This window comes from Lissotriton helveticus, chromosome 10, assembly GCF_964261635.1.
Source record: "Lissotriton helveticus chromosome 10, aLisHel1.1, whole genome shotgun sequence".
In the NCBI taxonomy this organism is placed as follows: Eukaryota; Metazoa; Chordata; class Amphibia; order Caudata; family Salamandridae; genus Lissotriton; species Lissotriton helveticus.
The window spans coordinates 487,372,692-487,616,484 of NC_136071.1; the positions used below are offsets into that span (position 1 = coordinate 487,372,692).

The 243,793-nt window shown below is 45.3% G+C and overlaps 1 protein-coding gene across 1 annotated transcript; it reads left to right on the top strand.

Annotated features, from left to right (window-relative positions):
* The first annotated feature begins 54,360 nt into the window (after positions 1-54,360).
* On the top strand, positions 54,361-232,366 carry LOC144784282 (ectonucleotide pyrophosphatase/phosphodiesterase family member 7-like). The gene is made up of 6 exons (XM_078662964.1): positions 54,361-54,704; positions 105,048-105,193; positions 153,936-154,562; positions 168,892-169,132; positions 212,258-212,375; positions 231,410-232,366. Exons 1-6 carry the CDS (start codon positions 54,425-54,427, stop codon positions 231,453-231,455), a joined length of 1,458 nt encoding a protein of 485 aa, XP_078519090.1. The 5' UTR covers positions 54,361-54,424; the 3' UTR covers positions 231,456-232,366.
* Positions 232,367-243,793: the final 11,427 nt, after the last annotated feature.

Here is a 243,793-nt window from a genome sequence, read left to right on the forward strand (position 1 = left end):
TGTAAAGTGCTCCGATACCCACGGGTCTAGCTAGCTCTATATAAAACTTTATAAATAAAATAAAAATAAATAAATAACTTTTGAAAATGAGTGTGTAAGTGAGTGCATGAGTGTCTCAGTGGGTGTGTGGGTGTGTGAGTGTCTCAAAGGGTGTGTGAGTGTCTGAGTGGGTATGTGAGTGAATGCCTGAGTTAGTGTCTCACTAGGAGTGTGAGTGGGTGCATGAGTGTCTGAGTGAGTGAGTGTGTCTGTGTGAGTTTGAGAGTGCCTCCGAGTGTACGAGTCAGTCTGTGAGTAGGTGCATGAGTGTCTGAGAGGGTCTGTGAATGGGTGTGTTAGTCTCGAAGTGTGTCTGTCAGTGGGTGCGTGAGTCTCTGACTGGGTTTGTGAATGGTTGTGTGAGTGGCTGTATAGGCCTGTGAGTAGGTATATTAGTGTCTGAGTGGGTTTATGAGTGGGTGAGTATGTCAGAGTGGGTCTGTGAGTGGGTGTATGAGTGTCTGAATGGGTCTGTGAGTGGCTCTGTGAGTGTCTGTATGGGTCTGTGAGGAGTGGGTGCATGAGTGTCCTAGTGAGTGTCTGAGTGTGTCTGTGAGTGGGTATGAGAGTGTCTGTGTCGGTGTACCAGTAGCTGTGTGAGTAACTTGACCACAAAGGAACCACATCTGCCCTTTTATCCAACAAGATGCCACATTTCTGTACAGAATATGTACCCAAGTGGAGTTCTTTCATCCTCCTTTGGTAAATGTCCAATATGTGTTCTATACTACAGCTGTGCAATGGAGCACAAGCAAACGTCTCAGTGACACTGTGGGAGTTTTGGCAAAAGTATTGTTCCTGGTGCGTCTTTATCCCGAAATATGTGATAACATGAACACTCCTAAAGGGAAGACAATGAAACTACAAATGTGTAAATATTAGGGGTGGGCGGAATTTGCGTAATCGCGTTACGCAAATCTCTGCAAAACGGTAAAAAATCTCCGCGAACACTCAGAAATTCCTCAAACACTTTTTTTCCTGTTCGCAATCTCTGTTTGCGTGCTTGGGGGGGAAATATCTCGCAAACACACATTTTGAGAACGCGAACAAGCAAAAATTTCGCGAAGTTTCGGAACGCAGAATTTTGTGCCATTTCACGTTCTACGCGGAACGCGAAATTACCCAAATTACACAAATTCCGCGAGCGGAACGGAATACCGCCCAGGCCTAGTAAATATCCACTAAACAAGGCTCCTTCCTCTTAACTATATGAAGTAAGTGCTCTTTGTTTGGTGGAGATGTCCTCATATTTCCTGCAATCAATAATGCCTCACCAAAATCAGCGGGTAAATCACTGGGGAGGCCCCCTGCTAAGCTCTCCATCATCCTGGCAAAAGACAGGACGGCCTTGGAGACTGCTAATGTGGGCAAAAGGTAACAGGGAAGCATCTGATTGATTTCCACATTTCATACTCCTAGCAATTTAAAGGGAGAACTATGGACTCTGCTCTCACGAATGGGTCTGTGAGTGGCTCTGTGAGTGTCTGTATGGGTCTGTGAGGAGTGGGTGCATGAGTGTCCTAGTGAGTGTCTGAGTGTGTCTGTGAGTGGGTATGAGAGTGTCTGTGTCGGTGTACCAGTAGCTGTGTGAGTAACTTGACCACAAAGGAACCACATCTGCCCTTTTATCCAACAAGATGCCACATTTCTGTACAGAATATGTACCCAAGTGGAGTTCTTTCATCCTCCTTTGGTAAATGTCCAATATGTGTTCTATACTACAGCTGTGCAATGGAGCACAAGCAAACGTCTCAGTGACACTGTGGGAGTTTTGGCAAAAGTATTGTTCCTGGTGCGTCTTTATCCCGAAATATGTGATAACATGAACACTCCTAAAGGGAAGACAATGAAACTACAAATGTGTAAATATTAGGGGTGGGCGGAATTTGCGTAATCGCGTTACGCAAATCTCTGCAAAACGGTAAAAAATCTCCGCGAACACTCAGAAATTCCTCAAACACTTTTTTTCCTGTTCGCAATCTCTGTTTGCGTGCTTGGGGGGGAAATATCTCGCAAACACACATTTTGAGAACGCGAACAAGCAAAAATTTCGCGAAGTTTCGGAACGCAGAATTTTGTGCCATTTCACGTTCTACGCGGAACGCGAAATTACCCAAATTACACAAATTCCGCGAGCGGAACGGAATACCGCCCAGGCCTAGTAAATATCCACTAAACAAGGCTCCTTCCTCTTAACTATATGAAGTAAGTGCTCTTTGTTTGGTGGAGATGTCCTCATATTTCCTGCAATCAATAATGCCTCACCAAAATCAGCGGGTAAATCACTGGGGAGGCCCCCTGCTAAGCTCTCCATCATCCTGGCAAAAGACAGGACGGCCTTGGAGACTGCTAATGTGGGCAAAAGGTAACAGGGAAGCATCTGATTGATTTCCACATTTCATACTCCTAGCAATTTAAAGGGAGAACTATGGACTCTGCTCTCACGAAGAAGTAAAACAAAAAACCCACTGGTCACAGTCACATACAGATTATGCTCAGATCGTTTATCAATAAGGAATTGCCTTAAAACACTCTTAAAGGGAAAGGGCGTCCCCGTGCCTCACTCCCTGGTCCGATTACAGCCCCGAGGACCCCATCCCACAGGGCCTGTGGGATGTTTTGGGTCCTTCCTTTTACTTAGCCCCCATCTGATGAATCATCCCAAAACTTTCAGCATAAAAGCTGAACCACCTGTCATACAAATTTTGAAATTTTCGCAAACATTCGTCAAGCGACACTAAAGTTATTGACAAAACAATAAAATGCTTTTTCTTTTGCAACAAGGTCCTATCTATAACTACCTACTGTGTTTTTACCACAATATTTTGGTAGCAGAATATTTTTAACTTTGATATTTTATCATTCAGTCTTCATCTCCACTATGAATTGAAGGACCTGCCTGCTTCTGCTGACAAGCTCTGCATCCAGGCGTCACTGCAGCTGAGGACTTGCCTGACAGCACTTAGGCTGCAGCTGCAAAGGAAAAGATAACTGTTTACTCCTGGACTGCTGTGCCGAATTCTGACTTGACCTGAGAGGCAGTGCCCCTACTATGACCCTGCTCCTGTTGCCAAAGGTCTCTACCATGTGCCTTCAAAGGTGTGCATAATGACCACAGCAGCCCCCGAACAGACTGGTAACACAAGGCTGTGTATAAACAACTGAAACACTGTATCTTGCCCTAGAAGTGCATACTGAAGTCTGGCACAAGTGCCACATAAGATATTAGCAGGATGCAATTTTAACGTACCTAAGAGTCCCCGCTTTGGGCAAAAACCCACTAACTAAAGAGTGTACTTGCACAGGAGTCAATTCTCACCTTTGTGCCCTCACTGTAAAACACCCTTTTAGGTAGGTAGGAGCTACAGTACTGGATCAATGTAGTAGGGAGGGAAATAGTGCCCTTGCCTTGAATCACCCATAAAGCTCTCACACTGTACAATGATTGCACTATTGAATAATCAACACCATAAATATTGTTGTACAAGAATATTGAGGACAGACTATCAAGGAAAAAATAGTGGAAAGGTAAGTGAATATGGGGAACTATAGATTTATTATTTCTAACTCGTAGGTACATATATGTAGAGTTAGGTGTAGAAAATCTAAACGTACTTACCTGTTGATATTTTATTTTCAATATTCTGTCCTTTATATCATGTCCCATCGATATTGTGGCTTCAATATTCTGTGGCAAACCCTTTACTATTGGAAGTAATCCCTAGTGTTGAAAGAACCCTGTAACTGAGCATGGTGCTTGTGAGTAATATTTAATTTTTTCATGGTGTTAAGTACTTCTCGTTTTACAAGAATGGTACTATGGCACTAGGCTGGACAGCATATATTGTGTCTGTTGATTGACTGTTGAGTTGTGAGTTCCTGCGCCCCACACGAACTTCCTGAAAACCCTATAAATGCTTCACTTGGTAACTTGAGAGTCAAGTGTGTGTACTTGGTCTGGTTTCCAGGGCAACAGAGGAGAGACCCCGGGACATCAGGAGCAAACAACCTCAACTACGACACAGCTGTAGCTCAGTAGCGCCTGTCATAGCCCCTGTCTGTTCGCCCCCCTCCCTCCAGTCTGACAGCAGTGATATACTATAATGTGCTAAAGTTAAACGATCCAAAACACATCTTTTTTATGTCAAAATGTGTACCTCACATATGAAGTGACCGTTATTGAAGCTTTCAGCAGGGCATGAAATCCAGGCTGACCTAAGAGCTGTTCTCCTCAGCTTTTGCCAGATCTGCTCTTCCAAACAGGATGGAGCACATGCAGGGTTTCAGAGAATCACAGTGAATGTACTGCCCCAGTGCAGCCATGGACTCATCCCTGGCCTAGGGACAAAGTATTATTGAAAGGCAAACTAGCAGGTAGAAGCTTTAATCAGTATTTCACTGTGTAAGATGCATTCGGCCTGCATTGTAAATGCAGACAGAGATCCCACTGCAGAAGGGTGCAGTGAATGACCGCACCCACCAACCTGCAGGGGGAGGGGGAATGTGTAGTGGGGGATCTTTATACTAAGCATGGGCGTAAAATCCATTCCGCTCGCGGAATTCGCGGATTTTCGGCAAATTCGCAATCCGCGCACTCTCGCGAATTTGCTGAAAATTCGCAAATTCGCACGAAGCGGATTTTTTTGCTTGGGGTCGCGCTTGACAAATACAATATTGCGGCCCACGGCATTCACTTACCTTCTTTCAGCGTTTGAAGAGTTGTTTTTCTCCATGTTTGCGTGTGCTGCGCCATTTTGGATCTTGCTGCGGGATCCCGCGGGATTTTGTCGACCGCGATTACGTCATCGCGGCTTGCCACCTTGCACAGCGAGAGTTTGTCAACGCGAGTACGTCATAAAGGCCCGTGATCACGCATCGCGGGAGTAAACACTTGCGAACACGTAGATGCGGCGGGCAGCGACAATCTCGCGTTTGCGAAATTGCTAAATTTGCAATTCTGCACAAGAAATTCAGCAGCAGGCAGCATAAACCTTCTGAAAATGATGATTTTTATCAGAATAAATCCTCAGGTTGACATTTGCCTGCACTTTTTTTTGCAAGGAGTCCATTTTTGGGGGGGGAGGAAGGAAGTGCCCCACAGTCTCCAACTTCCTGTTCCTGTCCAGCAGGCTCCTCCCAGTGCTTTGTTCATGTCCTGGTCACTTTGATTTGGATCTTGACCTGGAAGGATTACTTTTTGTGGATGCTGCTGGATATTTGGATTTGAGGCCTTTTTGACTTTCTTGGGATCACTTTTGGATTAGAAATTTCACAAGTAAGTTGATGTTGTTTGTTTGGGGCATTACAGTTGCTGCAACTACAATTTTGGAACTTTTTCAGAACATTAAATAAAATATATTGTGGGTAGCCACAGTATCCAGTAGGACCAGGGTTAGTTATGGGTGCATGATGCAACTGTTTTGTTGAATTTCAACATCATTTAGGGCATGGATGGCATTGGATTGTGGTGATTTTTGTGTGTTTTTCGATTTTTTGGCTGTTGTTGGGCCTTTTGCCTAGGGGTACTCAGTGGTGCATGGGCTTAGTCTTTCTGTGGGGTGTCTTGAATGTAAACATCATGGAGGGCATGGATGGCATTGGATTGTGGTGATTTTTGTGTGTTTTTCGATTTTTTGGGGTGTTGATGGGGCATGGCCATGTGGGTGGGGGCCATTTTGAGGACTGGTACAGGCAGGGCTTGGCCATGTGGTGGGGGTCAAGGGGCCATTTTGAATCCAGGCAGTGTGCTTTGTGCCATAGGCCTGCATCCAATGTGCCTTGCTTTCATCCATTATGTCCAGGGGTACTCAGTGGTGCATGGGCCTAGTCTTTCTGTGGGGTCTCTTTACTGTAGAAGAAATTTTGACTCGACGCACAGCAAATTTTGTTCGACTGTGTGGGTGTATTTCTGGGTGCAATCACAGTATCGTCGCGTATCCCACGGCGTGAACTGTAAACTGATTGGTAGTGGGATCAGTGGGTCACTGTCCCATCCTGTGTTGCACACCCTAGTTCCTCTCCAAAGGAAAAGAGGTTCCAAACTTTGTTTTAACGTTTCAACTATGCTTTTATTCAGCAATATTTCATTTTTAGCGTTTTTCAATGACTTGTTTATGTCATTTTTACGACATTTTCACGATTTATCTTCACATGTTTAATCATATCAACACTGTCCTTTTAAAGCCATCCAATGCATTTCGAGGCTTTTCCGCCTCTTCGTCAGGGAAAAGGATACTGGAATGAAATAAAGTGTACAGAATAATAAATGTTGGGTAAGAAACGTGGAACGTGGCTGGTGTTTAGGGTTGTTCTGTGAGGGAAAGGAGGGGCTGTGTTTGGAATCGTGTAGTTTTATGGTAACACCTTAGAAAAATTAACCCGCAACCTGTGTAACGTGATCTGTAAGTATCAGCTCTAAGCTTACGTGTGACTCTTTCTTGGGGGCTCGTGCATTCTGTGGATTGCAAAATAGCTGTTAGAATACTATTGGGATTTCTCAAACGAGAAGGCTATCAGAAAGTTAGTGCTCTATGGAGCTATCGGCGTCACGGCGGACTGACCTGTTAGTTAGTGCTGGTGTCTCTGGAACGGTATCGCGCTGCCGCCATCATCCGAACGGGAGTGTTTGTGTGGGTTAGGTGCTGGCATCATGTGATGTTAGTTTGGGTCACGTGGTCATAGAAACTAAAGGGAGCCTCTCAGTATGCGTGTTAGTCTGTTTTTCTATGGCTTGTTAATCGGGTGTGAAAACCAATACGGTGATTGCCACCATGATGATATTATGTGATTTTAACGGAAGTGAAAAAAATAAAAATTAAAAAAGAATAAAACGATAACAAAAGTTAACAACAATTAAAATTAGAATTAGAACAGTGATACATGACAGTAATTAACATAAAAACGAGGGTCAGCCTGAGGATGCACAGGGTTCCGTTGTCACTCCATTCATGAATCCTATTGTGCTTCATCATAAATAGCAAGAGAGTTCAATTCTTTCATTAAGCCCAGAGGGCTTCTGGGTAGATAATCTTTGAATCCATACATTTTCACGTTGAAGGAGATGTTTCGTGTTGTCTCTACCTTCTATTTTCACAATTGTTTCCAATACAATGAATTTCAATTGAGAAATGTTATGGGCATGTTCTTGGAAATGCACGGCCACCGTGGATTTACTGTTCTTTAGCCGTATGTTTGATTTATGCTCAAACAGTCTTGTTTTAATTTTTCTTTCGGTTTTTCCGACATAAAGTTTGCCGCATGGGCATTTTAAGGCGTAGATAAGATTGCTGGAGTCGCATGTGGCGTTCACATGTAATTTGATTGCGTTACCTCTCATAGGATGATTAATCACATTTCCTTTCATCACGTTATTACAGTTCCCACAGTTCAAACATGGTTTAGTACCCATGTGTTTGGTAGTTGGTGTCTGTTTGTGTTGAACTAGTTCACCAATGTTTGATGCCCTTGTGAATGCAAACAGGGGGGGTTCTTGAAATATCTGGTTGAAATCTGGTTCCAGGTTAAGGAGTGGCCAATGTTGGTGTATGATGCTTTTGAACTTGGAACTAGCAGTTGAATACTTGGACACTGCAACAATGCGGTTTTGTACTTTATCCTGTTTAGGTTCTAACAATTTAGATCTTTCAATTGTATTGATCTTGTTGTTCCCTGACGAAGAAGCGGAAAAGCCTCGAAATGCATTGGATGGCTTTAAAAGGACAGTGTTGATATGATTAAACATGTGAAGATAAATCGTGAAAATGTCGTAAAAATGACATAAACAAGTCATTGAAAAACGCTAAAAATGAAATATTGCTGAATAAAAGCATAGTTGAAACGTTAAAACAAAGTTTGGAACCTCTTTTCCTTTGGAGAGGAACTAGGGTGTGCAACACAGGATGGGACAGTGACCCACTGATCCCACTAACAATCAGTTTACAGTTCACGCCTTGGGATACGCGACGATACTGTGATTGCACCCAGAAATACACCCACACAGTCGAACAAAATTTGCTGTGCGTCGAGTCAAAATTTCTTTGTTATATAGTTCGTGTCCAGGACCGACAGCACGCTAATAGAAGTCAAGATGAACACATATGAGGATATTGCCAAAAGCACGGAGGCCAGAGCCTCAACATTTGCATTCAAACCGGATGAAGCAGATCGGATTTATGCACTAGTTCAACACAAACAGACACCAACTACCAAACACATGGGTACTAAACCATGTTTGAACTGTGGGAACTGTAATAACGTGATGAAAGGAAATGTGATTAATCATCCTATGAGAGGTAACGCAATCAAATTACATGTGAACGCCACATGCGACTCCAGCAATCTTATCTACGCCTTAAAATACCCATGCGGCAAACTTTATGTTGGAAAAACCGAAAGAAAAATTAAAACGAGACTGTTTGAGCATAAATCAAACATACGGCTAAAGAACAGTAAATCCACAGTGGCCGTGCATTTCCAAGAACATGCCCATAACATTTCTCAATTGAAATTCATTGTATTGGAAACAATTGTGAAAATAGAAGGTAGAGACAACACGAAACATCTCCTTCAACGTGAAAATGTATGGATTCAAAGATTATCTACCCAGAAGCCCTCTGGGCTTAATGAAAGAATTGAACTCTCTTGCTATTTATGATGAAGCACAATAGGATTCATGAATGGAGTGACAACGGAACCCTGTGCATCCTCAGGCTGACCCTCGTTTTTATGTTAATTACTGTCATGTATCACTGTTCTAATTCTAATTTTAATTGTTGTTAACTTTTGTTATCGTTTTATTCTTTTTTAATTTTTATTTTTTTCACTTCCGTTAAAATCACATAATATCATCATGGTGGCAATCACCGTATTGGTTTTCACACCCGATTAACAAGCCATAGAAAAACAGACTAACACGCATACTGAGAGGCTCCCTTTAGTTTCTATGACCACGTGACCCAAACTAACATCACATGATGCCAGCACCTAACCCACACAAACACTCCCGTTCGGATGATGGCGGCAGCGCGATACCGTTCCAGAGACACCAGCACTAACTAACAGGTCAGTCCGCCGTGACGCCGATAGCTCCATAGAGCACTAACTTTCTGATAGCCTTCTCGATTGAGAAATCCCAATAGTATTCTAACAGCTATTTTGCAATCCACAGAACGCACGAGCCCCCAAGAAAGAGTCACACGTAAGCTTAGAGCTGATACTTACAGATCACGTTACACAGGTTGCGGGTTAATTTTTCTAAGGTGTTACCATAAAACTACACGATTCCAAACACAGCCCCTCCTTTCCCTCACAGAACAACCCTAAACACCAGCCACGTTCCACGTTTCTTACCCAACATTTATTATTCTGTACACTTTATTTCATTCCAGTATCCTTTTCCCTGACGAAGAGGCGGAAAAGCCTCGAAATGCATTGGATGGCTTTAAAAGGACAGTATTGATATGATTAAACATGTGAAGATAAATCGTGAAAATGTCGTAAAAATGACATAAACAAGTCATTGAAAAACGCTAAAAATGAAATATTGCTGAATAAAAGCATAGTTGAAACGTTAAAACAAAGTTTGGAACCTCTTTTCCTTTGGAGAGGAACTAGGGTGTGCAACACAGGATGGGACAGTGACCCACTGATCCCACTACCAATCAGTTTACAGTTCACGCCGTGGGATACGCGACGATACTGTGATTGCACCCAGAAATACACCCACACAGTCGAACAAAATTTGCTGTGCGTCGAGTCAAAATTTCTTTGTTATATAGTTCGTGTCCAGGACCGACAGCACGCTAATAGAAGTCAAGATGAACACATATGAGGATATTGCCAAAAGCACGGAGGCCAGAGCCTCAACATTTGCATTCAAACCGGATGAAGCAGATCGGATTTATGCACTGATCAGGGAAGAGAATGCACAGGAAACCAACACACGCTCCAAAGAACAACACATCAGACAATTGATCTATCTAAGCAAGAGACGAGTAAACCAACAACTGCATGCCACTACATTGGTCAAATACCATCGGAATCAACGCATACCCAGGGGCCTACGGATTGCCCTCAAGCCTTCCCTGTGCAAGAATTCCCAAAAATTCCAGGAGAAGTGGTACGAAATCCTTAACAAATGCTCATTGGATCTCATTCTTTTAATTATTGAAGAACTATCCGGAATATTGGAAGAACTCACTGTGGAGATCACACAAACATCGACAGAATTATCTAAAATGCTATCTGAGGAAGAGTTGAGCACCATCCTAGAGGACATAAAAACACAAATGGATAAACACACCGCGGAAATAAACGAACGCAAAATCCGAAAATACAAAAGGGACACCCTAGACTACCGACTAGGGGAAGTGTATACATGGGCAGATATATACGCCCAAAAAAGAAGGAACAGACCCTACAATTCGCAAACAGACACGTCCTCCTCAGGTAGTGATAACTCACAACGTCCCAGACGAGCCCAACCCACAAGAACCCAACCGGAGACGGACCAAGCGCAGCAACCAACCACGAGTCGACCAGTAGAACCAAATTCTTTTTTAGAACAAGGCCAGTCGCTAAGAGGCGACCCAGGAGAGGACATAGCAAAGGACAGAGAGAAAGAAAAAGACAAGGGGGGAGAAAGAACCCCCTATCACGAGGAGCACATCGGGAACGATCAAGGACAAGAAATCCACGAAAAAATAAAACCAGATCAATTAGTCATTAACATTAGCAAATACAAATTAACCCAACATGAGGAAAAACTTCTACAAAAAGGTACCTCATTTGTACCCACCACCCAAACTGACAATCTAGAACTGGAAGTAGCTTTTTTTAAACTCATGCGGAAGTTACGACTACGCCATTTCTTTGAGAACGTGGTACCCAAACCATCTAAAGATGAACCAGACCAACTATTAGGACTACGACCCCACAGTACATTTCAACCACCCATAAGCCATAAAACATTGGATCTTTTTGAAAACAGAGTAAAGCAAGATCTCACAAAAATTGGTCACGGAAAGAAACACCACAAAAACATTACACAAAAAGACTCAGATACATTAAAAAGGATTTCATCAAATGAACATATTAAATGTATAAAAGCTGACAAAGGGGGAGCCCTAGTCATTATGGACCAAAGCATGTATAGCCTTAAAGTCATGGAACATATCACTGACACAAACACTTACATGAGACTGGACAATAACCCAACTATTGAATTCACTAAAGTATTGATGACCCTTCTAGAAAAGGCATATGACCAAGGTATCATTAATGAACGCACAAAGAAATTCCTAACCAAGACAAATCCGAAGAGTCCTACCCTGAGAATGGTGCCAAAAATACATAAAGATCTGATGGATCCTCCCATGAGACCAATAGTCTCCACATGTGGAAGCATCCACGAACCTGTGGGACAACTAATAGATAAATATCTACAGCCAACAGTACAATCGATGAGGACTTACACAAGGGATACCACTGACTTTATTTCTAAACTACATAGCATTGAAATCAATCCGGAAGAGAAACTAATTCTATGTACAGCTGACGTACGTTCCCTGTACACGTCAATACCTCACTCATTGGGCATTGAAGCGATTGAGAAAGCCCTGCTAGACTCCTCAATAGACAGCAGATTTCAAACATTTCTCATGGAACTTACGCTGTTCACTCTCTATCATAGCTATTTTAAACATCAAGACACCTGGTATCTACAACTCGTGGGCATGGCCATGGGCAACTCGGCAGCTCCTGTCTATGCCAATTTGTTCATGTAACAATATGAAGAAGCCCACATTTTCACAAAAAAGGAATGGACGGACAACCTCAAACTGTTAACGAGATATATCGACGATATCTTTATCGTATGGAAGAACAGCAAGGAGACACTAACCAACTTGTTAACCCAATTCAATCTGATTGACGAACGAATCCAATTAACTTGGGAAATATCAGATACAAGTGTTAATTTTTTGGACGTAAAAGTCACAGTGAACTCTCAAGGATTTGAAACTGATCTATTCACGAAGCCTACGGACAGGAATAATATGCTTCATTTTTCAAGCTTCCATGAACCAAACCTTAGAAAACACCTCCCATTTTGCCAAATGGCGCGAGCTAAACGAATAACATCAGATCCCCACAAAATCACGTTGAGAATCTCAGAAGTAGCTCAGAAATTTCATCAAAGAGGCTACCCCCCTGAAATCATTAAGGAATCCATCAACAAGATCAATACAATTGAAAGATCTAAATTGTTAGAACCTAAACAGGATAAAGTACAAAACCGCATTGTTGCAGTGTCCAAGTATTCAACTGCTAGTTCCAAGTTCAAAAGCATCATACACCAACATTGGCCACTCCTTAACCTGGAACCAGATTTCAACCAGATATTTCAAGAACCCCCCCAGTTTGCATTCACAAGGGCATCAAACATTGGTGAACTAGTTCAACACAAACAGACACCAACTACCAAACACATGGGTACTAAACCATGTTTGAACTGTGGGAACTGTAATAACGTGATGAAAGGAAATGTGATTAATCATCCTATGAGAGGTAACGCAATCAAATTACATGTGAACGCCACATGCGACTCCAGCAATCTTATCTACGCCTTAAAATGCCCATGCGGCAAACTTTATGTCGGAAAAACCGAAAGAAAAATTAAAACAAGACTGTTTGAGCATAAATCAAACATACGGCTAAAGAACAGTAAATCCACGGTGGCCGTGCATTTCCAAGAACATGCCCATAACATTTCTCAATTGAAATTCATTGTATTGGAAACAATTGTGAAAATAGAAGGTAGAGACAACACGAAACATCTCCTTCAACGTGAAAATGTATGGATTCAAAGATTATCTACCCAGAAGCCCTCTGGGCTTAATGAAAGAATTGAACTCTCTTGCTATTTATGATGAAGCACAATAGGATTCATGAATGGAGTGACAACGGAACCCTGTGCATCCTCAGGCTGACCCTCGTTTTTATGTTAATTACTGTCATGTATCACTGTTCTAATTCTAATTTTAATTGTTGTTAACTTTTGTTATCGTTTTATTCTTTTTTAATTTTTATTTTTTTCACTTCCGTTAAAATCACATAATATCATCATGGTGGCAATCACCGTATTGGTTTTCACACCCGATTAACAAGCCATAGAAAAACAGACTAACACGCATACTGAGAGGCTCCCTTTAGTTTCTATGACCACATGACCCAAACTAACATCACATGATGCCAGCACCTAACCCACACAAACACTCCCGTTCGGATGATGGCGGCAGCGCGATACCGTTCCAGAGACACCAGCACTAACTAACAGGTCAGTCCGCCGTGACGCCGATAGCTCCATAGAGCACTAACTTTCTGATAGCCTTCTCGTTTGAGAAATCCCAATAGTATTCTAACAGCTATTTTGCAATCCACAGAACGCACGAGCCCCCAAGAAAGAGTCACACGTAAGCTTAGAGCTGATACTTACAGATCACGTTACACAGGTTGCGGGTTAATTTTTCTAAGGTGTTACCATAAAACTACACGATTCCAAACACAGCCCCTCCTTTCCCTCACAGAACAACCCTAAACACCAGCCACGTTCCACGTTTCTTACCCAACATTTATTATTCTGTACACTTTATTTCATTCCAGTATCCTTTTCCCTGACGAAGAGGCGGAAAAGCCTCGAAATGCATTGGATGGCTTTAAAAGGACAGTGTTGATATGATTAAACATGTGAAGATAAATCGTGAAAATGTCGTAAAAATGACATAAACAAGTCATTGAAAAACGCTAAAAATGAAATATTGCTGAATAAAAGCATAGTTGAAACGTTAAAACAAAGTTTGGAACCTCCTTTCCTTTGGAGAGGAACTAGGGTGTGCAACACAGGATGGGACAGTGACCCACTGATCCCACTACCAATCAGTCTCTTTAATGTAAACATCATGGAGGGCATGGATGGCATTGGATTGTGGTGATTTTTATGTATTTTTCGATTTTTTTGGCTGTTGTTGGGGCCTTTTTTCCCAGGGGTACTCAGTGGTGCATGGGCCTAGTCTTTCTGTGGGGTGTCTTGAATGTATACATCATTGAGGGCATGGATGGCATTGGATTGTGGTGATTTGTGTGTGTTTTTTGATTTTTTGGGGTGTTGATGGGGCATGGCCATGTGGGTGGGGGCCATTTTGAGGCCTGGTCCAGGCAGGGCCTGGCCATGTGGGTGGGGGTCTAGGGGCCATTTTGAAGTCAGGCAGTGTGCTTTGTTGTGTCATAGGCCTGCACCCAGTCTGCCATGCTTTCATCCATTATGCCCAGGGCCCAGGGGTACTCTGTCAGTGGTGCATTTTATTGGTCTTTCCATTTAGGGAGGTGGGTATAATAAAAATGCTTATTTGCAAACTATTAATTGAAGCGCTACATATGCAACATTTATTTAACTGATGTTCCTCTGGCTTCGTTTGCTTTTAGGTGCAGAAAGACGAATCATCAGCCTCATCGTTCCTCATCAGTGCCAGGAAGAAGTCCTGCTGCGGTGTGTGCAGCACAACGTCACGTGTGGCCACAGACAACTCTGCAACTTGTGCAACTGCGGCCTGCTGTTCTGACATCTGAAGAAGATGGCCCCAAAAAAAGTTGCCCGTAGCTCCTCTAGCAAGAAAGATGCCAGTAAGGAGCAGAAGAAGCAAGTGGCGCCACTTACCAAGGAGACTGGTGTGACGACCGCCACATTTTTTGGGGAAAAAAAATACGCCTGCAGCAGCAGCGTGGTCTGCTGGGGACCAAGCTGGGAGCAGCACCTCCGCTCCATTGGGCTCAGTGCCACCACCACCACGCCAACTTAGGTCCAAGCCCTTGAGTGCTCAGAGGCAGCCAGTGTAGTTGTTCAATCACCATCGACCAGTGATGTTGGCTCATCGCAAGAAAGTAGCAGCATCCCTAAATCAACACAGGTTGTTGTAACTCATCTGACAAGTGTTCAACAACCACAGCCGCAACAACAACCACATGTGCAAGTACAAGCCCAAGTACATGTGGAATGAGAGGCGCAAGCAGAGGTGCATGGAGCGGCACAAGTGCCCACAATAGTTGTTCCTCCCGAAGTAGGGGAACATCAGGAAATCGACATTCAAGCCGAGGTATCATCTGAGGAAACCACTCCTCCTGATGATTCATTGTCTTCCAGATCCCCAGCAAGGAAAAGATCAAGGATGGTGTCTACATCTTCTTCAAGCCCCCTTCAAGACTCTCACGATGACGACGCAGTCATCATAGACGTCACTCCAGCCTCAGCGGGCATGCAGCAAACAGACATTTTTACCCTATCCCGAAATGCTGCTGAGCGTGATGATGGCGACGTGTCAATGGGGGACAAGGGTCCTAAGCAAATTAAGCAATTTTACAACCCAAATGTTATATAGAACGCAATGGAAGCTATATAATTATCCTGTCCAGCCGGACCAGGAATTTATTGTCAATTAATCACACAGTAAACAAGGTAAAACAATCATTAGTCAATGAAAGGGCACAGTCCTGTGCCGTATTGAGAGAAAAAAGGGGATAGATAAAATAGAAAAGAGAGATTCCACAGGCAAAGAGAAAACATAGAGCAGCCTGGACACTAGTAATATCAGTGCGAAAAAAGTGTTCTCCAGAGTAGCACATACAAAATATATACAGTGGTTTGCATGTATGTCTACTAGTACAAGTCGACGACGTTTCGATCCATTTGCTCTAATATGAAAGGATCATCCTCAGGACTAAAATTTCATTTTAAATTTGCCTGAATTAATTCACACGCCTGTTTTGAGGGAACAGGAGAAAAGAGAGAGAAAAAGGTTTCTTGTTTAAAGAATTCTTAACAATGTTAAACATCAGCATTTGGTCGCCTTTCATGTTCATTTACACAACTCAGAAACCGTAGTGAACATGCCGGTTGTCGTGTGGAGAGGGCAACATGTGAGTCGCCAGTTCGATAGAATAACGTTTTCCGAAAAAGTCATGCCGGATTATGTGCCAATGCGCAAGCCTCGTGTAAAAGTGCGAAAATCATGCCAGGATTCAGGTTGTGAGGGCAGTGTTTGTAAGTGAAGAATTGTTATTTTAGGCCGGATGTGCACCATGCGATGCAGAGAGGATGAATTAGTCCTACAGCCTAATCAATGTGAAAAAGGGACTTGTGTCTCGGGGGTCACTGTGTAGACGTAGTGCCATATTTTACTAAATGGTTACTCATAAGTACTGACAGACGCTTACCTCGCTGTGGAGGGTGTCGACTGCTGCTAAAGGTATACCAAGTATGGCAGTCACGTTAGAAAATGCGGATTGTTCGTAGTCACAATTCCGCTGTAAAAACAAGGAGGGATTTAGTCGTGGGGTGGGAGGATGGTTACAATCTCCATTGAGAGTGTGAGTGGAAGGCTTACCAATTATGAATCCAGTTTCCATTCGGAGGTTTGGGATACACCTTTATCCCCAAGCGGTTTCTGGGTACGGATTCCGCTATGAAACTAAGGAGGAAATAATGCAGTCAGGCGGGCTCTCGTTAAGCGGAGAAAACATCAACCAGCCTATACGAGTGCAGGGTGATTAGCTGAGTAGTAGATCCTTACCAAGTTAGTTGATAATTGGAAACCGGACAGGGGGTCCCAGGCGAGGTCCGTGGCAGTCCGACGGAGTGCACTCGCCGAATGGTGAGCTAGTGCGGTCGGCCATATTATAGGTCAGGGGTCAGGTGATCCTGGATCTAAGTGATAGGGTGAAGGTTAAAACGCGGCGGACATCTTGGAATGGAGTTGGCTTCACGTGCATTAAGTGAAAAGCAGTGACATCTTAGAAACACGGCGCAAGTGAGTGAAAGGTGTCCGTGATACGGGTTATTTTTTAAAAATTAAATTGCGGCGCAAGTGGGTGAAGTGTACGTGACACGGATAATTTTTAAAAAAACATTTTAAGAAAGTAACATTTTGGAAAATAACATTTGCATATTTAGACCTTCCAGAAGACGGTTAATCATGCGGCCCTCCAGTAGCAATCATGATTTTAAGGCTAAAGCAGGGTGGTCCAGTCCTCATTCCTGTTAAGACCTGTGCGGATAGTGTCAAATTGCGATTCTCCTATTAACATGACCAGAGAATCTGGATTTCATTAAAGACACGGAGGCTAACATTATGCATTAATCTTTTACATCACAAAGGTTAAGAATAGAACTAAATGACATAACAGTGTCCATAAAAGGCGTGTGCCAAGATAAATCAGCCTCTTTTAGAATGCTTTGAACGAAGAACAGATCTTGAAACTTGAAGGAAGTATACTTGAAACTTGTAAAATCCATGCGGGTCATCAATTCGAATTGTCTGAAAGAAAATAAGGTAAGTCAAGAAAGGCACAAGGAAACCTTCAGAAGCAAAGAAAAGCAAGGTTAGAGGTATGAAACATTCAGAACATTGTAAACCAAATTAATCCTCAATATCCCTCAAGGGAGGGACGGGAGGGATAATGTTAGCCTCCATGTCTTTAATGAAATCCAGATTCTCTGGTCATGTTAATAGGAGAATCGCAATTTCATTACAAGACAGGAGGCTACATTATGCATGTTGGTAGCCCTGAATCACAACATCAGAAACATGTTCAATTGGTTTACAATAATGATGAGCGAAGGTAGAAGCATTAGACCAATCAGCAGCTTTAAGGATAGTATCCAACTTACCACCTGACCAGTATGATTTGCTGGCCATTGCACTTCTTAGTGAATGAGCTTGAAATTTTGAAAGGTCAATACCAGCGAAATTCATAGCCAATTTAACCCACCTTGCGATAGAGGAGGATGAGATGGGTTTAAAGGGTTTAACGTAGGAAACGAGGAGTTGATTTGCATCAGGGGGTCGAAGATTAGACATCCTGGAATCGTATTCCTTCATGCAACCAACCACACAGAGCTTTTTACAAAAATCAAAACGTGGATAGAAGATAGAGTCAGACATGGTCTTAGTTCTCCTAAAAATTTCAAATTTAACACCGAACATCTCATAACATCTATTGGAGATGTCCAAAGCTTTAACATCTGAAACTCTGCGACAGGAGATTAAACAAAGAAGAGAGGCAAGTTTAATTGAAAGACATTTTCTGTTAAGAAGGGAATTATCAGGCCAGGAGCAAAAAAGATCAAGTAACAATTTAACATCCCAAACAGATTGATATTTAGGTCTGGGGGGTCTTTTAAGTCTGATACTTTTAAGGACCCTACAAACAATAGGGTTTTTACCTACCGTTTTACCGTTGACAATAGAGTGACCTGCGGAAATGGCAGACCTATAACAGTTAATGGATCTATAAGAGAGGCCACTGTCGAAAAGTTCCACGAGGAAATTGACTATATTAACGATAGGAGCTTCCACGGGATCCAAGTCCCTTTCCAAGCACCAACTAGACCATTTTTTCCAGATGTTATTATATCTGTAGTGCGTTCCAGGTGCCCAAGATTCTCCGAGGAGTGTAAGAGCAGATGACGAAAGTCCAGACAATTGGTTAGATTGCCTGACACTTTCCAAGCAAGAAGGTTCAGGCTCCCTGAAAGAACCAGGTGGTGATCTTCTCCGTTTGCGTTTAGGAGGAGACCTTGAGAGGCCGGGATTAGGAGAGGAATGTCGTAAGAGAGTTCCAAGGCTGTGGGGAACCAAGCTTGAGACGGCCAGAAAGGAGTTATCAGGACCAGGGAGCACTTTTCTTGTCTCACTTTCTGAAGAACCCTCTGAATCATGGCAAAGGGGGGAAAGGCGTAGGGTCTGAGAGGGGCCCAAGGTTGGAGAAAAGCGTTGACAGCGAGAGCACCCGGGTCTGGCATCCAACTGAAATACTGTGGAAGTTGGGAGGACAAGCGACTCGCGAAGAGGTCCACATCGAAGGGGCCCCAAAGGTCGGATAGGGAATTGAAAATGGTTGGATTGAGTTGCCAGTCGCTGAAGTCTACTAGGAACCTCGAGTTCCAGTCTGCGGAGAGGTTGGATTTCCCGGGGAGGTATTCGGCCCTCAGGGAGATCTTGTGTTCCAGACAGAACATCCAGAGTTTCTTGGCTAGGTCCGAAAGGTCGGCAGATTTCGTACCGCCAAGACGGTTGATGTACGAGACTGCGGAGATGTTGTCCATCTTCAGGAGGACAGATCTGCCTTGGAGAGATTGTCTGAAGCTCATGAGAGCATAGAGCCCGGCTGTCATTTCTAAGAAATTTATGTGGTGGGAGAATTCCGAAGGGGTCCATATACCACCAGTGTCCTGGTCGAGAAGACGAGCACCCCAACCGTGAAGGCTGGCGTCTGACTCGAGAACGAAGTCTGGAGATGAACCAAATATAGCTCTTCCATTCCAGGCGTCCAAATTGTCCAGCCACCAGGAAAGTTCCAGTTTGGCTTCTTCGTCTAGAGAGACTTGGTCTCCATACCAAAGTCCAGATCTGAGAGCTTTGGCTTTTACTCTATGAAGAGCACGGTAGTTGAGGGGGCCAGGGAAGATAGCTTGTATCGAGGAAGAGAGTAGACCAAGGAGTCTGGCTAGTTCTCTCAGGGATAAGGAGTGATGTTTGAGAACAAATCTGATTTCCTTCCGGATTTTGGCAATCTTCTTCTTGGGAAGTAAGAGAAGACAGGTCGAAGTATCCACGGTGAAGCCGAGGAACTCCAGAGATTTGGAGGGTAAAAGGGTTGATTTTTCCCTGTTTATAATGAACCCAAGACCTTCTATGAGGTTCATAGAGGTTTGCAAGTCTTCTAGAATTTGAGAGTGAGATTGGGACATTATTAGTATGTCGTCTAGATAAATGATGAGACGAATACCCCTGGCTCTTAGGATGGAGACTATCGTTCTCATGATTTTGGTGAAACACCAAGGGGCGGAAGAAAGACCGAAAGGGAGGGCCTGGAATTGAAAAAGGCGATTGTCCCAGATGAATTGGAGAAAGGACTGATGTTCTATTGCCATGGGAATGGTAAAATAGGCGTCTTTTAAGTCCAATTTGACTAGCCAATCTCCATGGAGGAGAAGGTCTCTGAGCAGATGGATGCCCTCCATCTTGAAATGACGGTAGACGAGGTACTTGTTTACCTCTCGAAGGTTTATTACTGGGCGCCAACCCTTGTCTTTCTTTTTGACTAGGAAAAGGGTACTCACGAAATTTTTTTGAGACCAAGGGACCTCTATTATTGCGCCCTTCTTTAACATAGAGGAAACCTCTTCTTCGACGATTTCTAGATGCTCCGGAGAAAGAGTCATAGGATTGGGAGTGGTAGATTGAAAAGGAATCTCTGTGAAGTCTATTTTGAAGCCCTGAACTGTTTCTAGAACCCATGGATCTTGGGTCAGGGATTCCCAAACATGAAGGAAATGTTTTAGTCTGCCGCCGACTTTTGGAGGGGAAGAAGAAAGGGGTGCACTTACTTGAGGTGGTGTTGTTGGGAGCACCACGAGCGGGAAAGCCTCTTCCGCGTGAGCCTCTTCCTCTTTGAGGGAAGTACTGTCTGGAGTTGGAGGGGTAGAAGCCTCTACCTCTACCGGAAGAACCTCTTCCTCTTCCGTAGGTGAAAGGCCGGAAATTGCCACGGCCGGAAGAACGGCCTCTTCCACCGGCCTGGCCAAAAACACGCTTCATGTTGTTTTGGGCTTTGTCTAAGGCTGTAAAGGTTGCCACGTACTTGCCGAGGGTTTTAATCATATCTTGTCCGAAGAGGAGGCCATTAGGTTTAGTTGTTGGCTCTTTCTCTGCAAGGTCCCCGAGTTTGGGGTTGATTCTGATGAGGACAGATTTTCTCCTTTCGATATTGAGGGAGGAGTTGGCATTGCCCAGTAGTACAATGGCTCTCTGGCTCCAACCTTTAATCAGGTTAATGTCTAGGGGTGTGTGGGAGATATGTGATTCCTCAGCGAGGTCTAGGATTCTGGTGAGGGGACCCAGAAGGTCAAGAAGGTAGTCTTGACATGTTTTAAGGGCTCTTTCTAGGCCTTTTCTTGGGTCCTTGCCTAGTTTGAATAGGAACTTGATTAAGTCGGGGTCTAGATTGGGAGTCTGGCAGACTTTCCCCTCAATGAATGGACGGGGGCACTCAGATCTCATGGTGTTACGAGATTCTCTTTGAAGGGAGTTTCTCAGCCATCTAGTGACAAACTTAGCTACGTGGTCGTGGGGGTACCACCTTTTGCTGTTAGGGTGGGAGATGTTTTCTGGGGAGAACATTTCGGCACCGAGAGGATCAAGGATCGCGTCCTTTGACGAGGGGGAGGAGTTCGCCTCTGAGGGAGGGTTAAAATCCCATTCATCGGTATTCTGCTCGTCGAGGTCTAGGACAAATTCGTCCTCAGGATCCAGGAAGAATTCGTCTTCCTCTGAACTAGAGTTGGCGCTTGTTAAATCCATGCCGCTATGGGCAACGTTACCTTTTGGGGCGCTTAGGCCTCCCATGCCCTTTGAGGTGCTTGGACCTCCCATGCCTTTTGAGGTGCTTGGACCTCCCATGCCTTTTGAGGTGCTTGGACCTCCCATGCCCTTTGAGGTGCTTGGACCTCCCATCTCGGATGAGGTAGCGCGACCTCCACTGGTATTCATACAGTGTTTAATTTTTTTGGTAGATTTGGAGTGATCAGCTTCCAGGTCTGAAGTGTCATCATCAGGTAAGAGGGACCTTTTATTGGACATAAGTTCACGGAATGTATTTAACATGCAGGTCCTCATCTCCTTTTGAAGGAAGGATTTGAGATTATCAGAGTTATGGTTGGGGGAGCTTGCCATGGCGTCGTCTGATTCTAGATCGGACATGACAGGTAAGTAGGATTACAGGGTTTGGAATTAGCTCCCATAAGTAGAATAATAGAGTTAGTTAATAAATCACCTCTCTTTTTTTTTTTTTTTTTTTATCGGGGACCTAAACTAACTAAGGAGGGTGCAGTATTGTTATTATTTTTGAAGTTAAACTAGTTTAATCGAAGTCTGGAGGATTCGGAGCAAGGAACAGCTGTTCAGTAGGAGCGCAGTCGGAAAAGCCTTGAAACGGCAAACGCTCGAGCTGCAAGTGGTTAAAACGGAGGAATGGACCCTAGCAGGCACACAGCGTTGCGTTGCTGTTGCCAAGGGCCATTCCTCCAGTTTGTGGGGGTGGGGGTGGGGGCGGGGGATCGCAGCGAGTGACAGCGATCGAGGGAAGAGTGGGGAGCGAGTCACACCACAGCTCCAGATTAAAAGGTGTCATAATACCGTAAAACAGTAAGCATGTTCGAGAACAGTCACAGTATTAAAGAATATAGACATTATATCGAAATATAGGCACCATATGAGAATACAAAGATAAACTGTGCATAAATAGTAGTAAGGATTGAAGAGGAGTTACTTATCTGTTGTGAGCCGCATTCAAAAGAGGCTGATTTATCTTGGCACACGCCTTTTATGGACACTGTTATGTCATTTAGTTCTATTCTTAACCTTTGTGATGTAAAAGATTAATGCATAATGTAGCCTCCTGTCTTGTAATGAAATTGAATTATGCTTTTAAGTTCTTCCCGATTCAAAAGTTGGGTAAGGCTTCCACCTCTTTGTGGGAGTTTGATGACTTTCAAGATTGTCCATTTGATTTCATCCTCACTGTGGTTCATTTCCACAAAATGTTCCACCAATGGAGCGTTGGGAGTCCTGCATCTTATCCGACTCCTATGTTGGCAGATGCGGGTCTTTACTTTCTGTGTAGTCTGTCCCACATACATTTTTGGGCAAGGGCACAATATCGTATAAATAACATTATGAGTGTTACAATTGGAAAAGGCTTTCAACTCCACATTGATACCATTATGGTCAAAATTTCGTGTCTCAATTGTGTACATACAAACATTGCATCCACCACATTTAACGTGACCAAGCATGGGGGAAGGTTCCAATTTGCTTCAAGAGTTGTTTTGGGGGCAGGAGCGGGAAGTGCTGCTCTGACCAAATGGTCCTTCAGGTTCTTGCTTTTCCTAAATGCAAAAACGGGTCTCTCTAAGTGGACAGGGCCTGCGTTCAGTGTGGGCCAGTGTTTCAGGATAGATTTACGAATTTTGTTTGATACAGGTGAGAAGGTAGTCACACAGGCTATTCTTTCTGTTTGCTCACGTACCTTAGGAGTTAGCAAAGCTTCCCTGGGGCAGTACCATGCCCTTTTGGATGCATTCTTAACTAATCTTCTCGGGTATCCACGGTTTTTTAGTTTGTCGGATAAGATGGTGGCCTCCCTGAAGTAATCGGATTTGCATGAACAATTGCGTCTTATTCGTAAGAATTGCGAATAAGGCAAAGAGTCCCTCAATGCTCTGGGGTGATTACTTCCATAGCTCAGAAGCGTGTTGCGCTCTGTTGGCTTTCTGAAAAGGCGTGTGAGTAACTCTCCTTCTTTATGATAAATTGTGAGATCCAGGAATGCAATCTGCTCTTTATCATGTGAGAGTGTAAAATGGAGATCAGCACAATTGTTATCCAGCCAGTGCAGAAACTGTTGTAATTTATCGATGTCCAAATTCCAAATGAGGAAAATGTCATCGATATATCGACGCCATAGCCCAATACCTGAATGGAAAGGGTTAGTGTCTGATAAAATTGCGTTAGTCTCAAGTTCATCCATAAAAAGAATGGCCAGGTTTGGAGCAAAAATAGCCCCCATGGATGTCCCCTTTATCTGTTGGTAGAAGACATTGTTGAAGGTGAAAAAATTCCTTGTCAGGCATAGTTCCAAGAGTTGGAGGATAAAGAGGGTTGGAATTTTATGTGGATGAGGGCGTGTGTCAAGTTTTTTCTGGATGACTAGTAGAGCCGCTGTTTGGGGGATGTTAGTGTACAGTGACTCTACGTCAAGGGTACAAAGTGTGCTAATCAGTGGGTCAAAGGGATAATGTTCCACTAGGTTCACCATAGCCATGGTATCCCTGATATAGCAGACAGTGCTTGGCACGAAGTCTTTTATAAAAAAATCAACAAAGGCCCCTAAAGGTTCAAGTACTGAGCCACAGGCGGAAACAATTGGTCTCCCTGGAGGGTTACTGGTGCTCTTGTGTACTTTAGGGAGAGTATATATGACAGGTAGTCGTGGAGATTTCACATTGAGATAGTTGAACTCCTTTTTACTCAGGAAGCCTTCAGTGACCGCCTCAGACGTGATTCTGAGTATAGTGTCCTGAAGGTCCTTGGTGGGATTGCCTGCCATTCTCTGATAGTGGTCGGTGTTCGCCAGTTGTCGCAAGATTTCGTCCTTATAGGTATCAATGTTTTGAAGGACAATTCCGCCGCCCTTGTCTGCGCTTTTTATTATTAGCAAGGGGTTGTTTTTTAGTGTGCTTATGGCATCCTTTTCACTGCGGGGAATGTTATAGGGAATGAACAGTTTCTTCTTTTCCAGTATACGAAGATCGTTTTGAACTAGTTTTTCAAAGGTCATTATCTCGGGTGGGACCATGCTGGATGAGGGCAAAAATGTGGAGGGTGTCCGAAAAGGTGTGCTTGGATGCAAAGATGGAGAGGGGTGGAGTTGGAAAAAGGCCTTGAGGCGGATCAACCTGAAGAACCTTAAGAGTTCCGTCTGAAGGTCCATAAAGTTAGGACGAATTGTAGGGACAAATGACAGCCCTTTCTTTAGCAGTTCCAGTTCGGAATTTAGCAGATTATGGGATGACAAATTGAAAATCGGAATCATTTCAGATGCAGAGGTTAACGTGACCGTACCTGTTGGATCTGGTACCGCATTGGGCATTACCATTGGTAAAAGTTGTTCCTCGTCCTGCGTTCTCCGGGTGGGTTGACCCATCTCTGGGGTTTTTTTACTCTGCCCCTTAGTGGAGTATGCTGCTGGCCTCTCCCTAAAAAATTGTGTTGTCCTCTGCCATCCCCTCTTGAATTGCTTGCACCCTCGTCAGGGTCTGAGTTATCTGAGGATTCTACAGATGTGTCAGAAAACCCTACGAGTGTTTGGCGTTGATTGTAACGTCCCCACGGTTTATTATGCTGGGGATTGGAGTACGATCTGTTGGTATAGAAATCTTTTCTGAGGTAGGGATAAGTGTTTTCAACGTTGTATGTCTTAATGTCTTTTTTAATTTTATTGGCCTTTTTATTCTGCTCTATCCGGTGGAAATCCGCTACAGTTTTCTCAACCTGTTCAAGCAATTTCTTGGTCCCAGCTGTGGGGTCAGAATTATCATTTTGTTTTAGAATGTCATCTATTTCTTGTTCTAGAGATTTCAACGTCTCTGTTGCAATATCTATACCAAGAGCGAGCCAATGCCTGGAGCAAGTGGTTCCTATATAGCTGAAGTTGGTTGTATATTTCGGATTATCAGTAAAGATCCCAGGAATATTCCTAACTTGAAGACCTAGTGGTATTACATCAGACTTTAAATAATCTGTCAGCATGCGCACCATCAACTGAAGTCGGACCTGTTTTTTCTTCAATTTTTCTAGTTGGTCAGGTAGAGAGGAGTCGGTTGATACAGTTGTATCAGGTGTATCAGAAAGGAGAGAAGGACCTGAACACAATTGCTTGATGTAATCTGCTGTGTAAAGTGGGGCATGTGCTGACATTTCACAGTGAAAATAGGAAAGAGTGAAGAAATTAAGTGTACAAGGGCACTAGGAGAGCCCACCTCGTCTGGCGAGGAGAAGGTTTTTTAAGAGAAACCCCTGCAATCTAGCGATTGCGCTCTAGTCTTTTTTGAAAACAAGGGGGACCCATTAGGTAGCAAAGGACCATGGGTGTAAACTATTTTGGAAGACAAGGGTCCTAAGCAAATTAAGCAATTTTACAACCCAAATGTTATATAGAACGCAATGGAAGCTATATAATTATCCTGTCCAGCCGGACCAGGAATTTATTGTCAATTAATCACACAGTAAACAAGGTAAAACAATCATTGGTCAATGAAAGGGCACAGTCCTGTGCCGTACTGAGAGAAAAAAGGGGATAGATAAAATAGAAAAGAGAGATTCCACAGGCAAAGAGAAAACATAGAGCAGCCTGGACACTAGTAATATCAGTGCGAAAAAAGTGTTCTCCAGAGTAGCACATACAAAATATATACAGTGGTTTGCATGTATGTCTACTAGTACAAGTCGACGACGTTTCGATCCATTTGCTCTAATATGAAAGGATCATCCTCAGGACTAAAATTTCATTTTAAATTTGCCTGAATTAATTCACACACCTGTTTTGAGGGAACAGGAGAAAAGAGAGAGAAAAAGGTTTCTTGTTTAAAGAATTCTTAACAATGTTAAACATCAGCATTTGGTCGCCTTTCATGTTCATTTACACAACTCAGAAACCGTAGTGAACATGCCGGTTGTCGTGTGGAGAGGGCAACATGTGAGTCGCCAGTTCGATAGAATAACGTTTTCCGAAAAAGTCATGCCGGATTATGTGCCAATGCGCAAGCCTCGTGTAAAAGTGCGAAAATCATGCCAGGATTCAGGTTGTGAGGGCAGTGTTTGTAAGTGAAGAATTGTTATTTTAGGCCGGATGTGCACCATGCGATGCAGAGAGGATGAATTAGTCCTACAGCCTAATCAATGTGAAAAAGGGACTTGTGTCTCGGGGGTCACTGTGTAGACGTAGTGCCATATTTTACCGGTCCTCGGATGCTTGTTTCCGTTCTGGGAAGGACATGGCTTTTGTAGTTCAGACTGGACTGTTCCCATGGGGCACAGGGTCAGCGCTGATTTGCATATCGCCATTGTCTAACCCAGGGTGGTGTGGAGTGGAAAAACGATGGATTTGGGCCCAGATCTTTGGACTGGGGTGAATGTGTGACATTGATCCACATTCTGTCCATCACTGTTGTGTTGTTAATTTGCTTAGGACCCTTGTCTTCCAAAATAGTTTACACCCATGGTCCTTTGCTACCTAATGGGTCCCCCTTGTTTTCAAAAAAGACGTGTCAATGGGACCACCACCAATGCAGTTAACTAGTACACCATCACCTACAGCTTCCATATTTTCTCGCCAGAAGGGACCTCCATCCACCTCGACCTCCATTTCCTCAATTAGTGGTGCTGTAAGTGCACAACGTAGTAAATTTCGGCAACACACATCCTCCACTTCATCTGGCATTAGCATTCCCAGTATCGCCTCCTCCGCCCCCCACTGACATTTGAAGTCCGCAGTTTGGGACTTCTTTAGTGTTAGCCCAACAAGGGAAAACATAGCCATTTGTACCATTTGTAAGGTTCGAGTTAGTCGTGGTAAGCTTGGTACCAACTATGGTACCGGAGGCCAGAGAGGTCATCTTGAGAGACAGCACACTGTCAAATGGCATGCACACCTAAGGGAGATCAAGGCAGCTCGAATTGCAAGTCAACAAATTGTATCCGTTGATGTTTCATCTGATGATGACGAGGAGGAAGAAGCGTCAAACATTTCTTCAGTTTCACCCAGTACCCCTGTCAGCAGCACACCCCCTGCAAGATATATGAGCCACACTGAGAGTGTGGGAGAGAGTGAGACACCAATGCGAAAAAGTTCATCATCACACAGCATAACTGGGTCGAAGAAGTCATCATCATCCCGTAAAATGGTCCAGCCCACCATTAGAAGCATGTTGTTTTCAGATGCGCCATTTGAACGCAACCACCCAACGGCGCGTCTGTATAACACTAAGCTGGCTAACATGCTAGCGCTGGACCTTCTCCCTTTTTCTTTTGTGGAAGGGGTGGGTTTTCTTGAAATGGTGGCAACACTCTGCCCTAAATGGAAGGTTCCTAGCCGGTTCTATTTTGCCAGAGTTGCGGTTCCAGCACTACATGAAGATGTGCTGGAGGTGATTGGGGCAGCTTTGCAGAAGAGTGTTGTTCACACTATACATCTGACAATAGACATGTGGACCAGTTGCGCAGCCACTGATTACATGTGCATCACTGCACACTGGGTCTCTTTTTCAGGGGTTAAAGCAAAGCTAAACGCAGGTGTTGACACGGACAAAGTTTATAAAGCTGCTCAGAAACATGCAACAATAGCCATGTTTGCCATGGAGAAAACTCATACAGGAGAAAACATTTTGCATGAGTTTAACACAAAGGTCTTTGAATGGCTGTCCCCAAGAAAACACATGATTGGTTATGTTTCCACGGATAATCGCGCCAATGTAGTTAAGGCCCTGGATAAGGGTAACTATTTCAGAGTGCCGTGTTTGGCGCACTGTATAAACCTGGTTGTTAAAAAATTCTTGAGTGAATAAAGTCCCGTCTCCGAGTTACTGACCACCTGCCGAAGAATGTGCACACATTTCAACCATTCTTTTAAGGCCCGGAAGCAGCTGAGGTGCCTGCAACATGAACGTAAAGTGCCAGTGAAAGCACTCATCCAGGAGGTGGCAACACGTTGGAACTCAACCTTCTACATGCTTGAGCGTCTGTATGAGCAGTATGCGGTAGTCGATCAGTATTTCTTTAAACTGGGTACACCTATGATAGACATGAGGATACAGGTGGAGCAATGGGAGCTAGTTAAAAGCCTGACAGACATGCTTCGTCCTTTTGAGGTCTTCACGCGTGCAGTCAGCAGGGAGGACTGTAATTTGGGAAAAGCTATCCCATTGTTGCGCATGCTAGAGCACCAACTGAAGGCGGTGTCTTCTACGTTTGAAAAAGATGGAAAGCATTTGAGTTGGCGGAGAAGTTATTACAGCGCCTACTTCGCGATGATCGTCTTGAAATGATCCACACAGAACAGCATTACATTTCTGCTACTATTCTGGATCCACGGTACAAAAAGGCAGTGGCAGGCAGAGTATTCTTTCCTTTTGATGACGCAGATGTTACAAAGTACAAACATTGACTAGCTGTGTCAGCCACTCGGTTTGAAAGAGAACGGCAGGAAATTGAAGAATTGAAGGAAAAGGCAGTAAATCAGCAGGCCATCCGCAGTCAAAAAAATCCACTTCTGCATCTGTGGCTGTGGCAGAAGTGAGTGATTTTCCCTCTCAGCCATTAATGACACCAGCAACTGTATCATCTGCACCAGACACAACAGTAATATTGTGTGAAGAAGAGGATTGGCTAACTCAGCTTGGGTTTGCTTCTCAAATGGTCCCAGAAAAAAGTAAGCAAAGTGGAGGAACCCTGGAGAACCTTGAGTCGATGGTGCAGGCCTATCTGAATGACTCAACAGAGGTCCATGTTTCTCATGACCCATTGGCGTATTGGCATGGGAAAAGAGATGTGTGGCCAGAGATCACCAACCTGGCTATAAATTACTTGTCTTGCCCACTCGCAAGTGTGTCTTCTGAACGTGTTTTCAGTGCTGCTGGTGGCATTGTAACTTCCAAAAGGACCTGCCTCTCACCCAAAAATGTGGAGAGGTTAACAATGATCAAGATGAATCAGCACTTCATACCACCAGATTACAAAATACGAGAATGCACGCAGGAAGAAGACAAGGAGGACACCAACTTAGATGAGGGAAGTTCTTCCCTGTTAACTGACCTACTCCCGTCTGAATTAGCAGAGTTTGAGGACGAGCTCTTCTTCTCTGACACTGAGCCCTGAAAATGAGTCAATGAATCACTAACTTTCTTTTTCGTCCTTATTCACTTTTATTCCTGTGTGTCTGTCTTTCTTTGTTTTGCAAAATCTATATAAAAAAAACTTTAATCACCTAATCACAAAAACAAGCCCATCAGCAGAACTGTCTTCACTTATTTGCTTATTGATTTGAAGGTGCCGCAGTCTGCATTCCTCAGGTTCACAAGTTCACAAGAACATGCTCCTCTATCCTCCTCCTCCAGACTCCTATTTCCCTCAAAGCAGATGGCTGGATTACGCCCAATGAAGAAAGACTCTGCACTTGTGGGGGTGTTCTACTTCTTTGCGGGTGAGTTGACGGGTCTGGGGCATTGCTGTGAAGGTCTAATACCGGCTAAAAGTGGTTTGGAGAAAATCGGAGCAGAAAAAGTTTTTCACTTGCCTGTCTTTGGGGTGCTGTTTGGGGGGCTTTTAGGATGTTGGGGGACTTTTGGGGTCTGTGAGCACTGCTGGCACATTCTAATGTTGATTGCATTTGTTTTACAGGAAATCCATGGTGGAAAAGGGGAGTTAGGGCCTAGCTGCAGAGCTCATTTGGACTGCATTCCAGGTAGGCCCACAGTTTCCTAAGTGTGGCTTTTGCCGGCTTTGCTTTTTGGCTTTTTGGGGGGGTGAAACTTGTTTTTGCCCGGGGTCATGGGTCTGGGGGCCTTGCTTGGAAGGTGTAATACGGCTAAAAGTGGTTTGGAGAAAATTGGAGCAGAAAAAGTTTTTGCGCTTTTGATCACTTGCCTGTCTTTGGGGTGCTGTTTGGGGGGCTTTTAGGTTGTTGTGGTGGGTTTCGGGGTCTGCGAGCACTGCTGGCACATTCTAATGTTGATTGCATTTGTTTTACAGGAAATCCATAGTGGAAAAGGGGAGTTAGGGCCTAGCTGCAGAGCTCATTTGGACTGCATTCCAGGTTTGCCCACCGTTTCCTAAGTGTAGCTTTTCCCGGTTTTGCTTTTCGGCTTTTTGGGGGGGTGAAACTTGTTTTTGCCCGGGTTCACGGGTCTGGAGGCCTTGCTTGGAAGGTGTAATACCGGCTAAAAGTGGTTTGGAGAAAATCAGAGCAGAAAAAGTTTTTGCGCTTTTGATCACTTGCCTGTCTTTGGGGTGCTGTTTAGGGGGGCTTTTAGGTTGTTGGGGGTGGGTTTTGGGGTCTGTGAGCACTGCTGGCACATTCTAATGTTGATTGCATTTGTTTTACAGGAAATTCATGGTGGAAAAGGGGAGTTAGGGCCTAGCTGCAGAGCTCATTTGGACTGCATTCCAGGTAGGCCCACAGTTTCCTAAGTGTGGCTTTTCCCGGATTTGCTTTTCGGCTTTTTGGGGGGGTGAAACTTGTTTTTGCCCGGGTTCACGGGTCTGGGGGCCTTGCTTGGAAGGTGTAATACCGGCTAAAAGGGGTTTGGAGAAAATCGGAGCAGAAAAAGTTTTTGCGCTTTTGATCACTTGCCTGTCTTTGGGGTGCTGTTTGGGGGGCTTTTAGGTTGTTGGGGGTGGGTTGTGGTCTGTGAGCACTGTTGGCACATTCTAAAGTTGATTGCATTTGTTTTACAGGAAATCCATGGTGGAAAAGGGGAGTTAGGGCCTAGCTGCAGAGCGCATTTGGCCTGAATTCCAGGTAGGCCCAAAGTTTTCTAAGTGTGGCTTTTCCCGGGTTTTGCCTTTTGGCTTGTTGGGGGTGTTAAACTTGTTTTCGCCCGGGTTGACAGTTCTGGGGCCATTGCTGGGAAGGTCTAATACCCGAAAGAAAGTGTTTTGGAGACAATCCCTGGGGAAAAAGTTTTTGCATTTTCAGAGATTTCGCTCACTCTACCGTTTTCGGGGGGCTGTTTGTGGAGGTTCCTGGTGTTGCGAGTCTTGGAGCAATGCTGGGTATGGATACTTTTGCTTGCTTGCAAGTGGTTTGAATACAATCCATGGTGGGTAAGGGGGGATTTGGGCCTACTTTACTTTCAAAGTACGTTTGGTCACCATTTTCTACTAGGCCTCTGACAGGTAGCAGTATCGCACGTTTTTGAGACCTGATTGGGGGTCTTCTACACTTTTGCGACTGGGTTTAGTAAGGGTCTGGGAGCACTGCTGGGAAGGTCTAATTTTATTCTAAAACACAGTTTACAGTACACCTAGCTTGAGGGGAAAGATCCGCTAAATTAATTCGCCCATACTTATTTATCCTTCAAAAGGAGACTCAGACAGAGTACGCACTTTCAAAAATATTGTACTGTCTATTAGGAAACTCAAAGTGTGACTTTTTGCACTACACAGCGTACATACCTTATATGTATTTAACAGTGGTGTTCTAATATAACTTCCTGTTTTTCCATCAATAATTACAGGCCGGGTTTCAGCCTGTGCAATGGGAAAAAAAGGATGAAGTCAGGCTTCACATTAGCGAGCCGCAATTCAGCATCCGCCAGGCAGGCAGTGGACAGGGTGTCTTCTGGTCACCAACATTGATGGACGGAGCGTCAGATGGAATGGAGGAGTCCCGCTAATAAGAGGAATGGTTGGATGCATGCAACTTCCCAAATTCAACAGGACAACTACAACAACATACAGATACAGTATCCGTTCTTTTCTAATTATCTTTTAAGTAATGTTATTGCTGTGAAGTTCTATGAGTGTGACCCTGCATTTCTTTGATCTCTGCTTCTAAATTCATCCCTACAGCCATTGTATAGGTTTTACTTCTGCTATTTTTCAAACCTAATTTAAAGTACGAAGTGTTACTCTGAGTGCAGAGATAGGCAAGTGAAAACGCATCATTACTGCAGCCCTGTACTGTCGCATTCTTTCATTCACGGTTGTCTAAAGTACTACTTACTTTTCAGTAACCATGCATGCAGTAGTGCATGCACTTCCTTTATGTCACTTAAAGGATTTATGGATAGCTTTGTACCCAAAGATTTGTTTATCTTCAATTATTGTTTGTCCATGCTGTGGTTTTTTTCTTCTCTCAACAAAACTTTCCCAAAAAACCCCATTCCCATCCATTTTCCAAACCCTAACCCCCTTCCCCCGGGCTGTGTGGTTTTGATTGATGTGTGACTAAATGACAGCAATAATTCCACACACTTGCTGGGGAGGATAAGGTCATAGCAACAGGCTGGTGAAGGAATCCGAGGATATATCTTACTCAGCTTGACACAGACCCATGACTATTGGCAAATGAAAGCAGATTTTCATGTGCGCCATCAACTTGATTGCTCATCAAGAACATCCTCCTCCTAGGCGTGGCAAATGATTACGCTGCTGCGTCCTTCACCTTCAGTACTATTTCTTGTAGTAGTAGCCAATGTCAAAGAAATTCAACGCAAGTAGTAGTTATACTTTCAATACTTCACCATTTGTTAGGCTACATTGTGGCACTGCTCTAGTGTACTGTCACCTGCTATTTTCTCTATCGTACCGTTCTAATGCTACGGTAAGGACAAACAAGGTTTCATTTTCTTTTTTTTCAGATGCTGCAACTGCCACTGTGTAACACCACTAGTAACACCGCAATGACGACATTTCATCCGCCCAGGATTGCCAACCTTAATCGCCATTTCCCGTGCAGCCAGCCCTGTGCCTAGCCCTATTTCCAAACACAAATTACAGGTAAGATAAGCGTTTGGGGGGAGGTAGTATAATGGAGTATTAGGAGAGACGAGAGATTGACGGTCCTAGGACTATTGAATTCACTTACTCTGTGAGAGGCACTTAGTTTTGAAAACATTGGGGCAATTACTTACACAACTTGAATCAAGATGCCACTTAAGTTTCAGGAAAACAAACTTACTGTTAAACCCCCACCCACCAGCCTCAAAAGCAGTAAAAAAGTAAAAACATGTATGCTAAGATAAAGTTTAAAGTATATTTATATCCCTAACATAAATAATCTCCCGCAAGACCCAACCCACCCCCCTCCCAAACCCCAACAAATGTCCGTGAAAACTAAGTCCAAAAAAGTAGAAAACCCAACTCCGAATTCCCACCCCCAGAAGTCTTTAAAAAAGGGGCAGGGGACAGTCTCCTCCTACTGCTGACTGCTGTTGACTTTTCGGGCCAGGTCGGCATGCTCCTTGCGGAGAGTCTCGAGCAGGGTTTTGGTGTTGAGCAGCTCCTGCTCGAGGTAGGACACCCTCAGTGAAAGGCAGTGCAACCTTTTTTTGGTACTGCTGTGGAGGGCAGCTGATTTTTTTGCTGCTCGGCGGTGGCGGGTGGCTGCGGTACCCCGGCTCCGTACCGCTGGAGACCTGCGCTGACTGGCTGACCCAGGGAGCGCGAGGAGGATGCAGCTGTACCGGTCGATGTTGTGGTCGATTGCGTGTCCCCCTCCTCCTGGGCCACCAGCCGCCGATATTCGGCGACAGTCGCCTCCAGCCTCCGTTGCCGGGCCCTTTTAGCCAGCTCCTTCCGTGTTGGTTTGGAAGGAGCATCTATATGAAGAAAGAAAGACATAGCCTGTAACCAATGCTCTTTAAGATTAACACAAAATGATTCAGCAGAAAGTTGTGTCACAGTAGAACTAGCAACTTGCAAGCGCAGTACATTACTATTGTGGCCAGTATCTATCTAACCTCCCACTTCTTCATCCTTGCTCTAACATTAGTGGGAGTTTAAGGAATCAATTCTACGAGCACTATGGACTCACTCCATTAGAGTCGACTATGACAGTACACCAGTCTTATTATTATTCTTCTCTCTTGTTTAGCAAAATTGGTACGTTAACTTCTGCTAGCCGGCATAATGCCAGCGCAGTCAACTTGCACCCGAGAAAAACAGACGCCCACCATGATGAGTGAGACAGACTTGCGTTACTGTACCGGTCCAGTACATTGCGGTGGCGATGCTCTTACTTTTCTATTACGGGTGGCACTGAGAACACTCTGTTACAAGGGCTACTGCTTAATTAATTTAACTTTCACCCTACAGTGCCAATGAATACTAGAAAAGGAAAATGAAGAAGATAAATAATCTGATTATCTATCACTGCACATGGTATGTATTTGCTTACATATGGGATGACTTTAGGTGCTTTGCTTTTTATTGAGTGAACAGTGATACATCCACACATGAATGACCGAGTTCTACTAAACTTTTTAACAGAGGTAGTGAGTGGCCATCGTAATAGCCGGATATATGCTGTGCTTGCAATACAAACTACTGCTACTATTCATGGTAGTATTCGGACAAAATTAAAACTTCTTTTCCTTGCCTTTCCTACACTATAACGGACGTGCGGGTGCGGTGTTACATGCTCTTCAAAGTAACACTTAGTTCATCCAGTGACCGTCTACTCTCTCTAGATACACATATGCTATCTAAGAGTCAGATAGTACCATGATCCAGGCATCCATCTATTCAAACTATATGTCATTCATTCTTCTTCATGTCTCTCATCTGGACAAACCTTACGTTTTCTCACGGGAAAACAACCTTTTCATTTTATTTGGGAAACCACAAGCCATACATCCGTGCTTGACTTGCATTTGAATTTCAACCAAAGGATATATTGCGCACACATACAGTTTCTGCTTCACCCACCAAGGCTGTTCTCCTTCCACCCATGCATCATATTCCTTCCCAGCCACCTCGGGCACCAATCAAACATGTATCATTCTTCTTTGTCAGTCATCATTACTTTTAACGTGCTCGTCCTTCCACACTTACTTACACCCTTCTTTCGCTTTTCGTTCATTCCATCCATCAAGTTCATCTCAGATCTGATTTGGATTCTCGAAAAAAATTCACCGCTGAGTTGAAGTACATTTAGAGGAGGCTACTACCTGGTTGATAAAAACTTTGTTCTAAATTTGAAAGTCTTCTTAACAGTATAGTAACTTAACTGTACACCATATATACTACACCCGTGCAGAGAGCACACTCTGCAGTCTGCAATCTCAATAAGTAAGGAATATAAGAGCTTACCACTGCCCGCCACTACCGTGGCAACCCTCACAGCAGTTTCCTCCGGCACTTGCACCGCCTCCTCCCCAGAAGTGTCCTCCTCCACCTCAGCGCTGGCCCCGGCACCAGATGTTCCACCTACAAAGTACATTTAAGAATGTTAGATATCATAGACATACACCACTCACTAGTATTTTGTCTAGGAATGAAGAAATGGGAATATAGAAACCAATCTAATAATTTGTGACTGTCTACTCTAAAGTAAAAATGTCCCTTTTTCCAGGGAAGGGTGTTGTCTTGCTGCACTTTTTGGCACAACTGATGAATGCTTGCTTTTTAACACGCACCATTTTTCTCATAACAGACAGAAGCTTCACTTCTAAGAACAAGAGCAAGATCAGATCATCATCACTAGGACGGAGTGACGAACGATTCAGCACCAAAAAGAAAAATTAAAGTTCAAACCAGGTGAGGGCTCGGCTCGCCCACAATAAATGTGTGAAATTTTTAATCAACCGTTTATGTTTTATGACAAACTTGATTTTTAATAAATGTTTTTACTTTTAATAAAGCTTTAAAACTTAAATAGACTTTGTGGTTTTTGGTCAAGAGTGACTGAGCAAAAGGTTTTGCAATTTGCAAGCATGAGTCCGTGCCTCTGACACTTCTGGACTCTGACTCTGTACTCTTGTCCTGCGTTGGATAATCATCATTGGGGGTCAATCATCGATGAATTTGGGAGCTAAATGACTCTGCCACACTATCTAGTCAGTAAGGAGATTGGGGGTTCTAAGTTCAAAGTCTGTTATCACTGAGGTATGTGGAAAGTCTACCTGCGCCTATTATAATTGATAAACAATGCACTATTTAGTGTCCATAGTTCTGTTTGTGCAGATTTGTCCCTGCAACAGTAGTAGTATGGATTGTCCTCCTATCCAAACCAAAAGTAAAGTAATATCTTATTCTTTCTTGGTGGTCATTCGCATTTTATTGTTGGGAATTGTCACAGCATAAACATTTTGAAGACTTGAAAAGACATTATGGACAATCCCAGAGGACTGCACTGAGTTCATAGAGATATTGATGACTAGAATGGGAGTTTCGTTTGACACCTTTTGGCAACTGTGCAATCTTAGTTAGCTACACAGACAGACTATTAAGAATAATCTAGTAATACCACAAGGAGTCATAGTAGAGGCAGGATAAGAATTTAGATACAGTCTACAAGAAGATCAAAGACGATTTAGAAAAAATCGAATGAGGAACGCTAGGAAAAAATAGGTACTCTATATTAAAATGAAAACTTACTGGGGCCAGCAAAGGAGCCCTCGCCGGACGGAAGCAAGATGGCGGCTGTGTGAGGTAGCCGCGGAGTAGCAGCACGGGCGCGGCGCAGCATACCTCTTTCCCCCCATCGAGGAAGGGACTTACCGGTTGAGAGGGAGGTGCGCTGGCCGGGCGGGTTGTCGGCTGTGTGAAGCAGCCGCGTAGCGCCGGTGCAGGCTCGGCTCGGCTCAGAGCTGTGGCTGGAAGCTGTGCGGATGAATTGCGGTCTCTGGCGGCTCGGAGTGACGGGCTTCGGCGTGAGGCAGACCGCAGACGGGCTTCTAGGGCTGCTGCTCGCAGCCGCTCTGGCGTTCTGGAGCCGACGCCTGCAGCGCTGGGGGCGTGTCAGGAGCTGGCAGAAGCAGGCCGTGCAGAGCAAGGGGAGAGCAGCGGGAGGAGCATCTCTGCTCAGAAACCTGCAACAAAGACTGCACTCAGCCATCACTGCATCAATAATGGCCCTGAAAACGACAGCAGGAGCAGCAGCAAAGGCAGCGGCTGCTGCAAAGAAGAAAGCCCAGGCAGCACAGGCAGCACAGGCAGCACAATCAGCACAGGCAATACAGATTACACAATTGGCTCAAGCTGCAGCCACAAGTATGGAGCAAACACAGCATGAGACAGCGGATTTATCTCCGTCCTCAGGGATCCCGAATATGGGTGAAAATGTTGAAACGCCGGCGCAATCCAAGAGAGGAAAATTGGCGGCACAGCGCTTGCGGCAATCGCCCTCTATCTCGGAACTGCTGATCCGTGGTGGTAAGAACCAAAAGAACGCTGATGCTACGGTGCCGCAGCCCTTAGCCCAGGAGTCAATGACACAAAAATCCAAGGAGTTTAAAGAAGCAGGTATGGATCCTGCACTTACCCCCCTTCCGGATGAAGTAGAGGAGCCGTCGGACGAGACGATGCGTGCTGCTGTGCAGGCAGAAGAAACAGTCGAAACCGAGGGACAAGTGGTAGCTGACGCACTCTTGGTGCTTGCAGGTACAGATAAACAACCTGGTGGGACTATACCTGAAAGCGGGGGGCCAGTTGAACTTGTATCGTGTATCATACAATCAGTGCCTGTGCAGCCCCCGCGGTCAAGCAACCAGCCAGTGATGACTTTGGGTCAAGCTATAACGATTAATGAGGACGCAGAAAGAGTAAAGGAGAATGAGATTACACAACTTTGCCCTCCTCTAGCTCAGATGACTCTCACTGGTGAAAGGTATATAGAACAAGAGAAGGATAAAGATAGTAGCGAATGTTTCTTCTCAGTATCAGAAGATGCGGAATGGTCCTATGAGGCGAGATCCTCTGAGGGGGAAAGTATCTCGGGTTCCGATAGTGATTTGGAGCAGAACCCCCCCAGCACGGCTAAAAGACTTGCTGCCCATGGAAGCGCCTATACACAACCTATGTGCGATCTGGCCTGGGATCACTCTTCCGCTACACCCCTTCAGGGAAGTTCTAATACCGAGGCCCCATCATCCTATCCTCCATTATTAGATGTTATCTACCAGACCATCCTTACGCACAGGGAAGAAGCTAGACAGGATACCCGGAAAGCACAGACAGCTATGCGCAAGATGCAGGGTGTCGTCAGAAAACTGTCTAAAGCATACACTAATGTGGGGGATAGGGTCACTAACCTGGAGGAACGGATTGTGGCAACTGAAGCAGAAGCCACTGCAGCATCGTCTAAGGTAGACTCCCAGAGCGCTCAGGTTATTGACATCCAGTGGAAACTGGAGGATATGGAAAATCGGTTAAGGCGCAATAACCTGCGCGTTCTGGGAGTTCCGGAAGGGGCAGAGGGCTCGGACATCAGGGTCTTTATGATCAATCTTTTTAAGTCAGCATTCCCCGAATTGTCGGTGTGGAACTGGGAGGCAGAAATGCAGAGAATACAACGCACACCGTTTAGACCTCGCCAGGGAGCGGGAAACAGCGACAAACCGAGGGCAGTCCTGATCTTTTTTGGAAACTTTGTCCTTCGACAGCTTGTCTCCGAAAAGGCTCGCCCTGATGCAAAAAGATCTAGCGAGGGTGTGACCTTTTTTGTGAGACCGGATTTCTGTCATGCAACGGTCGAGAGGCGGTGGAGACTCCGCCAGATGATTAAGCCCCCCTCCAGGACAAACATCTCCAAGTTTATTTAGTGAATCCAGCGCAGTTAAAGATAATTAAGGATGGAAGGACTCTCTACTTCTCGTCAGAAGTAAAAGCAAGGGAGTTTTTGGATTCTTTGTAACTCAAATAAATTAGCTTGTATACCAGAGGGTTTAGTTCGCTGAGGGATTTAAAGAGAGGGGGGAAGGGGTGGAAAGAGAAGAGAGAGGGAAAAAAATGGGAAAGGAAAAAAAAGGAATAAAAAAAGGGGGAAAAGGAAAATGCATAATGTAATTGTTCCTCTTTTGTTTGCTTAAATTTGCCTAGGTTGCTAGTATTCTTTTTTTTTTTTTTTTTTTTATATAGGGATTTAGAAGGATCAAAATGATGTATGCTTAGGACCTGTTATTCTCTTAGCCTAGCCTCATTCTTTTGATCCCACTTCTCTTTTTGGGGGGGGGGGGTGGTAAGATATGGTTCACTTGATTGTTTAAGTTTATCTAACTGCTGTGCCCTTGATCCGTGCTGCTACACTCAACCATCATTACCTCAGACCAAGGTCTGAGTGCTTCAAGAGGGAGGGGGGGTAGCAGGGGGGAGGGGGGCAGAAGGGCAGTTCGAGGTGTGGGGGGGGTCACGGGTTGGGGGTGAGGGGGGGAAAAGCAAAATAAAATGAGAATTTATGATACAGTGATTTTTGTAGTTTTTGTATTTTCAGGAAGTGACGCAAATGTTGCGGAAACAGTCTCTTCTCTGTATGTATTGCAAGTAAGAGTAGGGCGCCTTTCCTATAGTGGGTATGTCGAGCCTTAGTGTATATTCAATAAATATAGGTGGGTTGAACGATTGGAGGAAGAGAGCAAGATTGGCACAGTTTGTCAAAACTGAACCTATCGACATTCTTTGCATACAGGAAACCCACCTACCATGGGCTAAGAAGCAACTCCTTAGGCTTGAGGGGTTCAATATGTTGGCATGCTCCACTCAAACATCAACAGTAAGAGGGGTTGTAATTTTAGGGAAAACTATGCTGGGGGTGGCAAAACGTGCTAAGTCTGATGCACATGGTAGATGGGTCCTGGCGGAACTGGAGTGTGGCCTTACAATTTGCGGCATATATGGTTCAAATCAGGACGACCCAGAGGTTTTTGAAATATTGGAAGTGGAATTGGCTACTTGGCCAGCTCCCATCCTCGTTTGCGGGGACTTCAATATTTCTATAGATCTTTCTGCAGGGAGTCCGTATGCAGGCAGAAAACCCAGGGTATCTGCAGCTCTTCGGTCTATGATGCTATCTCATGGTTTAACGGATGCCTGGGGGGCAAAGGAGCCTACTGACCCTTGCTACACATATTTTTCCTGCCCTCATCAGAGGTATAGCAAGTTGGATTACTTTCTTATTTCTTCCACGGAAATTAGCAAGATTAGTATCAGGAAACTCCCCAAGATACTCTCGGATCATAATCCTCTGGCAATCCTATATAATGGCATAGCATTGGTTAGGAGTCGTAGGGCTTGGACATTCAATCGAAAACTCCTGTCAGATGCACAGTTTGTGGAATATATGCAAAAATGGACCATAGAATACTTCAATGCAAACCGATATAGCGCATCAAGAAATGGTGTGTGGGATTCATATAAGGCAGCACTAAGGGGGGAGGTTATTAGTTACACTGCCAACTCCAGGAAAAAAGCTCAAGCCAATAGGAACAGGCTCATGGCAGATTTAGTAAAGGCAGAGGAACAGCACTGCCAAGCTCTAATTCAAGGAAAGGAAGGCAGAGAGAGTCAAACCAGTATCTGCCTAATCAAAGCAGAAATACAAAAACAACTGGCATAGAAAGCGGCAGCAGAATACTGGACATATAGGAGGAGAGTATATGAGACCGGCGAGCAGGCAGGGAAGGAGCTGGCGTTAAGGGTCAGGCAAGGCTATACTAAGAATACAATAACTAGCATTCAAGAGAATGGTCAGGAGGTTGTGGAACCTCAGGGTATCCTTGCAGTTTTCGCAAATTACTATCAAACCCTTTATACGGAAGAATTGGCTGGGGAGCGCCCACTTGGCAGATATCCGGACAATTGGCCCAGAGTGGGTTCTGAGGACAGAGCAAGACTGGAGCTTGACATAACACTGGAAGAGATCCGCGGGGCGCTGTCTGAACTGGCCTCCGGTAAGGCCGCCGGGCCAGACAGCATTCCCCTGGAGTTGTATAAATGCCTCTCGGTGGTGCTGGCTCCAATTTTGCTGGATCTATTTAATGGCATTATGGGTACTGGTAGGATCCCGGAAACATTGAAAGACACTACCATAATAGTCTTTCATAAAAAGGGGAAGCCAAGGGAGAATCCGGGATCCTACAGACCCATATCTCTGATCAACTCAGACAACAAGTTGTATGCAAAGATCTTGGCCGCACGGTTAGGGAGGATCATTGGGGGGCTCGTCTCTCCCTGGCAGCACGGGTTCATCCCCGGCCGGGGAACGACGGACCATGTTAGGAGAGCAATCTCATTGTTTGAAGCCCATGCTGCCGGGGAGAGGGGGGTCGCCATGATCCTCCTTGATGCGGAAAAAGCATTCGACCGTGTCAGGTGGATATATTTGTGGGACATCCTGATAGACAGAGGCATCGGCCCAAAATTCCTGATGGCTATAGAGGCCATGCACCGTGATCCAACAGCCCGCATTCAGTTGATGGGTCAGTGCTCTGATAGGATCCGGATTAGCAGGGGTACCCGTCAAGGCTGCCCCTGCTCACCGATCCTGTTTGCACTATACATCGATCCACTGATTAGGCAAATTCTAGGGAATGTGGGAATCCTGCCAGTAGTAACCAATGGTTTCGAAAGCAAAATATTGGCCTATGCCAATGATCTGGCAGTCATTACTCTAGAGCCAGTTGAGGCCATGCGGATATTGGTGGAAGTCACCGGGGATTTTGGCATGTACTCGGGGTACCGACTGAATGAGTCAAAAACTCAGGTGATTTGCTCAAATCAGGTCATTAAAGCCGATGAAAGATATGTAGACTCTGCGACTTATCTTGGGGTAGTAATTAACGCAGAGACAGGCTCTATTGTTCAGGATAACTATGCTCCACTCTTAAAAAAAATCGAGGCAGAGCTGAAGCGGATAGATTCACTGCACTTATCTTTGATAGGGAGGACCAATGTGCTAAAGATGACTATGTTACCCAAGCTCCTCTATTTGTTTAGATGCATACCTTTTTTAATTGAGGAAGGGTTGCTAAAAAAGTTTGAGTCTATTTTTAACAGTTTTCTCTGGCAGTATGGTAAGGTTAGGAGGGCAGCCAGGTATATGACTAGCAGTCCCAAACATAAGATTCTACCATTGGGCTTGCTTGCTGACCCAGTTGCCTATATTATTAATGCCAGCACCCAATAGAAGGTATGCGTATGACCCGACATCTGATTTATATGAACCTCCATTAATCTATGAACTATTGATGGGCAAGGAGGCGGTAGGAGCACTGCTGAGGAAAACTAGCCGTAGATTTTTTTTAAAATCCCGGCATAAATGTATGCTCAGTGCCTGGGATTTATGGAAAAAGCTGCAGAAATTGCTTCATATCCCCAAGATTAATAAGTATACCCCGCTGTGGAATTCAGGGCATCTCCCAAACTTGAGTGTGGATGGAGGCTGGCAACAATGGGAACTACTGGGTATTCGGACGGTTGGAGATGTAATGCCAAATGGCAGCATACTGAGCTTTAACAGGTTACAGGAGAAGTTCGGTCTGACCAGCGACCACATTTTCAAATATCTCCAGATCTCGCAAACGCTTAAAACTGTTGCCTCAGAAATAGCTCTAGGCCCACCTTGCCCAATGCTGGGATATCTGATAAGAGGAGGAGATAAGATAAGGAATATATATCAAGCCCTTATAGAAAGAATACCAGATGATCTCGAGAAGCACGAGGCTGCGTGGGCAGACAGACTACAAGATCCTGATACCGATCTTGATAAAGCTTTGGGGCTCGATAAACAAATACTGCGCTCCTCAAACTTGAAGGCTCAACATTTTAAAACATTATTTAATCTGTATTATACTCCCTCTAAACTCCATGACTGGGGTATGAGGAGCGATAACAACTGTCCCAGGTGCCAGAAAGGCCCTGGAGATCTTTTACACATGTTTTCTAATTACGAGAAGCTCAGTTTGATAAAAACCGAGATTGAGAAATTTTTGGAGGGGCTGCTAGGCATAAAGATCAGCCTATCCCCGACGGTGATGATTTTTGGGAGTGACAGGGATACGGCTCTTGTCGGCAGGGAAATAGAGGCTTTTATTTTTCTGGCCGTGGCGGTATTACGCATTTTACTCGCAGCCGCCTGGAAAGATTCTAATGGCCCAACATTCCAAATGTGGCTGTCCAGACTTCTTGGTATACACAATATTGAATCCACCTTATATCTTTATAAGGGCAAGAAAACACGGGTCTTCGGCAATAGGATGTGGGATCCCCTAAAAGTTTGGAGGGATGGACAGTTATAATTAAATGAGGCTGGGTACACTATTATCTATATTTATTTATAATATATGTGTAAATAGGTATTTATTTGTATATATATTGTATTAATATATTTTAGCCTGTATCTCTGTTTTGCAAAACTATTTTTATTGAGCAATACATCTTCGCTAGAACTATGTGTATGTATTGAAAAGAAAATTTGTTCTTTCTTCTGCTGCATGTTTTGTATCAATGAATTCTCAATAAAAAAAATAAATAAAAAAAAGGAGCCCTCGCCTGGCCGATCCTGGCCTTGTACAGCAGCAGCAGCAACCACCTCCTCCTCTGTCCTCTTGCCCCTGGGGGGAGCTGATGTACAACATGAAAGAAAGAAAGACCCGAAAACATGGATGATTGTTGTCAACCAAATCAAACATTTCAAAAGAACAATAACAAAATATTTTGGCAAAATAGCAAATAGACAACTATTCCACGGGATATATTGACCTGTCTCATGTGGTCTACTACGATATTAGTATTGCTTGATTTGAGGCCCGTCGACTTGGAAAGTTATGTAACTCACTAAACAAAGTACTAAAAAGGTTAGCCTAGGACTGGCAGGCAGCAGTCCGCAGCACGCGAAGTGACATACAAACTCCATCGTGATTGCAGATCAGTGACAACACTAAAAGGTTTCCTACTACATTAACCAGTCATTAAAATACTCAAACTATCAATCCACCACCACTATTTCTTCTTATTGCCAGGTGTACAAAGGAAGGACTGGACTTGAGTCTGTAGGGGCAGATTTACAAGCCCCTTGCGGCTCTTTAACTCCGTTGTTGCGTGACTTTTGTGACGCAGCGGCAGAACAAAAGAGGCGCCATGGTGTGGCGTATATTAACAACGTGACGCATATGGGAGATGCATCACGTTGTGAAGCCCTGCGCCATCAGGGGGCGTTCCGGCGCAAGGGAGGGCGTTCCTGCGCAGGAACGCATCCTAAAAGTGGCTGAGGGAAATCTACAAGATTTCAATCAGTCACTTTTAGGACAATGATGCGTCACTCAAACCCTGCGCTTGCTTGAAGCAGACGTATGGCTTGACGCAGCATTGGGGAGATAGGGCACCCCAGAGCAATGCTGGAGCTGCGCCATCGTTGTGACGCAACTCCAGCAATGCACCGCCTTTACGGCACAGATGCGTAACGCTTCGGTGACGTTTTGGGTCCATGGTGCGCTGCATTGTAAATACGGCGCACCATGGGTGGTGGTGGCGTGGCGCACAAATACTGGCGCATCCCTGCTACTTTGCAGGGATGCGCCGGTAATTGCAAATCTGCCCCTTAGTGTCTAGCATTACGCAGTTCTGTAAACTACTCTCATACATAATTTCTCAGGCCAATGAAATAAACACAAAATAGAAAACAAATAAGCATATTAGCAACGCTACTGAGAAGGAGAGCAGTGCACCTGAAATGCACAGAAGATTTTGAAATATAATTTACCTACAATGTAATAGGCAGCATTATTGCTCTTGATAAAAAACAAAAATTTGCAATATAATAACACACAGAGCAGGAGAAAACAGAGTAGTGATGAAATAGCTACAACTACTCACCAAGCCCGGGGATCTCGACGCCGAGCAGGTCGAGCAAGTCGCGTTCCCGGTCCAGGAGATCCGTCCAACGGTGGGTGGCCTGGTTGCAGGTGCGCCGGACCCGAGAGTGTTGAAACATGGCCCGGCACACCTTCACCCACCGCTTCCATCGCTCCCGGAGCTCGTAGCCGCTTGCGATCTTGCCGCCTGCCGCAATGGTCCTGGGGAGGAGGTGCTGTACAAAGAACACTAGTGCGGCCACCTCCTCCGCGCTAAAGATCTCCCGTGGCATCACTAGCTCCCCCCTCAAACGCCTGCACGGGAGCCGGGCACGGGGTGCGGGACCCTTCCCCTTCTCGAGCTGCTTCCCGGCTCCCTTTACCATGGTCTGGGCAGAAAGGAAGGTAAATATTAAAGTAGAAATAGAATAGGGAAGAAAAAAAGAAAAGAGTTTAAAAAAGTAGTTTAAAATTAACCAAAAGTAGCAGAAAACACAAAAATATAGAGCTAGAAAAATAGAGGGATAGATAATAAGTAAAATAGATTAAAAAAACTTCAAACAAGCAAAGGATGGCAGAGATTGATAGAGGATACAGAAAGGATGCCCAGAACCATAGCAATGAATGAAAAACAAGATGGCCGCGCCCGTTCACGACCTCGTGGGTAAGTTCGCGCGAGATTTCCCCCGCAATCACACGCGAACTTGTACTAGCGAGCCGCACACTTTGCGAGATTACACATAGCGCCCGGAAACGGAAATACGTCACGCAAATAAGATGGCCGCGCCCATGTACTACCGCTAGGGTAGCTTAGCGCCGTTGCTCTACAAGCGGCTTGCAAAAACGCAAAAAATCATGCGAACTAACACGCCGCAAAAAAACAAATCGTATATTCGCACGAATTCGCAGCTTCCGAATTCGATCTCGCGCAAATTTGCGCCCCGCAAATTGCGCGAAATTGCAGAAAAACAATTTTTGCAAAACTGAAAGCACTCAGCAGGTGCAAAAGTTCAATCTCATCATTAGTAACCATTCCCTGTAGTGCTTCCTGAGGGGCCCCATCAGAGTTCAGTTGCCTACTTGCAACTATTCTATGACCCTGCTCTGACCCTCACAGCAGGCTCAGAGAATAGCTACAAGTATGCCACAAAGGTCCTGTTAAAAAAAATTACACTGCAACGGAAAGCAATTACAGATAAGGAAGCAGGTGCCAGACTGGAAGTTGAAATTCAGTGACACATTAATCAGCCCCTAATTCATTCATGTCAGTTGAGGCAGGGCAGGTGTGCTAACGAATTTTACAAAACTGAAAGCACTTAGCAGGTGCAAAAGTTCAAGCTCATCATTAATCAGGAAGCACTTACAGCTAAGGAAGCAGGTGCCAGCTCAAATTCAGTGACACATTCATCAGCCCCAAATTAATTCATGTCGGTTGAGGCAGGGCAGGTGTGCTCTTCCCCCCATAATCTACAGTAATGAACCAGAGGGTGGCAGTGATGAACCAGAGGGTGGCATGAGTGAGCCAGAGGGTGGCAGTGGTGAAACAGAGGGTGGCAGTGGTGAAACAGAGGGTGCTGTGATGAACCAGACGTAAAAACAACATGGTCGCGACCGTTGCGACCCGACAAGTAAGTTCGCGTTTGCGAACTGGTAAAAAAACCCTCGCGAACTGGCAGAAACCCATTTGCGAACACACAAAAAAATCCGCAAAATTTGCGAGAGTTTGCAAATTTTGCGGATTGCGAATACGCAAATTCGCAAAATTCGCCCATACTTACTTTATATGCCCCGTTCCCTCTCTCAGGGGCACCCTCAGGAATTACACTGACTGTCCTCCCCCTCTCTGCTGCTCAGCCAGTGTAACAGTGACACCTCAATTACCTTTGCACCTGCTTCAATAATACAGTACAGAGGCAAAGTGTTTCCTCATTTGCATGGTGTTACATCCCCATGCATATGAGAGAACAATCTCTTGAGAGCACCCTAGCACTCTATATGTGCACCAGGATGATTCATGTTACAGAAGGGTCTGCACAAGCAGCTGTTACTCCTTCTGTTACATCAAAGTGCCCTGGTGCACAAAAAGTAGCCAAAGAAGCGCGTTGTGCACTAGGGGCACTTTTGATAATACAGCCCTGGGCTTCTCCACCTACCACCCTCCTCCCTTCACAATAAGTAATAATGCTGCTTATAATCTTTCTGTGCAAAGGGGATGGATTGAATTCCAAATTGCTGACAATTTTATTTAAACCACATTGCCGATTAATCAAGTATAGTGCGCTATTAAAAATGTAAATGGAATTCAATTTTTTTCCTAAAAAACTAATTCAAAATCCCTCTTTGCAAGGTTGCTTACTCAGGCTCCACCCCAAACTGTTTGTCAAGAAGAAGGACTGCAACGAACATTCATCTTGTTTTTTTCTGTATCACGAAAGCTGCAATGCCTTTCCGATCTCAAGGTAACGTATTGCTTTTTCCATAGTTAAGTATTGTTTTATTTTTGATGTGACTGTATCCCTACCTCTGTGCCACAGCCAGGGCTTGAATCTTGATAGGCAGTTCCATTAGAGAGAGAAAGTGGTCCCTATTGCTCTCCCCCATACCCTAGGCTCCCATCCTGGTTGCCTCTCCCACAGTACTGTGGCCTGGGGTAGTTTTAATTTCTCCCGCCTGGCATGGGCGTCCGCAGAAATTTTTCCAGGTGGTGGCAAACCTGGCAAATGAAGGGGCGTGGCTAATTTTAATCAATAGGGGCGGGGCTACAATGGCAGACAACCAGGATTGGGTAATGCTCAGGCCAAGCTGAGAAAAAAAGCGGTGAATTCTGCATTTGAAATTGGACAACAATTATAGCACACATGAACCCTAAAATTACCCCCCTGGCCACTTAAAACTCATACATTCCCTGACCCCTAAAATTGTCCTCCTGGCACCCCAAAACCCATACCCGCCCTGAACCCTAAAATGTCCCACCTTGCACTCAAAAAACCATACCCACCCAGAACCCTAAAATTACCCCCTAGTACCCCAAAACCCATATCCACCATAAACCCTAAAATTATCACCCTGGCACCCTAAAACCCATACCCACCTTGAACCCTAAAATTACCCCTGCCCCCCCAAAACTCATACACACCCTGAACCCTAAACTTACCCCCCTGGCCCCTTAAAACCCATACCATGAACCCTAAAATTACCCCCTGGCGCCCCAAAACTCATTACCACTCTGAACCCTAAAATTACCCCCTGCTACCCCAAAACCCATACCCACCCTGAACCCTAAAGTTACCCCTGGCACCCCAAAACCCATACCCACCCTGAACCCGAAAATTACCCCTGCCCCCCCAAACTCATATCCGCCCTGAAACCTAAAATTACCCCCTGGCACCCCAAAACCCACACCCACCCTGAACCCGAAAATTACCCCTGCCCCCCCCCAAACTCATATCCGCCCTGAAACCTAAAATTACCCCCTGGCACCCCAAAACCCATACCCACCCTGAACCCGAAAATTACCCCTGCCCCCCCAAACTCATATCCGCCCTGAAACCTAAAATTACCCCCTGGCAACCCAAAACCCATACCCGCCCTGAACCCTAAAATAATCCCCCAGGCCCTCAAAACCCATATCTACCCTGAACCCTAAAATTATCCTGGCACCCTAAAACCCATACCCGCCCTGAACCCTATAATTACCCGTAGCACCCCAAAACCTTCACCGGCACACACAGCAGCACCCTAGTATTTCACACAGGTCTTTAAAAGATCATTCACTTGTAATTCAGGCTTTTGTTGTGTTTTCACCACTTCTTGGAGCCCCTGCAGCTCCACTCTCCATATGGCTGGATGAATTACCCCCCCTCCGAAATGTGACTCTTCTAGTTGCGCCTCTGTTTAAAGTAGAGGTATTTTTTATTTTATTTTAAAAGTTTTATATAGCGCTAGCTAGACCCGTAGGTATCAGAGTGCTTCACATAAATCCTGTGAAAGAACAGATGGAAATTGCAAAATAGGCCCTGACACCCTAAAAAGCATCCAGTGTGTACGGACTGTAGCCTACCATGACACCTTGCTTATCACTTTATCACTCGGGGTAATGTTTTCCGGTACAGTAAGTGAAAAGCAGAAAGCTTGCTTGTTTGTACCAATGCACATCTATGTGTCCTCAGAGCAGGGCAGTGCCTTCTCCACCCTCATGCTCCTTCTACCCACTGGCATCGGGTAGACCGCGCCTGGTCATGAGTGGAGTGAGCAGTCTGGACTATGAGCACTGAGCGCTCATTTCGAGCGTGTCACATGGATTTTTCAGCATCCTCTCTTGCATGCTTGACGGGGTTGTTGAAATTTGTGTCATTCTTGGCACATCATGACTGATCCACAACCCATCACCTTGCCTGTTTCAAAGATGGTGGTAGTGTCGCAGGATGTGGTGGGGCGCATTAGTGGACCATAAGAAGCATTCTCTGGTGCCTGTGTTCACATAGAGGCAACATTCATGCATACCTGTAGCCATTATTGAGTATCACAAATGTTCCCATAAAAGACACCTTTGTGTGGTCTCCTCTCTTCTCTGAAAGAAAGCATTCATCACATGTGGCTCATTAACTCTTTGGGTTACCACCACCAGACATTCTCTGGCCTTGGTTAGTCAGGCCAGTTCTGCATCCCCGAAGATGGGAACAGGGTGCTACTGCATCTGCAGGTCATTTGGAATAGAATTGGCAATATGTGAGTGAAGATATGTCTGAACTCCTTTAACACTTGTGCTCCAATTTGGCTTGTCCAGACCTACTATTCCCTAAGGAGAAAGATGATATATTTCCCCAATATGCAAAAAGCTGGACATTTTTTCTCTGCATTGGGCAGTGAGAAGAGTCCTAGCCAGGGAATGGAAAAAGTTGAACCTTGATTTTGGTACAGTAGATACCCACTGTCTCAGTTCTCAGAAGAATTCCCCTCAGTGGTCAAAGTAGATTTATTATTGTTTGACCTCTCTTCACAAGGGTCTATGATATCATGCCTCACCAACGCATATTGTAGATAAAAAAGCTGATGATGCAAAGAAAACAAGCTAACACAGCCTGAATATTTGCTAAAAGGGCTAACACCTATTCCACATAGACTATTGAGTGCATCTTGCATGACTTTCAGACCTGGTCAGAGGAGATGCACTAGGGAGCTGATTGCATATCACAGCTTTCTATGATGAAGCAACAGGTCCGGTTTATGTCAGACATTTCATTTGATTGTCTTTGTGTCTGACTGCAGCATGGCGTCCCATTTGGATAACATCATGGAAGGATGAGAACTCCCAGGAAGCACTATTGGGTTATCTGCTCTTCAGTTTTCGGATCTCTTCGAACACATGGTCAGAAAATCAACAGAAGACTGCAGGGTAATCCCCGGACATACAATAGGGGCTCAGATCACAGTTCTTCGAGCCTGCTATACCTTTAAGGGGCACAGACAAGACCTTTCGAGGCAGGAGACATGGCTATCAGCCATTATGCTGCCAAATCATGTCTCCACCCTACTCCCCACCACTCTTCCCAAAGCAAGGCTGCCAGCCAAGTCAGTGGGTGACTGATGGACTTCAGCGCCTCTTGGAAAGCTTTGGCATGGGATATTTGGGTTCTTTAACTGTTACACTTGGGATATCAGATTCAGTTAATGGTGCCTCCAGAGGACTTTTTCTGGACCTATGTACTGCCCTGGAGTCCATTTTTTCAATTGCTCTCCATCAAATCAGGACTTGTTGGCCAAGGCGGTGAGAATTCATGTTCCAGAGGAATATGGGCCTCAGATTCTATTTCACTGTATTTGTAGTCCAGAAACCATCAGGGAATTTCCATCCTTTCTTGGATTTGAAAGGAGTAGATTTATTTCTACCCCAGTAGTCATGCATAAGGGTTATGACCAAACTGCAAAACATTTTGCCTCTTCTGTCTCTATGAGACTTTCTGACGTTGTGGCTTTATTTGCCCTCAAGTACGCCTACCTTCATGATTCCATGCACTTGCATATCTAAGATACCTTTGATTCAATCTCCTAGGTGAGCATTTCCAGTGTAAAGGCTTTACTTTTGGCATGGCAGCAGCTCCAATTGTCCTTGCCAAGATTCTGACACCTTTGGTGGGTATTCTTCATTCTCAGATTTTTCCATACTTGGATGATTGGCTAAGCTCTTCCTTTTCTTTTTCAAAGGATTTCAAGGACATTCACTGGAATTGGGACCTTCGTCTGTCATACTACTTCCTATTCAACTTGTCCAATCCACATCTAGTGCCTTTCCAGATTCATAGGAGCTGTTTTCCAGACATGCAAGGTCAAGTGTTCCTTCCTTCTCCTTGAAAACACAGATAGGTGTCTCAGATTGTCAGCTATCCTCTCCAAACCATGCTATGGGTCTGGATTTACTTCAAATTCACTGGGAGATGACAGCTTACATGCTTGTGTTTCCTCGGGTTTGCCTACACCTACAGATCTTGGTCAAACACCCTTTAGGTTTTTGGATCCCATACTGAGAGAATTACAAAACAATGATCCTTGTCACCCTTCAATGTTGACAGGATCTGCAATGGTAGCTGGCCTTGGAACACCTGGACAGAGAGCATTGTCAGCCTCCAACTCAGATCGTTTTCACAACAGATGCCAGAGGCAGAGATTGGGGACTAGCTCAGGAAGAGGATACGGTTCAAGATCTTTGATCTCCAGAGTATGCAGAAAGTCATCAAGTCTCTTTGATCTTTGCACCTCTCCCTCAGGGTTAGACAGTCCAGTTACCCAAAGGCAAGCAGGTAGCAAAGGCCTATATCAACTGGCAGGGGGGTCAAGGCTCCAAGACTAACAGCCTGGCCTTAGAATGTCACAACGTGGACAGAGGTAGGTCTTCTTTCCTGGCATGCAGTCTATCTGCCAGGTAAAGAGAATGGACATGAGAATCAATTGAGCTGTTCTCCCTTTCTACAACGTCTTTGACCAATCTAGTTCCAATCCATAACAGAGTGGATCAGGATCCCTTGGCTGGATCTGTTTGCTTCCCCCTAGAACATAATCTGTCCAGCTTTCTGGTCCCTACACCACTCCTCAGGAGCTAGGGGAGATGAAGCATTGCCTCTTCCCTGGTCAAGCAGTCTCCTTCTTTTCTTTCTCATCATTTCAGCTGCGGGTTATGGGTCTCCAAAAGATTAAGGCAAAAAAGAAGAGCTCCTCCTGCTGACTCCTTGTTGGCCCCTGAAACTCTGGTTTCTTCTCCTACATCAGCTTTCACTTCAGTCTCTTTTGATATTCCCCACATGCCCATCTCTTCTGTGATGGAAGGGGAAACAAGGGAACCCTACTCACTAGGAGCCTGGGTATAAAGTATCAACAAAACAACAGCGGCTCTGGTGGGCAAATATAAAGATTACTTGTAATAAGTATCTATGCTCGATGGCAATGTGGGTGGTACAGAGGATGTCAAATAAAGGAACTTCATACACACTTGGTCAGTTTGTTATGGTATTTCGTTAGTTTTATACATGCATAGATAATACACGTTATTGATACAAAATATATAAGACATTTATATACACAGTTTATCAAGTGACAGTGTGTCCCAAGTGAATAAATTAAAGAACCTACGATTCTAAAGTGAGAAAATAAATAGCATAAACAAAGGTTTCTTTTCGGTATATGTTTTTCATCAGAAAAAGACGACCAAAATTAAGTATCTACAATGAATGTGCAATAGTTGGAGATATATGCAACTATTGTGCCTGGTCTGTTTCTTTTTAACTGTCGACGACGTTTCGACCCCTCTTGGGTATCGGGTCTCTTCAGGACTTGTAAATATGGGGACACCTATGAGGTATAATATATGGAAATAGACAGCTAGGGGCCCAACTAGTGGAATTCTCGTAAACAGTAAGTACGCTTTGTTTAGGAACAGGGACTACCTGAGGTAGGTTAGCACTGCTGGCTGACAAGAAGGAGGTGGAACCATGTGATATTAGTGAATAAAAAGGACTCACAGGGTTCCCGACCGGGAGCTGTGGAAATGTCACAGTGGCGAGGCTTCGTCATCTCTGTACCAGTATGAGTAACTAGTCTTGACAAATTTTACACAGAAACACAAACCGGGCAGATAGTGTAACCCCTGCAGGGTCTGCGAAGTGAAGTGGTATATATATAAGAATAACAAGCCTATAACAGAAATTGTGGTAATTATATGGCCAACAATACATTCTACACTACTCACGTATCCAGAGTCCCGCCGTTATGTCTTGATATTGGATGTTACTAGCTAGAAATGCCATAATAAGGTGTGTAATGACATTGTGTGTCTCATATTAGAAATACCATGATAATGAGTGTAATGCTTATAAGATCCCATGCACGTCATCAACAGTTAAAAAGAAACAGACCAGGCACAATAGTTGCATATATCTCCAACTATTGCACATTCATTGTAGATACTTCATTTTGGTTGTCTCTTTCTGATGAAAAACATATACCTAAAAGAAACCTTTGTTTATGCTATTTATTTTCTCATATAGGCTCTTTAATTTATTCACTTGGGACACACTGTCACTTGATAAACTGTGTATATAAATGTCTTATATATTTTGTATCAATAACGTGTATTATCTATGCATGTATAAAACCAAGGAAATACCATAACAAACTGACCAAGTGTGTATGAAGTTCCTTTATTTGACATCCTCTGTACCACCCACATTGCCATTGAGCATAGATACTTATTACAAGTGATCTTTATATTTGCCCACCGGAGCCGCTATTGTTTCATCTCTTCTGTGAGTCTCTTCTGTTAGAACCCTCCCTTCAACAACTCGGGGGTTGGTGGTCTGGAGCGTAAGAAAAGAGGCCTGCAAACCCTGAGGTAGGTAAATCCTGTCCACATGACGATAAAAACACACAACACAAGGACTATGATGAAGAAAACTAGGACCCAGACAGGGCACAAGTCGTAAAAAAAGAAGTGGGGGGACGCTGTCACCGGGAGTGACGTCACGAAAGGAAGTGACATCGCGAAAGGAAGTGACATCGCGAAAGGTGCCGAGCTCTTCGTCCCAGAGAGGCCAAAGAGTGAAGTCCAGCTGTTTGGCAAGGGAACTGCGTCCCCCCGGTAAAATAAGTGGGAGGACGCCGTCCACCCGCGTAGTACCCCGACTCGAGCCCTGGACCCAGAGTAATGAAGACTACCAGAAAGTATATTTTGTCAATAATTTCTATTTGTAAAAAAAAATAGGAAATAAAGAAAAACCGTCTAAAAATCGAAATGTTTGCATTAAATATCACTTATCAGTTAGACGCGGTCCATCACAGTGAGATCCATGCACAAGACCGTGGAGGCGTTCCTCTTTTGAGCTTTGCACTGAGTAATGGATAGAGTGATAAGATAGTGGCAAGGAGTGGAAGAAAAGGGTTGGGATGGAATCCAGACTCTCCTCACAGCCCGAGGCATTCACCATGAGGATCCAGAGCGCCATGCTCCTCCTGCTTCCCTTCCTGGCGACAGGCGCGTGCGCCCCCATCAGCCCCAGCGCAGGCAAGTTGCTGGTCGTCTCATTCGATGGGTTCCGCTGGGACTACGACCAGGACGTGGACACCCCCAACTTGGACCGCCTAACAAAGGAAGGGGTGAAGGCCAAGTACATCACCCCACCCTTTGTGACAATGACATCGCCCTCCCACTTCACAACCATTACTGGTAAGTGATCATTAGAGACATATAGGAGGTGTTTATCGACTTTTTATTACTAAATCAAGTTGTTAATTCAGAAATGAAACATCCATAATGTGGACAGTTGGAAACTTTTAATCGTATATTAAATATTAAGTTCCCAAGAGTGCCACAGGTGTTCAATCCGTAGTGAAGGGAGAAGCTGAAAGCCCGAGAGACTTCATTTTTTTTAACATAGGCTGTAGAAGCCACAACGTGGAGCTCCAGGCCATGAGGGTGCCTCGAGGCTTAATGTTGCAAAGAAAAACTCTTTCAGAGAACAGTATTTATTTATTTATTTATGCGATTTTCTATGAACTTTACCCGAAGGTGTCAGAGCGCTTCATATAAGCACCAGTTGAGAAACATAAGGACTTAGGATTACATGCGTTACAAAAAGTATACACACGGAAAAAAATTGCAAATGTACAAGATGTAAAGTCACACAAGGAGGCGATACACGTTGATGATATACTCTAAGATGGTTAAAGATGTATTACATAAAGGAGATGGTATTGAGATCAGGGGCATAACACAGGCTCTCCCGCCAGGGTGTCCCTCTTTCAGCCAAATATGGGTGTCTCAGGGGCCCCAATCCACATATGCACATTCTAAGTTCCCGAAAAGGGGGAGGTTGAGTGATTTTGGAAGGGGACCCATGAAATTCACTGCAAGCTGCAGGTTTTTTAAAGTGAGCAACATTTTACGGTGGGCGGTCCCATTAAAGGTAGGGGAGACATTTTGCTTGTCTGGAGGGCGAAGATCAATTCAAAGAGGGTGACAGCCTCCACATGAGGGTGAGGATAAAAAGTGTGCTATACTGAAAATCAGGGACGCCGAATCCATCATAGATTGGGAAGGTCAATGTATAGAACAAAAAAACAACAACACAACGAGCTAGGCCTGGAGTGACTTGGTCCTAGCATTTAGCGAACACTTGGTATGATTCTGAGCAACTAGCTTTGTTGATCTTCATTTCCAACTAGTCATGTATTTGAAGCAGTGACACCTGAGGGATAGGCTTGCTGCGTAAAAAAAGTGCATTTCTATTACCTTATGAATATCTCTAGTATCTGAGGCCTAAACCTGCAAGTTTTAAGTAGAGTGAGAGATAGCTCTGCTGTACAGTCTCAAAGCCAATATGTTCTCCAATCCAAAGCCAAATATGAGGTGTTACCTGAGGCATGGCAATTCCCTTTAATGCCTCAACCTGTATGATTAGTGAAACCTGAGAGATAGCTCTGCTTTCTGAAAGCTGACCTGTGTAATCTACAGAAGTTTTCTGCTCTTTGAGCCCTGAGGGTGTGAATTATTAGACACCCAATTATGTCTCTGTTATGCAACCCCCGAGTCTGTAAATTCGGTGCCCCTTGCGAGTAAGCTCTGATGTCTCAAGCGGGACTCTCTTGGTCTGTGTAACTTGAGAGATAGCTCTGCCGTCTAGTGCTAAGCTTTTACATTATGTGTTACTTATTAGACAGCTGCCTATGAGGCCTGAGCCTGTGTGTGTCTCCATGTGGGAGTGGGAATTATATTCTGCCTCAAACGCAGACCGTAGCTATTGTGAAGTGTGAATGTTATGCTTTTATAATGAGTGCCCCATTTGCGCGTGTGTGTATTCTAAGCTTTTGTTATGTGTGTGCCTTATACTCTTCTTATAATTGTATCGTCTACTTTTGTCATGAGGGTGTAGCCTGTGGTTGTTTGTGTGTATCCTTTTCTTTTGTCGTGTTTTCTGTTTTGTCATTGTCGAATGTTTTCCACGTTGTATGGTAAAAGCTTTTATAGCGTAAAATGACTCCATCGGTTTGTTTAATATGGGTGGACTATGCTATTACCGCGTATCCTACTTATGCTTTTAGCATGTGCATGTATCGTGTGTATTCTACATTTCTTTGTGTGGATTCTGTGTCTCTGTCGACTTACATTGTAGTTAGTTGCACTTGTACTATTTGTCATAGCTCTGGGTAGGGTATCTGCCATGTGACCATGATGTATCCAGGAGAATTCCAGCGAAGAGTGGCACAGAGCCACCCATAGGAATAGATTTTGTTCAGCCAGCCACGCCGAGTGTGTGTCTATTCTTCTATGGTGTGTGCATGATCTGGTTTTGCCATGACTGCTTGCTATGTGTTCATTATTTGAGTCTGTATATGTTTGCAGCATATGTTTTTTCCCCTAGTGTTCGGCTATACTTTGCTCTGCCGTTGTCTTATGGTTTAGTTATGTGTATATCCTTCAATTTTATGGAATGTGCAATGTAAGCTTTTCTTTTGTGCAGATCCAATTTTTTTATCGTGTATATTTTAAGATATGTCGTGTGTGTCCTTTCTTTGCCATATGCCTTTTACGTTTTTGTTGTGCAGTGTACATACTTTTGCCGTGTGTGCATCTCAGATTTTGGTTTTGAATAGAACTCATGATTTTGCCATGTGTTTCTTTTACCTGTGGCTTTGTCATGTATAAAGCTTAAGGTTTAACATTGTCTTTAAGCTTTCGTTTTGGACTAGTGTGTATCATGTGCTATTGCTGCGTGCCTTTTCTTATGCTTTTTTCTAGTGTCATTCTTACGTTATTTGTTATTTGCGAATCCTATTATATATTGTTGTAGTCTGAGTGTGCTGTGGTTTAGTTATGCGTCTGTTGTACTGTTTGTAGGCCTGTCTTATTGGCTGTGTTTCTATTTGATGACTCTGTCCTCGGCGTCTCCTATAATATTATTGCACATTTTCACCCTATGTGCATCTTGCCAAAGTTTTTGTTTGATTCACATTGTCCTATACTATTTTGCTTTGCATATCATATGATACACATGACATACACTGAATCCTTTTTCTGTTCTACCTATATACTTTGCCTTTGTCATTTCAGTGTCTTTTGTGTAGTAAACGTTTCTGTTGTGTGTTAGTATAGTTTTCAGCGATTAACTTGTTTTTATATACGTCTATCTTGTCCACTCATAGCACTATAAATAAGAGCTGATACTTTACCAAATTCAATAAGATTCAATGTTTTGACCCTTAAAGGACGAAGAACTGAGTTAGACCCTTCTGCAAGTGCAGACTTGTATCAGCAAGACACACACAAATGTCAATAATGTGCATTTGCCTGTTTGTGTAAATATCCGTGTTTTTGTCATGTGTGCCACAGAGACCATTTCTGGTGGGCCTTTCCTTAATTGGATATTACCTAGCTCAGATTGCGCATTTAATACCTTCATGGCAGGTCAGTGTTTCATAAAAAATGAATGACTAGATGGGACAAACTACTTCACTGTCGTACATTATAAGGATATTGCACGTCACCAAGGATTTCTTTGACCACATAGAGGAGCAAGACTGAAGGCTGGGTTCCTTTATAAGATCATGGTTCTCCACATAACAGGCAATAACCATACAATGTATACCAGAGGGTAATTTGTTCCTTATAATACATGGACACACCATAACCCTTCCCACAAACCACTTAAACCCTGGATGTCGGGCTCTTTCATATGAAAGAGATAGATTTTTATAAACGTAAAGACTATCATTAGAATCTCTACTACAAAATTAAACACACCAAAAACAATTAGATATTTGTTTCAAAAAGATATATGAATCTGTTAAATACAAGGCAGTGTTACGAAAAATTGTGTAACTCAGAATGTATGGAAACATGTAGAAATATTCCATCTTCCTTCAGTTACTTAGAATGTGGAAAAAATAAACATGTTGCCATAAATCTTTCCTTTCTGCCTATGACTGTGGAAAAGCCACATTTCATTTTTTAGGTCTCGCCTACGACGAACGCGCTGAAAGCGCGTTCTCGCAAGCGAGAACTATAGCCGTCGTCTCAGCAGTCTGAGACCGACGAAGGGATACAAGACCTGGCCGCGCGCAGCGTTTTTCCATAGGATAACGTTGTGCGCGCGGCCAGGTCTTGTCTCCACGGCATGGCACGGCAGACAGGATCGCGTCGCGCGCCTTTCTGGAATGCAGGGGAGTCTGCAGAGAGGTGCGCGATGCTGATAAAAGCTTCGCTGAGCGGCCCCCTCCTTCCTGTTGCTGGAGCAGCTATGTTTTTTTTTTGTTTTTTTTTTTGATCCATTTCACGGCGAAGCGCTGACGTCCTATGCTGTTTTTTTTGTTGCACATGGCATTTCAATGAATAGCATTTTGCACAGTGTGCCACAATACACCACCTATTGACACCATTAACGTGTGATATTCAGCACAACACCTACGAGTGGCAAACATGTCAGTTTAATAGTGAGTACAGCGCCGAATATTGTAATATTGAACCCACAATTAAGGCGAGGGTCTAGTGGCAGCGCACTTATCAGTGTTATATTAAATACAGTAAACACGCCACACCTAACGTATGTTTGCACTGTCGCTTCTTTTATCCGTGTTACCCGTATGCAGCTCGCGGACAATCTCAGAACATATTGGCAGGCGGAAGAGGCGCCGATATTTCTGACAACACCTGAGGCGCGCGGCCGAAAACGGTCTGGGCAACCCTTGGAAGACTCGCGCACGCTCTAGACGCACTTGACACCCACGGCCGCAAGGCCCTGACCTGATAGCAATAAAAAACGTGAGCAATCATCGCGCTCAAGAGCAGTCAGTTTACAAGCCCGGGCACACGGCAGCTCATTAGTGACACGCATAATGACACCGCCTGACAGAGAGACACTCACAAATACCCAGAGGCGCTGAATGCGCAGACACATCGCTGCAGCTCTGACCTTCCCAGACAGGTTGCTGCACGACCACACCCACTATCATACACACACGTAAGCCAAACAATAGCTGCCTTGTGGTTAGTGAATGTTACAGAAGCGGGGTAAGTGAGGGCATACTCTTCAATACTCACGGAAAGCTAGGCATCAGAACTACACTACCAGGCTACAGCACGTGTGAATTCACACACATGCATGCCAGCACACGCACACACACACACATATATATACAACCTCATGTACATGCTAATGTGCTCATAGATACACACACACGCACTCAGGCGCACCACTCACATTTTACGTACACACATAGGCACACTGGCATTAGAATTTTCTGGCCCAGTCACAGATACAGATAAAATTAGCAGGCCAACTCAGGCACACACATGTACATGAGCACATACACGCACATGCAGGTAAACACACAAATCAGCACATGTGCGTTCGCACACACATGCACACAAGGACACCACACACACGTATATGCAGGCACATGCACACATTGGCATCAGAATTGCATGCTTGCACCATTCATGCTGGTCAAATTAACAGTCCACCACACAAGCAGACTCATGTAGATGAGCACATACACCCACAAGTGCACTTACACAGAGATGCTGCAAGCTTATGCCCACATACCACCACACATGCACACACACAGCATGCATGCAAACACACGAATTCGTTCATGCACACATATACACGCAGATGTCTTTGGAAAAATGGTTGAGGAATGATGTCTTAATGCAAATGGAAGTCTGAGATCAACTTAAGCAGACATAATGGAGAGCGCTGAGCCTTGGCACTCAGACCAATTAAACCGTTGCATCACACCGTTGTGATTGGTCAGCGGAGCCTGGCAGTGCTTCTTGGTTCAGCCGAGTCCAACGAGGAAGAAATGCAGGACCCGGCTATAAGGTAAGTGGTTTTATTTATTTATTTTACATCCCCCTCCCCTGCCCTACCACCCCACCCCCGACCTGTGCCAACCGCCAAAGTGAATATAAGTAAAAATACGTGGTCTAAATGTCTTTACTGTGTTTCAATAAAATACTTGAACATGTAAGTGTTAAAATACAATTCTAATCCACAAGTTGAAGGAGACACAATAGGGTGCAAATATATATGGCTGTTTGCAGCAACAACGTTTCTCGCCACATCCTAAAAAAAGCATTTGCAATGCAATAGGTCTTGCATGCAAATTCACTCACGCACACAGGCACAAGGCCACACACACACATCTTTGTTGATATGCACACGAATTTCCAATAACTGTTCTGCATTTATTTGCAGCTATAAACATAGGGTTAACTAAATGACGTATAAATGTAGCAGAAATTGTGTTCCAAGCAGCCCCTAATGAGCATGGGGATGCGAAGTAAGAAAAAGTCTTCAAATTAAAAATCCATCTATAGAAAGCAGTAAATAAAAAAATGTGTGAAACTTCACAATTATTCTGTGCTGTTTTCGTGAAGTAGTACCACATTGCAAAGACTTCTGGTCTAAGTAGGGTGGGGAATCAAGTGCACCCAGTCTTAGGAGGTTGAGCCCACCCAGATGCACAGTTATTCGGGGTGTAGGACCCTTGGATAAAGCATGCCACATAGTTAATTGAGTGAAAGTACTTTAAAAAAAACTCTCCATGGTTTCAAGCAGGACCTCACAAGGACCCGTCATAATATAATCAGTCCATTATATATTAACTTACTCTTCTGAGTAGATGACATGTTTGTAGTTGTTCATGTTAATTGGTCTCAATGTGCGCTCTGTGAGGAGAAAATCCCACTTGAGGCTTGTTGTTCAGTGCACTTCCTCAGTGCGTGACACCACGACTTTCTCTTGAGGAGTGTGCAATGGAATAGCATTGGCACCCGCACTATGGAAGGACCTTCACAGATAACAAGAAACACCTTTGGCACAAGCCCTGGGGAAAGAAAAAAGCCTCTTTTCCTATGCTTTTCCTTTTCCTAACCGGTTTATTTTGTATTCACCCCTAGAGCAGGTTCATTGCTCTCCATAGCTTGACAGCAATGTATATCTCAGCTGCGATGCGACTCCTTGCTTAACTAGTTTTAGAAGGTCCAATGAGGAGAATTTTCCAGACGCACGCTAGAAGGTTCCAGAATATTTGCAAAAAACACAGTTAGATAAGTTCACGGAAACCTGTAGTCAGAGCTAGTAAATGATTCACAGTGTTGGCTTATGCCTGCCTTCTGCTGAGCATGCAGTAGGCATAGGTGACTATTTTTTTAGGTCTGGTGTAAAGGTAGCTTTAGATGCCTGCTGGAGCTCACCTAATGAACATTACCACTTACTGTCCCTCCAGGGGCCTTTGGTGTGCAGAGCAGACGGTGATACCGCTCTGGCACAGGTAGGTAGCCGCAGTTCATCAGTGCCATGTTTACTCACCTTTAATTCCAGGCGTGCAATGCCCATTGGACTAAAAGTGCTTCAGCCCCTGTACCCTGTTTACGCTTCCTCCCCAGTCGTGTGCCTTCAGCTCGGGCTGCTGCAGCTTCCAGGGCACATACAGTTCTTCAGCTGATGTGTGATGACCCATGCCAGGAGAAATGTCCCAATGACAGCCTCTTACAAAGATTGTTGGCAGTCCATCCAAAGGCCGAAGTGTATAGATAAACGTGTGGGAGCAGTGATCGTGAATGCTATGGGGGCAAGTCCAGGCAGTTTGAGGGTTGGCCAGAGATATGGCTAAAAGCAACAACACTTTTAACACCTATGTTTTTGGCCTTACGCCTTCAGATAAACATATATAGAAACTATAACACACACGCCGTAGTTGAAAAATAAAAGCAAGTTACTGTAATCGGTCGGAAATGCCTTCGTATATGTTCTGAAAGTGCAGTTGGTTAATGCACTCACTGCTAGTGTCTCTGTGGGTAATCAGTCATATAAAGCTCCCAAGAGATGTCATGCTACCTGGTCATGCGGACATCTGGGCACCTCATACCGAAACCCCCTCCTCGCATCACTCACATGGAATAATACATAACAGAGGTCAGAGCAGGACAAAAAACCTCCTTAAAGTGAAATCCAGATGGATTTTTTTTAAAAAAGGAACTACCTATCTGAAGAGGCCACAGAAGATCATTTAAACTGACCCCCCCGTAACCTTTTAGAGGCTCTTCACCCTACGATCACTCTGCTTAGCTTGATACCAGATGATGGTGGTGCCCCCTGGATCAAGGCCCCCACACATTATTCAGGCGCTGGCATGGTGCCAACTACACTAGAACACTTTGAGAGTGGACTTTAAAACTTTACTAGTGTTTAAAACGTGAAAACAAGCCCCAGCCATCACCCAGAAGCAGCAAGATTGTCTATATAAACAATTTAAATATTTTGTCTAAGTTACCCATTTAGTCAATTCGGGCGGTGTCTGCGGCGCATCACTGCTTCTTAAAAGCAAAACATTGTTTACAATCTACGTCTTGTAAACAAGCTTGTATCTCCTCCTTAGGAAGAGAAACGCCTGAAAAAGTCCAGATAAAGACACCTGGGCGTAAAGGGAGAAGTGGGGGTGCTTGGGGGTGATAACCCTAACCAGGCACTTTCTACCAATATCATCTCCACAAATAACTGTCAAACTCTGTGGTTCTTACACATTTTCAGACAGGTAAATGTGCACATCTGCAACCCAGACGTGGGTTCCATGCTCTCCGTGCCACTGGAATCAAACTAGCCTGTCTGATGAGGGGTGATACTGCAAAACCGGTCCCAGGATGCCTGTTTCTGGTCCAGGGAGGACCTGGCCTGGCAGTTTGGGCTGGACTGTTCCTATGGCAAGCAGGGTCAAGACTGATTTGCATATGGCTGAATTTAAACTGGAATGGCATGGTGAGCAAAAAAATGATGGATTTAGGCCCAGATCTCAGTACTGGGGTGAATGTTTAACATTGTTCAACATTTTGTCCATCAATTGTTCTTTTTGCATCTGCAACCGAAAGCAACGATGGGCCAAATCTTTCGATAATGAGTCTCTGGACGATGTACATAGAGCCTGGCGGATTGGCATATTTAAAAAAAAAAGTCCTTAGCTTCTTAGCCACAGGAAATGTATCACTTTGTAATTTTGGAGACTATTAAGATTGTTTGTATGTTGATTGTATTAATGTAATCATGTTTAGTTTTTTGTAACTCACAATTTTAACGAATGAACTGTTTAAATGTACTTCTATGATTGTCTCAAAAAGCAATCGAATAAAGTCTCTTTTGATTTGATTAGTTTTGATTTGAGTCTCAGTAAAAAATGAGGTCTCTTCGTATCGCGGAAAGCTCACAGTGATACAAAGTTGCCTACCTAAAGGCTTTCCTTGTTTTTAGTACACTGCAGCAGCTGAAACCCTGGCAGAGTCCACTGACTGCAGAACAAATGCTCTGCAGTCCTGGAAGCCAAGGTCATGCATTATCAGTTAAGGAGTGGTATTTGGGCATTTAAGAAGTGATATTAGGGCATTATCTTCATTTGTGACCAATGAGCTGTTCATTATCGTTGGTTAAATGATTACTCAGCAGAAGCACCCGCATGCTTAAAAGGGTTTAAAGGGGCAAGTGAAATAAGCTAACATAACTTATGATAGTTGAGCTTTGATGATAAAATGCCTGTTGCCAGCACCCAGGATGAAAGGGCACGTAGCATAATTACAGCCGCAGTTTAAACAGAGGCGGCTGGCAGGGCCGTTTCTGCCATTAGGCAGGACTAGGCGGCCGCCTAGGGCGGCAAAAGGTGGGGGGCGGCAAAAAAACATGCAGGCAGCAGCAGCACCTATAAGGGGAGTGCAAGCGCACCTGCTTTAGAAGGAGTGGCAGCGTTTCAGCCGTACCTGCGCCATCGCCGAGTCAGTCGGTTTAAATGTTCAGAGACATTTTCATTCACTTCGTCAGAACCGTAAAACATTCATAAAGGAGCTTTAAACGATACACAGTCTATATTATAGACTGTGTATCGTAGCGCTTTGATTGCTGTAGCTAGAAGTGTCAGGGGAAGAAGAGAGAGAAAATATGCTGGGAAGGGTTCCTTGCAGGGGTCTAGCTTGAACTTCTCTGGAGGAGGATTCATGCTTCCAGCCAAAGTGTGTGCTTTAATAGCTGAACCTCCATTCTGCTTTGTAATATTTGTTAATAACCCCATGGTAGGTTTGGTGTGGAATGGGATTCAAATATTGAATATGACAAATGACAGGAGGACCACCACGGCTGCATACATTTGTTATTGAACGGAAGCGCCCCCTTGCCAATCACAGTTTTACTGCTCTTTGCAACCGCCACCTGAAACACTCCATCAGCAAGTGTCAGAGTCTGGCCACCCTTCAGAGACCACAACATGCAGTTGTGTGGCCACTGGAATACAGGAAGTGCTCATTACTAAACTGGCAGAAGCCTGACACCGGTATGCTATTGTTGTCCGTTTTTTAAAGGAAATAATTTAAATAAATGTCTGGCTGCCTATGAGGTCATTTGGATCACCACTACATTTAATGGAAAACCATGTCACATCCACATTTTGGTATTGCATCACTATAAAATGCTGTTATTGTAGCCTTCAGATTTTAGCTATGTTCACAATGTGATATGCAGACCTGGGGATGGAACTTGGACTTTGGCTGCGACAAATCATTTCATGTATTTGGGTTGCTGACAGCAATGAAACAGGAGTCAGCATAGTGTGTTTATACTGAGCAAGCTGCTTCCAACAGCTTGCCATTCGCTGCTCGGGGTAGTTTGACAGGCCAACTGATGCATTTTAGAAGCTTCGGTGTTTTGCCGATGAGTGGTTTCTGCTGAACTGTCCGCAAGTGGGTCCTGTGGCTCCGCTAATGGCAGCCATTAGTCGTGATGGTTTGAAGCATCTACCCTATTGCACAGATGTTCATTAGCGGAGTCCTTCCTGTTCAATACAGGCTGACTGGAAGAGATGATAAAGGCTGCAAGCATCACTTGTTTAAATTACATGTACCTTCCTCCTGCAGTGTGTGTAGTGCTTTTTTCGATCTACTGGAGGGTGGCTTCTAGCCCAAGGGAATTTCTGGATCATCTTTATGAGCGGTGCAAGGCTTTGATGGATTACTTCATGACCTGTGCAAGTCTTTGAAGAAATCTTAGATGACACCAGCACAATGGCACCTTGTTCTGAAACTATGTGGTCAGACCAAGTTCCTATTCATTTGGTCAATTCATGTACCAACTCCATTTTGGTTCAAAATGGAAACACAGGAACTTTATTCATCGGTAAGGGCAAGTCAAATTCTATAAAATTGCAGCCACGAACAGACCGAAATATTCGAAATTGAAGAGAACTTGTGCCCCCCCCGTATACTCCTGTGTAACAGTTTTCTACCATATATGCCTGGGAGAAATCATCATGCAGTTCTCTTTCCTCGATGTTCCTTATGCTGTCTAAATGCAAAATATTGTTTAGTGGCAGGTTAGGCTTCTCAGCATCTATGGATACAGAATTGATTTACATTGGTTTGCCATGTTATCTAAGATGTCCTGATTGCAAGAACGGTAATATATATGTTCTCTCTTAAATGGAGGGACTCCAGAGGGGCCTTTCAGATAAACTGTTTTAGTCTGTCTCCGTGTTTCTCTGCTGACCTGCATTGTTTAAAGTTACCTTATTAACAACAAGTCTCCTTGATAGCTGTAGATGTGAGTGGGCTCTTTTGTTTGCACCAGTATTCCTGCTTGACAGTAGTGGCTCATGATAGGAGTGCCACGTGGCAGTGGGGCGGGGTGGGGGAGGAGCTGGGTGGGGGGTAGTAAACTACGGAATATGGCCCAATGGAGGTAAGTAAACAAATAAATAAATGAAACTAATTTTGTTGCACGCACTGCATCACATTTGGCAATGCAGCGCGCGCAATTAAATTTGTTTTATTTATTTATTTGTTTACTTCCCTTCGGTCGGCCGTATGCCGTAGTTTACTACCCCCCACCCTGCTCCTCCCGACCCCAGCCCCGCCCGCAGCATTCTCACCACGAGCCGCTACTGCTGCTTGATGAGTATTATAGAGACACTGCCAAGAGAAAGTCTTGCATTCAAGTGCTTGTATCCATGGAGGGTGCAGGGCCAGAATGTCGTAGTCAGAATACAATCTGACATAAATATCTTTTGCTAAAATATCTCCCAATTGGAGTTAGTAAGAGAAATTCTTAATTCAATAGACGGATATTTAGGACAATCTACTTATGTCAGACTATATTTCTGACTTTGATCTTATGGCATAACCTCCATGGTGGTAGATAACATGTGGAGGTGTGCACACTCTATATTTCTTCCTCTCCCTCTTGGTCACTCTCTCAACCTCCTTTTTGCTCTGTGAGGGTGTGTTCATGTCTGGTCTATCACACATCTCTTGTACGTAGTGCTTAATTTGAGCAGGTGGTTTCCGGTGCTAAGCACCGATACCTAAATGTCATCACCGGCACCTATTATAGTCTGCCACATGGTAGCACTGGTGGTCTAATTTGGAGATGAGCACAAACACAGTGGTTTATTAATCCAATATACATTAAAAATGACTACATCTACCACCTAAGCCATTCTTCTAACACTGGTGGCTTGGAATATTCTGGATTGTCACTCTGTTGGGGTGTGATGATTACTAGTTGTGTTTGTACTGTCATTGGCAACACTCGCAAGGGGCAATGGGTGCTGCAAGCTGCAGTGGCCTCCTGGCGAGGGGCCTGGCTCTTATGATTCGACGTTCTACCAGAGCTGGGAAGGGTTCGCTCTGGCTGGTGCGTCTACAATGATGCTGAGAGAGGAAATGTATGTAGTAGCGTCTGTGGCCTATACAGTGTTCTCCAGGTACATGGAATAATTCTTCTAGCACGGATGACGGGGGCGAGAGAGATCGTAGTAAAAGGGAGGGGGAGGCATTTTTCAATTCTCGCCTAGTGCGGCAAAACACCTAGAAACGGCCCTGGCGGCTGGTATGTAAGGAGGGTGGTGGGGAGGGGGGTAAAAAAAAAAGTAAAAAAATATGTAACCAAAAAATGATTCCACTTACCTCCCTGGCACTGTTCTCATGCAGCATGAAAGAAGCGGCAGGATTGGAGGAACCGGCCTCCTTCTGCGCTCCAGCGCCCTATGCCCTATGCTGTCTCTAACCCAGCTGTCTAAAACCGCTGTATGTTAGCGGTTTAAAATTAGCATGTCTGGCTGGCCGCTGCAAGACGGCCGGCCACAAAGACATGTGTACTTTAAACTTAAAGGGCCCTGCCCATCACCATCACTGCATTTTGCTGCTGCCTAACTGGCACTAACAGACAGCAGCAGATATCAGGAAGCCCTGCCGCCTGTCCTGATGCTCGGGATGGGGTTTTGAAAAAGAAAATGGTAGTAGATTAACTTTATTGGCATTTTTTTTCTTTCTCTGGGGCAACTTTTTAGTGAGGCGACGCTCCTCCGCCTTAATGGAGGAGCCGCCCCTGAGTTTAAACAAGAAAAAAGGGAACTGACTTTTCCTTCACCTAGATAACTTTTCTGAAAAGAAAAAGTGAGCACAGAAAGGAGCTATTTATTGCAACATGTTATCTTTTTTCCATTATTTCGAAAAACTTTTTTCGCAAAAACTCACCAACTGCTGTTTGATGTGTTTAATTTCAAATGACGTATTCTGCCTTTTGTCTGCAGCAAACTCGAAAAAGCAAGACACCAAGGATTTAAATGATTTATGTGAAGAAAGATGGTATGACTGTATTATAAGGAATGTAATATGCCCTGCCATACATTATATGGATTTTGCTAGTCACCTTGTAGTTCCATAACCTTATAAAGGAACTCGGCCCTCCGCCTTATTCCTCTACATAGTCATAGAGCTCCTCGGTGGCTTAGAATATTCTTCTAATGTATTTTATCCCATATATTAATAATAATGATATTATCACACTTTTTACAGAGAGTTTCACTCCACACTTCAGACGTATGTAAGGACCATAAATACCAAATGTTCCTATTACTGATGTAATTATACTCAGTTTACTGACTTCAGAAGAATGAAAGTCTGAGCAGCGCTTTCTTGAATTCAGACTCATGAGCTGTAGATCAGCACATGATTGAGTGGCAAACATTTTGCTCATTGAACCTCTCTACTGACTTTGGAAGTGTTGAGTTGGGAAATAAGCTATTTTCTGCATGAGAGTGTGCGCCTTTGTCTTCTGGTCCCAGAGCAAGCTTCTGTTTCCTTATGATTTACACTCTATGCACATACATGGGCGCTCAGTCCCTTGTGAAACGCCATGTGACCCAGAGTGATGCTCTATGGTCTAGAGGTGCACAACAAGTGTGCTCTCCTTTTCTGAGCGTGACTACTGTCAATTCACTGGACTTCTAAGGACTCCCAGTTCAGGCGTCAACAGATTATAGGGCATCAACAGATTATAGGACAGAACAGGCCTTTTTAGTAGATACCTGTAGGAGATAGTTGTCTACTGGCCTCTGCCATATCATAGAATTGGTCTGTCAGCCCCCTCAAAATAGATGCTGCACCCCATGGAGGAGGAGACTCCCAACTTCACTCCACCAACTTGCTGACACTGTCAGATAAAGCCTGTGACTGGACGACTTAGGAGGAATTTGCAAATGTCAGGAACTTCCTGAAGCTGGTCCCTGAGTAGACCTGTGGAATACATAAACTTTGGAGCATATTTATAAGGCCCCTGTGCCACTGTAGTATCATTTATTTTACACTTCGGTGGTACACAGTGCCGAGACATATTTAAAAGGCTACTCAAAGCCACCCTGCATGGCTTTACATGGCCTTGTAAATATGGCCTCCGTTCACACATTACTATACGTGAAAGGGGTGTTGCATGGGTGTTACTGTGAGTGTTCCCACACAACACTCATGGATTCTGCTGCATTACCACATTTACAAAGTTTTGTAAACCTGCAAATGTGTCAGATTGTAACGCCTCCCCAGGGGAGGCTTTAAAGTGGTGCAACGAGGAGATATACCTTTATTTCTCTTCGTTTTTTGCTCTTCCTATGTGCTGCATTCTGCATCACACGTGGAAGGAGGAAAATGCAATCAATGATTGTTTCAGTGGAGAAAGGTGTCTCTTCCTGCACTAAAACAATCATCTACAACACAGGGACACTTGCACCGTGGTGCAAGGGTGCCTGCGTTGGCGTTAGGCAGCCAATTGTGCACCAGCTAGATATGTCGCTAGTCGACTTTTCTGGGACGTCTCTCCTTTGGACTCTGTAAGTAAAGGTGTTCGGGCGATGCCCCTTGGTTTTTTTTACCCCCGAGTCTATAGACCAGGTGCTGCGGAGAACAATAAGTCACATTCTACTGATAACGCTTGGGCGGAGGACAAACTTATTACACCAATGTTTGCTAATGACTGGGTGACAAAGCCAAACAAGGATAGTGGCTTAGTCAATGTTGCAAGGCATATACCTGCAAATGATTTATTATTGTCAAATAGGTTCATGGCCCTAGCCGATAGTATAGATAATGAATGACTAGAGCCTGAACACGGAAACCTGACTCCCCCATGCCTAGGTAATGCAGAGGTTGCCACATCTGATGTCATGGTTGATACTGCTATAAATGTCCCATTACAACCAGGCAGAGGGCATATCCGGTTACTATCATGGAATATTGCGGGCCTACGGGCAAAACAGGATGATCCGATTTGGCTACAATTAGTGAAGGATCATGATATAATTGCCTTACAAGAAACTTGGACAAAAGATAAGGGCTTCTGGGTAGATGGTTACACTTCATTTTTTGTTGATGCCCAGAGCTCCACGGCTGGAAGGGATAGAGGGGGTCTGCTACTCCTTGTTTCAGTCAAAATAGCAGGGAATGTCAGAGAAATCCCCAGTTCCTCTCATTACTTTCAGCTGGTGGAAATTCGTTTGGCAGACAAGAATAAGATTGTGTTCATAAATTGTTATAATTCTATGCAGGGGGGGCACCCTAATTTTGTTTTAGAAGGTTTGTCTGCCTTTTTAATCAATTATATGTCAAAACAAACCACTTTTGTTCAGTTATTAATGATGGGTGATTTTAATGTTCATTTGTGTGAGTCTCACTGCCAGATTGTAGATGATACTGGTCCTGAACACACTTCGTTGCCTCATTTTGAACATAGCCTTAAGGGTGTGGCAATGGAAAATCTGCTATCTTCTAATGACTTATATGAACCAGGGTTTTCAGATCCAACAAACCGTGTGGTCACGTACAACGCAAGGGGCAGTGAATCGATTATCGATTACTTTTTTATGTCCCCGGGGCTCCTACGTTATGTAGTGTTTTATAATGCAATTGTAAGTGGGTTCAGTGACCATAACCCGGTGTTACTGGTTCTGGACACTCTCTCTGGTCTGTGTAAAGGGGAATTAAGGGCCACCACTACAAGGGATGTAAGAAGCAGTGACCAGGGAAGATGCCTTAAATGGTGTAAAGTTTGTCCAGAGGACTTTCATGGTCTGATTGTGCAACATATGGCAGTTGAAATCGAGAAATGCAGGGCTGAAGAGAGGAGGGAGGGGGAGGTTGTGAGTGCCTTTGAAGCTATTTGTGCCAGAGTAGAGAAAGAACTCAGAGCAAAACCAAGGAGGGGTCCTGCTCCCGTGTTTAGGTGGTTTGACCGCACTTGCTCGCAGGCACACTCGTCTTTGCTGAAAGCCCTTAAACAATCCCCTAGAGACAGGTCTCTGGTGGCACAGTTGAGAAGAGAATATGTCCTGGCGGTTAAATTTCGAAAAAAAGCCATCAAAGACGAAGCATGGGACTCTTTGATGGACGCTACAACTCTTAAACAAAGCTCCAAATTTTGGGCCATAATAAATAATCCTTTATTTGCTCATACCAATAACATGGATCTTGAAGTAAATATCCCTGAAGCAGACTGGATTAATCATTTTTCTAATATTTATGGCTCAAATGAAATAGTTGAGGTGTTTGCAATACCCTACTCCCCATCCTCTCCTACTAAGTTATACTTTAGCAAATCAGAAGTGGAGCTGGCAATTGTAGGCTCGGCCGCGAATAAAGCTCCGGGCCCTGATGGGGTACCCCTAGACCTCTATAAACTCAACCCTGAGTTGTGGGCTGAGATTTTAGCTAATGTTTTTAATTGTGTGCAGGAGGGGGGTTTGCCAAAAACCTGGGCATGTTCAATTATAGTACCCATTTTTAAAAAGGGCCAAAGAAGTGACCCCAAGTGTTTTCGACCAATTTCTCTATTGGATTCTTCTATGAAGATTTTGGGCAAAGTATTGCTAGCTAGAATTAACACTTGGTCCATAGATAATAATATTCTAGCAGATGCCCAGTACGGGTTCCGTGCAGGCAGAGGGACAGAGGACCAATGCTTAAATCTTCATTTGTTAATTTCTAAATACACTATTGCTAAAAAGGGGTCAATCTTTGTTGCTTTTATGGACCTGTCCACGGCCTTTGATTTGGTCAATAGAGCCCGGTTGTGGACAATGTTGTTAAAATTGGGTCTTGATCCTCCCCTTGTATATTTTTTGGCAGAAATACATAAGGATTTAAAAGCTTCCATCAGAATGGACCAAGAAGGTAACCGTTCAGCTTGGTTCAAATCGAGTAGGGGCGTGGGGCAGGGCTGCATTCTCGCTCCCATGCTGTTCACTCTTTATATAAATTCACTTGAGAAGACACTTTTAACTGCTACCTTGGACACTCCGCGTGCAGGGGATACTCGTATTCCGGTTCTCCTGTACGCGGATGACGCAGCTCTGATATCTCGGACCCCCATAGGTTTGCAAAGACTTTTAAATGCTTTTAATGATTTCATGTTTTCACTCGACTTAGTGATAAACAACTCTAAATCTCACGTCATGGCTTTTAGGGCTGTCAAAAATAATTCCAAACAGTTCTACTGCAATGGTGACGTGATCACTAACGTCAACATCTTTACCTACCTGGGTGTAATCTTTGACACCAAGGGGAGCTGGGCCTCCCAAATTATAGCTAAAACTAAAGCGGTGAGGAGCTCGACCAATGCTATTTTAAGTTTTTCCAGGAGACTGGGTGGGAAGCCAACTGGCGCTTTATTAAATTTGTACAGGGCGAAATCTGTGGCAATAGCCAGGTATGGCTCAGGTTTGTGGGGCTATGTAAATGGCGAATCTGTTCAAAGGGAAGAAAACAAGTTCCTGCGTTCCATTTTAGGGCTCGCCCAATCCACAGCCACGTTCTCAGTTCACCAGGAACTTGGTCTAGGGTATATTTCTGACACCCTTCAATTGGCTCCCATCTTGCTATGGATAAGGACCTGGACCAATAATAATCTAGGCCTGAATCACAAAATACTGGTGGACTGTTTAAAATTGGACAATTCGAAAAATATTGCTTGGCTATCATACATTCAAAAGTGTTCTTCGGACCTGGGACGTCCTGATATTTTTTCGGTCCCTCAAGGCCTGAAGAAATCTGATTTAGATTGGGTTAAGCTTAATTTTATCAAACTGAAACATGTGGAGAGGGAGGAACGCCAATTGATTAAATCCACGGTCAGAGCCCACTACCTGACCATCACCAGCCTTTCTATACAACCGTACCTTAACATTGTCAACATTCCTTTTCACAGGTGGCTTCTGGTTAAACTTCGGTTTAACCAGATTTATACGGTTCTCTGTGATAGTCAAGGCTGGTATAAGGAGGAGGACGCCCCTGTTTGTAATTACGACAACTTTTCAAAGCAAGATAACATGCACTTTATGCTGTTTTGTCATTTTTTTAATGAGCCCAGACAGAAATACTTGGTCCCATTACTGAAGGATAAAGCCTTCCATCAGGCAAAACCTGCCCTCCTGTATCTCCAATTATTGGACTCTGCTTTGGCTATGTTTAGCGTGGCCAATTATCTTGTTGCTGCTGTTAGGATCAGGAGGAGAAGACTTAAAATGTAACATAAGGGTTTTGCATGGTAGGTTAAAATGGAAAAAGTCTTTTGTATTTGAAAAAAATTCTTTGTTTCCTTTTAGCTGTATTTTTATATTGTGAATATATTAATTACTTCTGATGTTTTTTAATTGTTTTTAATATTGTGAATATGTAAATACTATTGATCTATTGATCTTGTCAACTTCTCATAAATGTGTATTGCCCCTTTTTTGTGATTGTAGAATGCTTTTATGATTTTTAACTAAATCGAATAAAGTGGTTTTTGACTTGACTTGACTTGACTTGCACCAGCGCAGAGGAAATTGCAGGGAAGCAAAGTATTGCTGTAAATACAATGCATCTCTGCACCTTCCTAATGACGCAGCTTGGTGCAGCAATATGGATTGCAGTGCCACGCTATGTCAATTTCTAGCAAATATGTTCCTTTGTCTGCAAAAATAGTTTAAAGGAGGAGCAGTAGCTACCAGTCAGTATGCCAAGATTTCTTTAATAAAATCACTGGGTTCCACACCAATGGTGACGAGAAACTCTTTTGTGATTTAAGGTTGTTGGAAGTTACTGTGAGCTCCCCTTTACCAGGTTCAGGAACAGACAACAGGATGCTCTGCATAACTGCCAGGAGGAGCTTGAGGGAAGGAGTTGGCTGACTGCTTGGGTTGAGTCCTGGAGATGCCTTTCATGAAGAAGAAGCTGGCTTAAAAAGGAGGTCTGTGAAGAGCTGAGACAAAAGGAGTGGAACACAGTCTGCTGCAATCTAGGGAAGGCTCTTCACTGGCAAGCCATGTGTTTAAAAAGAGACTAGCTTAATTAAACAAGAAAGGAACAAAAAATTAATTTAATTTTTTCAAGGACTCAAGTATGTTTCGTCACGGGTTAGTGGCACCTGGTAGGTGTGCTCATGAAGCCCTCACCCACCAACCTAGTTGGTGGCATGCTTCATCATCGGGCCCACCCAGTGACACCTAGCGTATCCCGGGTGTGCTTCGACGCCTGATTACAGCGGAGCAGGTATGTCGCTGTGTGTGCGGTGAAGATTGTTATGAATAGTGGGTTTAAAACGGCTTGGCGGGGATCCCAGTGCCCGGGGGCAAATTACACTTTAATAGCTGGGTCACCGTCAGCGGTTAAAAATAATAAGGCTATTGGATGTTAGAGGCGAGTTACGACCTCCCACATCCTGGAATATGTCAACATGTTTCAGCCAGTGCCTTATGATTAAGCTGGCTTTCTTCAGGACAGATAAAAACGTGTGTGTGGTTAAAACTAGTGGGTGTATATTTCAGACTATGTGTATACACGCCCTAAAGTGTTTTTCTATGTGTGAGTGGGGGATTCCCATCTCAAAAAACACCTGTACAATTAACATATAGGACAAGGACAAAACATACAGGGAGAAAATAGAGTCACTTGACTGTATAGTTTTATATACAGTTGATTGCCGACTTTATAGCGGTGTGGGTGCTGGCTATAAGCGGCTATGGTGTAATGGCATTGGTGGTACCATTAGAGTGGGGTTCGCACTGGATTTCGGAGGTGGGGTGGCTAAAACACGAAATGTACAGTTAGTGCATAGTGGTACAGATGAAAACATAAGAATTCATTCTTACGCTAGTTTTTCAATAGTGCTACTTCAAGGTTTGAGAAGTGGCAAGGGTTGACCCTGTGGGGTAAAAACAATGGTTTTGCCACTTAGTTAGAGAAAGAGAGAGAGACCTGTGGGAGAGAAACGCTTACCAGTGATGATGGTCGATCATGATACTCACAGAATTCTTGGTCAGAGCCTGCTGTGGACCTGTAGTGCCTCCTTCGCAGAACCGGTAAGTAATGGTCCTGATGGTGGAGGTTTTTATACTGTTTGTTAATTGCCTAATAGCGCTCACCTGCATAGTGGAAGAAAGGGTAGAGAGACTCGGTCTGTCTAGTCATCGCGCTCGCGTGCGCTTAGGAATGCATGGTGCAGCGGTGCGGCTTCGCGCATGTGCGGTGCACTGCGCTTTTACCGCGCATGCGCGGGGGAGAGCTGTCTCTGCGCATGTGCGCCTCAGGAAGCGCATATGCGCTATGTATTCGCGCATGCACGATCGGGATGAAACGAGCTATACTGCTTTTGCGCATATGATGGGAATGGCAAGTGGAAACCCATCATGTGAGGGTGGCATAAAGATGGAGTATTATCTGACTGGAATGGCATAAGGTTAGAGCCATGAGTGGAAGATGTTAGTGCCAGTTTTAAGATATGAGGTTCTCACTCCATTAGAACCAAATCACGAGGTCTGTAAATTGATGACACAGTCTGAGGGTCACGTGTATATCAAGGAGTTCCAGGGGATGGCATCATTGAGCCCATTGGTGGCTGTTGAAAGACGATATATCCATCGTTGTTCTTTGCCTAGGAGTTTTTTGTCGTTCTCAACAATGCTTTCGGGGATTTGCTCAATTACTGTCCAATTGAAGTCATTGGGTGTGTGGCAGTGGGTGATAAAGTGGTTAGTCAGTTTGCTCACGTTTTTCTTGCATCTTATGGTGCTTCGATGCTCAGTGATTCTGGTTTTGATCTTCCGTGTGGTCATCCCCACATAGCGGAGACCACACGTGCACGTCAGGAGGTATATTACATTCCTGGAGTTACAGTTAGTGTGATTGAGCTGTGTCCAGATTTTGTTAGGCTCAAGGTTCAGCGTTTTGGTGTGTGTGGTCAGATGACACACACTGCAGTCGTTGCAGGGGTAATGTCCAATAACTTTGGGCAGTCCCCAAGCGTTCAGAATGGTGTTCATGGGTTGTTTAGGCGGTGGTCTTGGTCGGGTGCTCACCAGTTGGTCCTTGAGGTTTTTGTTCCTCTTGTAGGCAAATCTTGGTGTGTCCCAATTCCTTTGTCCAGAGTTGATTATCCTCCAATGTTTTTTGATGATTTTAGTCACTTCGTTTGATGCCGTATTGTAGGTAGTGACGCAAGTGATTGGTTGTTCCTGGTTCTCCTTCACGTGGGTCTCTAGAAGGGCATCCCGGTTTTGATTTCTCGCCCTTTTCTGAGTTTTGCGGACGATGGTTTTGGGATAGCCACGGTTCTCTAGTTTGGTGGCTAGTTCGGCTGATTGTGATTTGTAGTCATTCACGTTGGTGCAGTTTCTCCGGATGCGTAGGAACTGTCCAAATGGTAGATTTTCCTTGAGGGGACGGGGGTGGAAGCTTGTGAAGTGGAGTAGAGCATTCCTTGCGGTTGGTTTGTAGTAAGTTGTTGTGATTAGAGTTCCATCTTTTGCTCTGATGTCTAGGTCCAAGAAGGGCAGTAGTTCGTTACTGGCTGTGCTAGTGAACTTCAAGTATTGATCTCTGGTGTTGAGCCAAATCATGAATCTGTCCAGGTCAGTCTGTGAGCCTCGCCAAATGACCAGGATATCATCAATGTATCTGTGCCATTTCAGGATGTGGTGGTTGAACGGATTATTGGACGCAGCAATGTGGGAGCATTCAAAGTGGTGTACATACAATCCTGCCACGCTGGGAGCAAAGACGCTGCCCATGGATGTCCCATTTGTTTGTAAATAGAAGTTGCCTTCATACTCGAAAAAGTTTTGTTTAAGGGCCAAGGTGGCACATGCCAGTATGAAGTCCCTGGGGGTATGGTAGGGCCAGGGTGATGCCATTAGGACATCGTGAAGTACTTTTAAAGTGGCGTCCTGGGGCAGGCTGGTGTATAGGCTCTCCACGTCTAACCCCACCAGAAGTTGGGTGTCGGGATCGAAGTCCATTTTGTCTATGACTTGTAACAGGTGTTTGGTATCCTTTATGTACGTTGGAGTTCTTTGCACCAACGGATTTAGGAAGAAATCACAGTATCGTGACAATGGTTCCAAAAGGGAGTTTATGCCTGACACGATGGGTCTGCCAGGGGGTGGGAGTTTGCCCTTATGTACCTTAGGTACTGTGTAGAAGTACGGTGTCTTCGTGTGTTCGGGACATAGATATTCGGCTTCCTGTTTGGAAATATGTTCCGCATCTGCTGCCCTCTTGACAAGTTCATGGATAGTTGTCCGTAGTTCGTTGGATGGATCCTGTTCCAATCTGCGATAGTTCCTATTATCGCTTAGGAGTCTCCGGCATTCGTTATCATAATCTGTCTTGTCCTGTAAGACAATGCCTCCCCCTTTGTCTGCAGGTTTAATGACAAGTGTGGGGTTGTTTTGTAGGCGCTGTATTGTTTGTCTGTCTTCCCAGGATAGGTTGTTAAAGTGGTTGGTTGGGTTCAGATGCTCAATGTCGTGGTACACAGCTTGTTCAAACGTTGTGATCTCAGGGGGAACGGTGGACGGAGGAGGGACAAATGTGGATTTGGTTCTAAGGCCGGTGACATTGGGGTTTTCTTGAGATTGTTCGTTCTCCGGGTTCGGTTTTTCAAAGAAAGACCTAAATTTGAGCTTTCTAAAGAACTGCGCCAATTCAACATGTAGTTGAAATTTGTCGAGTCTGGTGGTCGGCACAAAAGACAGTCCCTTCTCTAGGACTGATTGTTCTTTTTGGGATAGTGGGGTGCTGGATAGATGAAATACCAGCGATGGTTGGTTGGTGTGACTTAGGTTTTGCTCGGCCCTGGGGTTGCTTCCTTCGCCTTCTGGCGAGTGTTCGAGCTCACTGGGTTCTCTTCGCTGGCCCATTGGACCTGTGTTTGTTGTTGAAATGCTCTTCGTCGTCCCCGAGCTCTTCGGCCCTGTCCTAAAAAAGGAATGTGTGGGCCCTGGTTGCCTGCAAATAGGGGCATAGGTCCCGGGGGGTACATGGGAGGGAAGCCATAGTAGGGATTCGGCATTTGACCCAGGTTAGGTGGAAAGCCATAGAAATTGCTTTGTTGTCCTCCTTGCCAATTATTTGGCCAGTGTTGTCCTCTTCTTCCTCTTCCTCCTCTTCCTCGTTTTTGTGAGCCATTGCTTGAATTGCTGGAGATAGAGCTATCATCCCCAGAGGAGTTTGACATCTTGGTATTGTTGGTTTGTGGTGTGTAATCCTCTTCTGAGTAGGGGTACACTTTGGCGTAGTTAAATTTTTTCAAATCTTTGTCGAATTTTTTGATCTTTGCTTGAGTTAGGTATTCTTTATACTCATTGATATCCCTGTTTTGGTCATCCAATTTTTTCTTGAATGCTGTGATGGTGGCTTTAAAATGGCTTTCTGTGGTCTGGATTTCAATCATGATGCCGTCAGATAATCGTTTTGAGGTTTTTATGATCAGTATCATCCAGTCCCTGGTGCAGTGCCAGGCGATCTGGGCCCAGTCCTTCCTGAAGGTGGGGTCGTCGAGGAAGATTCTGGGTGCGTTGGTTACCTGAAGGCCCCTAGGAGCAGTGTTAGTTCTGAGATACTGGGCCAGGATGGTTCCATGCAGGATGGTCCGTATTCTGTTGCGTTTTCTCTCTGTTAAGGTTTCCCAGTCGGTGGTCTGTGCGATGGTGTTAGCGATGTTGAAATCCGCTTGGAGGGACGGGTCGGATAATATATCCGTCACGTCACTTTCAGAGAAGGTTAGGCCATGGTTTTCGGCCATGGTTGAGTATATACTCTCACAGCTGCGCGCTGCCAATATATACGTGTATCAAGAGAGAGAGAGAGGACCAGAAAGCTAGTCCATATCCCCCGGTTTATATATTGTAAATCAAAAAGAGACTAGCTTAATTAAACAAGAAAGGAACAAAAAATTAATTTAATTTTTTCAAGGACTCAAGTATGTTTCGTCACGGGTTAGTGGCACCTGGTAGGTGTGCTCATGAAGCCCTCACCCACCAACCTAGTTGGTGGCATGCTTCATCATCGGGCCCACCCAGTGACACCTAGCGTGTCCCGGGTGTGCTTCGACGCCTGATTACAGCGGAGCAGGTATGTCGCTGTGTGTGCGGTGAAGATTGTTATGAATAGTGGGTTTAAAACGGCTTGGCGGGGATCCCAGTGCCCGGGGGCAAATTACACTTTAATAGCTGGGTCACCGTCAGCGGTTAAAAATAATAAGGCTATTGGATGTTAGAGGCGAGTTACGACCTCCCACATCCTGGAATATGTCAACATGTTTCAGCCAGTGCCTTATGATTAGGCTGGCTTTCTTCAGGACAGATAAAAACGTGTGTGTGGTTAAAACTAGTGGGTGTATATTTCAGACTATGTGTATACACGCCCTAAAGTGTTTTTCTATGTGTGAGTGGGGGATTCCCATCTCAAAAAACACCTGTACAATTAACATATAGGACAAGGACAAAACATACAGGGAGAAAATAGAGTCACTTGACTGTATAGTTTTATATACAGTTGATTGCCGACTTTATAGCGGTGTGGGTGCTGGCTATAAGCGGCTATGGTGTAATGGCATTGGTGGTACCATTAGAGTGGGGTTCGCACTGGATTTCGGAGGTGGGGTGGCTAAAACACGAAATGTACAGTTAGTGCATAGTGGTACAGATGAAAACATAAGAATTCATTCTTACGCTAGTTTTTCAATAGTGCTACTTCAAGGTTTGAGAAGTGGCAAGGGTTGACCCTGTGGGGTAAAAACAATGGTTTTGCCACTTAGTTAGAGAAAGAGAGAGAGACCTGTGGGAGAGAAACGCTTACCAGTGATGATGGTCGATCATGATACTCACAGAATTCTTGGTCAGAGCCTGCTGTGGACCTGTAGTGCCTCCTTCGCAGAACCGGTAAGTAATGGTCCTGATGGTGGAGGTTTTTATACTGTTTGTTAATTGCCTTTTAGCGCTCACCTGCATAGTGGAAGAAAGGGTAGAGAGACTCGGTCTGTCTAGTCATCGCGCTCGCGTGCGCTTAGGAATGCATGGTGCAGCTTCGCGCATGTGCGGTGCACTGCGCTTTTACCGCGCATGCGCGGGGGAGAGCTGTCTCTGCGCATGTGCGCCTCAGGAAGCGCATATGCGCTATGTATTCGCGCATGCGCGATCGGGATGAAACGAGCTATACTGCTTTTGCGCATATGATGGGAATGGCAAGTGGAAACCCATCATGTGAGGGTGGCATAAAGATGGGGTATTATCTGACTGGAATGGCATAAGGTTAGAGCCATGAGTGGAAGATGTTAGTGCCAGTTTTAAGATATGAGGTTCTCACTCCATTAGAACCAAATCACGAGGTCTGTAAATTGATGACACAGTCTGAGGGTCACGTGTATATCAAGGAGTTCCAGGGGATGGCATCGTTGAGCCCATTGGTGGCTGTTGAAAGACGATATATCCATCGTTGTTCTTTGCCTAGGAGTTTTTTGTCGTTCTCAACAATGCTTTCGGGGATTTGCTCAATTACTGTCCAATTGAAGTCATTGGGTGTGTGGCAGTGGGTGATAAAGTGGTTAGTCAGTTTGCTCACGTTTTTCTTGCATCTTATGGTGCTTCGATGCTCAGTGATTCTGGTTTTGATCTTCCGTGTGGTCATCCCCACATAGCGGAGACCACACGTGCACGTCAGGAGGTATATTACATTCCTGGAGTTACAGTTAGTGTGATTGAGCTGTGTCCAGATTTTGTTAGGCTCAAGGTTCAGCGTTTTGGTGTGTGTGGTCAGATGACACACACTGCAGTCGTTGCAGGGGTAATGTCCAATAACTTTGGGCAGTCCCCAAGCGTTCAGAATGGTGTTCATGGGTTGTTTAGGCGGTGGTCTTGGTCGGGTGCTCACCAGTTGGTCCTTGAGGTTTTTGTTCCTCTTGTAGGCAAATCTTGGTGTGTCCCAATTCCTTTGTCCAGAGTTGATTATCCTCCAATGTTTTTTGATGATTTTAGTCACTTCGTTTGATGCCGTATTGTAGGTAGTGACGCAAGTGATTGGTTGTTCCTGGTTCTCCTTCACGTGGGTCTCTAGAAGGGCATCACGGTTTTGATTTCTCGCCCTTTTCTGAGTTTTGCGGACGATGGTTTTGGGATAGCCACGGTTCTCTAGTTTGGTGGCTAGTTCGGCTGATTGTGATTTGTAGTCATTCACGTTGGTGCAGTTTCTCCGGATGCGTAGGAACTGTCCAAATGGTAGATTTTCCTTGAGGGGACGGGGGTGGAAGCTTGTGAAGTGGAGCAGAGCATTCCTTGCGGTTGGTTTGTAGTAAGTTGTTGTGATTAGAGTTCCATTTTTTGCTCTGATGTCTAGGTCCAAGAAGGGCAGTAGTTCGTTACTGGCTGTGCTAGTGAACTTCAAGTATTGATCTCTGGTGTTGAGCCAAATCATGAATCTGTCCAGGTCAGTCTGTGAGCCTCGCCAAATGACCAGGATATCATCAATGTATCTGTGCCATTTCAGGATGTGGTGGTTGAACGGATTATTGGACGCAGCAATGTGGGAGCATTCAAAGTGGTGTACATACAATCCTGCCACGCTGGGAGCAAAGACGCTGCCCATGGATGTCCCATTTGTTTGTAAATAGAAGTTGCCTTCATACTCGAAAAAGTTTTGTTTAAGGGCCAAGGTGGCACATGCCAGTATGAAGTCCCTGGGGGTATGGTAGGGCCAGGGTGATGCCATTAGGACATCGTGAAGTACTTTTAAAGTGGCGTCCTGGGGCAGGCTGGTGTATAGGCTCTCCACGTCTAACCCCACCAGAAGTTGGGTGTCTGGATCGAAGTCTATTTTGTCTATGACTTGTAACAGGTGTTTGGTATCCTTTATGTACGTTGGAGTTCTTTGCACCAACGGATTTAGGAAGAAATCGCAGTATCGTGACAATGGTTCCAAAAGGGAGTTTATGCCTGACACGATGGGTCTGCCAGGGGGTGGGAGTTTGCCCTTATGTACCTTAGGTACTGTGTAGAAGTACGGTGTCTTCGTGTGTTCGGGACATAGATATTCGGCTTCCTGTTTGGAAATATGTTCCGCATCTGCTGCCCTCTTGACAAGTTCATGGATAGTTGTCCGTAGTTCGTTGGATGGATCCTGTTCCAATCTGCGATAGTTCCTATTATCGCTTAGGAGTCTCCGGCATTCGTTATCATAATCTGTCTTGTCCTGTAAGACAATGCCTCCCCCTTTGTCTGCAGGTTTAATGACAAGTGTGGGGTTGTTTTGTAGGCGCTGTATTGTTTGTCTGTCTTCCCAGGATAGGTTGTTAAAGTGGTTGGTTGGGTTCAGATGCTCAATGTCGTGGTACACAGCTTGTTCAAACGTTGTGATCTCAGGGGGAACGGTGGACGGAGGAGGGAAAAATGTGGATTTGGTTCCAAGGCCGGTGACATTGGGGTTTTCTTGAGATTGTTTGTTCTCCGGGTTCGGTTTTTCAAAGAAAGACCTCAATTTGAGCTTTCTAAAGAACTGCGCCAATTCAACATGTAGTTGAAATTTGTCGAGTCTGGTGGTCGGCACAAAAGACAGTCCCTTCTCTAGGACTGATTGTTCTTTTTGGGATAGTGGGGTGCTGGATAGATTAAATACCAGCGATGGTTGGTTGGTGTGACTTAGGTTTTGCTCGGCCCTGCGGTTGCTTCCTTCGCCTTCTGGCGAGTGTTCGAGCTCACTGGGTTCTCTTCGCTGGCCCATTGGACCTGTGTTTGTTGTTGAAATGCTCTTCGTCGTCCCCGAGCTCTTCGGCCCTGTCCTAAAAAAGGAATGTGTGGGCCCTGGTTGCCTGCAAATAGGGGCATAGGTCCCGGGGGGTACATGGGAGGGAAGCCATAGTAGGGATTCGGCATTTGACCCAGGTTAGGTGGAAAGCCATAGAAATTGCTTTGTTGTCCTCCTTGCCAATTATTTGGCCAGTGTTGTCCTCTTCTTCCTCTTCCTCCTCTTCCTCGTTTTTGTGAGCCATTGCTTGAATTGCTGGAGATAGAGCTATCATCCCCAGAGGAGTTTGACATCTTGGTATTGTTGGTTTGTGGTGTGTAATCCTCTTCTGAGTAGGGGTACACTTTGGCGTAGTTAAATTTTTTCAAATTTCAACTACATGTTGAATTGGCGCAGTTCTTTAGAAAGCTCAAATTGAGGTCTTTCTTTGAAAAACCGAACCCGGAGAACGAACAATCTCAAGAAAACCCCAATGTCACCGGCCTTAGAACCAAATCCACATTTGTCCCTCCTCCGTCCACCGTTCCCCCTGAGATCACAACGTTTGAACAAGCTGTGTACCACGACATTGAGCATCTGAACCCAACCAACCACTTTAACAACCTATCCTGGGAAGACAGACAAACAATACAGCGCCTACAAAACAACCCCACACTTGTCATTAAACCTGCAGACAAAGGGGGAGGCATTGTCTTACAGGACAAGACAGATTATGATAACGAATGCCGGAGACTCCTAAGCGATAATAGGAACTATCGCAGATTGGAACAGGATCCATCCAACGAACTATGGACAACTATCCATGAACTTGTCAAGAGGGCAGCAGATGCGGAACATATTTCCAAACAGGAAGCCGAATATCTATGTCCCGAACACACGAAGACACCGTACTTCTACACAGTACCTAAGGTACATAAGGGCAAACTCCCACCCCCTGGCAGACCCATCGTGTCAGGCATAAACTCCCTTTTGGAACCATTGTCACGATACTGTGATTTCTTCCTAAATCCGTTGGTGCAAAGAACTCCAACGTACATAAAGGATACCAAACACCTGTTACAAGTCATAGACAAAATGGACTTCGATCCCGACACCCAACTTCTGGTGGGGTTAGACGTGGAGAGCCTATACACCAGCCTGCCCCAGGACGCCACTTTAAAAGTACTTCACGATGTCCTATTGGCATCACCCTGGCCCTACCATACCCCCAGGGACTTCATACTGGCATGTGCCACCTTGGCCCTTAAACAAAACTTTTTCGAGTATGAAGGCAACTTCTATTTACAAACAAATGGGACATCCATGGGCAGCGTCTTTGCTCCCAGCGTGGCAGGATTGTATGTACACCACTTTGAATGCTCCCACATTGCTGCGTCCAATAATCCGTTCAACCACCACATCCTGAAATGGCACAGATACATTGATGATATCCTGGTCATTTGGCGAGGCTCACAGACTGACCTGGACAGATTCATGATTTGGCTCAACACTAGAGATCAATACTTGAAGTTCACTAGCACAGCCAGTAACGAACTACTGCCCTTCTTGGACCTAGACATCAGAGCAAAAGATGGAACTCTAATCACAACAACTTACTACAAACCAACCGCAAGGAATGCTCTGCTCCACTTCACAAGCTTCCACCCCGTCCCCTCAAGGAAAATCTACCATTTGGACAGTTCCTACGCATCCGGAGAAACTGCACCAACGTGAATGACTACAAATCACAATCAGCCGAACTAGCCACCAAACTAGAGAACCGTGGCTATCCCAAAACCATCGTCCGCAAAACTCAGAAAAGGGCGAGAAATCAAAACCGGGATGCCCTTCTAGAGACCCACGTGAAGGAGAACCAGGAACAACCAATCACTTGCGTCACTACCTACAATACGGCATCAAACTAAGTGACTAAAATCATCAAAAAACACTGGAGGATAATCAACTCTGGACAAAGGAACTGGGACACACCAAGATTTGCCTACAAGAGGAACAAAAACCTCAAGGACCAACTGGTGAGCACCCGACCAAGACCACCGCCTAAACAACCCATGAACACCATTCTGAACGCTTGGGGACTGCCCAAAGTTATTGGACATTACCCCTGCAACGACTGCAGTGTGTGTCATCTGACCACACACACCAAAACGCTGAACCTTGAGCCTAACAAAATCTGGACACAGCTCAATCACACTAACTGTAACTCCAGGAATGTAATATACCTCCTGACGTGCACGTGTGGTCTCCGCTATGTGGGGATGACCACACGGAAGATCAAAACCAGAATCACTGAGCATCGAAGCACCATAAGATGCAAGAAAAACGTGAGCAAACTGACTAACCACTTTATCACCCACTGCCACACACCCAATGACTTCAATTGGACAGTAATTGAGCAAATCCCCGAAAGCATTGTTGAGAACGACAAAAAACTCCTAGGCAAAGAACAACGATGGATATATCGTCTTTCAACAGCCACCAATGGGCTCAACGATGCCATCCCCTGGAACTCCTTGATATACACGTGACCCTCAGACTGTGTCATCAATTTACAGACCTCGTGATTTGGTTCTAATGGAGTGAGAACCTCATATCTTAAAACTGGCACTAACATCTTCCACTCATGGCTCTAACCTTATGCCATTCCAGTCAGATAATACCCCATCTTTATGCCACCCTCACATGATGGGTTTCCACTTGCCATTCCCATCATATGCGCAAAAGCAGTATAGCTCGTTTCATCCCGATCGCGCATGCGCGAATACATAGCGCATATGCGCTTCCTGAGGCGCACATGCGCAGAGACAGCTCTCCCCCGCGCATGCGCGGTAAAAGCGCAGTGCACCGCACATGCGCGAAGCCGCACCGCTGCACCATGCATTCCTAAGCGCACGCGAGCGCGATGACTAGACAGACCGAGTCTCTCTACCCTTTCTTCCACTATGCAGGTGAGCGCTATTAGGCAATTAACAAACAGTATAAAAACCTCCACCATCAGGACCATTACTTACCGGTTCTGCGAAGGAGGCACTACAGGTCCACAGCAGGCTCTGACCAAGAATTCTGTGAGTATCATGATCGACCATCATCACTGGTAAGCGTTTCTCTCCCACAGGTCTCTCTCTCTTTCTCTAACTAAGTGGCAAAACCATTGTTTTTACCCCACAGGGTCAACCCTTGCCACTTCTCAAACCTTGAAGTAGCACTATTGAAAAACTAGCGTAAGAATGAATTCTTATGTTTTCATCTGTACCACTATGCACTAACTGTACATTTCGTGTTTTAGCCACCCCACCTCCGAAATCCAGTGCGAACCCCACTCTAATGGTACCACCAATGCCATTACACCATAGCCGCTTATAGCCAGCACCCACACCGCTATAAAGTCGGCAATCAACTGTATATAAAACTATACAGTCAAGTGACTCTATTTTCTCCCTGTATGTTTTGTCCTTGTCCTATATGTTAATTGTACAGGTGTTTTTTGAGATGGGAATCCCCCACTCACACCTAGAAAAACGCTTTAGGGCGTGTATACACATAGTCTGAAATATACACCCACTAGTTTTAACCACACACACGTTTTTATCTGTCCTGAAGAAAGCCAGCTTAATCATAAGGCACTGGCTGAAACATGTTGACATATTCCAGGATGTGGGAGGTCGTAACTCGCCTCTAACATCCAATAGCCTTATTATTTTTAACCGCTGACGGTGACCCAGCTATTAAAGTGTAATTTGCCCCCGGGCACTGGGATCCCCGCCAAGCCGTTTTAAACCCACTATTCATAACAATCTTCATCGCACACACAGCGACATACCTGCTCCGCTGTAATCAGGCGTCGAAGCACACCCGGGACACGCTAGGTGTCACTGGGTGGGCCCGATGATGAAGCATGCCACCAACTAGGTTGGTGGGTGAGGGCTTCATGAGCACACCTACCAGGTGCCACTAACCCGTGACGAAACATACTTGAGTCCTTGAAAAAATTAAATTAATTTTTTGTTCCTTTCTTGTTTAATTAAGCTAGTCTCTTTTTGATTTACAATATATAAACCGGGGGATATGGACTAGCTTTCTGGTCCTCTCTCTCTCTCTTGATACACGTATGTAAGCCATGTGTTTAGGCATTTAGGTCCTGTGGCTTCAGAGCCATGCCTAGAAGCTAAAGCACAGGCGTAGGCTTAGCGCTACAAAGAGATCACCACCACATCTCTTGGTTTTCCTGCAAGGAAACAGGTGCCTGTGACTGCTGGGGTGCCTGAAACATTAAGACTGCACCGTCGTGGTCCCCTCAACAAAATCGAAAGTGCTTTATGAGGGTTGGCATTATGACAAAATCACAGACCACAGCAATCTCCACTGGAGCACAGCTGTAATTCAGGTTGGGCTCTTTACTTGTTTAAGTAGTGGATGTTTGGATCTGAGGGAGAACCACCAGCAAGGATCTCCCTGCTACTGACTAGCACTGGTGAAGCGTGACCTCCATCTCCTAGTGGCCACATGACCTGGCATCCATCACCGAATTCACACCTGGGCACAAACCCCTACTGTGGGAATTTGCAGGTGAAAAGTAGAAAAAAATGACGATATATCAGTCTTGCTGGTGACCTGTCATGTTGCCAGGCCAAGGTGTGCCATCTGCATTGTGTAGTTTTGTGAGTAATGCCCTTAAATTGGCACTAAAAGTGCTTTCAGTGAAAGTCCCTGCCAAACAGTTGGAAATCTTTAAAGTTGATGGGCCAGCGATTGCTCTTCCGGTGAAGGCTCTACCCCCCGCTAGCCCCACATTAACCGCCCTGCTCAACTTTAAATGACAGCCTACATAGCCACAAGAGTTTTTGATTATAAAATGCGTTCCTTTTTGTAAAATCACTTCATTGTAGTTGAGGAATACTGTTAGATTTGGGGGTCTCTAGATGGCATAGGTAGGTACCTGTGACAAATAGGCACCCTTGCGTCTAGTCAGGGTAAGGGGGTACACCCCTAAAATAACCCCTGCTCACCCCCTTGGTAGCTTGGCACGAGCAGACAGGCTTATCTCAGAGGCAGTGTTTAAAGCATTTGTGAACACATACAGTAACCCAGTGACAATACTACAGATGGACACCACACAAGTTGTATATTAAAAATAAGTATTCTTTTATAAAGATTTAACACAAGACCACAAATGATAAAAATACACAATATTGTACTTAAAATGGTAGAATTAGCTTAGTTCCCTTTAAATCTTAAAATGCGACACTTTAAGTCAATGTACCTTAAGATGCGTAACACTTCTACAACAAAAGTGTTGCAGGGATGGTGATGCAGTAGTTCCATACAAGCAAAGACGGCGATGGGTTGAAGATCCGGTCCAAAGAAACAAAGATGGCGTCTTCTTCTTGATGCAACACGCTCCTCCGATGTTGCGAGATGTCTCAACTCGATGCGACAGCTGCAGCAGCGACACCATTGTCCAGTGATGCGACAACAGCGGCTTTGGTGGCGACACTCAAATCAAATCAAAAAATTTCTTTATTCGACTGTGTGCAATACAGTCATAAAAGTACCATAAAAATACACATATATATATACAACTCATATATTTAAAAAGACAGTTCATCAGAAGCAAGAGATCACAGAATAGGATATAAGTTCTCGAACAAATGTAGGTATACTGTTAATCAGAAACATATTTACAGGGGTAGGATAATTCAAATAGGGATTAGCCTTCCATGCTTTTTCTGAATTTCAGGGCTGTCTTTAAAAAATTACATATGAACAAAGTGCTTTCACAGTGCAGCATTTGAAGATAAAGTAGTGCTGGTCTTATTTGCACAAAGTTCATTTTTTTAAGAAGAGGTTTTAAAAACAATTTCCGTGATGTCATATAATAGGAGCATACAAATAAAAAGTGTGCCAAATTTTGTGGAGACTTGTTGTCGCAGCCGCAAGTTGGCAACACTTGTCCCCTATGGGCTCCACTGGGCACAGCTAGCATCAGATGAAATAAGTCAAATCGAAATCTGGTCAACAGGAGGCGCTCATATCTGGAAATGGGCCAGGATAGGTATGGTTCAATTTGCATACAAGATTTAGTTAAAACATGTCTCATCACACTATCCTTCTTCAATTCTAACTCTTCCCTGGCGAGCTGTCGGGACAACAAGAAAGTGTCCTTTACAAATGTTATGTCATACTTGGATACTTGCTGTGGTGTCAGAAAAAGATCCGGCCTACCCAGATCTTGAAGACAGTTTCTGATATATTTTAACCAGGGTATCTTGAGTTTCCCTTCCCAGTTAAGTGCTTCGAGGAGGATGTTTTGGGTAAATGGGATTTCATCGTTCAGCCAGCAATTAAGCCAACACAGCAGGGGTTTTACAGCGATCTTGTCCCCTAGGTGTGGCATGCCCAGTTCCTCATGGATGGAAAAATTAGCTGTGCTCTTTGGAAGACACAAAACTTGTTTTAAGAAGTTATTTTCAGTGATTACAAGGTCGCCCACTGGGACAAAGCCCCAAAGTTCACTCCCATAACTGGCGACAGCAATGCTTTTAGCTTGGTATAATTTCATCGTAGCAACCACTGGTGTGTTTCCCATTTTGCGCGCAAAATCAATTATTGCAGCATTGGTCCTTATTATTTCTCCTTTCTTTTTCCTTACTGCGGAACCCCATGTGAGTTTGTGGTCAAACAATACACCAAGATATGAAAAAGTTTTTGTTATGGGTATTTTTTCCCCGTTGACAGAGAAGGGGTAGGATTTTTTTGAGCCAGATCCTACCTTCATAACAAATGACTTGGTGTTGTTGATACACAGGCCCCGTGAATTCATAAATTGGAAGAAAGAGTCAAGTAGTGTTTGAAGGCCAAGTGCAGTTCTGGAGATGAGGACGGCATCGTCTGCATAGAGCAGAACGGGTACGCCCTTTTTCCCTATATATGGGTAATCAGTATTTGTTTTTAAAAAATGCTCCTCAAGACCGTTGACGTATAAATTAAAAAGAAATGGCGCTAAAATACAGCCCTGCATGACCCCCCGATTTATTTTGAAATCTCTGGTTACTTTCAAGTCTTTAGTATAGCGAACATTCGCTCGTGTGTCACTGTGGAGGTCAGCTAAGAAATTGATTAGATTTTTTTCAACTCCCATTTTTAACAGGACGTCCCAGAGTTTTCTTCTGTCAACGCAATCAAAGGCCGATGAAAGGTCCATAAAGGCCATGTTTAGGGTTCCATTTCTAGCCAGGGTGTACTTGCCACTAATTAGACATAGATTCAGGCATTGAGTTATTGTTGAGTGCCCTGGTCTAAAGCCGTATTGCACGGGTGACATTACATTGTTGTTTTTGGCCCATGTGGTCAGCCTGTTTAAAATGATCCCTCCCACTACTTTGGCGACTGAATTTATCAAAGAGATTGGCCTGTAACTTGCTGCGTTGCTTCTGTCACCCTTCTTGTAAACGGGTACAATAGTTGAGGTCCCCCAGGACTTTGGAGCCCCAATTACAGCTCCGGCATTGACAACCGCCGTGAGGATTGGGGCCCAGAATGGAATGTTTGATTTAAATAGATCTGGCGGAAGGCCATCTGGGCCCGGGGCCTTGTTACTGGTTAGACAACGGATCCCCTTTTCAACTTCCTTAACTGTGAAAAGCAGGGGTGCTTCTTCAGGAAGTTTGGTTACTTGTGTCATCTGTGGATCGTCACTCTTGAATATTAGACTAAAATGAGAGATCCATTCATTCTCGGGTATAATAGTTCCAAGGCTGGCAGCGTTAGGGTCGTCAAACATCGGCTTGTTGATTATACCCCAGAATTTGGAACTATTACCCAGGGTTGATGGGTCAAGCAAAGACTCCCAGATGTTCGCTTTTATGTCCCTTTTACGGGATGCCAAGGCTGATTTATATTCTGCTCGCAGGATTTTGATATGTGCAGGGTCCCTTGGCTTATTCTTGAGAGCCGTTTTCAAATTTCGACTAGCTGCTGAACAGGCATGATCGAACCATCTTGGCTGTTGGTCAATTGGGCCTTTTGATGGAACAGAAAGCAAGTGATCAATAGATTCAGGAGGTGTAGAGTCAGAGGCACAAAGATAGAGTTCCTGTTCACAGCTCGTTTTAACAGATTCATGCAAAGTATCACTGTTTATCATGGTCCATTTCAAACGGCGGTTTCTACTGGTCAGTTTTAAAACATCCGGGTCCTTTTTGTTTTTCCGTAGTTGAAAAGGGCCCTTTTCTAATTCCACTGAGATTGGATTGTGGTCGCTAAAAATGCTTTCATGTATGTTGAAATTTAACGCTGAAATTGCCAGATCAACGGAGAGAAGTATATGGTCTATGAAAGAGCCATGCTCTGAGCCTTTGTAAGTTGGTGTTTCAAAAACGAAGGAGTCCTCATTCAGAGACATTGCAACCCTCAAGTTCAGACCATCTATTAAGTTGTTCATGTTTGTTCCTCGCGGGCAATGCGCAAAATGAAGTCCTGACCTGTATCCGCATCCCAGGGAATCCAAGGTTGTCGTGGTCGGGTTTCCACAAATGTGTGCATTAAAGTCACCAACAATTATTTTGTTACGTGGTAATTTAGCCAAGTTATCTCGTAGATAGATTTGGAGCTTGATGATGTTACATTCTCCTGCTGGCATTACAGAGTTGTAAAAGTTGACCAAGGTTAGTGCTGTTTTACCCTTCCCGATCACCATGATCTGGATGTTCCTATTGTCCATCTGCTTGTTTTTTATCTGGGAGATAAGAGCGAGGCTAATGAATGTTGCGAGGCCCCCTTTTGGCCTTCCACTGGGCGATGGAGATGCTGGGACAAAGAAACTTTGGAACCCCTCAATGAAAACATTGTTGTTATCTGTGAGCCAAGTTTCCTGGAAGCACAATATAGAATAATTCCTAACAAAAGCTACCCACAACTGATCATTAACTTTTGTGGACAGTCCTGCAATATTCCACGACAGAATTTTTATGGAGTTAAGATCATTACGATCACTCCGTAACTCTTGAATCGCGTTAGGTGATGGGTGCAGGTTTGGGTTAAGATGACTTGTTATAGCTGTCTGATGATTTCTAGTACTGTTTAACAGATTATGGGCTGCAGTAGAGAAAGAACTGCCTGCTTCAAGTATGGTGGGGGTAAGTGCTCTTTGTGAGGAGAAGTTTTCAGGACTAGATGTTTTCGGCTCTGTTACGTTAATATCTGATACCGCACTTGGGAAATCAAAGCTACTTACTGATTTGTTAGTACTTATTACATTGATATGATCTTGGGGGTTTAACCGCTCAGATGAAATGCTAAGGGGCAGAACAGATGGCAGTCAATCCACCTCATCCAGATGATCATAAGTATATAGGGCGTCATATCTGTTTGATGTTGGAATCTCATAATGGTTTTGATACAGATAGGGACGTATATGATCTTGCTTGTATGAGTGTTGGACAGGTTCTAATCTCTCATACGTTGCTTGAGGTGGATGATTATATGCTCTACCTTCCCATGAGTGAGCGTATCTTTGCGAATTTAAATCTAGGGTCATCCCCTGTTTAGAAATAGAAGGGCATGCCTGAAGATGGAAATGGGCTTGGGGCATCGGAAATCCCTCTTGACCGTAATAACGGTTGGGGTTTTCCCTATGACCAGTTGTGTTATGTGGATAAAAATAACTTAGACCCATTGTGCGGATCAGACTATTTGTTGAGGGACTCCTCCAATTTGCGATAAATTTCGCTGCTCCTCTGTCTTTAAAGGTGACTACGATGCAGTCTCCCTCTGTTGATTTAAATCTTGAGCCCACCCAATCTACTCTCTGCACATAAGAGATGGTCCCTATTATATGGGTGGGAAGTGGCCTGTGAGTGGTTAGCCATTGCATGACCTTGTTCTTTAATTCCACGTAGTTTTCCCTCCTATTATCAGTTACTTTAGGGACCCCAATCAAAACTATTGTATAAGCGTTAGACTCAGGTGGGAGATTTATATGGGTAGGAGTTTTTACCGTCAAGGATTCGAGCTGATCAACCCCTGCTGGCTTGATAGGAATATTCGTCGTTGGTAAGAGGGGGTGCCTCAATGACTCGACGTTTGTTTTGACTGTTTCTGAGGGGTAACCCTCCGCAGCCCATTCGCTGTCATTGGTGTCCTCCCGTATCTGTGTGATTTGTGTATTATTTGTGGGTGTAGCTATCACCTTCACTGAGATGGGTGCTACTTGTGAAATTAATAATGGGTCCGTTATGGGAAAAGATCCCTGTTGCTGTGAGATTATCTGTTTAACAGTACTGTTTGCTGGGTCACTGGTATTTTTTTACAGTTTTTGGGTTGCTTACTTTGAGGCTTGTACTTGCTGGAACAAAAATAGAGGTTGCATTAGACATTTTTAGCGATTTGAGAATGCTAGACGATACTTCATTTTGTGTTCTCTCGAATTTTCCTAAGGCCTTCTCAATATTGACAATCCGTTTGCTGATGGGTTGTAAAAGAGATTTAATCATAATTTCTATTTCACTCAGAGAGGGTGTTTTTGTTATAAGTGTCTGGTCAATTTGCCTTGTCTGCTCTTTGACTGAGCTACTCTCCACGTTGTTCTTGTCAATTCGGGGTGTGTCCAGGTCTTGAGAGGGTATCAACAGGGGCCCCGCTATGGTAGTTTCAGGGGGTTTCCCCTGTACAAATTTCTGCCACATATCTTTAATTGAACGTTTCGATTTGCCTAGAAGGAGGTGGGTTTTTTTCATGGGATGTTTTGTCTTTCGTTTTTTCTTATGTCGCTGGGTTTTGCTTATTTGTTCAGGAATTAACGTCGATGCCAATTGAGTGGCAGATATGTGGCTCTCAATTGGTTGAACCTCAGAATCTGGTGATGATGTATGCAGACAGGATATGTTACTACCACGATTAGTCGAAACCAAAGGGCAACTCTCCATTGTATTCTCTGTGGGAAATGTAAACAGGGATTTTGAGGTATTATCTTTAATATGCGACCTTGGCAAATCTGTAAAAGATTGCATTAACAAGGATTCCTGGGAGTTGGATGTATCGTCCAAAATGTGTGTGTTGTTGGTAGTATGCATTGACAAGTTTGGAAAGCACATATCTGGGGTCAGGGAGAGTCGTCTCTCTGTATTCTGGATAGCGTCCGCCACTACGCTTATCGTTTTTTGTAACATGATATCAATGGCGGTTATAGTGGGTAATGGTGTACTCACAGTTTTTAATCTAGTCGTTGATCTCGTTGCCATCGGGGTTTTCTGTACTTTAGTCATCCTCAAACAATAAACATATATCCAAGCACCTTATGTTGGTTATGTAGGTTACCCTGTTGCAGGGTGTCTTCACGGAGGAAATTAAAGGGGGTGGCTCGGCCCGGCCACCTCGGGCCTCTGAGGGCCACAGAGGGCCCGCCCTTTGCCCGGGCTTAGCTCGGCGCGTCCCGCGCGCGTCCTCGCGGGAGGAGGGACCTGCCGGGACTTTATGCACCGCCTGGCGCGCTGGTGGATGTCGTCGCCGCCTCCCGCTGGAGGCTGCTGGGAGGTGGAGTCCAACCGGCGGAGCCAAGCCCGGCCGGTCGGCGATTCAAACTGAATGGCGGAGCCAAGCCCGGCCGCTGCACAGACAGGTGCGTGTCCTTGTGGATCAGGGCGTCACTCAGGGAAGTTATCCGGATGCTGGGTGCAGTGGAAATCAGGGGACTCGGCCCCTGCCGGGACTTTATGCGCCGCCTGGCAAGCTGGTGGATGTCGTCGCCGCCTCCCCCTGGAGGCTGCTGGGAGGTGGAGTCCAACCGGCGGAGCCAAGCCCGGCCGGTCGGCGATTCAAACTGAATGGCGGAGCCAAGCACGGCCGCTGCACAGACAGGTGTGTGTCCTTGTGGATCAGGGCGTCACTCAGGGAAGTTATCCGGATGCTGGGTGCAGTGGAAATCAGGGGACTCGGCCCCTGCCGGGACTTTATGCGCCGCCTGGAGCGCTGGTGGATGTCGTCGCCGCCTCCCCCTGGAGGCTGCTGGGAGGTGGAGTCCAACCGGCGGAGCCAAACCCGGCCGGTCGGCGATTCAAACTGAATGGCGGAGCCAAGCCCGGCCGCTGCACAGACAGGTGTGTGTCCTTGTGGATCAGGGCGTCACTCAGGGAAGTTATCCGGATGCTGGGTGCAGTGGAAATCAGGGGACTCGGCCCCTGCCGGGACTTTATGCGCCGCCTGGCGCGCTGGTGGATGTCGTCGCCGCCTCCCCCTGGAGGCTGCTGGGAGGTGGAGTCCAACCGGCGGAGCCAAGCCCGGCCGGTCGGCGATTCAAACTGAATGGCGGAGCCAAGCCCGGCCGCTGCACAGACAGGTGCGTGTCCTTGTGGAGCAGGGCGTCACTCAGGGAAGTTATCCGGATGCTGGGTGCAGTGGAAATCACGACACTCTTCTCCGATTATGCGAGGCGCTTCTGCGGTGCAATGCGACAGCTACAGCCGTGACACCCTTGCTCAGAGATGCGAACGCAGCGGCTGTGACGGCGACACGCTTCTTCGATGTTGCGAGACGTTTCCTGTGATACTGCGCAATGCAACAGCTACAGCGGTGACATCCTTGTTCAGTGATGCGACGGCAGCGGATGCGACACGCTTCTTCTTCGTGAGTCGCGCTTCCAGCTCCTTGCGACACCCAGTCCCTCAAAAGGCCCAAAACAGCTGCAGGCACTTCCAAAGAACTCTTGGGGAGCTGGTGGTTGAAGTCTGTTGTCCCTGAGACTTCAGCAGGAGGCAAGCTCTTCTCTCAAGCCCTTGGAGATCCTTTACAAGTTGGACAAAGCACACAAAGTTCCTTTCTCCTTTCTTTGGCAGTCAGGCAACCACTGCAGACCAATCCCCCAAGCAGCACTTCAGCCTATGATTAGTCTCTCCTCTATCTCTCTAGTTCCACTCCTCAGCAAAGGTTTCTTCTTGTTGTCCAAAAGTTATCTAAAGTTCTGGGGTCTGGATCCCCTCTTTTATACACAGTTTCTCTTTGTTCTCTGAAGGCAGCGAGACCTTTGCCTAGTCCAAACCAGTTCTGGTCAGTTCTGGAGCACTCTGTTTACATGACTCCTTTCCTTTGACAGTGTGGGCCAGGGACATCAGACACACCACAGGGGGTGAAGCCGGCATTGTGGAAGGCAGGGATAGCCCTATTCAGGTCCCAGGTGCAACTCCTCCCACCCATCTACATGCAGATCTCTGTGCTGACTCACACTGTCTCCTGGAATCCCCCAGCCCCTGTCACTCAAACTCCAGACAAGGAATACACAACCTAGCAGAGGCAGGCTTGGATATTTAGACAAGAAAATACCTACTTTCTGAAAGTGGTATTTTAAAACACAGAATGTTAAAACAAACTTCACTAAAAGATGTATTTTATCATTCTGGGTTCAGGCATACTAAACTCGAATTTCTACCTAGTTTCCTGAGTCAGTTAGGATTATAAGATGTAATAAGCTAACTACCCATTCTGGCCTAGGGGGAATAGGTAGCCTTGCAATAGTGAAAAACAAAAATGGCTGTAATCCGCTATTAGGACATGCCACACACATCGGGGCTTGTCCTACCTTATACTTACAATGCACCCTGCCCTAGGGCCTACCATAGGGTTGTCTGAAATGAAGAAAAGAGAAGGTTTAGGGACTGGCAAGTGGGTGCACTTGCCCACTCAGCATGGCATTACCAGATTGCACACAGGCTCTGCAATGGCAAGCCTTAGACACACTTTTACAGGCTGCTTCTGTGGGTGGCACAACCAGTGCTGCAAGCCCACCAGCAGCATTTGGATTACCAGCCCTGGGCACTCCCGGTACACTGTACAAGGGTCTGATTTGTAAACCAAACCAGCCAATCATAGAATCACTAATTCATACATCAATTTTACAATAGGGAGAGCATATGCACTTTAGCACTGATCAGCAGTGGAAAAGTGCCCAGAGTCATAAAACCAACAAAAACAGGTCAGAGGAAATACAAGAGGAAGGCAAAAAGTTCAGGGATGGCCCTGCAAAAAGGGCCAAATCCAACACATACTGATCTCACAAAATAGGAGATTTATTATCCGTAAAATAAGAAAAGAAATATACAGTATGTTTCAAAATTGCCTTTGTGGCCTGTTCAAATGTGAGAAGTCAAATACTATCTAGACCAAAATATTATAACCCAAAGATATTTATGACCAAATGATCACAACTATTTTAGAAAGCCAAAAAAATAAACCTGCGAATCCGGTTGGAAAATTCTAATATTCATAAAAACAATTAGAACATTGGAATGTAGACGGGTAAATTGAAGACAATGGAGTAGCAACGGGCTATAATTACTGGTACAGGCATGCTGCTGTCAACTTTCTAATGTTTTAAATAAAGTCCTTGCAAGCACACAAAAAAAATATAATAAACTTGATTTCCCTATAAAAGCTCCAACAAACTGTGGTTATTCTGTATTCCTAACCAAAGAGCTTCTAGCCAACGCGTGTTTCGTCTGGCCTCATCACCAAGAGTTTCTCAGGCCTTAACATTTTTGGTTACCCTCCAATTATGACATTCACAAAATAGAGTTGAGTTCCAGAGTCAAATTATAATTTCCCTCCAAAAGGCAACCAATCACAGAGTGCACACGAGTAATAGGTAAAAGTACCCACATGAATCTTAATTTCCTAAAGGGTACTGTCACCATATTAAGGATGCTTCTCATGGTTTCCATCAAAGGGACATTGACGCGATCAACATTAGACAGCTGCTGGTTGATAACACAATCAGCAAAATTTTGTGGCTCACTTCATAGCCCTTTGATTGAAACCCCACTCTATTTTAAGAATACAATGGCGAAACCAATGGAATGTCCTTTTGTGTGTTTGTAAGATGTATGGCCGGTACTTGAGGGGTGTAGGTGTGGCTGCCTGCCTCACTGCTGAAGCACCTCAAGAACATTCTATAGTACACTTCTGTACAATTAGGAGTTAGTTTGCGCTGACATCACTGTGGCCACCTACATTACGTTCTAATGTTCTAATCCACGCCCGCTGACCCTTCCCTGCCTCTCTACAGTCTATGTGGATTATGCAGAGGAATGAGAGAGGTGGAGGCTGTGGGCAAGGACATACTGCACAGTGCTGGGCACACAGACAGCAAGAGCTGTGACAGGAAGCAAGCATTCTCCCAGCTGGATGCTTTTTCTCAATAAGAACATTTAGCCCTCATTGTCTATAACAAGGGAGCGGGCCTTTATTGTCCAGTATAGCCCGCTATAGTGGGCTATATGGCTTTAATGTCATCATTATTCATGTACATGGTACCTTAGTGATAGATCTACTAATGACGTTAGCCACTTGAATCACTTCCAACTGAACACTAACTCGTTAGGATGAATATTGACCTCGTTCTAGACTGAAAAAATATTACATTTCACGATTACTATCACAATGGTTGCAGGAGTGTTCCACAACAGGATTTGTGTAATGTCGTAAGGCGCATATGGACTTACCAATTAGGATTTTCATGGCTCTAATGTTAGTATGCATGCGGGATAATAAACAAGCTCACAGGTTACAAAAGATGTTAAACAATATATAAAGTCAGCATATCTTAAATTCTTTTTCTGCAAGTCCGTTTTATATATTTTTGGTTTAACTCAGATGTTGCTCGCAAAAGCTGCATGAACCTCAATTGAAGACATCTATTGGAGATTTAGGCAACCTGAACCCTTCTTAATCATGGGACTGTTAATTAGTTTAGCCTTAAAATAAGCAAGTCAGCTCATAGTATGGTCAAGTTTATTTATTTTATTCAGTTGAGCATGTCTGTAATATAAAGCGATGTTTGCGTACTGTTCTGTGTTAACCTTCAACCTGGTTACTGTGCCTTGTATTAAACTTGAGACACTCATCTCTGATCTTAATATTTTGGGGTTTCTACATTGAAAGATTCTTCAGTTTTAATCTTTAGGCTCTGTTCAAAGCCAAACAATATCTCTATATCCGGGCCTCGTTGTAAGGTTTATGGTCATTCTGATGGGGCCGGTAATGCCTATTTCAAGCCCTGATCACAATTACAAGGTCTGTGGATTTACTATGTGCCTTGTTTATTTCACCCAAAAAACTCTTGTTAAAATTCTGAGAGAAAATGAGGAGTTGATGTGGGAACTCTGACTGAAATTACAAATTTCCCCAGCAATCCTCCATTTTTTAGTGTTCCGCCTTGTACTTGACACTAACTGTGCACTGAAGTTACTGGTAGTAACTCCGGGGGCTGACTTGCCAATAGGTTGTCATTCATAATGAGGTCAAGCGGATCTAGTTTTTATTTTATGTGATTTATAAAGAAATTCTACAAATCCACTACGGCTTAGCTTCTACGTATACGCAGATAATCTCCAAACGGTATATTCATGATCTATTTTGCTGAATATGGATTTCTTTATGCACAGGAAAGAGTTTGTCGCAAATGCCTTCCTATATAAAATAGTCCCTAAATTATAGTCAGTAAACGGAACATTTAAATCAACTGACTCATTTTTGTAAAAAGCAAAATTATGACTCTGGATATGCATAGTATACCAAAGTACTACATTTGTTCAGAAAATCAAATTCTAGATTTCAGATGTGAGTACTTTCTCAGCACTCCATTGTCTGGTGCATGTAGTCACAGGCCAAGAGCCCCAGGTTGTGCCCTGTGTCCCCAGAAAAAAAATCTGTTGAGGGTGAGCAGTTGTTAGTATGAACTCCTGCACCCAATCAACATCATGTTGTGTAAATGATCGAAGTCTAATCTACTTCTAGCATAGAGGGATCAGGGAAAAAGGTTCTACAAAGTTTGCTCTTTGAAATAACCTATACCAGAAAGCATAGGTCTGTCGAGTGGATTCAGCATAGATTTATGTGTTTTTGGTATGAGGGGAAATTTATAATCCAAGAAGCTTAATTCCTCTCCATCTACAATACCACAACCCAACAACTTTCCTAACGTATCTTTGTAGTCAGCTGCCGTGGGCTATACCAGTTGTAGAATGCCCTGTTCCCAAGTTACAGGCTCAGGCCTATGAGGGGTTTAAGGGGATGTAACAACACATATCCCCAAAGGCAGGTGCCCATAATATTATTAGAACATTCCAGATACAAATGGTAGAATTTTCTAACTTAAACTGAAGAAAGAGAATCTTGAAATAAATGGCAGATTTCTGCTGTCGAGGGTTCAATATCACTTTCTTGTCTTCAATGGTGCTCTCAACATTCCCATGTGCTGCTAACATTTCCATGCTATGTTTCAGTAACAAACATTGATCCGTTGACTGCTGTTAGTAGCACTTGCCAGGCATTATACTTCCTGCACGTGGCCTACTTTGTTTAGCCGACCAATGGGGCTGGGAGCTGACAAATACCTGCCCTATTCTGTGGTGGTATGCTCTGTAGTGGATGCAATATTTTTGTAGGTCAATATAATAGCCCTCAATATGGTTTCATACAACGCCTCCACTCTCCAGGCACCAAATAGGCTCTGCCCATCCATCAAAGGTCCAAGAGGGTAGGATCCATGCCGGATTTTTAGAATACCCGCATATAATAATTTTGCATACTACAACTTTAAATGGAAATCATGTGGCTATCCAACAAATCTGGCATAGATCCTCCCCCGGCGACTGCCCCTATGTTCGAGAATCTTCTGCGCGAGTAACCCCCTCCTACACTGGCATTTGGAAGACATGAAGTCCTGAAAACTGTTAACTATGGTACTGTGCGAGAGATAGAAGCATGATGGTAACAAATTTACTACATCACAAACATAATGTAGAGGACCTGATTCTGGAAGGCACACAAGCGCATGGGCCCTGCAGAAAGCAAACAAGCTAAAGGAACTTGAGTGAATACAAATGGTAAGTTAACAGAATGTGAACAGAAGTAAAAAATGCAAAAGAGAAAATATATCTGAACCTGCATGAGGGAGGTAGCCAGTGTAAGTGTGCTAGACATGGGGACAGATGTGAGGAAGATAACAAAAAGGTAATGGGCGCAGTGTTTGACTTAATCTCAGCTACTGGTGAATAAATATTCTGAGTCGCATTCACATCTTTTTTTTGCACCATTATGTCAATCCAGACAAAGATCAGGCATATGCACAGCAGGCTTGGTCAATAGAAACAGTCAAGCTTGAACCCCCAGCCAAGTCCCCTACAGATGGGAACCTTAGCAACTGCAGTTGATTTGTTGGCAGTGGATATCATGGATAGGACATATTTGCATGCTGATATAAAGACCAGGATATAGTAGTATAACACTGAATAAGGTAAGTCTACAAAAAGAGTAATTGACATGAGAAGGAATGAGTGCTTGGAGCAGTAGTTCAAGATATGAAATGGAAGAAGAATGGATCCTCTTTAGATATGAAGTGCAGGAAGCGGTTCACCTGGATAGCAGACTGAGGGGCAGATTCACATTTTTTTACCCGAACACAGCTCAAGCAAATCATTTTGCTGCATTGCATTGTGCAAATGTGGAAAAAGAGTGCCATTTGTGTTAAAACGGGCCTGTTGTCTTTCTCTGAGTTCATGCTCTTAAAGGTTGTCTTGCATGGCACACAGCCTCACAGAAGGGAGTGTGTGCCTGTATAGCATAGGAATTATACGGAAAGCAAACTGTTGCAGTAAAATTCCTGAAACATACCACACAGTGCATTGTGCTGTGAACTTCAGCACACACGAAATGCCTTGGATTTGTTTGAGAAATCAACACATTTCTCTTTGTTATTGTCCTTGACGTCATTTAGCGGTTGTCAGAGGTCGCAGCTGCAACCCCTGGCTTGCCCCTTGCGATTCGACCACTGAGGTGGCAAAGGCAGTGCCAAAAACACAGGAGAAGCTCTGTACATTTTTCATTATTCAATTATTCACTAAAAATGGAGGACAATTAGCTGGAACGTGACCTTTGGTGCCAGCTGATGTAAATTAAAAACCGTATTTTAGCTGAATGTTGTGTGTGTGCTTGCAGTTGAGAATGTGTTTATGCAAAAGAGAGTGTGTGTATATGTGAGTATGTGTGTCTAAGTGTGAGTGTGTGTCTGTGTAAAAGTGTGTGAGTTAGGGAACCAGGGTCTGTCCAGTAGAGACATACAATGGTTTAAACTATTACTTTCATCCTTTCTTTTCTCCCTTTAGATCCATGACTTACCTAACAGAGCTGACAGCGTAAGGGGGACCCACCTAAACTAAGAATGATGAATGTTGGTTTTCTTCTCTGCGCTGATGATGTTGTCCTGATAGATTTCAATCTTTTATTGCTTGAAGGCAAGGAGTGCCATATTCTCAAAGTATATGAAAGTTTTGGATATGTTTGAAATTGGTCCGAGTAAAGTGGCACCCTTCCCAAGGCATATTCTGAAAAATCTGATTAAAAAAATCAATTTATGAAGTTAGTCAGGAAAGGGATATTGTACTGTGTACTCAGCATGCCCAGAATGAAATTGTAGCGGGGAGTAGCATTTGTTAAAAACCACAACTGCATGTTCTTTGGAATCTTCCTCATGGTATGCATAGACCTATTTCGTTATTAAGGCTAAATTTGCTTCCGCTACGAATTATCAAAGGAGCCTGGGAAAGATAACCTAAGAATTAAAGGTTTTGTGATCTTTGTGAGAATTATGTCCAAGATCTAAATTGTGTGTTATTTGTTTGTCCTCTCCCATATCCATTGTGATGTCAACTGTTAAGACCATTGTTTTTAAAATATAATATTACTTTGGTAGTGGGGGCCCGGAAATGTCTTTTTGTACTACCATGGCAAATAGCCTGCTCAAACTTTTTCAGATATTTTGAACACATTTTTAAAAAAATTAAAATTTGTTTGTATGTTGTAACTCTATATGAACCGTATTTGGCCCCGCATTTGAGAAATAGTGCATTTTAGGTCATACGATTTTGCACAGTATGAATAGATTTACTGTATTGGTATTGTTCAGTAATGTTGATCATACTGTAGAAACAGAACTACTGTATTAGTGTTGCACTGTAAAATATTTTTTCACAATTTCTTTGCTGAATTTGATTATGCTTGGATAGTTTCCTGCATTATCTAAGAATTGTTTTGTAATGTTTGACTGATTCAATTGCGCATTCGCACTTTATTTGTCCGTTGGGTCTTTTATCAGAGTAGAGTATGTTCACATACTGATTGGCATTTTTGTGTAGTACCGTATGTTTTATACTGTGTGAATTGTTTTTTATAAAACCTTGTGTATATTTTATGTGGATCTCTTTAAGTTCCAAATCATAATTAAAATGTTGACTTTTTTTGAGTGAAAGTGAGTGACGGGTAGTGAGTGAGAATATTTGAGATTGAGTGTCAGTAAGTATGCCTGTGTCAGAGTGAGTAAGAATGGGTGATTAAGATTAAGACTGATTGCAAGTGAGAGTGAATAAGAATGAGTGTAAGAGAGGATTAGAGAATGTGAGTGAGTGGGAATGTGGTGTTGTGCGTGTGAGTCTGCCATTGCCCAGGCATACTGAAGGCAATTCTTGTCTTATAGAAAACACCCATGGCAAAATACTGGCGCTGGCATACCGGAAGCAATTCCTAACATGATAGACATCTGTTACAAAATACTAGCACTAGCAGTAATTCTTGGCACAATGGGCACGTATGGTAAAATACTTGTGTTGACATACTAGGGGTAATTATTACATACGGCGAACCAGTGGAAAAAAAGATTGGCAAATTGCCGAGACCAGCACATTGCAGGTAATTCCTAGCATAAAGGAAGACAACTTCACATATGAGTGGGTGACAACCAAGACAAAATTCTGACGCTGGCATACAGATGTAAGTTTTGAAATAAGGGTCACCTATTCAGTGCTTAATTTGAGCCGGTGCTTTCCAGTGCTCCGCACCGGCACTTAATTGGTTTCCGGTGCCCGGCACCAGCACCTAATTGTCAACACCGTACTTACAACAGTCTACTACATGATGGTGCTGCTCATCTATTTTAGAGATGTGCAGAACAACGGTTGTTTGGGGATACAATATATATTAAAATTTCTAATACCTGTCTCCTCAGTGATTCCTTTAGCTTTGGGGACCTGGAATAATCTGAACTGTCGCATTTACATCCAGGAGAAATGGATAGTAGTTGTTTTGGCAGCGATGACAAGGGCGATGGGTGGTGCAAGCTGCAGTGGCTTCCTGGTCAGAGCCCTGGCGCTTAATATTTTACAAATTAAGCACTGCACCTATGGCATTTGGACAGCATAAATGGCAAGATTCTGGCAGCACTAGCATATTGGGGGCACCCATGTCATATGGGGCACCTATGACAAAATGCGGGACTTGGCACAACAGTTCGTTTTTTACACGTAGAGTCACCTCCAGCACATTTTGACAAAATGCGGTCAACTCCTGGGGAGCGCCAGGTTTCAATGGCTTGGTACACCGGCAAAGGAGTGGAATATTTAATGAATGTGCCTTCAAAGGCTATGACATTTTAGCACATTTATATGAAAATTGGTGCTTTTGGTCCTGAAAAAGGGCGCCTTTTGCACTGCAAAGGAAATACCAATTCATTGCTTTGAGCTGCTGCGCCTGACTTTGGGATGGTTCATAAAGTTAGTAAATCTGAACCCGAATTTGCTCAGAAAGGATCAACGACTGTTACATTGAAAGTCGAGGTTATGAGCAACAAAAGCTCTTTAGCCAGAGATACCATTGCAGCTCGACTGACTGATTATGCTTGCTTGCTCGTTAAAATCCTGAGAAATTAATTTAATCATTGATGCACCATTTAAGATTTGTAAAAGAGTTTTATAATAGGAACCTAACTGGATATGGAGTAATTACCTTGTCAGACAACATTTATAAAACAGCATGTCTCTGTCCATTAGATGAATACATTTTTTCTTTGTGAGTATCCACTCTGCTGACCGTGACATTTCCTGGTTGACAAATCTACATCTTCTAGGAAGTAAAACGGGGCATCAAGGTGTGGCTGACAATTCATATGGCCTGGAAAATTTTCTTCTGTACTTATTGACTGTTTATAGTTATAAATAGTTATTTATTTGCTACAAATTAGATTTGTTGATAGCAAATAGTGTTGCTGATACATCTGAATCAAAATGACAACATTCACGGAATCAAGTTTGTGTTATTTGTGTACGTCCTTTCTTTCTCCACAATCTGTAGGCCGTTGGGTGGAAGAGCACGGAGTTATTCACAATTTGATGTTTGATCCAGAAACTCAGAAAAAGTATTCCCACAAAGCAACGCAAAACAAGACCGAATGGTGGGACAACGGTGTACTGCCTCTGTGGATTACAGCTCAGAATCAGGTAATTGACGATTTATCATTCACACTTGGATACATCTATAACAGAACATTGTGGAACAAACATTCAAATCCTCCGAGGTACCCCTTCACCCACCTTGATCCCACAGACAAACATTCTCATATTATCAAGTGATGGACTGTCATTCTAGGTAATGTTTGATTACATCGATTTTCAACAAGCTTTAGCAAAGCCAATAGATCTGGTGTTAATTGCCAACCTTTTGCTGTTTTTCCACTGCTTGTTGGGTTTTGTCATGTGTAAGAAATTGGGTTACTGGTTAGGGGGATCAAACCCTACTTAAGCAGCAACCACAATGCTTGTCAGGGTGAAATACAAGAAACCCCCAAATTAACTTGTGCTTATCCCTTTGGTAACTTGGCACAAAAGCCGCCAGACTTAACTTAGAGGCAATATGCAAAGTATTTATGCACCACACAAACAGTAATAAAGTGAAATCACCAACACAAGAAAAATCCCACACCAATTTAGAAAAATAGAGTAAAATGTAATATATTTTTAACAAAAACAACAAAAATCCAATTATTATAACCAGAGGTATGACATTTCAAAGATGTATGTAGAAATAGTGTTTAAACACAGAAAGCACCAACTGGGGTGATCTAGTCATGCCAGACTGGGACAAAATCACAAGGTCATGTGAAGGTGTGCGGACTGGATACAGGGACCAAGCTAGGGTCACTGAACAAAGTACCGTAAATTCTGGTTGCGGAGCGGTGCAAGATGCCACATCGAGAATGCATCATGCAACAGTGATTCTGGGGAGCTACAGGGCTGTGGTGCAAGGTCCTGTGTCGAGGATGCATCATGCAGCAGCAGTTCCAAGGAGTTGTGGGACTGCAATGCTAGGTCTTGGAACGAGGAGGTGACGTGCAGTAGTAGTTTTGTAGAGCTGCAGGGTCCTGCGTCGGAGATGCATCGGTCAGCAGCAGTTCCGATGCAGAGCTTCAAGGAGATGCATCACGCTGCATCGCTTTTACCCCAGACACCATAATAGGGCTGGCAGAGTACCTTCGGGCACACTCGCAAGAATCCAGGACTGGGGTGTCACCACTTGAGCGGACACAATTCACAACAGGCAGATTCCTGGTGCAGGATTCAAGGTGGATGGAGCCTTTCTTGTCACTTAGGCTCTGATCAAGAGCCAACAGACTAGCCCTTGGAGCACTCCAGTGGTCCTATGGTCAAGATACAGGTCTAGTCCTTCTCACTCAGGCAGCAGGGTAGCAGTCCTTCTTGCAGGAGAGTAGCACAGCAGTCCTTCTTCTGAGTCTTCCACAGGTCCAGATGTGTATTGAAGAGTTAGATCTGAGGGTCCACTATTTATAACTGGTGCCCACTTTGAGGTGGGAGAAACTTCCTTAGTCCCTTCCCCCCCCCCCCCCCCCCACAGAGATGTCTGAAATTTCCAGCCTCCCTGCCAAGTCCCAGCTTGTCTGGGGGCACAAACGACTAGTGTCAAACCGTTTGTGAGTGCTCAGGCAGAACCTTTTTGATGTACAGTGTGTTAGGTGACAGTAACTCTGCCACATCCTGACAGAGGTGTCCCATCCTGCCAACACCTATTTCCCCTTTGTCTCACTGTATTTTGTCTGGGAGAAATACACAAATTCAAACTGCCAGCTACACCTAGTCAGGTGATCCAGGACACAGGCTGCAGGCCCTAAATGGTTTGGACGAGAAAATGCCAACTTTCTAAAAATGGCATTTTCAGACTTATGACTTACGATCCATTAAAGAGGGCTTTAAACTACAGTTCCTTAGACACAAAACTCTATATTCCCACCTGCTCCCAATTGAAAATGTAATAAGGCACCAATGCTGTCCTATGGGAGAGGTAGGCTTTGCATTAGTGAAAAACAAATGTAAGATTTGTTCACTAACAGAACATTTAAAGTAAAAAATACATGGCCCACTTTTTTAAATTCCCAATGCACCCTGTCCTATGGGGTGCTTAGGGCCTATCTTAGGGGGACTTCTATGTATTCAAAAGTAAGGTTTAGGTCGTGCAAATTGTTTATTTTGCCAGGTCAAATGGTAATTTAAAACTGCACACACAGGCTGCAATGGCAGGCATGAAACTTGTTTAAAAGGCTACTTAAGTGGGTGGCACAATGAGTGATGCAGGCCAACTATTAGCATTTAATTTACTGGCCCAGGGTACATTTAGTACCACTTTACTAGGGACTTACAAGTAAATTAAATGTGCCCATGGGTGTAGGTCAATTTCACCATATTTAATGGAGAGAGCACAAGCACTTTAGCACTTTGGTTAGCAGAGGTAAAGTGTGCAGAGACCTAAGACCACCAAAAATGAAGTCAACAAAAGCAGGAGGATTGAAGGAAAAACATTGGAAGACAACTACTCCAAGGATGTCAGATAGAAAATCATGGCTTTTGGAAAACTTTATTTTTGGGTCAGATGACTGCCTTCGCCAATACAAAAAAATTGGTTAAGACAAAAAATATGTGTAATCAATAAAAATCTCACATTTCCATTGTAATCTTTGCATAACTTCCATACCACAAGTGAGCAGTTAGCCCTTTCAAATAAAAAGTCACAGACAATTCTATTTTTATTGACAGTTAATAACACATCAGAGAAAATAAGACACATAAATGTATATTGATCCAGTAACACTGGTAATATAAGAGCAGTTGAACGCCCCTTTGAATCAGGGCCGGTTCTAGGATTTTTGGGACCCCGTCAGAAAGGGAATGTGTGAGGCCCGTCTAACTAACACAAGCATTTGCAATGCAAGCGGTCTTGCCTTTGGGACCTTATATGTATTTTGCTATGCAGCGCATTAGCCTGGGAGCGGAAACAAAAAATTACCTTTCAGCAGGAAATGGTATAGTCCAAAGCTCTGTTTTTAATATAAAATCAGGGTTTGAAAAAAGTGTTATTGTCTACGGGTGCCCGTGAAGACAATTTCTATGGACTGGAATCTAGAGAATGCTAAAGTGATTCTGGTATTTTACTGACCTCTGCTGGTCGTTTTCTAACAAGAAAGTTAAATAGAGGCAGTTGAACAGAAAAAAAGTCCCTAAGCGGAAGCAGACATGTCCTAGGGCTGATCTCCAGAGCCCACAAAGTACATACAGATATATATATATATATATATATATATATATATATATATATATATATATATACATATATATATATTATATATATATATATTATATATATATATATATATTATATATATATATATATATATATATATATAATATATATATATATATATACAAAAGTATATACAAGAGGTCTTGAATGCTAAACCTAATAAATGACACATTCAGGGCTACGGAAGCTGCTTTGTGCAGACTCCTAATAGGCCGCAGTTCCTTCTCTTATCGACCTACAAGCACCTCCTTTACAGCTCCTATCTAGCTGAAGGTGTGAAAATAGTTTGTGGGCTGAAAGTTAAAACCACGGGGGCACTAAAGTGCTGGACAAAGTGCGTACCGCAATGTCTCTGAATGGGCAGCCAGGCAGGAGGCCGAATTGCAGGACAAACTTGTGTAGTGTCTCCCTCCCCTAGGTCTCCACCCACCATCCCTGAGAGGCCCAGGGAGGTGGGCCCTTTCCATGCCCAATTGCAAGGAGACACCTTTCCCTAAGTAGGATCAGCAGGGGTACAAGAAGACCCGTTGTGTGTTGTGCTGGTGTGGACCCCATGCTGGTGGTCTGAGTGCGAGACCCTGGGTAGCTGCTTACACCGCCCAAGCCTAGGGCCAGCCCTGCTTTGAATAACATGTCAGAGGGAGCTACGGTTTTGGTTTCTGTCCTATGAACACATTTTTCATCAGGTATCACATTCATGCTTAAACTACCCTAGACTCTTATAGTCACCAACAGTCAGTACCAGGTTCACCTGCCAAATAACTTGTATGACCATCTTCCATTTGTCCATCAAAAGATAACTGTTTCTTTATATCTAATACACTTCCCCAGACAACAGTGACTATTTCTTAGCACATTCTTGAGAGGAGTGGTATGGGGGAGGGCGATGGCAAGGGCAAGATGCATCCTATGGCTTTCAAGAGGTGCTGTAGCAGCTGAACCACCTCTCTGTTGATGGGTGGTAGGGGTGGCCGGCTGCTTCCAACACACGCTAAAGCCCCTTCCATTTGCAACTCCATTAGCCACTTCAGCATTCTTGCGGAATAAGGCACCGTAAGTATATGTATCTGTGAGAAATTGGGTTGTTGGTTGACAGGGGTGTGGGCCCGGGTCACTCAACAGCCACAATCCCTTTCATGGTGAACCACAAAAAGTCACTAAATTAACCTGTGCTTAACCCTGGGTAGCTTTGTACAAGAAGCAGTCAGGCTTACTTTAGAGGTAATGTTTAAAGTATTTATGCAGCACACAAATAGTAACAAAGCAAAAACACAACCACTTTTGGAAAATAGAATGAATTTTAATAAATTACTTGACACCCAAACAACAAATATGTAATCAATAGAATTGGAGTTATAAATCTTTACAATTTTTAGTAAATGCTGGCGCATAAACAAATCAAAGCACCAACCGTGGACAGCTAGTTGCGCGAGACCAGGACAAGGTCGAAATTTAAGGCAGACCGCAATGGAGTGTGGTTTGGATAAGAGTGGATTGGGCCCTGTCAGTGCTTACCTTCAGACCTATAAGAACTGTTGAAGGCAAATGTCTAAGAAGGTAAAGTTCAGTGGGGGAAGGTTGCAGGAGGTGTCCGAGTTAGGAATGTCATTGTCAGATGGCCTTGGGTCAAAGCTGCGGTGAAAATTTTTACGTTCGGATTTAGTTGCCAGGCTGTGCTGAGAACCAAATTCAAGATATTCAAGCTATCAAATTTGAGAACGTTTTGCCACTTGGTTTCATTACTTGCAGATCATGCCATGAAGATCTTTTAGATTTCTTTTAGATTGGGGACTTGCAGAAAAAAAGAACAATGGTATTTCTGCTTGGAATTTAGAAAGGACTTCGCCATGGTTGCCTTCTGTGGCTCTAGGTATAAACTAGACAAATCAATGAGCATAACACCCAAGAAGCTACATTTCCTGACAGAAATGGTGCAAAAATCCCTTGACCTAAAAATCTACTACCCAAACACCAAGCATCTCACCCAAGTAAAGTAAATGGTGGCTTTAGTATGCCAAGAGTCTAAGGGGCCAATTCACAAAGAAAATTCACATGTGTAGATTTACTCAAGAGTACATTTACTCTTGCACCTAGGAGTGCGTCTGCATGTATTTGCTATTCATCATTTCTGAGTATTATTATTGACCTAGAACTAATAAAATAAGATGTTACAGCAAAGTAACTCATTAAATTAAATATGTATTCAATATGTAAATAATTGAAATATATTAATTTAAATTATATACATTATTTTTTAAAATAAGCTGACACAAATTACACCTTTACTAGGATAGGTAGTAGTACATGTGAATGGCCATATGTGGGGCTAGAGTTACTCGAAGGTTGAGCTAAAATACATTTAAGACAGCTGTGTGGCATCTTGGGCTGTAGTAACTTTAAAAATATAGGTTGTGAATACGAATAGGCTTACTCTTTTGTGGGTGGGTGTTTGTATCAGTATGTCCTTCCCCAAAACCCTTCCTTACTTCTCCCTACCACCCCCTGCTTCAGTAGTAGGCATTTTATCATTTTCCCATCACTCCCCAAGTCCCTCCCACATTTACTACTAAGGGCCTCAATACTAGTCAATTTCTTTAACCCAGAGCGATAACTCCTGGTGACATAACCCAAGCCATTATTATACGTGTGTCGGGGCCTAGAATTATCAGGTCTGAAAACTTCTGACTGGATAATTCCAGGCCTGGGCACTCCAGGCCTGTAAGATTTGCTGCAAGGCAGGGGCTGTGACCAGTTGAATTGCCCAAACCAAACCCACTTCCTGCAGCAGTCAAGGAGGGAGCAGACGATGTTCTACCAGACAGACAAAAGTGTGACCTCCGCCATACCCCTCAACCCCACCCTTTTACCCACTACCAGCAGGTCCACAGGCACTTTCAACCTGCTCAAAGGTGGTGGAAAAAATGTTGTTTTTGTTTTTCACAGAAATAGTTAAAAACTGCCCGGAAGGAATCCAGTAAATCCACGTCCAAGTAATTATTCTCATTTGGCAAAAGTCTCATAATGGCTGGACTGTTCAACTGTGATATTAGCCAGTAATTCAAATTCCTACTTTACAGTATCTTTGCAGCAAAGTCTGACCAACTAGTAATGAGACCTTATGTCGTACACTTCCATGCATGGAGATATTCCCATAGAACAAAATAGGAAATGTGGAGGTTGCAATCTTCACAGGTATGTTTGTAAAACGTATAAAGTACTACTGGAGTACTTCTTTAAATACTACAAAATGCAGTTTGTGAATCAGGCCCATAGTGTCCAGTTCGAGATGGCTTCTATAGGTCCAGCGGTCAGTGTAAATTTAGAATGCAGTTTCGTTGATATAAGTTAAGGACCTCACTTTTCCTTGTTTTTAGAAAGGGACCATGTGTAGGTGAGATAGTTGCCTGGCCAGGCAAACAACACAGCTGACACAAGCTCGGGAGGATCCCACCACTAAAGTGTAGATCTGGCAAAGGATGCCTGAGGAAGACGCTGAACAACTGTAAGAGATGCCCTAGCAGATACAGTAAGCAATGGTCGACATTTTTTAAGTGTACATAGGACTGTGTACAACAACGATGATTAGTATTCCCTCATCCCTGCCCTTTGAGGTGAAATCAAGATGTCCATCCATGGGTGAAGAAGCAGAGCAGGCTTGAAATTGATCAACTTTTCCCGGGACACTGTGGCATTTGACATTGAGAGACCACCTCAGGGGTTAAAGAACCAACAATCAGTCACGGGACAGAGGCACAGAGGAATCACCTGGCTTGATGACATCTGGAGAAGTAGACTGCTTCATGTTGTCCAAAACATCAGGAGACATGGGAAAGCTATAGGATCAGGCAAGATAAGACAAAACATAGCAGAGATCATGAGTAGTGGTGCAAAGAGTATTGCCTGCCTTAAGGAGGATGTTCAGTGAGGCCCTGTAAAATAAAGAGTCTGTCCTGGGGACAGAGAAAACCGAGTGGCAGCAGGGGCACATTTTAGTCTGTGAGATTCAGGGGGTGTGAATCCAAAATTTCCCAACAACTACCATGGTGAAGCCAACTAATTGGGAGGGTATCTCGAGCAGAATGATCTATAGGATTTACAGACTAAACTTCAAATTAGATAGCTTGAGCAAATGAGTGTCTGCTGCATTCATCTGTGAATACCCGCAGGTCACAAGTTCCAATGCAAGAAACAGAGTTTGGTGGTTAATGTACCTTCTGCAAGATAAAAACAAGCATTTGCAATGCAATAGGTCTCGCAGTTGGTAGAGTTTGAGCCATGGCATTGTAAATGGCACTGTCTTTTATTTATGTTTTGGTTTCTAAAACGTAAATAAAAGGCATTGTCAATTACAATGCCAATAGGTTAAACTCTCGCAAATGCGAGACATTGCAAATGACAATGCCTTTTATTTATGTTTTTAAAAGGAAAATACAAATGAAAGGCATTGTTATTTGCAATGTCAATAGCTCAAACTTGTGTCAATGCGAGACCTATTGCATTGCAAATGTCTCTTTTTGAAACTCAGGAGCAGCAACATCGTCGTGGTGTCAGCAGGGCTTTAAGTGGTAGTTTTTTCTGTATTATATACAACAAGCCATAGTTGCTGTTTATTTATATTATGCAACTAACAACTATTAACAAGCCAATAGTCCTGCCTTGTTGTAGGTATGATGTTACTTGTTGTATCATATATCTGGACGCAATGACAGAAACAGCAAAATACAAGTCTGGCGGCACACCATGCTAAGCACAGATCTTTAGTTTGTTAAAAATGCTTTTCACTTGGAACTTTAAACACGTTGCCTGAGGTAATAAGCAAAAGCCTGAAACAGTCCTTACAGTTGCGTAGAGTTTCATCCGTTGTTCCACACCACACGTTATGTGAACATTTTCTATTACTTCAGAGCACAAAGGAACGCAGTGTTCAATCCGATCTATGTGCGTTAGAGTGAGGAGGCTGCTGTGTGCCATTTAACTCAATCCTTTGTGTGACAGGTCCATTGCACCCCAGCTTTGCATGAGAGTATATGCGCTCCCCCCCCCTTTAAAAAAACTTTCTGGAGCAGTGAGTGTGCAAGACTTCAGTCTGGTGTCACCCATCCATGCATGAGGCATTAGTCATTAAACATCCCCCATTGAACAGCGGGGTGGACGGGACCCCAGGGGCAATTAAACACACTCTTGAAATATGTATTTTTGTGCACTCCGGGGAGAACTGGCATTTTGTGTCCGCGTAAGAAATGAGATTTGAAAATCTGCATAGAATGCAACCCCCCCCCCCCTCACACACACACGTTCATTTTGTGCCCCCGGGGGAGACCGATTCTTGCAGAGCGATCTTCTGCACCTATGTTGTGTATCTTCAGAAACCTGCTCATTGTGTAGTGTGCCCCTGTAAAGAAATGTGTATTGTGTGCCGTGCATCATGTTGTGGCTACCCTCGCCGCATAAGTTTTATGTGTATACCTGGGAGAAGCCCGCACATTGGTACCCCAAGGGTACAGCTGCACATAGTGTAAGCTCCGTAGAAGATCTACACGTTGTGCAATCGGAGAGACGTCTGAATATACTGTATTCGTAAGAGAGTGCATATATTGAGTCCTTGTAGGTGTAATCTGTTCTGTGTGCGTACCACAGGAGAGATAGACATGTTTTGCATCCTAAGACAAACCTGCACGTTTCTTCCGAAGTAGGAGGCCTGTCCAGTGTGACACCTGAAGAGATGAATAGTTGATAGCTGTATAAAACATGTCCACGGGTGACATATGCGTTGTGTGCACCTATTGGAGTGATCTCCATATTGTGAACACATCATTAAAGAAAACGAATGATTGTACCTCAGTGCGGGTCCCTCAATGTCTCCTTTCAGGAGAAAAGCGCAGGGAGCTCCGTGTGGTGAGTTTCCCCGAGAAAGTTGCAAGGGGTGCACCCCAAAAGAGATGTACTTATTGTGTATACAGTGCAATAAGCTTTATACAATGCACCCGAGGCGAGCCACGCCTTTTGTTTAACACTGAATCTGTAGATTGCGGTGGGGGCTACACACTTACGCCTCATGTATAGTTTGCACTTCCACTCACGGTATAGGAGAGGTGTACATACGATGCGGCCAAGGAGAGCTGTACTTCCATCATTTTCACCCTCGTGCCATGTACCCTCGCGGTACATTTATTACATGTGACATCTACATTTTGTGCGCCTCTGGTAGAGAGCAGCAGGTTGTGTGCCCCCGGGCGATTTCTGTTTATGTGTTTAATCTACGGACGTGTTTTTGCGTGCCACAGGGAGGCAGGTGTGTATTTCTCCCCCCACCTCCCCGGAGCGAGATGTACCCCCTGTTGAAGCTGCTGGTTTGCAAGGCTGGGCCGGGGTACAGCTTGCCCTGACACAAGATGGTTTCTGGAGTGGGACTGGCATGTGGGACTCATTCACAATAGGAGGCTGGCAGCGCTCACTAATCTCAGAGAGCAGGAATGATGCGGAGCGTCAGGGAAGGGGCGGCCTCCGAGGGCTGCGTTAGGGACGCCGACTGCACAGTGCTACACTGGAGCCTAGGCAGCACAGCGCTACACTGGAGTCTAGGCAGCACAGCGCTATACTGGAGTCCAGGCAGCTCAGCGCTACCTGGGGCCTAGAGCGCCTACGTGTGTCTTGGAACAGAGGGGGCTGGATTTAATTCGGGGCACTGAACTGCCGGGGCTCGGAACACTGACTATGAGCAAACGGAAATGCACTGCATTTCGGGGAAAGTTGGCGGGTTTGAGTTGTATGTTGGGGGGCGTAGAACACCTGGGGTTGTGGTGTCCATTACTCCAGCCTGTGGTGTAATAACTGCAGAGATCCGGATCCCCAGGCACCATATAATGCGTGCACAAAAAAGTGCACTGCACTTTAGTGAATACACACCACCCCCAGTGCATTCCTAGATTTAGAGCTTTCCATGCACTGCATTGGGGTAAATGGTGGGGTGGAGGCTATTGAGGCTCATGGGGAGCTGCGCGTGATCCCTAATGCTGGGCGTGTCTATAACTAGTAGGTAGCCATGGACCTGACCGTGGACGTGGCCTCACTATAAGATAGATGTAATACTCTATAATTATATTTATATAGCGCTGATTTTCTTGACGAGTGGTTGATGCGCTTTAATGTGGCTCCGGCAGGGGATGTTCTCTTTACAGTACACCGCCGAGGATGTGACCCTTGACCTGGGTCTCGCTCGGACTAAGAGAGACGGCGTGACCTGACGCCTGACACTGGTCTCACTGACATCCTGTGAGATGCACATTGTTCCCCAGAGACAGTTTGTGTATCTCTCTGAACGAGCCGTGCTTTGAGACAGCCACCGAGACTGTGTGGCCGCTCTCACCGAGGGGAGGTCAGATGGGGCACTTAGCTATGTCTCAAAGTCGAAAGCTGCAGCCAGCTTCCTGTTCTGCACGCACTGCTGCGCGCTGCAGCTGGACCCCTTGGGAAAGCTGTGTTTGGCCTGCTGTGCCGCCCCCGCGCAGAGGTGTGCTGGGCTATTGGGGGGGAGGGGTTAAGCGAGCAGCAGTTCTTTCAGCGCCGGGGCATCCACAGTGGGCTACGGGCCAGGGGGTCGTTCAGTTCGCTGTGGCAGAACCCAGTTGTAATATGAGAGCTAGTGGTTTAGGAGACACTGTCATTATCAGAGCTGTGCTTTTCGAGCACCACAGGTATGATTCAAAAAATGTTTGCTTATTAAATGATGGACTCAACTTGCATTGTCTCATAGAAGAACGACCCAGACTTTAATGAAGAACAACAAACAAGCTACTTGTGAAACACCCAGAAACAATGGCAGAAAAATATTTTTAGAATCTTTTCTGTAATTGTTTCCTATGATGGTCCCCATCGTGTTAGAGTGGCATGCCCTCCAAAACAATGTAGACTCCAAATGTGTTAAAATCACCAGAGCTGGGGAGGAAGCAGGAGAGCAGTGAAGGACACTGTTAATCAGTTCCCACACAGGATTGATCAGGAATAATCCACATATTGGCCGGATCTGAGACTCTACCCTTGGCAGGTAAATGATAAAGGCATTCAGTTGAAGCATTAAAATTTGAGTAGGCAACTTACTGGGTTCAAAGTGTTCTTTTCAAATTCGTTTTCAGATGAAAACAGCTGAGTCATCAGTTTGGTACAAATACATATATTGGTAAAAGAAATAGAAGATACAAACATCGTACACCCTTGGGGGGCAAGCTTCCTCTGGCCAACTGACAATCACATAGTCCCAACATGTCCCTGTTGACATTGAGCTCCCTGGGTCCAATGCTAAGAATTACAACACTAAACCAGGTGTTTTGATTTATGTTATTGTCACAAGCTCAAAACACTAAGGGGTGATAGGTTCGTGCTTTACAAATGCGGATTGTTAATATTAATATTATTTAATATTATAGTACTTGAGTGCTCCATGGCCGCCTGAGCCAAGGTTGTAGAGAGCATGAGAGCATTAACTCAACAAAGCAGCAGGTGATATGTTTGTAACCTACATCTGAGTACTGATTTCGTGTGTGGGAGTCAGTAAAACACACGTGGAAAAGGTAGGCTGGCATGTACAGGGCTGCATTGAATTGTTAGGGATGAGTTTTGCAATGTCTCAAATCCCTTGTGGTTAAAACATTTGTGAGGAATGAAATATTAAACTGCTAAGCAAATTTGGAACTCTAATTTCATTGCTGTGTTCATCCTTGTATGAAATGCTTTACATTAAACTGGTGGAAGCTGTCACTCACGGCGAGGTTAAGATTATGGTTAAGAAGGCCTAATTTTCAGATAGTGGAGTCTCCAAATAGGTCTTCAAGTGGATGCAAAAGAACACCACAGAAATGTGTTGAATTTTGTTGAATCTGCCCTGCTTGTTGTAGAGGAATATAAAAAATGTTGGCTTCTGTTTTTCTACTCAATCAATCAATCAAAACAAATCTTTATTCAGCAAAAAGCCGTAAAAGTCATAAAAGACATTTAAATAAATACATTTTCCATCTAAAATCAGAGGTACACATTCAATTGGGCGAAAAAAAAAACATATTAACAGGCTCAATAGAGCCGTACAAGAAGGACCTCATACCTTTTTCTAATAGATAGAGCTCTTCTAATAAAATTGAGCATTGCATAACAAGTCTCTATCATACAAAGAGTCTGAAAAAAATATCAGGTCTTCCTGGTGTACTCTCAATTTTGATCTATGTAAAACGGGGAACAAATGTGAGCGCCCAGGTTCTGCATATAGAGGACAAAATAATATAATGTGACTTTGCTTAACAACATTATTACACCAACATGTGGGTAGATCATGTGACCATACACATTGTAGAGGGAAGGCAACCTTAAAATGTATCATGCATTGCATTTAAAAACCAAAATAAGGACAATTCTAAATTGTTAGCAGTTGATATCGGTACATATCTAACAACTGACACCAAATACCGGTCCCTCTGTAGCCTTAGATCTGAACAGTGCTTAGAGAAACGTTGCTTAACTTCCACTTTAGGTTTTAAAGTTATCAAATGAGGATTATCAAACAGTTCTTTCGGGCCTATTCTCTCAAAGGATTTCTTGAAGTATGCAATCCAAGGAATGCGGACAACCGCATCCAGAGATAAACAATCAGAAACGCAGGATCTAACCAAGACTGCCTCCAGATTTCCCCCTATATTGATCTATAGAAAAAGCGAGGCAAGACCCATCTGATACTCCAAATAAGGGAGGCCTGATTCCTCATGTCATAAATCAGAGTCAGGGCCACTGCCGCAAGCTGTGAGCCACGAGGAGCCGCAGGGGAACTACGGCATAGATGCAGGGAGTGGTAGAAGTCCAGCCTCTGCCGCAGCAGTGGTGGCAGCGGCAGCAATCAGCAGCTAGGCTAAAAAACTGATAACGCGGGATTTCTGGTCTATTGTTATCTTACCAGATCCCAGCTCAGGTCGACTGAATCGTTGGCACCTGTCATTGAGTAAAAGGCAATCCACTACTAGGTTAATCAAGAAAGAACTTACACCACTCTGAAGAACCACTTACCACTGGAAAAGGTTAAAAAGTTTAATTTAAAGCCAAAAGTATCTGGAGATACAAACATCTCAGAATAAGGTTCAAAAGATATACAGGTATCAATATAAAAAGGTACTCTCTGAATGCTCTCAATCGACAAAAGGAAATTATCAAAAATATCTCAAATACCATGAGAGTTGCAAGAATCGCTGTGAGTTGCAACTTGAGAGTCATTTACAGAAAAGAAAAATACAGGTTAGTCTGTCCCTACACTAGACTAAGTGACATCCCTACTTAACAAGATCTTTACCTAAAAAGGTGTCAGCAGTGGTGACTTCCAAAGAAGATCACACACTTCCCTTAGTCTTTGTCTCAAAGTCGAAGTCTTTCAGTTCTCTATCTGCCTACCCATCCGCTCTCTTAGGCTCCTCAGATCATCTGCCCTAACTCCACCCCGGGGTGCTTTCCCTAATACAAAATCACATTTCCAATAGGAACGCCCCTTGAGACGCCTCTCACGTGGTGCAGTTTCGAGCGGCAAATTCCGTGCTGGTGCTCCTCGGGACTCTTCATTAAAGTTGACCTTGCTTCCCAGGCTTCTCTCCGACCAGGCGGTACCCCCTAAAATTCCTGAAGACTCCTACAGACCTGTGCCTGGCGCCTCTGAACAAGGGCCTATTCATTATTTCTGATTTAAGTCCCCCTTGCACCTGCAAACAGACACTCTCTCGGTAGGCCCCAAATTCCAGCCTCTGCCATATCTAGAAGTCATAAAACATCTTGAACAGACCTATCGTTCGTGCTCTGTGCGACCTCTCCTTAACGAGCTCATGCAGATCAAAGAAGCGACTTTATCTATTCAGGCCTACTAAAATTACATGAAACGGGCCTCTGCAATATGCACATTTAATTTCCCTGTTTAAACAATATTTTTAACTAACACACATTACTAAAATATAACACATCTATGTAAAACATATACTTCAGTTCTATGCCTAATAATACACTTGCAGTAAAATGACATTAGAATCCAAGTCACTAAAAGTGTAGCAGCATCTTTCGTTTCTTGTGAAATGCCATGTGGCCTACACATTTTCATGATTTGCAGAATTACATTTCGTTTTCTCTTAGCCATCTAACATGTGACTCCAACATCATTTTAACATTTCTACAACCTCTACATTAGTTTTTCACACTTATATATATGCATCTATTCTAATTAAACACTCATATATTTTCTCTATATAAGTTGACACTCTTGTATATTCCACGCTAAACTAATACTACGTGCTTGTAAATATGGTGCACTTCTACATTTTCAGATTTGTGCTCTCTCAATCCCCCCTTTGATGACTTACAGTAGTCATCATCATCACAACAACCTCTCTAAGGTACAGAGTATCAAACTGAAGTCGTTGCAATCTTCCCTCGTTTCATCTCCTCTAGAGCCCTCAGACTCCGGTACTGATTCTCCTGCATCGCAGCTAATCTCCTCCCCTGCTCTCGCATAGATCTTTGCAACCTGTTTGCTCTATACCATTTGTACAGTTTCACCAATCCCCACAAAGAGATTATACAAATCACTATTATGATGATAGGTTTCAATATGTACCAAATGATATTCTTTCCCAGATTGGCAAACCAACCTCCAACTTTACCCATTCCTTGACCTACCTTTTCCCACACTGTTACCTTCGTCAAATCTTCTATCTCATTATGTATTTCAGTAATGTTTCGAATGTACTTTTCGAGAGGTTTTGAATTGTCTGGAATGTAAGTGCAACATTCCTGGACCTTCAAAGCCTTACAGACTCCGCCCTCTTTGGCCAACAAAACGTCTAGAGCAAGTCGGTTTTGAAGAACCATTGCCCTTATCGATTGCATCTCTCCCTCTACCAGCATTAAGGATCTAGCAGTACTGGCGGACAACCTATCTACAACTGTTGCCAATCTTCTTATCTTAACATCATTTAGTGCTATCCCTAAAATAGGAAACATAGCACCAAACACATCTCCAACTACCTCCTCAGCGCTTACATCCCTTCTTCCTCTAGCTGATGTTTCTCTCTTTTTGGTTTCTAAGTCCTCAGCATGGTATATTTTGGGGAAGACAATTGCTAAATAACATGATCCATACCAATTATCTGGTAGTTTCACGTATGCATTTCTTCCACAGACAAAATACACATTCGGGATCACCTGCCTTTCCTTCAGGAAATCCTTAGAATAGTACTCTAATTGGAAAGCATGTTCACAATGAACTTCTCCTACAAACACATTCTCATAATATGTTTGACTTCTGTGTATACATAGCTCTCCCCTTTTCTCCCGGTCTAAAGCTATTGGACCACTGCTACCCTTTCTTTGGTGTTCTCTTTCTTCCCGGGTCCAATCTGTTTTCCATTGTCCCGAAGCCTTTAGGATCTTTTGTCTCCTATATCGATCATCCACCTGCCCTATAAACTTTTTCTCAATTTCTGACACTTTACAAGTCAAATTATTTCTTCGAGCATGCAAAGTATCTAATGTTTTCCATGGAATGAAAAATTTCTGTAACCTGTCCTCACACTTATAATAATCCCACTTATTTAGATGTTTATAATTCGGTACCTCTGGCAGTACCGAATCGAAGTTCGAAAAATAATACTCGAACCCCTCTCGTTCATAAAATATGCTCAGCAACAGACTACATGAGATTCCATAGGTCAATGGAAGATGATGATATCTGATGCCTTCATCTACAGAAGCTGGCAACTGCATACAGACGTAGCAGTTCTTCGCCTCCATGACATCAATATATTCATAAAGCAATTTGGCATAAGCATTCGTTTTAAAATTCCCCTGTGACTCATCTGCATGTAATCTTTTTATTTCAGCATCTAATAAAGCGTTTTCTTTCGCTGTATTTTCCCCCTGTTTACCAATCGTAGGAGGCTTCTGTGTTGGTACACTTTTTGCTTCTTTTTCTGCTTTCACATCATTTTCATGTCCCACTATATATGATACAGTAACTACTAAAACTATAAGAGAAATCACTACCCCTAAAAGTGTGCCTATTATGCATTTTGCCCTGCGGTTCGGGTTGCCAGCCTCCATGGTCTCAAAACAGTGTAGTTCTGGTTTTCTTTCACGGCACAAGTCTCTTTTCTTTGCTTCTCCAATCTTTCTAACCACACCTCCTGGAAACTGAAAAATCCCCTCCGCAAAAACAGTCTCTGAGTTCTGTAGCAATAGGCAACCCTAGCCCTTCTCCATCCACTAAAAGGGAAGTCCCTAATTCTTTCTTCTTCCACTCGGCGCTAGGTTATCTTTCAATCAATATTTACAAAGTTCTTTACAACGTCTTTAATAGTCTGAAACTATGCGTGTTCCCAGAGCTTCCACCACTAGCTCAAATATTTCCATACGAAGAAGGACTCCCTCCAGTATTGGACACCTTGAACAGCAACACGGAAATTCAACAGTCTCAAAGATCAATTTTCTTATTCCGCTCAGGAGAGGAGGATAGACGATGTTGAGTGTCAGCAGTCTTTCGACCTCCAATCCTGGTAACAGGAACTTTACTTCCACTGTGATGATTGGGTCAGTTCTGGTCAGGGTCACTTCCCTCACCCTCCCAGTTCTGCGTCCCGCTGAGGACATCTGTAGAGAGGTAGGTCCACTCAGGAGTAGCGTATCTTCTGCAAGGCACTCGCACCCTCCTTGATCTTCTCGGACCTTCCTGCTCTTGTCCTTGTGCACTTTCTTCTGGATCTGAATCTTTGGCTATAGGAGCAAGAGTTTCCTCTCGAGCTGGCTTCAAGCTTGGCCTCCTTTTTCTTTCAGGCCAGGTAGCCGCTCCACGCCTTGTTCTCCTATTTCTTGTCCGTTCACTCAGTTCTTGATCACTCTGAACTTGCTCTGTCTCTGAGTTGGTTTCACAACAGCTTTCTCCTTCAGTAGCAACTTCAGTTTCACTGCCGTCCTGTTTTCCTTCCTCTTCTGGATCTGTGACACTCCCAACTTCTTCAGACACCCCCACAGCTTGACTGACCCCCTCTTGTGATTCTTCCTCCACCACTGGATTTTCGTCTGTGAGAGGAGCTGTTTCTTCCAGGGGTGCTGGAACTCTTCGTGTATGGGAAGCGTGGATCCAATTTGGCAGTCCTCCGCACTTCACGGCGGTGTTCGTGATTAGGACTATCTGGAAAGTCCCCTTCCAGCGCACGTCCAAGCAGTTCTTCCGGACGTGCTTCTTCACCAGCACCCAGTCCCCTGGGCACAAGTCGTGGCACTGATTTCTTGAAGCTGGAACTTCTGCGGCCTGTACCTGAAGAGACACAGAATGAATGGCGTCAGATAACCCCTTTCAGTAATCCAGGATCAGGTCATCTGTAATGTTCAGTAATGCAGCTGTGGGGATAGTAGGAAGTCTCATTGCCCTCCCCATCAACACCTCATGTGGAGAGAGACCTGTCCTCCTGTCGGGTGTGCTACGCATGCTCATAAGGACCAAAGGAAGAGCATCAGGCCAACTTAGGGAAGTTGATGAACACACTTTAGCAATTCGACATTTCAACGTCCCATTTATCTGTTCCACGATACCTGAAGCCTCTGGTCGATAGCTACAATGCAATTTCTGATCAATGTTCAATGCAGAGCAAAGCATCTTCACAACTTCGCTGTTAAAATGTGTCCCTCTGTCCGATTCCAGAGAGGCAAGCACCCCGAAGCGCGGTATCAACTCTCTAAGCAACAACTTTGCTACTGTGAGTGTATCGCACCTGCGTGTAGGGTACGCTTCAACCCATCTGGAAAATATGCATACTACCACCAAAACATACCTAAGGCGGTTGACCCTTGGCATTTCAATAAAATCTAATTGCATTCTGTTGATAGGCCCCCCAGACCTCCCAATGTGACTCAGTGTAACTGGTGTTCTTTTCCCTATGTTCAACTGCTGACAAGTGACACATCGCTTACACACTGCTTCTGCTGCAATCCTAAACTTTGGGCAATACCAAGTCTGCCTGAACACCCTCAGCATGGCATCCCTTCCCAAATGCACTGGACCATGTATCTGTCGTGCCATTGGGCTCGCTAACTCCTCAGGTAACCAGCCCTTCCATCTGCTGAAATCCAAAAATCCATTTCGCTTCTCACACACCCTGCTGTTTCCCATGCCTGCTTCTCAGATTCAGGTGCATTGTCTTGCATTTGTTTCAAATCTTCCCAAGTATCGACTGTTTCTAACATCATGCTCAATTCTGTCCTTTCCTGAGCCCCACTTACTTCCACCTCCGTGAAAGAGTAATCATGCTCCGCACAATAGCGGGCAACTTCATCTGCATATCTGTTTCCCTGTGACACCAAATCCGAATTTTTCGTATGAGCTACACACTTTACAACTGCTATTGCAGCTGGACCCTGTAATGCTTCTAACAACAGCCGCACAAATTCTCCATTTCTGATTGGCGAACCAGAGGAGGTCATGTAACCCCTCTGAGACCACAATTGCCCGAAATCATGAACTACACCGAAACCATATTGGCTATCAGTATAGATGGTGACTCTAATTTTGCTACCTGCTATACAGGCACGTGTCAATGCAACAATTTCTGCTACCTGAGCGGAGTGTACTCCTTCCAGGCAAGCGGCTTCCACAACTCCAGTAATGGTGCAAACAGCATAAGCTGCTCTCAACCGACCAGTATCGTCTCTTAAACATGAACCATCGACAAAGTAAGTTTCATCGGGGTCGATCAATGGTTCATCCACAATATCTGGTCTGGGCTTCGTGCATAGTTCAGTCACATCAAGGCAATCGTGATCTTCACAGTCTTCGCCTTCTATGTCATTAGGAAGTGGCATCAGAGTAGCAGGATTCAAGACAGAGCACCTCTTAAGGGTCACGTTCTCTGCAGCAAGAATAACTTGCTCATAGCGCGTGAGCCTACTGTTGGTCAAGTGCTGGGTCTTGGTCCTGGTCATTAACAGTTCCACAGAATGAGGTACATACACCACTAACTGGTGTCCCATCACTATGCTTTCACAACGCTCAATGCTGACACCTGTTGCAGCAACAGATTTAAGACATCCGGGCAACGCTGCGGCTACTGGATCTAAGGTAGCCGAAAAGTATGCAACTGGTCTACGGGCATTCCCATGTACTTGCACTAAAACTGACAAAGCACAGCCCTCTCTTTCGCAGCAATAGAGGGAAAATGGCTTTTCATAATCCGGCATCCCCAGAGCCGGAGCACGACACAAGTCATCTCTCAGCTGTAGGAACGCCATCAAGCACTCGTTGTCCCATGGTACCGGATCACTCACCTCCTTGTGCGTCAGTTTCTGTAAGGGTTTTGCTTTCAGTGAAAAGTTAGCTATCCACTGTCGGCAATAACCAACCATTCCTAGAAACATCCTGACTTCTCTCTGTGTTGTAGGCGAGTTCATCTTCATGATTGCCTCTATTCTATCTGGTGACACCTTACGCTTTCCCTTTTCTATCCGATGACCCAAGTACTGTACTTCTGTCAGACAGTACTGCAATTTACTCGGAGATACCTTGTGTCCATTTTCAGCTAAATGGTTCAGCAAGGCGATGGTGTCTTCCTTGCAAGCCTCTTCTGTTCCTGACGCAACAAGTAGGTCATCTATGTACTGGACCAGAACCGAATTCTGGGGCAGTACCAGACTTTCAAGATTCTTTTTCAGTAACTGATTAAAGATTGATGGGCTATCTGTGAACCCTTGTGGGATTCTACACCATGTTAAGACGCGATTCTCCATTTTAAACGCGAAAAGATACTGGCTCTCTTCGTCTAATGGGATTGAAAAGAAAGCCTGACAAAGATCTATCACTGTGAACCACTCAGCTTGGAATGGTATCTGAAACAGTATTACTGATGGATTCGGTACCACTGGACAACATGAAACAACAATGTTATTAATTTTTCGTAGGTCCTGTACTATCCTAAATTTCCCACTAGGTTTCTGCAAACCCATAATCGGGGAGTTGCATGGACTATCCACGATTTCTTTCAGTATTCCCTGTTTAATCATAGAGTCGATCACGGGTTTTATTCCTGCAATCGTCTCTTGGGACAGCTTGTATTGTGGCGTTCTTGGATAATCGACATTTGGTTTCACTATGATCTTCACTGGCTCTACCCCTTTGACTAATCCTATCTCTTCTCCTGTAAAATCCCATACTTCTGATGATACTGCCTCGCGTAAGTCCCAAGGGAGATCCTCCACAGTTAGAGTAGGATACAGTTCTATGCATGTTCTAGAGTTCACAATTTTGAAGGTAGCATCATCATCTGTCGTTTCTACCTCTACTCCCTGAGGCGTGCAGTATATGGTACAATTTAGTTTGCACAATAAGTCCCTTCCTAACAAACACACAGGGCTTGAATCACATACTACAAACTGATGTTCATTCATGTAATTTCCGATTTTTACTGACACTGGTTCCGTCAAAGGGCTAGTCATTCTCTTGTTTGCGACTCCTACCACCTGAATTGTTTCCCCCGACATTGGTAGATCCGGAACCACTGCTGATCTCAAAGTTGATCGAGTAGCTCCAGTATCCACCAAGAATGTCATAGGACACCCTGCCACTTCAGCCTCAACAAACGGTCCTCTTTGATCCACTTCCAGAACTGCCCCGAGGGTACAGTCCTCTTCTTTGCTTACACGTTGGCCAGTCAATGGATCAATGTAATAACCTTTTTCCTCATCTATGAAAAGAGGCATTTGTCTAAAAACCTTTCCCCCGGTCGAAATCTTTGGTGGCTGCGGAAACTGAGCTCGTGGAGCCGAAGTCCCCCCTTTGGCCACCTTGATTCTCGGCACTGGTACCCCTTGAACTGGAACCTCTGGAACCTCCTCCTCTACCTCTAATTCTCCATTCTCAGGGTTATAGGGACACTCGCGTCTCCAATGCTCCACCTGATGACACTGGTGGCACTTTGTCGTTCTTTTCAATGTAGCAATGTCAATTCTAGGTCCCACTTTTTCCTCACTGTCTTTATTTTGATTGCTTGATTTCCGTCTCATTGTCCCTGTACCCTGCTGCTGCTGTCCACCCTTTCCAGCTGACTGCATCTGCACTACCATCAGCTTCTCTTTTAGCTTCTTTGCTTTGGAATCTATTTCATCGCTGCAGTACCTGGCATACCTCAAAATCTCATCTAATGGTCTGTTTTGCCAACAAATCAAATGTTGCTGAATCATCAAACAAATATCAGGTCTCAACCCCAATACAAACTTTGACACAAACTGTCCTATATCCTTGGGGTCCATTACATCGAGTCCACTGTATTGTTTGAATGTTTTCAGCAATCTCTCATAAAACTCATGAACTGTCTCCTTGGGTTCCTGTCTTGTTCGGTCTATTTTTACCCAATCTATGTCTTGTGGTGGGACCTTTTCCTTCAACCAAGTTATTACTCTTTCATATTTCAACGTTACAATTTCAGACGGTCCATTTGTGGCAGCATTCCTTTCTGGTTCTACCGTTGGCCACTCGACGCTTGTCTTGCATGCTGTCCACAAATCTCCTGGCACCACAATGTCAAACAAGGTGTTCAAATCAATCCACAATACCTTCGATATTTTCACGAACCTTTCTACCTGCTTATACCACTCAACAGGATTGTCCCTTAACTTCGGAAATGAGTTGGTAAATGCAGCCAAATCTCCTCTACTCCAGGGCACATGTACATAGTTCCCATTCGATATTTCCCTCAAAGGAAATGCCTCCATCTGCATTACCCTTCCCTCCGGAGACATCACACTCGTGCTCCTCCTGACAGTACCCCGTTTGGACCACCTCTCTTCCCACTTGTCCAGATCTCTCCACACTCTTATTCCTGCTATCAGTTCCCTTATGTGTGTCTTTAACCCTGTAGTTCTCTTCTCATCTAAGTCTTGATCTGAATACTGCAACCTATGGTTACTCTGTAATGTCCTCGTTCTGGACAAGTCTACCATATACTTGTCTGCCAGTCCAGACAGTTTCTCATGAATTGCTCTTGCCTTTCGGGTAATATCTTTTGCTATAAACAGTAACTCATCTTGTTCATACAGGTCAATCCTTTCTAAAGGCAACGTTCCATCTATTATCTCATCCAGGTCAGATTTTAAGCTAGTGACATCGAGTCTTTTGGCCTTTACTGCAGCTCTCAGTATGCTAGTTCTAGGGGGTCCATTCACATCTCTCCCATCCCAGCTCCGAGTCCTACGTCTAGGCTCAGGCGAGTTATGGGGAGTCCTCCCTTGTTCCCACCTCTCCAGGTCCCATGCAGTTCCATCCTCTCTGGGTGTATGGTGAAACACTTTCCCATTTCTCGGAATCCCACCAGTCCCATCCTGCATGATTTCCCTAGATGCATGGTATGACATTCCATTACTCCCCCTTTCTTCACAATTGGTCTGTGACCTCTGATCACCCGATGTATGGCAAGATCTTTCATTGTTCCCCCTATTCCAGTGTTGCACATTCTCCCCTGGCGCGTGATGAGTGCACCTAAACCTATCTCTGTATGCTAGTACCATTTGGTCTCCACCCTTTTCAAAGAGCCGAGACATCTCTTCACACTCCATGCTTCTACCATCTCGCTCCTTCTGGTCCCTCCCATCATTAGGACGTATTACTCCTCTGTTCTCCGGCCTGTTACCATCCCACTCCTGACTACTTGCACTAGCCCCGCAGTGAGACAATGTTCCGTTGCCTCGGCTTCCCCATTCTGCTTCTGTTCTTGGCCTACTGGTTGGTGCTTCTGTGGACCCCTCCCATTCTCTCAAATCGGCCCTCAACTCCTTAAAGGATTTCGGCCGTGGTCCCCTCAGGTCCATCGGTCCTCTCTGACCCCCCTGTTCAGCTGCGGGACCCACTGCTGGATCAAATGGGATGCTCCACGTCACTGGTCCTGGCAATTGTCTCCAGGCATTTGTCGTGTTATTTCTCCTTTCCATTTCTGCTCTCTCTCTATCTAACCTCATCTGTTCTTCCTCTCTGTCTCTCTCGGGGTTGTAAATCGATACTATAGGACCTATGGTAACGGGTACTTGTAGAGCGTCTGGCAACCCATAGGACTCAACTCTCTCTGTTTCCGGTACCTTCTGCACCACAAACCTTCCGACTACTGTCGGTACTGTACTAGGCTGAGGTGTCTCCTCTCCTTTGGGCGGTGTCCACTCTGATATAGGGAGTGGTACATATCCCTCTACGGCAGGCCCATCATCCCTTGCGAGTCCCCTATCCTCCATTCTCCCAACGTTCGGAGGCGGTCTATCTATTAGCAACCTATTTATCAAGTTGTCCTCCGACTCGCTCTCCTCATCCTCTTCCATGAGCCTCTGTTCTCCTGTCACCTCTCTCACTGGGTATAACTTATCCACCTCAATAGCCTGTACCCTCCATCTCTTGGCGTCCGCATCCCATTTGGCATCTCGCACTGCCCTTACTGATCACTTCAGCCTGTCTTGGCGCCTATTCAGATTTCTGTCGTGTGCCGCCCTAAGCCACGCATTAAGGGCCTCAAACTGGGTTGGTCTAGGCGGAGGATTCAATGAGGACATAATTGATTTCAACCGATGTAACGCCTCTAACTTGAACGTCCCATACTTAGGAAACGTCAGTTCTTCATTCCCTTCCGAAATCTTATTCCATTCACTAATCCATAGTATCGTATGCAAGCCAACATTCGCTGCCATATAGTAAGCTGGTGTACCCTCTGGCGGTGCCTCTTCCCCGTAATAAGAGTTCCTTCTCTTTCTCTTAAAAATCTCTCTCAAACATTTAAAACACTTCATGTTCAAAACCTACAATATTTCTATTTTCTCCGCGTTTGTTTACTTCCCGATGACAATCCACCAATCTCAGCTCGGTTCTCGCTAACTGGCCCATCAGAACGCGACTTCTCACTGACGTCACACCAGCCGCCCAATCCCGTCGCGGCTCTTGCCGACGTCACACCAACCGTCCTATCACGTCGCGGCTTCTCACTAACCGCCCTATCTCAGCGCGACTCTCGCTGACGTCACTCGTCCCCCTTCGCAGCGGTACCCCTCCTTTCTCAGCTCATCTCCGCGTTTATGCATGCGTCCCATTCATACTCCGAAAAATGATTACTTCCGTCCAAGCGATCACTTTTCTTTTGACTGTACGCCCACAGTCAATCTGTAACTGTCACCTTAACTGGCGAAATGTCTTTCCGTTTACGTCCAGACAATCGCCTTCTCTGATAGGTTACTTACACACAGTAACTTTCGACCAGCGTCCGTTACTCACACACTCACTCTTACGCTCCCCCTATCTCGGTCCTGCGGCGGTCAATGGTACCTCATGACCCCCTTACTCTGGTCGACAATTACTCTGGATGTTCGATACACCCGAACCACTTAAGCTCTCCCCCGAACTTAAGATTTTACCAGGTTGCGCGCGCTCACAACCTTCTCACAATCACGCTACAGGCATTCAACTCCGCAAGACATTACAATACAAATACAACACAAAACACCGCAATCTGTCCACGCATGACCCTTGTTATACTCACTCTCGTCCGATACTGCTGCTTTTCTCTCTCCGTCAGCGCCTTCTTCGGCAGGCCACCTCTCGAACTCTAGGGACATTGGGGTAAACTAACCTAGTCTAGATTACCTTCCTCAAGAAGATAACCATCCTACTCTGCTACCAACTGATAACGCGGGATTTCTGGTCTATTGTTATCTTACCAGATCCCAGCTCAGGTCGACTGAATCGTTGGTACCTGTCATTGAGTAAAAGGCAATCCACTACTAGGTTAATCAAGAAAGAACTTACACCACTCTAAAGAACCACTTACCACTGGAAAAGGTTAAAAAGTTTAATTTAAAGCCAAAAGTATCTGGAGATACAAACATCTCAGAATAAGGTTCAAAAGATATACAGGTATCAATATAAAAAGGTACTCTCTGAATGCTCTCAATCGACAAAAGGAAATTATCAAAAATATCTCAAATACCATGAGAGTTGCAAGAATCGCTGTGAGTTGCAACTTGAGAGTCATTTACAGAAAAGAAAAATACAGGTTAGTCTGTCCCTACACTAGACTAAGTGACATCCCTACTTAACAAGATCTTTACCTAAAAAGGTGTCAGCAGTGGTGACTTCCAAAGAAGATCACACACTTCCCTTAGTCTTTGTCTCAAAGTCGAAGTCTTTCAGTTCTCTATCTGCCTACCCATCCGCTCTCTTAGGCTCCTCAGATCATCTGCCCTAACTCCACCCCGGGGTGCTTTCCCTAATACAAAATCACATTTCCAATAGGAACGCCCCTTGAGACGCCTCTCACGTGGTGCAGTTTCGAGCGGCAAATTCCGTGCTGGTGCTCCTCGGGACTCTTCATTAAAGTTGACCTTGCTTCCCAGGCTTCTCTCCGACCAGGCGGTACCCCCTAAAATTCCTGAAGACTCCTACAGGCCTGTGCCTGGCGCCTCTGAACAAGGGCCTATTCATTATTTCTGATTTAAGTCCCCCTTGCACCTGCAAACAGACACTCTCTCGGTAGGCCCCAAATTCCAGCCTCTGCCATATCTAGAAGTCATAAAACATCTTGAACAGACCTATCGTTCGTGCTCTGTGCGACCTCTCCTTAACGAGCTCATGCAGATCAAAGAAGCGACTTTATCTATTCAGGCCTACTAAAATTACATGAAACGGGCCTCTGCAATATGCACATTTTTTTTCATTTCAAAAATCTTTATTTCGATCACAGATCATAAAAGACACATAGCATATATACAACTTAAAAGCTTATTAAACATAAAGTGATCCAATATTTAAAATGGTTTAAACGAATCGTAAAATGATCCAGTATATTTCATTCAACTAGTCCTTCTTTCATTTTTATTTTTTCCTTCTACACCAGTCTTTTCATCGCTCGGGTTCGGACGTACCACATTGAAGTCAGAAATTTTGATAAGGCGAAAACTAAAGTGGGAGAGAGGTCAGATTTTAAAACTCTGTAGGCTGGTTGAAATGATCTGAAGCCCAAGTTCCTAAGTAGCGGGACTAACCAGTGTTTCCTACTCCTCTCGTAGCCTTTGCAGAAAAAGACAGCGTGCACGTCGTCCTCCTTCTGGTAAGCACATATTGGACAAGTTGCTACACTAGAGCGAGATTGCCATGACGCTGTAAATGAAGCTAGTGGGAGGCATCCATATCTCCACTGTAAAAATAGTTTTCTCGTTATTACAGGTGAGATTGCGTCTAGAGTGCTTTCAAGGCAATAAGAGTCTTTCACTTTCAGGAAGAAGTGTGTCAAGGATCCTTCACGCGTAGCATTAATAGCTCTTGTGAGCATCAGTTCGTAATATGCTCTCACTAATGCCTTTTTTGGAATCTTTGTACAAGAGTTTGCAGGATCCGTCCATAATTCCGGGTATCCTATCTCCTCTAGCATTCCCTTGACATAGGTCATCCAAGGGATCCTATTGGCGTTCCGTAGCTCCAAAAATTCCTGAAGTTCCTCTCTATAGTTTGTGAGGTCAGGGCTACACCACAACCGCCTCCAGAAGGTTAGGGGTTTGAGTCCCAGCTCCTCTATTATTGGACGGATTCCCAAGTCTAGTCTGAGGGGGAATAGGGGGGTGCTCTGGGGAAGGGCAACAACCTGCCTTAAAAATTTATTTTCTGTGGACTGTAAGTTATGTGATTGAGAGTGACCCCACAATTCTGCCCCATATGTGACACCCGCCCGTGCTTGGATTTTGTAGATGTGCATAATTGGGGTTAGTGGGCGATAGAAAGATTTGTTCGCCAGACGCATTATGCCACCCGCCAACTGTGCCAGTTTGATGGACACTTTAGTCTGGTGACTCGTCCACGTTAAATGTTCATTTAAGGTGATCCCCAAGTATTCAATGCTGCGCACACGTTCTAGTTGAACAGAACCTATCCTTGGTGGGACTCGATTTTGGGGGTTAGGGTTTAAGATCATAAATTTAGTTTTTTGTGGGTTTATTTCTAAACCGTGTTCGGAGCAAAATTCTAAGAAACCGTCCAGGATGCGTTGAATCCCCATAGGGGATTTAGACAGCAGCAGGGTGTCATCTGCAAACATATTTGCAGGCACCCTGCTGCCTGTCAGCTTTGGTGCGTCAGTATTGGGAATCCTGTTTAGGTGGGCAATCACCCCGTTCACGAAGAGGCAGAACAGGGTCGGAGCTAACACACAACCCTGTCTTACCCCTCTGCGAACGGGGAATCTTTCGGTTAACTTGCCTCCTTTGCCACATCTTACACGGGCATAATTATTGTGGTGGAGCCTCATTAGGATTGCCAATATATCACCTGGAACGTTTAGCTCCGCCATCACTTTCCACAGCCTCTCTCTGGGTACCAAATCGAAGGCGGCGCGTAGATCTACAAAAATGGTGTAAAGAGTTCCGCCCTCGATTGCAGCTGTTCTCCAGTAAAGGAGATTTAGTCTAAATATTTGATCTATGGTTGACACACCCTGCCTAAATCCTGCCTGGTAGGGAGATAGAATGTTCATCTCTTCTATCCATGCCTGCAATCTATTCAAAATCAGTCTGCCGAAAAGTTTTTGTGAGATGTCAATGAGACTGATAGGGCGATAGTTCGCGGGAAGCAGAGGGGATCCCTTTTTATAAATTGGGACCACCTCTGCTCCCAGCCAAGTATCGGGCACCTCCATTCCCCCCAAAATGGCATTAAATATCAGTGTGAGGTATGGTGTCCATATCATCGGTTCCTGTTTGAAGAGATCCCCTGGGACTCCATCGAGGCCCGGGGCTTTTCCTGCAGCTAGGTTTTTAATGGCCTCCCTCACCTCTTTTTCAGTGAAAGCAGCCCCGGTGGAACTAGTTATATTTAAAATACCATCGCCATTTTGGTCAGAGTCAGGGCCACTGCCGCAAGCTGTGAGCCACGAGGAGCCGCAGGGGAACTACGGCATAGATGCAGGGAGTGGTAGAAGTCCAGCCTCTGCCGCAGCATTGGTGGCAGCGGCAGCAATCAGCAGCTACGCTAAAAAACTGATAACGCGGGATTTCTGGTCTATTGTTATCTTACCAGATCCCAGCTCAGGTCGACTGAATCGTTGGCACCTGTCATTGAGTAAAAGGCAATCCACTACTAGGTTAATCAAGAAAGAACTTACACCACTCTAAAGAACCACTTACCACTGGAAAAGGTTAAAAAGTTTAATTTAAAGCCAAAAGTATCTGGAGATACAAACATCTCAGAATAAGGTTCAAAAGATATACAGGAATCAATATAAAAAGGTACTCTCTGAATGCTCTCAATCGACAAAAGGAAATTATCAAAAATATCTCAAATACCATGAGAGTTGCAAGAATCGCTGTGAGTTGCAACTTGAGAGTCATTTACAGAAAAGAAAAATACAGGTTAGTCTGTCCCTACACTAGACTAAGTGACATCACTACTTAACAAGATCTTTACCTAAAAAGGTGTCAGCAGTGGTGACTTCCAAAGAAGATCACACACTTCCCTTAGTCTTTGTCTCAAAGTCGAAGTCTTTCAATTCTCTATCTGCCTACCCATCCGCTCTCTTAGGCTCCTCAGATCATCTGCCCTAACTCCACCCCGGGGTGCTTTCCCTAATACAAAATCACATTTCCAATAGGAACGCCCCTTGAGACGCCTCTCACGTGGTGCAGTTTCGAGCGGCAAATTCCGTGCTGGTGCTCCTCGGGACTCTTCATTAAAGTTGACCTTGCTTCCCAGGCTTCTCTCCGACCAGGCGGTACCCCCTAAAATTCCTGAAGACTCCTACAGACCTGTGCCTGGCGCCTCTGAACAAGGGCCTATTCATTATTTCTGATTTAAGTCCCCCTTGCACCTGCAAACAGACACTCTCTCGGTAGGCCCCAAATTCCAGCCTCTGCCATATCTAGAAGTCATAAAACATCTTGAACAGACCTATCGTTCGTGCTCTGTGCGACCTCTCCTTAACGAGCTCATGCAGATCAAAGAAGCGACTTTATCTATTCAGGCCTACTAAAATTACATGAAACGGGCCTCTGCAATATGCACATTTAATTTCCCTGTTTAAACAATATTTTTAACTAACACACATTACTAAAATATAACACATCTATGTAAAACATATACTTCAGTTCTATGCCTAATAATACACTTGCAGTAAAATGACATTAGAATCCAAGTCACTAAAAGTGTAGCAGCATCTTTCGTTTCTTGTGAAATGCCATGTGGCCTACACATTTTCATGGTTTGCAGAATTACATTTCGTTTTCTCTTAGCCATCTAACATGTGACTCCAACATCATTTTAACATTTCTACAACCTCTACATTAGTTTTTCACACTTATATATATGCATCTATTCTAATTAAACACTCATATATTTTCTCTATATAAGTTGACACTCTTGTATATTCCACGCTAAACTAATACTACGTGCTTGTAAATATGGTGCACTTCTACATTTTCAGATTTGTGCTCTCTCAAAACCTACCAGCCAGTCAGTGCTAAAGGCAATGGGACCCCGCAGGGAATAAAGGCTTTGGCAGGGCGGCTTGCTCACATAGTAGAGCCAGACCATTTGCTACCCATTTGTCACCTACTTGTCTCCCCTTTGCCCGTCTCCAAATCTACTATTTAAACAGTTACTCAGCTCTCACAGGTTATAGGAGTAATGTTGGGCACTTCTTAAGGCCTCAGTGGTTTTCACTTGGTGGAGTTCAGGACTTCTGAGGCGTGGAGGTCTCTGTTGTTTTTGGTGTTTGTTATTGGGTGGAGCTGTAGTTCTTCAGTGATGCAGAGAGGACTGAGACTACACTAAGACAACATCTTTCATATTTACTACTCTTTTTAACATTTAAAAAATATTTTTTAAAAGCACACCCAAGCAGCACCAAGCAAAAACTGTTTTACAGTACTGTTTTATTTTTACTTTGATCCCTCTTTATTCTCCTAATACGGGGGAGCTTGGCTTACTGCGACTAACCCAATTTCAGCAAGTTGGGGGTAATTGGCAGGATGATTAACCGGGGAGGGTGGTGGTGTCAAGCCTATGTTGCTTTAGATAAGCCCTGAGAATTCAGACAAGGAAGGACCATCTATTTTTGGCATTTTATGCCTCTCTTGTGGCTCTGACAGGCCACTTGGATTGTAAGCATAGGTGGATATGTCATTGTTTTCCCAAGAATTATGAAGCAGGTCCATTTTGTATCAAACTTCTAGTATGGAGCAGCCAGAATGTATTCTGTCTCCCAAGAGGGCCCAAGAATTATCTCCACACCTAACGAGAACTAATACGGATTTTTTCTCCTCCCTTGAGAGTAGAAATTTAAAGGAATCTAGATTAGATTTTACCCAGTTGATTCCGAAAGGAATCACAGAAAGAGAGAATACTACAATGCATCATTTGAAATCTTCAAAGGGCAGTTATGGGGGGCAATGGCCTATTGGACAGTTCACAGATAAAAACTACATCCTTAAACTCGAATAAACCAATAAGGATGAGGGCTTCCTTGTTACCTATTTTTAATGTTATAAATGTTTATGAGTCCTGTGAGGAACAATTAAGAAATTACGTTTTTCATAACTCTGATCTTAGTATGGAGGATTCACTTTCTTCTGATCAATTTGCCTCAATTTTAGAGCGGACAAAATATTTTTCTCAATCAGATGATAATGTGCCTCATCCCCACATTGTGGAACCGTTGATATCTAGTATGATGACTCGATGCATTTGGTTCTTTCTTCATTGTAGAAAAACTAAATAACAAACAGTTAATACTTCAAGAGCATTCATTATCAATGTTTTCATCAATTTTAAAAGCACTTACGAAAAAGTGTTTATCCAATAGTAATGGTCAGGGTAATCTTGTCACAGTAGATTTGTCACATTCTGGGAATAGTTTTTCTTGCAACATTAGATCTGCAGAGAGGTGTAAATCATCTTTATCCTCCATACAAATCTCTGTGATGTATACAGATCCTTTGAGAACAGTGGTCCCGGATTCTAGTCATCAGGATTGCAAAGAACTCCTGTCCCCTTTTCACTCTTTTAGGTTTAAGGCATTGGGTGAAATAAATCAATTGGTTAGCTTCTCTTTTGCGGGGGAGATGAAAAACACCCTCAAAATTTAACATTGAAATTGAGAATGTCATTCAAGCTGGCCTTGGTATGCCTGACAATAAGTCTGCTTCTTCTGAGCATACATCCATTTCTGAAGTTTTTAAATGTCAGAGGAAGAAGAAACAATTTAAAGTTTGTAGAATAAAAAAGAAACCGGTGGGGGAAATTAGATTTGCTAAATTATCTGAATTAGCTGAGCCAGAGGTAAGGTCCACTACATTAGAGGCCCCTCCCTCCCCCATAATCTTACAAGATAGTTTATGCACGTCTGAAGACACTATAAATAATAAGGTGTTGCCTCTTCATTGTGTAAATTTAGTAAGTGAAAGTAGGAGGAATTCCAGTGGTGAGTGTAGTTCTGGAGTATATGTTGTTAGATCAGGGAATACTTTACAACTTAACCCTAAAGTTGTGAGGTTTTCTGCTAAAACTGTGATAGATTTCAGTAATGGTGAATAGATCACCTTGCATGAAAAATAATTTTCTGACATACACATGTCTTAAAATGTATTGACATTTTTCCTACACCTAACACTCATTTCTTTTTTTTAAATCGAGTAGCTGTTTTTAAATATATTTTTTATATATGACCTCGGGATCATCTCTTCTCAGGATATTGCTTTAGTTGAGCTGACATCATGGGTCCATTATGATGTCGGGCGGATTTCCACCGCCAGCCTGGCATCATCAGCACAATTCCCCTCCGCCATATTAGGATGGCGGAGGGGACCGTGGCGGTGCGAAACACCGCCCGCCTGTTTTCCGCCCCGGTCGCCTAGCGGCCGGGGCGGAAAGCCTGTAACATGGTGGCGGTGTCTTGTAGACACCGCCCGCCATATTACAATGTGCATTTCACTTTGCATTTCCGTGGCGGCAATGCCGCCACGGAAAGGCATGCGGAGACTCCCTGCGGGGGCCCGTTGCGGGTCCCCTGGGAGTCGTGGCTTGGGGGTTGCACATAGGGGGTACCTATGGTACCCCCCCACATTTCAAAGTGCAACATGGCAGGCACTGAGCGGTGCCTGTCATGTTGCACTTTGAAATGAAAACGTGCACTTTTAACATGGCAGCGGGCGGAGATTTCTGCTCCGCCCGCCGCAATTGCACCCGTACAGGATGCGCCCGCCTGTGTGGCGGGCGCATCCTAATGCCCTGATCGGGACCCCCGCCCTTAAGGCGGGCGGTCCCGGGTCCCGATGTGATGGCGGGCGGACTAAGTCCGCCCGTCATCATAATGGACCCCATATGTCAATGAGGCACAAGACATTTGTGAAACTATTGTACATTTTCATTCTGAGTCAATTTCTGCTCTGATATTAAAACACAGTAATTTTTCTTTTTCAAATCAGGCATTGATGTTTTACCCGTGTTTGGGTGCGACATGTATAATATTATACGTACTTCTATTAATATTTCGCTTGGGCATCAACATAGTCCTACTACTCAAACTAAGTCACCTATTATGTTGAAGTTCCTTGCCGCCAATTTGACAGTTGGTAATGCAATAGTCTTAGGTTAGTAAAGGAAAAAGTGCCTTATGTGGCTAATGATGACAACTTGAAGGACAATAGTTGTTCTTGACTCCACACTGTGTTTACTACCTTCTGTTCTCCCTAGCTCTTTGTGGAAATTATACTGTTGGAATGTGACTGGGCTTCAGGATTGTTTGTCTGTATCTAATTTTGGTTCAATGATGCATTTAGTATCTGTATTCATGAAACATGGTTAACAAGTGTTTTTGACTAAGATGAATATTTTGTATTTTGCTCCCCTGCCATTCCTTAATTAAAGATCATCCAAGTGGCTGATTTTGCAATGTTTATTCAGAGCCCTCTATTAATTTTATTTAATCAATAACCACTCTTCAAAAGGCTCTGTTAAGTTCATTGGCTTTGTACCCAAAATTAATTTTAATCGTGTCCGGTGAATTTAATGAAAGAATAGCAGCCTCTGAGATTAGGAAAGTAGACTTTTTTGAATTAGATGCCTTCTGGGGTCTTTTGTCTCCTTGTTTTCCACACAAGAAGTGTTGTTTTTGCTCCTCTACTCCATTATCTTGAGCCCTGGGGTTTAACCGGGCTGTGATTAATGGTCAGTTTAACAAATCACCTGCAGAGATGTCAGCAATGTTCATTGATTGATTATATGTTCATGCAATTTTGGGGCATTATTGTGATTTACCAATTTTTAATATGCCCTCAATCATGGAGTGATCATTCGCATCTTAATGTTACACTTCATTTTCATCCAGCGACAAGGTGGTGGAGGGGGGCTAAGGTTTCCAGTCATGATATAAGATCTCTCTCATATCATTTTTATATTTGGAAGCATGAACCAAAAAATATCCTTACAAACTGGTTGAAGAATGTATTAGAGGCCCTTCCTATGACACTGACGGTTACTGCTTTTGAAATCATCTTACGCAAATTGCGGGACATCTTAGCAAAAAGTCCATGGGGTGGTTTTGATGCAGTTAGATAATTTCCACTTACATGATCTTCTAAATATTCTCCGTTGGACAGAAAATTATTAAAGATACTCACAAGGCAAAGCTTTGGTTTGGTTGTAAGTCTGCGGTTACCTCTCCAAATATATGTAAACTTTGGTTTGTTCTAGCCAAAAGTTTAGTTAAGTACCTTTTTTAAAATAAATTCAAAACAATTCAATTACGTTTCATAAAATAAGGCAAAAAAATAAATATGGGATACGGAAGTAAAGGATACAGAATTAAGAGATAAAACAAGGACATCATAATAGGGATATAGTACACAGTCTGTCTGGAACACAGTTTCATGGGAAAACCTGGTACAGTTATTGCATTGACGTACATGGAATAAGCTGTGCAATTTGTTGTATGATTTTATTACATTTAACAGCCCTACGAGGTGAGATAGAGATCAAGAGTTTAGGTGCAGATTGGAAGATTTTGGCACATGGTGGGATTACGGTCGAGCAAAGAGTGAGGGGGTAAGTTGGAGAAAGCGGGTGGGAGGGTGTGAATTTATGGTGGTTTGTTAGTAGTGAAATAGTCATCCAGAGAGTCCCAAATGGGTCAGAATTGTGAATTTCAGGGGGAGTGTTGTAGTGCGATATTGTCCGCTCCTCTGATGAATATTATGCAATTAATTCAGTTATGAAAGGAAGCCTTGTGTGCATTCTTCCAATTAATACACGGGCAGTGAATCTATGCAAAACTGTACACATTGTAAAAGATTATCAGCATGGCTGCGGAATGGGAAAGGGGAAGGGAAGAGGCTGCGCTGGATATCTTCACAGACATAGACACAGGAAAAGGCAATAAGAGCAGTGCAAGCGCCCAAGTGGTAACAACTGAAAAAGATGAAACAAAAAAACTATTGAATGAATTGGAAAAGCTTCGTAAGAAAGAAGTAGCGAAATGGTGGGAAGTGAAATCACTCACCAGATACCTCGATGTGGGGAGAATACCACAGGGACTAAGAGTATTAGTGGCGCCAACATACGAGGACCCTGACCCTGAAATGCTACAAATGTGGGCAGATAACAGCGCAAAATCATCGGAAAATATGCTAAAAATTCTCATACAATTTGCAGCAAATGATAGGGCCAAAATGATTACTCGCATTGAGGAAATATTGAAAGAACTGGATTCTAAACCTAACAAAGATGAAATTGCTGAGAGGATGATAGAAATAAAAACAAGGGTGGAAAAACACGAATCTGACATCAAAGAAAGGAAAGCGATAAAGTTTCAAAGGGACCGCAATGACTATACGAATGGAAGAATTTATACATTTGCAAGAAAGTATGATCAGATAAGACGACAAGCACCAGTCCCAACAAGTGGTGGACATACGGTGACTGTAGAACAAAGTGAGAATGAAATCAGCTCTGAATATGAAACCGACAAAGAAAGTAACCACGGCGCAAGTGCAACAGGCCCAGCACCAACTCCAGTTCAAGAATTTGCTTTTATACGCATGCAACGCTTCAGGTCACTGCGACCGAGGAACCCGCCAAACTTGGATCAGGGAGGAAGAGGCCGAGTGAACGAACGGCAGCAACAAAAAGCAGGCGGAGAAAAAACAGGAGATGGGGGAAATCAAGGACAAAAACAAACAAGGCACAACACAGACGAAACCGACGCCGATGATGGATACACAAAAAGATAACACAGTCATCAATTTAACCAACATGGAGTTGTCACCACAGGAGCTGGAAATGTTATCGCTAGGCTTGAGCTATTGCAGCAACACAAACTTTGACTATACCCAAACGCGAATCGATCTGTTTCTATATGTCCGTAAATTAAAACTACAAAAGTACTTTTTCAATTCTAGCAAACAAACACTTGGAAGACCATCACTCAATGATCAAAGCCAGATGCTGCGCGTGGCACATATGGAAGCACTACAAGATATGATTGACCTGGAGCTACAAAATGAGACTGATGGTATCACACCAAGTGGAGCAGCAAAGAACTCAGATATTGACATTTACCAAACGATCAAAACAGGATTTAAACCCAAATCAGTGTTCATGCCAGTAATGCCGAAAGATGGGTTAGACTTCTTTTCTGAGTGTGTAACAAAAGAACTCAAGGAACTGTCCATTTTAAACACCAAGAAACATTACACCCAAGACCAAACACGAAAGTACAACGACCTGATGACAAAGATCAAAGCAAGATCAGACATCGTTGTGAGATGGTCGGATAAAGGGGGCAACATTGTCCTACGGCCTTTGGAAATGTACAACAAGGAGGCTCTGAGTCAATTACAAGACCAAGAATGCTACACTAGAATCAGTCAAACTCACATCATTGGAATCCAGGAGAGATACCACAATGAACTATACAAGTGGAAAGGCATGGGACTGTTGAGCAGAAAAGAATTTGAATTTTTGAAAAATGATTATCCTGTCACCGCCCAACTCTACCTAATTCCTAAGGTCCATAAGAATGACATGATACCACCTGGGAGGCCCATCATATCAGCGATTGGTAGCCTCTTTGAGAACTCGAGTGTCTTCATAGATCACTTCTTGCAACCAGAAGTAAAAAAGCTTCCAGCCTACATAAAGGACACAGGTGATTTCTTGGCCAAAATCTATGATGTAGAATGGAAGGAGAACTACCTATTCATGACATTGGATGTACAGTCGCTATACACCAGCATCAGGCACAGAGACGGTTTAAATGCCATAAAACATTACCTGGGAAAAAGACCGATTAACCTATACCAACACACAAACATGCTGCTTGAAATGACGGAGTGGTGCCTAACGAACAACACCTTTATATTTGACAGATTGCACTACAAACAAGTCCAAGGCTCAGCCATGGGAACTTGCTTCTTCCCCAGCTATGCCAATCTGCATATGGGCTGGTGGGAGGAGCAGGTGTTACAAGTACTGCATTCCGAGACAATGACAAATAATGTGGTATTATACAAAAGGTTTATCGACGACATCTTTATTCTGTGGAAGGGGAGTGTGGACAGTGCTGAGAAATGTGCATGTGAATTGAATGAAAACACGTTGAATTTAAAATTTACATGTAATACAAGCACTGAGACAATACAATTCCTTGACTTAGAACTGTTTATCCAACACAACAGGATACAAACTAGAACATACCGCAAACCAACGGCAGAGAACGCAATATTACACGCACAGAGTTTCCACCCCACACCCCTCAAACAATCTATCCCCTATGCTGAAAATCAGAGGATGACACGTAACTGTAGCACCCCTGAGGGACTCACTGAGGCAAAACAAAAACTTTGTACTAGACTCAGAAAGAGGGGGTACACAGAAAAAACATGCCGTAATGCAGAATTAAAATGCAGTACAAAAACACGACAGGAACTACTGTTCCCAGAGGAGAAGCAGACAAATAGTGCTAACCACCAGGAGAGTCAACCTCCCAGGCTAATAACTGGATTCAATAGATACCACACGAACCTCCGCAAGATCTTGAAAAGGCATTGGCCCTTGGTCCGTAATGACCCAACCATCGGCCAGGCGGTGGGCAAGACACCACTAGTGTCATTTAGAAAAGCCAAGTCTATGCGTAGTCAACTGGTCTGCAATGCTCCTGCCATAAAGAAACAAAACAACTGGCTACAATCGCAGAAGGGCTTCAAAAAATGCAGTAAATGCAAGGCCTGCAACCACGACACTAACACCACCATAGTAGATGTCCCCTTCAGAAGAACACCTTACACCATAAGGGAACACTTCACATGTAAGACGGAACATGCGGTGTACGTACTAACGTGTGTTTGTGGTAAAAGATACGTAGGTTCGACCATTCACCCAGCCCATGTGAGAATCCTGCAGCACTTGCGAGCAATCACAAATAACGACCAAGCATACCCTGTGGCAAGGCACATACATGAGACACACTCGGGCAGTGCCCAAGGTCTAACATACTTCGTCATTGACAGCATCCCCCAAAACACCAGGGGTGGTAACCGGAAACTTGCACTACGCCGCCTGGAGTCAAGATACATAATTCTGTTGAACTCCAAGATCCCCTTTGGGTTGAATGCGGATGAAGCCTTAAGTGTACACCTGTAACCCAGCCAGTAATTTCTCTTTCCCGAGTACCATTCTTCAACATCTGCAGTTCACGTTTTAATAAACACTTCTTTCACCTCACTTGTAAATAAGGAACAATGCACTTACATTTATCTAGTTTTTAACACTCACCACTTTCACGTCACCTTCACCTTTCACCCACCACTCACCACACACATTCAACACAAGCGCTCAAATCACTAGCTCCATTTGGAGAGAGCAGGCCCCGATGCGTAATATTCTTTAAAACGTAGGTCCAAGTGAATAATAAGTAATGTGATCATTGCGGTTGGCATAGACTTTAATGCTCTGTGCAGGTATCTGCAGATATGACCGCGGCGCTGGTACAAATTGGTATTCAGAGAGGTACTGGTAAAAGAACGGGCTCTGCCCACGGGGATATATGGTTAAAGTATGTAACAATTTTAGCACTTACTGTATTTATCTTTAGAGTGTTGTATTGAGCTGACTACCTGAGTTAACAAACCCGCTGGGAGCCGCCCTTCATATATCCTCTGCGTCAAGCCATACCTATTGAATGAACACGTTTAGCCGCAGCAACACTGTAACCAATCACGGCCTACATCACTAACGTGAACGGGACCATGTATGAGCCGATTCACATGTACTCAAACCGAACTTGTGTAAACAGAGCGTAATGGTGTGAACTAACACAGAGGGGAAGATTGTATGTCAATGGGTGTGTTTGAACAAGAAGCAACATATTAAATTTAAGGACAGAACTGTAATGTTTTTTCGTATTTAATTTAATGAAATTTACGTTTTTTTGACAGAAAAGTGTAGAAAGACTGCCATGCATTCGAATGTGCAAGTCATGAACTTTTCTATGTCCATACATGGGGAGTAGCCACGTAACCTTAGCAACAGCTAGTTGTAACCAGTTTGCAATTGAACCCATGTCTTACATGTATGTATAAATAACCTAAGTCAAATGCATTGCAGATGTAGTGAACAAGTCGGGAGCAAGCCGCCGAAACGCATCTAAGCAGCAACTGATCATGCAATAAATCGTTTTTGGATTCAGATTCACGGAGTCAGCGCCGTCTTTTATTCGAAGCTTGGTGTGGTAAAGAATTCTTCCAATTATATAGAATTATTTTGATTGCGGTTGTAAGTAGGAGGCTTAGTAGAGCACGATCTAAGGGTTGCTTAATGCAGGGGTTGAGAAAACCTTTAATGAGGAAGGAAAATTCTTTTGTGGGCTGGAATTTTAACAGTTTTGAGAGAAAAGAGAAAACTTGGTTCCAAAGTGATCAATGATTTGCATTGAAGTATTACATGAGCAAGGTTTCCTTTATCTTCTTTGCAGTTCCAACAAATCCGGTCATCATATATGTGCAGTGAGTTGAGGCGGTATAGGGTCCAATAGGCTTTGTGTAGAAGTCAACATTTTGTGTGGGAGAGTACTGTTCCAATCAGTTTTGGATATGGGATTGGAGAAGAGAGAGTGCCAGAAGTTTGGTATATTATAGTTGAGTTTTGCGTCTCCTTGGGGCGTAGTAATTGATAAAAGTTGGATTCTTAGTGAGCCAATTTGTTGAATTTATAGATTAGTGAAGGTAGGGATGGGTCCCTGTAGTTGCTCTTATATTTTGAAATGGCCGCTTTAAGTTTGAGTAAGTTATAAAATTCTGTACGCATTCGATGGAATTGTGTTAGTAAATGTGTGAAGGATAGTGGTGCAGATTTAGATACAAGTTGTTGCGGGAAGAAGATCCCTTTGTTGATCCATGATAGCCAATATAGCTTTTTCCCGCGGTATTTAATGTTCAGGTTATTTTCAAAGAGAGGCTAAAGCAGACAATTTTAGTTGTGAAGGTAACTTTTTATCTATGGTTAGTGAGGTATTTTTGGTGTTATTGATTGTATATTTAGATTAGTGTGGTGGTTGTGGCTGGATGTGAGAAGCAGTAGTGGTTCCAGATTGTTTAATATCGCTCTCTCTACTATCAACCAAACTGATGTGTAGCTATCCGGGGTTCAGAACCAGTTTGAGCACCGTTTGGCTAAGAAGGCAGTTTGGTAATCTCTAAAGTTGGCTAAGTCGACTCCTCTCGTGTGTTTTTTCAGTGCTATTCTTGCTATTCTTGCTTTGTTGTCTTGCCATATACATCTCGATATCTGTGTATCTAATTTTTGATGGAAATCATCAGATAGAAGCAGAGGGAGCATACTGATTAAGTAATTAATGATGGGAGTGATCACCATTTTTATTATCTCTATTCTACCTCACCAAGTGATACATTTGGGTGACCAGGTGTCTAGATGGGCTCTTGTGTTTTGGAGGGTTATTATTTCATTATGTTTAATAGAGTCTATAAGGTCTGATCCAAATTCTATCCAAGATATTTGACGTAATGGTTCTGCCAGAGTTCCCTAAAATATCTTTAGTAGCATATAGATTAAGGGGTTTAACTTCAGACTTATCTCTGTTAAGTTTGTAGCCCGACACTTCCGAGTATTTTTCTATGGTGTCCCTGAGAGCCCGGATAGAGGCACCTGTGTTTTCCACGACTATTAAAATATCATCCGAGTAGGTAGAGTTTAACCCGTTTACTTTTGAAGTCAGTTCCAGCAATGTCTGGGGTATTCTTTAAGTCTAGTAGCAGGGGTTCTAATACTAGAAGGAAGAGGGAAGGGGAGGGAGGGCAACCTTGCCTCGTACCTTGTTGTAGCTTGAGTGGGCCTTTTTGATCTGAGACAATTACTTTGTTATAGATGCTCTAATTTTCTCGAATTTATGTGGATAAAATTGCTTCTGTCATTATAGAATTAAAAAGTAGTTACACTGAGGGACAGGATGGTATACCTGCCTGTCTCATTAAAACTGATCCTCATTTATGGGTAGGTATCCTGAAGTCGCTGTTTGATCATTGTTTGAAGGCAGACATAGTCCCCAAGTCTTCAATCTAGTAATATATACCCCTTATAAAAAAGGATCGCAATCTTCCAAAACATTATCATCCAACTGCACTCTTAGATATTACTGAGAAGATGTTTGCCAAATGTTTATAAAATTATTTAGTTTCTGGGGTGGAAACTTCTCAGCTATTTAATGCCTATCGAACAGCCAGGCATACTGAAGGCTCGTTCCACAATTGACAATATTGTGTGCCTTCATATCACCAGTGAAAAGTATGTGAGGTCACGTAGAATGAAGATATATGCAGCATTTGTTGATTTCAGTAGTGCTTTTGAATCTGTCATTCGTCCCAATCGTTGGCATAAACGTTTGAGACTGTGCATTCTGCATGATTTGTTACTCCCACGTTTCATTCTGATAATTGGTCGAAAGTACCCCTGGGCACTGGAAATTAATGCTCAGACAAAATTCCAGTAGATAATGGTTTTAAACAAGATTGTATTTTGGCTTCTTTGTTATTTTCTCTTTGATGTTCCTGTTGTTTAAGTCAAAATGTGACATATACTCCCGAATTTGGTTCAAGGGCTGTTTCCACCTAGTAGGTTTTCTCATGATTTAGTATTAATCTCACTCACCCCTCTATTGGTTTACTTCTTGCCTCGTTTGCACTTGCACATAATCTTTCTGTAGATGAGAGGAATACTAAAATTATGATAATAGGGGTCAGAAGTGTTGTCTCCCAGATCCTAGTAGTTTAATGGGTGGACATTAGAGGTGGTAAAATAGTATATATACTTGGGAGTTAGTATTTCCAAAAACTTGTCATGGGCGCCTCAAGGTTCCCTGCAGTTTTCTAAATCAATGTTTACAGGAATCGGTCTTTTGCAATTTTTTAACACACAGGGAAGAAAAGGTGTTCAATCACTTTTAAAGGTGTATATGGTTAGTGTATTTCCTGTTGCATTGTACGCTCTACAGGCAAGGTTGCTTTCCTCGTTTAAAACTATATCCAACATTGAATCTGTTCTGTGGAAATGATTCCTTGGCGTAAGCTACTCCAGTTCGATTGAATTGATTTGTCTCAAATTGGGTTTTACCAGTATAATCTTTCGAGCTTATTGCCAGAATATTCGTTATTTTTTTCAGTTGTTAAGTAGTCTTGAAAATACATTGTAAAAAACTTTTTGACAGGAACTTTCGAGGGATAATAAAGGAATTTATACATTTGGGAATGTTTCCAATCACAATTTACATCAGATGGCCCTAAATAGTAATGAGGTGCTATCCTTTCTGGGTGCTAACCTGTCTGACGTGCAGTGCTTTTAAGTGCCTCTTAAAATACGAAAGATGAAATTGAAGCTTTCACAATGAATTGCAACATTGTCTAGAGATAAAAAGGCTTTAGTTGAGATATATGTATTTATTATGTGGTGAGATGCAAATGTATTTAAAGGGCAATTAATGTCCAATTGTATGAAGAATTGTTATGAATTTTATGTTTAATCAGATACTGTTTAGTGAAAACCTGTGAATTAGGAAGGATGGGTTAACCTCAGAATGTTTTATTTTTTTTTATCTGGATGTCTTGTGTCTGCCTTAAAATGTATATATCCTCTGATTTCAAAGTCCTTCAAAGTAATGCATGAAGAAGCACTTATTTATTATTAAATCCACCTATTGTGAATGTCTGTTGTTGTCTAATAAGGTTTTTTGGATCATTTCTCAAAGTATATTGACTTATTTTCTTATTGTTTAATTTATTGTATTACAATTTATACTGACTGTTTTATTATATATGTATTGTTTTAATTTCATGTACTTATTTTTAAACAATCTCTTTTGTATTGTATTTATATACTGCTCTTTGTTGTGGTTTTAAGTGCACTCTGTGGATGCACTTTACAGATTAAATAAATAAAATAACAATTTTCTTTTTTATTTTCAAAAAGAAAATTTCAAAATTGGATTTTCTTTCTGAAAAAGAAAAAAGAAAATGCTCCCCTTACCACGGCATTCCCCTCCCATGGCAAGGGAAGCATTTAGCAGTTTTCCCGCATGGATTTTTCTGATGGTGACTAGCAGCAATAACTGACCTCTAATTCCACCCATTTAAATTAGGTGGTCAGAATTAGAGGTTTGCCTCTGATGGCCCAGTACTCCTCAAGGCCATTGGAGGACTTTAATCATGGCAAGACAGAGTAGCCTCCGCCGTGATTAATCAAAGGTCCAGCCACATCTAAATGAGTCGGTCAGGTCATTATGTTGGCGGTATGTATACTCCATCAGTATTGCGACGGAATATACATACAACCAACATATAAATTAGGCCCTTAGTTTTAACATAGCACTTTATAATGCATTCCTGGTTTCTTTATGTGCTGTGAATAACAGATCTTACTACTACCAAATTTAATGATACTAACCATGTCTTTCAAGACTTCTTGGAAATTATATCTAGGGTAACACCTTCTCTTCCACTCATCTAGGGCAAGGAAAATATTACAAAAACTCCCTGCTTACTCTCTCCTGCAAGAATAATATTTAGAACACCTATAGAGCACAGGTAGTGTTGAGAAAAATTCCATCCACCTAAAGTTAGCATTACATTTGCATTTTATACTTCATATTGAACTTGATATATTTTAACCCATGATATTAACCATTGTGAGGTGGCTACTGTTGGATCTTTGTTAAGGACAGATGGCATGCAACAGACTAAAGCCCAGGCTTAATTTGACACATTGGATGCAAGTGGAGCCCATCTGCACTCATTTTTTTGGGACCGCACCTAACTGTCAAAATCAGACTTTCGCCCAGAAGAGCAAGATAGAAAAAACACAAAAGGACCCGAACTGTACTCGAGATTTGGGACAAACTGGCCGTCCGCAGGGGTCTCACCTCTTTTCCGTCTCCGCATACTCCAATTGCTCGCAACCCGCAATTTCCCCCGCTCTTCGCCCGCCTTACTTTGCAAAATGGACGGACAGGGGATGTAGAACGATACAAGACTTATTCATAGGAGATAGCATCAAAACTTTTGCCCAATGCAAACAGGAATTCCAACTATCAGAGAGGGAGAGATTTCAATACATACAACTCCGGCACTAGATACAGGCATCCTCCCTATCACAGGCGGCTACACGACCTTTCACACCATTTGAACGGCGGACCGGACATTTGACAACTCTAAGGGATTAATATTTAGCATATACCAAGTACTCCAGCACTCACAACGCCTTAACCCTCACCCTTACCAACAGCGGTGGCAATCTCTTCCCGACGCCGACATTGCACCCTCCCAGTGGGAACGCCTTTGGCGTAACATCCCGAAGACTTTCCATAGCATCCCCCAGCAGGAATCTGCTTACAAGGTAATGACCCAATGGTACTATACTCCCCACAGGCTACACAAAATGTTCCCCAACTCATCACCTCTTTGTTGGCGCTGCGCTCACACACTAGTAGATTTCATACACATCTGGTGGTCGTGCCCCCACTTGGCCACTTACTGGAAAGAGGTTCTCAGCCATATTAAACGGGTGCTAGGCTACCCATTGCATGAAAACCGACTTACGGTTGTTCTGGGCCTCAGGCCGGTGAACCTACGAGTTATGACCTGCCGTGGCCGGCATCTCAGTCTCCATATGCTTGGAGCTGCTAAGCAGACCATCGCTCTCTATTGGAAAAAGGCAGAAACGCCCTCAATAAACATGTGGTTCACCTGCCTGTGGCACATAGTGGCAATGGAACTGCTCACAACGCGCCTACAGTATCGAGACACAAAATATACGAAATTGTGGAAACCACTGGTAGATCACCTAGGACGATTGGAGAATCCTAGACTACAGCCACCAAGGCTATGGGCTCTACATCTCTTTAACGATGCCGTCCACCCCACAGACCCAGATAGACTTTGGAACCCCACTGACTGACTACCCTGCGCTGCACCCTTAAGTACCCAATATGACCTGGGTCTTGTAATCTTTGACACCTCGGCACCTGCAGCTACTTCCAGCACCACCCTGCACGTCGCTAGTGACATTAAACTGCATAGCTGCAACTGTGCCCCCCAGCACTGTGAGTTACCCCAGGTACACTGTCACTTTGCTTCTGCCTCCACCGCCACACCTTCTCCCCTTTCCCATAGCCCTCCCCCTCTCTTGTTATTGTTTTTTATTACTGGTATATCGGCTACAGCTTTATTGGCGGCGCCTATGTATAGTTCTGGTTTGGCTATTGGAGAAAGAGCTCTGAAGAGGTAGCACACAGCATTGTGCCTCGGTGACTTAGCTATCGTCACAGGACAACCATAACTCTACGATGCCTGCGCCAGAGCTACGTTTGTATGACGATGTTTTTTGACAGCACTGTAATCTATCATAATGCGCAATGTCCTTGAACCTAACTAAATAGGCCTGCTGAGACAGCAATGCTAGAGTTAATGTATAGGCCACGGTGTTCAGATTCAACCTCTTTTGTATCATTATGTGGCGCTCGCCAATTGTACTACTGATTACTATGCAATGTTTTTTTTATAAATGCTCATAAAAACGTGTTTGGAAAAACACCTATAAAAGGTGGCAAGAAAGAGGCAGAAAATACAAAAAACAGTTAGAGGGGGGAAAACCAGAAATTAAAAAGAACCTACAAGAGTGGAATAAAGGGTCAGGGAATGTCAGGTAGTGAATGAAAGAGGCATGCAATGGAGTCAACACTATGCAACCTTGGTATCAGGCAACTGCAATATTTTTGCCTCTGACTGCAGGTTCTGAGCAAATCTTTGGCCCTTGCACACTTATTGTTTTCTAAATTAGGCACTGCTAGAGCCTGCGGTAATGTGGAATCTCAGAGACTCCGACCGAACTTGGAGTGTATCCGACCATCAGTGCCCAACCAACCACCATTGTGAAATAGCAAAGGGCAGGCTTTAGCGTTGAAATTCTTTGTTGGAACCCCTCCCATGATCTCCTTCCTGATGGATTCCCTGACTAGACCCTTCCAATGGTGCTCCTCATCTATCCTCAGCCTCTCTCTCTCACATTTATTTCTTTAGAGTGCTACTCTTCCCAATGTAGACTGTCAGAGCGCTTTAAATTACAAGTATATTACAAAAGCAATGAGTCATACAAGTGTGTAACTCAATGTATAGGAAATGGTACTTAAGACAATGAGGATTACTAGATGTAGGAGTCATAAGTCATCCATATTGGTAGGCATTGTTTGATAGGAGTGCTTGGTCCGGAGAAATGAAGAGGCAGATTAACTAAGTTTTTACGATTTGCAGTAGTTGCTGCGCTGCCTTGCGTGAAAAGGAGGGAGAGCACAGCATCACCATAGTTAAGAAGATATGGTGCTGTTGCTCTCGCCTCTAGTGCTGGTGTACCTTAGGCTACCTTGCCCCAATACAAACACCCTTGCACCATAGTACAAAGGTGCTTGTATGATGTCAAGCTTAGGTTTTAAACAGGAAGGGTACCCTTCCAGCAGAAAGTTACATCCTTTGACAAAGTTTAACACTTTACTATTTTGTTTGTGTGCTGTACGGTGCAGGACACATGCAACGTTGGAAAGGGTTGGAGACAATAATCCTTTTCTCCAACTATATGCCAGCTAATTTGTGATGCCAGTAGATAGGGCTTATTGTCAACTTACATCTGTGAGTCCATGGGAAATTTCATGTACCACCCATGGCATGCCTCCTTGAAGTAAAGTGCCGCACACTGCTACTTTCTGCTACTTTAGGGCTTCAGTCAAAGGGATTTACACTAGAAAGTAAGCCCCAAAATAGCACTTTGCACCAGGTTTACATCACTTTTGTGATGACAATCGGGTGCAAAGTGTTAGTAAATCCACCCCATAAACATAGCAGAATGATTGGGGAGTCATACAAATAAAATTGTATTGATGCCCATAGGAACCCTTAGAAGAACAGAATGGTAAAAAAAAAAAACAATAGGACTCTAAACCTATGCATTTCAATTTCCACTTTGCGCATTGATGCCAGTTCATAGCTCAGTGTGCTATATTTGAAGTATTGTTACTTTCGAACTCCAAGTAACAAAAGGATCTCTGTGACAAAAGCAATGACCCACTGAGCTATCTTCTTAAAATACTAATATTTGATCTGCATGTCACAGGCCGATCTTTGCAGCTGGAACATTAACTCTCTATGCTACTCTATAATGAGTCAAAACTGTGACTAGACCCATTTCACATCTCACTCTCAAGTGCATTGACCAGCAGAGTTATTATGGCATTCTAATTATCCCCTGAAAAATGATGCACACACATGGACCTCTGGAGGCTGCTCTTATCCTTGTTCAGCCTCTCATGCAGAGAGCGCTCCCTTAACTCTAGTGCCCGGTTCGATGGCACAGGTTGAACCACCCCAAAGCCTGAGCTGGGAAAGGGAACCTGGCTGCTGTCTACAGAGACCAACTGGAGCAGTCCCCCTACATGTAAGCCAGATAATTTATGGGACGAGCTGAGCCAGAGGCAAGCCAGTTGGCCTAAGTCTTAGCTGAGCCAGCAAAGGAATCATGAGTTTTTTTCTGTGTAAATCACAGAAAATGATATGATGAACATGTATGCAAATAAACCAAGACAAACATGTTGAAAATAAATGGTAATTTACTGAGCTTTGGGTTTCAGGTTTCTTCAACATTTGTTTTAGTTTTCTTGTAACAACATAAACTTTTCAACAAGTGAAGGTTTTAGGCATTGTGTATGCTCTGCGCGCAATTACGCACTTCATGTCTCATATATCAATAATAATACACATTATATTCCTAGCGCACCTTTCTGTTCATCTCTGATACAGTGCGTGGTCTTAGCCAAATATGGTTTGCCCTGTGCAATCTCGGTTGCAAATGTATAAGTATTAATGTATTAAAAATAATCAAACTAAGCATATGTTGGAGCCAGAGCTGACTGGATGGAGATGCAGTTCAATCAAATGGTACTTTTGTAAGTGCTGAGAATGATTGTGGTTCTAAGGGATATTAGACCTTGGTTCACAAGAGAATGCAGGAAAGAGCAAATACAGTGAGTTCTGGTGAAATCATGAACAATGTCGAAGGTGGAGTGGTTTGTAAATATCACCAGAACCTCAGGACAGCAATATAGCACCATATTATACAGGGTACCTGTTAAGTATTTTTATATTACCTGGTTTTGGTCAGCTATCTTAATGAGATCAAAGTGCAGCAAACAGTGGACACTGAATGGAATTAGAATAATAGGCTACATTTACCTTTTTTGAATAAATCGTTAATACAACAATGGGCAATATGGGGGGTCAGTGGATTTAGGCAAAATTTGCAGATTTGACCACAATTGTTGTTTCTGTCTGCAGTGGATAAAAAAGAATACTGAGAGAGAATGTGACACTTAATTTGCATTTTTTACTGCATAATTCAGGCAACCCTACTGCATCGTTTGGTCCTACAGGCCGCATAATCCTAGTTGCCATGACGATGTTAAAGCTCTGCAGAGTGGTTTGAGGACTGTCATTTTGATAATGAAATCGGTATTTCACAGGCTACTGGGAAATATTTCCCATTTAGGCCCATAATGGGTTTAATAAAACTGTATTTTGTGCAATTAAAGCACCAACACGATGGATGGATGGTTGGATGGATGGATGGGTGGATGGATATCTCAGTGATAGCATATTACCTTCTGCACATTTGCATATATGCTTTCACAGAAGGATGTATACAATCTGCCTCACACATTAGTTCCCCATTCCATGGTACTGGGGTGAGTTTACAACATAGAAATTGTAAAATCACATTCAATTTTACCTTGTGGTAAAATCGCATCAGTAGCTTCAAACTCGTAATTAAGTCCACTGACATATGGGCACACAGCACCACACACACACACAAACATGCTCGGTTGTCTGTTTGCAATGCCATGCCTTAATTATCACGTGTAATAGTTTTATCTGTGAAACAGTTGTTGTCATTTTAGTGCTGCTGAAAATGAGGTTAATGTCTTTTTCATTACACAGGGGAAAAAGGTTGCCTCGTTCCATTATCCCGGAGGCGGGGCAAACTACAGTGGACAGCCTGTTTACAGGTCCCTGGTGGAATCGTTTGACCATCCTGACAGTAATGAGACAGAATGGAAAGAGAATATTGACATTGTCATGGGCTGGTTTACCAAAGAAGACTTTGACTTTGTAACACTGTACTACGGAGAACCAGACAAAGTTGGTCACAGTCCAGGCCCAGAGACAGAGCAGAGAAAAGCCATCATTAGACAGATCGACAGGACCATTGGCTACCTGGTGGAAGTCATTGAAAGGAACAACCTGAAAAATAAACTCAATGTCATCATAACATCTGATCACGGTATGACCACCGTGAAGAAACAACCTGAAGTGAAGGAGATCTTACTGTCAAACTATATAAATTACCGTAACCTCGTCAAGTTTGACATAGTGGATTATGGCGGAGCTGGGATGGTGCTTCCAAAGCCAGGAAAGGAAGAGGAGTTGTACCAGGCTTTGAAGATTGCTCATCCTAACCTCAAGGTCTACAAGAAAGAAGAATTCCCACCGCAGTTCCACTATGCTCACAATAAGCGCATTTTACCAATCCTGGTTTATGGTGATCTGGGCTACAGCATCAATGGGGTGAGTTCAGTTTAATGTAATGAGCAAACCTTACATTGTGAAGCTATAATACTGGAGTAATTATCTTTTAAAGTGAGTAGATGCAGCCTTAGATTCAAAATATCTTAATAAGGGTGTTCTTGCGAATGTATGGCACCATCTGTTGTTATCCCAAAATCTTTCCTATGGATCCTCAGATTTGAAAAGAATCAGGCGGAAATAAGTTCACAATAGCAATATTTACTTGCCCTCGTCTTAGGTGTATCCTTAAGTCATGGTGGTCAAAGCCGTGCCATATAAACTACGGTGGTGGTTCTGTGTGCCAGGAGGATGGAATAGACATATAAGTAATTATTGAATTTGAGAAGCTCCAGCTTGGTCAGGCACATGCTCAAAAGGCATACTATAAGTCAAAGCTGTTCAAGTTCAAGTTCTGCATTTATATAGCGCACTACTCACCCAGAGGGTCTCAAGGCGCTTGGGGGAAGGAGGGTGCTCACTCATCGAATATCCAGGTTTTTAATTGTTTTCTGAATGAGAGGTGGTTCTGGGTAAGGCAGAGGTAGGCAGGGAGAGAGTTCCAGGTTTTGGCCGCTAAGTAGGAAAAGGATCTTCCACCCATGGTGGATCTATAGATACGTGGGATTATGGCGAGGGCTTGATTGGTCGATCGAAGTTGGCGGGTGGGGGTGTAAAAGGACAGGCGCGTGTTGAGGCATTCGGGTCCAAGGTCGTAGAGTGCCTTGTGTGCGTGGGTGAGGAGACGGAACGTTATTCACTTGTTGACGGGGAGCCAGTGGAGTTCTTTCAGGTGACCGGAAATGTGAGCTTGGCGGGGGACGTCTAGAATGAGTCTAGCTGATGCGTTTTGGATGCGTTGGAGTTTTTTCTGTAGCTTTGCTGTTGTTCCGGCGTACAGGGTGTTACCATAGTCCAGACGGCTTGTGACCAGAGCGTGAGTGACCGTCTTTCTCGTTTCGGTGGGGATCCAACGGAAGATTTTTTTAAGCATACGTAGGATGTTGAAACATGATGAAGAGACGGCGTTGACTTGTCTGGTCATCGAGAGGGAGGAGTCCAGGATGAAGCCCAGGTTACGTGCGTGGTCTGTGGGGGTGGGTGCGTTTCCCAGGGCCGGTGGCCACCATGAGTCATCCCAAGCGGAGGGTGAAGATCTTAGGATGAGGACTTCAGTTTTGTCCGAGTTCAGTTTAAGGCGGCTGTTCTTCATCCATTCGGCTACTTCCTTCATTCCTTCGTGTAGGTTGGTTTTGGCGGTGTTTGGGTCTTTGGTGAGGGAGAGGATCAGTTGGGTATCGTCTGCGTAGGAGATGATGTTGAGGTTGTGTTGTCGTGCGATGGAAGCGAGGGGGCTCATGTAAACGTTGAAGAGGGTGGGGCTGAGTGAGGAACCTTGAGGTACGCCGCAGATGACTTCAGTGGCTTCTGATCTGAAGGGGGGTAGGCAGACTCTTTGAGTTCTTCCGGCGAGGAACGAGGTGATCCAGTCCAGTGCTTTTCCTTGAATTCCAACATTGCTGAGGCGTTGTATAAGGGTGCTGTGACAGACTGTGTCCAAGGCTGCGGAGAGGTCAAGTAGGATGAGGGCAGCTGTTTCTCCGTTGTCCAGTAGTGTTCGAATGTCATCGGTTGCTGCGATGAGTGCGGTTTCGGTGCTGTGTTTGGCTCGGAACCCGGATTGTGATGGGTCGAGGGATTTGTTGGATTCGAGGAAGGCGGCAAGTTGATTGTTGACGGCTTTCTCCATGACTTTGGCGGGGAAAGGAAGGAGTGAGATGGGGCAGTAGTTCTTAAGGTCAGTGGGGTCTGCTGTGGGTTTTTTCAGGAGGTCGCTGAGTTCGGCATGTTTCCAGCTTTCCGGGAAGGTAGCGGAGTTGAGGGAGCAGTTGATGACGTCTCGGAGATGGGGTGCGATAATGGAGTCGGCTTTGTTGAAAATGTGGTGGGGACATGGGTCGGTAGGTGATCCAGAATGGATGGAGTTCATCAAGCGGATGGTGTCTTCAGTGGTGACTGGGGTCCAGGTGCAAAGGATGTTGGGGGGGAGTTTATCTTCGGGTGTGAGTGGGGTGGGCTGATCTCCGGGCTTGTTTTCGAAGCTGTTGTGTATGTCTGCGATTTTGTTGTGAAAGAAAGAGGCTAGGGAGTCGCAGAGGTCTTGGGAGGGAGTGATGTCGTTGGTGCCGGCGGTGGGGTTGGTGAATTCTTTGACGATGTTGAATAATTCTTTGCTGTTGTGGGAGTTGTTGTCAAGTCGGACCTTGAAAGCTGCTTTTTTGGTGGAGTGGAGCGGATCAGTTGGTGGTGTTTGCGGATGGCGTTCTTGAATGTGGTTAGGTTTTCAGTGGTTGGGGTTTTTCTCCAGGATTTCTCGAGTGTGCGGCAGGACTTCTTGGATTGCTTGAGTTCATCGTTGAACCAAGGGGCTTTCTTGCTACCTTGTTTGATATGGTGTTTTTTCAAGGGTGCTAGTTCGTCAGCGCTGTGAGTGATCCATTGTGTGAGGTAGGTGGCTGAGATGTTTGGGTCCGATGATTTTGAGGGGGTGTTATGGAGAAGCGATGTGAAGAGCTGGTCCGTGGTAATTTTGTTCCATTTTCTGCGGGGAATTGGTTTTAGGATGTTGTGGGTTGTGGTTTTCTTGTAGTTGAAGTGGTCGCAGCTGTGGTCTGTCCAGTGTAGCGCTGAGGTGTGAGAGAAGGAGATGTATTTGCTGGAGGTGAAGATTGGGTCGAGTGTGTGTCCGGCACAGTGCGTAGGGGTGTCAACAAGTTGTTTAAGTCCGAGATTGGCGAGGTTGTCCAAAAGGGTGGTGGTGTTGCTGTCGTTGGTCTTTTCCAAGTGGAAGTTAAGGTCTCCTAATAGAATGTAGTTCTCGGAGGGGAGGGCGTGTGGGCTGATGAAGTCAGTGATATCTTCGCAGAATTGTGTGCGGAGTCCTGGTGGCCTGTAGATGAGGGTGCCCCTGAGAGTTGTCTTGGGGTCGGTGTGGATCTGGAAGTGAAGGTGTTCGGCGTTTGCGAGGGTGTCGTCGGAGCAGGTCGTGATGCGGATGGTGTTCTTATGGACGATGGCGATGCCTCCTCCTGTTTGGTTGCTGCGGTCCTTACGTATAATCTTGTATCCGTCAGGCATGGCTGTTGCGATGTCAGGCGCTGATGAGGCGTTCATCCAGGTTTCTGTGAGAAAGGCGACGTCCGGCAATGTAGTGTCGAGTAAGTTCCAGAGAGCGATGGCGTGGCTGTGAACCGAGCGGGTGTTGAGTAGGATGCACTTCAGGTGGTTAGTGTCGGAGCTTTGTTTGGCGTTAGTGGGGTTGGTGTGGGTCTTGGTGCAGTCAAACTTGCAGGAGTGGCAGGCGAAGGGACCATGGGTGTGTCCAGGAGCGGCTTGGTAGCAGTTTTGGAGGCGGCTGGGGTTGAGTGCAGAGAGGGTTGTGGTATCGTACGTAATGCGGGAGGGGTAGGTGTTACGGGGACCAGGGGGACCGGCACTGGGCGCGGTCCAGGCGCGGACGGGCGTAGATGGGCTTACCTTTGGCGCACCTTCGACGTGACCGCTGCGCGTAGACGCTGCGCGTAGGTCCATCTGTCCTAAATGGAGAGTGGAGGGGGGCGGAGCGTGGGAGGGGCAGCTGGGAGGCGGGAGCGAGGTGGAGGGACGGTCTGGGACGGCACAACAAACAAAATGGCAGTAACAATAACAAATACTGCGAAGCAGGGTGAGATTGGGCACAAAGTAAAGGAACTGTTTCAGCAATGGAGCGCTATGGGTGATTTTAATGTCAAGGCAGCAGTGGTATAGCCCTACGCACTCAGCAGCAGGCGAGCAATATTACACACAGAAAAATCGATTTACAATACAAAGTAATGCCCAGCAGTAGAGCGAGTGATTAGCAGTGGCGAGCGATTGAAAGCGCAACACAAAAGAATAGCAAAAACAATTATGAGGCACAAAGCGCAATCAGCACGATACCAGGAGGAGAGGAGGTGAGGGGAGCGACCGCTTCTGCACAGGACAGGACGGTCACAGCTCTCCACGAGGACGAGGGCAGCCTGTAGTCTCAGTGGGTGGGAGGGGCAGCTGGGAGGCGGGAGCGAGGTGGAGGGACGGTCTGGGACGGCACAGCAAACAAAATGGCAGTAACAATAACAAATACTGCGAAGCAGGGTGAGATTGGGCACAAAGTAAAGGAACTGTTTCAGCAATGGAGCGCTATGGGTGATTTTAATGTCAAGGCAGCAGTGGTATAGCGCTACGCACTCAGCAGCAGGCGAGCAATATTACACACAGAAAAATCGATTTACAATACAAAGTAATGCCCAGCAGTAGAGCGAGTGATTAGCAGTGGCGAGCGATTGAAAGCGCAACACAAAAGGATAGCAAAAACAATTATGAGGCACAAAGCGCAATCAGCACGATACCAGGAGGAGAGGGGGTGAGGGGAGTGACCGCTTCTGCACAGGACAGGACGGTCACAGGACAGGACGGTCACCATGTTGGAAAATTCAAAGAAAATATGAATCCTTACTGTAGGCTAATCTAGAGAAAAAAGACACATACTTGAATAACCAAATTTAAAAATGCTTCTGGACTGTAGTTGAACCTACAAAAGTGGTGTTATAAGCTCTCATTTGATGCTGATCAGGTAGGAATTACATTATGCTTATGCAAAGTAGCAATTCACATATTTAGCCCATAGAGAGCAGCCAGAGTGAAAATCCCCATCAAAGAAGAAGAAATTAAATTGGCTTCACTGGCCTCAATATTGGGAATTTCAGCTCTTGGAGCCCATTCTACAAAATATTCAAGGAACAGATAACAGATACATTAAAAACCTATATACAAAATAAATGTATAGGCACTTACCAGGACGACATAATGGTAACCTATAATAAATTATTGAAAATAATTGAAACCTTAAATTATGGAGGTCCAAATGGTAACATACAACCATCTAAATGAACAGTGCTTGCAATTTTGGCAAAATCTAAGTATAGGCATAAATATTTTCAGAATATTCAAAACTTCTATTAGATCCACGAAATGAATAATAAAATGAACATTAAATAAACAAGAAGCAGGAAGCCCAAGATGCTAGAATCAGCCACATCACACATGTTCTTTGACTCACTCTTGTTCGAGATTTGGGTAAATGGTAGGTAGACAGCTGAAATTAACATCAGGGTCAATGCTAAATGTGGGACCACACCTGAAATATTTAACCGGAGACCAATGTAACATTTGTGATGATCACTGTTTGACGAATGGTGGTTGTAATGGAATTGTTAGATGATAGTCTGCCAAAACTTAATAACTGGAGAACCAAAATGACTGAAGGGCTTTATGAGAAGAATATAAGCGGAAAGAAAAGATAAGTGAGAACTGAAAGAAAGAGAATGTTTGGGAATATTAACCTAATAACTTGGATACACTTCTGAAAAGAACAGCTAACATCTAATTTGGCCAAAGATAAAAAAGGATGCGAGTGTGTGCACTTAGGTGTGAATAATTATTCTCCACATTCAAACAGGCACACAAGGTTCGTGTGTTTTTTCACTAAACTAATATTTGACGATGACGATGAGGATGTTCTTTCCCAGTGATCTGAGATTCCGGCATTGTAATCTATCTCAGTGGTTCATTTTTGGCACAAAATAGGTACAACTGTTTACGGAAAAAAAACGAAATTAAACAAATTTAAAAAAAATTGAGTCATTTGGATACTATCGAGACAGTCTGGGGTTAACAGTCATAATTTAAAACAATTCTTATGGATCCTCTGATTTCAAAAGGTGTTTCAGAGATTGCGGGCCAAATGCGCAAAGGGACATTGCGCTTGCAAAGGACACAAAACTGGCTTAGTAAAGGCAAAGTTCCAATTCACAATGCACACCTGTGTATTACAGTTCACAAAGGCCCCGGCAAATCACAGTGCACAGATTGGGAACTCTTCTGAATCCCAAGGCGGTTAAAAAACGGTGGGCGGATATTCCTTCTACTGGCAGCTGGAAAGGTTATGTACATGTTTTATGTATGCTCCAGCTGCCGCAAAGCATGGATAGTTCTCTACTGTCAAGATCAGGCAGTAACATGTAGAAAGTGTACGTTGTCAATTACTGGCACCTTAACCGCTTCGCTGCAGCCGTGCGGGAGAATTCCACACGTGCGCGGTTCCGACGGCTGGGGGCCGTCTTCCGCACACGCCGTCCGATGCTTGGAAGTGGTTAACTTCTGCATATGCAATCTCTGAGGCTAAAGAGAAGCAGCGATTGGTCCTAGAGACCACTGGACCCTCGCCCGATGTCTCATCCACAATGTGGCACTTTCCATGGCATTCTGCCCCCTGTTCCGTTGAGTGACTATGGGGCAGATTTACTAAGGACTTGCGTTGTTCTTGTGTAATGCAAGTAGTCGTCACGCAATGTACGTCCGAAAACGGGATTTACAAAGCCATGCAAGATGCTAATTGCAGTTCCTTGCATGTCTGTAAAGAAATGTAATACAGCGGCTTACACTGTGTTGCGTTACATTTCGCTACGTGGTTGGTGTTCCATGAGTGAAGCGTAAGTGTTCCCATGCATCCACCCATTGAATTTTACACAGTCCCAGAATTACTAAAGGCAGTAAACCTGGGATTGTGCATAAATAGGTCACCTACCAAAGAGGGGCGTAACAAGGAGAATTCTGCATCACACATAGAAAGAGGAAATTGTCTCCTAGCATTGTTTTTGTGCGGGAAGGCGTCCCTTCCTGCACAAAAAACAATCCAACTCGTAACACAGGCATCCTTGCAGCATGAAAAGATGCAACAATGTAAACTTTCAGATGCTGAGATAATCTTTTGCCAAGCCTCACTTAGTAGTGCCAAGCACTAAAGTGAGGATAAATACATCAGAGGAGAGATAGCAATACAGGCTAGACACAAATTGGGCAAACAATGGCAGTAAACGAATCCACATGGTGTCAGGCTATTACAATGCTTTGCCTCTGTTTCACTGATATTCAGATAGGAAACATCAATTTTGTGACATGCTTACTTACACCTCTCGATAATAAAGAGCAATGAATAATAAAGAGCAATGGTGCTTATAGGAAACCTTGCGGAAAACATAATAGATGTTCCCATTAGGAGGTACTAAAAATACACTATGTAAAAGTGTTATTGAAATAAAGGGCGTTAATAAAAAGCCATACCTAAAATATTAAGGAATGAACCAACTTTGCAGTTAGGCCCTTTTAAAAACTGCTAGATCTATTTCATTAGGGTTATTTAAAACATAGTGTTTTACTGAACTAAAAATGCCTTGCTGTTAGCCGTCGCCATTGGGCTAGGTGGGATAGCGGTGGTGTTAATGCTTTCTATTCGCATCGCCACTCGCAATCACACTGGTGCTTGCTTATATCAGTGATCTATTCCTAAACCATTACACAATTAGTTACACAAAAAGAGCCCAAACAATCAGACCTGGCTAAATGTTGGCCACTTCTGCTCAGTGTACAGGACAAAACTATCGCCCCCATTAGGATGACGGGCGGACTTTGTCCGCCCGCCATCCCATCGGAAAAAGGGACCGCCCGCCATAAAGGCGGGGGTCCCGATGCTGGCATTAGGATGCGCCCGCCACAGTGGCGGGCGCATCCAGCATTCCTACCATTGTGGCGGGCAGTGCACTTAGCACCGCCCGCCACAATGGCAGGCATGCTGTGCACTTCCATGCACAACATGGCAGGCACCGCGCGGTGCCTGCCATGTTGTCCATGGAACTGCTGGGGGGTACCATAGGTACCCCCCATGTGCACCCCCACCTCCCCGGAGTCCTTGGGGCCCGCAACGGTCCCCCAAAGCAGACTCTGCATGCCTTTCCGCCGCCACAGAAAGGCATTGCTAAATGCCCATCCTAAAATGGCTGGCGGTGTCCGATAGACACCGCCACCATATAAACCCTTTGCGACCGGGGCGGAAAAGCGGCGGACGGAAAGACACTGTGCACTGCATCCCCAAATGCGATACAGTGCACGCAACGAAATTCGTTTTATTTATTTAAATGTTTACTTACCTGTAAAACTCCGTAATCCATACATTACTACCCCCCACCCTGCCCCTCCCCCTCCCCAAGTCACCGCCCTACAGGTACTCCCACTGCCGGCCGTGGCTGCTAATATGGTGGGGGGTCATTCCGGCGCGGATGACGGGCGGATCGCCCCCGCCAGGCCGGCGGTAGGCGGGGGCGATCTGCCCGCCATCCTAATGGGCCCCTATGTGTTTAAGTGGGCCCAACCATTTACAGTTTGTCTATCCCAATCACACCGGCACGATTGATCAGTCCCATTTAGGTAAAGTAGTGAGTTATCAGTCTTTGGGCTTTCTGTGGACTGGGCATGTCCTCGGATTGCTGGTGAAGTATGGCCCTGATTTCATTCACACATTTCTCATATCTTGACAATACATTTGGAGCAGAGTGCGTAAATCAGAGCATGGATGCTTCCTAACACCGCATACCCCTAGGGCCAGAAAAATCACCTTCAACAATTGCCTCCTAGATGTGTCTCATTTGGAACAGCAGCACAGTAGATGCAACCAGGATTCGTGTCTGTAGCTGCACAGCCTACATTCCCCGAGCCCTCCTTGGCCGGGGGTTAAAGTCTCTCACAGGTAATGTACAGGATCTTCCTACGGGTCTGACCGTGTATAGCTTCCAGGAGGTATGGCTGCGGCTTCCCCACCAAATAGGAGCTGTTTAGGGGACAGTTATTGAACAGCTTCAAACATTAATCCCTTGAAATGTCCCTCAGTTGTCTGTTTATTACTTTTTTCCAGGCTGTGTAGGATATATCCACATTCTTTAAAGCCATTTCCACTATTTGGAGGGACACAGTGGCTCACTGGAGATAATTATGTCACGGATCATCATGGACTCCAAGATGACTGTCAACCATGCCTATAGTGAGTTAGCTGGGGCATTCATTGTTCTGGTGTAATATTTTAATAAGGCGGTTTTACATTCTGAGGACTGATTAACCAAGCCAAAAGCAGTCTGAACTTTGACCATCGAACCTAACATAGCAACTAGAATATTTCCTACAGGCAGTACAATTAATGTGTTCCAAGGCACGTTAAAAGGCTTCTGGATAAGCTTGGTGCCCATACTGCAAAGCAGGGAGAAGTATTCATTAATGAATCTAAGTATAGGGGCAGCTGTCGAAACACTTAGCATCAAGTTCAATTGAGTGATACCATAGGTGATTGCAGCTCCTTTCTTATTCAGAGTTTTTTCACATGTGTGGTGGATTTAGTATTTTGTGCAAACCAAACTCTCAGATAGTTATATTTCATGGTGGTGTAAATAGTCATACCACCCAAGTGATATAGCATACTTCTTATTGCATTGCATTGCACATTTCTCTTTTTTATTTTACATGTTTATTTTAAGTTTGCACAAGTAATTTACAGTACGAACATTAACCAGGTACCCATGGACACAGTCAGATTTTCCACTCCTTATACTGACACTACTTAGGTCAAGGATAGTACCAGTGACGACCCACCACCACCACCCTGACCACCACTTCCCAACTAGTGCAGTGCTCTCAATATGTCGCTTACTAAATTGCTTAGGTCCCTTGCTCTGATTCCCGCTGCCCCTTGCCACCGATCAACGTCGGCCATCTCTGTGTCATTCGCCATCTCGTGCATCATGTCTGCCCAGTCTCTAAGATCCTCCTCAACCTTCCCATCAGTTTGGGTTTGTTTAACCCCTTCGACGCTGATGACGAGCTCAGCTCGTCATGAGGTACACCTCTCGTACGCTCATGACGAGCTGAGCTCGTCATGAACCGCAGGTTTTTCAAAAAGTCAGCGCACAGCGGGAAAATGCGCTGCACGCATGCGGTTAAGGCACAGTTTCTCCGCTAATACTCACTCCAACAGGCCCTGAAGTCATTTGGTTACTGTGGGCTCATCGTTAGTTATCTATTGTATCGCAATATGGTGCTTGGCAATCAAAAGGCCTGATTTTGCAAATTTATTCTGCATTGCTCCCCTCTTTGGTCTGGGTATCATGCCAAGCAGGCAATGGCGGATCGACTTTTGGACACCCACCCCTGTCACTCTTCCTAGTCTCCCTACCACCTCCTCCCAGTATCCTGCTAACTTCCTGGATGCCCATGTCATATCAATAAATGTGGCATCTGGTTTGTTACATTTTGGACATGTCGGCGGTCTGGTGTGGTATATTTTGTGTAGACTGTCAGGTGTCATATAGACCCAGTGTAGATAGTATAAATGCACAAGCTTAAATCTGGCATTGCTGGCTACCTCCAGGACTTGGCCGCAAGCCTGAGCCCATTCAGCGTCGGACAGGGGGACTTGCAGATCCTCATCCCATTTTTGCATTATGAGGTGATGCAGGTCCCCGCCTGGATTGAGAAGAAGACGAGGAAGCCGGGGAAGTAGGATTGGAGAATCCCAAGAAAGTTCCAGAAGAACTGGAAACCACACTTGCGACCTCCAGAAAGGCATCTCCACCATCACTTCCGCCCTCTGCGGCGAAGCTGGGCCGCCACCCTCACTGCCATTGAAAAGGGGGTAAATGCGTAAGCCTTCTCCTGACTCCAGTCCTGGAGAAAAGCATCCGTGGCCTCCGCCAGAGGGTCCGGCCTCCAGCTGAAGAATCCCGGGAGTTGATTATCCAAGCGGGACGCAAAGAGGTCCACTGAGAACGGACCCTACAAGCCGTTCAGCCATTGAAATACGTGAACGTCCAGCTTCCATAGGCTGGAGTCCCGCAGGTATCTCGAGTGCCTGATTGGCTCGGCCCGGTAAGTATTCCGCTGTCACGGATATGTGATGGGCCAGACAATAGTCCCAAAAATCCTTCGCCAGAGCTGCTAGAGCTCAAGAACGTGGACCGCCCAGATGGTTGACGTATCGAACTGCTGAGACGTTGTCCATGCGTAGGAGAACACAGGACCTTGCTGAATCTCTGGTCCAACAGCGGACTGCAAAGGACCCTGCCAGCAGCTCTAAACAGTTTATGTGTAGTTCCTGTTCCTCTGATGACCAGGCGCTGCCTGTGGAGAATTCTCTGCAGCGGGCGCCCCAGTCCGACCTGCTGGCTTCAGATTCTATTACTAGGTCCGGAGTCGACCCGAAAATTGCTCGGCCATTCCAGGCCTCCATATGGGTAAGCCACCAGGACATTTCTCCTTTCACATCCTCGGAGAGGGGAACTAGCTGGTCGTACGTCATACCCCTCCTGACGTGATGCGCCTTGAGGCGCTGAAGGGCTCGATAATGAAGGGGCCCTGGGAAGATTGCCTGAATGGAGGAGGACAGGAGTCCCACCACTCTGGCAATCTGGCGCAGGGAGGTGTGTGATCTGGAAATCGTCTGTCTCAGCACATGCCGAATTATGGCCATCTTCCAGGACAGAAGGCTCAGGGAGGCTTGCTGAGAATCCAGACAAACCCCAGGAATACCACTTTGTGAGACGGAGAGAAGACCGATTTGTCCTTGTTGATAATGAAACCCAGACCTTGTAACAAGGAGACTGTCTGTTGAAGTTGCGGGTCCAACTTCCTTGTGCACTGGGCCATCAAGAGGATGTCATCCAGATAGACGATCATCCGAATACCCTGGCTCCGCAGGACTTCCACCGCCGGATGCAGCAGCTTGGTGAAGCACCAGGGAGCCGAGGAAAGTCCGAACAGAAGGGCAGTGAACTCGAAAACCTGGTCCTCCCAGAGAAATTTTATTACAAAACGACGGTGAGGAGGATGAATGGGTGCCACCAGGTACGCGTCCTTGAGGTCCACATGGACCATCCATTCATTCAGAAGCAGAACATCCCGGAGAAGATGGATTCCCTCCATCTTGAAATGATGGTAGACCAACCACCCGTTAAATTCTTTGAGATTGATCACGGGCCGCTTGCCCCCGTCGGTTTTCTCCACAAGGAAGAGGTTGCTGAGGAAACCGGAGGGGTGCTGAGCTGACCGACAAATGGCCCCTTTGCGGAGAAGCGCTGAGACTTCTTCGTCAAACACCCGCGCATCGGCCAGGGAAAACCTTATAGGGCGGGGAGGCCTTAATTGGCGGGTCGGTTGTAGAACTCTATACGGAACCCACGCACGGTTTGAAGGACCAATGCGTCTGCCGTAATTGCTGCCCAAACCTCTGGAAAGGCCGCTAGCCGGCCGCCAATCTGAACCTGATCTGCAGAAATCACACTTACTGTTGGAACTATTGTTGCCAGCATTGTTCCTGAAGCCACCTCGCCCTCTGAAGCGCTGGACTCTGGTCCGGTAAAAGTTTGTGTAGTTTGCCGAGGTGTTGTACTGGCCTCTGCCGGACCCTTGCCCTTTGTTGGCAAAATTTTGACAGCCACGGCCGGTCGCGTGGCCCCTACCGCGACCGGCCCCTCGGGAAAAACGCTGTTGGAACACCCTCTTTATACTGGACTGGGCCTTGTCCAGGGAGGTGAAAGTCAAAACGAATTTCCCTAACTCCTTAATGAAAGGGCTAGTAACCCAAGGTAGGCTGAGGGCAGCACTGACAAGCACAGCACTAGAATATGGGCAGGCCTTAGGCTAGCAATAGCTTTGGATCTGGTAAAACCAGGCAAAATTGAGGCAGTACCAGCCTCACAGAGCTCTGACCCTCTCTAGTAGACTAGGTCTTGTCCACCTCCCTGCCCGCTGTCACACGCTGCAAATCACCTGCCACTTCGGGCAGTCAATTAACACGCGGTTGAACCGCTTATCACCTGCCACATCGGGCTGTCAATCAACATGAGGTGAAAAGGCTTATTGTGCACTGAATTCGCCCGCAGGCGTCTCCGCGGTATTACTGCTGTACTGACCCACTCGGGCGTTCACTTTAAGGGGGGAAATACGGACCATGATCGGGCGTTCAAGGTGAGGGGGCGGATGAGGCTCCGGCACAGCTCATTCTCCTCAGCGTGGCTCCCGTCTTTGAGAGAAAAACCGCGCTGCAGAGAACGAGACACGATGGCTCCCTCTAGTGGGCGGAAGCGCACCGCAGCACCAACAGGAAAGATTGCGTGAGGGGCGGAGAGCGTCCCCGCGATCAATGGGGCTCTCTTGAAAGAAAAAAGGGAAACATATACAAAGCAATGTCACCACAGACCTCCCCAAACATTAAGGCATGTAAAAAGCCAAATAACAATTGACAACGGCATAAAAAACCCAAGTTAACAACGCAAAATTAGAGAGATGAGTAGAAAGCACTTAACTGGCTGCGAAGCAGTGAAGAAAGAGGAAGATGGCACAAGATGGACGCCCTATCTTCATGTTATGGACATTGTGAAAGGACTAATATTGTGTTGATCTCATGGACTGATGGGATATGTAGTTGTTTATGCAGAGAACATTTGTAATTTTCCTGTGTAATGCTTTTTCCCTTTGTTTTCGGGATATGTGAGCATTTGTTTTGGTGCTTTTGTGGGCTGCTGTGAGTTTGGATTGTAATAAACAGCGAAGAAGGAAAAGCATAATCTGAAGCCTTCGGTACTGACATGGAAGTCAGTCCCTGTCCTCGAGTGGGGAAATCCAGGGATGAGGTATCTTCCTGTTTGCTGCAGATGTTGTAGCCACAATACCTAACTGCCCTCAAAAGTCCATCTCTGGGGCAGGCCCTGGGCTCCCCTGATCCCCAAAGGCATATAGGCCTACCTCTTTAGCGCTTCTATCCAGTACACCCAATGGGGCCACCACATTGCTCCTGATGCACTGCTCTGCTCCACATTCCCAGTGGGGAGGTCAGGATCACTTGTGGGCCAGACAGGAGCTCCAGCACCCATTGCTAGCAGTCGCCACCAATGTCTTAGCTCACTGCTCCCTAGTCGTGTGGGCTTATCCGTCATCCAGCCCACGCTCAGCAGCTGTGATACCAATTTTGTATTCCCCACCAGACCAAATTGTGTGATCCTGGATATTATACCTCATTAAGCCTAATTTCTGCTACCTGACAGACATGGGAGCATGTAGAGACTAGGCTAAGTCCATATGGTTTTAGAACTTGTATGGTCTCATTGTGAATTCCCTTCATTTTGGTGAAGCTTCTATTAGAATTACTTGTTACCCAGATGTTAGCATTCCCCAACATTGGGCATGCCAATTCATATTGTCAAAAGAGAATCTGTCATAATGGGTGAAATTGCACGTATTTTAGGGATCACGTAATAAGATTGTTATATATATATGAAAGTTGAAAGCGATAAAATAAGAATTGCACAGAGAAGGAAATAAAAAGTCTGCTATAACTATTGACTTGGGTTTTCTAATATAAATGGATATTTTTTTACAGAGAGTCATAATCTATGTCAACAAAGGAGACCATGGTTTCGACAACAAGGACATGGACATGAAGACTATATTCAGGGCCTTTGGTCCTGCTTTCAAAAGGGATTATGTTTCTGAACCATTTGACAGCATTCACATCTATCCTCTCATGTGCAAACTCCTAGGAGTAAATCCAGAGCCTAATAATGGCTCGTTGGCCTGGACAGAGCAAATGCTTGAACCCATACAGCCTACAATTCCACCTGGTAAGACATTGAATTTTTGTAGCATCAACTACTTGAAAAGTATTGAGTGAAGGAGGGAGGGATTGAGTGTGTGAGTGAGTGAGTGAGTGAGTGAGTGAGTGAGTGAGTGAGCGAGTGTACTTACATAGAGAAATGTTTTGAGAATCTAGCTGGAGGCCATACAGGAGGCAATATTCTGGATTTCCAACATCAGAGCACAAATTCAGCAATAGTCTCAAAAACAATTAATCTCAGTATGAGTGGAGGTAGTAGCATGAGGAAAGCACAACAAGGCTCTGAAATCGTGAATCAGTGAAGAACCTGGTGTTCCTCGATGTACAGGTCATTCCTCATTCCGTGGGCTGCTACTTATAATGCCTTGATTCAGGGTTGCCAACCACAAAAAGGGTTTGGTCCTCAATCGGTAAGGCCAGGCCACAAACTAGAAAACAACACAAGAAGTGCCAATACTGATGAACATTTACTAAACCTTTCATTTTAAGATCACATGACCTAATCACTATGATCTGAAAATGTGTTTTTTTTCTCTATACTTTTGATTATTTTCGTTTTTTGATTTCATCTCTTTTTAGAAAAAAGTTTTATTGATCTGTTTTGGTACATACAACATTTTTGGATATTTGAACATACATTGAAATCACAACAAGAAAAAATAAAACATACAAACTAAATGACACAGTATAATTTCAAAATACAAAAAAACACATTACAATAAAATAACATAAACCACAAATATAGCTCTGGTTCTGTATAGGTTTTTCAACCACACTCACATTAACCACCAATACCTCTGAATACTGTCTCACTAGGTTATGTTTTAACTGTTTTTAGAGGTAGTGACCAAATGGTGACCCTACTCTACTCATTCCAGTTGTTTTAGACATAAAAGAGACAGGGATGTTTTGTGAGCATTAGTGGTATTGCATCAACCTGAACACCTGTTTGGTCAAAAAGAACTGTTGATGCGTTTCAAACCCCCAGATCTCGTGAAGGGTTCTCCTCAGGACACAACACACTTGAAGAGCTGCAAATTAAAAAGAATAGAAACATACTACAGTTTAGAACTTAGTTTCAATGTCATTCACTCCTACTACACTCATGGAAAAACACACTGCCCAATTCTGTCTTTTCTGAGTGCTTCATTCGCCTTGTTTTGTTCACAGTACAGTGACAATTGCCTCTCATGGCACTACTATGAAATCAAAAGAATGTCAGAAAAGAACATATTTAGGCTCGTGCCCCCCATATCGTCTTCACTGAAAAAATGGAAAGTGTATAAATTGTTGAAATGTGAGAACAGTTGGTCCAGTTTAATTTTTTTAAATCTTAGTAGGGGTCTATCCGACCTTCCTCGTGAATTTCCATGAAGTAGGTTGCGCATTGTGACCCACTACGATTGAATGTCACCACATGGATGGTGGCCTGCTCGGGTCTGAAGACCACCATGTCTGTGACGCTCTATCCCCTCTGACCTATACCACTGTTGCACCTCTCTGGTCACTGAATGTGGGTGAGTTAAGGTTTTGTTTTTTTAGAAAAACAAATAAAAACAGATTTGAACTACCAATAAAGCATTATTTGTTTCTAAAAGCCTGTTCCCTTAAAAGAAATGGATCGGGGTATACAATTTTTTTTAACTTTGTTCAAGTCAAAGTTTCGCTTTATTCGGTTAAAAATTTTAAAACCATCAAAGCATACACAATAAATTCCTTTTCACAGTTAATCACGTCACTGGGTCCTAATTACACGACAAAGTATATTACAATATAAATTGGTGAATACATATATACAATAAAAAAGTTTGTCACCAAACGGAGAATTAATAATTTTTAAAATTCAAGAATCCAAATTTTTTCACATACAATTATATAAAAACTATCTAATAAACTACGTGCAAGGAATGCGAAGGGGGGTAATTATGGTAGCAGCATTTTCTTGCGACATCTCACAGCCCCTATGATGTAGCTCGCCACCCCAAAACATATCACAACAGATCCTAACATTTGCAAATAAACCAGGGCTGGTCGGGCCTGTTCAAAATTACACCCTCTTAATAGTGGGAGAATAAATTTCTTTCGCTGCAATGCATAAAATTTACAGAAAAAGATCATATGAAGGGCATTTTGTTCCGATTTATTGTCACACGGACACGGCCCCAACATCCCACGTTTAGCAAATCCCCTAGGGAAAGATAACAGCCAAGGCAGCATACCATGTTTAAACCTTAGCAGAACAAACAGGTGGAATGGCTTATTTATGTATGTCAAGTACGGCTGGATCTCTCTCCCCGTGCTTAACATAACGAATTTTCTCACTGAAGGTTTAGCCAATTCCCCCTCTTCCCTCTGTACCTTCAACCTGTTTAAATACTGGGATTTTACTGCCTTAATCATAATTTTACTTAGGGCCCTAGGGTTTGTGAACAAGTCAGGGCTACCCATTAAGTCTGCTTGCATTTTGATGTATCGGATCCATGGTATCGCCGAGGCCTTATCTAGGGACAGGCAATCCTGGATAATTAGTTGGTTTAAGTTCGGCGCTTGCTGTACCCAGATTCTTAGCCACCCTAGTAACGGCGCTACCGCAATCTGGTCAGAGATATAGCCAGCCCCCAAATCTTCATGCACATTAAAAGATGCTACGGATTGAGGGAGCGATAGAAATTTCCTAAAGAAGACGTTTTCTGCCATTTGGATCTCGCTTGAGTTAGTATAGCCCCACACCTCACTCCCATACAACACCATGGGCAAACACTTAGCGTTATAAATTTTCATAATGGCCGGTAATGGCTTACAGCCTAAACGTTTAGCAAAGCCCAACAGAGCCCCTGTCGCCCTCGCTAATGTGGCTGCGTGGCCCATGATCTTCTGTCATCAAAAACTATACCCAAGTATGGGAAGGTGGGTACTTTACTGAGCTCCAGCCCCTTGCAGACAAACGATGCCCCTTTCGCCCGTCTGCTGCCTAGCGACATAGCGTGTGATTTTTTAAAATTAGTTTTTAAATCCAGAGAGTCCATAAAGTTAATAAAGCAGTCTAACAGGGATTGTAAACCTCGTGCAGTCCTAGCTACTAGTACAGCATCATCTGCATATAGTAATGCAGGTATCTTTTTTTGACCAACTCTGGGGATGTCCTTACACGATAAAATCAAGGCTACACCCAACTTATTTATATAGAGTGTAAATAACAGAGGAGCACGGATGCAGCCTTGCCTTACCCCTCGCTTTATCGGCCATGCGTCTGTCAGGCTCCCGTCCTCATTGTAGCGAACTGCTGCGCTTGTGTCTTTATGCATATCGGCTAGGAAGGAAATCAGCACAGGGTCTAGTCCTATGTCAGACAGGGCACTCCAGAGTTTCTGGCGATTTACAAGGTCGAAAGCAGTGGACAAATCCATAAAAGCTAGATGTATATCCCCCTGCTTTGCGACCGTGTACTTCCCTATAAGAAGATGTAAGTTGAGGCACTGCCCAGCAGTACCTCTTCCCTTTCTAAACCCGTACTGTAAGTCTGAAATGACTGCATTCACTTCCAACCAGTCTGACAGCCGTTCCAAGACTACTTTCCCCATAATTTTGGCAGCTGAATCCAAAAGAGAGATTGGCCGATAACATGCCGGATCCTCTCTTGAGCCCTTTTCAAATATTGGAACTATGACTGCTTTACCCCAGGACGCTGGGGGACCCACTATGATAGCTGCATTAAAAACTGAGGTTAAAACCTTTGCCCATAGATGCAAGTCTGCTCTATAGAGATCTGCCATTCAATATTTGGCAGTGATCCCTTAGACCACTGCCTAGTTTTCAACAAACTTTTTTTTAACATTCATAAAAGGGTAGGATTCCCAAGGGCACCCCTCCCCTTTTGCAAATGCATTGCCACCTCATTTGAGGTGTTCGTAGGTTTTCAGTGTATGAATGCATACGATACCAATTTGATGTTTGGAATTGATGCCTAAGTCATGCCCTTTTCTGATACGCAACTGGTTCCCACTTGGAAATCTATTTCCTACTGCAAAAATTCGACTAGTGTATAGGAAAAACATCTTAAAAGTCACAAATACCGAATTGGAATGGTTGTGACCATTAAAATGCTTAGTACATCAGGCCCAAAGAATCCAGTCCAACCCAGGCGTCTGCCCCAGGCTTGAGCTATTGGTACTGCTGCTCCGGGCAGAGAGAACGAAAGTCGCACCACTGCCAAAGCAGGAGGCCAAGATCAGTCTGGAAGCCACCACTGCCATAGAGATATCAACTGTAATGCAACCAAGAGCAAGTAAATGCAGGGCTTGGCCTGATTACAGTGACAAAGCCTGACACCCACTGGCAAGACTGCCATGCTGCTTAAGATTTTTTTAAACAAGGTTTGAAAAATACATTAAATTGAGTTAGTCTGTTACCGAGTGAGACTGCTTTGTATTACCTGCACCTGTGACTAAACCTACCTAATTCGTATAGCTTTGAGAACTATAGCCACAGAAAGTGGACCATAGAGGGGATGAGTGGGACGCCAGGGAGAAGGGAGGATATAGTGGTTCCGTGATAGGTGCAACTGATTCCCACTCCCCATTACGCTCTCATCGTGTTGTGTATTAATTCATTTTGCAATGTGATTAAAGTTCTTTCTTTGGCATTACAAATAACCACTGACCTGGACATTATGTTATGTCTATTTTTTGGCTCTTGAGTTCTGAGCTCTTGCCCTCCACCCCACCTCACTAAGAAACCTGTGACTTTTTTCCTTAATTCTCCTGAGAGTCAAGTGCCGAAAGGGTTGTACTTGACCCAGTTTGCAGAGTCTTAGTAGGACAGATATGAGCACACCAGTGGCAAACGCCCTCAACCACCATAATTGTAGCCCAGTAGTCCCTATCACCCTTTATCATATTCCCCCCACCTAAACTGGGGTCTGGTAGTAAGATATTTACCACACCAGCTAAATATCATTATCCTGGGGTCAGGTTTTTAAAGGGTGTAGTTAATACCTACTGTTCTTAGTTTTCAACTTTGAAATGTGGGATAACCGATAGAACTGGGATTTAACTCATAACATTTGCATTTTTATTCGTTTCTGAGCATCTATGGGCATTTTCCACATAGACTGTGGCAGGTCTGATCTGCCACAGTCTCTGTGGAAAAACTTTGAGAGTGTGATAATCATCACACAGCTCATAATTTTTATCCCTATGAAACTCGGATCGAAATGTAGCCCTGAACTCCTATTTAGAGTGTAAGGTGCTGAGTTAGAGTTTCAGCAGACAGAGGGTACTCAGTCGAGATGTCAGAGGATATTGCCCCCGCCATCCTGAGTGACTTTTGACCACCAAATCGAGAGTTATCCAACAGCCTCAGACAACTGTAAACATTGACAGGAACCGCAGTGACTGGAGTATATCCTTGAAAGATGAAAAACGAATAACCCCTACACCATGTGAGTTATTTTTACTGTCCCTCAGACCGATAGCCAAAAAAACAATCAGATCGTACACTTTCAATTAGGCGGGCAGTTAAATGGCTAACCTACGACAGGCTGTGCTCCGCCTGGCCACTGGAGCAGAATGTCAGTGATGGAGCCGGAGTAAGCTCCGTCGTCAACATTTTTTCAGTCTGCCCCTAAGTAGAGTATCCTAATTTACAAAAGGACATCTTTTTACCCCGATGGTTTCATTAGTCATAAATTCTGTCTGCAGGTCTATTTTTTCCTTAGTTTGCACACCGTTTCCCACTTCTCTGTTCTCATTAGCAAGTTCAGTAATTATTTGGCTATTCCCATGCCCCCAAAATCATCCTGTCTGCAAGAGTTACTTTAAACTTGGCTGACATTTTTCTTCTCCTTGACTTATATCCAGGAAGCAAGCAACACATCTATCTTGGAATCGTCCATTTCCATGACCCGTTTCTACATCACTGTCTACAGGATTATATAATTATGCTCATTCTATAGCATGGTGGAACCTCTATTCTTGTGGCCTGAAATAAGTTGTCTGGTTGCCAATCACATCTCATTGTTCATCTTTGGCACCTACTTCACAAAGAGTCAGTCAAGGGAACTCATTAGTCACTCATGCAGGAATTCTACAAGTTCCTTTCTCTCCTCTCACGGGCAGCACTATAAGACAAAGGCTGGTCTCTTTGCACCTTTCACTTCTCCACTTGTATCCCACTCTCTAGGTCACACGTTCTTGAACTTCATTTATGAAGCAATTACGCACAGCCTTTCTGTCTGGTGGCATTTTGTTCAAAACAGACACCACTTCACCTCTACTTCCAGAGACCAGGGTAGAGTGTGATACTCCCATCTTGTTTCACAGAGAGAGGCTCCTTTCCTTTCCAGTGCGTTTTTCTTGTCATAGAAGTTCTAACTTGGATTTTGTGTCGTGGATAGCACTCTTCTGCAGCTGCCTCTTCAGACTCGCAATTTCACTCCTCAGTGTTTGGATGTCGTCCACAGACCATGTGCTCCTAGACCTCTGTTACAAGGACACAGACCAAGTCAACCCATCCTGGGGATGGTTCTCAGATCCCCAAGGATTTTCTTACTTAGAGAATAATCTGCCCTTTACCAGGCTGTGTTTCGGCCATTTTGGAGAGCAACTTTGTTGGTCACGAGGCGCTTCCTCTTCTTTATCAGCTTAAGTTGCAATCCCCTGGTCTATTTTTAAGAGAACAGGTCTATAAACTTCCTCATGGCGGTGTGTGTACCAACTAATGTTTTTTTCGTGAACCAATTTAGCTTTCATTGGAACTGTTTCGTTAGAGGAAAATTTAGCTTGCCTAAAAGCTCAGGGCTGCATTCCCTCTCAAATCGTCTTTTTGGACATGCCGCTATAAATTATTAAAGTTTTTAATGTAGCTTTTCGTTTTTATTTGACTTGAGATGCAGTCAATAAGGAGATATGAGAGCACATTGTGAATTCTTGGCTATTTTTTATGGGACAGGGAGCTGCAAAACTCTCCAAATAACCCTGATTGAATTCTTGCCAGCCATGCATCTATACTACTATTATAAAGAGAGAACTGTGTCCTTTGAGCCAGGTAAACTCAAAAAGTACACCACCAATCGCAACACCCAATACAGCGTTGGAAAGGGGAGGTCCAGGAGATGGACATAGGCTATATAAAAATAAAAAATAAACGTAATTAAAAAAAATTACCATAAAAAAGTAGTCCCTTGAAAGTAGCGCCGGCCGCGAGGTGCGTCATGACATCAGGAGCGAGAGGAGGAGCGGCGTACGCTGACGTCCGAGCATTGATTGCAAAGACCTGAGACTGGAGGACTGGTGAGACGTGATTGGAGCAACCGACGCTGACGTCCGAGCATTGATTGCAAAGAGCGGAGACTGGAGGACTGGTGAGACGTGATTGGAGCAACCGAGAGGCGAAGAAAGGGGGACCCGATAAACGAGAGACGTGTGGCGAGTAGCAGAGAGGGTCAGGAAAGGGGTCACTCACTTGTGTGATAGTCACAAGGCAACAGCGCTGGGAAGGGGGCGGAGTGACGTGATGCTGAGGCGGCCAGGGAGCAGGTATTGAGGTACAAAGACCGAGCGCACGGGAAGGGGTGCTGTGACAAGGTGTAGTAGATGCTGCGTGGGAAGGGGTGCTGTGACAAGGTGTAGTAGATGCCGCGTGGGAAGGGAACAGGTATGATGTATACAGCCAGCTGGAGCGCAAGGGATATGGCAGAAGGCTTGAGAGGGCTGGTATGCGTAGAGAGAACCAAATAGCGGCTTTTGCAGTACGATCATCCTTCAGCACAGTCAGAAAGTCAGTGAGCAAACTAACAAGAGTGGTGCAGATGTGTCTACAGAAGTCGAAAGAATGCTGCCCTAGCATCTAAAAAGGTGACCAGGAGGTGGAAAAGTGGGCTCTTATGAAACCCAAAACATGGTCTGAAAGAAAAGGTTTAAATACACCCAGAGCCTAACCGATCTTTTTTTCTACGTGCAGGCGGGGGCTCTGAAGCCTAATTGCTCCCGGACAACGTCGGGACGGGCTGCTAGTATCTTATAAACTGCTTTCACACAGTTATATATTTGATGCAATGAAAAAGCGCATAATAATATTTATGAATCAAAGCTTGTTTAGTGTTTGGAAATGACTTCTGGAAGCTATAACACTGACATTACATTCTTGAGGGGAAGTAGCTAGCTCCTACCAGTGGTTAGTGTTGGCATCTAGAGCCCCCTGCATGTGGCTGAAAGCAGTGCAACGATGTTATGTTATGTTATGCTATGCTATGCTATGTTATATGTTATGATATGTTATGTGAATTTGTAGAGCGTGGCTAATCACTCGTGAGGGTATCCAGGTGTTCAAATGGCAATGGACTCAAAGATCAAATTAGATGGGGCAAGGATCATGGCCAAGCCCAGCGCCCACTGCACATGACCGAAGACCATGAGCAGAGGGGTCTGGGGTCATATGAACTAGTTCCAGGGTGAGATTGAAAACCACGCCCTCTGCTAAAAACCCACTGTAGGCAGAAGAAGGATTGTGTGCAGTAGCCTCCTGGGCTATAGGGTTTGAGCAAAAGGCAAAGTCAATGTCTATAACCTAAGGCTAGACTATGCTGAGTAAAGCCTAAGGTTGTGTCTAACAGGCTCTGGTGCCACGGTGGCTGGACGTAGAGTGTGACCAACGGCCATATACAGTTGGTCCAGGCACCACAGGGACTGTTTGCAAGGAGTGATTGAAAGCCAAGCCCTGTGCTCAGCAGCAATTCAAGCTACATGATCCGAGAACAGGGCATGGCCAGTATCCAGTCGGCGTAGTCTCTAGGTAAAAAGTTATGTATATCGCTGACAGTAGTCTCTCCTCCGATGAGTGTGCAACCAAAGCTACTCTAATGTGATAGAGTGAGGTGGGATGTACGACATTACAACGCATGCTTTTACCACGCATGCTTTTACATCGCAAGTTTTACAACGCATACCATTACAACGCATAGTGCTTTGGGGCGCTGGATAGTGAATTATTTAATTTACTATTCCAACTCCAGTCCCCGTGGATAGTAGGGAAGGTGTTGGATAGTAAATTAAATATATTCCCTATCCTAGAGCGCCCCCCAGCGCAATGCGTTGTAATGGTTTGCGTTGTAAAAGCTGCGATGTAAATGCATTGCGTGGTAAAAGTTGCGTCGTAAGTGATGTTCCCCGTGAGGTGTGCTACCAGTGAACTATCCTATGTCGTCCAGGAAGCCATTACTAGCCTGACATACCTTAGGATTTATTCAGCCTGCACCATAGTGTCTCAGCCTCATGAAACGTAACAACATATTCTCCATTGTACGGATAATGCATTGTCATGCACGCGTCCACCACCCCATTCCCTGCCATCATTCACCTAGTGATTGCTGCATCCCACTTTACAGTAGAAAAACCAGACAGACCCTAAAGTGGCTGCATTAAACTCTTAGATTTAAATTGGTGATTCTGAAAGGAGCATTTTTGTTTTTAATTTTAAGATTTTAACATGTTTTCAGTGATTTCTTTTTTGTGAAAATGATCGAAAGTGGCTATAATATGGAACAGGAGATCAGAAATCAGTGTCTTCTTCAGGAAGGATTTTAAGAAAAATTGAAAAAGGAAGCTAAAAATGGCAAGTCTCCATCCACCACATGGTCAAATGTGTATGAAGGCCAGTAGACCCACCCTCCTTGAGGCGGACCATTAAGCGTTAGTTTTTCCCGTCCCAATCTGCATGTGAGGCACGGTGAACCCCAGTCGCAAAATGCAGAAATGTCCCCTGCTCGCAAGTAGGAAACTTTGTACGCATCAGGGAAATTTGTGTCTTTTCTATTTTAGAAGCAAACCCTTGCTGTGTTTTTTTTTTTTAAATAAAAGAAAACAAGCATTGGCAAAGTAATAGGACTCGGCAATGCCCAAGCTATTGCCTTGTCAATGTGTCTATCATCATAGTTGTTCAGCATGGTTGAAAGTCACTGAAAGCCCAGAATCACAGGATGTTGAGCAGATGCTGTGTCTCTTCTCCCCTCATGTTGAGTTTTTTGCCCTGCCTCTCCTTACACAAAGCGCTATGATGTGTCCTGTGCTGACTGCATCATAGTGCGTATTTCAATGACTTTCAGTTATGTTGAACTGTAGACGTACTAATAGACAACATGGACAAAAGACATTCACATTGACAAGGCCAATAGCTTGGGCGTTGCCAAGATCTATCGGCTTTCTCAATGCTTGTTCGGTGTTGACAGGGTCTTGCTGAACAACTGTGGAAGTGATAGTGAGAAACAGTTGAGGAGCTTTGAAGTGAAGTGAGGATGTGGCGTAACAGCCAGAGCTGCAGACAGGGGGATTGGGGAACTAGGTTCGAATCACTGGGTTTGCTGAACAGTTTATGATTATTGGCGAATCACTTATGCTTCCCCCTGCGTACAACAATGAAAGTGTCATTGTGTAATGTAACTGGTGAGCACTTAAATCACTCCAGTACCATCAGCTGGTGTTAGTGCTATGGCAAGATGGAGGATAGAACAAGTGCTTCTATACCTTCGGATCCTGTAAAAAAAAGAAAAACGGCAACAGCAATGAAGGGTCAAGCAGGGAAGTAGGAGGGGATGGGGAGATGGGCAAGCAACGGCTGGAGAGGGCGGGAGGAACCAACAAAGAAGGGGGGAAAAATACCTTAATTGAAGCAGGATTAGCAACAAAAAGGAATGTGTCATTTGAAATGTAACCGGGTGAGCACTTAAAGAGCTCAAATACCATTCACTCGTGTTCACACTATGGCAATACCATGAATTGTGCAAAAAAAAAAAAACAATAAGCAAGTGCTGTTTGTTTTTTAACAACTACATAAAACTGCAAAAAAAAAGTAACTGGTGCTAATGTAAAGCGTTCCATTACCTTTGGGTGGTGTTGGCGCTATATAAAACGGTACAAGAAAAAGTAACTAGTGTTAATGTAAAGCGCTCCAATACCTTCGGGTGGCGTTGGCTCTATATTAAACTGAATTAAAAAAGTAACTGTTGCTTATGTAAAGTGCTCCAGTACCTTCGGCTGGTGTTGGCGCTACATAAAACTGCACACAAAAAAAGAAAAAACAGAGTTGGTGGAGGAGGAGATCTGTGCAATGGAGTTCAGCAGATGCAAGCAACGACGGGCAGGAGGTGGACGGGTAACCAACAGCAAATGTGAGTAGCCGCAGGGAGATTAAGTGATTTGCCCATAATAAGAAAATGTGGAACTGAGGCTGAGGCTGGGGAGACGGTGTGGTATCCTCTCAGGAGAGAATTTGGCGTAAGGGTCAGAGCTGCCAACTATGGAGCTGGAAAATCACATAATTTCCCCATGCCTACAAAAGTGTGCCCTTGTCTAGGGTAACTAGTGCTAATTTAATGTGCTCCAATAACTGTGGGTGGTGTGTAGCGCTATACAAAACTGCACAAAAAAAGTAACTGATGCTTATGTAAAGCGCTCCAAACTCTTCAGGTGTTGTTGGCACTACATAACATAAAACTGCACCACAAAAACATATGTGAAATGTAGAGTTGAGTGAGGAGGAGATCTTGAATTCGGGAGTTCAGCATGGGCAAGCAGAGACAGGCAGGAGCTTGATTGGCAACCATCAGCAAATGCAGACTGCCACAGGGAGATTAAGTGATTTGTCTAAGTTTATGATGTCCTCGTGAAAAGTATTTGGTGTTAATGTAAAGCGCTCCAATACCTGTGGGTGGTGTTGGCGCTATATAAAATGGCACAAAGTTACGGTGCAAATGTAAAGTTCCCCAATACCTTAAGGTGGTGTTGGCACTATATAAAAATGCACAAAAAAATTTGAATAGGCAGTGTCGGGGAGGAGGAGATATGTTCAACTGAGTTCAGCGGGGCAAGCAGCAATGGGCTGGAGGTGGATAGACAACCAACAGCAAATGTGGGCTGTCACAGGGAGATTAAATTAATAGGACATAATCACAAAATGTGGACCTGAGGACGCAGCTAGGGAGACAATGTGGCGCCCTCTTGGGAGAGGATGTGGGCTAAGGGCCACAACTACCGACTATGGAGCTGGGAAACTGGTTTCAAGTTTCGGCGTCAGCTTGACATCCTTGATTTAAGAAAAATCACGTAATCTCCCCATGCCTACAAAAATTAATGTCTCCTTGTGTAAAGTAACTGGTGTTAATGTAAAGCAATTCAATACCTCCGGATGGCGTTGGCTCTACATAAAACTGCCAAAAAGGTGCGTGGCCAAAATGGCTGCTGGATGAGATGTGTTTTCGGGTCTCTCCGCCCCCTGCTACCGGGCCCATCCACATAGAGCAACGCTTCAGAGAGGTGGAGCCTACGGGGACATACGGTCACTTTGCTGTCCAGCGGGGGATCACCCCGGAGAATTACGGGGGCTTAGACATGCTGTTCCTGATCCCAAGGCAGCCGGGCGGAGCTGCGAGTGCTGCAGCCTGTACTCTGACGGGCCTGACGAGCACCCAACCTCCTGTGCGCATCAGCTCGAGGAGCCCGTCCTTCGCCATCACCAGCTTAGGTTGTTCCTCCTCATGGAATCAGACTGATGAAGTAGCACAACATCAGCAGCTCCACTCAATGGCTGACTGCAGGAGGGCTGGGTGCTCACCAGGATGGACGGAGGAGAAGGAGGCAAAAGGCACCATAACAATCCCTGAACCGAGCAGCAACCACCGGAGCACCCCTGTGAATAGGCGACAAAATGGAGTGGTGGTAGGCGCAAGCTGAGGGCGATCTTGGGGGAATGTCCTGGTCCTGGTGGGGGGGGGGGCGGATGTCATCCGAGCGGGGCCCACCAAACAATAACTAGCACAAGAGACTCAAAGCAAAGGCCCCCGGAGAGGGCATGGTCACTTTCCCCTGTCCGACCCTAGGTGGCCAAGAAAAGGGCAGCTACGTGTTTGCCACCACCGGCCATGGCATTGCGGCAACTCTGCCTGCACGGGTCCCTGGGCCTACACAACTCGCAGGGATGACCGCACCCTTGGGAGGCCGGCACCATCCAGACTGAGCCCACACTGAGCATCGCAGCTCCCGGGGAGGGGAGAAAACTACAGGCCTAACACGCAGCCGTGCTTTCCACGAGCGGCAGCACAGATCTGTCATCCAACAAATCTGGGAGAAGCAGACCAATCGAAAACAACACAATCCCAGGAGCAGGGCTCTTTAGGCCGGAATCAGCACAAGGGATATAGTGCACAGGATCCTGGGGAGGCTGAGCATGGCTGCCTTGCCCTGCCTGACCCCAGGGGCCCAAGAACAGATCAGCTCTGCTCCTACCTGCCCTACTCTTGGGCATTGCAGAGTCTTTCAGTGGAGCTGCTGCTTTGACACTACCTTAAATCCACCATGGCATGCACAGTGAGCCGTGGCTCCTGGTATCCCGGTCCCATCTAGATCGGAGCTAGTAAAGGGCACTACAACACCAGAGAAAGTGGGAACTCAAAGGGCCTAATACATACCTGGGATTCCTGTGAACAACAGCACGGACCCATCTACCCATCCAATCTTGGTAGATACACCCACGCCGAACAACTCGACCCAGCACTAGGGACCGGACAGCTAGATCTGACTAGAAAAATTACCTTGGGCATATTAGACTTAGACCAGCAGGTTCACTAGGAAAGGATCTACCAACTTCCTACCAAACCCCTGCCTGGATCACTCCCTGGGAGTCTACCTATCTTTCAACATGGCGGCCTGGAGGAGGAAAAAAGATCACAATCTCAAGGACATGCTCCTAAAATCCACTGGAGGCCAGATGGGTGATACAACGTCAACGACATCCTTCGACGGGTCCCCCTGTGCCGGCGTTCCGGAAGAACCAAACACCTGCCATTACCTGGAGTCGCTGTTGGCATTCCATTTTATCATATTTGGAACCATCTGGGGTGCATGTCTGTCTACTACAACAAAACACACCTCCACCCCAGGGACGAACACAGGCTCCGCTCCCAAAACGTCTCTCACCAGTATTTTTCATCCCTCCCGAACAAAACAGCAGGAATGGGCATTCTGGCTTTTCTGCACTTTGAGGGCAAGGTGATATCTAAGGCGGCTGAATAAAGGGTGGGATGCTAGCTAACTCATTACAACTAGCCTCAGGCTCAATCACAGTAGCTACTTTGCACTCACCTAACGAGGGGCAGGAACCTTTCCTCCGGAAGGCGGGTACAGAGATTCGGGGAATCCAGAACTGCTTGGTCCTAGTGGGGGGAGACTCAAACCTCGTTTTTGACAATGAACAAGATAGATCAGCACAAAGACACGGCCAGATGGGTGCCTTTTCCATGGGGGGAGTGGACTGGCTGAAAGGCCTGTGCCTAACTGGCTGAAAGGCCTGGGCCTAACTGGCATCTGGAGAACCACCCACGCACAGACCCGAGATTCGCACACAAGCTAGATTATTTCTCGGGTTCAACCGATCTTTCCCCTTTGGTACAGGGAATCACTATTGAGCCTTGGTCCCTGTCGGATCATGCAGCTGTGGTAGTCACAACAGAAACCCCACGACATAACCCTTACTGCAAAACCTGGCACCTACGGGAAAGTCTCTTAAAACTCCCTAAAAACATAAACCAAATCTCTAGAGCTATTAACGATTATCTGGCCATCAACGACAACCCAGACACTGCTATTTCCACCTTGTGGGATGCCCTAAAGGCAGTTATCAGGGGGAAGATGATCCTCATATCAGCCTTTGAAAACAAAACCCGCCAGGATAAAATGGAGCGTCTCTCCCTTCAAGTTGCGTAACTCAAATGCATCCATAAACGGACGTGGGCACCTAGAGTTTGGAGGCAGTTGGAAGCTGCCAGGTCCCAATTGGCAGGTATTGATACGGATAGGGTGGATTTTGCAGCGCTCCAGCTCAAGCACCAATTCTACATTGGCTGGGATAGCTGTGGGTGCCTCCTTGACAACAGATTGAAGATCCAACGGCAGGAATATCAGGTCCAAGAGATACTAGACTCCACAGGTCAGGTACGGAAAGAAGACCCGCACATAGAAGAGGCATTTCAGGAATACTATCAGGAATTATACACAGCACAGAATCTCCCGTCAGAAGCCACATAGGCATACCTCTGGGCAGTGCACACCTGCACCGTCATCCTAGAACAGAGAGATGACTTGGACAGCGCCCTCCGAATTGAGGAGGTTATCTTCTGTATAGACGGCCAGAAACTATATAAATCCGCTGGCCCAGAAGGCCTCCCAGCCATCTTCTACAAGACTTTCTGCCAGATTCTGGCACTCCTTCTCACTTGACTTTTCAACGCTCTGGGGACTTCTTCAGCTCTTCCCCCATCTATGAAGATGGCATCCAATGCAATAATCCCCAAACCAGGGAAAGATAAAACACAATGCTCCTCCTACAGGCCAATTTCCCTTTTAAATGTTGACCTTAAAATCTTTCTGGGAAACTTAGCGGCTCACCTCAACCCCCTCCTTCGATGCCTCATAGATCCGGATCAGTCCAGATTCGCCCGCAACGCCAATGTAGCTGCAACACAAGGAGGGTCGTCCCAGAAACACAACCGGTAATGGATGCTCCTGGCAGTCGGCACTGAGAAAGCGTTTGACAGAGTCCACTGGCGCTACCTCGAGGCCAACTTGGAACTCTTCAGCCTTGGAAACAGATTTCGGGGATGGATCTGTAGTAGCTATGATCGCCCAACAGCAGTAATTTGGGTCAATGGCCAATCTTGTGCTACATTCTCAAAAACCAGGAGCACCAGGCAGGGATGCCCCTTGTCACCTTTGCTCTGTGCCTTATACATGGAGCCCATGGCATACAGTGTCTGAACCAACTCGGCGATAACAGGGATCAAATTTGGCAGTGACCACCACACAATCAGCCTATATGCAGACAGACGAAGTCTTGGCAAACCTAGAGACCACATTTGCATCCTTACCGGCGTTTCTAGATGAGCTAGCGGCATTCAGCCAAGCGGCCAGATTTAAAAGGAATATCGATAAATCCCAGGCCCTCAACCTGACCTTGCAGCCCCACATGCTAGACACTCTTCGGCAAACCTTCCCTCTTCAGTGGGCCTTGTCTTCCTTTCCCTACCTAGGACTTCAAATTGCCTCTACGATATTTGCGACTGTAGCTCTCAGTTACAGAACCGTGATTCGCCAGGTAAGGGCTGACCTCAGCCGCTGGCAAAAGCACACTCTCTCCAGGCTTGGGAGGCTAGCGGCAGTAAAAATGGCAATACTTCCCCGGATTTTATAGTTAACCAGGTCCTACCAGCAGAACCACCCCCGGGATCACTTATGTCCTCCAAGATGAACTAAACCGCTTTGTTTAGTCAGATAGGTGACCTTGCCTCCGCAGAGACCTATCCTATCAGCCCCCCTGGAAGGTGGTCTAGGAGTACCAGATCTTTCCCGATGCTATCAGGCTACTCAAATAAGAATTTTTGTGGAGTGGTCCCCCCTAGAGTCTGAAAAGTACTGGCTTTTTTATGGACAAGGTCTTGGCAGGACAACCTTGCTGGCCCCCCAACCTATACCTTTCCTCGATCACCAAACCAGCATCATCAGTTTTTGGATAAGCTGGTGATCTGGAGGAGCCTCACTTCTTTCCCTTTCCCTTTGACTCCCATTGTGGAGAATTCCAAATTCACACCTGCCTTGAACAACCCAGCATTTAATCGCTGGAATCAACCGGGCTGTAGATCTGTCGGACACCTATTTGACACAGAGGGCCCTATCCTGTTCAAGTTCCTTTGTTCAGAGTATGGCCTAACCGAAGGTGAATGCTGGCATTAGACCCAGATATGACAATGGGTGACACAGCCCTCGGTTCACCCAGGGGCGCAACGACACCTCACCCCGTTTGAAGGCTGGATGCTTTCAGATTCGGCGAAATGACAGCTTGTCACATACCTGTACAAACGTATACATCCGCAGGCCAAAAGCTCTGGGAGTCGAGATCAGGTGGGAGTTGACCTCGAAAGAATGAGAGCACATCAACTACAGTGCTCGTCACACCGCCCGCAATGTTCCAGGAATTGAAACAGCAACAAAGATCATAACATATTTGTATCTCACCCCCACCAGATTACACAAGTATAAACCATCTAGATCCTCTGAGTATTGGCGCCAATGTGGGTCCCCCCGCACACTTTCACACATCCTTTGGGACCGCCCAAATCTAACATCATACTGGGCTCAGATCCTTAACGACATCGATACACACCACAAAACTGAACTCCCTAGATTTCCTGCTTGCATTCTCTTAGGCCTCTCCTATGCACTCAGTTTGCCATTAAAATCTCGTAGAGGCAGACAGATCGGGTTACCACTAATGGCAGCCCTATGGGCTAGATGTAGGTAATTCTATTTTACCACTTCTTAAATACCGAATTTTACCGATTCGGTATTTACGAAGTGGTAAAATAGAGGGGGGGTATGTAGGTGTTTCAGAATCGGTAAATACCGAATCGTTAAGATTCGGTATTTACCGATTCTGTAAATACCGATTCGGTAATGCCCATTGATTCCTATGGGCCTTGAAGCCCATAGAAATCAATGGGCAATACCGAATCGGTATTTACAGAATCGGTAAATACCGATTTCAGCAAGGGTGCAGGGGGTGTCACTTTGACACCCTCTAGCACCCCAAAGACAGGCATGTGTGCCATGTGGCACACAGACATGCCCTAAGGGCATGTCTGTCTGTCACATGGCTAGGTGTGCATGCACACATGTGCATGCACACCTGAATTCGGTATTTTACCACCTAATTGGATTGGGTGGTAAAATACCGAATCTGTAAGGCTTTAGGGACTCTGAAGAGTCCCACCTACATCTGGCCGTTACCGAATCGGTAAAAATACAGATTCGGTATTTTACAGAATCGGTAAATTTACTGATTCGATGAATTTACCGAATCTGTAAAATGATGCCCCTACATCCCAAATACCCATTTACCGGTCGGTAACGGCCGAAATCGTCCGTTACCGGTCGGTAAATGGCCTCCTACATCTGGCCCTATATTATTGCATTGAGGCGCTGGTGACATTCCCATATACCAAGGATGGCTGCATCGATTGTGGTACATAATGGGGATGGAGTGAAACACTCTCGCACTAACAAATCAAGTCTTAATATTCCCCAAGCTTTGGAAGCCATTTTCTAACTTATTGGTGTCAGAATTCCATAAACTCACCTGCCCCAAATATTTACGCCTTCTACACCCGTCGGAGGCCATTATAGATACAACCTAAGAAACCCTGAACCAGGGCACAACTGGGCGGGCGGCAATGGCATCTTTTTTACTTATACTTTAGAGGTGGTTCGGGTTTGGGAGGGCGGGGGGAGTTTGGGGGGAATTATACAATCATATGCTTTGTACCCTGTCATTCACAGGCCATTATGCTGCTGTTATATGCTATGTTTAAAACTACAATAAAAAAACTTAAACCATAAAATTGCTAAAAAAACAAATGTGAAAAGCAGTGTCGGGGAGATGGGGATCTGGAGGAAGAGGGGATCTGTGCAACAAAAGTTCAGCAAGAGAAAGCAACAACGGGCGGGAGGTTGACGAACAACCAACAGAAAATGCTGGCTGGCATGGGGAGATTAGGTGATTTGCCTAAATTTACAGTGTTCTCATGAAAAGTAACTGGTGTTAATGTAAAGAGCTCCAAAACCTTCGGCTCCTGTTGGCACTATATATAGCTGCACACAAAAACTGAATTACAGTGTTAGGCTGGTTTACTGTAATGAACATGAATAAAATACATTGCATCTGCAACCCATTAAAAGGACTACTTTTACCATGAACACTGAAGGGCAGGCAGACCTTGATGACATCAAGCCTCAGCCTGGCTCCTTGGAAGAGTATTCAAGTTAAGCAACAGCAACTCATGGAAATAATTCACAGGTGAATGCGGAAAAAGAAAGAAAGTATTCAGACCGGAGAAATTTGAAGAAATAGAGTCCCACCCGATGAAATAAGAAGCAACAAGGTGAGACATGAACAGGCCAATCATTCTACACAGGAGAAACATGGCTATGCAATCACAGCAGAAGACACAGGAACGTTAGAAGCTCTGACATGCCCTGTGATAAAGCATACCTTATTCATTTGAGGTCTGATTTTCCAGCTATAACCACTATTGCCAAATAACCACTCACGGTATAAACACATACACACCTCTAGCACCGAAACCTGTGGAAAATAAAGAGAGGCTACATATGTGGCAAGTAATAGCAGCAGTGCACACATTCCCCAAACAGCATGTCAGCTATACACTAACAGGACATAAAAAGGCAGAACACTACCACTCACTAGAACAAAACAGACTACAATGGGGGTTTAAAGCAGTGATGGGGTCGGGGGAAGGGGGAGGTGGAGTAGCTAGGCACTTTGCTGCCCGTGGCGGTCCATGCCTTTGTCGCCCTGAAGAACAGGTAGGTGGAGGCGGCTGCCCTTAACCCCTTTACTGCACTGAACGTTCCGCGCTAGTGCGGAACGTTCTATTGCGTGGGCGGGGCCGTTACGTCCAACGGACGTGCAGTGCACGCGACGTCCACTGGACGTCGCCAGCAACTATGAGGTTAAAATGTAAGCCGCCCGTGCTGGAGCCCCCCCCCCTCTCCCCCCCCCCCCCCGGCTCCCCCTTGATACACCACTGGGAGAGGGTGATTTGTGGATGAGACAAGCACCGGAAGCTGTAAAGGAGCAAGCAGAAACTGGAGAGAGGAGGTGGGGTAAATGGAAAGCAGCAACAAAGGGAAAAGCAGTGATGGGGAGGGCGTAATCTGTTCATAAGGCATGAGGGTAGATGGGAGGAGAAGGAGCTGGTGAAAGCACCAGCACAGTGCAGAGTGCTGAAAAAGAAAGAAAAAAGTAGGTCCTAAATGGTTGTAAAAAAGAGAGCAGTGGATGTTAACAAATTCATGCTCTGTGTTGAGGGTTAAACACAAGACGAGGCGTGACCATGCATGCCAGGAACAAATTGTGACAAAGAATATGAGACAGACGATGGAGCGAGCAAATGGGAAGCCTCTGGGCAGGCTGAAACCCACATATTAAACACAACATGCGTCTTCTTCTGTTTTTTCGAGACCTAAAAAATATGATGAGCACCATGCTATTCTGGCCTGTAGTCATAAACCCCCAATACACCAAGTGGGCACTCACAAAATGCCTGAATTTAACCTTCTACTGGATGCCTACTTTGCAAGTAGAGGCCTTGCTCGTTTTGCGACTGACTTTACAGTGTTCACATACCTCATGTTTATAGCCTCCGTGGGATCATTTGTAATGACATATTGTACATAAGCGGGTCGTGCCAAAATATAAGGGTTGATTCAAATTATTGGAGATTGGTAAGGAACAATCATTTACCTTAAATTATACCAGGCTCAATGCACATCTTAATGGACACCACCTTTTCAAGAGCTCTTCCATGCTCCTCTCCCTGCTTTCGTCTGGTGCATACCTAAACTGTGTAAGATCTAGTTCTGTGAGGCCAGGCCTAACTGGGGCCAATTACAATGCCTTTAAAACTAATTCAAACATTAATCATATTCGATCAATGAGTCAGTTGCAGGGCTTATAGAAGGAAACACAACCTAGCCAAAAAACATTAGCGGTTTTGGTCAGGTATAGTCTTCGGTAACATTCAAGAGAGATTCTGTTCCTAATGCCAATCAAAGGGAGGTGTCTCCATTCCATACCATTAATAAGGTGTTTTTCCTTATGGACTGCTTCTTGCCTGACACCCTGCCCTCACTCCACAGAGTCTGACACTATACAGTATTGCCGTTACACCCTTTCGCTCCCAGGCTGGATGTCTTGTGTTGCTTCCTGAACTGCACATGTAGATCATTTATAAAATGTCACGGTGAAGGAGAAACATTTGCATCATCCCCCTGTGGTGGCTCCTCGAGGGAGGGCTGCAGGGCGGTGGGGCAGGGAGGGGCAGGGTGGGGGTAGTAAACTCCGGCATACGGCCGAACCGAGTTAAGTACATAAATAAATAAATAAAACGAATTACATTGTGCGCGCTGCAACCCAATCGGCGGTGCAGCGCGCGCAATGTAATGCGTTTTATTTATTCATTTATGTACTTAACTCGGTTCGGCCGTATGCTGGAGTTTACTACCCCCCACCCTGCCCGTCCCCTGCCCCACCACCCCGCAGCACTCCTGCAAGGAGCCGCCACTGTCATCCCCTCTGAGCTGGGAAGCTACCAATTAGTTGTGGCTTGCTATATCACATTGGCATTGGACCTAACGTGGGTTGCTGCAAGCAATGTGCGCTCTATCCCTATTTCCACTAGCTTTTTTTTCTCTATAGCGCTCTATTAAAAGATGTTTTTTGCAGGTCTAATAATGCTTTGATTACTGGGGGTGTTGGACAGGCCCCACGAAGGGCTCGCTCCCTCCCCGCATGACAGGGCCCAGACACCGGCTCTCCGGGGGCTACCCGCAGAAGCAACCCGCAACCCGTCGCCTCCGGGACGCCTGCTCCCGGATATCTCTGTGTCACGGGCCCGGGCCCCCGTCAGCCCCATTGCCCGGCCCAGCCGCCATCTTGGACACTGCACCACGCGGCCGCGTGGCCTCAGCTCGACCCCGACCCTGGGCCCGGCCAGGCCCCGCCATCCCGGCACCACCATCCATCCAGGAGGTGAACGGACCACTTGGCAGGCTAATGGGAGAAAGGAGTGTCGATGGCTCTCCCCCGCCAGGTGCCGATCGCCCCCAGCCTCCCCGGGTGCTGGCTCCACCCCCCTGCTGGGTGTCTGGACTCCCTCATCCCGGACTTCCCGACCTCCCAGTGCGAGGGTCCGGACATCAAAGGGCGCCAGACCTATAACCGAGGCAGCCCCAGAGCAGGAAGGCAGTTGTATCCTGGAGTCAAGAGACACCGAGAAGAACTCATCCTTGACGGACTGTTGGCGCTGCCGCAGCCCTGCCTTGTGAACTATCGTCCTGCCTGCTGGCGCTGCCGCGGCCTTCTGCAACCTTCATCCTCGTGGGACCTGCTGGCGCTGCCGCGGCCCGTTGTAACTTCCATCCTCGTGGGACCTGCTGGCGCTGCCGCGGCCCGGTGTAACCGTCATCCTCGTTGGGACCTGCTGGCGCTGCCGCGGCCCGTTGCCACCTACGATCTCTTCGGGACCTGCTGGCGCTGCCGCGGTCCGACCCGTCCTACCGCCGAGCTCGAGGATTGTGAGCTACCGCTGTTTCACTTCAGTACCCGTAGGTACCAAGACTGTCCCGCTACCCCCTTCCCTAATAGAGACTAGAATTGAGAGGATCATCGTGTCCTGATCTCCTTGTATCGTACTACCTTGCTTCAAGAACTGCCTATAAAAGGTGTTAATCTGATCTTCGGGTGGTGTCCATCTGTGGGGGGGAAGTTACTTGTCTGTACGATCGCTGGAGACGGCCCTCACCGGAGGCCTCTCCCCTTGTGCTCGGCCGACCCTCCAGGTCCCCGTCTAACATTGGTGGCCAGCGGCGCGATCCGAACCAACGCGCAACCGTACAGAGAGTAACTCACCCTACGACTAATCCACAATGACGACCAGAGAGAGCGGATCTGCAGAGAAATTCCAGATGGAAAAACTGGAAGAGTACAACCACCGAGAGCTAAAAAATTTTTGCATAGAACTAGGCATTTCCACCACCGGTCTGAGCACGAAAGAGGACTTCAAACACGCCCTAGAATCCTGGGCAGAGACAAATATCGCCGGACCCCGGGACCCCGGGACCCCGAAGCCCCGGAGACAAACACCACTCTGACGGAAGAAAGGAGAACGGATCTCTCCCGGGAAGAGATCCGAGAACGAGAGAAAAATAGACTACACGAGTTAGAGTTGGCACGGCTCAAATTAGACGGAGAATTGAAACTGGCAGAACAAAAGATGAACTTAGAACACTTACGGCTCCAAGAAGAGCGAGAGGAAAAGCAGAGACAGAGAGAACTCGAAGAAAAAAGACTGGCATACGAACACGAGTGCAAGCTAGCGGAGATAGAAATGCGCAAACAGAACAAAGACCTAGGGGTGCCCGAGCAACCGCGCCCCCCAGGTACTACCGAACAGAAGGTCCACATCCCCAAGGATGTGGTCCGTGAATACTATCGGAACGACGACATACAGCAGTGGTTCAAGGCCTACGAGATCGCCATGACTGCCCACCGGATCGCTCGAAGTGACTGGGGAGCCGGTCTATGGGGGAGATTCGTCAATGAAGGCCGGGATGCCCTGCTGCAGCTTCCGGACCATCAAATGACGTCCTATGACCACATGAAGGCCGCCCTCCTCAGTCGATATGGGCTGACGCCCGAGATGTACCGCCAGAGGTTCCGCAACTGCACCCGGATCCCGGGTACAACCTGGATAGAATATGTGAACTATTTCAGCCGAGCCTTCGAGGGATGGATCAAGGGTAGCAACGTAACAACCTACGAACAGCTCTTCAACCTCATTGTGTGGGAGCACCTCTCCAACAACTGCTTCGTCGAGCTCAGGCAGCACCTCCTCGACAGTAAATTGACTGACCCACGGCAGCTCGCCGCCGAGGCTGACCGATGGGAGAGCACCCGAGTGACCCGGAGTGGGCCAAACGAGCAGAACAGAACCAACCAAGGTCTTCATCGTCCCCGAGGAGGAGGAGGAGGACAGGGCCGGGGCAGAGACGCCGTCCCGGCCGCTCCCGCCAACAACACCCCGCCCCCGGCCGGCCGGGGCAACCCCCCGATGCGCCCGGGGTTCCGAGCCAACGTTACGTGTCATCGATGCCAGCGAGTCGGCCACTATGCCAGTGACCCGACCTGCCCAAAGAACCAGACCCCCGGACCCCGCCAGGTGGCTGCCGCCGCCCTAGGAGAAGAGCAAGTCTCCGAAGAGCCTGAAGAGTATGAGCAGGAGCAGCCCGAGTGGGAACCTGCCGCCATGACCCTGGCCTGCCTAGGGGGAAGAGACCTGATCCCGCGGGCTCCCCTACCAGCCAACACCAGGAAATACAGCCAGTGGGTGAACATAAATGGGCGTAAGGCCGAAGCCCTGCGTGACACCGGGGCCAGTGTGACGGCCGTCCGTTGTCACCTGGTGACCCCAGAACAAATTCTGCCAAACGTTCTTTGCCCCGTCCGATCGGCCGACAATTCGGAGAGCCTGTGTCGGATGGCCTGCGTCCCCTTCGAATGGGGAGGAGTCTCCGGTATGTTAAAAGTGACTGTCCGCGACGATGCCCCCGTGGACTGCCTCCTGGGGAACGATCTCGAGAGTTCCCCGTGGGCAGCCGTTGAAAGAAGAGAGCACCTGGGGATGTTAGGCCTCCCGGGCTGGGCGTGCGTAACAACCCGGTCCATGGCCGCCGACACCATCCCTAGATCTGAAGAACCCGAATGGCCAGCACCTCCTCCCCCGATCGCTCCAGAGGGAGACTCCATCCCTACCGACACCCCGGAACAAACCCACGAAGAGCCCGCTCAGCCCCAAGACCTTCCGGACCTGGCTCAGTGGCGTCAGGAAGGGGGGCCCACCCAAGAACAATTCCGGCAAGAGCAAAAGACATGTCCCTCCCTCGAGGGACTGCGACAGCAAGCGCTCGCCCCGGGCGCAGGAGACACCGCAGGGGCCCACTGGATCTATTGGGACAATGACCTACTGTACAGCGAACAAAGAATAGCGGAGCTGGGGGCCAGTCGAGTGCTGGTGGTGCCCCTCCGTTTCAGGGACTTCCTTCTGAACTTGGCCCATGATGTCCCCCTGGCTGGACACTTGGGGCAAGACAAAACCTACAACCGCCTGGTGACTCACTTTTACTGGCCGAAAATGAGAAATGACGTCTCCACCCACTGCCGGTCCTGCCCGACCTGCCAGGCCAGCGGGAAGAGCGGCCGCAAACTCAAGGCACCTCTGCAACCATTCCCCGTTGTGACCACCCCGTTCGAGAGGGTGGGAGTAGACATTGTGGGGCCCCTGGACCCCCGAACAGCACAAGGGCATCGATTCATCCTGGTCCTGGTGGACCACGCCACCCGCTATCCTGAGGCGGTTCCCCTTGGAACTGTAACAGCACCAGTGGTAGGTCGAGCCTTAATGGGGATCTTCTCTCGAGTGGGCTTCCCCGGGGAAGTCGTCAGTGACAGGGGCACGAACTTTATTTCAAAATATATGAAATCCCTATGGCAACAGTGCGGAGTCACCTACCAATTCACAACCCCCTATCACCCGCAAGGAAACGGACTGGTCGAGCGATTCAACCGCACTCTCAAGGGGATGATCATGGGGCTAGAAGAACCCCTACGCCGCCAGTGGGACGTGCTACTACCGTGCCTCCTCTTCGCCTACCGAGAAGTCCCCCAGAAGTCCCTCGGCTTCAGCCCTTTCGAACTCCTGTACGGACACCCTGTTCGCGGGCCTCTCAGCCTAGTTAAAGAAGAGTGGGAAATGGCCCCCCTGAAGACCCCTCCAGACGTCTACAAGTACCTCCTGACCCTCCGTAATCAGACCCGGCGATTCAGAGAGCTCGCCAAAGCCAATCTTGAAGCCAGTCAGGAGGACATGAAGAAGTGGTACGATCAACATGCCTCCTCCATCGAATTCGAGCCTGGCCAGCAGGTATGGGTGATGTCCCCCATCGAACCTTGTGCCTTACAGGACAAATGGACGGGGCCCTTCAAGGTGATCGAGCGGAAGAGCCCCGTCACCTACCTCATCGACATGGAATCCCCCCGGAACCCCCTCCGGGTCCTCCACGCCAACAGACTCAAACCCCACTTCGTGCGCTCGGAGCTCAGCCTGCTGATGGCTACAGACAGTGGGGCGGAAGAGGACTCCGAGCCCCTCCCTGACCTACTGGGGGCCGGGGAAAAATATGGTTCGGTGGACGGGGTCCAACTCTCCGAGGCTCTGACCCCGGAGCAGCGCCAAGACTGTCGGGCCCTCCTGCTGCAATTTGCAAACCTATTCTCCCTCACACCCGGGGTCACCCCCTGGTGTCTGCACGACGTGGACACTGGCGACAGTCCTCCTATCCGACACCGGCCGTACCGAGTACCAGATCGGGTACGCACCTGCATCCAAGAAGAAGTCTCCAAGATGCTCGCACTCGGAGTCATCGAACACTCGGACAGCCCCTGGGCCAGCCCGGTTGTACTGGTGCCCAAAGCTGCGGCCCCGGGCACCACCCCCGAGCTCCGGTTCTGCGTCGACTATCGGGGTCTGAACGCTGTCACCCGAACCGACGCTCACCCCATCCCCCGAGCCGACGAACTAGTTGACCGCATGGGGGCGGCCCGCTACCTAAGCATCTTCGACCTGACGGCGGGCTACTGGCAGATCGGCCTCACCCCCAGGGCACAAGAACGATCCGCTTTCTCCACCTCGGATGGACACTACCATTTCAGAGTGATGCCATTCGGCATGAAAAACGCTCCAGCCACGTTTCAACGACTTGTGAACCAGGTATTGGCGGGCCTCGAGGAGTTCAGCGCCGCATACCTGGACGACATCGCGGTGTATAGCCGCCACTGGTCAGACCACCTCCGCCACCTCCGAGGGGTCCTGCAGGCCCTCCAACGGGCCGGCCTCACAATCAAGGCCAGCAAGTGCCAAATCGGCCGGGGGTCCGTGACCTACCTCGGACACCAAGTGGGGAGCGGTCTGGTGGCCCCCCTCCAGCTCAAGATCGCTGCCATCCAGTCCTGGCGCCCCCCCGTGACCCAAACCGAGGTCCGAGCCTTCTTGGGGCTCACCGGATACTATCGGCGGTTCGTAAAGGACTATGGCAGCATTGTGGGGCCCCTCACGGAACTCACATCCAAGACCAACCCAAAAACAGTCAACTGGACTCCCGACTGTCAAGCGGCCTTCGAGAGGCTGAAGACCGCCATGTGCACTGCTCCTGTGCTCCAGGCCCCCGACTACAGCCGTGAGTTCATCGTCCAGACTGATGCCTCAGACCATGGCATCGGGGCCGTCCTCTCCCAACTGAACCCCGAGGGAGTCGACCAACCAGTGGCCTTCATCAGCAGACGCCTCCTGCCCCGAGAACAGCGCTGGAGCACCATTGAGCGAGAGGCCTTCGCAGTAGTATGGGCCCTCAAGAAGCTCCGGCCTTACCTCTTCGGAACCCACTTCCGGGTACAAACAGATCATCGGCCCCTGCAATGGCTAATGCAAATGCGGGGGGAGAACCCCAAACTATTGCGATGGTCCATCTCCCTGCAGGGGATGGACTTCACTGTGGAGCATCGCCCTGGCCAAGACCACGCCAACGCGGATGGCCTGTCCCGCTTTTTCCGCCTCGACGAGGAGAGTCCCCAAGAGGATGGGTGACTCTCCCCGCCTTCAGCTGGGGGGGACGCATGTTGGACAGGCCCCACGAAGGGCTCGCTCCCTCCCCGCATGACAGGGCCCAGACACCGGCTCTCCGGGGGCTACCCGCAGAAGCAACCCGCAACCCGTCCCCTCCGGGACGCTTGCTCCCGGATATCTCTGTGTCACGGGCCCGGGCCCCCGTCAGCCCCATTGCCCGGCCCAGCCGCCATCTTGGACACTGCAGCACGCGGCCGCGTGGCCTCAGCTCGACCCCGACCCTGGGCCCGGCCAGGCCCCGCCATCCCGGCACCACCATCCATCCAGGAGGTGAACGGACCACTTGGCAGGCTAATGGGAGAAAGGAGTGTCGATGGCTCTCCCCCGCCAGGTGCCGATCGCCCCCAGCCTCCCCGGGTGCTGGCTCCACCCCCCTGCTGGGTGTCTGGACTCCCTCATCCCGGACCGCCCGACCTCCCAGTGCGAGGGTCCGGACATCAAAGGGCGCCAGACCTATAACCGAGGCAGCCCCAGAGCAGGAAGGCAGTTGTATCCTGGAGTCAAGAGACACCGAGAAGAACTCATCCTTGACGGACTGTTGGCGCTGCCGCAGCCCTGCCTTTTGAACTATCGTCCTGCCTGCTGGCGCTGCCGCGGCCTTCTGCAACCTTCATCCTCGTGGGACCTGCTGGCGCTGCCGCGGCCCGTTGTAACTTCCATCCTCGTGGGACCTGCTGGCGCTGCCGCGGCCCGGTGTAACCGTCATCCTCGTTGGGACCTGCTGGCGCTGCCGCGGCCCGTTGCCACCTACGATCTCTTCGGGACCTGCTGGCGCTGCCGCGGTCCGACCCGTCCTACCGCCGAGCTCGAGGATTGTGAGCTACCGCTGTTTCACTTCAGTACCCGTAGGTACCAAGACTGTCCCGCTACCCCCTTCCCTACTAGAGACTAGAATTGAGAGGATCATCGTGTCCTGATCTCCTTGTATCGTACTACCTTGCTTCAAGAACTGCCTATAAAAGGTGTTAATCTGATCTTCGGGTGGTGTCCATCTGTGGGGGGGAAGTTACTTGTTTGTACGATCGCTGGAGACGGCCCTCACCGGAGGCCTCTCCCCTTGTGCTCGGCCGACCCTCCAGGTCCCCGTCTAACAGGGGGCAATCCCCATTACTCTTAGTCCTACTCGTCCTCGACCCAGTCATCACACATGAGGTATTCCACACGACAGGAAACAAAACAGGAAACGCTTTTAGACTCCACCCACCCTCCTGTCAGGTGCTATAACACACCTCACCACCAAATGCATATCCTGATGTACCAAGCACCAAAGGCCTGGAAAGGGAGGGCGGCCGGGATGTATGACTGGGTCGAGGACAAGTAGGACTAAGAGTAAGGGGGATTACCCCCAGTAATCAAAGCATTACCTCTACGTCCCTCGTCCTCGACCCAGTCATCACACATGAGACATACCAAAGCAACCCCACAAAGGCCTCTGGCACACCACAAACAAAAACAGACCAGACACCAAGGAGTGCAGCATGACAGACATTTATTAACAAACAGAAATAAACAAATCAGACATGGCGGGGGGGACCCCCACAGCTTGCAACACACCAGAACCAAAATTAGGGCGGCCAGACAGAGCACAATTCAAGCAATAATGTCGCACAAAAGTGGACTCGGACGCCCAGGTCCCCGCCCTACAAATCTCCTCAAGGGGAACTCCATGGAAAGCGGCCCAAGAAGCAGACACACCCCTGGTAGATCTCGCCTGAACCCCAGATGGACAAGGCAAACCAGAGCCCTGGTATGCCAAAGAGATCACAGCCTTGATCCAGCGACCCAAAGTAAGACGGGAGGCAGCCTTACCCCTACCAGCCAAACGAAAGGTCACAAAAAGGGAGTCAGAAGACCGAAACCCAGCAGAACGTGCCACATAGACAGACAAGGCACGCCGCACATCCAAAGAATGGAGCAAGACGTCAGAAGGTGAGGAAGGAGAAGGACAGAGAGAAGGAAGAATCAACTCCTGGGAGGAATGGAAACGAGAACGAATTTTTGGCAAAAATCCGGGGTCTAAAGAAAGGACCACCGCGTCGTCCAGAAACCTCAGAAAGGGGGAGAGCAACGCAATGCCGTCAGCTCGCCCAACCTCCGAGCAGAAGTAACAGCCAGCAAGAAGGCCACCTTGAAAGACAGGAATTTCAAGTCCGCTGACTCCAAAGGTTCAAAAGGAGGGGACTGCAAGGCACCCAACACCAAAGAAAGATCCCAAGGAGGAACCGGGGAGCGGACAGAAGGTGTAGAAAGCGAGAAACTCCGAAACAGACAGGAAACCAACAACCCGTCCGAAGGCAGAAGAGAAGTCGGATCCCGAAAGGCCCGGATAGCAGCCCACTGACCATTCAAAGTGGACAAAGCATAGTGTTTTTGAAAGCCATCCAAAAAAAACTGAAGAACAGAAGAAACATCACAGGAGGCAGGGGACAGCCCGAGGGCAGCACACCAAGAAGAAAAGGAAACCCAGTGCTTGGAATAGGAGGAAAGAGTGGTCTTCCGACGAGAAGCCTGCATCACAGTGATGAGGTGGTCGGGCAAACCCCGGACTCCAAGAGACAGCCGTTCAACCTCCAGACCGCCAAGGTGAGAGGAACCATCAGGGAGAAAGACGGGGAACCCAGAGGAGACGGGCAGCGGGGCAGGATCCATGGAGGGCCCACCGCCAGACTCAGCAGCAGAGGAAACCAGGAGCTGCGCGGCCAATAAGGGAGAACAGCCACCACCTGAGCCCCCACCCGCTGAACCTTCAGCAAGAAAGCAGGGATCAGAGGAAAGGGGGGAAATGCATAGAGGAACCAAGGAGGCCAAAGGACCGACAAGGCATCCACTCCCCAAGCCCCCGACACCGGAGTCCTGGAGCAGAACAGGGGAAGCAGGGCATCGGTCCGGGAGGCAAACAGGTCCAGCACAGGAGTCCCGAACCTCCGTCAGAGCAACCGGAAAATCCGAGGGGCCAGACACAGGGAGAGAGAGGACGGGAACCTCTGACTCAAGGAATCTGCAACCACGTTGTTCACACCCCGAATGTGCAGAGCAGAGAGGGCCACAAGATGACACTCGGCCCAACTCGCAATCGCACATGCCACCAAGTTCAGGGAAAGGCAGCGGGTACTGCCCTGGTGGTTGATGTAGGCCACGGCCACTGAGTTGTCCGATCTCACCAACATGTTGCACCCCAGAAGACGATCCTTGAAAAGGCGAAGAGCCGGCTCCACCGCAGACAGCTCCCTCCAATTCGAAGAACGGCGCGACTCCGAAGGAAGCCAACGCGCCTGCACCGCCCAAGGGCCCAGAGTCGCACCCCATCCGAAAGCGCTGGCATCCGTCGTCAACACCAAGGGGGGTGGAGGATGGAACCACATGCCCTTTGACAGATTCGAAGAATCCAGCCACCACTGGAGAGCAGACACCAACTCCGGAGACACAGGCACAGGAACCGAGAAGTCCAGGACAGGAAAGGGCACACAACTCTGAACATGCCACAACAGAGGCCGAAGATGAACCCTGGCCCAGGGCACCGTGAACACAGTTGCAGACATGTGGCCCTGAACCACCAGCCACTGCAGGAGAGGAGCCAAAACCCGGGAGAGCAATCTCCTCAGCAAACACTGAAGACGAAGAATCCGGGATTCGGGGAGAAAGACCTTGCCCTGAACAGAGTCGAACACCGCCTCAATGAAGGTCCTCCAAGTCGCAGGTGACTCTTCGGCAGATTGATAAGGAAACCATGATCTCCGAGCGTACGCATGGTCAAGGAAAGGTGGCGAGACATGACCTCCGGAGACGGAGCCTGCAGCAGCCAATCGTCCAGGTAAGGAAACACGGACACTCCCAGGAGATGGAGATGAGCCACCAAGTGAGCAGCCACCTTGGTGAACACCCTGGGGGCGGACCGGAGACCAAAGGGAAGGACGCAGAACTGCCAGTGAGGACCCTCCAGGCAGAAGCGCAGGAACTGCTGATCCAGCAACTCCATCGGAACATGAAGGTAGGCATCCTGGAGATCGAGCGAGGTGAACTGCCAATCCTCCTGGATCAGGGGAATCACCTTCTGCAAAGTCTCCATCTTGAAAGGGATCTTCCGCACAAATAAGTTCAGGGCCCGAAGATTGATGACAACACAGAAACCCCCCGTGATCTTCGGAACCACAAAGACAATGGAATAAGTCCCCAGCCCTCGCTCCCAGGGGGGGATCGGGACAATCGCCCTCTTGTCGAACAGCACCTGAACACCCTCCAGCAACGCCAGATGGCGAGACGGGTCCGAAGGCAAAGGGGTCACCACAACACCCGAGGGAGGCGGAGGAGACAGGAACTCTATCCGGTAACCCCTGGAAAGAACATCCAGCACCCACTGGTTGGAGGTCGTCAGCATCCAAGCATGGAGGAACAGCCGCAGTCTCCCACCAACCGCGTGCCGACCACCAGCGAGACTGGGCACCGGAACGGCGTAGTCAGGAACGAGGGGCGCCAGACCCACCATCCGGCTGGGGCTTCTTCTGGAATCTCAGGGGAAAGGACCTCGAGCACCACGCTGGCCCCTAAACGAGGACTGCTGAAATCTGGAAGGCTGGCGAAAGGACCGCGCATTCGAGAAGGAGGACCCCTTATGAGAAGGAGTATGACGGAATGACAACGAATGCTTCCTCTCCTTGAAGACCTTATGGAGCTTGTCCTCCAGGGCGTCCCCAAAAAGATGAGTACCAGAAAACGGCAACCTCAAGGCCATAGAACGCTGCGCAGCATCCGTCTTCCAACCCCTGAAGACCTGTAATCTTCATTCTCAGGGGTCTCACTAATACAAAAGAACTTGGCACAGAAGCTGAAATATGAAAAGACATCTTTATTAAACTTAATTGAGTGAGACTACGTCACACAGGAGCCTTTAGCAACTGAATGAGGCAGTCTAAAGAGTACAAAACACAGAGGCCTTTTATATGCTTAGGTTTACAAACTCAGCATAAAAGAAAGGGGCAGTCCTAGCTTCTGCAAGCATACAAAATACCTAATATGGACATACAAGATCTGCAAAATATTAGCCAATAGAAAAACATCATGTAACCAGAATGTCCCGCTTACGTCGTGTTTCTGCCCAACCCATAAGTCAATCAATTACAGCACTTATAGGTCAATCAGTAATGGCAGAACATGTCTGTATGCAGTTAGGCCAGCTGGTGTCTGAGATTGCTTTCAAAGCAAGGACAGAGGGGGGTTTTCTACACGTTGCAGTCCAAAGGGCAGAAACACTTCATGAATAGAGCAGTCTGCGTAAAGGCAACACAAATTGATGACAAATGTAAGATGGAGTCAAAATTAAAGAACCTCAGCCCCTCCTTTTGCCATTACACAGGCAAATCCTAAAATTATTTTGCAAACATTATGTATTTCAGTTACTATTGACAATGCCAATAAAACAATAAGAATCAGTCTCCAAACACCCATTCTATGCAATCGCACAGGAAATACCCAGAGTCCGCCGAAGCCTCTCTGGCAGGCTTCTATTGTCCATCAAATCCTGTTTCTGTTGTTTTCTTCCGCATGGGCCTCTTCATTCAGGCCTTTCATGAAAATGATGTTACTCAGTATCCATTGGAGTGCCTTCCTGGCAAACACTCACAGCTCACTTGAAAGTCTCAATGTCTCAATGCAGTGCACCAATATTTCCTGTGCTGCAGGCACTACAGATAGTGTGCTCTTCATTGATCAAGGGCACAGATGATCTCATGCAGACCCAAGTACTATTAATCGGGAAAGAGCAACAGACTGTCACTCTCAGCAACACTTTCAGGCTCCAACACTCTCTATTCAGTGTCAGAGGATGCTGCTCTTTCATTTAATCATAGCTACCACAATGTAGTGCCTTTTGCCAATCCTGGATCCTCCGGTGCACTGCACTTCCGTTGGAGCAAAGGAAAAAGGGGTTGTGTGGCCAAAACTCAGGCCAAGGGGCTCAAGGGACTGCACACTGTCAGAGGTTACCAGCACATGACAGGTGGAAAACTGAAGCCTCAAAAACAACAAGAATCCTTCTCTTTCGCTCTTTTGCACTGAAATTCTGGTTCTGTGGCAAAACCAGATCCTCCTTCTTTTCTGATGTTCAACGCCTTCTGATGAAGCAAGTACAATACGTTGGAGATACCACTGATGGCACGCTGGCGATCGCTGTCCAATTTTGCTACTTTTCTGGGTGCTGGGACTTTTCATCTGTTCGCTGTCACTGATTGGATTGTGGGTGAGTTCCGCAGGAATGTGACACAGTTGTTTCCTTCAATTAAGTACAAAAACAGTTCATTGTATAACAAGGGGACTGCAAGCAAGTGGCCTGCAATCTTTAAAGGAGTGGCCATACGTCATGGGACATTTCTGGTCTAGAACACACTGTCATTCTCAAAGGCAATACAAAGACAAAGGCAGTAGGCAAAACAGTGCCTCTAGCCTCTTTAATTGGGTTTCCATGTGAGAGCATATCCTCTACCATCTAAGGGTAGATAGCGACATGGGAATTATATCTGAATGGATGTCCTCACATATGGTGGCATCATCTAATGGGGTAAACACATTTTTTTCTCTCAATGATTACATATAGGTGTTCCTAAATACCTTATCTACAACACCTCAAAAGAGAAATCGCATAATACATATTATCAAGGACATGTAGATACCTCCCTTTTAATAACTGTGCATCAGGTGCACTATACAATACAAAAGCTAATGATCAAAATGGGGAAACAAAAGACAAGAACTAGAAAGTCCTGGTATTTCCATGATTTGGAACACATCTAATCCACCAAAAATTAAAGCAGCAGAAAAAAAGGAACTAAAAACCAAATTAGAATAGGCATTGAATTTGTCATATTAAAAAAAACGTAAGGTGTCTCCTATTGAGGTGGAAAACGTATCTTACTATAGTATTGAGTCAGTTAACCAGTCCATCACTACCCTGACAGTCAGACTGGAAAACATCAAAGTAGGCCTAAAGAAAAATCTTGAAAACCAGTCTGGTCATACAAAAGGGAATTATACATAATATGGGGGTTCCTAGTACATTACTGCAATCTGGAAGTGTGAACCTGAGCAATACACCTACAATAATAAAAGCTAAATGGTGAAAGGAATATGGAAAAGAGAAATGGGACTAGGTCACAGCTAAAATCCCCAATAGCTAGGCACGATGCGACATCGGTCAGGGGAGAAGCAGCAAAAGAAAAATCTATAGGAAGAACAAGGAATTACTTGGGTGAACAAAAAATCAAAAATAGTTCACAAATGTTAACTCTACCACTGGCCGCTAAACCATATACGGTAATCTCAGCTAATGTTCCAGTTCCTTCTTCAGGGAAAAATGAAACCTTGTTTCCTTTATGGTACAAAGCCATACACTACTTAGGAAGCAGAACAAAACTGACTAATGTAATATAGAAATTAGGTCACCATGTACAAGAGTCACAAATCTAAAATTTATCCTTACGTCCAATCAGGATACATAAATTTAGGGCTGCCTGTTCCTTAAAGGAAGAGGACAGTATCGTGACTAACAGCAGATGACACACTTTGATCCTGTATATCTCTTTTATTTTACTTCAATACTATATAGCCAAATTTGACATACACTGGTGAAGTGTTGTCTTGTTTTGTTCACAGCGCGAAAAATCATATCTGTGAAATTTAGTAACAGCGCAAAAAACAAAAAACACACATATGCCAAGCCATCAGATATACGCGCTGTATACCAAGCACAAAAAGCATAGACAAAGTACAATAGAATATATAAATAAGCAGTAACACACAACACCATTGCATGAACTTTATGCACTGTGAACCTGCAGCCCAAAACAGAATATTCAGGCCTGCTTAATTTGTCAGGCCCAGCAGGAACAATTCATAAAAGGATAAAATGCAAAAATATGTAAAATGCACGAACATTTCTGCACATAACACACCAAATATGAACTGTAACAACCATCTTTTGAAAACATGCTAAACCTTTTTAACTTTCCAAAAACTTTTTCACAGACACTCTGCGTGTCCCGTGCGCCAACACCCTTTGAGGCCCTGCTTTTCCAAGCAATGATTTCTCCATCTGTTTACACTTACTCCTATCCTACCTCACTGACCTTAAGGTCAAAATCTGCCTTGCGGGCTCCTCAGCCCTCTATCTCTTCCTCACTCTAAGGCTGAAAAAGACAAAAAACCTTCCCAACTCTTTCTAACCTGCAATAACCAACCCTATTTAAAAACACATGATATATATATTACCCCTGTTAGGGGCTACAATTTATTTCTATACTTAGATTATTAAAACAGTTACTGTGACTAATTTGCAAAACATAATAACACACATACCAGTTTTTAGAACAAATGCTTGTTTGCAATGGTGCTCATTTCATCAACCTTAAATGGATGAAGGTCTCAGTTAGGTCTACCAAAAGTTAAAACATTCCACCCTGATATTAAACTCAAACCTCTGCACCAGGCACATTGGCTCACTGACCTATTTAAAAGCAAACCCAAATGGGAACAACCTGCAAATTTGTATTATACCTAAATATATGCATTTACTGAAGCCTAAAGCACTTTAAAGCTATAGTAAATGGCAAAAATGCCCACATTTTACCCAAATTCGACTTTGATATTTGGGGCACTTAATAAAGATCCTACAATTGCATTACTTATTAATCATCCTCAGAATGTACATTACAAATTGCAGAGATTGGACATTAGACATATCTCATGCAAATCCTGAGAAAAATGAGTTTGTCACACCTGCGCCAAGTGAAATTCTATATGCTAACGTCCTCATTATGCAGTATACCATAACTTAAATTAAATTATAATGCTAGGAGGTCACAGTATAAGTATTAAGCTTCATGAATAGTAAAAAACGAATTTTGTAGCACTTATTTTTATAACCCAATTATTTTTGATAATTCCACATATTAAGGCTCTGTAATTCCTCGAATCTGACTTCATTTTCTTTTTTTTTTTTTCTCTGTGCCACGTAGGCCTGCAAAGATAGCCTGACGGACAAAGTGGTCTGGCCTCCCCAGGTCATGTACACATTAACCAGATTAAACTGTAAGAAACTAACCTCTTCACCCGAAACTGACCTCGCAAAACCAATTTCCCTGATTGATCTTTATCTGAGATTGCCAATCAATGTTCAAGACATCGTTAACTTTTTAGTTTCCTTGGACTTGCCTTATCTTGTTTCAGCATCTGTTACGTTTTCTTTCTTTTTAAATGTTTCTTCATTACATGGGTTAATTATTATTTAGCAACTGAGCCAAGAATATGCTTACAGAAATGCTTAAAGAGAGGAAAACCCTTACTTGAAATGTCTTCCTATAATACAAAATAATGAACCTTAGTTTTGGAACCTTTTTAAAACAACATTCTGAAATGCAAAGTTTCACCTGTGCAACTGAGGGGAAAGTCCTGGCTGAATAAATATTCCTGTTTATTTAGCTTGTCTCTAAGTGTTTGTAACATGAGCAGCTGGCAGTCTTTTTCAAACTAAAACATATCAATGCGTGTTCTATATTATTTTGAGTTCAGCAGGAATTTACTTCAGCTGATCTGTTTGCCTGTTAATATCTAACACAATGTATCTAAGGAAAATGCTGTAAGTTTATTTATTTTTTTGCAAAACACCCAATTTCGTTTTTTGGGGGCTTTTTTATTCCTAGTGAATGTGAATTTATATTTTAGTTTTTAAACATTTAGACATCTTGCTTAATAGACTGAAAACATCAAAAAGAAACACAAACACACATTTGAGCTCATTTCAGACATAAACAGAAAAGGGTCAAACACTCAGGACACACAATACGGCGCGCTTTAGCCATGCATTTCATAAATAGCGCCAACGCTATTCACTTACAGAAATTGCACTAATGGGAAAACCACATAGACATTTAAACACACATTTAACCCACAAACCAATACTCAAAACAAAAACAAAGGACAGCCCACAGACTGTACTTAAACCAAACCATTTGTAAATACTAGTTGTAAGTCATATTTACAAGAAACGCTTCTCTTGGAAGACAAGACTGCAAAAACAGCCCAACAGACTGATGTATGTCCAAGAAGCGAAAATAAACTCAATTCACTAGCTTTGACTAGCAGAACACCAAAAATCGCTCTGCATATCTTCATTCATAAAATTGCACAGAACAAAGGATCCTTGTATGTATTATGTCCATATTTTAATTCCCTGGGGATACAGAATCACCAAGGAAGAAATATGTTTATATACCTAAACCTATTTAGGTATTCCTTCTAGGAGAGCCGGCTAATTAATTTCACATCACACTATGGTACCTTCCAAATAAAGCAACACATTCCTCTGTGTGAGCTTTCAAACAGGCATGCCAAAAATATTGCAAAATATACAATATTATAATCAAAATCAGGAAGAGCACAAATATACTGGGCTGCAGAGACGAAGAATCTCCAGAATCCCTGTGCACAGAGTACCTTCTTAGTAGAATCCTGTTCTGTCCTCCTCAGTAGATTTCAGTCTTCTGACAAGATCACTCCCACAGAAAGTCACTTCTCTGATGAAGCCCGCGTTGGCCGCGCCACCTGAAGAACTGTAATCTTCATTCTCAGGGGTCTCACTAATACAAAAGAACTTGGCACAGAAGCTGAAATATGAAAAGACATCTTTATTAAACTTAATTAAGTGAGACTACGTCACACAGGAGCCTTTAGCAACTGAATGAGGCAGTCTAAAGAGTACAAAACACAGAGGCCTTTATATGCTTAGGTTTGCAAACTCAGCATAAAAGAAAGGGGCAGTCCTAGCTTCTGCAAGCATACAAAATACCTAATATGGACATACAAGATCTGCAAAATATTAGCCAATAGAAAAACATCATGTAATCAGAATGTCCCCCTTACGTCGTGTTTCTGCCCAACCCATAAGTCAATCAATTACAGCACTTATAGATCAATCAGTAATGGCAGAACATGTCTGTATGCAGTTAGGCCAGCTGGTGTCTGAGATTGCTTTCAAAGCAAGGACAGAGGGGGGTTTTCTACACGTTGCAGTCCAAAGGGCAGAAACACTTCATGAATAGAGCAGTCTGTATAAAGGCAACACAAATTGATGACAAATGTAAGATGGAGTCAAAATTAAAGAACCTCACCCCGGAGCAGCAAGTTCCGACGGGCAGCAACAGAGGAACCACAAGACAGAGCTGAAGCCCTGACTGAGTCAAAGGCTATGTCCGAAAGGAACTCCGATTGACGTTCCATAGATTCCAGTAACTCCGGACAAGTGCCCCCCTCTTGCATAGTAGAAAACAAAGTCTTGAAGTCAGCCAGCAAAGACTGCGCAACATATGCACCATACACCCCCGACCTAAGTGCCAGGTGAGAACCAGCATCGGACTTCTTCAGAGCAGAGTCCATCTTTTTATCAACGTCATCCTTCAGGATATTATCATCCGCCATGGAAGGCCGACCCACCAGAGAAGCAACAATAGAGTCCACCTGCACCGAATCAGGCAGGGCAACCTCCATATCCTGCAAAGGATAAAGCTTTGACGTAAATCGGGGCATAGAAATATGGTCCGGATCCTTCCATTCCTTAAGGAGGACATCCATGACAAAGGGGTGGATGGGCATGGAAGAAGACACAGGCTTCCGAAACTGCGGCAGAACAGTGTCCTGGGAGGTGCTGGGCACAGAGTCCTCAGGGAAGCCCATATTCTCCCTAACATGACAAAGAAGATCAGGCATCAGGTCCTTGGAAATGTACTTTCCCTGCAGATCCACCGCGCCCAAAGTGGACTCATCCGAGGAAGCAGAGGAAGAAATATCTGAATACAGGGGAGCAGCAGCCTCAGAGCGACCCCAGCACCCTTTCTGGAAGCCTTGAGATCAGACAGCGTCTCCAAAATCAGGCGCTTCAGACGCTTAGTGCTACCCAAACTGGTACTCCTAGCAGCAGGAGCAGAATCCCCACTATCCGAGGAGGAAGAGGAAGACCGAACAGGAGAGACATGCTTTCTCTTCCCGTGGTGTTTCCCCATAGCAAAGCAGCACCCACGAGCCACGGCAAACCAGCAGACAGAGCAGACTTGGAACACACAGCAGCACCCCAAGCAGCAGAAACGAAGGAAATAACAGCAGAATCCCGCCTTATAAATGAAGAATCACTCACCCATCAGCTGAGCCACAGCGAAGAACTGATGAGGAAGAAGGAGGGGGAAGGAGGGGCCGAAGCAGCGGCCGACGAATGAAACTCCCCAGAAGGCACCGACACCAAAGGAAACGATGACGTCACCCCCACCGTCCAATCCAAGACGGAAGACGAGCATCCCGGAGCCCACCCAGGAGCTTGCACAGGAAAACGAGGCAGAAACCGGAACCGGCCTCCCAGCCGCAGTCCGACACATCCCGGAGCTTCCAGCCCCCGCAGCCAAGTGGAAACGGCCGCGCACACCAGAGGCAAAACCGGACAGCCCCAAGGACGAGCTCCGAGTCCCAGGAGCATCGAGCGCGCCCGGCAAAATGAGGAAGACAAGCCGGACCGGGACGCGAGGAGCTGCGGTGTGCCAGGCAGCGAAACCCCACCGAAAGGCACAGGGCAGAAGAAGGAACTGGAACCCTCCGGTAACACAGCAGAAAGCAGAGACGGCCCCGGGACGCACACACACGTCCGACCATCACAGGAAGCCAGAGAGTCCAAAGACAAGAAGAAATCCCCGGGGACCCGAGAGGCCCTGCAACCCAGGTCCCCTGTGATCCAGGAAAGCATAGGAAGCCCAGCAGCCCGGTTTCCAAAATCCCACGGAGGTCCATGAGCACCCCCAATGCCCAGCAAAGTAGGAAACCACAGGACAGGCGTAGCAGGTAAGTGCCCGGCACTCACCCAAGCGTCACCCATCAGAATTCCATCCGACAGGAAACAAAACAGGATATGCTTCTGGTGGTGAGGTGTGTTATAGCACCTGACAGGAGGGAGGGTGGAGTCTAAAAGCGTTTCCTGTTTTGTTTCCTGTCGTGTGGAATACCTCATGTGTGATGACTGGGTCGAGGACGAGGGACGTAGAGGTAATGTTAGTATAGAGGAGCCCTTCGTGCACATTACATAATTATGTATCATATGCTGGAAAAGACAGTACTGCACGATCACCCATCTCAATCTCTAAACCCTTCTGAATCCATCTTACCGGTAAGTCAGGAGCCAAAGTTCCTCCAGCCATTATTTGGCACGGCCACAGCCTGGACCCTCCCAAGTTCCTTGCATTAGGTCAGAAATGTGACACAATGTGATGCACAACGGGTGTGTGAAATTCTTATAGAGTGTGGCTGTTTTTTTAGACCCAGGCGCCATTCTTGTACCATCAGCTGGTCTCCTTGCCTGTGTATGATTCTGCTTTAGACCCTGATAAAAGCTTTTAGAGCAGATGGTTGTACATATTGGTGTTCCACAACGTGGAGATTGTGCAAATTTCCACAAAATATACTAACAATTACTTAATTGACTTTCTTCTTGATGATGTTTCTCAGACGGTCCATCAAGACTCAATTCTAGTCCTGATGATAATCCAAGGATTTCTCCCCTAGTGTCAAAACCTCGACACAAAACAGGTGCATAAAGTTTTTGGGGCACGTCATCATGTAAAGCCACTTCCTGCAGTATCTGGCACGTGGGGCATATTTATCAAAATGTGATGCAACGCAGCGCAGCAAGACACCTAGCTGCACTGCATTGCGTGAGAGTGTGAGAGCAGGAATGCACCATATTTAACATTGTATGGCATATTCCTGCCCTCTTCTTGCGTTTGTGTACTATGTGCTGCCTGCAGGATTATTTTCGTGCAGACAGGTGCACCTTCCTGCACAAAAACAATCAACTGAGCGTTTTTCCTCTTTCCACGTGTGCTGCAGGATGCAGCTCACATGGCAAGATGAGAAAATGAGGACAAATAAAATGATATCTCCATGTTACGCCTCCCCAGGGGAGATGAAGCTTTTTAACGCATTCCCAGAGGATGTATGACGTTACAACGCACACTTTTACAACGCATACCTTTACAACGCATTTTTTACACCGCAACATCCATTACAACGCACACCATTACAACGCATACCATTATAACGAATTCCTTGAAACTACCTTTACAACGCATTCCATTACAATGCATACTACATTTACAACGCATACCATTACAACGCATTACATTACATTGCATATAAGGTAAGTGTTGGATAGTGTAGGGGTAAAAATTACTATTCTAACTCCAGGGGGCGCAACAGTAGGGTAAGTGTTGGATAGTGTAGGGGTAAAAATTACTATTCTAACTCCAGGGGGTGCAACAGTAGGGTAAGTGTTGGATGGTAAGTTATGCATTGTAATGGTATGCGTTGTAATGACTGCGTTGTAATGATATGCGTTGTAGTGGTGTGCGTTGTAGTGTCATGCGTTGTAATGACTGCGTTGTAAATGCATGCGTTGTAATGGATGTTGCGTTGTAAAAGTTTCCTTGTAATGGTAGTGCGTCGTAAAAGTTGCGTTGTAAAGGTTGTATACCATTCCCAGATCTACCACTCATGGTAAATCTGGAAATGCACCGAAATTCGTGGGTGGATGAATGGAAATAACCCTGCTTCACCCATGGAACGCCTCCCTGGGGCAGAGCGGTACAAAAGGGGTTGGTGATGGACGGAGCATCTGAACCAATCAAACACTCACACCCAGTCAACGTATCTGGGTTTAATCCATCACCGTTCTTTAGCCCACTCTGCCACCCCAGTTCAGACATGGCCATATGCAAATCAGTCTGACCCTGTGCCTCATGGGAACAGTCCAGCCCGAACTGCCAAGCCATGCCTTCCCTGGACCGGAAACAAGCTTCCGATGACCGGTTTCTGGCATTGCAGCCATCTTCAGCCCGGCTTGCTTGAATCCAGTGGCAAAGTGAGCAAGGGACTCACGTCTGAGCATACCCTGCCAACTTATGGCGAACAAAGTGGTACAAAAGGGGGCAGAGCAACACAAGGCAGCAACGTGTGCTGCCTTGCATTACTCCAGATTTAACAAACCACGCAGCGCCAGGCAAGGTGACCTTGGTGGCTTGGTAAATCTATTATAGGTTTTGCGTCGTCCCTAATCCCCTTGCCTGGGTCAAGGGCGATACAAACCATTTGCTAAATATGCCCCTTGGTCTCTGTCGTAAATTTCTGCATCAGTAATGAACAATGGAACTACTTCATTGGAGGGTCAACTAGTACCCAATCAATGTCTATAAAGAGGAAGACCAATAAAGGGGTGGAGCAAAACCCTATTTCGCTATACTACTTTTTAATTTGTTTTTGTCAGTACGAGCGCTGACATATAAGCTGTCTCCAGCCAGAGCCAGATTTAAAATAAGTATTACTGTCCTGAATCCTAAAGAGTGTTTGTCAAAGTTTTACATGTCATCTGTTCACATGATAAGCCTTTTGGTGGTTTGCCTCATACTTTTGCCACTAGTGCCAAGCTAGAAACTGGCTTAGTTCACACTCAGCTCTCCCAGAGAGCTGTCTCGGCCATCCATAGAAATGTGTCAGATATATTTAGCTGGTTTTATATTTCTATTTGTGGTCGTAATATGATTGTGGTCATAGTATGATTTGAAATAGGTGTCATTAGAACCCTTTGAAAACAAATTAGAATCACGTGGAAGTCTAGAGAAATCTATTTGTGACAGATATCAGTATTCTGAAGATAATCACTTGTTCTGATGGATTTCTAAAAAGGTTTTTTTTTCCATCCCCCAGGAAAGGAAGCAACATCAGCTGGCTTTGTGGCCGCCATAGTCATGGCTTCAATATTAGGTGTTCTTATATTCGTTTTCATCATCTATGTGCCATACACGGCTGTTCAGCGTAAGAAGGGGTAAGTTTCATTCTCTGAGTTTCAATATACAGATGCGTATGCAAAGAGAAGCAAATATTTGATTATAAGTTTTCTTTAAGCTTCAAAAAAGAAAAAACTTGTTGTGTGTAGGAGAAGGGTAAGAAGATAGGTTCGAGAAGGATTTCATTTGAAGTTCATTTATAAATATAATGAGGTTCTTTAAAAGTTGTAATAAGAAAATACACAGGTCCTCGATATAGTACAATTCAACCCATGGGGAGGCATTATCAAAAAAGCTAGATTTGGTGAAATGTTGTGCCACCATCGCACTGCGTAAAATGGGATTTATATTGCAATCTATCACACTATAGTTTGAAAATGCTATACCGGGTTGCCGCTATAAAGAGCAATCCGGATGTTTCACGATACAAGTAAGCTTTCCTCGTTGTTGTGAAACTGATGCAATTTGGAAGAGAATGTGGGTGGGGCAAATCAAAATGAGGGTGACCACTTCGCCTCAGGTCATTTTGACACTCACTACAGTCGCTACAGAACTTTCCCCTTGCAAATCATTGAATTTCAAGTGTGTTAGTATAGTTACGTTAATAGAAGCAAATTAAGAATACAAGACCGAGACTGCATTAGGTTATCACACAAACGTTCAGGATTGCAAATGGTTTTCTGTAATGGCCTGGAGGGAGGTGGGCCTCTGAATCACAATACATTTTTGAAAGGCACTATTATATTATCACGGTGTTAAATCGAGGCAGCGCTTGCTGCAAACCACCTTTTAGCACTGCAATATGAATGGCGATTTATGGAGGAGAGAATTTGGGAAAATAATATTTGTACATTTTTGCTGTGTTGTAATTTTTGTGGTGTTGATGTGTTACGTTGGGTATTCTTCTGCTGTTGTCTTTTTTCGTGCTGCATTTTCCATTGTGTTGTACTGTGATTCTTGGGCTGCATCTGTGTTGACTTTATTCCTGTTTTGTGCCTTGATGTTTTTACGTTGTTATTCTGCATTTATGCCACCGTGTTGTGTTCTGTTGTGCCCCATTGTCTAAGATAGTAAAATAGCACTGCTCCAGCTCTTCAACAGTTTAAGACACCAGTCAGCCCCAAACTGTGGCACAGATCAGGCCTTAATTTAGTACCTCCAGTACTTTATGTGACACGTCCTCCTTCTCAACTGGGATTTCATCTTGTTGGACTCAAACCCTAGAACTGCATCACAGTAAGTGCTGAGTATAGTTACAAGACTGCTAAAAGTTTATGTCTTGGGCACTTTATTGTCATAGGTCTGCAATAACAATTCTTGCATGTCTCACCTTACAGACTAACCTGAAAACTATACATATATCATCAAAATGGGTAATGGTAACATCTGTAATTTACAAAGTTTAGAAACAACAGAAGAGTGTACTACGGAGGCACAAGTTATTAGTTTTATAACCTCACCCATTCTCTAACACCTGCTAAGCCTACAGCACCCCTGTAGCAAATATCCCTTTTCTGCATGGCCACCCCAGCTTTTTGTCTTTTTCTGCACTCTGTTTTTGTGGGTATTAGCTGTGCTCTGTGACAATGCTATTCCGTGCCAGCGTGCCTACGCCTGCTCTTGCCCTAAAATTGTATGGGTTCAATTGGCTTTACTCAATTTTCCTATTTGATTTTCTTATAGGTCCATGGCAAAGTGTGCATAAAGTTCACCTATAGCATGGAAGGTTAAATATCATATGTGGCTTGCAGTGTGTACTTACACCCCCATATATATGGTAAAATAAATCTCTTCCAGGATTACCAAGGTGCTCCTGCTAAGCTGCAGTTCAAATGCATTGCAGTGATACATGGCAGGGAATATGCCTTTGCCATGTAGGAAACCCCCATTTTTTTAATAAACAAACTGTATGGATTTTTGATTAATGCATAACAACTTCAGTGCATTCATAGAGCGAAAGTACATCCAATAAGAACATATTAGCAAATATAGACATTCCTGTATACTGGGCCACAGTTTGTAAGCCCATAGTACTCCCACCACTTCCCACAAATCGTGTGATGTTTCTGAGGACGTACTCTTGCTGTGTAAGTCACTTCCTCTAGTTTAGAACACCAGTCCATGGCTGCCCACCAAGCTGTCAAGGTCGGGGGAGATGGTGTTGTTTAATATTTTGCATTATCTCTCTAGGAAAAGCCTATTTTTATTTATTTGTAAATCATCCCTAAAATGTGGCCTGTAATCCCACAGGTTAGGGTGCTACTATAGGGCACATTACATATTGAGGGTTAGTGTGCCCTCAAAGAGAAATACATACCTATGCTATTTCACTGTGTAGGCCTTACTTGGCTTTTCCCTGAATAGCCCTAGATAGGCTGCCTTGCTATTTCACTGTGTAGGCTTAACTTGGCTTTTCCCTGAATAGCCCTATATAGGCTGTCTATCTCTGCTTAGGAAAATGTTTCATATACAATCGGATTTAATGGTGAAATCAGGTTTTTGATCAATTAAGCAGAAATTTTTCTTTGTAAAAATGTACTCTGGGCTGCTTGAGGCAGAGCTGGCTTAAAACTAGTTCTACTTCTTATCACACCTCCAGAAATGGAATACACAGCCTTGCCTGAGAGAGTTAACTACTCTGGCTCAGAGGACAATGCCCAACCTCACAGCTCAGGAAGGAAAATTGGGGTTAACTGCTGATCGCTTAGCAGGAACTCGTTATCTCGGTGTGGACTGGGATGGTTGGAAGAACAAAGGGCAGCTTTATTACTACATTTTGTGATTTGGAGATGTCAAGGAGGACTTCTCTTATTCATTCTCAAACCTCTACTGTACAGCCAGACTCCAGCCACCAGAAAGCAGAACCAGTTCTGATTCTGTCAAGTGGAAGGAGAGCTTATATGAGTAGGGGCATGGCTAAGGGCCTGAGGACAGACATGGCAGGTGGCAGCTGGGTTCTGTCATCCTGGAACATGGTCTCCTGAGTAATGTTACACAACGGCAAAGAGGAAGGCGGCAGAGCTGCAAGAAAATGGTTAAGATTGTGTGGTAGAATTTCTCCAATCACTTTTTAGCATACAGTTTAAATCTGGTACCTCAACCGGCACATCCACAAAACATTATTAGACCTGGGAAGACTCCACCCGAAGAAGAAGGTTCTGCTGGAGAATGACTCCTGACCCATGAGTCCTGCTGGAATAAGAGGTCTTACCCAAGGACTCCTGAATCTTGATGGCACCCTGGGACTGGAACTGCTCTTCAAGGGTCAGGGAGTTGACCTCCTGCTTACCTGCATCAGGGACACAAAAATCAGAAGAACTCCTTACTCCAAGAGGGCCCAGCTGACTAAAGAGGATGAAACCCTGCAGATGACCTGGCTGGAGAGAGGACTGCCATCCAGAAGCCTACCCTGATGAGGTATAGCCCATACCTGACTGACCAGGAGAAACATTCTCAGTAATTGGTAACTGAGTGTGAAGGTAAATTATTTGACCAAGATGACTTGTTGGGGCATCCGAACTCCACTCCATCGCTGTTGGCCTGGTATTGTGCCAGGGTCCCATTATACTGCAAACTGTTGTTTTTCCACAGTGCTTGATTTATTCTATATGCATTCTGCCATAAAACGTCAAAAACTTCCGATCTCTGGTCCGCGTTAACATATGTTGCTGATCTTGATGTCTTTTTGCTGATTACATTTTCCTCTATTTCTGTAACTTATTTTAGGAATGTTATTGTGTTGAGTTCTTTACTTTAAAACTGTTGATACTTCTTGCACTTAACAGACACGTCTGTTAAATTTTTCTGCTACCTGTGCCATAGCTACCAGGGGCTGAGTAGGGATGCTCTGAGAACTGTGCTATGAGTTAACCAGAGTTGTGCCAGTTTATTCCATTTTAAAAGCAAAACTACAAGTCCCAGAATGCAAAGCAATGTCACCGCCCATTCCCCGCTCAGAAGCAGAGTCTACAATATCCAGGGGCATGCCTGGCCTTAAGTCAGACTACCTTCTTTTTTAATTGAGGCTTGGAAGTCTTCTTCAGTTTCATGTGCTCTTCTGATCTGCGCTCTGACCGTCCACCTCTCTTCGAATGTTTATAGAAAGAATCAAGAAAGGAACAAGACGAACGTGTATCAGTATCCTGAAACCTGTCATGCGGTCTAATATTATCACAGTTTCGCAGGTTATAGCATTTGTCAGTGGGTTCCTGTTGAGGAGACCCATCCCCGTAACTTAGTCTTGTTTTTTGTTTGTCTTATTGCCCCAAGTCTTCCTTGTAGAAGAGCAGAATGTTTGCTTAGAGTTATCCTTTCCAAAATTACTCTTTAATTGTGGTTTCCCGGCTCTGGCTTCCAATCATCGGTTTCCTCGATAATTTTAGGCAATTCACGCTCCTGCTGTGCAGGAGCCAAATCACGTATGCGCTGGCATATAGCCAACGCTGCTGTTTCCCTCTTTATGTTACTTAATATAATGGCAGCTACTACAGCAAAATTGCCCATCAGCTTTATCCCCAAGTCCGGGGGGCCATGCTGCCCCATTCACAATCTAGAGCTGTTTCAGCCCTTCAGGCAAAACAGCCAACGAATGGGTCCTGTGTGTTCTGGTATGTACTGCAGCAAAGACTACCTAAAGTTGTGCAGTCTTCTACAGGGGGAGCCATTCTCATTGGCAAGCAAATTGTTAGTATTCTGTGTTATTCCTGCAGGCCTGTATAGAGAAACCTCATCTTAAGCTGACTTGATTTTTGCGCAATCCAGAACGGAATCTCCTCCCGTCTTACTGGAACTTTTCCCATGACTGCATTTAGCATTTATGGGCTAATGCTTGGTGTTGCCAATTGCATTTGTGTAGCTGTAGTGGCCTGCACAGGGTTCAGTGTTAATGTTCTTATAACAAACTGAGTCAAGCATCTATATATTGTTACTAGATCTTTGTATAGTCTTTGCACCTCTCCTGTCTGTAAATTATCAACATTAGGATGCAGTGTGTAACTGGCTAAGACAGTCAATGTTTCTCTCTCATTGCTGAGAGGACTGAGTCTAACGTTTTATGTTGTGTGTGGTAGGGCACCATTAAACCAATTTGTATTGTCTTGGTATGTTAGTGGTATTTGTATTTCTTCATATGGTGTATAATTTTCTGGTACTTCACCCTGTTTAAGTGCAAAATAGCTGTGTGGTCTGAAGCCGGGAAGTTAACCCATGAATAGAATACCTCTGTCTAAATGCTTCATGAGCCTCAACCACAATGACCATGTCTCTGCCCGTAGCTGCAATACCATGTTGTATTAACTTCTGAGTAACCACATGTTTACAGTTCTCAGGGGTGTTAAGTGTTGCAGCATCTTCATATGTAGACATTATTAAAAATGTATTATTGAATTACAGAGATGGTAACACAATGGGAAATAGATCCTTTGATAAGTTCAAGCTTGAACAACTTACAACCAATTCATACGAGTTACCTACTCAGCTATGGAGGATAGTCCCTACCACCACGGATACCTCCAGTTAGGAGGTAAGTAGGGGTCTCTGAGAAGGTAAGGTAGAACTACTCAGGCGATCCATTAAATAAGAACCAATTCTACCAACGTTTGCGGCACCATGTAATGTGGTTACCCACTTCTCAGTAGCAACTACACATTTGTCAGGCAACATAAACGTAGGGATGGTACCAGACAGATTCCAAGCACTCCTGTAGGATATGTTGTCCTAGAGACCAACTGGCTCACAGTGCCACCATATGCACCCCTAAACCTAGACAGGTAGAAAATGGTTTTGGCAACCACAGAACATGACAACCCTGAGCTCTCCCAGGGATTATGATAACAGATCTAGAACCCTTTCACTCAGTCACTCATGCTCTCTTTCTCTCAGAGAAGGATACAGGGAAAACACAGTGGGTGCTTTCAATATTTATCGAACCAACGTGATTATTGAATAGAATATATGCGCTGCAATGATCAATAGACAGAAGCAGATGAAAGTGATTAGTAATATAAAGACAGTAAACATATATACATAAATATATGTGATCATGGTCACTCGGTGACCGAAACGCATTATAACAAGGAAAAAATGAAGAAATAAAAGAAAATCACACCATTACAAGTGGAGTTCGTGCTCTCTTTTCTCGCCGAAAGGAAGTGAAAGGGCTTGTTAAATGTATATATATGTTTTCTGCCAGGAATCGCCCATTGAATGATCCAACCCCATTACCTGAAGGGAAAAGTGTAGGTCTGTGTCTTGGTCACAAGTTGGACATCCCTCGCAGAGGCATCAGCAAGCAGCTGGGCTGAGGTTTCAGCATGTAGTAATCTCACAAATGAGAGCAAGTGCTTCTCTGCCTAACTCCGGAAATGCTTGTTTATTTATAACCAAAAGCATCCTTGCTCTTGAGACGAGACCATAGTCAGGCTGACATTTTTAGGATCTATTGATAGCTCAGTCGCCTTATGGATGGAAACAAATAACAACATTTCACAATGTGTGTCAAGGCCTTGTACGTGGTGTTCAAGGTGTTGTTATAATGTTCCCTACTAGGTGGAATCTGTAAACAATGTAGTTTTAGGGAAATTAATCCTGCATTGTCACGCACCCAAATGTGTGTCAAAAGTCATTGTGTGAAAGAGAAGTCGTCTTAGGAAATGTATATATGGTAATAATGGCAGCATTCCTCAGTCGGCCTAACTAAGACACATGACAACATGGAAAGGAGGAGCTATTCACACAATGAACTGGGAATCTTGAGAAGTCTGGTGACAGTGAACCATCTGACCCAAAATGCTATGAAAATTACTCCACAAAGGAGTTTTTCTGTATCACAATCTTTCTCCATTCAAGGAACCACAACTTTTTTACGCTATTCAGTCATCATTGAAGTTTCCAGAAACTAACCCAAATTGGACCACCCACTCATCCATTCAATATACTCTCTTTCTGTAGCAGGTTTGTAACAATTCCTGTAACTCCAAAAGATAATGTACACTCTTTACAAAAGAAACAGCACACCATCACTTAAACAGTGTCGTGTTCATGCAGTATCGCATAATGTTGCAAGGTCCCTAACTTCATGCAGTATCGCATAATGTTGCAAGGTCCCTAACTTCGTGAAAAAAGTTCCTTTTTCTATCCTAACTTTTGTGTATTTATGGCTGTTCGCTTAAGTGTCCCTATACAAACCCTTCTCATGAACATTTCTATCCATGTTTCTGCTCATATATCTATAATCTATATGTCCATCTTCATATACAGAAATTGAAAGCAGTTGACAGGACTATAAAGGCCAGGTACAGTGGGCAGCACTTAGCGATGGTGTATTTACTAGCTATCAAGTGTAAATTCAAGCACTTCTCCGCTGTACATAGCCCAGGATGAAAATCATACTAGCTAATGGATACGATTTTGTTGTTAGTGGCCCATGTCTGAATTCGATTGGGTGAATAAAAGTAAATTGTGGCTGCTGTTAATCAAATTAGAGGTAGAAGTCCCTTTAGTTAATTTTTTACACACCCTTCATGAGCAACTAGGGGCAAGGGTACAGCATGGACAGTCAGGAGAGCTCTTGGACACCTTCCCTCTAGCAAGTGGGCTGTGTCAGGGGTGGGTGCTAGCACTTCTGCTTTTTATTTTATATATTCATGACTTGAACACTCACTTAATTAGCTATACAGGGGATGTGCCTAAATTGCCAACTCTGCTGTCCCCGCATTATTATATGCGGATGATGCAGTTTTGATGGCTAGCATACCCAGTGCTCTGCATATTTTAGTAGAATCTTTTGTGTCATTTATTGGTACCCTTGATATGAAAACTAATTTTTGGAAATTCCATAGAATGGTCTGTGGGCCTGGTAAGAAATCTTGACATCCTTAGACCTGAACAAACCACACAGTACGGAATTTTTGCTATTTGGGTATGATGTTCGATTCAGGCAATTCCTGGCAGCCACAAGTAAACTCAGCACGTTTGAGACTTGGAAGAGCGGCAGCTTCACTTTTTAATCTAGCCAAGAAGGATGGTAGGACCACCGTCTCCCCCTACTTCAAAATCCATAAAATGCAATGTGTCCCTACAGCAACATATTGAGCAAGGGTGTGGGGATACCATAATGTTACTGCCATACAGCTAGAAGAAAATAGTACTTGCAGGTGATTGATGAATCTCCCGCCCGCCAGTGCTAATTTTATTTTATATTCTGAATTGAATTTAGATTATATTTTAGGTACCATCAAACTGGCTCCTCTCATGCATTTGGGTGAGTGTGTGGAGTAACAATAATGCAAGTCTTAACAGAGCAGTGATAGTGGATTGTCTTATCCAGTATAACGGGCTTTCCATCCCATGGTTGAACTACATCAGCCAATCTTTTGCTGACGTTGGTCTCCCTGTATTGTTTAGTGCTCCAGGTTCAATTATTAAATCTGATAAGAGGATGGTCAAGTCCAGGTATGCTGAATGTACTTCCTCACAGAGAATCCAGGAATCTCTTAGAAAGCATACCATTTGTAACTACTATCTCACTCTTGTGACAAGAGACACAGCAGTCTATCTTAATCTGGAGCTCTTGCGTTGGGACAGGTCCCTCCTTTAGATTTAGGTCCAGAACAGTCTGGCACTTAATGTGCTTTTCTGATGAGGCAAATGTGTGGCACAGCTCATTGCCTCCTTGTCCCTGCAATGATATGATATGATATAGCATATTTATAGCACGCACTAATACTCAAGAGTGTCCTGGCGCGGGCGAGCTGGGGCAGAAGGGAAGGTCAGTTAGATGGTCAGACTAAACAGATGAGTTTTAAGGCGTTTATTAAAGAGATGAAACTCTTGAGTCGACTGCAGATCTATAGAGAGCGAGTTCCAGGCTGCTGCGGCTTTAAGAGACAGTGACTGGCCTCCCATGCGGACTCTGTGGAAGCGCGGGACAATCACCCGGCGGAGGGAGGCAGATCGCAGAGGCCGGTTCAGCACATAGAAGGCAAAGCGCTTCCTAAGATAAGTAGGACCGAGCAAATGCAGGTCCCGGTGGGCCAGGGTGATAGCCTTAAACTGAACTCGCTGCGCCACCGGCAGCCAATGCAGATCCCGTAGATATTGCCTAGCGCTGGATCGACTTGCGGCATTATGCAAGAGTCTAGCCGTGGCATTCTGTATCGTTTGAAGTTTTTGCAACAGATAGCCAGGTAAGCCTATGAACAAAGCATTTGCATAGTCTAGCCGCGGGAGGAATAAAGCATGAGCAACTGCCTCTTTGGCCACTCTCGGGAGCAGGGGGAAGATCCTTCTGAGTATTTTGAGGGTTCCAAAACAGACCCCGGTCAATTTTTCAATATGGTCAATAAACCGAAGGTCCTTGCTGAACCACACCCCCAGATTTTTTACAGGTTCGTCATCAAAGCGCAGTCAAGGACATTGGGACGGCCAAAGAGATTTTCTGAAGTCCGAGGGAAACAGGCCGTACAGGAGAACCTCAGACTTGTCCTCATTGCATTTCAAAGAGGCCTGGGCTAACCAGCAGAATACTGATGCTAGGCAAGGCTGGGTGATGGTAGTGTCCAGATCCGGGCCCTTCCATGTGAATAGCAGCTGAGTATCGTCAGCATATGCTATCACTAGTTCCACTTCCGCTTTGTCTCAATTGACAGGATGAGGAAGGAGATGTTTATATACTTGAGAAGCAGAGGGGGTAGAGTCCAACATCGAAAGTATATTGCATGGAGGAGAAGAAGATACAGGGTCAGATAAGAGATTATTATAAGCGGATTGAATCACAGCAATTTAAGAATTATATTTAGATTCATAGAAAGAAGGTAGGGAAAAAAGTATTTAGGCACTAATAAAAGAGATAGATGCATCACCATGAAAGAGTTGAGAAGTCCAATAAAGTCCTTAAGTGTGCATTTCTTTCCAAAAAATAGTAGGTTATTAATTTGGATATATTTATTGTACCAAATTGAAGATTGCAAGAATAGGTCTTTAGCAATTTTATAGGAGAGAAATATAGGCTGGAAAATTCTTGATATGTTATTAAAAATAGGAAGGGATAGTGACAAAGGTCTATGTGAGTGGGACTGGAATTCTTTGAAGGAAAAAGGGTGGAAAAACACTTTTCAATATTAGTCCATAGAGTTAGATTTGAAACATTGTCTTCTTGTAATAACATGGAAGATTGCTTGAGGAAAAATGCAGTATGATAAGAATGAAAATCTGGGAAGTTAACACCTCCCATAAGTTTGGGTCTTTCGAGTTTATGAAGAGACATACAGGTTTTTTTATTGTTCCATAAGAATTTAGATGAAATAGAGTATATTATCTTGTATTGGGAATGAGGTATATTTATAGGAAGATTGGAAATGTAGAAGAGTATTATAGGAACCAGCATCATTTTTATCACGTTCAGGCGACCCCACCAAGATAAAAACAAGGGATTCCTTCTGGAAGTATGAGTTTTCAAAGTTAATTGCAACTCTTATACATTTTTTGGACACTAATATTGCGTAGGACAAGTAACTCGTCCACACACGCACCACGCTGTTTTTATCAGTACTTGATTCCTGACTTATTAAAATTTGGTCAAGGACATACAAGTTTTTAAGCTTCACTTCACTAGAGCACTTTCACTTTATCTTCAATCACTACTGCAATAACCAGTGGTACTCCTCCTGGTGGAGGTAAGCAAACTTCAACAAACATTGGCAAAGCCAATGGGTCTCGCCTAGGCAAGAGCTTTTGCCTCTGCCAATGTTTTATCAATTTTGTACACCAGAGTGGCTGGAGTGTAGGGAACTGGAGTGTTGTGGAGAGGAGTAAAGTGGAGTGTCAGAGTAGCGCAGTGTTGTGGAGGGAGTACAATGTCGTAGAGTTGAAGGGCGTAGAGTTGAGTGGAGCTCAGTGTCAGAGCTGAGTAGAGTGGCATAGAGTGTCATGGAGCAGTGTACAGCAGAGTGCAGTTGCATAGACGGTGTGTTGCATAGAGGAAGTAGTGTTGTAGAGCCGAGCAGAGCCGAGCCAAGCAGAGAGCACTGGTTTTGAGTAAGGTGGTGTAGAATCTATTAACATACAGTGCAGGGAGTTAGAGTAGAGCAGTACAGAGTAGATTGAAGGGGTGTAGAGTGCAATGGCATAGAGGGGAGTAGAATGCAATGGCATAGAGGGGAGTAGAATGCAATGGCATAGAGGGGAGTAGAGTGGCGCTTACTGGAGCAGGACTCAATTGCAGTGGCCAGTGTGCAGTGGCGCAGTGTGGCGCTGGGGGTTGGAGTGGCGCATGAGGGTAGAGTGGTGCATGAGGGGTAGAGTGGCGCATGGGGGTAGAGTGGTGCATGTGGGGTAGAGTGGTGCATGGGGGGTAGAGTGGCACATGGGGGCGAAGAGTGGTGCATGGGGGTAGAGTGGTGCATGGGGGTAGAGTGGCGCATGGGGGTAGAGTGGTGCATGGGGGGTAGAGTGGTGCATGGGGGGTAGGGTGGCGCGTGGGGGGTAGAGTGGCACATGGGGGGTAGAGTGGTGCATGGGGGTAGAGTGGCACAGGGGTAGAGTGGTGGATGGGGGTAGAGTGGCGCATGGGGGTAGAGTGGCACAGGGGGGTAGTGTGGCGCAGGCAGGGTAGTGTGGCACCAGGGGGGGTAGTGTGGTGCCGGGGGGGTAATGTGGCACCAGGGGGGTAGTGTGGTGCTGGGGGGTATTGTGGCGCTGGGGGGGTAGAGTGGTGCCAGAGGGGTAGAGTGGTGCCGGGGGGGTAGAGTGGCACCGGGGGGTAGAGTGGTACCAGGGGGTAGAGTGGCACGGGGGGTATAGTGACATAGGGGTGTAGAGTGACATAGGGGGGTAGAGTGGCATAGGGGGGTAGAGTGGCATTGAGTGCAGTGATGTAGCATGCAGTGGCATAGAGTAGTGATGCAGAATAAAATTGGCGCAGAGTAGAGCGACATAGAGTAGACAGTTTCAGAGTAATGAAGTGGCGAAGAGTGCAGAGGTGCACAAGAGTGGCGCAGAGGTGCACAAGGGCAGCTGACTTCGGAACACAGGGTTCACGTTTGATCCCCGGCTCCGGGGGCAGCTCAGCTCAGTACCTTGTGACTCTAGGCAATAGCTCACTTAATTTCCACGACAGCGCCACACCGACCCCAACACCACCCTCAGAGGAACCCTCATCTACAGACCGCCCGGACCCCAACCACAGTTCAGCGACCCCATCGCCCCCTTCGTCAGCATACACGCCCTCGCCTCCACGGACTACATCCTCCTCGGGGACCTGAACTTCCACCTCGAGAACAATGACAACACCAACTCCACCACCTTGATCGACAACCTAGCCAACCTCGGACTCAGACAAATCGTCACAACACCCACCCACTCCGCCGGTCACATGCTTGACCCCATCTTCTCCGCAAGCCCCCACGTCTCCTTCAACCATACCACCAAACTCCACTGGACCGACCACCGCTGCATCCACTTCACCTTCAAGAAACCCACCACGCACCACCGCACCCAACAGATGCCTCACCACTGCTGGAGCAAAGTCACGGAAGACCAGCTAACCACCAACCTCGCCCAGAGCCCACCCGCCGACCATACCGACCCTGACACCGCCGCCCGCAACCTCAGACAGTGGATCAACGACTGCGCCAACACCCTCGCCCGATCAAGAAACCCTCCAACAATCATACCAACAAGAAAGCCAGCTGGTTCACTGAAGACCTCCGGGCCTCCAAGCAAACCTGCCGAAAGCTGGAGAAGATCTGGCTCCGTGAACGAACACCGGACAGCCACGCCGCCAACAAGAATGCCACCCACAGACACCATCACCTCGTCAGATTCGCCAAAAAGGCCTCCTTCAAAGACCGCCTAAACAACAACGCGCACAACAGCAAAGAGCTCTTCAATATCGTGAAAGAACTCTCCAACACCAACGACGTCCCACCCACGCAAGACCTGGGCGACTCGCTGGCCACCTTCTTCCACCGCAAGATCACAGACATCCACGACAGTTTCAACGCCACGACCACCCCAACAACCACTGAGACCTCCACCCCCACGACCAGCATCCGCACCAACCGCCTGCTCTACTGGACCAACATCAACGACGATGACACCATCAAGATCATGAACACCATCCACTCCGGATCTCCATCAGATCCATGCCCACACCACATCTTCAACAAAGCCAGCACATCCATCGCACCCCATCTCTGGAAAGTCATCAACACCTCCTTCGAGACGATAACCTTCCCGGAGAGCTGTAAGTACGCCGAGATCAACGCTTTACTCAAGAAACCCAAGGCGGACCCCAAGGACCTCAAGAACTTCCGGACCATCTCCCTGCGCCCATTCCCGGCAAAGGTCATCGAGAAGTCCGTCAACGAACAATTGACCCACTACCTCGAGGAGAACAACATCCTGGACCCTTCCCAGTCCGGGTTCCGCAGCAACCACAGCACCGAGACTGCCCTCATCGCCGCCACCGATGACATCAAGTCCCTGCTGGACAACGGAGAAACGGCGGCCCTCATCCTCCTGTACCTGTCAGCCACCTTCGACACGGTCTGTCACCACACACTACGAACACGCCTCCACAACGCTGGGATCCAAGAGAAGGCCCTGGACAGGACCACCTCCTTCCTCTCCGGCAGAACACAGAGCGTCCGCCTTCCCCCCTTCCGCTCCGAAGCCACCGAGATCATCTGCGGCGTACCCCAGGGCTCATTCCTCAGCCCAACTATGTTTAACATCTACATGGCACCGCTCGCCCAAGTCGCCCTTCGGCACGACCTCAACATCCTCTCCTACGCTGATGACACCCAGCTGATACTCTCCCTCACCAAGGACCCACACACGGCCAAAGCCAACCTTTACGAAGGAATGAAGGCCGTTGCTGAATGGATGAGAAACAGCCGACAGCTGAACTCGGACAAGACGGAGGTCCTCATCCTCAGATCCAACCCTTCGGCCTGGGACGACTCCTGGTGGCCGACCGCACTGGGAACCGCTCCAACACCCACCGACCACGCACGCAACCTAGGGGTCATCCTCGACTCCACCCTCTCCATGACTAAACAGGTCAACGCCATCTCCTCCTCCTGCTTCAACACCCTCCGCATGCTCCGTAGGATCTACAAGTGGATCCCTACTGAAACGAGAAGAACAGTCACCCAGGCCCTTGTCAGCAGCAGGTTGGACTATGGAAACGCCCTCTACGCAGGAGCCTCGGCCAAACTCCTGAGACGGCTCCAACGTATCCAGAACGCCTCTGCACGCATGATCCTTGACATCCCTCGCCACATCACACCCCACCTGAGAGACCTGAACTGGCTCCCGGTCAACAAGAGGATAACCTTCAAGCTCCTCACCCACGCGCACAAGGCACTCCTCAACACCGGACCAACGTACCTCAACAGACGACTCAGCTTCTACACCCCCACCGGCCAGCTTTGCTCCGCCGACCTCGCCCTCGCTACCGTCCCCCGCTTCCAAAGAGCGACCTCAGGCGGCAGATCGTTCTCCCACCTCGCCGCCAAGACCTGGAACACCCTCCCCATCCCCCTACGGCAGACCCAAGACCTGCTGACCTTCAGAAAACTCCTCAAGACCTGGCTTTTCGAGCAGTAGCAGCATTTCCCACCCCAGCACCTTGAGACCCTCACAGGTGAGTAGTGCGCTTTACAAATTATATGATTGATTGATTGATTGAGCCCCCAGCGCCTTGAGACCTGGAAGGGCGAGTAGTACGCGCTTTACAAATTGGGATTTTTAGGTTCTATCGCCCTTTGTTTTTTCTGAGTTCGTTAACTTCGTACACGATGTAATATGCTTTTCACTTTTGTATTAATGTAGCTTTTTTTTAAATGTGTTTGTCATTCTTTAATCTCTCTCTTACCAAAGTGGTATCCCCTTGCATGCAGTTCTCTGACCCTGCTTGGCCTCATTGCCCTTAATAAAACTGCAAATAAATAATAAATGCACGAATACCAGCAGTGCCCCTAGGAACTCTGGGAGGCTGTGAGTTTGCACACTACCCCTGTCCGTGAATGTGACACTCAAGGGCTGATCAGCAAAGGTCAGAGCAGCTGTCCTGAAGTCTGAGTTACTCACAGAGATGCTCCAGGGCAGAGGATTTGAGCCTTTTCAAAGTGTCAGAACGGTAGAGAAACTGGACAATGACCTCAGAATCTCACTACACCAAAAATCAAAAACAGTGTGACACTTCGTGAATTTAGTGACAAGGCATTAAATGGAGGTGCAGATATCCTCATTCTACTCTTCAGAAGCAAGTTCCTACTCCCGGAGATGCTCCGTTCAAATCCTCAGTGCACACTGGCACTTTCATTGTGCGTTTTACAAGCCCAAATGTTTAGTTATTGGTACCTGGTCTAACTAATACATTGATCAGGCAGTATGATGAAGTCAGCGCCGTATTAACAGAATTTCTGTAATTTAGTAGGCCTTTTTAAAATGTAAATATTTTGCTGTTTGTTGCCAGTGGAGAGCCAGCCGTGTGAGTTGGAATGGCGGTGAAAGGGCACGCACGTGTTACGTTTCCTCGCAGCCCCTAGTACGGATGATGCATCCGCAGAAGCAGATAATGTGATGTATATATTTCACAAATGCGGCCCTCTAATGGATATGTTGCGGGATGTCAGTGGCAGGGTCCCTCTGATCACTCCCACTGCTGAAAGAATCGCTCCACTGTGACGGGCTTCGGATCAGCAGGCCGCCTGCAGAGAGTGGACAATTTGCCGTCCTGTTCGGTAGACATTTATTCCACTCTTCTAGCAGATGCGACAATCGCTAGTAAATTGGCAGGATGCCCTTCACATAGCAACCGCATCCTGGAATTAGGTCTGTTTCAGCAGCAAAGCTGGTGCCGCTGGAATGGCACCGCTGCTAGAGAGGACACTGGACACCGGCCCGTGCCAGGCCCCTCGACGAGGCTGCTTCCCTTGGCCTGGCGTACTTCTTAAGGGATAGATCATCTTCAAAGACACACTCCGACTAAACCTTACATTACGTCATCGCTCAGAACCTGAGATGAGTCTTACTCTTCCTGTGAGGAAACATAATATACATACAGACTTTTATTTACGGACCCTCGCCCTGAGTAAATAAAATTCTCCTCTTGGTCCACGTGACAAAATTAACTCAGACAGCTCCTGATAGCACAATTAAATGGTGACTCGTCGTTCAAAAATTCATCACACTTAAGCTACTGGAACCAAAGCTCAACTGCTGATGTATGTACATCTTCATTACATTCCGCACTTATGCTACGCACAGGTTAAAAACATCCCACAGGCACAGAAACCCCTACTCAGGTCTATTACTGGACTAGTATTGGTTACAGATCAATGCAAATGGAACACAAACAAGCACAAGCCCCTGATTCATCGCATGACAGAAGCCCTTTTTCTGCAGGGAAATTTTAAACAAGCATTGGCCGCGCGGCAGTAAAGCCGTGCAGCAGTAAAAGTGGCAGCAGGGGGAGGGGGCATGGGCGATTCCCTTTCGGGAGCGTGCGACCATATGGCATAACCATACGGCGCCGTTCGCTCCCGAAAGGAAATCGCCAAGATGTGCACACGTTGCATTGCAAGCAATGCAACGCGTGCACTTCTTTGCTGCAAAAGCTCTGCGATGGCATTAGGGCCCCTCCTATGCAACGCATGCGCGTTGTGTAGGACGAGACCTAAAAAGGGAGCCCAATGATGATGCTTACATGTTTTTTGACTTGGCGGAAAACCAAGATATACCGCCCTACGACCTTGCTAAACCTGATTGAGGGCTTTTCATTACAAAGTTGCCAGCCCTGGTTACTCAGGTCGAGTGACCTGAGTAACCAGTGATATTATGACAAGGAAGCTGAATGAATCCTAATCCCTTCCTTCTCCCCCCCTCCTTTCATTTACAAGTGATACTTTTCTAAACAGATGAGTCTTCATTTGAATTCTAAAGCTAAGCAAATTTCTGTTAGCTCTTAGATCAATTGGAAGGGAGTTCCAGAGCCTGGATGCCAAATAGGCGAACGATCGCCCACCCCTTCTAGCCCTGTTACTTCTAGGAACGGTCAGAAGGAAATGGTTATTGGATTTGAGGGCTTGTGCTGTATTAGTTAGAGCTATGAATTGATTCATGACATGTGGTCTCTGGGCATATTTTATGAACGATACAGAGAGTTTTGAATTCAATTCTTTTTCTGACAGGTAACCAGTGAACGCGCCAATTGTGTTTTTGGAATGTTCCGCAGAATTCTTCCTGCAGCATTTTGAATGACCTGCAGCTTTCTGGTGATGTAAAAAGGGCTATCCAGTTAGAATGAGTTGGCGTAATCCAGATGCAACAGGATGAGCTCCTGAATCCTGAATCACTGTCCTCTGGGTTTCCACAGGAAGCCATTTTATTGTCTTCCTGAGAGCTATTTAAAGAACAAAAAAGTGTCCAGCCAGTTTCTCAGTCTGAGAGGTCATGGTAAGCTCTTTGTCCAGGTAAAATCCCAAACTCTTAATTTCCTCCTTTGGGGAGGGACAGTTACCCAGACATAGAGAGCTGGTCCTAAAGGAAGGGGTTATTGCCAATCACCATGACCTCCATCTTGTCGTCGTTCAATTTAAAGCAACTGAAGGACATCCATTTATTCACCTGTTCCAATCAGGTAGATAGATTGGCCACCGTTTGGCGGATATTAGATGCTAGGGAGTCGACGATCTGTGTGTCATTGGCGTATGATACTATTGTAAAACTGGCTGAGCAAATAATGTCTCCCAAGGGACGCACACACATATTAAAGAGCGTGGGGCTCAAGGATGAGCCCTGAGGAACCCCACATTTAAGCTGAAAGTCCTCTGACAGACAAGGCCCTTCTCTAAGCTGAAAACTTATCTTTTCCAGAAAGGAAGCCAATCATTTTAGCATGTTGCCTGTGATATCTAGTGCTTCCATCCTGTGCTGAAGGATGAAGTGAAACACAGTATCAAAGGCTGCGCTCAAATCCAGCAGGATCAGCGCCGCTGAACTGCCTTGATCTAGTATTTTCTTAAGGTCTTCTGTGGCTAGTAGAAGAGCCATCTTTGTGCTGTGCCAACGGGGTCTATAGCCAGTTTGATTTGCATGCAGAAGATTGTAGGACTCCAAGAAGTTGGTCAAATAACCATTGACCAACTTCTCTAAAATCTTATTAACACCAGGGAGAAGAGATATAGGCCTGTAGTTTTCTGCTATGTCAGGATCCAGAGAGGGTTTTTGCAACAATGGACTGATAATGCATGCTTCCAACTGTGGGGTATATGTCCCTTTTGCAGTGAAAGGTTATACAAGGTGGTCAATATTGACAATATAATATCTCCTCTTTTTAACAGGATGCCTACAGGAGCTGAATCTAAAGAGGATCCATATTTAATTGTATTTGCTGCTTCCCAGATTACACTATTATTTAATTGAGGGAAAGTCGAGAAGGTAGGGGTGATTTTGCTATCTAAAAATCGCTCATTTGCATCTTGAGGCGGAACATCTTCACCTCCCAGAGAGTCATAAATGCTGATAACTTTATCCACAAAAAGTTTGGCAAGGATGTCACACCATTCTCTGGAGGGGCGCGGGCATGCCCCACCAAGATCGGGTTTCAGATAAGAGTTTATGATCCTATATATTTTTCTAGAGGCGTGTGAGGACTGAGCAATTCTGTTGGCAAAGTCCATTAGTCTCGCTTTCCTAGTTGCATACTGGGAATTTTTATATGCTTTTTTGTAGATGGCCTTCATTTCTTCCTCATAGTGCAACCTCCACTTTGTTTCCTCTGTCTTACAGATTTTCTTTATTTCTCTGATTTCGGTGTGAACCAAGTAGTCCTGGTTCAGTGGAATTTCAGTTTTTGGGGGATCAGAGTCTCTAGGGATGAGTCAATCCAATTCTCAAATAACCTCTATGCAGTGTTAACATTACCTTCCTGTGATCATGTACTGTGAGCAATGTATCAGAGAGACAATGAAAATGCACATAAATGGTCTTTGTGATGTTTTGGTATCAGTTCTTGAACAAGAAAAACAGCCTCTTTAACATAAATTTCCTCTTTGATTTGCAGAAATAAACATGAGGAAAAACTGCAGAAAAATACGACATCATTTTGAGCTACTTTCCTGAGGCCCTATAAAGGAGCTGCGACAGTTCTAATACTTCTTACCTCTGCAAGAGATACATAAACATTTGGTGTATGAACTGTGGGACTCTGTCATTTGTTGTCATACATTTTGACACTTCTGGTCGCAAAAGTAAAGCTCTGGAGGAGAAACGTCTGCACTATTATGGTCTACTTGTCAGAAAAAAGGAAATTCAAATGCTGATGGAAATTTCTGCACTTCTGCCGTGGACAATAAAATTCATATACCTGCCCATTTGCTTAGCCCAAAAATGTCTCAAATTGCCTTTTTCAAAATCCTGCAATGTCACCTTTCATTGTGTGGAGTTGTCCCAGGCTGTGCCTCTCCAAGCAACAACGACATGGTGGGTGCAGTGAACTGGGGTTATCTTAAATTCTAATTTTGAGCATCATCATCTTCCTGACCATATGCTAATTAGAACTTCTGATATGTGCAAAAAGGTGACAACAAAAATGTTCTGTTTAGATCATATTTGCATAGTAGTAGGAATTCCTAAAAGATATGTAGCCAATGGAGAACTGCACACAGGATCTTTATGATTAGTTTGTGTCACCTTTACTGTGGATTATCAAATAAGTGTCCTATGAAGGCCCTTGAAATTTGGTGCTTCTTTCAGTGGTGACATGTATTCCCATGCCATGTCCCATCAAAGCAGTGTTGTGGTCAAGCATCCTTAAAATATGCTCTTTACTTTGGAACTTGGATGTGCAAACAGTGGCAGACAGTATCTTAGAAGTTGAGCAGATATTCCTTCCTGTTAATTCACTATTTTAGGCAGTATTGATAGCTGTGATGTTTTTAAATGAAACGTTTCTTTCGATGTAATTTATTTGCCATAGGTAATTTCAGGAAGAGATTTCAGAATAAATTAAAACAGGGTACATGCTGTGGTTTTGGTATCTGCCATATTGTGTCACTGTCTATGATGTCAATTATTGGCAAGTAGAGCATTCTCCCCAGCTGCCCTTTCTGAAGGTGGGGACCATGCTTTCTGATGAGTGAGATGAGGTGAGGTTGTAATGTGTGTTTGTGTGTCATGTATTACCCGCATTTTGCAGACCGGGTAAGCCACCACAGCTGTGTTGAGCATTGATCAAATCAGGTAAATATTACTGGTGTGAAGACCACAGCATTATGAGCACCAGTTTCCATTTTGTGTTTAGGTGAGCATAAAAGAGCAGAAACATTTAGGGCATCATTAAACCGCGAGCATGCAGGTGGTGGGACCATCCTATTTGGATGCGACCGCTGGGTTGGCAGTTGGAAACAGCGAAGCATGCTGCAGCCCTGGGAATGGGCTGCAGAACAAGCTGACACCGTACATGCCCCTCCTGCACGTTCTGTAACCGTGTGGCATGCACTGTGTATGGAGGTGAGTGGGGCACTACATGTGCCCTCAGGGCCCTTTTCTGTGGCCCTTGACAGATAGGGGCCATGTTTGTGCCCCTCCCCCCCCCATATCCCTTTCAGACAAGCTTTATATGGAATTGTTCCCTCCATGAAATGGGCTGTCGGAAAGAGATATTGTAATTCCGACGACGGTGCCTGCCTCGGCACCTCCACCATGCTACAACATTGCTCCGAATACTGCCCCATCGGGATCTCTGATCCTGGTGGAAGCAGCAGTCTTTTGTCCGACAGCCGTGGGTCCAACCACCAGCATCGTAAAGCGGTGGTCGGAACGAAGGGATGTCGGCAGTCAGACCGCCATCCATAGCCTGTCTATGATCCAACTCCCAGACATCCTAATAGGACCCATAGTTTGGTACTATGAACAGCTTTCCCCAGTCCAATAGAGGGAGGATGGAGGGACACAGAGACAGGAAGAGGGAGAGTGCGATAGAAAAGAAGAATGATAAGTTATCTAGCTGGCCAGAGCAAAGATAAATGACAGCAGAAACTAACGATCAATTAACCATTACACCATACAATCAGTTTAAATATGTAATTGTGGGGGTTTGGCCAAGGCCGCCAAGATGGCGATCCAGCTTTCGTGAAGCTCCCGTCTCCTAATCCTGTTCCTGCTCCATCCCTCCTGACAGCAACCTCCTCCTGACTGCGGGGAATCCGGACCAGTGGTGTGGCCATCCTGCTGGCCCTCAGGCCATTTGGAGCAATTGGAGACACTCTGCTCCTGGCCCAGCCATCCTGTTTGGGCCCTGCTCGGCTGACCGAGTACCGGCCGTGGGCCTTTCCACTGTCCCTCATCCATTGGGACCTTTTTTGTGCTGCTTGCCCCAGGCTGGGGAAGGGGTGAGCCTCTCCACTGACCCACCCCTCCCCCTGTGAGGCCCTGCTGGGCATGTAGTGGCCACAGAGCCGAGGGCGGAGCAGCATTGTGTATTATGGCTGTGCCGCTGTGGCTGTGCTCCTGCTGAGGACATGTGGAGTGTGACCTGACTGCAACTAGCAGTGATCCTGGGCTGGTTGTCTAGGGCCCAGTGTACTGGTAGATGTGCTGACCACCGTGGATGAGCCGCCCTCTACCTTGTTGGCAGACCTGAGGATCACAGGCTTGGAGCAAGCTGCGACAGATGGGTGTAGCCTGCTCCTCCTCTCTGGGTGGTGAGCCCTATCAGGTCCTATGCTGGGGCCGTAATGAACTCTTCCTGGCTGACCCTGTTGGGCCCCAGAGGGACGTTCAGATTGTATGGGACTTTTGGCAGGGTGTGCCCCCAGACTAGTGTGCTGGGGCCTGTTGTGGGCCTGGCGTTGGGCATCTGTGCCGGTGGTGTGTTCGGCGGTTGGGGGGCTAGATCCAGCCATGCGGACCTGTGGCCGCTTCTGTGGCCTGCCTCAGGGGGCTGCTTGCTGACTACCACACTGTAACCAGTGGCAGCTGGAACCGCCTACTGAGCGGGCTGAGGCTTACCTCATCACTGGTAGCTGTTGCCATCTCTAGACTCTGACATCTCCTAGGCCATATATGCTGTTGGGGGGCCCCGTTGCACAAGGACTGCGTTGATGGGCTGTGAAACTCAGATCCGCTGGGCCTCACCGACTACTACACCTGATTACACCCTCTGCTTGGTCTATCTTCTGACATGCACCCTGCCACTACTCCCCACTCCTGTGGCCTTTTCTTCTTTGGTGCCTGAACGTGCACTGGCCCCTGGTGTGGCCGATGGCTGGTGCGGCAGGGGACCAAATAAGAGTAGAAGCAGGCCTGCCCCGCCTATGCCATTTATCTGTGTATCATCAGGCTGCACCGCAACTGGATGATGGGGCGCGAGAAGCTCGCACTGCTGACACCTGCTCAGCCCAAAATGGACCAATACACAATGCCAAGGGGAATGCTGAGGCCCCGGTAGCCACCTCTACACAGCATGCTGCAGCACACCTGGGAGCGATTCTTAAGGCCATCCAGGACTCGAGAGATGCTGAAGAATCCAAAGTCGATTGCCTCTGAGTGGACTTTTCCCTACTGTGCTAGGATATGCGTAATGTAGCAGACAGAATGACCGCAGCTGAAATGCGGATCTCTACAACCGAGTACGAAGTTGATTCACTTAAACATGAGGTGTCCAAACTATCCATCTCTGAAGCGACCCTCTCTGAGAGAGTGGAAGGCACTGAGAATTGCTTGAGGCTTAGTAACCTCTGGCTCCTTGGTCTTCCCAAATCCTTGGAGTCCTCACGCCTTGCTGGGACACTGAAGGAATGATTCCGGTCCTGGGTCACTGGGGGCTGGCTTTAAGATTTGCTCGTCATTGAGATGGCACATTGTTCGCTGGTGCTGAAGCCCCCAACTGGGACTTTCCAGTATGGTGTCAGGAAACCTCCCCTGTTAACGGGGCTCCTAGATACCACACATGCTTCTCCTGGTTTTCTATGTTACTGCTGGGGTTTGTTTAAGGGCGACAGATGCTCCTGGGAAGAAGTGTGTTTTAATGCGCCTCTCTTAATGCAATGGGGCACCCGATGCAGCACCCTCTGCCCTGCCTGGAGATTCAGTGCCTGGCACTTGGAGGCCCCTGAAAGTGTTGCATGTGTGGAGGAGGAGTTACAGGCCTTCTTCTGGCTTAATGTAGGTTTAGTGTCATCAGTGATCACACTATGGGCATCGAGCAAACCCTCTTTGAGAGGACACCTAAGGGCCTTTGTGCGTTGTTGTGAGGCACACCAACAGGCACGGTTGATTGATCTTGAGAGTCAGATACTGCGATTGGAGGCCGATCTGCGCTGCGCAATACAGAGGAGACTTGTCGTCTTCTGGTCTTGGTGCGTGCTGATCTGAGACAGGTCTCCATTTCTGCTAGGGTCCCGCCTGCAGTCTGGGACTCTTCCGGCTGCCTCATAGTACTCAAAGCAAAAGAACGTGCAATGCACTAGCTCTGTACATTTGGGGGCAAATTTACTAACGTGCAGCAAGACAACTTGCTGTGCTGCATGAGGGAGAGAGCAGGAATGTGCCATTTTTACTAAGGTATGATGCATTCCTGATCTCTCCTTTTGCTGGTGAAATGAGTGCAGCCTAGCACTAACTAGGCACCCTTGCGCCATGGGGCAACGGTGCCTGCATTACAAGCAGGATTGTATCTGTCCAGGAAGGTGTACCTTCATGCACAAAAACAATCCTCTAAAGCTTTTCTCTCTTTCTACATGTGATGCAGAAGGCAGCACACGTAGAAAGTGGAAAGAACTTGGAGAAATAAAGATATTTCTCCTCATTAAACCTTACCTGGGAAGACGCACCATTCTGATGCATTCCCAGGTTTGCTAGTGCTAGTGTTAGTAAATATGGGAAGAAACCAAAAATCAAGGGTGAATGTGCGGGAACACCCATGCTCCACCCATGAAACACCTTCCCAGGGCAGAGTAGCCAAAAGTGGCTTTACATGGCTTATAAATCTCACTGAAGCCCTTTCATTGTATTGCGATGCCTTTTATGAGTGACACTGTGGCAACCAAGGGCTTCGTAAATCTGGGCCTGGGTTTCTGAAGCATTAAAATTAATTATAGTAAAGCCAGTACCTGTCAATAAACTCAAATTAATACATTTTGGCCCTCACTCTGAATCGGATGATTTTAAGGTGCAGTTATTACTCCCTCTGGGAAACCTGTTACTGTACATTGCCCTCACCCACATAATTGGGCACCAAATCATTTGGTATCCTGACTCTGGACTCACCCTTGGACACTGCAGGTATGCTGCCACCATTGCTATTGCTGGACCCCACTTGTAAGGCTCTAATGTTCAGCTCTTTGAGGTTGAGCTCATAGGGCAGTTTCCTCTCCTACATGGCCAGCCTTCTTTCTTCTCAAGCCTGCTCCAACATAGCAAGCTCCAGCTTTAATTTCCTTTCCTCCCTCTTGTCTGACAACTCCTCCGGGGACAGGTTCCTGAAGGAGACACTGGTCTAGGAACTACTACTGCTCCCGGCAAGGTATTGGCCCCTTCTATAGGCGTTCCCAAATCCACATTGGATTCCAGAATCAGGTCATCCTCCTCTTCAGGAATTTCCTGCTCCCCTCCCTGGATCGTCATCCCCTGCTTCCTGGGTCTCCACTCAGGCTCTCAAAGCCTTCTGTAGCTCCACCTTCCTGGTGAAACCCCTTGTAGACACTTGAAAGTGTTCCAGAAATCATTCAGCTAGCGCACAGTGTAGGATTCTAACCTAGCCAGCCCAAAAATTAAATTACTGCAGGTGCAGGTGCTGCTTCTCCAGAGTGAGACATGGTTTAAGCAGAAAATGTAAAAAGCCAATTAGGGAGAATTGAAAAAGGTTTTAATTGTTTGTATTATAGAGTTGTAATGAACAATGAGTTACTATATGGTATTACACAAGTCTTATCCTCACCACTGATCACCAAAGTCTCTAATAGGCAAAAGTATGCACCCTGTCCAAGTAGGGGCCACAATCCTAGTCAGTGTAAGCTAGATCACACTAAACGATAACCTGTGCTTACCCTCTGCTAGCTTCGCACAGAGCAGTCAGACTTATCTAGAGAGGCAATGTGCAAAGTATTTGTGCACCACACACAGTAACACAATGAAAACATCAAGCAAATACTCCACACAGTTTTAGAAAATTAAAGAATAATTTTATGAATAAAACTAGACCAAACTGAAAAAAAATCCAATCAAGTAGAACCAGAGCTATGAATTTTTAAAGAATAAATCAAAAATTAGTGCTTAAAACCCATTAGCATTTAGGGGTTTCTTCCGTTCGCGCGGGTTTGGGGCAAATCCACAGGTTAGGCTGACCATGATGGAGGGCAGGCCGGCCACAGGACTCAAGCAGGTCCCTCCAAGAATGTACCTCGGATGGAGCACACGTCGATGTTGAAGACTCAATGTGAGAAGTTGACGACGTGCCGTGTCATCGTCGATACCCTTGATGGAGGCGAAGCATCAGCGCCGATCGACGCAGTCTATGAAGGCATTGGTGTTGAACCCTTTACCATGCAGGCGCAGCATCATCTTCGAGACAAGCTGTCTATCGTCGTCCAGCTGCACATTATGCATTCTGTCAAGGCGATGTTGCCAATCAGCTCCTGCATCAGTGTCAAAGGGCAGTGCATAGGTTCTGAGTGACGTAAAGTAATCACTGTGCCAATTTTGATGGTTCTGCACAGCCAAAACTACCTTTCAATGGCCCAGGTCTGGATTGACACCACTTGGCTGGGCAGGGCTCACAGAGGGCAGAGTTCAGGTGCTGTTGCAGAGTTAAAGGAAATCTTTCCTGGCCCTGAGACTTCAGAACAGGGAGCAAGCCAGTAAACCCTTGGAGCCACTCAGGGTTCAGGGGAGATGGGTCCAGTCTAAAACGGTAATGTTAAATCCAATTTTACCAGTAAAGAGGGTTTCTCATTACCATTCCAAAGATATGAAACATGATACAGCTACTCTTTTCTAATCATGAAAATACAGCTTAAAGGTGTTTTAAGGAATTCCTAATGCTAGCCTATGAGAGGAGTATGCCTCACAGAAGTGACAAATCAATGTAGCTGTTTGTCACTACCAGGACATGTAAAACTTAAAAGTACACATCCTACCTTTTACTTACATAGCACACCGCTATTAGGGTTACAGAGGGGCTACCTTAGGGATGACTTATGTGTAATTAAAGGAGAGTTTAAGGCTTGGTAAGTAGTTTTAAATGCCAAGTTAAAGTGGCAGTAAACTGAACACACAGGCCTTGCACTAGAAGGTTTGAAAGGCTACTAGTGTGAGTGGCACAACCAGTGGTGCAGGCTCATGAGTAGCATTTAGATTACAGACCCTGGGCAGATGGTATACCACTTTACAAGGGACTTGTAAGTAAACTAAAAATGCCAATCATGCGTACACCAATGTCACAATGTGGAGAAGTGTGGCTCAGGGGTTAGAGGCGGCAGACCCGGAAGCTGAGATCGGTCCTGGACCAGGGTTCAATTCCCCGCCTCGGCGGGTCTTGGGTTAAAAAATTCCACGGACTCGATAATTCTCGCCCCGGTGCCTCCTCGACTCACGGGTTCACACTCTGCGACTCTGGGCAATAGCTTGCTTAATCTCCACAACGGCCCCTCGCGGCGGGATGCCTGACTTTCACCTTGTGGACACCCTGCCGGGGTTTCTCACAGGGGAATACCAGGACGGGTTCCCTAAGCAAGAGCCAGGATGCCCTTTGGGTGACAGGTTTGCGCTATATAAGTACACCTACATTTACATTTACACAATGTTTAGCAGAGGTTGGCAGTGGGAAAGTGCTCAGAGTCCTAAGGCCAACAAAAAGATGAAGCAAAAAGAGGAAGTAAGCAGGCAAAATCTTTGGAGGAATACCACCCTAAGGATGACAAGCCTTACAATGGTTATGAGCAAAGACACAGTGGCCCACTTGTGATCTATTCATCTAGTCTTTATGGGACTTACCTGGGCCTTCGAGCGGGTATATCAAGACAAACTATGGCAATTTATTTTGACAATGGGGGTGGAAGTAGACCTTGTATACTTTTTGTGGGACCTCCACGCCAACACTGTTGTGTCAGTTACACAATTCAACCTGTACTAGCTGCTCTGAAACAGAAAGTGGGGTTAGGCAGGGGTGCATCTTGTCCCCTTGTTTTTTCCATATTATACATAAATAAGCTCAAACAATTCCTAGTCGACACCCAAGCAGATTGCACTCAGGTAGGAACACGCCCCTTATCAGTTATGCTTTAAGCAGATGATCCTAAACGCTAAAACAGCTATTGGCCTGCAAACCCTTCGAGATTCTTTTGAGACATTCACGGATAAGCTTGATTTAACAATAAATGTGGTTAGCAAATCCTGTGTAATGCTGGCAGATCTCTGTTCTTCCAATATGAAGGATTTACATCGGGGACTCATTTATTATCCATGGTAAGGGCTTTCCCATATCTAGGTATTCTGTTTGCATCACACCTGAGCTGTAATCCCCTGTTACAAGGCAAATAGCTGAACCCATTAGGACTATTGCAGCGAAATTTAGCTTTGCTTCTAGATAGGGCAGGGAACCGATTAGTACTTTATCCCCGATGTATCATCCCAAATGTGTCTCCAAAGTATTATACTGGAGTGCCATCTGGTGGTATGTTAGACTAAATCAACAACAGACTGTTGAAAATAAGTTCCTAAAATGGCTTCTTTGTGTACCCAAAAGTATCCTGGGCCTCATTGATGAGGCCGTGCGTCACTTTTAAGCCGCCGGTGCGTCACTTTTTGTGACGCAGCAGCAGCGTAAAAAATGTGCCTTGTTGCACCATATTTACAAAGTGACGCATCTAGGTAGATGCGTCCCTTTGTAAATCCCTGTGCTACATTATACCTACGCCAGGTATAATGTATGCAGGGTGGGGGGTTCTGACACAAGAAAGGGTCATAGAAGTGACGCAGTGAAATCTATAGGATTTCACTGCGCCACTTCTAGGACACAAAGGTGTCAATTTCTTACGCCTGCCTCACAGCAGGCGTAAGACTGATGCAAGCCCTTTCACATGGGGCTTGCCCCATGTGAAAGGACACATAAATGTAAATGTAAATGTAGTATACTTGTAAAGCGCACAGCTGCCCCAGCAACGGGGCGTCCCGGCGCTGTATAACTCTGGGGAACCCGTCCTGGCTTTCCCTGTGGGATGGTCCCTTGCTGGGAGTCCCCAAGGTGGAGCCAGGCATCCCCGGAATTGGTGGGGCCGTTGTGGAGATTAGGCAAGCTAATGCCCAGAGTTGCCGAGTGGAACCCCTGATTAGAGTAAGCACTGAAGCGAGAATTATCGAGTCCGCTGACCAAGGTCCACGACCCTGCCGCGTCGGGAATTGAACCCTGGTCCCAGGCTGACTTCTGCTCTCAGGCCTGCCGCCTCTAACCAGTGAGCCACACTACTCCACATTGCTGGAGTTGCGACACTTTTGTGACACACTCTAGCAATGCGTCACTTTTGCGCCATACAGATACGTCAGAAATACTGACGTATCTGTAACTCCTTGCGCCATGATGCGTCATACTGTAAATATGACGCATCATTGGTGTCGCAAGGAGGGCGCTGTGAAAAGTGAAGCATCGCTGTTTTCACGCAGCGATGCGTCACTTTTCATAAATGAGGCCCCCTGCCTTTTATGGCGCATGAGGAAGTGTGGGTGAGGTATCTCTCTGATGCCTTGGCCCTCCACCCAATTTTACAATGGGCTGATGTCTGGACTAAAGGGGAAACCAAGCTGAACAAGTTGATCTTAAAGGACTGTCTCTCCCTTAACATGCTCGCCATATTCCATGGCTTAACCCCTTACATGCGTCGGACGCCCCCCAGCCATCCGACGTCACGTTGGGCATGTGCGTCGGACGGCCAGAGGCTGTCCGATTTGCGCATGCGTGGAATTCGCCCGCATGGGAATTCCAGCCACGCCAAAAAGGTTTAATATATCAAGGATTTGATGCACAACATAAGGAGGGACACATTGTTTACCAATCCAGAGGGAGTAGTTGAGGCAGATCGCAACTGGGTGAAGGAGCATTTCATGAGAAGTAGATCAATGGATCAAGACCAAGAAACATTACAGAAACCCACAGTGCATAGTTAAACCATGCTGAAAATAGTCCAGCTACACCATGAACAATTTTTACTCACTAGATTCAGGATTAACCACTTGCCTCAACTGTTAGTGTCTCCACGGGGTTGGTCAGAGTCTCATTTATTAGGACCCTGCGGATGCAACCCGGTGTCTCCACAGGATTCAATGCGTTTTATAATGTTCTGTAGATTTGACACTGAGCCTATGAAATTTTACATCATTCCTTTGTTGAAAGCACAAGAATTTAGTCAAATCCGAAGATATTATTTTAAATGTTGCGTGTTTTTTAAAAGCTGCTGTGAGAGTGAGACATACTATGGATGATTGACTGTAGGCAAGATTTTATGGTTCTTTTTTAATAATTTAACATTCATGATGCTAGCATATTTAGTATGAATTTGTATTTATATTATTATTTGCAATGTTGTTTTTACTGTGCTACTTAAGGTTTATGTTGAAACTGAATAAAGCTTGATTTGACAGGTATGCAGATGTATCCAGGAAATACATTAATCATCAGAGTTAACTTGCCACTATGATTCCCGTGAACTTGTTTCATAGATAACACGTTTTCAGTTTGTTTATGTGTGACATTTTTCTGTTTTCAGGGTACTTAAGTGTGACATTTCAATGCATTATGTGTTACGATTTCAGGGATAATTTAAGTGACTTGCTCATGTACTGATTTCACATACCAGAAATTATATCTTTAACCAGTTATCCAGTATTATGGGTGTCTTTCATAGATTCACATGCCTGAATCATTCCCCGTCGTCGAGACGGGAGTCCCGGGTACATAGAAAAGTAATGTCCTATAGACATACATAGAGAAAGTAGGCCTAAGGGCCTTGCCTTAGTAGCCTATCTATGTCCTTTTGTAAAAAGGACCAAATTCCAGAAGGTAGCCAATCAGCTACCACCTCCCTCTAGAACCTTCCTGTCAGGAGCCTCAGTCTCTCAGATTTTCTACCGCACGTTGTGCTAGGGAGTCTCCACCTGAGTTCTCCTCAGGTTTTACTAGTTTTATCTCTTTTCCTCACAGAATTTGGATATTTCTATCAAAAACCAACTATGGCTGAACAGCAGAAGAAGGGTCTCTTCAGGGCATGCTCTTCTTGTGGTAAGAAGAGGCTCCACGTCGATGACAAGCATGAAACCTGTCTGTACTGTCTTTATCCTGACCATTCTCCCAAAGAGTGTAGAATTTGTAGAACCTTTTCTACAAAAACACTAAAAGACAGAGAAGGTCGACTGCTGCTCTGGTTGAACAGGCTTAAAACCAGAGACAACTTGGAGTCTTCAGAGGACGGTGAGATGGCTTCAGTTTCCTCTAAAATATCCTTGAAGAGGCCAAGGGTTACTTCCCCTAGCCCTACAGACGTTCCTACTAAAAAGACTACTAAAAAGTCTTCTGAGGAAACATCTACAACGTCTGACAAGGAAGTTCCTGCCTTCAGGAAGCCTGCGCAGTCATCGTTGACGGGCTCGTCGACGCTACCATCAGCGCTGAAGAAAACCGTCTCTACCGTCTATGTCTCCACATCGACGACGACGGTATCGACGACGATGGCGTTGTCAGCATTTTCATCGACGACGACGACTACTCCATCGTCGACGGCAGGTAAGCCGGTGTCGTCGATTGTTCTCATTAAGAAGCACTCGACGTTGATCAAAATCCCACCGGCGACGACGACATCAACGTCGACGACGGAACTAAAACCGTCGACGCCGTCGACGAAGACGCCATCGTCGACCTCCACGCCGTCGACGAAGAAATCGACGACGGTAAAAACATCATCGACGACGAAGACACCGTCGACGAGCGCGCCGTGGACGACGAAGACACCGTCGACGAGCGTATCAGCGACGACAATGACGACGAAGACTCCGTCGACGGGCACACCGTCGACGAAGATACCGTCGACGAAATCACCATTGCTGATCGAAACCCAGTCGACGACGACACAGTCGACGACGCCACCACAAACGCTCTGGAAACAATCCGGCTTGATTTCCACACAGCCGTCGTCGATTGCACCGGCAAAAAAGAGTAAAATACCCATTACACCGGATTTAACCTCGCCAAGTAGGGTGCACAAATCTCCACCAGCTTGCTTGCTACAAGGTGAGGACTCTGACGACGATCAATACGATCAGGCCACCAGTCCATCTGATCTCATAGTCAAGTGCCAAAGCACTGATGATGAAGGCGACGATGTGGTTTGTATGGGAGAGTCTGAACATGCACAGGTTCAAACGCATGTCACACCAATGGTATGCCTCCCGGTGTCTATAG

Bases quoted from the DNA above. Each gene is read 5' to 3' on its own strand.
- LOC144784282 (XM_078662964.1), top strand. From the start codon at position 54,425: ATGGAATCCAGACTCTCCTCACAGCCCGAGGCATTCACCATGAGGATC. The intron at 154,563-168,891 runs GTGAGTTCAGTT...ATTTTTTTACAG, and splicing joins TGGGCTACAGCATCAATGGG to AGAGTCATAATCTATGTCAA. The intron at 212,376-231,409 runs GTAAGTTTCATT...TTTGATTTGCAG, and splicing joins GCTGTTCAGCGTAAGAAGGG to AAATAAACATGAGGAAAAAC.